Source organism: Scyliorhinus canicula, chromosome 5, assembly GCF_902713615.1.
Source record: "Scyliorhinus canicula chromosome 5, sScyCan1.1, whole genome shotgun sequence".
Classification (NCBI taxonomy): domain Eukaryota; kingdom Metazoa; phylum Chordata; class Chondrichthyes; order Carcharhiniformes; family Scyliorhinidae; genus Scyliorhinus; species Scyliorhinus canicula.
In genome coordinates, this window is record NC_052150.1 from 126,009,480 (window position 1) to 126,297,837 (window position 288,358).

General features: G+C 45.7%; 2 protein-coding genes across 5 annotated transcripts; one reads left to right on the forward strand and one right to left on the reverse strand.

Moving 5' to 3' along the window:
• Positions 1-50,897: 50,897 nt before the first annotated feature.
• On the forward strand, positions 50,898-198,174 carry nfx1 (nuclear transcription factor, X-box binding 1). 3 transcript variants are annotated; one of them, XM_038797589.1, is made up of 25 exons: positions 50,898-50,959; positions 82,286-82,393; positions 112,095-113,165; positions 116,346-116,507; positions 122,801-122,878; positions 130,253-130,358; positions 134,534-134,605; positions 143,663-143,802; positions 147,054-147,153; positions 149,551-149,768; positions 157,068-157,165; positions 157,986-158,016; positions 159,447-159,529; positions 163,912-164,020; positions 164,837-164,956; positions 167,304-167,383; positions 170,309-170,539; positions 171,270-171,343; positions 175,365-175,466; positions 176,372-176,413; positions 180,854-180,952; positions 182,752-182,818; positions 186,467-186,612; positions 187,513-187,617; positions 197,679-198,174. In XM_038797589.1, the coding sequence occupies exons 3-25, from the start codon at positions 112,142-112,144 to the stop codon at positions 197,755-197,757; spliced, it is 3,366 nt and encodes a 1,121-aa protein (XP_038653517.1). In that variant the 5' UTR covers positions 50,898-50,959; positions 82,286-82,393; positions 112,095-112,141; the 3' UTR covers positions 197,758-198,174. The 3 variants fall into 3 exon arrangements, with proteins under 3 accessions (XP_038653517.1, XP_038653515.1, XP_038653516.1); XM_038797587.1 differs by lacking the exons at positions 50,898-50,959; positions 82,286-82,393 and adding an exon at positions 93,762-93,970; XM_038797588.1 differs by lacking the exons at positions 50,898-50,959; positions 82,286-82,393 and adding an exon at positions 93,762-93,970 and having other exon boundaries at positions 159,450-159,529.
• Positions 198,175-208,306: 10,132 nt separating this feature from the next.
• LOC119966240 lies at positions 208,307-269,750 on the reverse strand. Of its 2 annotated transcripts, none has more exons than XM_038797591.1 (15): positions 269,310-269,750; positions 269,081-269,170; positions 258,401-261,652; positions 257,427-257,652; positions 256,538-256,668; positions 256,151-256,310; positions 254,728-254,867; positions 247,347-247,481; positions 242,280-242,437; positions 238,638-238,764; positions 236,642-236,827; positions 232,169-232,318; positions 215,182-215,336; positions 213,340-213,466; positions 208,307-210,107 (listed from the first exon to the last, which is right to left on the reverse strand). In XM_038797591.1, the coding sequence occupies exons 2-15, from the start codon at positions 269,166-269,168 to the stop codon at positions 209,890-209,892; spliced, it is 5,253 nt and encodes a 1,750-aa protein (XP_038653519.1). In that variant the 5' UTR covers positions 269,169-269,170; positions 269,310-269,750; the 3' UTR covers positions 208,307-209,889. The 2 variants fall into 2 exon arrangements, with proteins under 2 accessions (XP_038653519.1, XP_038653518.1); XM_038797590.1 differs by having other exon boundaries at positions 269,298-269,749.
• Between the last annotated feature and the right edge of the window lie 18,608 nt (positions 269,751-288,358).

Below are 288,358 nucleotides of genomic sequence, written 5' to 3' on the forward strand. Positions count from 1 at the left end.
GCTCCTTTATTGTGAGATACTTTTGGGAGCATGAATAATGATAAATAGTAATCCTAGTCCCAGGATTTGTAACATTGAAATCCAGAAACCCCAGTCGGCAGGCAGGATTGTGAAAGATACCCAGATGCTGTATCACAGGCAGCACCTGGAATGACAGACAGAATAAGGTCCCAATCAGATTTGTCACTCCAAGTAATCCATAGACAAGGTGATAGAAATCAAAGCAGGTGAGGAATAACATCTTGTAGTTTAAATATGGCATTTAAAATCCAAAAAGAAAATAAATGTCAATTTACCCCATGTCTTAAACCAGGACTTTTCACATTTACACATTTCCATTATGTTAATGAGTATGAAGTTCAAACAAAGGTGAATTGGAAACTAAAGAAAGGCTGAGTTAAAGAACAAGAAACACAATTATATTGCAGTCTGGCAATCAATACCAACTGATCTTTCCTTGATGTAAAATTAATGTTAAGTTCATTCATTCGTTAAAAATATGAATTATGTATTGGCTTGCTGATTTTTATCTTTCTTTTTATGCTTTAATTATTGTGAATATAAATGATAGAATGCAGATATCAAAACTTCTGCACCTCACATTTCCACTGGAAACAGTCCAGTTAGTTGCCAGCATCAGTTGAGACTGGTGGATGTGTTTACTCTGGAGCTTTCAGCCTGTTTTTCTGACGTTTTTCTTTTTGTCTGTACTTGACTTGAGTTACATTTCATTGCAAAAGCCTGAAGGATTGTCAGTGGTCTGATGTTCTGCGAGGGAGCTATTAGGAAATTGAGTAAAAAAATCAGACCCCAACGTAGCAAAAAATGTATGGGTCAAATTGACTGAGGAAAAAAACCCTGCTAGCCCGGAGTCAGAGGGTACACCTACACTTGGCTGAGTTACATTGTTCCAGTCAGACTTAAACCTGTTCATGGGAATAACGAGGAAGCCCCCAGATCCACTGTTCTTCGGGGCACTCTGTCTGACCAGCTATTAGCCCATTAAAGAGTCTGATGGCCTCTTTCCCTGTCAATGGAAGGCTAGTTGCATATCAATAGCATGGCTCTGTTCTTTTGTATGCACAGGATTGGGCAATCAGCCATGATAATGAAATTAGTTTCAAGTCTGAAAACCCCACAGAACATTTTTTTGAAGGGCTGGGCGGAGCTTAGGGAGAGAGAGATAAGGAAAACTATTTTGAACAGTTACAGAGGAGTGGCTACACATTCTGTTGTAGTGTTGTTTAATGTGAACTAGTGTGTTAAGGTTAGGAAACTGCATGTAATCTGTTATTGTTAGGGTTGAAGTTTAAAAGTTTAAATATTGTTTTATTTTCTTTTAATAACATTTGTTTATAAAATAACCAATCCCTATTTCTTATATTATCACTCCTGGTGCGAATTGGTCTTTCTGTATCATCTTAAAACTTTTTTTTCTCTCTTTTATAAATTTAGAGTAGCCAATTAGTTTTTTTCAATTAAGGGGCAATTTAGCCTGGCCAATCCACCTACTCTGCACATCTTTGGGTTGTGGGGGTGAGACCCACGCAAACATGGGGAGAATGTGCAAACTCCACAGGGACTGTGACCCAGAGCCGGGATCGAATCCGGGACTTCGGCGCCATGAGGCCGCAGTGCTAACCCACTGCGCAACTGTGCTGCCCTCCTGTATTATCTTAAAACTTAAAACAGTTATGGCTCTGGACCAGGCATCCGTAACACTGATGATGTTCAGATGCAAAACATCTTTCATGCTAATGCCATATTTGCAATAAATTACCATTATACCTCATATAATGCTCCTGTGAGGCACATTTGTCTTGATCTAAGTTGCCAAACAAATAAATATGAGGGTTTTGTTGATCAACCAGGAAGGGTCTGCATTCCAGAACAAATGTTCTCATCTTTATAGTTGCCATATTTTGCATAACTTGGCCATTCAAAAAACTTGGTTCAAATTTTAAATCTAAAGTTCAGGTGGGAACTGAACCAGAAGTGTGCACATCCTGACATCATTGTGCACTCCTGTGATATTTCGGCCAGCGGGTGTGAGTTGGATATGCGCCCCAGTGACAATTAAGAAGGCAAGTTAAATGATTTAAACACCAACTAACCGGGATTTAACATTGCCCGTGTGATTTTTAAGTTGGTACACAGGCAGCCTGTGTACCAAACATTTTGCTGATTTGTCATCCTCCCTGGGATGAAAGGAGGCAGGAGCAAAGTGTCACAATTCCTGCTGATGTTAAAACTGGACTGGAAGACTAGAATGGAACCCTGGCTCAAAAGATGGTAACTTTTACTTTGTTTATAAAACATGGAAGACCAGAGTCATAGGACCGTGAATTAGTTTCAACAACAGAAAAAATATTAAACATGAAAGAATTGGATTATGATACAATATTCCTTTATTCCCCTCTTAGCTGAACACTTAGACACACAATTTAAGATTAACACAGATTACAAAGTGTATCTTAAGATACAATGGTTTCGCATAAAATCCCTTTTAAGCACACAGAATGACTGTGCTCCTCTTGAACTCAAGTGAATTTGTGGATTTCTCCTCAAAATCTCCCCAGCTCATTCTTATACTCGGCTTCTTCACAAGTGATTTCAAATACCGCTTTCAAAAGTCAGCCTTTCAAATATTCTTTTAAATTATTCTTTCCCTTTCCAATGGCAGCAATGTGGTGAGCAGTCACACACATGGTGGTTCCCACCAGGGTACTTGTGGTTTGGCCCTTTCTGTCCAGTTTATGGGCGTTTCGTTTGAGGAACTTTGTGTAATTTGACCGAATAAGACTCTGTCGTTCAAGTAATGTCCGATAAAAATATTTCAAAGCAGAAGTCTGGCACGGGAGCTTTGTTGGAATCAAAAGTTGATCTTCAGTAGGTTGGACCATGGTGGTGGCTTCTGTTGAGGTGGTGGCCCTCAGTGGATGAAAAGTTGGTTAACTTCTTCATCGATGAATTTAAGAGGCACCAACAGGTGGTCGTTGAGGATCTAGAGAAGGCAATGAAAAGGGCTTTGGCCCAAAATCAGATGACCATGGACAAGATGATAGAGGTACATTGTTTTGTTTTTATTCGTACATGGGATGTGGGCATCGCCAGCTGTGCTAGTATTTACTGCCCATCCCTAGTTGCCCTTGTGGGGCAGTTAAGAGCCAACCACATTTCTGTGGGTCTGGAGTCACAAGTAGGACAGACCGTGTAAGGATGGCAGTGTAATTTCCTTCCCTAAAGGACATTCATGAAGCAGATGGGTTTTTCCAACAATCGCGCAGTCGCGGGATTTGAACCTGGGTCTCCACGTTACTCTGGTTCTCTGGTTTACTAGTCCAGTGACAATACCACAACACCACCACCTCCCCAGTACTTGGGCGCTGATTCAGAAGGTGGAGGCAGCGCTCTTTGACTACAGTGACGGATTGTCTCCTTGGAGGCAGAGATGGCATTGCTGGTGGAGGAGCAGAGAGTGCTAAAGGCCAAGGTTGGCAATCTAGAGAACCACTCCAGACGGCAAAACGTATGGATCATCGGGCTGACAAAGGGCCTGGAGGGCTCCAATTTCACGGACTGTATGTCCAAGATGTTCGGAAAGTTAGTGGGGGAGGGGATCTTTCCAACCCCTCCTGAGTTGTACCAGGCCCATAGGTCGCTGAAGCTAAAGCCCAGCTCGGGGGAGCTACTTCAGGAAATCATAGTCAGGTTTCACCAATAGCTGGATAAGGAGTGGATCCTGAGGTGGGCAAAGGAGCATCAAGACTGTAGATGGGGGGCCTCGCCATCAGAATATCCCAAAATGTTGGGGCAGAGCTGGTGAGAAGGCGTGCAACGTTTAACAAGACCAAAGCCGTGCTGTACAAGAGCAACGTGAAGTTTGGTGTGGAGTTCCTGGCTTGTCATTGAGTAACTTTCAAGGACAGAGGCTATTACTTTGATACTGGAGGATGCAAATGAGTTTGTAAAGAAACACAGACTGGGGTGCATTAAAGTGCTTGAGGTCTGTGGAGTTTGTTGTTTGATCATTGCTCGGTTTATCTGTCATTGTATCTTGTGGGGGATATTTGTAGTGTGGGGAGGGCTTGGGGTTGTGCCTGGTTTTTGTTGGTGGATGTTCATTCTGGACGAAGTTGGGGTTCGTATATTGCACTGCTGGGTTTTATTTTGGGGGGACTGGAGCTTTTCCTCCAGGGTTCTGTATTTGGTCTGGGCGGGGAGGGCTGATCTTTTTTTTCCTGTTGTGTTGACTTTGATTTCTACCCTGTGCAGGGATCATCCTGCTGGCAGTATAGCGAATTAATGGGAGTGGAGAGACTGGGATGTCTGCAGCTTGTTACCATGTGTGTGGGTAATTTCATTTTTGTAAAATAATGAGCTTAGACTTTTTATTTCTGTTTTGTTTGGGCTTGGGGGCAGGGAGAGGAGGGGCTTTTGTTCTGTTGCCAATTAATAATGATGCTCTTTAGAGTCGCAAGGTATCAAATGATACCACCACAAGGCTTTACCGGATATCGATCAAAGGGCCACACAACCAGTTACTCAGTTCAAGTTCAAAGATGGTTTATTTACACACAAGGGTTACTTCGACATGCAGCACAAAACAATACAAGTTAAACTACACCTAACAACTACAATAACCTATACTTAACTTCAGGGCAACCGGCTCTATGCAGATGGACAAGGCCTTTTTCCGGATCTTGCGTGGCTGGGTAGAAGAAGTGTCTCTGTTTCTGCTGGGCTCATCCGTCTGGTAGCGATCGTTGGTCTTGAACTTGTCTGTCTGGTCGTTGTGCTGCACTTGGGTTAGTATAGGCCGGATCCAAGAGAGACCGAGCACTTGGCTGTGTCGCTTCTTGTCCCTCTAGGATTTTGCGGTCTTTGGGCGGTCCTTAACTTGGACCCAATAAATCGACAGGCTTCGATCACTGCCTTTGATTTTGACCAATAAAGGGGCGGGTGCCTTGATGGCTGGGCGTGTCCTTGGCAGTCATTGACCTTGGCTGTTTGGGCTCCCTGAGTAAAGTGAGTGGAGCCGTTTAGACTGTATCTGTATCGGTTACCTGAGTACAGTTCTTTTGTTCTGGGGAAATGGGCCATTAGAATGCAAACGAGCGGGGGTTTCGATCGCTTCTCACTATCTGGGTTGCAAATACACACACAAGCTCGGAGTCTGTCTGAGTCCTGGGTTGGCCATAATTCCCATGGTCCTTTGCAGGTGGCCACCTGAGATGGCTACATCCTGTCCTTTTGATCCTGAACGCGAAGCATGGTGGATCACACTGTTGATCCCTTATCCATCACTGGTGTGCCGGTTACACTTGGTCAAGGATAGGTTCTACACTACTCTGTCGTATGTTTTTGGAGCATTTATCTAACATTTTTGTTAACACATCATGCATTCATAATTTCTAACGGGTCACTATAAAACATTTCATTGTTCCACACAATTCAATATCTAACTAACACTATCTAAGCTACTCTCATGCTGCTGGCAAATATCAAAAAGAACTTAGAACATAGAACATAGAAAAATACAGCACAGAACAGGCCCTTCGGCCCACGATGTTGTGCCGAACCTTTGTCCTAGATTAATCAAAGATTATCATAGAATTTACAGTGCAGAAGGAGGCCATTCAGCCCATCGAGTCTGCACCAGCTCTTGGAAAGAGCTCCACCCTATCCCCATAACCCAGTAACCCCACCCAACACTAAGGGCAATTTTGGACACTAAGTGCAATTTATCATAGCCAATCGACCTAACCTGCACATCTTTGGACTGTGGGAGGAAACCGGAGCACCCGGAAGAAACCCACGCACACAAGGGGAGGATGTGCAGACTCGACACAGACAGTGACCCAAGCCGGAATCAAACCTGGCACCCTGGAGCTGTGAAGCAATTGTACTATCCACAATGCTACCGTGCTGCCCTTAAGAACAAATTAATCTACACTCCATTATTCTACCGTAATCCATGTACCTATCCAATAGCCGCTTGAAGGTCCCAAATTATTCTGACTCAACTACTTCCACAGGCAGTGCATTCCATGCCCCTACTACTCTCTGGGTAAAGAACCTACCTCTGACATCCCCCCTATATCTTCCACCACTCACTTTAAATTTATATCCCGTTGTAATGGTTTGTTCCACCCGGGGAAAAAGTCTCTGACTATTCTATCTATTCCCCTGATCATCTTATAAACCTCTATCAAGTCGCCCCTCATCTTTCTCCATTCTAATGAGAAAAGGCCTAGCACCCTCAACCTTTCCTCGTAAGACCTACTCTCCATTCCAGGCAACATCCTGGTAAATCTCCTTTGCACCTTTTCCAAAGCTTCCACATCCTTCCTAAAATGAGGCGACCAGAACTGCACACAGTACTCCAAATATGGCCGTACCAAGGTTTTGTACATCTGCATCATCACCTCACGGCTCTTAAATTCAATCCCTCTGCTAATGAACGCTAGCACACCATAGGCCTTCTTCACAGCTCTATCCACTTGAGTGGCAACTTTCAAAGATCTATGAACATAGACCCCAAGATCTCTCTGCTCCTCCACATTGCCAAGAACCCTACCATTAACCCTGTATTCCACATTCATATTTGTCCTTCCAAAATGGACAACCTCACACTTTTCATGGTTAAACTTCATCTGCCACTTCTCAGCCCAGCTCGGCATCCCATCTATGTCTCTTTGGAGCTGACAACAGCCCTCCTCACTATCCACAACTCCACCAATCTTCGTATCGTCTGCAAATTTACTGACTACCCTTCAACTCCCTCATCCAAGTCGTTAATGAAAATCACAAAGAGCAGAGGACCCAGAACTGATCCCTGCAGTACGCCACTGGTAACTGGGCTCCAGGCTGAATATTTGCCATCCACCACCACTCTCTGACTTCTATTGGTTCGCCAGTTCGTTATCCAACTGGCCAAATTTCCCACTATCCCATGCCTCCTTACTTTCTGCATAAGCCTACCATGGGGAACCTTATCAAATGCCTTACTAAAATCCATGTACACAACATCCAATGCTTCACCTTCATCCACACGCATGGTCACCTTCTCAAAGAATTCAATAAGACTTGTAAGGCAAGACCTACCCCTCACAAATCAGTGCTGACTATCCCTCATCAAGCAGTGTCTTTCCAGATGCTCATAAATCCTATCCCTCAGTACCCTTTCCATTACTTTGCCGACCACCGAAGTAAGACTAACTGGCCTGTAATTCCCAGGGTTATCCCTATTTCCTTTTTTGAACAGGGGCATGACATTCGCCACTCTCCAATACCACCCCTGTTGACAGTGAGGACGAAAAGATCATTGCCAACGGCTCTGCAATTTCATCTCTTGCTTCCCATAGAATCCTTGGATATATCCCGTCAGCCCCGGGAGACTTGTCTATCCTCAAGTTTTCAAAATGCCCAACACATCTTTCTTCCTAACAAGTATCTCCTCGAGCATACCAGTCAGTTTCACACTGTCCTCACCAACAATATGGCCCCCCTCATTTGTAAATACTGAAGAAAAGTACTCGTTCAAGATGTAGAATACAAGATTTCAAAACGGCAGCATCACATTCCTACTTAATCCATCAAAGTTAGAGCGGTATACGGTCTTTATTTTTATCAGCGATTACAGTGTTTGTTGGGTTGGGTTAATTCCAAAGAAGGGGGCTGGGAGTGTATATATCGGGGAGTGGGAGGCTCGTGCTCGTCATTTGCAGAGTCTAAGTGTCTGGATGACACTGCAGATTATTGCAATTACCAGAAGGGCCTCTACTGTGTATGAAAGGGGGAACCATTTGGCAATGTTTTCACACCAAGTGGGGGTTTCAGTGTCTATCTCTATGTGTAGTGTGGTGTCCAGGCTAGGGGTGTCATGTTGTGTGGTGGTGTTTGGGGCTGGTGTGGTGTGTGGTCAGCGCCGGCCCTAGGGTTGCTGGCGCCCCGGGCAAGCTGAACTTCGGCGCCCTTGGGGGGGGGGGGGGGGGGGGGGCTGGGGGGGGGGGGGCCAGGGGGGGGGGGCGGGGGCCGGGGGCCGGGGGCCGGGGGGGGGCGGGGCCGGGGGCCGGGGGGGGGGCCGGGGGCCGAGAGGGGGGGGCGGGGGCCCGAGAGGGGGGGGGGGGCGGGGCGGGGGCCGGGGGAGGGGGGGGGCGGGCCGGGGGCCGGGGGGGGGGCGGGGGCCCGAGAGGGGGGGGCGGGGGCCCGAGGGGGGGGGGGTCCGGGGGCCCGAGAGGGGGTCCGGGGGCCCGATGGGGGGGGCGGGCCCGAGGGCGGACGGAGGGGGGGGCGGACGGAGGGGGGGGGGCGGACGGAGGGGGGCGCCCTGGGGGAAGGCGGCCACCGCGCATGCGCTGGTTGGCACCGGCCCAACTGCGCATGCGCGGGACCCGAGTCTCTGGCGCCCCCTAGCACATGGCGCCCCGGGCGACTGCCCGAGTTGCCGGTGCCTTGGGCCGGCCCTGTGTGTGGTACAGAGGCTTGTAACGCGCGCAGTTGTAGGAGTCCAGCGATGATTGCAACGTCGGTCATCAGTCCTCTCTTCATCTTGTCTTCTGTCTTCCGTTTTCTGTATATTCCTAGGGGTGCAAGCATAATATCTGTTATTATCTTCGGTTAATATCTTGTTTATTTGTCTTTCTCACCTTAACTTCAAGTAACCATTAGAATCGTCACCATGTGTGACTCCCTCATTTTTTTTTTGAAGTAACATTTTTTTTTTTCTTTTTTTTTTATAAATTTAGAGTACCCAATTATTTTTTCCAATTAAGGGGCAATTTAGAGTGGCCAATCTACCTACCCTGCACATCTTTGGGTTGTGGGGGTGAAACCCACGCAGACACAGGGAGAATGTGCAAACTCCACACGGACAGTGACCCGGGGCCGGGATTCGAACCCAGGTCCTCAGCGCCGTAGGCAGAAATGCTAACCACTGTGCCACCGCGCTGCCCTTGAAGTAACATTTTGAGAGACAAGACATTGCCATAAAAATGTCTTTGTAAGTGCAGAGATTCTCGTAGCTGGTGGTTAATTGCGGGGAGTGGGCGGACAATTTCTCCGTTCAGTCTTTCCTTTACTACAACCAGTGATGGTTGATATTCATCTTACAAGCCGAATTTTTGGGCGGCCAGTTTTATAGAGTTTTGTTGTCCAGGGTCCAGAGGTAGTTTGCGTGTAGCAGCATATGGGGCAACTAAGTGTGTCAAACATGTAAATACCAGAGGGTCGAAGAAGGTAAAGGGATGAGTGTACAGACTGTGGCAAAGGGCATTCTTTAAACCACAATAAAAAAGCAGAGAAGAGAAAACTAAGACCTGCCAAAGACAGTGAAAAGTGTACAGAACCATCCCAGAGTACTCAAAATGACGGGAACATGAGTTGTGTGTGAGCAGCGGCAGGGCAAGAATGGGTGGAATCCCTGGGTAGGGCGGTGATCAGTGCCGTTTCTCCACTATCCGAGCTTAACTGGCCAGATGAAATGAAAAAAAAAAATGAAAATCGCTTATTGTCACGAGTAGGCTTCAATGAAGTTACTGTGAAAAGCCCCTAGTCGCCACATTCCGGCGCCTGTCCGGGGAGGCTGGTACGGGATGCATTTGGGGTCCTCAGGCAGGGCGGGGATTAGTGCTGTTATTCCCTACCTGGGTGACCAAAACAAGCGGAAAGAATTTGTAACACATGTGAGATCCAACAATTGTTCCTTTAATGGCCATTAGTCAGTAAATGGTGTTGGAAGAGTAACTATGTCTGTGTCAAGAAATTGGGTGTCAGGTCGACATTAATTAAAACCATGTAACAAGAAGAAAGAAAGAAGGAAAATAAAAAGGCGGGCACTGACCCCTGCCTGGCCCCACCCCCTCACCCCAACCGCTCACCCCACCCCCTCACCCCAGCCCCTCTCCTCAGCCCCGCACACCAGTCCCTCACCCCCATCCCCTCATCCCAGCCCGTCACCCAACCTCCGCACTCCCATTCGCCTGTCTAACCATACATGTTGCCGGCGGTGCCCCCGGCCCATCCGGCGCTCCCCGCCCCCAGCCAGAGTCAGCGCCGGGGGACCCCAGGGATGCAGGCAACAACAGGGAGGGCAGCCGACAAAGCGCCTTGCGCCCGACACAGAGACACAGGAACACAGTGGACGGACACACAGGGGACGGACACACAGGGGATGGACACACAGGGGACAGACACACAGGGGACAGGCACACAGGGGACAGGCACACAGGGGACGGACACACAGGGGACAGACACACAGGGGACGGGCACACAGGGGACAGACACACAGGGGACAGGCACACAGGGGACGGACACACAGGGGACAGACACACAGGGGACGGGCACACAGGGGACGGACACACAGGGGACAGACACACAGGGGACGGACACACAGGGGACAGGCACACAGGGGACAGGCACACAGGGGACGGACACACAGGGGACGGACACACAGGGGACAGACACACAGGGGACGGACACACAGGGGACGGACACACAGGGGACAGACACACAGGGGACGGGCACACAGGGGACGGACACACAGGGGACAGACACACAGGGGACGGACACACAGGGGACGGACACACAGGGGACAGACACACAGGGGACAGGCACACAGGGACGGACACACAGGGGACGGACACACAGGGGACAGACACACAGGGGACAGGCACACAGGGGACAGGCACACAGGGGACGGACACACAGGGGACAGACACACAGGGGACGGGCACACAGGGGACAGACACACAGGGGACAGGCACACAGGGGACGGACACACAGGGGACAGACACACAGGGGACGGGCACACAGGGGACGGACACACAGGGGACAGACACACAGGGGACGGACACACAGGGGACAGGCACACAGGGGACAGGCACACAGGGGACGGACACACAGGGGACGGACACACAGGGGACAGACACACAGGGGACAGACACACAGGGGACGGACACACAGGGGACGGACACACAGGGGACGGGCACACAGGGGACGGACACACAGGGGACGGACACACAGGGGACGGACACACAGGGGACAGACACACAGGGGACGGACACACAGGGGACAGATACACAGGGGACGGACACACAGGGGACGGACACACAGGGGACAGACACACAGGGGACGGACACACAGGGGACAGACACACAGGGGACGGACACACAGGGGACAGACACACAGGGGACAGGCACACAGGGACGGACGCACAGGGGACAGACACACAGGGGACGGACACACAGGGGGCGGACACACAGGGGACGGACACACAGGGGACAGACACACAGGGGACAGGCACACAGGGGACAGACACACAGGGGACGGGCACACAGGGGACGGACACACAGGGGACAGACACACAGGGGACGGACACACAGGGGACGGACACACAGGGGACGGACACACAGGGGACAGACACACAGGGGACGGACACACTGGGGACAGACACACAGGGGACAGGCACACAGGGGACAGGCACACAGGGGACGGACACACAGGGGACGGACACATAGGGGACGGACACACAGGGGATGGACACATAGGGGACGGATACATAGGGGGCAAACACACAGGGGACGGGCACACAGGGGACGGACACACAGGGGACGGACACATAGGGGGCAGACACACAGGGGACGGACACACAGGGGACGGACACATAGGGGACGGACACATAGGGGACGGACACATAGGGGGCAGACACACAGGGGACGGACACACAGGGGACGGGCACACAGGGGACGGACACACAGGGGACGGACACACAGGGGACGGACACATAGGGGGCAGACACACAGGGGACGGACACACAGGGGATGGGCACACAGGGGACGGACACACAGGGGACGGGCACACAGGGGACGGACACACAGGGGACGGACACACAGGGGACGGACACATAGGGGACGGACACATAGGGGGCAGACACACAGGGGACGGGCACATAGGGGATGGACGCACAGGGGATGGACACACAGGGGACGGGCACACAGGGGGCGGGCACACAGGGGGCGGGCACACAGGGGACGGATGCACAGGGGATGGACACACAGGGGACGGACACACAGGGGACAGACACACAGGGGACGGACACACAGGGGACGGACACACAGGGGACAGACACACAGGGGACGGACACACAGGGGACAGACACACAGGGGACGGACACACAGGGGACAGACACACAGGGGACAGGCACACAGGGGACGGACACACAGGGGACGGGCACACAGGGGACGGACACACAGGGGACGGACACATAGGGGGTGGACACACAGAGGACAGACACACAGAGGAATGACACACCAGGGGCAGACACACAGGGGGTGGACACACAGGGGACAGACACACAGAGGAATGACACACCAGGGGCAGACACACAGGGGCCGGCACACAGGGATCATCGCACCACGGATCAGCACAGGAGACCCCGGACTTGGACTTAACGTCACTGCTATATTCCCCCCCCCCCCCCCCCCCCCCCCCCTCCCCACCATCGCAGAGACTATCACCTCGGTTGGTCTCTGTAGTGATGAGGCTTCTGGGACACTCACTGGTGAGCACCACACAGCCGCTCTGGTACAGGAGGTGGGGGTAGGAGCAGCCAAGTGGCCAGATGGTCGGAGGGCAGCCTGGCCCCAGCAACCAGCTGCTGTCAGACAGGTCCCGGGTTCCTGGAATTTCCACATCCACCCATAGACCCGAGGCAGTCAGAGACCCAGGGACAAGAGAAGGGGATGATGGCCGGTGGAGGAATGCGTACAGGAGCAGGAACCAGTCATGAGTGCCACCCATGCCAAAATCACACGGGTGGCGTCCATGGTGGAGACAATGGGGGCAACGGTGTCGGACATGGGTAAGAGTTTGCAAGGCCTGGGGCTATCTCTGCACGTAGTGTCCTTGGCTAGGACAGGGCTGCCCACTCACAGGCAGCCATGAGCCAGAGCCAGCTTCAGATCTCAGCGGCACTCAACACTGTGGCCCAGTCTCAGCGGGCCATGGCTGAGAGCATCAGCACCATTGCCCAGGTGCTGGCTGGCATCGCACAGACCCAGACAGGGATGGCCCACTCCCTGAGCTCCAATGCCGCTAACTTACAGACCCTGGTCGATACCAGAGTGGGCCTCCAGGACTGGCAGCGCCAGGTGTTGGGGGTGCCTCGGGGCTTGGCCCCGCTTGTACCCTCGTCCCATGGAGAAGCCTGGTGGCCATCAAGCACCCCGAGGGAGGAGGAGGTTGTAGGGCCCGTGCCGGTGTCTCCTGCAGGGGAGGTTACGTAACACTGCGGCACCTCAGAGCTCATCGCACAGCGGACTGTCATCATCCTCCATGCCATGGACCAGACCCGTTGTCACTAGCAACCGTATGAGCCCAGCTCGTTGTGCCGCAGGTGGATGTGTAATGGAGGGGTGGTGTCCATACGGCTGATGCGGTGGTCTGGAAGCTAAGGTTGGTCGCTAGTGGGGGAGGTGAGCCTCATGGGTGTTGTGGGTGGTGAGGGCGGTGGGTGGTGAGGTGGTGCTGTACTGTGGTGTCCATGCCCCTGCTCAGAAACCCCCCCCCCCTCTTCCCCCCCGCGTCAGTGAAACGTGCGGCTATTAACTTGTCCCGTACTCACTGGGCCTGCCAGTGGCGTTGGGCAGCCTCCCATTCATGTACAGCCCCCATGTCCCGTACATTGCACCCCCTCCCCATCCTCCTCATCTGGAGAGGAGTGCCCTTCACCCTGGTCCTCCCCCTCCTCCTCCAGCACATCACCCACCTGCTGGGCTATATTGTGCAGGACGCAGCAGACCACCACGATGCAGCCAACCCTATGCGACAGGTACTGGAGGGCCCCTCCAGAGTGGTGCAGGCACCTGAAGCGCATCTTCAGCAGCCCAAAGCACCTCTTGACCACACCCGTGGTCTCACAATGGACATCATTGTAGCGGGTCTCCACGTCAGTCTGTGGCCTCCGTATATGCGTCATCAGCCACGGCCGCAGCAGGTAACCACTCTCGCCCAGCAAACGGCCCCGCAGCCGGGGGGTGGCGTCCCACGAACATGCCGGGGATGAATGATTGTGCCAGGATAAACGAGTCATGCACACTGCCCAGGTACTGGGCGCAGATGTGCAGAATCTTCATCTGGTGGTCACAGACCACCTGAATGTTCATGGAGTGGTACCCCTTCCTTTTTATGAACATCGGCTTGATGTACGATGATGGCCACATGGCGACGTACACCCGGTGGGCGCGATCCACAGGGAACTGGATGTACCGATCCGCAAGGGCACACAGGGCATCAGTCGCTACACGGATGCACCTGTGCACCGACGCCTGGTAGATGCCAGACAGGTCTCCACTCGGTGACTGGAACGAGCCCATGGCATGAAGGTTTAGGGCGACCGTCACCTTGATGGCCACTGGGAAGGGATGTCCACCCCAGTCCACACGGTGCCAAGTGTGCAACAATGTGGCAGATATGGGCGACGGTTTCGCGGCTCATCCAGATTCTCCTCCTGCATGCCCGGTCCTGGAAGGACATGCTGGTGCAGGGGGTGGGGGTAGATAGAGTTTCATCATGGCACATACCCCCCTCCACAACCAGGTGCCATGGGCGACATGGTCGCTCCATTTGTCAGCTCGCGCCCCAGCCATGCCCCCACCCCCACCCGCCCCCTGAGTGCCCCAACTCCTGTTGCTCGTCCCTCCTGCCAGGGCCACCGTTTGATGGCACTGCCCTCACCGGGGGCTCCGCGAGTGCGGCCCTGGATCTACCCACCGGTGGGTGCCGCAGGCTGGGTGGGGTGCCCCATGGGGAGGGTCCGTCACCCATCCGAACAGCCGAGAGTTCTGGGTTCTGGGCTGAGCCAGCGCCCGGGGTGAGTACCCATCAGCATGGCCGCCTAAATAGCATACGTGGCGTTGGCACCGCCCTGTCATGGCGGGCTGTTCCAGGCCGCCCCAGCTGCCTGTCCGCCCCCTCAGCACCCCCCCTGACCCTGGGGGGGCCTCCCCCTCACACTCCCGCAGCCACGGCCGTGCCCATTTCACCAGCACAAGGTCTCCCTACGCCGATTTTTATACCATATTAGAACCACGCCAGCGTGATCTTGGATCACACCATCGGGACTTCATGGCACAGCATCTTTGGGGGCCTGGAGAATCGCTCGTCTGGCCACCTCTCGCGATTCTCCGGGTCGTGCAGCACCCACCGCGATCGCACGGTTTTTGAGGGTTCAGAGGTTCGCAAACCGGCGTCGGAACGACATCACGGACCGTTTTAGTGTAAAAGCCTATTCTCCAAGCTGGTGCAGGCTCGGAGAATCCCACCCAGGGTGTCCTCATATATGGACCCTCTCTCCAATGTGTGGGAGATAATTGGGCTGCTCAGCAAATTTGGCTCCTTTTCGGAGTACAAGCTAAATCTGGGTAAGAGTGAATTTTTTCTGGTGACTCCCCCCTGGGGAGGGGGACGGATCTGGGGAGGCTGCCGTTTTGTCCTGCCAAGACTGACTCTGGAATCTGGGTGGCCCATGACTGGGCTACACTTCATGAAGTTTTAAAGATTTGTCTGAGGTTCCCTGGCATCTCCAATGATGCCTATATACTGTGCCACTCACAAGTGTCAAGGCTGATCACGGCCACAGCTCGCCTCAAGGGATGGTTGCTGGGTGACTAGGGGTATCCTTTGAAAATGTAGCTGATGAACCCACTCAGGAAATCTAGGAGAGCGGAGGAGGAGAGATACAATTGCTGTTATGCCACCACAAGGGTGGTGATGGAAAGGAGAATAGGTCTGCTTAAAATGAGGTTCCGATGCTTGGACCGCTCTGTGGGGGCTGTACAATATCTGCCAGAGGGTGTGTTGCCCATCATGGTTGTCTGCTGTGCTCTGCCTGACTTTTCGCTTTCAAGCGGGGAACTACTGTACAGGATGTCTCAGATGCAAAACCCAGTCAGGTACATGGTGAGGATGAGGAACCATACATGAGGAACCTCCAGCGAGGTAAGGACACCAAGGAGGCCTTGATTCAGCACCCATTCAGCTAGGCTGCCAACGTTTGCCTCCCTCCTGAGCCCAAGGGCACAATTTGGGTTTGCACTTCTGCCTCACAGCTCGGGGGACCTGGATTCAATTCCAGCCTTGGGTGACTGTGTGAAGTTTGCACATTCTCCTCATGTCTGCATGGGTTTTCTCCGGATGCTCCGGTTTCCTCCCATAGTCATTAGCCATGCTAAAATTGCCCCTTAATGTCCAAAAGGATCGGTGGGGTTATTGGCTTACGGGGATAAAGTGAGGCTTGGGTTTTTTAAAAATTTTAAATTTTAAACTTTTATAATTATAAACAAATTCTTAACACTTGATTGTTAATACAGGTTCTTAAAATGCTGTGGGAATAAGAAGCTTATGCCCTTCCCAGGCTGATAGTATAAAAAGACAATATGACTTGTTAACCTTTATTGGAGGGAATGAATAGGCTCCTGTTCAAGTCTTTAAATGACATAGTTATGTTAACCAATTATTGGTTGACACTCAGCCTATCTCAAGATAAGAGAGATAGCTTGAGAGAAAGCATAGTCTTAAAAGCTGAGACAATGTGCGTAATTAGCCAACGACCAATCGACTGATTCGTATTTCATTATGACAAGTTATAGATCAATTAGCTATTTTCCAACAATTGGCTAAGGTGGGCTTTCAACATTTTTAAGGTATAAAAAAGGGTCTCAAGACGCAGTTGTGGGTAGCAAGGGTTAGAGAGATGGAGAGAGTGATGTTTTCAGAGAGGTGTTGAGAACTGTTGGTGTTACATATTATTGATGTATTCAGAGCTGTCACTTTGTGTCCGGGACTGAGAAGGGTGGTGAGAAGTCTGTTCAATTGTGCAAGTTAAGCTTTATTGTTATTGATTGTTTTACTGCTTATTACTGTTAGTTGACATTTTGCTTTTTATCTTTCTGATTTGTTACCTTTTTATAGTTAATAAACTTTCAGAATTGATCATTTAAGTGTTCTGTATGGCGAAGTCTCTGTAACCTGGTGTAATGTATGTTTGGGGGGGGGGGGGGTTATTGCAAGCAAGTGTACCCCATAAATCTTAGTTCAAATAAATTAATAATAATAATCTATATTGTCATAAAGATGACCACATTGACACTGCAATTAAGTTATTGTGAAAAGCCCCCAGTCACCACACTCTGGCACCTGTTGGGGTACACAGAGGGAGATTTCAGAATGTCTAATTCACCTAACAAGCATGTCTCTCGAGACTTGTGGGAGGAAACCGGAGCACCTGGAGGAAACCCATGCAGACATGGGGAGAACGTGCAGACTCCGCACCTACAGTGACCCAAGTGGAAATTGAACCTGGAACCCTGGCTAAACGTCTAATATTCAATTTGTGTCTCACACAGCTACCAGTGTTGCTCAATCACCGTGCTGGACCATTTCATTTGTGCGGTATCAGGAGGAGGACGACCTGTCCAAGGAGGCAACATCACATCTGACTAGCCCACAGTCTGCCAACATAGATACTAGCATGTCAGAGGGTCGTAGAGTATCTAAAGCATTCAGTGAAGGACACTGCACTGGAGTACAAGAGGTAACTGAGTCAGAAAAATCTGTGCACAGTCTCTCTTGAAAGAGTGAAGACTGTCACAATAATGCTTCAGTGGGCAAGGACACCTCGGGCATCACCTCTTTGGGTATAATATTTGGACAATTGAGAGCAGATGTGTGGATATTTGGCAGAGTTCCCTGAGGCTAAAGCAACCTCATGCACTGTGAATGGAGGGTTTCATGGCTGAGATGAACTCTACCTTGTCTCAGGGGCTCAACCACATGAGCTCCAGTATGAAAGCATAGCCACCCTCATGAGAAGACACATGCAGATTCACTCAGAGTGGATGAATGTCACCACCAAGAAAAGGTGCAAGACTCACTCAGTAACCTGGATCAGGCTTCTCCATTTGTGAACACTGACATCCCTGGAATACATGAGGAGATTTTAACAGTAACTTCATTGCAGTGTTAATGTAAGCCTACTTGTGACACTAATAAAGATCATTATTAGCTGTGTTCCCTTAATGGGCATTAGACTGGGGTTGCTGGAATGGATGGTTAATGCACCCCAGCAACCAATCCTCGCTAATCCACCTGAAGGCCAACCTAGGGCTAGGGCTGTGGAGGTTAGTGAGAAGGGTAAAGGTATTGAGAATCCTGCACCCTCTTCCTCTTCTAACTCCCCAACCCCTCCTCCAGAGCCCTCCTAGCTCTACATGTGCCAGTCACGATAGCTATCCCTGCAGAAACGGAGAGCCCACAATCTGAGGTTGACCCTCAACAGATCCCAGCATGATGAAGCTAGCCACCACTGGTCAAGGCCATATAGGATGACAGCTGAACAGCCTGCCTCCATATCCTCCACAGAAACATTGAGGGGCACATTTTTATCTCACTTTGAGCACTCATGGATTCAGTGTGGCGGCAGTACGATACACATTACTTTTTAATGCCAATCTCAACACTGAAAATTGTCTCTCAAAAAAACCCTCAATGAGAATATTAGCAGAATGAAAGTGGTTCTTACCAGTGTCACGGAAGACCGCACGCTGACGTTCTCTTCTTGGATACCATCGGGAGTAAGGGTGTGCCCATGTGTGTCTGGAAGTGGAAGATTGTTTCCTTGATGTAGTACATCAGGTTACGGATTGAGACTGAGATGAAGTTATGCCGAGAGTTCTGATCAAACTAATTTGCATAAGTCTAAATGTAAAATCAGCATAATCGCATGGTATGTTTGAACACAATCAGTGTTGACTTGAACATGATAAGTGGGGTCTTCAGTTTACTGAATTTAGCTAATGTAAACGGAGTGTGTTTAGGTAATTGCACCATTGGTACAATAGTTTAAATTGACTGCTGGTTGTGGATGTTAAGTACCAATGGCTGATGAATTGACTGAATTTGAACTAATTAAGAATGAACTTTTGGAGCATCTGTATCAGAAAACAACCCAAGCCAGGCTTCAATTCGGAGTAGCCAGTTTAGTGGGTGGCAACTGTTCTGAGTGAATTGACTTTGAATCAGTATGAAAGAAAAGAAATGCACATCAGAATACAACCGATTGCAACAGGAGTAGGCCACTAGGCCCCTCGAGCCTGCCCTACTATTCAATAAGATCACAGCTGATCTGATTGTGGCCTTCGCTCTACTTGTATTTCCCCCCACTTTCCCTGTAACTCTTTTCCCTTTCGTAGATCAAAAATTTATCAAACTCAAACTTTATTCAATAATCCACCTCCACTGCTCTCTGGGAAATTCTTCCTAACATCCATTGAAAATGGGAGACCCCTTATCTGAAACCATGCCCCTCATTTTAGATTTTCCCACAAGGGGAAACATCCTCTCAAAACCTACCTTCAAGCCCTCTTCAGAATCTTTAATGTTTTAATTCAATAACCCCTCAATCTTCTAAACTCCAAGAAGCTCAACCTGCTAAATATTTCCTCATAAAACAACCTCTTCTTCCCAGGAATCAAGCTTGTGAACCTTCTCTGAACTGCAAGTGTATCTTTCCTTAAATGGAAACTGTATGCAGTACTCTAGGCAGGGTTCCAGCAATGCCAGGACAGTAATAGCAAGCATTCCCTCCTCTTATATTCCACCCCCTTGCAATAAAAGTGAAATTTGCCTTCCGAATTGCTTGTTATAACCGAATGCTAACTTTTTGTGATTTGCACCCAAGGACACCCAGATCCCTTTGTACTTCAACATTCTGCAGTCACTCTCCATTTTTCCACTTTATAAGACCATAAGACATAGGAGCAGAATTAGGCCACTCGGCCCATCGCGTCTGCTCCACTATTCAATCAAGGCTGATATTTTTCTCATGCCTTTACCCCATAACCCCTGTTCCCCTTAATAGTCAAGAATCTACCTCTTTCTGTCTTAAAAACACTCAGTGATTTGGCCTCCACAGCCTTCTATGGCAAAGAGTTCCACAGATTCACCACCTTCTGGCTAAAGAAATTCCTCCTCATCTCTGTTTTAAAGGATCGTCCCTTTAGTCTGAGATTGTGCCCTCTGGTTCTAGATATTCCTACTCGTGGAAACATCCTCTCCAAGTCCACTCCATCCAGGCCTTGCAGTATCCTGTAAGTTTCAAAAAGATCCCCCCTCATCCTTCTAAACTCCAACGAGTACAGACCCAGAATCCTCAACTGTTCCTCATACAGTATTGCCTCTGCCAAATTTTTGCCCACTCACTTAACCTATCTATATCCTTTGACAGTCTCTTTGTGTCCTTGTTATGTAGCAGAATAACACCATTGGCTGGTGTAATGTCATGAGTAATGTAACATTGGGGTGTTTTGCGGGCTTTTGTGGAGTTCACAATTGTACCCTGTTTGAGCAGCATCATGTATAATAAACTCCTTGCACTATGTTATACAAACTCAACATGTGCCACCTCTGATTTTCTCTCTTTGCGGCTACAACAAAGAATATAACAGTCCTCCTCAACTTGAGGACCTACCTAACATATTTTGCTACAGTACACTCAATTCCTTCATCCAAGTACATCATCGGTTGTAAATACAGTGAAATGATAATGAGTCAAACTTGGATGACATGGAATTCCAGTTATATTGAAATTGTCAACCAATACATCCAGCACAATACCTTGGTGGAATTCTGCACTTGGGAACTCCAGATTCGTCAAAATTGTCTCAGCTTGTTATATGATCGAACCAACCAATCAGAGCAGAGTTACATCAAACAAGAAGGTGAAATTGTGGAGCAATAGGCAAGCCATCATTTGGCACTGAGGTTTCACAGTAAAAATAAAACCTCTGTGTATGGGTAGGTCTACGAGATTGTTAAAGTGTTGCCAATCGGAGAGAAGGTGAAGTTGCTACGGCAAGTGGAAAACCTTGGTGCGAAACTGAAAGTGGACATCACGAAGGAGTGGGAGATTCTGTGATTGAGTTTGTCCATCATTATAAAACACAAGGCGAACATGTTGGAACAGTTAGCAGTCATTCTCTCTATGAGGTGCTTTGGCATTTCACACAGCAGCATAAAAATGACGAAAACATGTTTAACTGCATTGACAAAATGATGGACTGTATTATGTACATCTGAAAACAGTGCAAAACTCCAACACTTTATAGGATCAATTCATTGTAACATGTGAATAAATTGAACAAGGACTTTTACTGCTTTACTGTGTTTTCATTTGTCATGAGTCTGATATTTTTAACATAAAGCACATTTCTAGGCATGTGGGTTACATAGAAAAGTTTTAATGTGGGAATGTGGCCTCCTCAGCTCATGAAGCTCCACTTAGCATAAATTTCACCCCTGCTGTAGCTGAGACTTGTTGATCATTGTGGCACTCCACTAACTACAGTTTGCCAATCTGAAAATGGCGCATTTATCCCAACTCTCTGTTTCCTGTTATTAAACAATCCTCTATCTATGCTAATAAATTACGCCCATCACCAAGAGTTCTTATGTTCGCTCTTAGTCATCTTTTATTTGGCACCTTTTCAAATGCCTTTTGGAAATTCAAATATGCTACATCGACGGTTCACCTTTATCCACCTGCTTGTTACATCTTCAAATAACTAATCTATCAGAAATGTTCACACTTTCAGAAAAACCATGTTGACTCTGCTTGATTTTAACATGATTTTCTAAATGGTCAGCTATTACGTCCTTAATAATGGATTTCAATATATTCCCAATGACAAATGTCAGGCTGAATAGTCTATAGTTTCCTTTTTCCTATGTCCCTCCTCACTTGAATAGAAGAGGTACATTGGTGCTTTTCCAATCTGCCGGAACATTTCCAGGATCTAGGGATCTTTGAAAGATTACAGCCAAAGCATCCACTATCTCTGCAAATCTTTTAAGAACCAAGAATGCAGGCCATCAGGTCCAGGGAACTTGTATGCCTTTGGTCCCATTATTTTCCCAGTATTATTTCTCAAGTGACAGTGATTACTTTAGCTGCTCCCTCCCTTCCCTTCTTGATTTTCTACGATGCATGGTATATTTATTTTGGTTTCTTCCTACATGGCAACATAAAAGATATTCGTTTAAAGTCTCTGCCATTTCTTTATTATTAATTGCCAAGTTCCTCCTCTGAGGGACCACAATTATTTTAACTACTCTGTCCTTTGTTATATACTTGTAGAAGCTCTTAATGTCTGTTTTTATATTTCTTTCTCATTTACTCTCATATGCTCATTTCTCCCACTGTAATTTTTTAGTCATCCTTTGCTGGTTTCTAAAATTGTCTCAATCTCTTGCCATACAACTAATCTTTTCAACGTTACGTGCCTTTTCTTTCAATTTGATAGCATCCTCAATTTCCTTATTTAACCAGGTATGGTGCATCCTTCTTATCGAGTCTTTCAGTTTCAAGGAAATATATCTTTTTTCAGAGTTACGAAATATCTCCTAAAATGTCTGCCACTGCCTACCTATCATCTTGCCCTTAACCTATTTTCTCAATTCAATGAAACCAACTCTGTTTTCATACCTTTGTAATTGTCTTTATTGAAGTTTAGGACACTAGTTTGTAAATCAAGTTTCCCACTCTGAAACTGAATGTGAAATTCTTCCATGTTATAATCACACTTGTCTGGACTAATACCTCAGATGGAAGGGTTGTCTTATGAAGAATGGATGGATAGGCTAGGCTTATATCTGCTGAAGTTTAGAAGAGTAAGAGGTGACTTGATTGAAACATAAAAGATCCTGGCTGGGATTCTCTGAATCCCGGTCAAGTGTTGCTGCCGGCATATACACTGGAGTGGTGTACGCTGGCGCAAACGGGCCTCCTGGCCCAGCGATTCAGCAGCCCTCAGGGGGCCAGCACGGCGCCGGAGTGCTGCACGCTGCTCCAGCACCGAAAGGCAGCCCTGCACTGCCGGCGCGGGTCCGCACATGCGCAGCGGCTGTCTCCGCTCCGGCGCATGTGTGCGATGGCCATCTCCGTGCCGGTGTATGCGCGTGGTGGCCGTTTCCGTGCCAGCACCGAGCAACATGGCGGAGCCCTACAGCAGGCTGGCGCGGAAGGAGGTAGGCCCCCTCCAGATCACGGGCGCCCGTTGATCGGTAGCCCCCTGGACGCCATGGAGGCCCCGCCTGGAGTCTGATCCCCCACCCCCTCCCCCACCATGACGGCCACCACGGCTGCGGTTCCGAGCTGCCGCCGGGTGGTACCAGGTTGGAACCACGGCGGTGAGACTCGGCAGGAATTCAGCCGTTCAACCACGGAGAATCGCCGCAGGCACATCTTTCAGCGGTCCCTGCCCTATGCCGAGTCAACCACGCGGGTGCGATTGGCGCCGAATCTCCAGTCACCAGAGAATCCCATCTCGGTCTCAAAGCGGCGTAGATGGAATTTCCCATGTCACTGCCGATTCTCCGACCCATCCCAGGCTCGGAGAATCCCGGTCCCTGAGTCGGCTTCACCATTTAAGACATAGATGAGGAGATTTTGTTCCCTCAAAGGGTGGTGAGTCTTTAGTACTGTCTTCCTCCCCTATGTTCTTATGTAAACTAATCTGTTCTCTGAATGGTTCCAGAAAATATTGCTCCAGGAAACTGCCTTGAATACATAGTATAAACCAATCCTCAAGGCTGCCTTTGGCAATTTGATTTGGGATTCGCTGCATGGGGCACTGGGAAAATAGGAAGCTGTCATGATGGCCCTGCACTTAAACTGGGCTGAGACCAGTATCCTGACAAGTCTTATAACTAGGACTCTAGAGAAGGCTATAAAGTAATTCGGGGGAGTGATTAATGAGAAAGGACATGGCAACAGTGCCGGGTAGTAATACCAGAGTGTGACAGGAAGGGGCAAAGTGCACAAACATAACAGTGCACCAGCAGATAGGTAAAAAGCAGAATTAAAGACTTTATACCTGAATGTATGCAGCATTCATAACAAGGCAGACATATCGATAACACAATGAGAAACAAATGGGTATGATATAATAGCCATTACAGAGATGTGTTTGCAAAGTGACCAAGGATATGCCCCCTGGATATTCAAGGGTAAATGATATTTCAGGAGGACTGGAAGAAAGAAAAAGGAGATGAGATAGCTCTGTGTGACGCGTTTAGGTTATTCCGGACCTGATAATACTTTATTATTAACCTATGATTTAGGTTAAACCAGCAAAAGAGGGAAATCCGTTTCTCTGCCAAGATTCAAAATAGATCTGGGCTAAATCGCTGGCTTTTAAAGCAGACCAAGGCAGGCCAGCAGCACGGTTCAATTCCCGTACCAGCCTCCCCGAACAGGCGCTGGAATGTGGCGACTAGGGGCTTTTTGCATTTCGCTTTTCAAACTTCATTTGAAGCCTACTTGTGACAGTAAGCAATTTTCATTTCATTTCATTTCATTTTATTTCAAAGGGAGAATGCTTTTCCGGGTCTCGGGCAGTTAAACAGGATCTCAGTTACCTTTTATGGGAAAAGATCAGATGTGTCACTCATAACTAAATTGTTACCTCTGTCATCGTGGGTCCTAGCCATTTAAGACTTCCGAAATTAGTGTCTCAGATTTTAAACTTTGAGAGTAAATCTACACAGTATTATTTTTAATAAAAGTATTTTTATTGTAAAATACTCTCAATTGATACATACAGAATTGCAGAGTTAAAAATATAAATTGATTAACAGTCTTTAGTTATCTGTTAATAATATAAAACCATTAACAGTTCTTTGTTATCTGCTAACACACTAACTTCTCTTAAGAGAATTAGATATCTAAAACATGGAAAATCCTAATGTATCGCTTATCAATTTCTAATACATTTCTTTTTTTTTAAATTTAGATTACCCAATTATTTTTTCCAATTAAGGGGCAATTTAGCGTAGCTAATCCACCTACTCTGCACATTTTTGGGTTGTGGGGGCGAAACCCACGCAGACACGGGGAGAATATGCAAACTCCACACGGACAGTGACCCAGTTCCGGGATTGAACCTGGGACCTCAGCGCCGCGAGGCAGTTGTGCTAACCACTAGGCCACCATGCTGCCCTTCTAATACATTTCTAAGAAGTTTAACACAAACATACTTACAAAAACCACGAGGTCTTTGTCTGACGAGGCAAGCTTCAGAACAGAGCTTTGACCCACACTCCCGCAGGGGAGTGAGAAGGTACCTCTCTGCCAAAATGCCCCTCTTTTTATACATAAATTCTCCCATTTAGTCAAGGATTTTTCCTGTTATCTTATCACTTATTGTTGGTCAATTGCCTATAGCCGAATGGCTAATTTGATGTATTATCATCAATATGTGTTTTAATGATCTTAGTGTCTGCGTGAATGTCAGGTGTCTTAAGATATATTGGTGAAGAGGGATCCGTATACGAGATCTGTCTCTTTTCAATGTTGTCATGTTTCTTAGATATATAGATTGTCAAACAGACACTTCTTTGAGGGTGTTGGACAAGTGCAAGGGTGCAGGGAGGCTAATCTTATGCTGCTTCATGGATCCCCAAACCTGCTCACTTGTCGTCACACCCTTTTGACCTGACCACAGACCAAATCTGAGTCGTTAACCTAAGGGGTGTGACTGTCTCCAGGAACAAAGTATCTAGGTAACTTTCATCCTCCATGATGCATGAGCTCTGAGCTGAAGTTCTTCAAGCTGCAGACACTTATTAAAAATGGTCATGGGAATAATTTACATACGTTTTAAATTCTACACTTTTTTGTGCTGCTTCAGTCAGTTCTATCTGAATGGAAAACATGCAGAAACACCAAACCTTGAGTCAGGTGTAATTCTGGTGGGAATCTCTTGGGTAGAAGCTTATGCCCTCATTATCCCATAATTTGTACCACTTTGGCGACAGGCATATCTGCCGGCCAGAGCCACAGAAATTTAGCATTTATTTTCAAACAGTGAATGGCATACTCCTCAGTGTCATGTGATGTTATTGTCTCCTTTTTGAACCCCAACTCATCAGTGTTGCCAACGAGCCTCTCATTAGGATTAAACCTGTACTTATTCTTGATGTGATGTGTTGCCATTCCTCTGACCTGGTTTTCTGACTGTGGTGTTTTTACCTACTGTTCCTATCTCCAACATCTCTGACTCAATGAAGCTAGAAAATAATCATGATCTAAGAGATGATTGCTTACCATTTGCTCTCATCAAAGTAATTATGTTGGCTGTCACCATTATCATCTTTCTGATCTCTGCATGCAAATTGGTATAATGCTTTGCTGCCAGGTTTTCTAACAAAAAAACAATGACAAATGCCTGAGTGACCATATTGATATCACAGAAAATAACAGTGATGCTTTCTTTTCATTTACTGTTTGATTCCCGCTCTCTTGTCCAATATATTTTAAACTGAATCTTTTTGCTTCATTGCAAAATCATTGCAAAAAATAGACACTGAATGCAGGCTTTTGAAAACCATAAATATTTATGCACAGAAAAGAAACACAGATGGAATCCATTCATTTATTAGCCAAGGCATAGAAAAAATAGCAAGGAAGTTATGCTAAAATAATGTGAAACATGAGTTAGGCCACAATTTGAGTACTGTGTACTGTTCTGTTCACCTCAGTACAGAAAGGATGTAATTGCATAGAAGAGTACAGAAGAGATTTATGAGGATTCTGGTGGAACTGGAAAATTGCTGTGAGGAGAGATTGGATAGGGTGGGGTTGTTCTCTTTGGAAAAGGGTTGGCTGAGGGGCGATTTGATTGAGATGCACAAAATTGTGAGAAGCCTGGATGGAATGGATGGACATGGCCTATTTACTTAAACAGAAAGGTCAGTGACAAGGGGGGAGCGATTCAAAGCGGTTAATGGAAAGATTGGAGAGGAGAAGAGAAAACATTTTTTCATCCAGAGGGTTTTGGGAGTCTGGAACTTTGGGTAGTTGAGGCAAAAACCCTCAACCCATTTAAAAGGTGTCTGGATATGCACCTCAATCTGCAAGGCTATGAATCAAATACTGGAAAGTGGGTTAAGCCAGATGGCTAGTTTTTTGGCTGGTGTCGACATGATGGACCAAGTAACCTCCATGCTGGAACCTTTTATTAATCTATTTGATCCTTTACTGGATTCCTGTACAAAACTCATTCAGTAAATGGCATGATTAAAGTAGCACTTGTTTGTTTACTGTCATTTTCTCTTTTCGAAAACGCTCAGCAGAGGTGGCGGCACAGTGGTATACAGTCAGGAGGAACTTACCCTGGGAGTCCTCAACATTGCCTCTGGACCCCTTGAAGTCTCATGTCTACAGGTTAAAAATGGGCAAGGAAATCTCCTGCTGATGACCACGTACTCTCCACCCTCAGCTGATGAATCAGTACTCCTGTGGCAGCATCAGAATTGTATTCAACCACAATCTGCAACCTCATGATCTGGCATATCCTCCACTCTACCATTCCCACCAAGCCAGGGGATCAACCCTGGTTTAATGAAGAGTGCAGGAGAGCGTGCCAGGAGCAACATCAGGCATACTGAAAAATGAGGACTACATATGCAAACAGCATAAGCAGCAAGTAATAGATGGAGCTAAGCAATTCCACAACCAATGCATTAGATCTAAGCTCCGCAATCCTGCCAAATCCAGCCGTGAATGGTGGTGGACTATTAAACAACTCACTGGAGGAGGAGGCTCCACAAATATCCCCATCCTCAGTTATGGAGGATCCCAGCACATATGAGGCATTCACAAAGATCTTCAGCCAGAAGTGTCAAGTGAATGATCCATTTCAGTCTCCTCCAGAGATCCCCAGCATCACAGATGTCAATCTTCAGCCAATACGATTCACTCCACGTGATGTCAAAAAATGGCTTAAGGCACTGGATACTACAAAGGCTATGGGTCGCGGCAATAGTACTGAAGACTTGTGCTCCAGAACTTGCCACACGCCTAGCCAAGCCGTTCCAGTGCAGCTACTCGGCAATATGGAAAATTGGCCAAGTGTGTCTTGTACCCAAGAAACAGGACAAATCCAACCCAGCCAATTATCCCCCTATCAGTCTACTCTCCATCTTCAGCAATGTGATGAAAGGAGTCATTAACAGTGCTATCATGTGCCATTTGTCATAATATCCACTCATGTATATAATGAGATGCAGACAGGCAGTGATTGATACATAGGATGCCCTTTTTTATAATCTGAAAAAAATCTATTTATCTTTGAAATCATATTGTATCCTCTCTGTAACCACTCATAGTATAAATAATATCAAGGGAAAGTGGGGTAGGCTTTATGGTACATAATTAAACTGTGCCTGTGGTGTCATGTCGGCAGCAGGTAAAATATGTGCTGCCTGCTGATTGAACTGATTGCTGCTTGAAGATTATGCTATCCATACTGCTGATTAGCTGCGTGAGGAGGTAGCTCTATATGGTATGAGCAGAATGTTACTTTCAGGGAGCCGGCACCTTTTATAAAGGGAGATGGATTGTGAAATCAATTGGAACTGAAGGCAAATTTGAATTATATCTTGAAGAATGGGTGAATATGGCAGAAAGCGTGTGAACAGATACTCTGAAATTGCTCTGCCAAGGTACTGGAGGTGGACTGGACGACGGGTGTTTGATATCCAAGGGGGTGGAGGTAAGAAATGTTCATGATACATGATGAGGGGGCAGTGAGAAGAGGTAGCAGCTCGGCAAAGGGAATGCACAAGAGTGATTCTTTTCATTTTGTATGCATTATGTAATGTTTAATTTGCTAAGTTTCGATTTTATATCACCTTTGGTATGGGTTTTATATCTGCAACAAAAGTATGATGCAGCAAGGGAGGAGAGTATTTGGTCCATCATGCGAAATTCAATCAGGCGAAGGAGGTAAAATAAGTGTGAAGAGAAAGAGGACAATGAGATGATTATTGAGAAATAAAAAGGTAAAGAATGGTGGACTAATAATGATTTAACAGATCAATTTGAGGTTTCTGGAAGTTCTTCTAAATGAGCTGATCTTGTACAGCCCTGCCAGAAAGAGGCTGCCTAGGGTGTAACCTCTCTTACTCAAACTCTTACTTGGTATTGCTCCTCAGCTGGCAGCAGGTGGAAAAGGCTGCTCCTTCATGATGGCCTCATTGTGTAGCATGCAGCACACAACCGTTCAGCTAGGTTTTGTAGAGTTCATCCTGAATGGTCCAGGCAGTGGAGGCCTTGTGGGAAGGTACTGATTTTCAGTGCTCTGATGTTTGATGTGGCAGTGTGGTTCTGATTGTAATCCTGCTGTGCAGGTATATGTGAGTTCCTGACTGGAGTCATCAGCCTTATCGTCCAACAGCCAGTCTGTATCTTGGAAGGCTGATTGGAATTTGCTATAAAATAGTGGAGTCATGACTGTTAGCAGGCACAAACCTGCATGATATAATGCTTGGTATTGCAAAGTAGTTGTACATTAAAGGAATGGAGTACCTTTCTAGTGATGTAGAGTTCTCATGGGTGGTATGCATAGTAAAGTGCATGCAATCATGGCACCCTGCACCGGGGAAGTTAGCAATGCAGGTGAAGCCTCGAGCAAGATTGTTGTGCAGACTTCTGAAACCCACTGTCAGACTCAAATGGGGATTAGAATCCCGCATTGTGTGGGAAACAGTCACTCACCTATGAGTTTCCCCTGATTAATTAATGATCAGAGGGTAGGATCGCTGTCTAACTAAGGACAGCGGGCAGGTCTGAAAGCTGGAGGGCCGGAGATTGTCCAGCTTGAAAGTAAGAAGTCTTACAACACCAGGTTAAAGTCCAACAGGTTTGATTCAAACACGAGCTTTCGGAGCGCAGCTCCTTCCTCAGGCGAATGACGCTCCGAAAGCTCGTGTTTGAATCAAACCTGTCGGACTTTAACCTGGTGTTGTAAGACTTCTTACTGTGCTCACCCCAGTCCAATGCCGGCATCTCCACATCACAGCTTGAAAGTGGCAGCAGGATGCCATGTAAGTGAGGGAGAGGATGCCCCAAAATGGAGATGCCCTCCCACAAACATTTTCAGAGTTATAGTAAAAACTAGAATCAACAGCTTGTCCAAGATTTTGGGGTGGGAGCTCATACATAGGTCAGCCTGCAGCGTGTTCCTCTCAGGCCTCCTCCAAATTGTTGCTTCTTTTTTCTGGCTCTTTTATTTGTTGTGAATAAGGAAAGCCTTCTTGTTCACGATCATTCCTTCAACTTCAGGTGGCAGTAATCCTTTCTACATAGTGATACAATGGTGCAGAGACCTTCAATGGGTTTATCTGCTGATTTATTGAGGAAATCAAAATGAAACATCAGAATGCTCATGACCTGTCCAGCATAAGATTTAGAAACCCCCAGACTCAATTATCCCGGTGTTCTCCTAAGTCTGTGTTGCCTTCCTAGTATTATTAGCTATGATTGCAGGTGAGAACACTGGTTCCCAATCAACAATCCTGGCCGAGGGTTTTGAGACATCACAACTAGTATTGCAGATTGATGCAGTAGATACTTGCAGGATAAGGCGAGTTGATTGAATGCCATTCTTGTTCACCATAGGAAGCTCAATGGCACATATGTTCCATCATTTGCTCTTGATACCTACAGGAACACTGCCAATTGATATAATTGGGGGCTGGTTTCGCACAGTTGGCTAAATAGCTGGCTTGTAAAGCAGAACAATGCCAGCAGCATGGGTTCAATTCACGTACCAGCCACCCCGAACAGGTGCCGGAATGTGACGACTAGAGGCTTTTCACAGTAATTTCATTGAAGCCTACTTGTGACAATAAGTAATTATTTATTTATTTATTTTTAAATCTATTTGTTCCCCAGGTTCTATAAAGAATGTAATAAACTGTGTGCCTGCCAGCAGAGGACATCAGTGCTGCTTCCTGACAGATTTGACAATGTTCACCAGAGGTTACCTGGGAAGATAATTCATGGCAGTGATTATTTTCAAATTCATGGGTTTTCCCTTGTTGAGGTGGGCTGGGTCCGCAGCCAGCAGCTACTATTATTCCTCTGAGAAATCTCAGCTCTTCTTGCCTTGTAAACCCTATGGAGTGGGTTGAAACAAGTATCCTCTGTGATGCCTTACCTTAAGTTCAGCCAGTCTACCCTCTTAAATTTCCTCCTTACGTTCCTCATCCCAACTAATTAGAGAGAGATTTCCATTGGGGAATCAATTTCTTCAGTCCAAAGATGACCTTTTACCAATACTCATAAAAAGTTGCTGAAGAAGTCTTCAGAGAAACTTCAAAACACCAAACAACAAAAATTCAGAAAGTTTTAAATTCCTCAACAAATATGGCCTTCTAAATGTAGTATACATCTCAGCAATTATTCTACCTGATCACAGAAGAGCTTAAAAACATTTTATGCTGAAAAACAACAAACCTTCTTCCAGCAACCAGATTGCCATCAATCCACAAGAGCCCCAATTAAGACTGCAAACAAAACCATGAAAATAAGGTAGAAACAACAACATTTTTCATTATTTTGAGTTAAGGTCATGTGTTCAATGATTTCATTGAATGTTGCTCTACCTTATTTGGTAACATGTTTGTCCCAACTAAATTTAAACCTTTGAACCCATTTTAAGAATTCTAAAATTATTATTTATATTTGTTTCTATTTACCTCTGTGCTATGGACAGAAAGTATGTTTGGATACTTGCCATGCACAATTTGGACAAAAGATCGATACAACATTACTGCTCATGTCACTTTTTCAGGTTCACCCTTAAGTAATTACATCTATTACAAACGAGGTTGTGCTGTAGAATTGTGAATCTATTCTTACTTTTTATGGAATTTGACTCACACTGCACAATAGTGACACCCAGGGGAGTAAGAATAGAACTTCTCGTGAGTGGAACTGGATTTTACATCCTTTGTACAAGCATTTATTTAATTATAAAAGGAATGAGTCAACAGTAGACGAGGCAAAGTTTGGTTCAAACCGTTTTATTCCACAGTGAAGTGAAATATGCAGAGAAATGGACATGATGTGAGTCATTTAGTTAAGTCAATATCAGTTATATTCAGAAAACAATATAAAATAAACTAAGTGTTGCTTCCACTTCAATGAGTAATCTTATTTCACTTAATCAGAATAACCTATTTGCACCCTGCCCAAGAGACCAGGGGTAGATACACCCTCCTTGTTGTTATTTGCCATTACTAGCTTGTTGCTGCCTAATGGTCTGTGCAGCATCTTGTTTTGAAATGCCTGCCTGCATTTTCTTTGCTGTCTGTTTTGTTCTGAGAAGTCTTTCACTGTATCAAAAAGCCTATGCGTCTCAAAAACTGACTGAGATCAAAAGGTATTCCAATACAAAGGGTGTACTTTTGAATCCTTGTACAAACAAATAATATGCTAATTCTTCAGACTCTGAGAGAAGCAATTTCAATCAACCCAAATCACTTCCTGACCTCACTCGCTACCTCTATACATACATCCAAACAACCCATCTACTCAACATTCAAGCACTACCTGCCCTGCATGTACATTGAACTTATCAGCCATTTCCAAAACCCTCGAATGGAGGTGGACGGTGATTCAACAAAAGTATTGGCTGTCTAGGTACTCAGGCAAGCATAATATTGAGGCTTGGATGAGAGGCCAGACATTCATTAAGCTTGTTAAAACAGCTGCGGCCCACAGAAAACATTGTTTGATTGCCAGCACAGACTCACTGATATCTGCTTTCAATTTCACAATGTTTGTTTACACAACAAGTGGTTTCAAGTATTTATATTTCTTGTTATTGATATTTTAAAGGCTCTAGATGATTGATGCTTTCATTACTTTGTCGAGAAATTATCTTTTTTTTCAGTATAGGAGGAAATTATGAATGACTTACTTTTTTCAAAGATTATTTTATACATATCCTATTGTCACTACAGCTTTCATTGGTTCTAGAAAGTGTATAGTGGTCAATAGGGGTGGCACTGCTGCCTCAGCCCCAGGAAATTCTAGTCTTGGGTGCACTTTCTCCCCGTGACTGCGTGGGTTTCTCCCAGTTTCCTCCCATGTGCATTGGCCAAGCTAAATTGTCCCTTTGTGTCCAAAGATACACAAGTTAGGTGGGGTTGCGAGGATAGGATGGGTGAATGGGTCCAGGTAGGGTGCTCTTTCACAGGGTCGGTGCAGACTTGATGGGCCAAATTGTCTCCTTCTGCATTGTAGGAATTCTATGGTTCTGATAGGCATGGAATTGTCATAGCTTGGCAATGGGGTGCACACTGGGCCACAGAGGGTGGGTGAAGACAAGATGTTTTCGAAATTCATTCATGCAGTGTGGCTTCACTGACTAGGTCAGCATTTATTGCCCATCCCTAATTGCCCTTGATAAGGTGGTGGTGAGCTCCATTCTTGAACTGCTGCAATCTATGCAGTGTAGGTACATTCATATTGCTGTTCGGAGGGAGTTCCAGAATTTTGACCCAGGAAGGAATGGCAACATGGTAGCACAGTGGTTAGTACTGTTGCTTCACAGCACCAGGGACCCGGGTTCCCGACTTGGGTCACTGTCTGTGCGGAGTCTGCAAGTTCTTCCCTTGTCTGTAGGGGTTTCCTCCGGGTTCTCTGGTTTCCTCCCCCAAGTTCCGAAAGATGTGCTTTTTAGGTGAATTAGACATTCTGAATTACGGATTGTGACAACGAGAGTATTTTCACAGTAACTCATTGCAGTGTTAATGTAAGCCTACTTGTGACACTGCTAAATATTATTGTTATTATTTCCAAGTCAGGATGGTGAGGAACTTCAAAATCATGAGCGGAATTCTCCGACCTCCCGGGGGGTAAGAGAATCACCCGGGGCCGGCGTCAATCCCACCCCCGCCGTGTCCTGAATTCTCTGTCCCCCGAGATTCGGCGGGGGCGGGAATCGCACCGTGCCGGTCGGTGGCCCCCCCGCGGCGATTCTCCGGCCCGCAATGGGCCGAAGTCCCGCCGCTGACAGGCCTTTCCCGCCGGCGTGGTTTAAATCACCTCTGGTACCGGCGGGATTGGCAGCGCGGGCGGGCTCCGGGGTCCGGGGGGGGGGGGGGGGCGCTGGCCGATCTGACCCCGGGGGGTACCCCCACGGTGGCCTGGCCCGCGATTGGGGCCCACCGATCGGCGGGCGGGCCTGTGGCGTGAGGGCACTCTTTTCCTTCCGCCCACCATGGCCTTCACTATGGCGGGGGCAGAAGAGACCCCCTCCCCTGCGCATGCGTCAGTATGATGCCAGCAGCCGCTGACGCACCGGCGCATGCACGGACTTCCGCCGGCCGGCGAATGCCTTTCGGCCCCGGCTGGCGGGGTGCCAAAGGCCGTTCGCGCCGGCGGAGCGGGAGCCACTCTGGCGCGGGCCTAGCCCCTCAATTCCGCACCTTTGGGGAGGCCCAACGCCGGAATGGTTCACGCCACTCCAACACGCCGGGACCCCCCGCCCCGCCGGGTAGGGGAGAATTCCACCCCAGAGCAGAAGTAGACCACGCAGCCCACTAAGCCTTCTCCACCATTCAATACATTTGTAGCTGATCTTCAACTCCATTTTCCTACCTGCCCCCCATATCTCTTAGAAGTGGAATAGGGGAGTGGGTGGCAGGTCAGAGTTTGGCATGGGGATATGAGGGGCCATATGGGGTGAGTGGAGTATGACGTGGATGGATGGGGTATGGGTAGTCTTTGGAAGGTGAAGGAGTGGGTGTGAGAGGCAAGGGCTGGAAGGTCTATTCTTTTATTTTAACTGGGATGCAGTCCCACAGCACTGAGGCAGGCCCTTTAAACAACCCATCCCCACACCCAGCAGCCCCTGTGGCTGCCTCTCCCCAGGTTGGCTGGCCTGACTCCAGTCTGCACGTACGCCCATGGTAATGAAGATCTGCCTTTGCGGGCATTTTCTCCCCATGTGGGTGGGCCGAGCCTAGAACCTTTGACTCCCACTACCTGCCTCGAGGTTGAATATCCAGGTCCGTGAATCTTAATTGAAGGCACTGAGTTCGATCGATTCGATGTTGGTTGACAGAGAACATTAGTCTGTCTGGTATTCAGGGCAAGTCTCATGATCCTATAGGCTTCAGTGAATACATCTATTGTAGTTCTTCAGAGTCAGCATTAACTGGTGCATTGTCAGCATACTGTAGGTCTATGACAAAAGTGGTTATTGTCGTATTTTGGCCTTCAGCCAGTTGAGGTTGAAGAGTTTACTATCAGTGTGATAAACTATTTCCTCAATTGGGGGAGCCTGACAGTAATAAGCTGCAACATTTCTATAAGAAACATTAAGAATAGTGTAGGTGTAATTATACACCCCTGCTTGATCGGGTGGTTAACAGGGAGATTGTGAGTCTGGGTTGCAGGAAGATATAGACGGGGTGGTCAAATGGGCGGAGACGTGGGAGATGGAATTTAACCCTGAAAAGTGTGAGGTGATACACTTTGAAGAAGGAGTCATTTGACAAGGAAGTATACTATGAAAGGTCTGACACTGGAAAGTTCCAAAGAACAAAGGAACCTTGGCATGTTTGTCCCTAGATTTGTGAAGGTAGAAGGGCAAGTTAATAGGGTGGTGAATAGGCATGTGGGACAACCACTTTTATTAATCGGGGCATAGATTACAAAAGCAGGGAGGTCATGATGAAGCTGGAGAGAACTTTGCTGAAGCCACAGCTGCAGTACTGTGTGCAATTCTGGTTGCCATATTATAGGATGGATGTAATTGCACAGGAGGGGATGTAGAGCAGATTCACCAGAATGTTACCAGGGATGGAATATTTCAGTTATAAAGAGGGGTTGGATAGGCTTGGGTTGTTATCAATGGAGCAGAGAAGACTGAAGGGTGACCTGATTGAAGTGTACAAGATTATGACGGGCATGGACAGGGTGGGTAGGGAGCAGCAGTTCCCCTTAGTTGAACAGTCAGTTGCGAGGGGCGCATGTTTAAAGTGAGGGGTGCGAGATTTAACGGGGATTTGAGGAAAAGCTTTTTTACCCAGCGAGTGGTGATGGTCTGGAATACACTGTCTGGGAGGGTGGTAGAGGCTGGTTGCCTCATATTCTTTAAAAAGTACCTGGATCAGCACTTGGCTGATAACATTCAATGCTTTGGGCCAAGTGCTGGCAAGTGGAATTAGATGGGCAGGTCAGGGCCTTTCAAGCATCGGTGCAGACTTGATGGGCCAAAGGGCTTCTTCTGCACTGTAGCATTTTCTGTTTCTGTTGTCACTGTTTTGACAGGGAAGGCGTATGTAGTGGAGCCATTGTATTTTACTGTTGTTTGTATACTGTTACGTAGGAGATGGATAATGTTTCTGAGCTTAGCTGGGCATCCATATCACTACAGCATCTTCTAAATGGCAGTTTGATTCACCAATTTGAAGGCTTTTGTGAGATTGAAGAAAGCCATGTACAAAGGAATGATCTGCTCTCTGCACTTTTCCTGACGGTGACATGCTGTGCAGATCATATCAATTGTTTCTCTGCCAGGTTGGAAGCCACACGGGGCTTCTGGAAGGACCTCCTCTGCAATTGCTGAGAGGTGATTAAGAAGTATCTTAGCCAGAATTTTGTTGCCAGTTGACAGCAATGTTATGCCTGTGATTGCTACAATTTGACTTGTCTCCTTTCTTGAAGATTGTGATCATCATGGAGGTCTCTTAAGGTCATGTGAAATTTCTTGATTCACAATAGAACATTATATTGGTTGACAGAGAACATTAGTCTGTCTGGTATTCAGGGCAAGTCTCATGATCTGTTTTGGGGCCACTGCTGTTTGTCATTTTTATAAATGACCTGGAAGAGGGTGTTGTGGTGATATGATCTGCATACTCGTCTGCCATTGGGCCAGAACGTCGGCTTATCATTGGCCCTGGTCGGTCATGTGCCTCTCGACCGATTGGCCGAGAGGCTGAGTTAACCACGCCTCTATTAACGAGGTATAAATGCTCAGACGCCTGACAATCGTCCCTTTCCACTGTAGACGATTGCAGAGCTGTGTTCTAGTCAATTAAAGCCAGACTTTGGTAAATCACTCGCCTCACGTACAATCGATGGTACATCAGGTGTAGAAGGATGGGTTAGTAAATTTGCAGATGACACGAAGGTCGGTGGAGTTGTGGATAGTGCTGAAGGATGTTATAGGATACAGAGGGACATAGATAAGCTGCAGAGCTGGGCTGAGAGGTGGCAGATGGAGTTTAATGCGGAAAAGTGTGAGGTGGTTCACTTTGGAAGGAGTAACAGGAATGCAGAGTACTGGGCTAATGGCAAGATTCTTGGTAGTGTAGATGAACAGAGAGATCTCGGCATCCAGGTACATAAATCCCTGAAAGTTGCCACCCAGGTTAATAGGGCTGTTAAGAAGGCATATGGTGTGCTAGCCTTTATCAGTAGGGGGATTGAGTTTCGGAGCCACAAGGTCATGCTGCAGCTGTACATAACTCTGGTGCGGCCATTCCTGGAGTACTGCATGCAGTTCTGGTCACCACATTATAGGAAGGATGTGGAAACTTTGGAAAGGGTTCAGAGGAGATTTACTAGGATGTTGCCTGGTATGGAGGGAAGGTCTTACGAGGAAAGGCTCAGGGACTTGAGGTTGTTTTCGTTAGAGAGGAGAAGGCTGAGAGGTGACTTAATAGAGACATATAAGATAGTCAGAGGGTTAGATAGGGTGGACAGTGAGAGTCTTTTTCCTCGGATGGTGATGACCAACACGAGGTGACATAGCTTTAAATTGAGGGGTGGTAGATATAGGACAGATGTCAGAGGCAGTTTCTTTACTCAGAGAGTAGTAGGGGTGTGGAACGCCCTGCCTGCAGCAGTAGTAGACTCGCCAACTTTAAGGGCAATTAAGTGGTCACTGGATAGACATATGGATGAAAATGGAATAGTGTAGGTCAGATAGGTTTCAGATGATTTCACAGGTCGGCGCAACATCGAGGGCCGAAGGGCCCGTACTGCGCTGTAATGTTCTATGTTCTATATATCGAAGAGATTGTGGACTTGACCCTCCAACGACAGTGTCGGAGGACATTTTCTGATACTGAACTATGATATAAATTATAGGTGGCTCTGTAACTACATTTTTGCTCCTATATTACTTTTGAATAGTTATGCTGAGACAAAAGGTACTCATTGGCTTAGATGCTTGTTTAGAAGAGGCAAATTGTAGGAATAGATAGTGTATACTGCTTGTTAAGATCAGGCTGTTAGCTAAGATAGCAATACCGAAGATACAAAATGGCTGAACTAGCCACATTCCTCAACAATAAGTTACAAACTGTGTAAACTACCTCATGAGAACCAGACGTGGGTATGTATAGGGAGTATTTCAACAGCCGCTGATAACAGCTTCACAGAATAAGGAGCACAATGTATCCTTAATAGCTCAATGTCCCCAGCTGCAGACATATCCTTATGTTAGTCTTGAGTGACTTTTAGGAGCTGGTGAGCCAACACCCATTTTAACCATATATGTTTTTAACTGGAAGCTAAGAAAATTAATTGACTGCATGTAATGAATTGGACGCGAATATAGTTGATTGATTTTATGTAAATGAGAATGCAACTAATTCCGCCCTTTGAATCTGTTTATTGACCTAATGCAAACCTTAGCTCAAGTGAGAAAGAGTATTGTGAGGCTGCGGAGCCTCCAAATCTTTCTTCCAGATCTGATATAATAAACTGTTTCTTTACTCATTCAAAAATGCCTACATGGGAATATTTTCACCTCTAACAGGCATGATCCTTTGTTTCACCGGCAGCGCCCTCAAGCCCGCGGATTTCCCGACAGCGTGGGGGTGCCCACAATGGGAACCCCATTGACCGGCTGCCGGGATGGAAAATCCCACTGCCGGTGGGGGTGCGCCGCACCAGAAAACGAGTGCGGTGGGGTGGAGAATCCCACCCCATACGTCTCATCAGTGTTTCAGTTCTGCAGCAGGGCTATTATCAGGGTCAGTAGCTTTGTTGTTTTTCATCCAATTGACAGCAGCTAACACTTTGCTGAGCATTGGATCATGGTTTAGCTCACTTCCGATTGTTTGTGCGAGGTTGTCCAGCAGGTCCATGTCCACAGTTCTAATTGAATAGTTCTGCAAAGTGCTCTTTCCAGTGGGTGTTGATACTATCTGTGTCTTTGAGGAGAGTCTGCCACCTTTGGAAGTTTGGTCTATGTGTTGAGGATTCATAGACTTTTGGCTGCCTTGAAAAAGGCATGAGGAATTTCCTCAGTCTTCTCTATCCACAAGATGTTCTTCGCATCATGAGTTCTTCTTTAAACTTCAGCTTTGACTCTCCAATAGGTAAGCTTCTTTTCTGTGGAGGCTGAACCCTGTTGCCAGGTTTGAAATGCTATTCATTTACAATTGGTGAGTTGTTTGCATATTTCTGTATCGTTCTCCTCAAACCATTCTTGGTGTCGAAGGATTTCTTGGCATGTATGAGTAAAATGGATTTCAATGAGTGCCAATTATCTTGGATGTTGTTTGATGGTGTGAGCAGCAGTTTCTGTAGATTCTGATTGATTTGTTCTTGAGGTTCCGTGAGCTTGGGGTTGTTTCACAGATCAGAAACCTCAAACATTCTCTGTACCTGTCATGGCTGCTGGTTCCTTTTGTGGATTATCTCAGGAGCCAGTACCAAACTTATATGTTGGTGATCTGTCCAGCAGTTTATGGCTGTGACCATTGCACCTGAGACGTGCAAGTCTTTTTGACTCCTGCTGCGAACTATCACACAGCCGATTAAGTGCCAGTCCTTCGATCTTGGATGTTGCCAGGGTTTCCTGATTGTTTTTGGCAGAAAAGGATTTTAGTGACCACAAGGTTTTAGCATTGGAATTGGACTGTCCAATTGCATGCTTTTCAATGGTATTCGGCAAAGAGCATGATTGTCCCCAACCAAGTAATATGATTGTTGATTGTGATGGTACAGCAGCCATAGTTGCCACAACTTCACCCTCAGAGTCCAAAGTAGGTGCATAGGCACTGATCACAGTGGCAGACTGATTGCCTTTGTGCTTAAGATTGAATATCCTAAGCCATTAATTGATCCCAACCGTAGGCTCGTGGAGTCACTTCATGAGTTAGTTATTGACAGCTAAGCTCAGTCCATGAATTCTGCTTGTGCCTTCCCCTTCCAAAAGAAAGTGCAGCCACCTCCACATTCTTTTATCTGTCCCTCAACTGCACCATTGGTCTTTCTAAGGGTTACCATGTCAATGTCAGAGCTTATAGGCTACCATCGCTGTTCATCTTGCAGGCCATTCTGAGTTATCCATTAACAACTCGATATTCCAAGATCTTATCTTGATTATTTTTGTACGTTTTGACCACAGATTGATCCAGCTGGATGCAAAGTTCCAGCCAGGTTTTGAGCGAGGCAGTATATTTTTTGGGCATCTTTTTCAGCCCCTTCCCCGAGTGGGATGAGCAGAATTAATTCTGAAGAGGGCTGCTCAGGTACAGGTGGATTTAATACTACTGGTGTATAGCGTACCACTTGAGAATATTAAAATACTGGATTTTCAGTAGCAAGCCCACATTTAAACACATACCTGCTGACATTACTAAAATAAGGACCCTAAACTGTCATGGAATAAAGAATGCTTATTTTATTCCACATAGAATCCAGTCTTAAATATGCATTAATGGTTGCTAGGGAGTTTGTTACACGTTTGCATTTTAATTGAGCTCATTTGACATCACAAACACAAAGAAGAAATTCTGAGTTCTAAGTTCACTCGAACATGAGTTCTTCAAAGTTTACATTGGTAAGTAGCTGCTAACTCAAATCAATTACCTTATATGTGTAATCCACTGTTAAGCATCTGAATGTTTTTAAAAGTGAGGATTGGCAAGTAGCTTGTCAATGTTGTAAAAATGCAATACAAGTTTGCAGATTTGGTTCATATTACACTGTACAATCTAACCATTGGGGCTGAATTTTACTGCCTTCCCCATTGGCATGTTTGAAGATAGGGGACTGGGAGGGATCTCATAAAACAAAGAGGGTGGCCAGTTTGCTGCTGCCTATCCCCACCTTGTTTATTGTTCACCATATTTCAGGGGCCAGGTAGGGTGTCAGGCAGCCCACCTGCCTTTAGGTCTATTGAGGCTCTTAAGTGGCAAATTAACTGCCACCTCAGGGCCTCAATCCACCTCTGCCACAATTTTTAGATCTGCTGGGAAAGGCAGTGGCAAGATGAGCAGCCCACTGTGCAGCCTGCTGTCGGACAGGAAGCCGTGGAGTATCTGCTTTAGAGTGTCCCCTGTGCTCATTTGGGGCAGCTCCCCCAAGATCAGACTTCCCTTCTATCCCTCCCCACCAGCCAGGCCTTCCTAATCTAGTCCCCTAGCCCACTATCCCCCTTATTGGGGTCTTCCAGCAGGGTCCATCCAAAATCTCCCGACTTAACTCCAGTTTAGGAAACATCTCTTCTTTGGGACTGCTTGTAGGTTCAGCAGTGGTGACTATTCTCTTCTGACACTCCTACATTACAGACATGCCAGCCAAGCAATTTGGCCAACAGCTCTCTAGGGCAGGATTCCTCCATGATGGGGGTAGAGGTCCCACACTGACCCAATTAAGGCCATTCCCACTGTAATAGCTGTACTTCTGGCCAGTATGATGTTGACCGACCTTCTGCAGGAGACGTATCTCCAGGTGAATGATCAGGTTAGGTTGAGAAAGGGATGGGTGGGTCAAGTATTTCAAAGAACAAAGAACAAACAGCGCAGGAATTGGCCCTTCGGCCCTCCAAGCCTGTGCCAACCATGGTACCTGCATAAACTAAATCTGTCTGCACTTACGGAGTCCGTAACCTTCCATTCCCACCCTATTCATATATTTGTCTAGATGCCGCTTAAATGCCACTATCGTATCGCCCCCCCCCCCCCCCCCCCCCCCCCCCGGCAGCACATTCCATATAGTTACCACCCTCTGTATTAAGAAAACCTGCCTCGCACGTCTGTTCTAAACTTTTCCCCATGCCCTTTAAATCTATGTCCCCTTGTACTTGACTCTCCTACCCCAGGAAAGAGCCACTCTGTCCATGCCGCTCATAATTTTGGCGCTCTCTATCAAGTCGCCTCTCAACCTCTGTCCAACCTCTGTCGTTCCAGTGTGAACAGACCGAGTTTACCTAACCTCTCCTCATAACTAATGCCCTCCATACCAGGCAACATCCTAGTAAACCTCTTCTGTATCCTCTCCAAAGCATCCACATCCTATTGGTATTGTGTTTGGCAAGTTTTGTTCCAGATGCAAAGGAAAAACTCACTTTGCTAAGAATTTTACTCTAAGCTCAACTTCAGACCAGTCAGCACAGTGGAAGATACAGTCTCCACTTATGAAAAATCATTGTTTGTTGGAGTTATAATACAGAAGAATACATTTTTGGAGACATCAAAAAATGCTCCAGCACTTAGAAAATACAAACTGATACTCCATTTAAAGTAAATGAGGTTGATGAGGACAAATGGCTGCTACCACTTGAAATTAATGGAACAATGGTCTGCTTGAAGTTAGACACTGGTGCCAAAGCCAATTTAATCAACGTGACTGATTTAAAATATCACAAAATTCAGCCGATGAGAAGAAATCACAAAATATCTCTGAGAGATTATAATGATTCAAACATTAAATGTTATGGTGCTTGTGACCGGAGTGTGGTGGTGAAGAACAGTTTATTCCATCCCATTCTGTATTGTATCCAAAGGCTTGGATTCATTATTAGGCGATCAGTCCTGTGAAGAATTAGGTCTAGTGCAGTTCGCATATAGCATCCATAAAGGATTGGATCAACACTCCAATGAATCTGAGAACATTATCAGCAAATTCAGTGATGTGTTCACAGGTTTTGGTACACTACTATTCACCTACAAGATACATCAAGAGGATGCAAAACCTGTGATACAGGCACCCAGAAGAGTACCTGCACCTCTCTGGGATCTCTGGGAGTTGAACAGAATGACAAAATTAAAAGTAATCAGAAAAATAGGAGAGCCTACTGACTGGGTAAATTCCATGGTTTGTGTAAAGAAAAAGGATGGCGATATTTGCATATGCATGGATTCTGAAGATCTGAACAAGAATATCAAAAGAGAACATTACCAAATACCAAAGCATGAGGAAATCACATTTGAGATGGCTGGTCACAATTCTTTATGAAACTTGATGCATCTCAGGGTTTCTAGCAATTAAAGCTAGAGGAACAAAGTACAAAATACTAGCTAGCACTTTTCCAGGAGACACATCTGGAGTGAGACTCATCCAGAGTGGGGGATTGAAACTTGGTAATTTGGTGCAGTGAGGTAATTCGGTGCAGAGTGTAAGGAGGTGCTTTTTTACCCTGGTAAGTGACTGGTAAGTAGTCACTCTTTTTCTTTTCATTGTCTAATTTATTTATTTTTATTTTGAAATTCTAGTTGTTTAAGTTTACCAAGGGTTTAAGACATGGCAGGAGATCCCAGACCCATGTCATGCTCCTCGTGTGCGATGTGGGAGCTCAGGGACACGTCCACTGTCCCTGGCTCCTTCACGTGCAAGAAGTGTGTTCAATTGCAGCTCTTGTTAGACCGCTTGACGGCTCTGGAGCTGCGGATGGACTCACTTTGGAGCATCCGCGATGCTGAGGAGGTTGTCGATAGCACGTTTAGCGAGTTGGTCACACCGCAGGTGAAAATTAATGAGGGAGATAGAAAATGGGTGACCAAAAGAAAGAGCAAGAGTAGGAAGGCAGTGCAGGTGTCCCCTGCGGTCATCTCCCTGCAAAACAGATATACCGCTTTGGATACTGTTGAGGGAGATGGCTCACCAGGGGAAGGCAGCAGCAGCCAGGTTCATGGCACCGTGGCTGGCTCTGCTGCACAGCAGGGCAGGAAGAAAAATGGCAGGGCTATAGTGATAGGGGACTCGATCATAAGGGGAATAGACAGGCGGTTCTGTGGACGCAATCGAGACTCCAGGATGGTATGTTGCCTCCCTGGTGCAAGGGTCAAGGATGTCTCGGAGCGGCTGCAGGACATTCTGGGGGGGGGGGGGGGGGGAGGGTGAACAGCCAGCTGTCGTGGTGCACATAGGCACCAACGATATAGGTAAAAAATGGGATGAGGTCCTACAAGCGGAATTCAGGGAGTTAGGAGTTAAACTAAAAAGTAGGACCTCAAAGGTAGTAATCTCAGGATTTCTACCAGTGCCACGAGCTAGTCAGAGTAGGAATGTCAGGATAGATAGGATGAATGCGTGGCTCGAGAGATGGTGTAAGAGGGAGGGATTCAAATTCCTGGGGCATTGGGACCGGTTCTGGGGGAGGTGGGACCAGTACAAACCGGACGGTCTGCACCTGGGCAGGACTGGAACCGATGTTTCTAGAGCTGTTGGGGAGGGTTTAAACTAATGTGGTAGGGGGATGGGAACCGATGCAGGAAGTTGGAAGGTAATAGAACAGGGACAGAAGCAAAAGGAAGTAAGGGGAAAAGTGCAAGGCAGAGAAGACATAGTCACAAATCTAAAAGGGCGACAGTACAAGGTACAGTGACTGAGGGGAGCTCAGTGAATAGGCCCAGTAATAACAAAAGGAATAAAACTGGAGATGTTAAGATTCAAAACAGAGGTAAAAAAAACCAACATAAGTGTACTTTACCTGAATGCTCGTAGTATTCGGAATAAAGTAAATGAGTTGATGGCACAAATCATCGTAAATAACTATGATTTAGTGGCCATTACTGAAACATGGTTAAAGGATGGTCACGACTGGGAGTTAAATATCCGAGGGTATCAAACCATTCGGAAGGACAGAGTGGATGGTAAGGGAGGTGGTGTTGCTCTGTTATTTAAGGATGACATCCGGGCAATAGTAAGGGATGACATCGGTGCTATGGAGGATATGGTTGAATCCATTTGGGTGGAAATCAGGAATAGTAAGGCGAAAAAGTCACTGATAGGAGTAGTCTATCGGCCACCAAATAGTAACGTTATGGTGGGGCAGGCAATAAACAAAGAAATAACTGATGCATGTAGAAATGGTACAGCAGTTATCGTGGGGGATTTTAATCTACATGTCGATTGGTTTAACCAGGTCGGTCAAGGCAACCTTGAGGAGGAGTTTATAGAATGTATCCGCGATAGTTTCCTAGAACAGTATGTAATGGAACCTACGAGGGAACAAGTGGTCCTAGATCTTGTCCTGTGTAATGAGACAGGATTGATTCATGATCTCATAGTTAGGGATCCTCTCGGAAGGAGCGATCACAATATGGTGGAATTTAAAATACAGATGGAGGGTGAGAAAGTAAAATCAAATACTAGTGTTTTGTGTTTAAACAAAGGAGATTACAAGGGGATGAGATAAGAACTAGCTAAGGTAGACTGGGAGCTAAGACTTTATGGTGGAACAGTTGAGGAACAGTGGAGAACCTTCCAAGCGATTTTTCACAGTGCTCAGCAAAGGTTTATACCAACAAAAAGGAAGGACGGAAGAAAGAGGGAAAATCGACCGTGGATATCTAAGGAAATAAGGGAGAGTATCAAGTTGAAGGAAAAAGCATATAAAGTGGCAACGATTGCTGGGAGATTAGAGGACTGGGAAATCTTTAGGGGGCAACAGAAAACTACTAAAAAAGCTATAAAGAAGAGTAAGATAGAGTATGAGAGTAAACTTGCTCAGAATATAAAAACAGACAGTAAAAGTTTTTACAAATATATAAGACAAAAAAGAGTGGCTAAGGTAAATATTGGTCCTTTAGAGGATGAGAAGGGAGTTTTAATAATGGGAAATGAGGAAATGGCTGAGGAACTGAACAGGTTTTTTGGGTCGGTCTTCACAGTGGAAGACACAAATAACATGCCAGCGACTGATAGAAATGAGGCTATGACAGGTGAGGACCTTGAGAGGATTGTTATCACTAAGGAGGTAGTGATGGGCAAGCTAATGGGGCTAAAGGTAGACAAGTCTCCTGGCCCTGATGGAATGCATCCCAGAGTGCTAAAAGAGATAGCTAGGGAAATTGCAGATGCACTAGTGATAATTTACCGAAATTCACTAGACTCTGGGGTGGTCCCGGTGGATTGGAAATTAGCAAACGTGACACCACTGTTTAAAAAAGGAGGTAGGCAGAAAGCAGGAAATTATAGGCCAGTGAGCTTAACTTCGGTAGTAGGGAAGATGCTGGAATCTATCATCAAGGAAGAAATTGCGAGGCATCTGGATAGAAATTGTCCCATTGGGCAGACGCAGCATGGATTCGTAAAGGGCAGGTCATGCCTAACTAATTTAGTGGAATTTTTTGAGGACATTACCAGTGCAGTAGATAACGGGGAGCCGATGGATGTGGTATATCTGGATTTCCAGAAAGCCTTTGACAAGGTGCCACACAAAAGGTTGCTGCATAAGATAAAGATGCATGGCATTAAGGGTAAAGTAGTAGCATGGATAGAGGATTGGTTAATTAATAGAAAGCAAAGAGTTGGGATAAATGGGTGTTTCTCTGGTTGGCAATCAGTAGCTAGTGGTGTCCCTCAGGGATCTGTGTTGGGCCCACAATTGTTCACAATTTACATAGATGATTTGGAGTTGGGGACCAAGGGCAATGTGTCCAAGTTTGCAGATGACACTAAGATGAGTGGTAAAGCGAAAAGTGCAGAGGATACTGGAAGTCTGCAGAGGGATTTGGATAGGTTAAGTGAATGGGCTAGGGTCTGGCAGATGGAATACAATGTTGACAAATGTGAAGTTATCCATTTTGGTAGTAATAACAGCAAACGGGATTATTATTTAAACGATAAAATATTAAAGCATGCCGCTGTTCAGAGAGACTTGGGTGTGCTAGTGCATGAGTCACAGAAGGTTGGTTTACAAGTGCAACAGGTGATTAAGAAGGCAAATGGAATTTTGTCCTTCATTGCTAGAGGGATGTTTAAGACTAGGGAGGTTATGTTGCAATTGTATAAGGTGTTAGTGCGGCCACACCTGGAGTATTGTGTTCAGTTTTGGTCTCCTTACTTGAGAAAGGACGTACTGGTGCTGGAGGGTGTGCAGAGGAGATTCACTAGGTTAATCCCAGAGCTGAAGGGGTTGGATTATGAGGAGAGGTTGAGTAGACTGGGACTGTACTCGTTGGAATTTAGAAGGATGAGGGGGGATCTTATAGAAACATTTAAAATTATGAAGGGAATAGATAGAATAGATACGGGCAGGTTGTTTCCACTGGCGGGTGACAGCAGAACTAGGGGACATAGCCTCAAAATAAGGGGAAGTAGATTTAGGACTGAGTTTAGGAGGAACTTCTTCACCCAAAGGGTTGTGAATCTATGGAATTCCTTGCCCAGTGAAGCAGTTGAGGCTCCTTCATTACATGTTTTTAAGGTAAAGATAGATAGTTTTTTGAAGAATAAAGGGATTAAAGGTTATAGTGTTCGGGCCGGAAAGTGGAGCTGAGACCACAAAAGATCAGCCATGATCTCATTGAATGGCGGAGCAGGCTCGAGGGGCCAGATGGCCTACTCCTGCTCCTAGTTCTTATGTACTGCACTTTTAGTACGCCATTTGGACGGTACTGCATTCTGAGAATGCCGTTTGCCATAATTTCGGCATCTACAATTTTTCACCGTGCCATGGAGCACATAATGGAAGGCATCAAAGATGTTCATGTGTATGTGGATGGTATCATCATTTGGGACTCAACCATAGAAGAGCACAATACGAGGGTGCTTAAAGTTGTAACGAGCGTCAGGAGAAATGGGCTGAAGCTCAACAAGCAAAAGTGCAAATTTGGAGTAACTGAGGTCACATTCCGAGGTGACAAGCTCTCATCACATGAACCTGACAAGGACAAAATCCAAGCAATTTCAACATGCCAAACCACACAACAAGAGTGATGGGTACAATTAATTTTATAAGAAACTTCATTTCAAATCTGTCAGCAAAAACAACACGTGATCTCCTGCACAAGACAATGGATTTCACTTGGACTGAGCAACATGAGCAAGAGTGGAAGAAGCTAAGACGTCACTCACCACCACGTCAGTTCTCACATTTTATGACCCATCTAAGCAGATTAAAGTGTCAACAGACGCTTCCAAAGATGGCCTGGGAGCAGTTCAGTTCTTCTGCAACTCGAGCATGACGATTGGAAAACAGTCTCATATGCATCATGATCCATGATGACAACAAGAGCAGAGGTATGCTCAAATCGAAAAAGAATGCCTGGATTTAGTTGTAGGATTGGAGAAATTCCACGACTACATCCATGGGCTTCCAACTTTCACAGTTGAGAGAGATCATTGTCCTTTGGTTAACATCGTTAGAAAAAATCTCCACGCATTCAGAGGTTGATGATGAAATTTCAACGCTATGACTTCAATCTCATCTACACAGCACTGAAATATTTGTTCTTAGCAGATGCATTATCATGAGCATCTGGTGGTGAGATTGCTGAGGATGTAAATCTGCATGTCAGTCTTATTTCCACTTGATCAAGTGTCAAGAACTTTACCACCTCTGAGTCGTGATGACAATGTCAGAATAGAAGATTTAGGCAATTGGTCGAAAAAAGTCATTGCACTTGAAGAAGTAGCAGCTCTTTCCCACATCTACAATATACAGACACAGGATGGATTGGTTTGAAGAAGAAATCATCGCACACTCTTGAAAATCAGAGAAGACTTTCACAGCAATGTGATGGATGATGAAACTACATCAAAATCAATACAAGCTGCGTGTCAGATAGTTCAGCAGTTCCTGAGCATGAGAATGTCATGGAGAACATTGAATCTACAAGTTCTGAGCAGGAAGGTCAAACTTTGAGAAGATCAACCAGAGTCAGAAGAAAACCTGATTGACTCAATTTGTAGATTTGGACTATTTGTACATACTATGCCTACTGTTCTTGTATATCTGTGTATATATATATGTGTATATTTGCTAAACCCATTTTTTAAAATTAAAAAAATATATTACTGTTAGACATAAGTGGGCGACACGGTGGTTCAGAGGTTAGCACTGCTGCCACGGCGGCGAAGACCTGGGTTCAATCCCGGCCGCGGGTCACTGTCCATGTGAAGTTTGCACATTCTCCCCATGTCTGCATGGGTCTCACCCCCTCACCCAAATATGTACAGAGTAGCTGAATTGACCACGCTAAATTGCCCCTTAATTGGAAAAACAATTGGGGACTGTAAATTTATTTGAAAATATAAACTCATAGGCTCATGATGTCACATGTAAATATACTGATGATAATGTATTAATTTATTCCTTCAAAGGAAAGGGCATGTAGTGATATCATGGTCGTGTTGTAATTCACCGAGTGACCATTAGGAGTCTCATTAGTATATAAGTGAATGTAAAGTCAGGTGATCCCTTAGACTGGCTGGTGGAAGTGAAAGAGAGAGCTTGCATGTGCATGGTTTGGCTGTTGTTCATCTGTTGCCTTGTGTATATAGTTTACCCACTGTTAATATTAATAAATCGTTTATAACTTTAACTACAAGTGTTCATAACATTACAGTGGGGACTGTTCATGACAATGTTAGAGGAATTATTTGTCGTGGGGAGGAGGGAGGAGAGGGGAGGGGTGAAAGGGGGAAAAACCTGCACAAACTGTGAATTGTGGGGTGTGGGTAATGTTTTTTGATTTATGTCATTGTACTTTTGAATATGTTTGGAATAAAATACATTAAGAAAAACATATGAAATATTTACCTTTTATTAGGCATAGACTATTGGAGCTCAGAGGTTATGTTTGAATATATAAAATGCTAATTAGGCCATAGTTGGTGCCCTGTGTGCAGTAATGGTTATCGCACCATAGGAAAAATGTGACAGCATTGGATTGAATACAGCAGAGATTAGCAAGGATGTTATCTACACTGGAGAGTATTTATGAGAAAGGGCTGGATAGGCTAGGGTAATTTTCTTTGGAATAGTGGAGGATGAATAAAGACCTAAATGTAGTGTATTACATTATGAGGCGTCGAGATAGTGGGTAGGAGGGCCCTATTGTCCTTGGTTGAGATTTATGGCAAGAGGTTTAGAGGAAATTAGAAGGGTGTGTTTAATGTCAGTAAGGGAATATCTAAGGAACAAAACTGGCATGCAGCTACAGCAGATAATAAAGAAAGCGAATGGAATGTTGGCATTTATAGAGAATAGAGTATGAAGTGTATAGAGAAGGAAGTGTTGTTGCAATTGTACAAGGCATTGGTGAGACTGCACCTGGAGCATTGTGCACAGTTTAGGTCCCCATATTTGAGGAAAGATGTAATGGCATTGGAGGCAGTTCAGTGGATTGATTCCAGAGCTGAGAGGTTTGTCATATGAAGTGAGATTGAAGTTTAGGCCTATACACTTGAGAGTTTAGAAGAATGAGGGGAGATCAAATTGAGTACACAAGATGATAAAAAGTGTAGAGAATGCTTCCTCTTGTGGCGCATTCTAGAAGGAGAGGTCATAACCTTAGGATAAGGGGTAGCAAATTTAAAACAGGTGAGGAGAAGCTACTTCTCCCAAAGGGTTGTGAATCTGTGGAATTCGCTTCCCCAGAGTGCGGTGGGTGCTGGGACAGTGAGTAGGTTTAAGGAGGAGTTAGCTAGATTTTTAATTGGTAATGGATTGAAGGGTTATAGAGAACAAGCAGGATGGTGGAATTAAGGCAAAGATGAGATCATAGGCCATGATCGAATGGCAAAGCAGACTCGATGGGCCAAATGGCGTAATTCTTTTTTTGGCCTAATCCTATTTACTAAAATGTATTTCATTCCAAACTTATTCAAACGGTTACAAAACATAAACAATCTGGGGAACAAACTCCCCAAAACACAATTACACAGTTTGGACGAATTTTTTCCATTTTCACTAGCCCCTCAAACATTGCCATGAACATCCCCCCATTGCCTCCAAGCCCTTCGCTGAACCCCTCAATTTTTATTTGATCTTTTCCAGATGGAGAAAGTCGTATAAGTCTCCCAGCCAGTCCGCCACCCCCGGCGGTGTTGCCGACCGCCATTCCAGTAAGATCCTTCACCGGGCAGCCAGAGAGGCGAAGGTCATGACAACGGCTTTCTCCCCTCCATCAGCTCCGGCTTCTCCGATTTCCCAAATATCGCCACAAAAGAGTCTGGCCCAACCTCCTCCCCCACAATCCTCATTAGTGCCGCAAACACTCCCTCCCAGAATCTCTCACGCTTTTCGCAGCCCCAGAACATATGTGCATGGTTTGCTGGCCACACCACCCCTCCCAGCTCCCCCTCCCACTGCTCGCCCCCTTGCTCTCCCAGCCACCCATATATGTCTCCAATCCTGCGCTCCCTTTCCACGTCCAAAAGCAGCAGTCGCTCCTGCAGGCCATTCTTCGGTAGACTGGAGAACTCTTTCCAAACCTTCCACACAAAATCCCTTACCTGCAAGTGTCTAAACTCACTTTCTCTCAGGGCTCTACTCTCTTCTTTATTCCTCTACACAGGCAAACCTCCCTCCCAGGTACAGATCTCTCACCTTAACCAGCTCCACTTCCTACACATACCATCTGTCCCCTTCCCCAGCTTGAATCCGTGGTTTTCGCACAGCGGTGTTAACACCAACGTCCCCTCTATCCTAAAGTGCCTCCTCAACTGATTCCAGACCTTCGCTGTGGATTGCATCACTGGGCTCTCCATGTATTTCCTCGGCACCAGTGGCAATGCCACCGTCACCATAGCCCACAGGCTGGACCCCCTACAGGATTCTTCCTCCATCCTAACCCATTCTGCCCCCTCTGCTTTCCACCACCGCCTCACCTTCTTCACATTCACCACCCAATAATAATCCAGCATGGCTGGCAAGCCCCCCTCCCTTTTGCCTCGGCCTCTGTAATAGGGCCGTCCTGCCCATTGGTACCTTCCCTGCCCACACAAACTGTGAGATAATCGTATCCAGTTTCCGGAAAAAGGTATTTGGTACAAAAATTGGAAGCACTTGAATATGAACAGAAATCTTGGCAGGACGTTCATCTTCACCACTTGGACCCTCCCTGCCAGAGTCAGATGCAGCGTGTCCCACTTCTACAGATCCTCCCTAACCTCCTCAACCAGCTTTGTTAAATTCCATTTATGCAGTGTCACCCACTCTCCCGTTACCTGAATCCCCAGATATCTAAACCTGCCTCTGGCTATTTTAAATGGTAACCCCACTAGGTTGGGTCTCTGACCCAACTCGTTCAACCAGGAACCACTTCATTTTTCCCTACATTCAACCTCAATCCTGAGAATGCCCCGAACCTCCCTAATAAGTCCATAATCCTCCCCTGATCCCCAGTATGTCCAACATGTCAGTAATAGGTCGAGCGCATATAACGACAACCGATGCTCCCTACTCCCCCTCGTAATCCTTTGCTACTCTACTGACACCCGAAGGGCCATTGCTTGAGGATCTATAGCTAGCACGAACAACAGGGTCAACAGTGGGCACCCATGCCTTGTTCCCCTGTGTAACCCAAAATTTTGTGAGCCCATATCATTGGTCCGTACACTTGCCACCAGTGCCACATATAAAAGGCGCACCCACGCCGCAAACTTCACCCAATCCCGAACCTTCCCAGGACCTGAAACTAATACCACCATCCGCACGGTCAAATGCCTTCTCCACATCCATGGGCACCACTCCCTGACCTCTCAACGGAGTCATGATCACATTTAACAGCCTCCTTGTATTACTAGAAAGCTGCCTGTCCTTTATGAAGCCTGCCTGGTTCTCCGCGACCAGCCCCGGGACACAACCTGCCATCCTTCCCGCCACCAACTAAGCCAGCACTTTTACATCTAATGGATGTAACATTTTAATGGATCCTTCCCCTTCTACGGTATCAATGTGATCGTTGCCTGCGTCATCGTCTCCGGCACCTCCCCCTTCTCCGATGCCTCACTAAAAGCCTCCAACATATGCGGTGCCAGTTCCGTCTCAAACTCCTCACAAAATTCTGCCGGGAACCATCGGGAGCCGGGGCCTTGCCGACTTCATACCCCTTATACGGTCTGATATCTCCCTCAGCACCAATGGCTCCACTAGTGCCTGGCTCTTCTCTTCCTCCATCTGCGGAAACTCCAGCCCTTCCAAAAACCACCCCATGTCCTCTCCCCCCCCCCCGCCCCCCCCCCCCCCCCCCCGCCCCCCCCGCGCCCCCATCAGGTTCGCTCCTTATAGTATTCCCAAAACTTCTCATTTATCCTCCCTGGCTCCATCACCATCTCCCTTGTCTCTGTCCATATCCACAATATTTTCCTGGACGTGGCCTGTCTCTGTAGTTAGTGTGCTAGCATTCGACTCGCCTTCTCCCTGTACTCGTACTGCACCCCCCTAGCCCTGCGCAGCTACCCCACCACCCTCCCCGTCGTCAAACGATCAAGATGCCCCTGCAACTTTTTACTTCTCGCCAATCCGTCCGTGGTGGGCACCCTCGAATACTCCAGATCTACTTTGACTATCTCGTTCATTAAGCGCCCATACTCCCTCCTTTTCCTATTCTCATGTGCCTTGAACAAGATAATCTCCCCTCAGACCACCACCTACAGTGCCTCCCAAGATGTGACCGCCAACACCTCCCCGTTCTGGTTCAACTCTGCATAGTCTTTAATCACCGATCGCACCTTATCACAGAACCCTCTTTCTGCGAACAGCCCTGAATCAAGCCTCCATCCCGGCCTTTGCTCCCATCCCGATCTAAGCCGAATCTTCAGCCAGTGGAGCATATCGTCTGAAATTACTAGCCCCGCGTACTCTACCCCCTCCACTCCGACCAACACCTCCCGGCACACCACATAAAAGTCAATTCTGGGGTACATTCTGTAACCATATGGGAAAAAGGAGGACTCCCTTCCCCTGGGTTCTTAAAGCCCCACGGGTCCACCGTACCTATCTTTTCCATGAACCCTCCCAGATCCTTAGCCATTTGTATCCTTCCCATTAACATGGAGCTCGATCTATCCACCCCCTGCTTTAGGACACAATAAAATCTCCTCCCGTAATCAACTGATGCATGGCCAAGTCCAGGATCGTTACCAGCAACCCCTTCAGAAATCCAACATTGTCCCAATTCAGTGCATATACATTCACCAACACCACCGGCATCTCCTCCAATAGCCCACTCACCATATTCAATATACTCCACATATCTTCAACCCGGACCCCTCACTTCCTTCGCACTTACAAATCCCGCCTTCTTGCTCATCAAGATGGCCACCCCCCGCAATGTTGAGTCAAACCCTGAGTGGAACACCTGACCCACCCATCCCTTTTTCAAACTAACCTGGTCCTTCACACAGAGGTGCGTCTCCTGCAGAACGACCGCCTCTGCCTTTAAACTCCTGAGGTGCGTGAACACTCAAGACCTTTTCACTGGTCCATTGAGTCCTTGCACGTTCCATGTTATAAACCTTACTGGGAACTTACGCCTCAATCCCCTCTTCCGGCCGCCATCCTCCCTTTTCAGCTCTGCTTCTTCTAATTTCACCCTGTATCGGACCCATCCAAGATGACCCCCTTCTCCGCCCCTGACCATGCTTCTTCTTCAACCCTGCCACCTCGCATCTCCCTCCCTTCCCCCCACCCCTCCCCCACTTTGTACTGTGTAGAAGGCTCCCCGCACACCTCACCCACACAAACAAAAATATATCTCAGACCACAGGTCGTCTCCCCCAAAGGCAAACAAAATAGAAGAACTCTGCAACAGGCAGCAGGATGGGGTTCGGCCATGCCCTTACAAACCTTTCACTCCTGCTAACCATTGTCAACCCAACAAAGGAAAATTAGCCTTCCCTCCAACCCCATCTCTACCTGTTTCTTCCATTACTGCAAAGTGCCAGCACCTCTGGCTCCCAATAAAGTTCAGTTCTCTCCCAGTTTGTGCTCCTTGATAAAGTCATTGGCTGCTTCTGGGTTCTCAAAATAATATTCCCTGCTCTCATAAGTCACCCATAGTCTCACCGGGCAGAGCATCTCAAACCTGATCTGCCATCGATACAGCACCGCCTTGGCCCTATTGAATTCAGCCCGCAATTTTGCCAGTTCAGCTCCAATGTCCTGGTTTATTCGGACCTTGTTCCCCTCCCATTCGCAGTTCCGCTTCTCCCTGGCCCACTGCAGGATATTCCCTTTTTCCACAAACATGTGGAGTCTTACGTTCACCGCACGCAGCGGTTCCCCAGTTCTTGGCTTCTGTCTCAGGGACCTGTGCACTTTATCCACCCCAGGGGGCTTGTGTAGCACCCCCTCCGCCACCAACCCCGCCAGCATCCTCAAAACGTACCTCGTGGCACTCGTGCCTTCCACTCCAGGTAGACCGACAATACGCATGTCCTGCCTTCTCGACCTGTTCTCTTGCTCTTCCACTTTTGCTCTTAGCGTCTTGCAAAGGTCTCCTAAGAGTCACACCTCCGCCTCCAATGCCACCATTTGATCGCTGTGGTCCAACATCACCCTCTCAATCTCTTGGATCTGTGACCCCTGTGCCTCCAAACACCTTTCGACCCTTTCCATCTCACCCCTTCAGGGGTGCCACAGCCCTTTTGATGGCCTTTGAGCGATCCTCCTTCCTCTGCTGACAGATCTCTTTCTTGATGAAGGCCATCAACTGTTCCATCTGGGGCATTCCAGCTTGCACTACCCTTCCCTCTCCGCCATCTTTCCAATGGCTGCTGCACCACAGGTCTCTTCCAACTCCTTGGCCATGTCTTTCACCTTCTTCTGCCGGGTTTGGTAACCAGCAGATATGCCAGTCCACGGGGGAACTTCTTCTCCAACCTTCAGCTGTACTTTTCCGTCAAAGTTACTCCCATTTCCATGTAAAAAGTGCTCTTTTCTATGCCTTCAAGCAGGAGCTGCCCTGTGTGCGATCATTCACACCGTGGCCACCACCAGAAGTCGCCATTTTGCTCCTAAATCTTATGAACTTATGATCACAGCATCTTGAGGTTTAGGTTAGTGGTGGATGGTTCATTCAGGGACTGGAGGAAGGGATACCAGGAGCACTGCATTTCTCGATATATACAAATGACTTTGACTTGGGTGTATCTGAATGTCAGATTTCAACATTTACAGATGACTCAAATTTGGAAGTATTGTAAACTGAGGAGGATCATGAATGACTTCAAGAGGATACAGACAGTCTGGCAGAATGAGCAGACTTGTGGCAGATGGAATTTCATAGGGAACTGTGAAGTGATACATTTTGGCAGGACGAACAAGGAGAATCAAGAGAAAATTAAGGGCACAAAATGGGGTTCAGGAACATGTAGAATTCATTGACGGTGGCAGGTTAAATGGTTAGAAAGGCATATGGAATCTTGGACATTAAAAATAGAGGGATATAGTACAAAAGCAAGTAAGCTACAATGGAAACACTGGGTTGGCCTCAACTGCAATATTAGGCAGAACACCTCAGGAAGGATGTGAAGGTTTTGGGGGGATGCAAAAATGATGTACGAGAATGGTTCCAAGCTAGGAACATCAGTTATGTGGCTAATTGGAGACACTGGAGCTATTTTCCTTGAAGAGGAGGTTTAGAGGAGAGTTCTGGACAGAGTAGATAGGGAGAAACTGGTGCCATTGGTGGCAGGGTCGAAAACCAGAAGAAACTGGCTAAGTGACTGGCAAAAGTACCAATGCTGAGAAGGAAAAACTACTTGACTCAGCAAGTGATTAGGATCTGGAATGCATAGTCTGAGATTGTGTTGGATGGTGATTCAATCATGGCTTTCAAGAGTATTAGGAGAATTAAATCTATGGGACTTTGGAGATCAGACACTTATCTCAGCATGAACAATATCCACTGCTCCCCCTCTGCAGCAACGTATCCCCCTCTGCAGTGCTCCCATATCGCCGGGAACATGGCATCCCAGCAGCCGGTACTCCCCAAACACTGACCACAGCTCTCAGCTCTCCCTGAACATGGCCCCCTGCTTCCCATGTTCCCTGTACATAGACCCCCTGCTCCCCATGTTCCCTGTACATAGACCCCCTGCTCCCCATGTTCCCTGAACATGGCCCCCTGCTCCCCATGTTCCCTGTACATAGCCCCCTACTCCCCATGTTCCCTGAACATGGCCCCCTGCTCCCCATGTTCCCTGAACATGGCTCCCTGCTCCCCATGTTCCCTGAACATGGCCCCTGCTCCCTATGTTCCCTGAACATAGCCCCCTGCTCCCCATGTTCCCTGAACATGGCCCCCTGCTCCCCATGTTCCCTGTACATAGACCCCTGCTCCCCATGTTCCCTGTACATAGACCCCTGCTCCCCATGTTCCCTGTACATAGACCCCTGCTCCCCATGTTCCCTGAACATGGCCCCCTGCTCCCCATGGTCCCTGAACATGGCCCCCTGCTCCCCATATTCCCTGAACATGGCCCCCTGCTCCCCATGTTCCCTGAACATGGCTCTGCTCCCAGCTCCTCCGAACATGGCCCCCTGCTTCCCATGTTCCCTGAACATGGCCCCCTGCTTCCCATGTTCCCTGAACATAGCCCCCTGCTCCCCATGTTCCCTGTACATAGACCCCTGCTCCCCATGTTCCCTGTACATAGACCCCTGCTCCCCATGTTTCCTGTACATAGACCCCTGCTCCCCATGTTCCCTGAACATGGCCCCCTGCTCCGCATGGTCCCTGAACATGGCCCCCTGCTCCCCATGTTCCCTGAACATGGCCCCCTGCTCCCCATATTCCCTGAACATGGCCCCCTGCTCCCCATGTTCCCTGAACATGGCTCTTCTCCCAGCTCCTCCGAACATGGCCCCCTGCTTCCCATGTTCCCTGAACATAGCCCCCTGCTCCCCATGTTCCCTGTACATAGACCCCTGCTCCCCATGGTCCCTGAACATGGCCCCCTGCTCCCCATGTTCCCTGAACATGGCCCCCTGCTCCCCATGTTCCCTGAACATGGCCCCCTGCTCCCCATGTTTCCTGAACATGGCCCCCTGCTCCCCATGTTCCCTGAACATGGCCCCCTGCTCCCCATGTTCCCGGAACATAGCCCCTTGCTCCCCATGTTCCCTGTACATAGCCCCCTGCTCCCCATGTTCCCTGAACATGGCCCCCTGCTCCCCATGTTCCCTGAACATGGCTCTGCTCCCCATGTTCCCTGAGCATGGCCCCCTGCTCCCCATGTTCCCTGAGCATGGTCCCCTGCTCCCCATGTTCCCTGAACATGGCCCCCTGCTCCCCATGTTCCCTGAACATGGCCCCCTGCTCCCCATGTTCCCTGAATATGGCCCCCTGCTCCCCATGTTCCCTGAACATGGCCCCCTGCTCCCCATGTTCCCTGAGCATGGCCCCCTGCTCCCCATGTTCCCTGAACACAGCCCCCTGCTCCCCATGTTCCCTGAACATGGCCCCCTGCTCCCCATGTTCCTTGAACATGGCCCCGTGCTCCCCATGTTCCCTGATCATGGCCCCCTGCTCCCTGAACAGGGCCCCCTGCTCCCTGAACAGGGCCCCCTGCTCCCGTCTCTCCCTGAACTCAGCCCCCTTCTCCCGTTTCTCCCTGAACACTGCCCCCCTGCTCCCGTCTCTCCCTGAACACAGCCCCCTGCTCCCATTTCTCCCTGAACACAGCCCCCTGCTCTCCATTCTCCTTGAACAGGGCCCCCTATTCCCGTCTCTCCCCGAAGTGCCTCCTAGTCCCGTCTCTCCCTGAACACGGCCTCCTGCTCTTGGCTCTATCAGAACTCTGCCCCCTGCTCCCAATTCTAGACGAACACTGGCCACTGCTCCCGGTTCTCACCGAACTGGCCCCTTGCTCCCGGCTCTCCCTAAACATGGCCCCTTGCTCCCGGCTCTCCCTAAACATGGCCCCTTGCTCCCGGTTCTCACCGAACATGGCCCTTTGCTCCCGGCTCTCACCAAACACGGCCACTTGCTCCCGGTTCTCACCAAACTGGTCCTTTGCTCCCGGCTCTCACCGAACTGGCCCTTTGCTCCCGGCTCCCACCCAACATGGCCCTTTGCTCCCGGCTCTCACCCAACATGGTCCCTTGCTCCCGGCTCTCACCAAACATGGCCCCTTGCTCCCGGCTCTCACCGAACTGGCCCCTTGCTCCCGGCTCTCCCTAAACACCACACCCTGCACCCGGCTCTCCCTAAACACCACACCCTGCACCCGGCTCTTTGTTAACATGGCCCCCCTGCTGCTGGCTCTCCCTGAATTGGGACCCTAGCTCCTGGCTCTTCCAGAACTCAGCCCCCTGCTCCTTACTCTCGATGAACTCCGGCCTTTGCTTCCCGTTCTCACTGAGCATGGCCCCCTGCTGTCAGTTCTCTGTGAACATGGCCTCCCAGCTGCCGGCTCTCCCGAAATACCACACCCTGCTCCCGGTTCTCCCTGAACACAGCCTGCTGCTCCCGGCTCTTCCTGAACATGGCCCCCCTGCTACTGGCTCTCCCTGAACGGCTGTAGTTATTGGAATGATTGCCAATCACCAGTTGGCTAACAAACAATGAAAGGTGTCATGATATGCACTCATGCACATAATGAGATACAGACAGACAGTGACAGTCAGCCAGTACAGCCAATCAACACACAGGACAGTACACAACTAATCACTAGGCAGAACACTAGAATGTGGTCTTGCACTATAAAACACACGAGGCATCAATCCTCTGACTCTTTCCACTGCTGACAACTGTAGTGAAAGTTAGGGTGTATATATCAGTTAGCACCTTCTACACGTGGCTCAGAGCTAGTCTGGTCTAGTTAGTTATAGTAAGTACCCACTCCTGGTACCATGTCATGTTCATCAACCTAGGGTAACACAGACTGCAACTGGATGCAGTTGTACTTGAAAGTAGACTCCAAACTGTGATGTTGGTTCAATACGCTTTATTGAACTTGTTAAGCAGTGCACACAGGGCGCTGTGGGTTTGACACTCTACTAATCTAAGCATGCTTGCTATAACTAACTAAACCATACTAGCTCTGAGCCACGTGTAGAAGGTGCTAACTGATATATACACCCTGACTGTCACTACAGTTGTCACCAGTGGAAAGAGGCAGTGGATTGATGCCTCATGTGTTTTATAGTGCGAGACCACCTTCTCGTGTTCTGCCTGGTGATTGGTTGTGTTCTGTCCTGTGTGTTGATTGACTGTACTGGGTGTCTGTCACTGCCTGTCTGTATCTCATTATGCGCATGAGTGCATATCATGACAAAGGGTTTATTATAAATACAAATGATACACAGAGTACAATAAACTATGTCTTCATTCTCGGCACAAGGATCACAACTGGCTGCAAAAAATAGCTCTCGGCACAGAGATTCCCACACTCGTTCTCCATTGGCCGATTTGATCACATGACCCGTCCGATGTATGTCCCCCTTACAAGGGACTAGCTACTACATCCCTCCCCCTTTAAGTCCATTATAATATAGTACATTGATAACTTATACAACCTCCCAAACATTAGCAATAATGAACAATTTTTAAGACAGGTCATCAGAAACTCAGTCTGTCAGGGGACTTTCTCTTTCTCTGGGAACAGAGTAGCTCAACTGGTTGAGGTCCCACTGTAAAGGTAGGTTAATTTGGACCTGCTTCACTGGAACTTTCTCCTGGTAGCATAACATCATTTCCACTGTTTCCTCAGTTACACTGGGAGAAACACTTTGGCCTGCCACTAGCTGACCAACCATTTCACTCGTTGGACCAACACCAATACTGCCTGCTGGCACAACTGGATCAGGCAGTACCACTGGACCCTGGGACAACACGCACCTCCTCAAATAGTCTGTGGTGTTTCTTCAAAAACTTGTTCTGCACTTGATAGGACAGCGGCCCCAACTTGGCAACCATGACACCCGGTACCCAACTTGGTCCACTTTCAAAAGTCTTCACTACCTCAAATGCTCTTTCCATATTATCTGAATTACGGCTCCTTTTCTGACAACTCGGTCTTGTCTTCACCCTCCCCGCAAAATTCAGAAGTACTAGGCTCAACCTGATTCCCAAGCGATGACCCATCAGCAGCTCAGCTGGGACTATGCCAGTAGCGGTATGCGGGCTGGTTCTGTAAGGTTTAAGACGTGGCAGGAGATCCCAGACCCATGTCATGCTCTTCGGGTACAATGTGAGAGTTCAGGAACATGTTCACTGACCCTGGCTCCTTCACGTACAAGAAGTGTGTCCAGCTGCAGCTCCTGTTAGACCGCTTGATGGCTCTGGAGCTGCAAATGGACTCACTTTGGACCATCCGCGATGCTGAGGACGTCGTGGATAGCACATTCGCTGAGTTGGTCACACCGCAGTTAAGAATTACTGAGGGAGATAGAAAATGGGTGACCAAAAGACAAAGGCAGTGCAGGTATCCCCTGCGGTCTTCTCCCTGCAAAAAAAATATACCGCTTTGGATACTGTTGAGGGTGGTGGCTCACTAGGGGAAAGCAATAGCAGCCAGGTTCAAGGCATCATGGCTGGCTCTGCTGCACAGGAGAGTAGTAAGAAGAATGGCAGGGCTATAGTGATAGGGGACTCGATCGTAAGGGGAATTGACGGCAGTTCTGCGGACACAATCGAGACTCCAGGATGGTATGTTGCCTTCCTGGTGCAATGGTCAAGGATGCGGCTGCAGGACATTCTGGGAGGGGAGGGTGAACAGCCAGCTGCCGTGGTGCATATAGTCACCAACAATATAGGTAAAAAACAAGATTCGGTCCTACGTGCTGAATTCAGGGAGTTAGGAGTTAAACTAAAAAGTAGGACCTCAAAGGTCGTAATCTCAAGATTGCTACCAGTGCCACGAGCTAGTCAGAGTTGGAATGTCAAGATAGATAGGATGAATGCGTGGCTCGGGAGATGGTGCAAGAAGGAGGGATTCAAATACCTGGGGCATTGGAACCGGTTCTGGGGGAGGTGGGGCCAGTACAAACCGGGCACCTGAGCATGACTGGAACCAATGTCTAAGAGGGGGTGTTTGCTAGTGCTGTTGGGGAAGGTTTAAACTAATGTGGTAGGGGGATGCAAACCGATGCAGGAAGACAGAGGGAAGTATAACGGGGACAGAATCAAAAGTCAGTAAGAGGGAAAGTGTAAGGCAGAGAAGACACAGTCAAAAATCAAAAAGGGCTGCAGTACAAGGTATAGTGACTGAGGAGCACTCAGTGAATAGGCCCAATAATTCCAAAAGGAATAAAATGGGAAGTAAAAACATAAATGGAAAGCGAAGCAGCAGGTTATTACATGAAGAGATGGGTTCAAAGATAGGGAAAATTAGGAGAAAAGTTAAAAGGAAAAATAACTTAGTAGAGGTTACTGATAGGGGTGTTAAGATTTAAAACGAGGTATAAAAGCCAACATTTTTTTTTTGAAAATCTTTTTATTGGCTTTTCTCATATTTATAAACAATTGTTACTTATATACATTACACTTTTCTTGCCCGCGCTAATTTGCTTTATTTTACAGAGAGGTTTGTTTTGTCCTGCATTTGACTAACTGTACGTACATTTTGCTGCCCTCTGGATCGGTTTATGATATCCCCCCTTCCTCCTCCCCCGCACCCCCCACCATTGGTTTCAGCGCCCTTTCTCTTCCCTTATGGTTTCCCCATTTTTCAACCCCCCCCCCCCCCCCCCCGGGTTGCGCAGTCCTTTGTTTCTTTTTTTTTCCTGGCTTACTCCTCGTTGCTGCCTCCAACAGGTTTTGGAACAGGCCGATGAACTGCCCCTAAGTATCCAGGAAGCCTTCCTCTGACCCTCGGATGGCGTACTTAATCGTCTCCAAATTCCGAGAGGTCAGCGAGCCAGTCTGCAGCTTTGGGTGGTGCTGCCGATCGCCAGCCGATCAGGATTCTCCGGTGTGCAATTAGGGAAGCGAAAGCAAAGGCGTTGGCCCTCTTCCCATGTGTAACTCTGGCTGCTCCAATACCCCGAACATTGCCACTATTGGGCATGGCTTCACCCTCACAACCTTGGACATTGCCTCGGAGAAGGCTGTCCAGAACCCAGCAAGCTTGGGACAAGCCCAAAACATGTGGGTGTGGTTGGCCGGGCCCCTCTGGCACTGCTCACATTTGTCCTCCACCTCCGGGAAGAACCTGCTCATTCGGGTTCTGGTCAGGGGCGCTTTGTGCACAACTTTGAGCTGCATCAGGCTTATCCTTGCGCAGGAGAAGGTGGAGCTCACCCTGCTCAGTGCTTCGCTCCAGAGTCCCCATCCTACCTCTGTCCCCAGTTCGTCATCCCATTTTTGTCTGGTCTGGTCCCATCCAGTGGTGTTCGGGTTCTGTCCAGTAGCTGTCCGTATATTTTCCCACATAGCCCCCCCCCCCCCCCCCCCCCCCTCGCTGTTTGTGCCATTCAGGTCCTCTAGTAGTGTGCTTTCTGGGGCCCCGGTGTACCCTACTGTCTGTTTGCGGAGGAAGTGCTTTATTTGGAGGTGTCTCAATTCCTGTCGTCTTGCTAGTTTCCACTTCCTCGTCAGTTCATCCAGTGTCTGCACCCTATGTAGAAGACCCCGACCGTCAGTGTGCCCTCGTCCCACCTCCATCTTTTGAAGGTGGTACTGTATCTAGCATGGGTGGGGGGAATCTGTGATTGCCGCAGATGGGGGCCATAAGGGACATTTTGTTTATCTCGAAGTGCTGTCAACTGGGTCAACGTTCTCAGCGTGGCCGCTACCACTGGGCTCATTGTGTACCTTGTTGAGGGGGATGGGAGTGCAGCTGTGGCCAGGGTCCGGAGGGTTGTTCCTTTACAGGATGCCTCCTCCATTGTACCCAATCTGTGTCGGGTTCTTGTACCCATCCCTCACTCTTTCTGCCATTGCTGCCCAGTGGTAGTATTGTACATTCGATAGAGCCAGGCCCCCTCCGACTTTCCCTCTTTGCAGTGTCGGTTTGGGAATTCTCGTGTTCTTGCCCCCCCCCCCCCCCCCCCCCACACACACAAACGCCATGATTAGCCTGTCTATGCTTTGGAAAAAGGCCTTGGGGATGAAGATCGGGATGGATCTAAACAGGAAGAGGAACCTTGGCAGTACGTTCATCTTGATCGTCTGCACTCTTCCCGCCAGGGAGAGTCGGGGTGAGCCCCACCTTTGAAGGTCTTTTCTTACTTCCTCCACCAGGCTGGACAGGTTCCACTTGTGGATCTGTGTCCAGTCTCTGGCTATCTGGATCCCCAGGTAACGGAATCTGTTCTGGGTCATTTTAAATGGGAGCCCCTTCAGCTCTGTCCCTCCCCCTTTTGGGTTCACTGGGAATGTCTCGCTTTTGCCCAGGTTAAGTTTGTAGCCTGAGAAGGTTCCAAACTCTTTCAGTATTTGCAGTATTGCCTTCAGTCCCTGCTGTGGCTTCGAGACACAGAGGAGTAGTTCATCTGCATAGAGTGAGACTCTGTGCTCTCTGTCTCCTCTCTGGATTCCCTTCCAGCTTTTTGCGTCCCGCAGGGCTATCGCCAGGGGTTCGATCGCTAGAGCGAACAAGAGTGGATACAGAGGGCAACCCTGTCTTGTTCCTCTCTGTAGATGGAAGTATTCAGAGCTGGTGGTGTTAGCTTGGACATTCACTTTGGGAGCGTTGTACAGGAGTCTCGCCCAGGCAGTCAATCCCTCTCCTAGCCCAAACCGTTCCAGTACCTCGAGGAAGTAGCTCCATTCGACTCTGTCAAAGGCCTTTTCTGCATCCAGGGAGATGATCACCCCTGGTGGTCTTTCCCCGGCGGCTGGGGGGGGGGGGGGGGGGGGGGGGTCATTATCACATTCAGCAGCGGGTTGATGTTCGCTGTGAGTTGCCTACCCTTGACAAAGCCCGTTTGGTTCTCTGCGACCACCTCTGGTGCGCAGCCCTCCAGACTTTTGGCCAGGAGCTCTGCGAGTATTTTCGCATCCACATTCAGCAGTGAAATGGGTCTGTATGATCCACATTCCGTCAGGTCTTTATCTTTTTTGCGTATCAGTGAGATTGTGGCCTGCGCTAGCATTGGGGGCAAGGTGCCCCCGCCAGTGAGTCCGCGAAAATGTCCCTTAGGTGTGGGGCCAGGACTGGTGCGTATTTTTTATAGAAGTCCACCGGGAACCCGTTGGGTCCCGTGCCTTCCCCGCCTGCATGGAGCTGATGCTCTCCATGATTTCTCCCAGGTCTATTGGTGCTTCCAGCTCCCCCAGTCTGTCTCCCCCTCCCCCCCCCCCCCCCCCCCCCCACCAGTGGTAGTTCCAGTCTGTCTAGGAACTGTTTCATTCCCGCATCCCCGTCGGGAGGCTCGGAGGTGTACAGTCCCCAGTAGAAGGTCTCAAATGCCCGAATGACTTCCTTTGGCTCTGTTACCAGTCTGCCTCTGCTATCCTTTACCTGCGCTATTTCCCTCGTGGCTGTCTGCTTTTTCAGCTGGTGAGCCAATAGGCAGCCAGCCTTGACTCCGTGTTAGTAAAGGTCCCCCGTGTCTGGCGGAGTTGGAGCACTGCTTTCCTAATGGATAGCAGGTTAAAGTCCATTTGCAGCTTTTTCCTCTCCGCCAGCAGCTCTACGGTCGGGGCCTCGTAGTATTTTCTATCGACTTCCAGAATGGAGTTGACTAGCTGTTGCCTGGCCACCCTCTCTTCCCTATCCCTACTTGCCTTGTAGGCTATGATCTCTCCTCTGATCACGGCCTTCAGTGCCTCCCAGAACGTGGAGAGTGAGACCTCCCCGTTTTGGTTGTTACTAACGTAATCGCCAATGGCCTGTGATATTTTTTGGCAGAAAGATTTGTCGGCCAGGAGGCCCATGTCCAGCCTCCATGTGGGGCGCTGGGCCCGGCCTGTCTCTAACCTCTCATCCATATAATGTGGAGCGTGGTCGGAGATAACGATTGCGGAATAGTCCTTTCCCGTGATCCCTGGAAGCACCGATTTCCCCACTGCAAAGAAGTCGATATCAGTCTATACCTTGTGCATCTGTGAAAAGAACAAGAACTCCTTTTCTCCCGAGTGCAGGAACCTCCATGGGTCCACCGCCCACATCTGTTCCATGAAGGCCCCTAGCCATGCCAGGTGTTTTCCCCGTTCTGGGGTTTGATCGGTCGGTCAGTGGGTCCAGCACGCAGTTAAAGTCGCCCCCCCCCCCATAATCAGTCGGTGTGTGTCAAGGTCAGGGATTTCCGCCATGGTCTTCTTTATGAATTCTATGTCGTCCCAGTTGGGAGCGTACACATTTACCAGTACGACAGGTGCCCCTTCCAGGACACCGCTGACCATGACGTACCTTCCCCCTGGGTCCATAACTGTCTTGGTTCCCATAAAACTCGTCCTTTTGCTGATTAATATTGCTACCCCCGAGCCCTCGACCCGTAGCATGAGTGGTACACCTGTCCCACCCAGCCCTTCCTTACCAGCAGTCGGTCCTTCTCCCTCAGGTGCGTCTCTTGTAAGTAGATTATGTCTGCGTTTAGGCTTCTTAGGTGGGCGAACACTCTGGGTCATTTCACTTTGCCGTTGAGTCCCCTTACATTGCAGGTAACAATCCTGGTGGGGGGTTTCTGACCCCCTGGTCCTGTGGAATCACCCATACTTACCTGGTGGACGTGCCCCTGCACTCCGGGGTTTCCCTTTGCTTGTGGGACATCTAAAATGGCCAGAGTCACTGCTCTCACCATGGGGGTTGAGCCCCAGCGCTCAGGGGTTTCCCTTTGCCCAGGGAGCACCCAATGTGGCCACCAGCTGTGTGTACGCCACGCGGGTGCGTCCCTGTGCTCTGGGGTCTCCCTCGCCCTGATGCCCTTTCGAGTGGCTGTTTGCGGCACCCTCTTGGTTCCTCGCCCTGCTCCATGCCCGCCGAGGCCTATGTCTGTACTGCCTCACTATCTCACCTTCTCTTTGCTTCTCTTTTGTTCTGCGTTCTCGCCCAGAATCCTCTTCCCCCCCCCCTTTCCCCTGTCCCTTTGACCCCCCCCCCTGAATTCTCCCCACCCCTTCTGCCCCTCCTCCCCTTCTTGTGCAAGGCGCTCCCCCTCCCCTGAGAGGCGCACCGCAGCCCTCCTTCCTTCCTGCCCTCCCTTGCTGGCCCTCCTCGTTAGTACAGTGGCCCTCCTCCCAGTATTCGCCCAGTTCTGGCCCTGTTTAACCTTTCTCCTACTGGCCCTTGTCTCGTCCTCCTGTTTGCTTTCCTCACCCTCATTTCCCTCGCTCCCCCCCCCCCCCCATTGCATTGAGAGAGGAGAGAAGCTCTGAAACGACACAGCACAGTCCCACGAAAGGCATAACGCACATGTGTACAGTTCATGAGTCCATTGTCCTTGTTTGCAGTCTGTCCTCCGCTCTTTGTTCTGGTTTTCCCTTCCTTTTCCGTCCCCATGACTTTCATTGCGGTTGCATGTGCTCCTCCCCCAGTTTGTTCGCTCGAACAAACTCATCAGCCTTCGCTGGGGTGTTAAAAAACAGCTCTTTCCCCTCAAATGTTACCCAGAGTTTGGCCGGGAATAACATCCCAAATTTTACCTTGCTTTTGTGCAGTGCTGATTTCGCCTTGTTGAATTGAGCCCTTTTTTTGGCCATGTCTGCCCCAATGTCCTGATGCACCCTTATGGTCTTCCCTTCCCATGTGCTCTGTTTTGTTTTCCGGGCCCACTTTAGAATTCCCTCCCGGTCTTGGAACCGGTGCAGCTTCGCAATAATTGCTCTGGGCTGGTCCCCGGCTTTGGGCTTGGGTCGGAGCGACCTGTGCGCCCTATTTCCAGTGGGTTTGGGAATACCTCTTTTCCCACTAGCTTGCCAATCATTTGGGTGATGTAGCCTGTTGGGTCTCTGCCCTCTATCCCCTCTGGCAGACCCACTATTTTAATGTTCTTCCGCCTGGACCTATTTTCCTGATCCTACACTTTCCCTTAGGCTCCCCGGGCCGTTACTGGCCTTTTGACCTCGGCTTCTAGGGTTATTGATGCACTATCAATTACTCAAAGACGAGAGTAGGATGTAATCGAGGCTTTATTACACTGAGATGTGTGGCCTCCTACAGCAGCTGACGAAATGGCTGCTGTACGGGGAGCACACATTTTTATACTCCACCTACTGGACGGAGCCAGCAGGCATGGATCTACCCCCGTACCTGTAGTACAGGGGCCTTACCGTAAAGCACCTATATATACAGTATATACATCAGTGGTGACTACCACATTCACCCCCTGTTAAAAAAGGAGTCCAGCGGGGGTGGTGGAGAACTATATACAGAAAGTTGTGTTTAAAATTACAGATAATATTACAAATTCAGACAGTCCCTTGCCTTGATCGAGAGCGCCGCAGTGTTGGTGGTGACTCCGGCTGCGGTTTGGTCTTCGGTGACTCCGGGAGTGTGTCAAAATCCTCTTCATCCCCGGGTTGGAGCAAGGGGAGGACGGAGTGTCCCAGAGCGGGGGTTGCGGTGGGGTGCACCGGGGGAAGGGAGGGTGGTGCCAGGCAGAGGGGAGGGTGTGTGTGAAACCAGCTGGAGCCAGGTCCCTGAGGGAGACTGAGTCTTGGCAGCCATCGGGGTATGCTACGTAAGCGTACTGCGGGTTGGCGTGAAGTAGCTGTACCCTCTCAACCAACGGGTTTGCCTTGTGGAGTCGAACATGTCTACGGAGGAGAATGGGTCCTGGAGCTGCCAGCAATGTCGGGAGAGAAACTCCAGAGGTGGACTTCCTAGGGAAGGCAAAGAGACGTTCATGGGGGATTTCATTAGTCGCGGTGCACAGGAGCGACCGAATGGAGTGAAGTGTGTCAGGGAGGACCTCCTGCCAGGGGGAGGCCAAGAGATTTCTGGACCGTAGGGCCAGCTGGACTGCCCTCCAGACCGTCCCATTCTCCTGCTCCACCTGCCTGTTTCCCGGGGGTTGTAGCTGGTCATCCTGCTCGAGGCTATGCCTTTGTTGAGCAGGTACTGGTGCAGCTCATCGCTCATGAATGAGGATCCCCGGTCGCTGTGGACGTAGGCGGGGAAGCCGAACAGAGCGAAGATGGTGTTCAGGGCTTTGATGAAGGTGGCAGATGTCATATCGGGGCATGGGACGGCAAAGGAGAATCGGGAATATTCATCGACCACACTGAGAAAGTACGTGTTCTGGTCGGTGGATGGGAGGGGCACTTTGAAGTCCACGCTGAGGCTTTTAAAGAGGCGGGAGGCCTTCACCAGGCGCGCATGGTCTGGCTGATAGAAGTGCGGTTTTACACTCCGCGCAGACCTGGCAATCTATGGTGATCGCCCTGACTTCCTTGATGGAGTAGGGCAGGTTGCGGGCCTTGATGAAATGGTACAAACTGGTGACCCCTGGGTGACAGAGGTTGTCGTGCAGGGTCCGGAGTTTGGCACATGTACCTCGGGATAGGGCATCGGGGGGCTCGTTGAGCTTACCGGGGTGATTTTGTTGTTGTAGGTGGAGAGCTCGATCCTCCACCTCATGATTTTATCATTTTTGATCTTACCCCGCTGTGGGTTGTTAACCATGAAGGCAACCGACCGTTGGTCAGTGAGGAGCGTGAATCTCCTGCCGGCTAGGTAATGCCTCCAATGCCGCACAGTTTCAACGATGGCTTGGGCCTCTTTTTCGACAGAGGAGTGCCGAATTTCGGAGCCATGGAGGGTGCGGGAAAAGAATGCCATGGGCCTGCCTGCCTGGTTGAGGGTGGTGGCCAGAGCGACGTCTGATGCATCGCTCTCGACTTGGAAGGGTAGCGTCTCGTCGACTGTGTGCATCGCGGCCTTGGCGATGTCGGCCTTGATATGGTTGAAGGTCTGGTGAGCCTCGGCCGTCAGGGGAAAAACAGTGGATTGAATGAGTGAGCGGGCCTTGTCCCCATAGTTTGGGACCCACTGGGCGTGGTATGAGAAGAACCCCAGGCATTGTTAGAGGGCCTTGGGGCAGTGGGAGATGGGGAGTTCCATGAGGGGGCGCATGCGAACGGGGTCAGGCCCCAGAACTCCGTTCTGGACCACATAGTCGAGGATGGCTAACCGGTTCGTGCTGAACACGCACTTCTCCTTGTTATACGTGAGGTTGAGAGTGGCAGTGTGGAGAAATTTGGAAAGGTTGGCGTCGTGGTCCTGCTGATCGTGGCCGCAGATGGTGACATTGTCCAGGTACGGGAAGGTGGCCCGCAGTCTGTACTGCTTAACCTTTCGGTCCATCTCCCGTTGGAAGACCAAGACCCCATGGGTGACACTGAAGAGAACCCTAAGAAAGTGGTAAAGGTGGACGTCTGCTTCGAACACAGTATATGGGCACTCCGCCTTACGGATGGGGAGCTGGTGGTAGGCAGATTTCAGGTCCACTGTCGAGAAGACCCGGTACTGTGCAATCTGATTGACCATATCAGATATGCGTGGGAAGGGGTACGCGTCGAGCTGCGTATACCGATTGATGGTCTGACTGTAGTCAACGACCATCCTGTTTTTCTCCCCAGTTTTGGCCACTACCACTTGGGCTCTCCAGGGGCTGTTGCTGGCTTCGATGATGCTTTCCCGAAGCTGCCGCTGGATTTCAGACCTGATGAAGGTCCTGTCCTGGGCGCTGTACCGTCTCCTCGTGGTGGCGACGGGTTTGCAATCCGGGGTTAGGTTTGCAAAAAGGGAAGGTGGGTCGACCTTAAGGGTCGCGAGGCCGCACACGGTAAGGGGTGGTAGGGGCCCGCCGAATTTCAGGGGTAGGCTCTGGAGGTTGCACTGGTAGTCCAGGCCGAGTAGCAAGGCAGCGCAGAGGTTGGGGAGGACGTAGAGGCGGAGGCCGCTGAACTCCACGGCGTGGACAGTGAGGGTGGTGATGCAGTACCCTCGGATCGCCATGGAGTGGGATCCGGAGGCCAGGGAGATTCTCTGGTTAGCTGGGTGTACCGTGAGGGAGCAGCGCCCTACTGTATCGGGATGAATGAAGCTCTCAGTGCTTCCGGAGTCCAGCAGGCAGAAGATCTTGTGCCCGTTGACCTTCACTTTAGTTGAAGCGGTCACGAGGTTGTGTGGTCGAGACTGGTTAATCATGACCGAGGCGAGACATGGCTGGTCGGCGGTGGTTGCAGGCGATGAGCGGCCTGACGAGGTGCCCGACGGGCAGGGGTCCTGAGTCGGGTATGATGGCGGCACCCACTGGCTGCACGTGTCATGAGGGAGGCAAGGTGGCGGCGCCCTGGGGCTGCACGTGTCGTTGAGGAAGGCAAGATAGGCGGCGCACGTTGGTCCTGGGAGGGACAAGATGGCGGTGCCCACGGGCCGCACGTGTTGTGAGCCGAGCAAGATGGCGGCGTCCACTGTCCGCACGTGGTCCGAGGAGGGGAAGATGGCAATGCCCACTGGCTGCACATGGGGGGTGCCGGGACAATAGCGGCAATTGAGCGGACCTGGCTCACTGCAACGAAATGTCCCTTCTTGCCACAGGCCTTGCAGAGGGCACTCCGCGCCAGGCAGCGCTGTCGGGGGTGTTTTGACTGCCCACAGAAGTAGCATTTGGGCCCCCCGGGGTTGGTTGACTGCCGCGTGGCACAGGCGTGGGGTTGGCTGAGGGTGGTCGCTGATGGGGTCCGCGATGGGGTGACCGTCTGCACAGTCCACGATGCACAGGAGTGGGCCGCGTGGTCGGGGGCATCGGCCTGAATGTTGCATGATGCGACCGTAAGTGAGAGCCCTTGTTTTTTTGGTCGCCGCGAGGTCGAGCGTGGCCCCTTCTAAGAGGCGCTGGCGGATGTAGTCAGACCCTATGTCCGTAACAAATTTGTCTCTCAGTGACAAATTTCAATGTTCCGTGGCTGAAACGGTCTGACAGTCACAGTCTCTAACTAGGGCGAGCAGGGCACGCCAGAAATCTTCCACCAACTCACAGGGAAGTTGGCGCCACGTGGAGAGGAGGTGCCTGGCGTAGGTTTTGTTAATCCGCTGAGCGTAGTTTTCCTTCAGTACCGTCATGGCTTCTGCGTAGGTCAGCGCGTCCTGGATAAGTGGAAAGACGTTGGAGCTCAGCCGCGTGTAAAGGTTCTGGAGCTTCTCTGCTTCTGGGATTGTGTCTGGCGCAGACCCAATGTACGCTTCAAAACAGGCTAGCCAATGTTCGAAGTCCTATTTGGCATTGGCTGCTTGAGGACGCAGCTGCAGGCGATCCGGCTTGATGCGGAGGTCCATCTTTGAAAAATCTCTGTGTAATAAATTGATCCACTAGAAATTACGCAAAGAGAGTAGGATGTAATCGAGGCTTCATTACACTGAGCTGTGTGGCCTCCTACAGCAGCTAATGAAATGGCTACTGTACAGGGGGCACACATATTTATACTCCGCCTACTGAGCGGAGCCAGCAGGCAGGGATCTACCCCCGTACCTGTAGTACAGGGGCCTTACCGTAAAGCACCTATATATGCAGTATAATACATCAGTGGTGACTACCGCAGTTATCACCCTGTCGCTCTGGTCCGAGGCGGCCCTCTCCAACTACAGAATCGTTTTTTTCTGCGCCTTCACTTCCCTTTCCAGGCCTTCGATGGTCTGCTGCATTTTCTGCGTCGTCTCCTTCATCATTGCTTGGAGCTCCGACCACAGCGCCTCCTTTATGCTGATCGCTGCGTCCTGCTCACGCTCCGCTGCTTGGTCCGCCACCGTTTTCCCTTTCAGGCTCGCCTGTACCTCCATCTCGTCTTGTGGGGCCGCCTGCCTGCGCGTCCGCCGCTCATGCGCCTCACCCTCGCTGCTGCGTCTCGCTGTCCCTACACCTTGGTGTTTTTCTTTCCTCCAGCCATCTGTCTGTCTCTCTTTCTTTCCCCACTGCTGTTCCTTCCCCTGGGGTTACTCTCACTTCCCCCGCCCCTCTGCTCTCGCTGGGTCTGCCTCAGGCTTCGGGTTTCCTTTTTTTTTGTTGGGGGGGGGGGGGGGGCGGGGGGCGCGGTTGTGGTTGGTTACCATCCTCCCTTCCTCCTGTCTCTCTTTCCTTGGCTCTTTATTTATTTTATTTTTTTTACTTTTATTTTTCCCCCTTCTCCTTCTCTTTTTTATTTCCCTTCCTTCTCACTGGGTCAGGAAGGTTTGGGAGAGAAGTTTCCTGGTGCGGACCGGAGTCCCTCTTTGTCTCGCTGCTCACCACGTGGTCGCTGCCGGTTTGTTGCAGGGGGGTCGGTACCTCTCTGTCTCTCTCTCCTGCTCATTGGCCCCGCTGTCTCCACTCCCGAGCGCTTGAGTCTCTGGCTTCGTGGTCCGGGTTGCCGCTTCACCCAAGTTCTGTTGTGCCGGGGGGGGGGGGGCTCGGTCAGGCAGGCTCGCAGGCTTGTGGGGTGGGGGGGTTCAGTCAGGCAGGCTTGCGGGGTGGGGGGCTCGGTCGGGCAGGCTCGCAGGCCTGCGGGGTGGGGGGGGGCTCGGTAAGGCAGGCTCGCAGGGGGGTGGGGGGCTCGGTCGGGCAGGCTCGCAGGCCTGCGGGGTGGGGGGGGCTCGGTAAGGCAGGCTCGCAGGGGGGTGGGGGGCTCGGTCAGGCAGGCTCGCAGGGTTGCGGGGTGGGGGTGGGGGGGCTCGGTCGGGCAGGCTCGCGGGGTGGGGGGCTCAGTCAGGCAGGCTCGCAGGCTTGCGGGGTGGGGGGCTCGGTCAGGCAGGCTCGCAGGCTTGCGGGGGGGGGGTGGGGGGCTCGGTCGGGCAGGCTCGCAGGCCTGCGGGGTGGGGGGGGGCTCGGTAAGGCAGGCTCGCAGGGGGGTGGGGGGCTCGGTCAGGCAGGCTCGCAGGGTTGCGGGGTGGGGTGGGGGGGCTCGATCGGGCAGGCTCGCAGGCTTGCGGGGTGGGGGGCTCAGTCAGGCAGGCTCGCAGGCTTGTGGGGGGGGCGGTGCTCTGTCACACAGGCTTGTGGGGTGGGGGGGCTCGATCGGGCAGGCTCGCAGGCTTGCGGGGTGGGGGGCTCGGTCAGGCAGGCTCGCAGGCTTGCGGGGGGGGTGGGGGGCTCGGTCGGGCAGGCTCGCAGGCCTGCGGGGTGGGGGGCTCAGTCAGGCAGGCTCGCAGGCTTTCAGGGCGGGTGGGGGGGCTCGGTCGGGCACGCTCGCGGGGTGGGGGGCTCGGTCAGGCAGGCGCGCAGGCTTGCGGGGTGGGGGGCTCGGTCAGGCAGGCTCGCAGGCTTGTGGGGTGGGGGGCTCGGTCAGGCAGGCTCGCAGGCTTGCGGGGTGGGGGGCTCGGTCAAGCAGGCGCGCAGGCTTGCGGGGTGGGGGGCTCGGTCAGGCAGGCTCGCAGGCTTGTGGGGTGGGGGGCTCGGTCGGGCAGGCTTGCGGGGTGGGGGGGCTCGGTCAGGCAGGCTCGCAGGCTTGTGGGGTGGGGGGGCTCGATCAGGCAGGCTCGCGGGGTGGGGGGCTCAATCAGGCAGGCTCGCGGGGTGGGGGGGCTCGGTCAGGCAGGCTCGCAGGCTTGTGGGGTGGGGGGCTCGGTCGGGCAGGCTTGCGGGGTGGGGGGGCTCGGTCAGGCAGGCTGGCAGGCTTGCGGGGTGGGGGGGCTCGATCAGGCAGGCTCGCGGGGTGGGGGGGCTCAATCAGGCAGGCTGGCAGGCTTGCGGGGGGGGTGACAGTGCTTGGTCGGGCAGGCTCGCAGGCTTGCGGGTGGGGAGCGCGGTTCTCGGTCATGCAGGCTTGCGGGGGGGATGCGCGGTCAGGCAGGCTCGCAGGGGGGGTGGCGGTGCTCGGTCGGGCAGGCTTGTGGGTGGGGAGCGCGGTTCTCGGTCACGCAGGCTTGCGGGTTGGGTGGTCCTCAGTCAGGCAGGCTTGCGGGGGGGGTGGTGCTCAGTCGGGCAGGCTCGCAGGCTTGCGGGTGGGGGGTGGCTCGGTCACGCAGGCTCGCAGGCTTGCGGGGGGGGGGGGGGGGGGGGGGTGGCTCGGCCGGGCAGGCTCGCGCTCTGAGGCACCTAGTTCTGTTTGGGGCGCGACTCTCCTCGGCCGCTTCTGAGCCTCCGGCCCCGGTTCCTCCCACACCTTTTTTTTACATTCTCCGGCTCCTCTTGCACACTTATTTCTCCCACGGGCCTTAGCTTACCGTCGGTCTGGTCCCTTGCGGCTTTTTTCCCCCCTGTTCATACCTTCAGGAGTGCGCTGGGTTCACAAGAATAAAAAGAACCCTGGGACTAAACAAACAAACCAATTAAAAAAAACAAAGTTTAGTCCTTTCGCGGGAGCTGACCCGTGCACGTCTTCCCCCTACAGAGCTGTACCGGAAGTCCTCGTATAAAAGCCAACATAAGGGTACTTTACCTGAATGCTCCAAGTATTCGGACTAAGGTAAATGGGTTGATGGCGCAAATCATCGGGCACGACTATGATTTAGTGGCCACTACTGAAACATGGTTAAAGGATGGTCACGACTGGTAGTTAAATATCCAAGGTATCAAACTATTTGGAAGGACAGCGTGGATGGTAAGGGAGGTGGTGTTACTCTGTTATTTAAGGATGACATCCGGGCAGTAGTGAGGGATGACATTGGTGCGATGGAGGATAAGGTTGAATCCATTTGGATGGAAATCAGGAACAGTAAGGCAGAAAAGTCACTGATAGGAATAGTCTTTAGGCCACAAAATAGTAATATTACGGTGGCCTGGGCAATTAACAAAGAAATAACTGATGCATGTAGAAATGGTACAGCCGTTATCATGTCTATATGTCGATTGGTTTAACCAGGTCGGTCAAGGCAGCATTGAGGAGGAATTTATAGAATGTATCCGCGATAGTTTCCTAGAACAATATGTAATGGAACCTACGAGGGAACAAGTGATCCTTGATCTGGTCCTGTGTAATGAGACAGGATTGATTAATAATCTCATAGTTAGGGATCCTCTCGGAAGGAGTGATCACAATATGGTGGAATTTAAAATACAGATGGAGGATGAGAAGGTAAAATCAAACACTAGTGTTTTGTGCTTAAACAAAGGAGAATACAATGGGACGAGAGAAGAGCTGGCTCAGGTAGACTGGGAGCAAAGACTTTATGGTGAAACAGTTGAGGAACAGTGGAGAACCTTCCAAGCGATTTTTCACAGTGCTCAGCAAAAGTTTATCCCAACAAAAAGGAAGGACGGTAGAAAGAGGGAAAATTGACCGTGGGTATCTAAGGAAATAAGGGAGAGTATCAAATTGAAGGAAAAAGCAAACAAAGTGGCAAAGATTAATGGGAAACTAGAGGATTGGGAAATCTTTAGGGGGCAACAGAAAACTACTAAAAAAACTAGAAAAAAGAGTAAGATAGATTATGATAGTAAACTTGCTCAGAATGTAAAAACAGATAGTAAAAGTTGCTACAAATATATAAAACAAAAAAGAGTGGCCAAGGTAAATATTGGTCCTTCAGAGGATGAGAAGGGAGATTTAATAATGGGAGATGAGGAAATGGCTGAGGAACTGAACAGGATTTTTGGGTCAATTTTCACAGTGGAAGACACAAATAACATGCCAGTGACTGATGGAAATGAGGCTATGATAGTGAGGGACTTGAGACGATTGTTATCACTAAGGAGGTAGTGATGGACAAGCTAATGGGGCTAAAGGTGGACAAGTCTCCTGCCCCTGATGGAATGCATCCCAGAGTGCTAAAAGAGATGGCAAGGGAAATTACAAATGCACTAGTGATAATTTACCAAAATTCACTAGGCTGGGGTGGTCCCGGCGGATTGGAAATTGGCAAACATTCCACCACTGTTTAAAAAAGGAGATTGGCAGAAAGTGGGTAATTATAGGCCAGTGAGCTTAACTTCGGTTGTAGGGAAGATGCTGGAATCTATGATCAAGGAAGAAATAGCGAGGCATCTGGATGGAAATTGTCCCATCGGACAGACGCAACATGGGTACATAAAGGGCAGGTCGTGCCTAACTAATTTAGTGGAATTATCAGTGCGGTAGACAACAGGGAGCCAATGGATGAAATGAAAAAATGAAAATCACTTATTGTCACGAGTCTAGATTTCCAGAAGCTTTTGACAAGGTGCCACACAAAAGGTTGCTGCATAAGATAAGTATGCATGGTGTTAAGGGTAAAGTAGTAGCATGAATAGAGGATTGGTTAATTAATAGAAAGCAAAGAGTGGGGATTAATGGGTGTTTCTCTGGTTGGCAATCAGTAGCTAGTGGTGTCTCTCAGGGATCAGTGTTGGGCCCACAATTGTTCACAATTTACATAGATGATTTGGAGTTGGGGACCAAGTGCAATGTGTCCAAGTTTGCAGACGACACTAAGATGAGTGGTAAAGCAAAAATGCAGAGGATACTGGAAGTCTGCAGTGGGATTTGGATAGGTTAAGTGGGCTAGGGTCTGGCAGGTGGAATACAATGTTGACAAATGTGAGGTTATCCATTTTGGTAGGAATAACAGCAAAAGGGATTATTATTTAAATGATACAATATTAAAACATGCTGCTGTGCAGAGGGACCTGGGTGTCCTAGTGTATGAGTCGCAAATTTTTGGTTTACAGCTGCAACAGGTGATTAAGAAGATAAATGGAGTTTTGTCCCTCATTGCTGGGAGGATGGAGTTTAAGACTAGGGAGGTTGTGCTGCAACTGTACAAGGTGGTTGTGAGTCCACACCTGGAGTATTGTGTTCAGTTTTGGTCTCCTTACCTGAGAAAGGACGTACTGGGGCTGGAGGGTGTGCAGAGGAGATTCACTACATTAATCCCAGAGTTGAGGGGGTTAGATTACGAGGAGAGGTTGAGTAGACTGGGACTGTACTTGTTGGAATTTAGAAGGCTGCTGGGGGATCTTATAGAAACATATAAAGTTATGAAGGGAATAGATAGGATAGATGCGGTAGGTTGTTTCCACTGGTGGGTGAAAGAAGAACCAGCATAGCCTCAAGTAAGGGAAAGTAGATTTAGGACTGACCTTAGGAGGAACTTCTTCACCCAAAGGGTTGTGAATCTATGGAATTCCCTGCCCAGTGAAGCAGTTGAAGCTCCTTCATTAAATGTTTTCAAGATAAATGTAGATAGTTTTTTGAAAAATAAAGGGTTATGGTGTTCGAGCGGGAAAGTGGAGCTGAGCCCACAAAAGATCAGCCATGATCTCATTGAATGGTGGAACAGGATCGAAGGGCCAGATGGCCTACTCCTGCTCCTAGTTCTTATGTTCTTATGTAGATGAAAAGGATCTGTGCTATCTTGGTTCTTGGAGACGCTGGTGACTGCTTCTTCAGACCAGTCTTGAACGTACGTGTGAACTGTGCGTTCAGCCAACCCATTCATTGAGGGGGTGATGTGGTGCGGTTCAAATATGTTTGATTCCATTCAGTGTCATGAACTGTTGAACGTTGTTCTGTTGTCTGAGACAAGTATTTCTGGTACATTATGGGTGGCAAAACATCGGTGTGGTTTCTCAACTGTGGCGTTTTTTAAATCGTCATCCACCAGCAAAAGGAATATGACACCCATGATCGGGCCAACATAATCTACATGAACTCTCACCCAAGGTCGACCCGGCCATTCCCAGGGGTCTAAGAGAGTTGTAGCTGGCAACTTCTGGTATAACTGGAATTGGTCACATTCTTTCACAACCATTTCTATATCTGCGTCAGTGCCAGGCCATCAAACATATTTTCTTGCTGGCATTTTCACCTTGGGCACACCTGAATGGGTGATATGCAATTCTTCAAGCAATGGTTCTCTTCCTGCTATGGGATGACCACTCTTGGTCCCCAAAGGATGCCACAATCCTCGCAACTAAGCTCATATTTCCTGAGCTAATAAGGCTTCATTTCCTTTGAAGCTTTCTCATTCCACCATGCGTGCAGTATCATATGTTTAACCTTCGATACCAATGGGTCTCTATGAGTCCAGTACTTAATTTGCTGCAGTGTCACAGGTAAGGAGTCCAGAAAGTTTAAGGCCTTTAAAATCTCTTACAGTCCTAGAGGGGGGTGCCGTGCTTTCTGGTAACAGGAATGTACTTAAGGCCATGGCCAATGTTCGGAAGTATACAACACTGTATCCTGGCAAAGGCAATTGAAAGTGCTTTGCTTCTTTGGAGAACCCTAAAAGTGGCTTGTGGTCTACGATGATAAAATGTCTCCCGTATATGTATTGATTATATTTCTTGATGCAGCGGAAAATAGCCAAGTCTTCTTTTTCAATTGCGGAGATCCTCTTTCCACATCTGATGGATTCTTGATACGTACCAAAGGGACTCTTGGACCCACCCTCCATTGTACAGGTTAGCACAGCTCCTACCCTATATGGTAATGCATCGCATGTAAGTACTATCTTCTTAGAGGAGTCGAAATGTACAAATAAGCATGAAGACCAGAGTGCCTGTTAACTTGGTTAAAAGCCGCTTCCCTGTGGTGGTCTCAAACACCAGCTCTGGCATTTCTTTAACAGCACATACAGCAGTGCTAGCAATGTTGACAGATTGGGGAGGAATCACCCGTCGTAGTTGACTAAAAAAGATCTGAGTTCTGATGTGTTTTTTGGGGACCGATGCCTCTTTAATTGTTCTCACATTGTCCTTTGGGGTGTAACTGCTGAGAACCCACCCGACAACCAAGATAAACCATCTTGTTTGCTTGCAAATGCACTTTTCTCTCTTTAAGCCCACTCCCGCCTCTTGAAACCTTTTGAAAACCTCATCCAAATTTGCCAGATGTTCCTTTTCAGAGGATCCTGTTATTAAAATGTCATTCAAATAAATGACAACCCTGGGCAAACACTGCAGCAAACTCTCAATAGTCCGCTAGAAGATGACATAAGCCGATGAAACTCCAAACAGTAGACAAGTATATTTGTTGAAACCCTTGAGTATTTATGGTGACAAATCCTCTTTATGCATTATCCAGTTCTAACTGTTCGTAAATATTGTTCATGTCCAGCTTGGTATATGTCAAACCCCAGCCAACTTGGTGTAAAGAGCCTCTATTTTGGGGATAGGGTACCTATCTAATTTCATGGCCTGATTTACCTGCAGCTTGTAATCTCTGCAGATGCAAGTGAACTTGTATGGATTGACTACTGGCACAATGGGTGCAGCCCACTCCGCAAATTGTACAGGTCCAAATCTTCTAGACATTTTAATTCAGTTTCTACTTTCTATACTAATGAGTAGGACTCTAAAAGATCTGAGAGTGGCTTCAGATCTGTTGTATCTTTAGACTAATAGCACAAAGAAATAGGATTGCAGAAACATGTGGGTTGGATGAAAGATTAACAGAGGTTCATTGAATCGGTCTTCACTATACAATGTTTTGCACTAGACTCCCTAAAAGCCCGCCAAGTAACTGATGATGTAACATTAGTCACATGACTCGGTTCTTAAAGAGATATTGCACACAATTACAATAACCCACAAATATAACATCCCTTCCCTTTTACTTCTAAGGTCCAACACAACTAATAATCGTATATTAGCAAAGTCATTTGCATCTATATATAAGTGCTGGCATCATATTATTACATCGTAATAACATAGTCAATAAAGTAGACAATCAGGTGGCGTCTATTTCTCACTGGCTGTCTGCGTACCTCTGGGACTTTGTCATTCTCGACCTTAGATGTATTTTCAAGTTCTCTAGTAGATGTCTCCACCCTGGAAGATGTTCCAGTCTCTCTTTCTGAGGGAAGACTAATAGTAAAAGGTTCTTCTGATGCAATCTCTTCTGTAGATGTTACAAAGTCAGATGGAATGAAGACCATTACCTCTTGAGGTAGTTCTGGCACATGCACACTAACGGGTGCTGACAATAATTGATCAGCATGGCATCGCTACACAAGTTTGCCTGTCGTTTGGACTATGTAGGATACTGGACCAGTCTGAACCAATAACATCGCAGGGATTCAGTTCTCACTAGTGGTGTAGCTGCATGTTGACACTTGTTCTCCTTGTTTGAACGAGTGCTTCCTTGAGTTATTTTCTTATCTCAAGATCTGTGACTGTTGTTTTTTGCTTTCCTATGTCAGATGTCTCATCTGGCGAGAGTAAATCAAAGGTAGTCCTCAGCTTCTTTTTCATCACTAGAAAAGCTGGTGAATTTTGTGTCGTTGCATGTGTCATATTTTGGTATGTTGCTAGAAATATGTTCACATGGTGCTGAAGTGAACCTTAGACCATAAGACATAGGAGCAGAATTAGGCCACTCAGCCCATCGAGTCTGGTCCGCCATTCAATTATGGCTGATATTTTTCTCATCCCCTTTCTCCTGCCTTCTCCCCATAACCCCTGATCCCTTTATTGATCAAAAACCTATCCATCTTGGTCTTAAAGACACTCAGTGATTTGGCCTCCACAGCCTTCTGCGGCAAAGAGTTCCACAGATTCACCACCCTCTGGCTGAAGAAATTCCTTCTCATCTCTGTTTTAAAGGATCATCCCTTTAGTCTGAGATTTGTCCTCTGCTTCAGGTTTTTCCTACAAGTGGAAACATCCTCTTCATGTCCACTCTATCCAGGCTTCGCAGTATCCTGTAAGTTTCAATAAGATCCCCCCTCATCCTTCTAAACTCCAACGAGTATTGACCAAGAATCCTCAACCGTTTCTCATACAACATGCTCTTCATTCCAGGGATCATTCTTGTGAACCTCCTCTGGACCCTTTCCAAGGCCAGCACATCTTTCCTTAGATACGGGGCCCAAAACTGCTCACAATACTCCAAATGGGGTCTAACCAGAGCTTTCTGTAGCCTCAGAAGTACATCCCTGGTCTTGTATTCTCACCCTCTCGCCAGGAATGCTAACATTGCATTTGCCTTCCTACCGACTGAACCTGCACGTTAACCTTAAGAGAATCATGAACAAGGACTCCCAAGTCCATTTGTCTTTTGAAGCTTTCAGTGTTTCAGGGAATGGACAAACCTTTTGATAAACCATTCATGGATGGATGGTAAGGTGCTGACTTAATAGGTTGAACTCCACACATCTTTAAGTAGTCTTCACAGAGCTGTAATCTGTGGCCCATTGTCGCTCAGGATCGGCTCTGGTTTTACGAATCTCACAAAGGTCTTGTTGAGTTTCTTAATGGTTTGTTCTGCAGTGGTTGGCTTCATTATCACTACCTCAGACCACTTTAAGTGTATGTCTACAATGACCATGAACATGTACCCCTCGCCTGGATCAACAAAGTCAATGTGCAGATGTTGCTATGGCATTTTAGGCCACTCCCAATCGGGACACCGTTGGTGTGTTCCTTACCCATGCACACGACTGGCACAGTCCTGCTTTTTCTTCCATTTGGACATCAATTCCTGTCCATCAAAAGTAACTTTGTGCTAGTTCTTTTATTCGAACTATGCCTGGGTAACTTTCGTGGAACTGCCCGAAAACGTTTTGTCATAAATTTGGTGGAATAATTATTCTCAATCCCAAAACAGAAATCCACCCTGTCTATTAATTCAAATCTCTTGGAAATGCGCAGTTTTAATTCAGGATGGTTTATTTCTATCTCCCCCTTTAATAACATTTCCGGTACCTTCCCCATCACAGGATCGTTTCTGGTATGTCTACGGACTTGAGCTGCAGTCACTGAAACATTTTCAATCTATGAACAGTAAAAAGTATCATGACTCGGTGGTATTTGACCAGCTGGTAAAGGTAAGCGTAATAATGCATCTGTATTAGCACAATTTTCAGATTGACAGTACTTGATTTCGTGAGAATGTCCCGACAGGATTAACGATCATTGTTGGCACCTACTTGCAGCCAATGAAGGGATACCTTTTGTGTGGCCCAAAAATAGCTATAAAATGGAGCGCACAATGGCACAGTGGTTAGCACTGCTGCCTGTGGCGCTGGGAACCCGGGTTCAATCCCGGCCCCGGGTCACTGTCTGTGTGAAGTTTGCACATTCTCCCCGTGTCTGCATGGGTTCCACCCACACAGCCCAAAGATGTGTGGATTGGCCACGCTAAATTGCCCCGTAATTGGAAAATATAATTGGGTACTCTAAATTTAGAAATAGAAAATAGCTGTCAGCAATGTGAAGTAATGACCAGACATGGATTGATACAATTTCCATACACCAAATATGATATTCAGTGCCTCCTCAGTTAGAATCCATAGTTAGATTCTGCACTTGTTAATGTACAAGATGCAAATGTTATTGGTCTTTCTTCCCCTGAAGGAGTATATACTAATAATAATCGCTTATTGTCACAAGTAGGCTTCAGTGAAGTTACTATGAAAAGCCTCTAGTCGCCACATCCGGTGCCTGTTCAGGGATGCCGGAACGGGAATTGAACCCGCGCTGCTACCTTGTTCTGCATTACAAGCCAGCTGTTTAGCCCACTGTGCTAAACCAGACCCTCAGTATATGTGACATCACTGCTCCAAAACCATGTGGTGAAGTATCACAAGCAAGTTGAAGTCATTTCAGTGTCGCTTTTAAGTGTTGTAAATGTTCTTGCTCATTAGTGCTGGTGATCAATATATTATCTCAGTAATACTTTACCAAGGATGAGAAGGGAGATTTAATAATGGGAGATGAGGAAATGATGAGGAACTGAACAGGTTTTTTAGGTGGATCTTCACAGTGGAAGACACAAATAACATGCCAGTGACTGATGGAAATGAGGCGATGACAGGTGAGGATCTTGAGATGATTGTTATCACTAAGGAGGTAATGATGGGCAAGCTAATGGAGCTAAAGGTAGACAAGTCTCCTGGCCCTGATGGAATGCATCCCAGAGTACTAAAAGAAATGGCTTGAGAAATTGCAAATGCACTTGTGATAATTTACCAAAATTCACTAGACTCTGGGGTGGTCCTGGCGGATTGGAAATTAGCAAACGTGACACCACTGTTTAAAAAAGGAGATAGGCAGAAAGCGGGTAATTATAGGCCAGTGAGCTTCACTTCGGTAGTCGGGAAGACGCTGGAATCTATCATCAAGGAAGACATAGCGAGGCATCTGGATGGAAATTGTCCCATTGGGCAGACGCAGCATGGGTTCATAAAGGGCAGGTCATGCCTAACTAATTTAGTTGAATTTTTTGAGGACATTACCAGTGCGGTAGATAACGGGTAGCCAATGGATGTGGTATATCTGGATTTCCAGAAAGCGTTTGGCTTGGTGCCACATAAAAGGTTGCTGCATAAGTGGGCAGCACAGTAGTTAGCACAGTTGCTTCACAGCTCCAGGGTCCCAGGTTCAATTCCCGGCTTGGGTCACTGTGCGGAGTCTGCATGTTCTCCCCGTGTCTGCGTGGGTTTCCTCCGGGTGCTCCAATTTCCTCCCACAGTCCAAAGATGTGCAGGTTAGGTGTATCGGCCCTGCTAAATTGCCCTTAGTTGCCCAAAAAAGGTTAAGTGGGGGTTACTGGGTTATAGGGATAGGGTAGATATGTGGGCTTGAGTAGGGTGCTCTTTGTAAGGGCCGGTGCAGACCCAATGGGCCGAATGGCCTCCTTCTGAACTGTAAATTCTATGACTACAACTAAGGTTAAGATGCATGGATAGAGGATTGGTTACTTAATAGAAAGCAAAGAGTGGGGATTAATGGGTGTTTCTCTGGTTGGCAATCAGTAGCTAGTGGTGTCCCTCAGGGATCATTGTTGGATCCACAATTGTTCACAATTTACATAGATGATTTGGAGTTGGGGACCAAGTGCAATGTGTCCAAGTTTGCAGACAACACGAAGATGAGTGGTAAAGCAAAAAGTGCAGAGGACACCGGAAGTCTGCAGAGGGATTTGGATAAGTTAAATGAATGGGCTAGGCTCTAGCAGATGGAATACAATGTTGACAAATCTGACGTTAATTCCCTTATGGAAGGAATTACAGCAAAAGGAATTATTATTTAAACAATAAAATATTAAAACATGCTTCTGTGCAGAGACCTGGGTGTGCTATTGCATGAATCGCAAAAAGTTGGTTCACAGGTGCAACAGGTGATTAAGAAGGCAAATGGAGTTTTGTCCTTCATTGCTAGAGGGTGGAGTTTAAGACTAGGGTAGTTATGCTGCAATTGTATAAGGTGTTAGTGCGGCCACACCTGGAGTATTGTGTTCAGTTTTGGTCTCCTTACCTGAGAAAGGACTTACTGGGGCTGGAGGGTGTGCAGAGGAGATTCACTGGGTTAATCAGAGAGTTGAGGGGGTTGGATTACAAGGAGAGGTCGAGTAGACTGGGACTGTACTTGTTGGAATTTAGAAGGATGAGGGGGGACCTTACAGAAACGTATAAAATTATGAAGGGAATAGATAGGATAGATGCAGGCAGGTTGTTTCCACTGGCGGGTAAAAGCAGAACTGGGGGGCATAGCCTCAAAATAAGGAAAAGTAGATTTAGGACTGAGTTTAGGAGGAACTTCTTCACCCAAAGGGTTGTGAATCTATGGAATTCCTTGCCCAAGTGAAGCAGTTGAGGCTCCTTCATTAAATGTTTTTAAGATGGAGATAGATAGTTTTTTAAAGAATAAAGGGATTAAGGGTTATGGTGTTCGGGCCAGAAAGTGGAGCTGAGTCCATAAAAGGTCAGCCATGATCTCATTGAATGGCGGAGAAGGCTCGAGGGGCCAGATGACCTACTCTTGCTCCTAGTTCTTATGTATTGATCCACGTGCAGAGAACCGGATTTACTGTGTCTTAAAATCTCCGTGGATACGAATTGTACTATCCTGTTTCATGACAGGTATAATAGGGGTTTCCCATTGACTCGGAGTGACAGGTTCTAAAGATGCTCTTTACACAAGTCTCAGTACTTCTGCTTCAACCTTTGAACGTATTGCGTAGGGTACAGCTCTAGCCTTGAGACATTTCGGCTGACTAGTTTCCTTAATCTTCAGGGACCCTTATACACCTTTCATGGAGCCCAGTGTGTCTTCAAAAACACTGCTGTATTTTTCCGTTATGATCTGTAAGTCTCACTTTGAATCAACTAAGCTGTTGTCTGCGATTCAATTCAATTTAATCTTTTCCAGTCAAGAGCAGCCAAAGAGAACTGGAAAACCTTCTCACACCACATGGAGAGGTGACTCTGCGGTTTGTTCACTTAGCTCAATCTTGACTGTGATGCAATCTCTCAGTGGCACTCTCTCTCCAGTATAGGTCCTCAAAATCACATATCTAGTTTTAAAGGCTGGTGGTTGGGTTTCCGTTCATAGATGGTCTCAGGAATTAAGGAAACAGCAGCCCTCATATCAACCACTATTTTATCGGTTGTTCATTCAACTTTGGCAGTACCCAAAAACAGTGTGACTAACCCTGGGCTGATAGCATGTACATCTTTAATTCTGCATTGTTTTAGTTTCATTGTGGTTGTTATTCTTTTCTTTCACATTATGAATTTTCTTCGTTGAATTTGGTTTGTTTCTTCCTTTGACGGAGTTCTGTGTCTTCCTTTGAATATTTTTCTCTGGAGAAGTTATGTTACTCCAACAAACTGTGGCCAGTTCTGCTACAATTTTTACATTGCATCAGCCTGTGAATGGCTCATATTTGCACAGCGAAAACACACGCTTGTGCTGGATAGACATTTTCTGACTAGCAGCCAGCTTATGGATCCTCTTGCTTGCTCAAATCGGAGAAGCCTCCTTAGCCACGAGCTCCTTTGAAACAGTGATATCAAATGCAGACTTTAGACATAGATTACTTTCAGTTAATAACCTTCTTAGAATAGCCTCATTAAACAATCTCTAATTGTGTCTTCTCACAAATCACCAAATTCACAAAACTCTGCAAGTCGCTTGAAGATTGCACTGAACTGTGCAATATTTTCACCTTCTTATTCCTTCGATGACAACAAAACTTCTCTGTAATAATCAATGGCTATGGTGAATAATGATCCTCTAATATTTTCACCAGTTCTTGATATTTCTTATCTCTGAGATCTCTGGTTGAACTAAGCTTCTTACTAAATTAAAAGTTTTGCTTCTAATTGTACTTAAGAATACAGGGACCTAAATCTCTTCTGAAATGTTGCTTGATTGAATGACGGAATCTCTCTGAATATGACTTCCAGTTCTGAGTCCTCATCAAAAGAACTCAACGTGACAAAATTTCCCACCATTTTACATGGTGTCAGAATGCTCCTCTTTCACTTAATTCATTCAAGGTGGATTACCAATTTGTAACAGCTTTAATTTACATCAGCTTTAATTTGCAGCAGCTTCAACATTCATCAAATTATCATAATCTTTTGTTCTCCATCCCGCTCTACCTCCATGTCGTACTGTACTACAAGTGACGAGTCCTGTAGCCTGACTCCTTGGATTGCTGGTTTAAAATCGGTACAGGTCCTCTCTTTGAATCTTTGCCCCAAACCCTTACTGGTTCCGGTGCCAGCGCTTTCTGACCTTCTGTTAATCAGTTGGTCGATTGATATGCTGAAGCTGCTTCACTCCAACGTTTCTTTTGAAAAATAATGTTTTTTTCTTCTGATCCGTCTCTTGTCACCAGTTTTCTTTTTGTAAATGTTGTATTGTTAGACTAACAATACAAAAGAAATAGTTTTGCAGAAGCATGTGGGTTTGATGCAAGATTAACAGAGGTTCATTGACTAGGCCTTCACTGTACAAGGTTTGGCACTAGGCTCCCTAATAACCCGCAATGTAGCAGATGATGTCATGTAAGTCACATAGCTTGGTTCTTAGAGACATTGCGCACAATATATTACAGGGTCCACATGGATGTTTACTTGCAATCATTTGATCTTTCCCAATTCCTACTGGAACACGTCTTTGTATCTTTTTATTACTTTGGGCAATGTAGCCTCCGAAGTTGGCCATTCCCTCAATACAAAATGGAGGAACGCAAAGCTTGCAGGGTAAAATGGACAAAGTTTGCAGCACAAGCAGGCTGCAACAAGCCACTGTGTATTCTGTCTGCTAAGAGAGCAGACAGCACCGAAACGAACATTCCGCATACTAATGAGGCAATCTCCGGGACAGTTAACATAGTAATGGAACGATCCCACGGGCAATGGACACAAATAGGGAAGTGATTGCAACATTGTATAGGATACCAGACACCCCGGCACCAGCGGGGTTCGAAGACAAAGCAATGAAGGCCCGCCCAGTAGCCGAGGGACAGCCTCAGTATTGGGGGGATTCAAACAAATAGATTGGGAAGAGACCCAATCGATCCCCAGCAGATGGAGGGTCCGCCCAAAAGGGCACGAAGCCCTAGGACCTATAAAAGACAGGTCCCAAACTTAGTTTGTTCTTCTTGACCAGCCCTCCTCTCTTGACCAGCCTTTACCGAAGAAGACCTTGATCGAGAGAGGAGTTTTGGACAGCAGCCACCAGTAAGTGTCTCACAACGATCGCTACCAGAGATAGACACTCCTAACCCCTTTTAACCCGTACCAACCTGAAGTCTGCGGACCCCGTGCAGAGCAAGAAGCTATTGTCCCCTGATCCGGCAGTTCCTTATTCAGATAAGTATTGGTCTATTTAGTGGTAGGAATAGTTTAGTCATCTTAGCGTGTGCATGAGTAGTTTATAATTGTATTATAATAAACTCATTTGTTTGAACTTACTAATTGGTGTATGGTTTTATTGCTTTGAACTTGACCTTGAAACTTGTGGCGGTATCTTAACAATACCTGGCGATTCCAAAGCTAAGTAACGAAACAGAGCCAAATCGAGTGTTAAGCACACTCACCCAGAACGAGCAACAGCAAACACCCTTCTTTCAATTAAAATGTTTTCAGCCAATTCAACTTGATTTCCACTCACATCCTATTAAACTCGGTTCTTAACCCGGTACCAATATCAATGGGAGCTGTGCAGATTACTATCTATAATTCACTGGAGACACCGCTACTATTTTTATGGCCTGAAGCAGCTTCAGCATATCAGTCGACCAACTGATTAACAGAAGGTCAGAAAGCGCTGGCACCAGAACTGGTAAGGGTTTGGGGCAAAGATTCAAAGAGAGGACCTGTACCGATTTTAAACCAGCAATCCAAGGAGTCAGGCTACAGGGCTCGTCACGTGTAGTACAGTACGACATGGAGGTAGAGCGGGATGGAGAACAAAAGATTATGATAACTTGATGAATGTTGAAGTGCTGCAAATTAAAGCTGTAGTACTCTCCATTCTCAAGCGTTGAATCCCCGCTTGGACATACTGGTAGGTCTGTTCACTTCCATCTTCAGTGGCTGGCTACCTTGCTCACTCGCATATATTTCAGAGAAAAAACGTTCCTTCACCCGCTGGGCTATCCTCTATACTCTGCACTGTGGCTGGATTATTTACTCTGCTGGTGCTGGGCAGGCCCTGCTTGTTTTTGCACATGTGCGTCAAATGTTCTTTCCTCCTACATGCAAAGTACTCTACTTCTCTAAATCTACACCTTTCTGGGGAGAGACTTGCCCTGCACTGCTAGCACTTTGTATAGTTCCCAGGCTGCTGTTTAAATCTTCTATACCCTGTGGCTCATCCGGCTACTGTGTTATTCCCTCTACTTAAACCAATGCCTTCACTCCTGGCACCACTGCTGCTCGCAGCTTCCTGCCCTAACTGGTAGACCTCATCGCTCTGCGCACTTTGCAGCTCCTGGGGGCCCTTCTTAGCGCTCTCTATTGCTGACGCCATTTCCAGGATATTCTTGAAAGTTAACTCGAATTCAGTAACAATTTTCTCTGTATAGCTGCTTGGTTTGCACCATAAACCAATCGGTCCCTTAACATGTCATTGAATGCCAATCCAAAATCACAATGCTCTGCGATTTGGCCTAATCTTGCAACAAATGTTCTTCCCGGACTGCATTTGTACCTTTGTACAATTATCATAGAATTTGCAGTGCAGAAGGAGGCCATTCGGCCCATCAGATCTGCACAGGACCTTAGAAATAGCACCCTAGTCCTCCACCCTATCCCCGTAAGCCAGTAACCTCAGCTAACCTTTTGGACACTAAGGGACAATTTAGCATGGCCAATCCACCTAACCTGCACATCTTTGGACTGTGGGAGGAAACCAGAGCACCGGAGGAAACCCACGCAGACATGGGGCGAAAGTGCAAAATCCACACCAACAGTCAGCTGAGGCCGGAAATGAATCTGGGACTCTGGAGCTGTGAGGCAGCAATGCCACTGTGCCACCCCATCAAGGGCTTAGGATGGTAATACCCCTTTACTAGCTCAATGAGCTTTGCAAGTGGCTATGTGGAGAGCATACAGGGACATAAAATTCCAGATCAAGTTCTATGTCTGGGTTCCACATGCAGTCAGCAAAATAACTTTCTTCCTATCCCCCATCTATTTCATTAGCACGGAAAAATAATTGCAAACTTTCCACATACTGTACTCAATCCTCTATAGCAGCGTCAAAAGCTTGTAATAAAAAGAGATATGGCTACTTTTTCAGGCAGGACTCAATTTGTCTTGACTTTTGCAACAATTTTTTTTTTCAGGTGCAATCCGAGTTCCTTTGTTTTTCCTCATTGCCAATGATTGGTGACCATCAGTTGACTGACTAACTAACTAACTAACAAACTATATACAGAGCTTAATAAACAATTTCTTCACTCTCAGCACTAGGACCGTAACTGGCTGCAAAAACACATGGGGCAGAATTCTCCGCTCCCGCGATAAATCGGGAAGGCCATCGTGAACTCGGCCGAGTTTCACGACGGCCTCGGAGGCCGCTCCTCTCACCGTATTCATCCCCACCCGGGGGGCTAGGAGCGGCGCTCCGTAACACTCGGCTACTAGGCCTTGACGCTTGCGTCAAGGCGGCGTGCCGAGAATGACACGACGACGGCGCCTAAGTGACGTCAGCCGCGCATGCACAGGTTGGCCGGCTCCAACCCACGCATGCGCCGCTAACGTCACGACGGCTCCAACCCGCGCATGCGCCGCTAGCGTCACGACGGCTGATGGCACCAACCCGCGCATGCACGGTTGCCGTCTTCCCCTCCGCTGCCCTGCAAGACGTGGCGGCTTGATCTTGCGGGGCGGCGGAGGGGAAAGCGTACGTCGCTTTGAGACGCCGGCCCGACGATCGGTGGGCACCAATCGCGGGCCAGTCCCCTCCCGAGCACGGCCGTGGTGCTCACTCCCCTCTCCACCCCTCACAAGCTTCAAACTAGCATTTGGCATCCATGTTCACGACGGTAGCGACCAGGTGTGGTTGCCGCCGCCGTTAACCGGTCGGGAACGGCAGGCCGCTCGGCCTATCCAGGCCGGAGAATCGCCGGTAACCGGGAAAAACGGCATGCGCCGATTCTTCCGAGCGGGGGTGGAAGAATCGCGGGGGGTGCCAGGGGGGCGTGTCGTGAGTCACCCGGCCCTCCCGCGATTCTTCCACCCGGCGTGGGGAGCGAAGAATTCCGCCCATGCTCTGCACCAAAATCCTCAAGCTCATTTCCTATTGGAAAATTGGGTCACATGATCCTTCCGATGTATGTTCCCTTAAAGGGGTGCACTACTACATCGGCCCTCTTCTCCTGGCTCCAGCCGAACAGCACCCTCTGCTCTCTCTCAGCACTGCAACCAATTCTCTTTAAAAGTCACCCCCCCACCCATGAACACCGCACCTCCCGCTCCCTCAAAGAACAAAACAGCACAGGAACAGGCATTTTGGCCCTCCAAGCCTGTACCAGTCAGGATACCACTCTTGGTCAAAACCCTCAGCACGAAGAATAGAGCACATCCAACGCCTCCTTGCCCACAGCCCCTCACTTCCTCCATGAACACGGCCCCCACTCCCTCCATGAACACCGCCCCCATTTCCTCCATGAACACCAACCCCACTCCCTCCATGAACACCGACCCCACTCCCTCCATGAACACCACCCTTGCGTAGCCTGCGTGAACACTGCCACCCAGCTCCCTTCTGAACACCACTCCCTGCTCCATCCACGAACATCACACCCATTGCCTTCCTGAACACCCCCTCCACTCCCATCATGAACATGCCTGCTCATTCCATATTGTCCCACTCCCATCATGAACATGCCTGCTCATTCCATAAATATTGTCCCACTCCCATCATGAACATGCCTGCTCATTCCATAAATATTGTCCCACTCCCATCATGAACATGCCTGCTCATTCCATATTGTCCCACTCCCATCATGAACATGCCTGCTCATTCCATAAATATTGTCCCACTCCCTTCATGAACATGCCTGCTCATTCCATAAATATTGTCCCACTCCCTTCATGAACATGCCTGCTCATTCCATAAATATTGTCCCACTCCCATCATGAACATGCCTGCTCATTCCATAAATATTGTCCCACTCCCATCATGAACATGCCTGCTCATTCCATAAATATTGTCCCACTCCCTTCATGAACTTTGCCCCTACTCCCACTATGAACAACATGCCTGCTCAGTCCATGAACATCGCCCCCACTCCGTCCATGGACACCACGCCCGCATACTCCATGAACATCGCCCTCATTCTCTTCACGAACATCACCCCTCTCTCTCCATGAAATTCATCCCCTCTCCCTCCAGAAACACTGCCCCCACTGCTCCATCCATAAACACAAACCCCCACTTCCTCCATGAACACCGCACCCCATTCCCTCCATGAACGTCCCCATTGCTCCCTCCATGAACACCCCCACGCCCTCCATGAACACCCCCACTGCTCCCTCCCTAAACACCACCCCTCGTTCCCTCCATGAATAAATGAAATGAAAATGAAAATCGCTTATTGTCACGAGTAGGCTTCAATGAAGTTACTGTGAAAAGCCCCTAGTCGCCACATTCCGGCGCCTGTCCGGGGAGGCTGGTACGGGAATAACGCCCCCACACTCTCTATAAACACCACCCCCTACTCCCTCCAGGAAAACCGTTCCACATGCTCTCCAGAAACACTGTATTCAATGTTCCCTGCATGAGCACCACTACCTCCCACTCCTTCCAAGAACACAGTCATCCCACTGCTCCTTCCATGAACACCGCAAACCGCTACTCCCTCCATAAACACCACACCCCCATGAACACCAACCTTTCCGCTCCCTCCCCAAACACTTCTCCCCCATTGAACACCTTCCCCTTATCCAGCACTCCCTCCCTGAACCTCACCCACTCCCTGAATATCCCCTTCCTCAAATACTGCTCCGCTCCCTGAGCACCAGTCGCTAACCTGCTGCCTACCTCCCTCAACACTCTCCCTCAACTCCGCCATGCACCACCTCAACACCGCCATGTACCTCTCAGCACCGCAAAGCACCCCCCTCAGCACCACCACGCACCTCCCTCAGCACCACCACGCACCCCCCTCAGCACCGCCACGCACCCCCTCACCACCACCACACCCCCTCACCTCTGCCATGCACCCCCTCAACACCGCCATGTATCTCTCAACACTGCCCACACCCCTCTCAGCACCGCCACGCACACCTCTCAGCACCGCCACGCACCCCTCTCAGCACCGCCACGCACCCCTCTCAGCACCGCCACGCACCCCTCTCAGCACCGCCACGCACCCCTCTCAGCACCGCCACGCACCCCTCTCAGCACCGCCACGCACACCTCTCAGCACCGCCATGTATCTCTCAACACTGCCCGCACCCCTCTCAGCACCGCCACGCACCCCTCTCAGCACCGCCACGCACCCCTCTCAGCACCGCCACGCACCCCTCTCAGCACCGCCACGCACCCCTCTCAGCACCGCCATGTACCCCTTTCAACCCCGTCATGAACCCCTCTCAACACTGCCCCGCCCTATCTCAATGTAACTCCGCCCTATCACACCACACCCCTCAACACAACCCCCCCCCCCGTTCTATCTCAACACAGCCCCACCCTATCTCAATACAGCCCCAGCCTATCTCGCGCAGCCTTGCCCTACCTCAACGAAGCCTTGCCCTATATCAATGCAGCCCCGCCCTATCTCAATGCAGCCCAGCCCAGCCCTGCCCTATCTCAAAGCTAACACTGCCCGGCCCTATCTCAACGGAGCCCCGCCCCATTTCAACACCACAGCCCCACCCCTTCACTGCCCTCTCCCTGAACACCGCCCCCTGTTGTTGGTGGCAGTTCTGTTGTGGGCGAGACGCATGCGCAGTAGCTCAGATTCGAGTTGGAGCGAAAGCGGCCCAGAGTTTTCCGTTTATTTTCTGTCACTTTTGCCCTGCCTGGGCCGCTGGCGGGGTTGGGGTTTGTTCCATTGAATCGAAAGTCGCCCTTTGGCCTTGACTGTCCAGGAGAGGATGTGAATGACAGCAGCGGGGATACGATGGCGACCCCGAGAGCAGGAGAGCCGCCAGGTACAGGGCCGGGAGCGAGTGGGCTCAGGCCAGGAGGCAGTCCGGGGCTCCGCTGGGGGACGGTGTCCCGGGGACACGGCTCCGGGGGAGACGGCTCGGGGTGGGGGGCGCTTGCTGCCAGATCTGCGTTCCACTATGCGGTAGAGCTGAGATGAGGGTGGCGGCGAAGCGCCTCGGTTCCCCGGAGGAGGGGAGCGGGTGGGTGGTGTGTAGGCCCTGTGGTCGGGCGGGGGCGGGGATCCGTGTCCAGGTAGAATGCCGGAGTCTGTATTCAGATGGCGGGCTGGAGGGAGGGGGGAGTGTGGTGTCTCGATGGTCTCTGTCCAGGCGAGGTGGCGGGGAAGGATGTTGCTAAGCAATGCCCTTCTTCTATTTAATTTTCATACCGTAGCCCTCAGCAAGTACAATAGAATCCCAGTTGCACACATCTTTGCCCAGCATTAATCTCGCTACTAGTCCCTTACAGGCACAGAAACATTAAATTAAATCTTCATAAAATTATACCTTATTTTGAATGTTGGAAGGTTCTGTGTTGGAGGGGTTTGTGTTTGTCTGGTTGGTTCAGTGTCTATGTCCGGGGGGGGGGGGGGGGGGGGGGTTGTGTTCGGGTTCGGGAGGGATCAGGGGTCTGTGTCCAGGTGGAATAGTGGTGGAGGGGTCTATTTTCGCGCGACATGAGTGAGGTGATCTGTGTCCAGATGAGCTGGTGGGGGAAGGATCCGGGAGGTGGTGGAGCGATGTGTATCGGGGTGAGATGGTGGGGGGTGGTGTGTCCCCGGGTGGTTAAGTGGAGGGAGTCTGCGTCTGGGTGGTTGGGGAAGGGGGGAATCTGTGTCTGGGTGCTGGTGGGGCTGGTCTAGGCTGGTGGGGAATTTCTGTCCATGTGGGGCGGTGCAGACTTGTGTGTCTGGGTTGGTGGTGGGGGAATTCTGTATCCAGTTCTGGAGAGCCATGTCCTGTTGGGGATGGGGCTGGGAGTCCTGGTAGTGCGGGGAGGTTGTGGTGGGGGGTGGGGTGGAAACAACTCTGACTGCTTTGGGGTTGTTGTGGTGGGGGTGGGGGGTGGGGTGGAAACAACTCTGACTGCTTTGGGGTTGTTGTGGTGGGGGTGGAAACAACTCTGACTGCTTTGGGGTTGTTGTGGTGGGGGTGGAAACAACTCTGTCTGCTTTGGGGTTGTGGTGGGGGGGGGGGGGGGTGGAAACAACTCTGTCTGCTTTGGGGTTGTGGTGGGGGGGGGGGGGGGGTGGAAACAACTCTGTCTGCTTTGGGGTTGTGGTGGGGGGGGGGGTGGAAACAACTCTGTCTGCTTTGGGGTTGTGGTGGGGGGGGTGGAAACAACTCTGTCTGCTTTGGGGTTGTGGTGGGCGGGGTGGAAACAACTCTGTCTGCTTTGGGGTGGGGGGTGGGGGGGGGGGTGGAAACAACTCTGTCTGCTTTGGGGCTGTGGTGGGGGGTGGTGGGGTGGAAACAACTCTGTCTGCTTTGGGGCTGTGGTGAGAGGGGTCTGAGTCTGTCTGGGGCAGTGTTTGGGATGGGAAGGGTTGAGGTAATGGGCTCTGTCCAAGTGGGATAATGTTGGCGCTCCCTGTCCGTGCGGGGTGGTGTTGGGCGCTCCCTGTCCGTGCAGGGTGGTGTTGGGCGCTCCCTGTCCGTGCGGGGTGGTGTTGGGCGCTCCCTGTCCGTGCGGAGTGGTGTTGGGTGGGGAGGTGTTGGACAGTCCCTGTCTGGGTGGGGTGGCGTTGGGCCAACCCTATCTGGGCGGGGTGGTGTTGGGCGGGGTGGCGTTGGGCCATCCCTGTCTGGGCGGGGTGGCATTGGGTGGGGTGGCGTTGGGCAGTCCCTGTCTGGGTGGGGCGATGTTGGCCGGTCCCTGTCTGGACGGGGTGGCGTTGGGTAGTCCCTGTCTGGGTGGGGTGATGTTGGCCGGTCCCTGTCTGGGCAGGGTGGTGTTGGGCGGGGTGGAGTTGGGCAGGGTGGTGTTGGGTGGGGTGGCGTTGGGCAGTCCATGTCTGGGCGGGGTGGAGTTGGGCAGGGTGGTGTTGGGTGGGGTGGCACTGGGCTGTCACTGTCTGGGTGGGGTGGTGTTGGGCGGGGTGGAGTTGGGCACGGTGGTGTTGGGTGGGGTGGCGTTGGGCAGTCCCTGTCTGGGCAGGGTGGCGTTGGGTGGGGTGGCACTGGGCTGTCACTGTCTGGGTGGGGTGGTGTTGGGCCGTCCCTATCTGGGCGGGGTGGAGTTGGGCGGTCCATGTCCCGGCGTGGTGCCGTTGGATGGTCCTTGTCTGGGCGGGGTGGTGTTGGGTGCTCCCTGTCTGGGTGGGGTGGTGTTGGGTGCTCCCTGTCTGGGCGGGGTGGTGTTGGGTGCTCCCTGTCTGGGCAGGGTGGCATTGAGCATTCCGTGTCCGGGTAGGGTGGTGTTGGGCAGTCCTTGTCTGGGCGGGAAGGTCAGGTGGTGGTGGGGATCTGTGCTGGGTCACTTGTTCCTTTCTCTGCTGTGGCAGCTTATGTCGTCATGTGAAGTAACTTTCTGGTTGAGATGGTTAAACACTTCAGTTGTTGAGAAATGACCTAATTCAGATGTTGTAAATTATGATCGAGTTTGATCGATTAGGCAGAGACGTGGTTCGATTTTTGGAGTCCAAATTTTGGGTCCTCATGTTTATGAGTATAAGAAAAGCTCTAATAAATCCAATAAGAGCTTCAGTAGAAATGTACCCCAAGTTTTAAATTGCTGAAGTAAAAATGTATTTGATGGGAAGCAAGATAATTACCCGAGGAAGAAAGGAACAGGAGGATACGCTGATGGAGTGAGATGGAGGACATTCACATGATATGTAAATCTGGGCATCGACCAGTTGAGCTGAGTGGCTTATTTTTGTGCTGAAAGCATATTATAGGTATTGCTGTAAACATTTTTTTTAAACACGTTGAAACAGTAGCATCCTCTGGTAAAGAGCCAGGTTAGGGTTTCCAATACTGGTACGAATGATGAAGTCTTAGACCACCTGTTTGCACTAGATGTGGTAATAAATATGAATACTGTTGTTCGTTCTGGTGAGTGTGCTTTACACTCAATTGGCTCTGTTTTATTACTTAGCTCTAGAGTCGTCAGGTATCCTTATGATACCACCATGAGGTTCAAGTTCAGATCAATGACTCAATACCCCAATTAGTAAGGTTCAATCAAACACATTTATTATTTACACAGTAAATTGATACTCATGCAACTAATACTGGCGGACTAAACTATTCCTACCACTATGAGCCAATACTTACCTTTGATAAGGGAACCCACTGGATCAGGGAACGTGGCCTCTTGTTCTGTCCTGAGATTGCAGGCTTCCCAGTTGGTACGGGCTAAGGGATCAGGAGTGTCTATTCTCGTAGCGTGCGTTGGTTGGACACTTACTTGTCGGTGTAGCTGTTGGCCAGGCCTCTCCTTCTTACGGTCAAGTTCTTAGAGAGCTGTTCTGCTGGGAGGGCCGGCTAAGAGAATGAACTGAACTTGGGACCTGTCTTTTATAGGTCCCAGGGGCTTCGCGCCCTTTTGGGCGGATCCCGGGTTTACTGTCAATCGATTGGATCTCATACCAATCGATTGGTATGAATCCCCCCCTCAATACTGAGGCTGTCCCTCGATCGCGGGGCGGTTCTTCCTGGCTTGTTTGTCTCCTTTGTTTCAGACTCCCGTTGGCGCCGAGAAGTCTTGACTGCTATAGAATGTCCCAAATGTAGCTAATCGTTGTATCAATTGTTCCTGGGGATCGCTCATTAATATGCAAACTGCTGGTTTCGGTGCTGTCTGCTTTCTTTGCAGGCAGAATACACAGGGAGATTCTGCAACGTGCTTGTCTTTCTTAAAGTGTCCAATTTTCCCTGCGTGCTTTGTAAATCACCATTTTGAGTCGAGAAGTGGCCAACTTTGGTGGCTACAATACACCTTGCACGGTGTACCACATGATGGAAATGAGCTCCTGTCAAATATTACTTGCTAATCCCGATACCAAAAGCTCCATTAAATTGATCTTCCAGCAAAATACCATCTTCAGGTGGCTCTGATTTTAAAAAAATACGTTGGTGTTGTAAGACTTCTTACTTAAAATAAGTCTAGTGTGTTGTCTTTCTATTTACCAAGCTTTCCATGAATATGCTAAGTCAAGTTCCAATCTTATGGTTCAGGTTACAAGCATAAACTGGTCAAACTTTGTTCTGTTACATTCACTGGCACTTAAGAGCTTCTTTAATGCTCTGACAAATCTCCATGCACTTCACAAAGAGACTGAATGCTGAGTAGGAGTTAGATTTAACCAAGTGTGTAATGGAGGGGAGAGCTAGGTTTTCAGGAGTCTTTTGAAATAGGGGAGAAATGTAGCAAGAGTAAGGATTTAGGAAGATATACAACAATGTTTTTTTCATTCATAAAATGTGGGCATTGCTGGCATGGCCAGCATTTATTGCCAGCTGGTGGTGAATCTGCTTTAGTCTTTGTGGTGCAAATGCAACCACAATGCTATAAGATAGGGAGTTCTAGGATTTTGATCCAGCAATGGTGAAGGAACCTCAGTATATTTCCAAGAAGATGTGTGATTTGGAAGGGGAGTGCAATAATGTAATGCCACAGTAGAGGGAGGAAATACACACTTTACACCAGACTTTGAAAAGTGATGTGTGTAACCCAAGGCACAAAACTGGAAAATGGTGGGTAAAACTGTGGAGGGATTTGTAAATAAGAATTTAAACTCACTGAAGGGGAAAAGGAGCCAATGGAAAGTTGAGGGGATGAAGTAATGGGTAAGTGGCACTTATTGCGAGATGTGATGTGAGTCGTGGAGGATTGAGCAATATAGTGTGGAGCCTGAGAAGCAACCAGGTGATTGCAGAAGGATGTACTGAAGGCATGAAGTTGGTATATTTCAGTGATTGAAATTTGACAGTTGATGGTCAGCTCAAGGTGACATAGTTTGAAGCTAAAAATGATCAAGGTTGGCTGGAGTGAATAACTGGAAAGGGTGGATTTTAGGAGTTTCAGCTGAAGGAGAGCATTAGACATAGGAACAGAAGTAGGCTATTTGACCCATTGAGCCTGCTCCTCCATTCAATGAGATCATGACTGATCAGATACAATAATCCTCAACTCCACTTTCCAGTTATCCCCATAACCCTTGATTTCCTTACTGATAAAAAAAATTGTCTATTTCAGCCTTAATCATACTTAAGGACCCAGTTTCTGCAGCTCTCTGCGTTAACGAATTCCACAGATTTGCTATCCTCTGAGAGAATAAATTCCCCCTCATCTCTATTTTAAATGGCAACCCCCGACTCTGAGATTATCCCCTCTGGTCCGAGACTCTCTCACAAGGGGAAACATCGTCTCAGCATCTCCACCCTGTCAAGCCCCCAGAGAATCCTATATGTCTCCTATATGAAACATCCTATATGAAACATCGTCTCAGCATCTCCACCCTGTCAAGCCCCCAGAGAATCCTATATGTCTCCATTAGGTCAGTTCTTGTTCTTATAAACTTGACTACAGGCCCAACCTACTCATCCTCTCTTCATAAGAAAATCCCTCCATACCCGGGATCAATCTAGTGAGACTTCTCTGGACTGCCTCCATGCCAGTATATCTCTCCTTAGATAAGGGGATCAAGGGCATGGTGGCACAGTGGTGAGCACTGCTGCCTCACAGCGCCAAGGACCTGGGTTCAATTCTGGCCTGGGGTAACTGTGTGGAGTTTGCACATTTACCCATGTCTCCATGGGTTTCCTGTTTCCTTCCACATTCCAAAGATGTGTAGGTTAGATGGATTGGTCGTGCTAAATTGCCCCTTAATGTTCAAAGATATACAGTTTAGGTGAGGCTACCGGGATAGGGTGGGGGAGTGGGCCTGGGTAGAATGCTCTTTCAGAGGGTTGTTGCAGACTCGATGGACTGAATTGCCTCCTGTACTATAGGGATTCTGTGATTCTAAAACTATTCCAAGTATTCCAGGTGTGGTCTATAGCCTTGTGTAGTTTTAGCAAGACTTCGCTATTTTTATACTCTATTTGAAATAACGGGCAACATTTAATTTGCCTTCCTTGTGACCTGCTGAACTTGCATGCCAGCTTATTGTGATTTAAGCACAAGGGGACCCCCAAATTCCTCTGTGCTGCAGCTTTTCTTCATTTAAATAATATTCAGCTCATTTTCACTTCCTACCAAAGTGCAAACTTCCCTCTGCCAAGTTTTAACCACTCACTTCACCTGTTTATATCCCTCTGTAGACTATGTTTCATCCTCGCTACTTGCCTTCTCATCTATTTTTGTGTTAGCTACAATCTTGGCAACAATACATTCACTTTCCTTGTCCAAGTCATTAATGTGTGATATAAATAATTGTCGCCCCAGTACTGATTCCTGTGGCACTCCACTAATTACAGGTTGCCATTTTGAAAATGCCCCTCTGAGCCCAACTTTGTCTTGTATCAGTTAGCCATGCTATCTATCCATGCTGATATACTGCCCCCAACACCATGGGCGGCTATCATAGAATCCCTACAGTGTAGAAGGAGGCCATTCGGCCCATCGAGTTCCACCGACCTTCTGAAAGAGCACTCTACACAGACCCACACCCCCGCCCTCTCCCTGCAATCCCACCTAGGGGCAATTTAGCATGGCCAAGCCACTTAACCTGCACATCTTTGGAATGTGGGAGGAAACCGGGGCACCCGGAGGAAACCAACGCAGACAAGGGAAGAATGTGCAAATTTCACACACACAGTCACCTGAAGTACAGTACCTTATCAAATGCTTTTTTGGAAATCCAACTCCTTTATGCAACTTGCTCGTTACCACCTCAAAAGTCATGACGACTTTGCTTGACTATATCATGTATTTCTAAATGCTGTGCTATTAGATCCTTTATAATGGACTTTAACATTTTCCCAATGACAGAAGTTAAGCTAACTGGCCTATTATTACCTGTTTCTTGTTTTTGTCTCCCTCCCTTTTTGAATAAGGATGTTACATTGGCAGTTCTCCAATCCTCTGGGAGGAGGGGAGTGGGGGAGAGAATGTGGGGCGGGTGTGGTGGCAGGCAGGGATTGAGCAATTCGGCGATCTGTTTATAGGGGGCAGATTCGCAAAGTTGGAGGAGCTGGAGGAAGAGTATGAGTTGCCATGAGGGAACGGATTTAGGTACCTGCACCTTCCTGGATTTCATGAGGAGAGAGGTGCCGTCTTGTCCTGGGCTACCACCCTTGGGGTTGCAGGATAAGGTACTGTCGAAGGATGATATAGGGGAGGGGGAGGTGTCTGAGGTCCGCAAGGAGCTGATGGATTGGGAGGGGGCCCTGGTGGGGGACATAAGGCGTAAGTGGGAGAAGGAGCTTGGGGGAGGGGAGGTGGAGGCCAGGACTTGGGCTGAGGCCCTGCAGAGGGCGAATGTGTCCTTGTCATGTGCGAAGTTAAGCCTCATTCAGTTTAAAGTCATTCATAAAGCACATATGAGTAGGTTTTTTTGAGGGGGGGAAGAAGATGGGTGTGTGCAGGAAGGCCCACGAACCACGGCCACACGTTTTGGCAGGGGTTTGTGGACGTAATGGGGGGGAAAGGTGACTCCGAGTACAGAACTAGCAATATTCAGGGTGTCGGAGTCTAGGGGGCGAGCGAGGCCGATATCTTGGCCTTTGCATCCCTGATAACCTGGAGACCGATGGATGGAGGGTCTGGGAGCCACCAAAAGCAGGGGTGTGGGTGAGTGACCTGGTGGAATTCCTGAGGCCGGTGAAGGTCAAGTTTGCCCTGAGGGGGTCGGTTGATGGGTTCGCTCGGAGGTGGAAGCTGTTCATTGACTTCTTTATGGAGTATTGAGGAGTCAGCAAAGGGGGTGGAGTAGGGGTTAAAATGGGGAAGGCAGGATGGGAGAAGTGGGTGATGGTGCGAGGGAAGGTGGAGTGGGTGTTGGTTATTTATAATGTTGTACAATTTTATTCTGCTTTGGTTTGTTTATTTGAAAATGCCTGAATAAACAATTAAAAAAAAAACATGGGGGCAGTATGAGAGGATTAGCTAGAGTCATTAACAGTGAGGAGAGTGCAAAAGGATTAATAAGACCATAAGACAGAGGAGCAGAATTAGGCCACTCGGCCCATCGAGTCTGTTCCACCATTCAATCTTGGCTGATATTTTTCTCATCCCCATTCTCCTGCCTTCTCCCCATAACCGATGATCCCCTTATTAATCAAGAACCTATCTATTTCTGTCTAAAAAGACACTCAGTGATTTGGCCAACAGCATTCTGCGGCAGAGTTCCACAGATTCACCACCCTCTGGCCGAAAGAATTCGTCCTCACCTCTGTTGTAAAGGATCGTCCCTTTTTTTTAATAAATATTTTTTATTCTCCTTTTTCACGTTTTCTCCCAAATTTACACTCAACAATAAACAATAATCAATAACGAATGTAATGTCAATCCCCATATCAATAACAACAATCCCACCAAACCCTAGACCAGGGGTGGGCAAACTTTTCCGTGCAAAGGCCACATTCAGAAATTCACAATTTTAAAGGGCCGCATAGTATATTAATTAATAGTCCCGGTTGTAACCAATTAGCGTGTGGCATATAGCTCAGCACTTCCCCCGGCGGCATCCTGCCTTTAGCCCTCTTTTTCTCTACTTTTCAAAAATGGTGCTTCACCCGGTTATGATTCTGGGCGCCTCATATAGAACAGTACAGCACAGAACAGGCCCTTCGGCCCTCAATGTTGTGCCGAGCAATGATCACCCTACTCAAGTCAACGTATCCACCCTATACCAGTAACCCATTAACCTTATAAAAAAAAAAATTTTTTTTTTTTTATGACTTGATCTTGGTGGGCTGCATAAAGACCTTTGGTGGGCCGCAGTTTGCCCACCCCTGCCCTAGACATTAGCCCGCATGTTAACATAAACAAATGACAGAAAGGAATCGGGGATCATCCATAGTCACTATTAACACATACAGTCCCTCTCCCCCAACCTTCCCAGCTCCCCCCACCCACATAATGTTCGATGTGATCCAATTCTCAAAAGTGCATAATGAATAATGCCCATGAACTGTAGAACCCCTCCATCCTTCCCCTCAGTTAAAATTTGACCTTTTCAAGCGTCAAGACGTGCAGTAGGTCCCCCCGCCACGCCAGGGCACAGGGTGGAGAGGTTGATCCCTAATAGGATCTGCCTTCGGGAGATCAACGAGGCGAAGGCTACAACATCTGCCTCCGCACCTGTTTCCAACCCTGGCTGGTCCGACACCCCGAATATAGCCTCCCGAGGGCCCGGGTCCAGTTTCACGTGCACCACTTTAGAGATTATCCTAAAAATCTCCTTCTAGTAATCCTCCATCTTTGGACAGGACCAAAACATATGAACGTGGTTTTCTCCACCCCCCCCCCCCCCCCCCCCCCCTCCCCCACCCCAGCAACGATCACACACATCTTCTAGCCCCTCAAAGAGCCAGCACATCCTTGCCCTTGTAAGGTACGCTCTGCACACCACCTTCAGCTCTATCAGCCCCAGTCTCGCACACGAAGTGGAGGCGTTCACCCTCCAGAGCACCTCACAGCAGAACCCCTCCTCCATACCCTCTCCCAACTCTTCCTCCCACTTTGCCTTGATCCTTTCTAGCGGTGCCTTCTCCTCCTCCAAAATAGCCCTGTAAACCACCGATACTACCCTCTTCTCCAGTCCCCCTGTCATCAGCAACTCTCCAGCAATGTGGAAGTCGGCTCTACTGGGAAGCTCTGTATCTCCTTTCTGGCAAAGTCTCGAACCTGCATGCCGAACGTAGAACATAGAAAAATACAGCAGAGAACAGGCCCTTCGGCCCACGATGTTGTGCCGAACTTTTGTCCTAGATTAAGAACAAATTAATCTACACCCCATCATTCTACCGTAATCCATGTACCTATCCAATAGCCGCTTGAAGGTCCCTAATGTGTCCGACTCAACTACTTCCACAGGCAGTGCATTCCATGCCCCCACTACTCTCTGGGTAAAGACTGGGTAAAGAACCTACCTCTGACATCCCCCCTATATCTTCCACCATTCACATTAAATTTATGTCCCCTTGTAATGATTTGTTCCATCCGGAGAAAAAGTCTCTGACTGTCTACTCTATCTATTCCCCTGATCATCTTATAAACCTCTATCAAGTCACCCCTCATCCTTCTCCGTTCTAATGAGAAAAGGCCTAGCACCCTCAACCTTTCCTCGTATGACCTACTCTCCATTCCAGGCAACATCCTGGTACATCTCCTTTGCACCTTTTCCAAAGCTTCCACATCCTTCCTAAAATGAGGCGACCAGAACTGCACACAGTACTCCAAATGTGGCCTTACCAAGGTTTTGTACAGCTGCATCATCACCTCACGGCTCTTAAATTTAATCACTCTGCTAATGAACGCTAGCACACCATAGGCCTTCTTCACAGCTCTATCCACTTGAGTGGCAACTTTCAAAGATCTATGAACAGAGATGAACATACATCTGGGGCTGGTTTAGTACACTGGGCTAAATTGCTGGCTTTTAAAGCAGACTAAGGCAGGTCAGCAGCACGGTTCAATTCCCGTACCAGCCTCCCCAAACAGGCATCGGAATGTGGCGACTAGGGGCTTTTCACAGTAACTTCATTTGAAGCCTACTTGTGACAAGCGATTTTCATTTTTCATTTCATAGACCCCAAGATCTCTCTGCTCCTCCACATTACTAAGAACCCTATCGTTACCCCTGTATTCCACATTCATATTTGTCCTTCCAAAATGGACAACCTGACACTTTTCAGGGTTAAACTCCATCTGCCACTTCTCAGCCCAGCTCTGCATCCTATCTATGCCTCTTTGCAGCCAACAACAGACCTTCTCACTATCCACAACTCCACCAATCTTTGTATCGTCTGCAAATTTACTGACCTACCCTTCAACTCCCTTATCCAAGTCATTAATGAAAATCACAAACAGCAGAGGACCGAGAACTGATCCCTGCGGTACACCACTGGTAACTGGGCTCCAGGCTGAATATTTGCCATCCATCACCACTCTCTGACTTCTATCAGTTAGCCAGTTCGTTATCCAACTGGCTAAATTTCCCACTATCCCATGCCTCCTTACTTTCTGCATAAGCCTATCATGGGGAACCTTAGCAAATGCCTTACTAAAATCCATGTACACACATCCACTGCTTTACCTTCATCCACGTGCTTGGTCACCTCCTCAAAGAATTCAATAAGACTTGTGAGGCAAGACCTACCCCTCACAAATCCGTGCTGACTATCCCTAATGAAGCAGTGTCGATCCAGATGCTCAGAAATCCTATCCCTCAGTACCCTTTCCATTGCTTTGCCTACCACCGAAGTAAGACTAACTGGCCTATAATTTCCGGGGTTATCCCTATTCCCTTTTTTGAACAGGGGCATGACATTCGCCACTCTCCAATCCCCTGGTACCACCCCTGTTGACAGTGAGGAAGAAAAGATCATTGCCAACGGCTGTGCAATTTCATCTCTTGCTTCCCATAGAATCCTTGGGTATATCCCGTCAGGCCCGGGGATCTTGTCTATCCTCAAGTTTTTCAAAATGCCCAACACATCTTTCTTCCTAACAAGTATCTCCTCGTGCTTACCAGTCTGTTTCACACTGTCCTCTGCAACAATATGGCCCCCCTCATTCGTAAATACTGAAGAAATATTTCTCCCTGCTCCATCCAGTCCATACTTCGCACCCAGCTACTTCAATCCTGCAAAATGACCCCCAAGAAACAAATCTCTTTTCTTAATTCCTTTCTCCTCCCATCTCCGAAAATTTCCATCCCACTTCCCTGGCTGAAATCTATGGTTCCTCCAGATCGGCATTTCCCTTGACCCTGCCCCCAACCCAAAGTGCTGTCGAAACTGCCTCCAAATTCTCAACAAAGCTATTACTACCGGACTCCCTTAGTATCTCCCCAAGGCCGTCAGGAACGGCGCTGTCGCTAGCGCCTTCAATCCCGACCCCCTACTCAAACTGCCCTCCATTCTGACCCATTGGGAGTCAACCCATCTGACCCAGCTCCATACCTTCTCCACATTCGCCACCCAGTAATGATAAAGGATCGTCCCTTTAGTCTGATATTGTGTCCTTTGCTTCTAGTTTTTCGTACAAGTGTAAACATCCTCTCAACGTCCACTCTATCCAGGCCTCACAATATCTTGTAAGTTTCAATAAGATCCCCCCTCATCCTTCTAAACTCCAACAAGTACAGACCCAGAGTCCTCAACCATTCCTTGTACGACAAGCTCTTCATTCCAGGGATCATTCTTGTGAGCCTCCTCTTGACCCTTTCCAAGGCCAGCACATCTTTCCTTAGATACAAGGCCCAAAACTGCTCACAATACTCCAAATGGGATTTGACCAGAGCCTTTTGTACAGCCTTAGAAATACATCCCTGGTCTTGTATTCTAGCCCTCTCGACATGAATGCTACATTGCATTTGTCTTCTTAACTGCCGACTGAACCTGCACGTTAACCTTAAGAGAATCGTGAACAAGGACTCTCCAGTCCCTTTTGTGCTCTTATTTTCTGAGCATTTCCCCATTTAGAAAATAGTCTATGCCTCCATTTCTCCTTCCAAAGTGCATAACCTCACACTTTTCCACATTGTATTCCATCTGCCATTTCTTTGCCCACTCTCCTAGCCTGCCCAGGTCCTTCTGCAGCCCGCCTGCTTCCTCAATACTTCCTCTACAGATCTTTGTGTCATCTGCAAACTTAGCAACAGTGCCTTCAGTTCCTTCTTCCAGATCATTAATGTATATTGTGAAAAGATGTGGTCCCAGCACAGACCTCTGAGGCACGCAATTAGTCGCTGGCTGCCATCCTGAAAAAGACCCCTTTATCCCCACTCTTTGCCTTCTGCCAGTCAGCCAATCCTCTATCCATGCTGAGATCTTACCCTTAACACCATGGGCTCTTAATTTATTTAACAGTCTCCTAAGCGGCACCTTGTCAAAGGCCTTCTGGAAATCTAAATAAATCATGTCCACTGGTTCTCCTTTGTCCAACTTTCTTGTTACTTCCTCAAAGAACAGATTTGTCAGACATGACCTCCCTTTGATGAAGCCATGCTACCTCAGTCCTATTTTATCATGCACTTCCGAGTACACCGTGATTTAATCTTTAATAATGGACTCTAAAACCTTACCAATGACCGAAGTCAGACTAACTGGCCTATAGTTTTCCATCTTCTGCCTCCCTCCCTTCAATGGGGGCCATTAACAATGAGGAGAATGCAAGAGGATTAGCAAGGGGGGCATTAACAAGCATGGAGAGTGTGAGTGGATTAGTGGGGGCCATGTACAGTGAGGGGAGTGCAAGAGGATTAACAGTGAGGAGAATGCAAGAGAAATTAACAGGGGTCATTATCAACAAAGAGAGTACGAGAGGATTAACGGAGGCCATTTACAGCGAGGCGAGTGAGATGATTAGCGGTGGCATTTAACAGTGAGGAGAGTGCAAGAGGATTAGCGGGGGTTATTAACAGCTCGCAGAGTACAAGTGGATTAGCGGGGATTATTAATAGTGAGGAGAGTGTGAGTGAATTAGCGGGGGCCATTAACAGCAAGAGAGTGCAAGAGGATTAGCAGGGATTAACAGTGTAACCTATGTGTTGCTACAAGAATCCAGTGACCGGAAACAAAAAAAAATTGAGTCACACCACAGAGATTGGTTGGTGAGTGTGTTCTAGTTATTTTATTGATATTGGAAAATAAACAGGTTCAGGAGTCACATGTATGCCATACATGTAAGGATGTAGATTTCCTTCCCTAAAGGACATTTGTGAACCAGTTGGGGTTATACAACAATCCACAATGGTTTCATGATCATCAGTAGACTTTTAATTCCAGATTTTAATTTTGTTCAAATTTCACCATCTGCTCTGGTGGCATTTGAACTCGTTTCCCCAGATTGCATGACCAGTGATAATACCACTACCCCACCGCTTCCCCTGCAGACATGAATCGAGAATAGTATGTTGCCTCCTTGGTACCAGGGTCAATGAGATCACTGAACAGCTTGCAGTTGCGGTACACATTGGCACCAACAACATAGGCAGAAAGAGGGATGTAATCCTGCTGTCAGAATTTTGGAAGCTAGGTAGGATTTTTAAAAAAATCATGAATGGGATGTGAAGGTCACTGGCTAGACTAGCATTTATTGCCCACTCCCAGTTGTCCTTGAAAGATGGTGGTGAACTGCCTTCTTGAACGGCTGTAGTTCCTGAGGTTTGGTTTCACCCACAATGCTGTTAGGGAGGGAGTTCCAGGATTTTGAAGGAATATGATATGTTTCCAAGTCAGGGTGGTGAGTGACTTGGAGGGGAACCTCCAGGTGGTGGGGTTCCTAGGTTTATAGAGGTTCCCTTCCAAGTCAGTCACCATCCTAACTTGGAAATATATCATATTCCTTCACTGTCACTGGGTCAAAGTCCTGGAAGTCCCTCCCTAACAGCACTGTGGGTGTACCTAAAACTCAGAAACTGCAGCGATTCAAGAAGGCAGCTCACCACCACCTTCTAGGTGGTAGTGACCGTGGTTTTAGAAAGTGCTGCCAAAGGAACCTTGGTGAGATTTTGCAGTGTATCTTGTTAATGGACACACGGCTGCCACTGTTTATCAGTGGTGGAGGGATTGAATATTTGTGGAAGGGGCAGGAATCAAGCGGGCTTTGCCCTGGATGGTATTGAGCTTTTTCAGTATTGTTGAAGCTGCAGAGATCCAGGCAAGTATTCTATTACATTCCTAATTTCTGCCTTTTAGATGTTGGACAGGCTTTGGGGCATCAGGAGATGAGTTAGTCACTGTAAGATTCCTAGCCTTGACCTGTTCTGGAGTCACGGTATTTATATGGCTAGTCCAGTTCAGCTTCTGGTCAATGCAACCCCCCTCCCCCCACCCCGGATGTTGCTCGTAGAGGATTCAGCGATGTTAATGCCGTTGAATATCAAGGAGTGAGGGTCATGGTGGCGCAGTGGGTTAACACTGCTGCCTCATCGCACTGAGGACCCGGGTTTGATCTCGGCCCTGGGTCACTGTCCTTGTGGAGTTTGCACATTCTCCCCTTGTCTGTGTGGGTCTCACCCCCACAACCCAAAAAGATGTGTAGGGTAGGTGAATTGGCCATGCTAAATTGCCCCTTAATTGGAAAAAAATGAATTGGGTACTCTAAATTTTAAAAGAAAAAGAAAGATTATCAAGGAGTGCTAGTTAGAACTTTTTTTGTTGGAATGGTCATTGCCTGGCACTTGTGTGGTGCGAATGTTACTTGCCAGCCCCAGCCTGGATATTGTCCAGGTCTTGATGCATTTGGAAGTGAACTGCTTCATTATCTGAGGAGTCACGAATGCTGCTGAACATCGTGCAGTCATCCACAAGCATCCCCACTTCTGACTTTATGATGGAAGGGAGGTGATTAATGAAGCAGCTGAAGATGGTTGGCCTAGGGCACTACCCTGAGGAGTTCCTGCAGTGATGTCCTGAAGCTTAGATGATTTACCTCCACCACAACCTTCTTCCTTTGTGCCAGGTATGACTCTAACCAGTGAAGGGCATTCCCCCTGATGCACAGGCCTTCAACACAATTGCTGGAATTTTGCAGTATCCAGTGCCTTCAGCTGTTTCTTGATATCGTGTGGAGTGAATTTAACCGGCTGAAGACTGCTATCTGTGATGCTGGGGATCTCCGGAGGTGGCCGAGATGGATCATCCACAGGGCACTTCAGGCTGAAGATTGTTGCAAATGCTTCACCCTTATGCACTGATGTGCTGGGCTCACCCATCATTGAGAATGGGGAAATTTGTGGAACTTTCTCCGACAGTGAGTTGTTTAAATGTCCACCACCATTGACAGCTAGCCAGATGTGGCAGGGCTACAGAACTTAGATCTGATCCGTTGGTTGTGGTATCGCTTAGCTCCGTCCGCTTAAGCTGTTTAACACATAAGTAGTCCTGTGTTGCTGCTTCACCAGGGTGGCACCTCTTCTTTTTTTTGGGTGAGTGTGCTTAACACTCAGTTTGGCTCTGTTTCTTATTCTAAGCTCTGGAGTCGCCAGGTGCCGTTAAGATGCCACCACAGGCTTCAAGGTGAAGTTCAAAGCAATAAAACCGTACACCAATTAGTAAGTCCAAACAACTAGAGTTTATTATTATACAATTATAATAACTACCCATGCACACGCTAAAAGGGTTAAACTTACTCCTATCGCTAAACATCTAATACTTATCTCAAAGGAACTGCTGGGTCAGGGAACAAGGCCTCTTGCTCTGCTCTGGTCTGCAGACTTCAGGTTGGTATCAATTAAAAAGGGAGTCAGGAGTGCCTATCTCTGGTAGCGGTCGTTGGGAGGCACTTACTTGTTGGTGGCTGCTGTCCGAAGGCTGGATCAGGAGACAGGAGACAGGAGCCTGAACCATGTGTGGGACCTTTCTTTTATAGGTCCCAGGGGGTCCGCGCCCCTTTGGGCGGACTCCCTTACCTGCTTGGAATCGATTGGGTCTCTTCCCAATCAATATGTTTGAATCCCCCAATACTGAGGCTGTTCCTTAGCTACTGGGCGGGCCTTCAGGCTCTTTGTTTTCGAACCTTGCTGGTGCCTGAGTGTCCCTTACAATGTTACAGTTGCTTCCCCAATTGTGTCCATTGTCTCTGGAATCGTTCCATTAACATGCTAATTATCCCGGTGATTGCCTCATTAGTATGCGGAATGTTCGTTTCGGTGCTGTCTGCTTTCTTAGCAGACAGAATCCACACCTGCTGGGGGCAGCCTGCTGGGGCTGCAAACATTGTCCATTTTATCCTGTATGCTTTGCGTTCCTCCATTTTGTATTTAGGGAATGGCCAACTTCGGTGGCTACAGGTATGCCTGGTGTGGCTCCTGGCATGCCCTCCTGCACTCTTCATTGAACCAGAGTTCATCCCTTGGCTTGCTGGTAATGGTAGAGTGAGGTTATGCAGGGCCATGAGGTTACAGATTGTGGTTGAATACAATTCTGCTGCTGCTGATGGCCCACAGCGCCTCATAGATGCCGAGTCTTGAGTTGCTAGATGCGTTTGAAGTCTATCCCAATTAGCGCAGTGGTAATGCCACACAACACGATGGAGACTATCCTCAATATGACTTTATTTTGTCACTTCTACTGAAACCCTCATGGATAGATGAATCTGCAGTACACAGGTTGGTGAGGATGAGCCAATTATGTTTTTACTTGTTGGTTCCCTCACCACCTGCTCGTCTAGCTCTTATGTCCTTTCTGACCCAGTCAGCTCAGCCTGTGCTGGTACTGAGCCACTCTTGATGGACATTGAAGTCCCCATTCTGTGCCTAGTGCTCAGTGCTTCCTCCATGTGGTGTTCAACATGGAGAAGTATTGATTCATCAGCTAACGGGGGATGGTACATGGTACTCAGCAAGAGGTTTGCCCATGTTTGACCTAGAGTACCAGTCAAGCAACAATACCACTGTGCCACCGCCAGCCCATAAACTAGCAACCAGGATCTCAATTAGTAATCTCCGATACCTTCTCATGCTACATGCAAGTGAGTATAAAAATAGGAGGATAAAGCAGATGGCATGAGACCTCATGGGGTCTGCAGTAAATATTCATTTTAATTACCCGAATGTCGAGTGGGATAGTAGTAGGGTGCTCAGGAAACTTTTCTACAGCAGTATGTTTCCAGCCCAAGGAGAAAGGAGGCATTGCTGGACCTGATTCTTGGGAATGAGGTGGGCCATATGGATGAAGTATCAGCAGGAGAACAGTGATCATTGTATCATAAAGTTTAGGGTGAGAATGGCAAAGGATCGCAAAAGATCTAGAGTAAGAATGATTCATGAAAGCCAAATTCAATGGGGTAACTTCTGGACCAAATAATTTGGAGTGAAAGCTTGGCAGGAAAATGGTAGCTGAACAATGGGCTACCTTCTCTCTCACTTTTTTTATTTTGAAAGCTTCAGAAGTTATTGGTAGTCATATTTAGATTTTATTAAATGTTGAAGGACAAGTGGAAGCTTTGAGACCAATATTTTTTCCAGCAGCTCACATGAAACTTTTATGTATCTGTGCTCAACAGGTGGACTGGAGCTTAACCCAGATGCCGCAGATTTCATTCCTCGGGAAATGCAGGAAACGCAGAGAAAAAAGAAGCCAGAAGATTTTAGTAGGAATAATAACTCAAATCCACCACCATCAAGGCAGCAACCATTTCGTAGCTATCGTTGTAGTTTGACACACAAGAGGGAATATTCTCAGCAATCAAGGAACCATTATGAGGAAGACCCCATCCCTAATCCCAGGACAGAGGGTGAAGGACGTAGGACCAACCAAAGTAAAACAGGCATGCATAGCTTTCAAAATCAGCGCCGTCACCGGATGAGAGAAGAAAAGTCTTGTTCTGGAGAAACATGGCTTGCTGAAGAATCACAACAGGAAATTGTTGGAAACACTCAATCAAATTTATTGGAAAAAGATTTGGTGGAAGATATTACACATAAGGACACAATGGAAATGGGAGCAGAATGGGTAGGTCACAGAAAGATTCACAACTTAGAACAAGAAAATTGGCGAGCACCAGAAAGTCGCGGAGGAGCCAAACCAAAGAAAGTTAACCTGCATGTGCACAAACCTGGTCGAGCAAAGATTAACCAAGGAAGACCGACCTTTGAAAAGGACAACAGAGCATTAGGAAACAAAACAAATGAAATGACTGAAAACTTGAGCCCACTGGAGCCTAATCAAAATGAAACACTTGGTGACCTTTCTGTAATGGATAAAAATGATGAAAAATATGATGAGTCACAGAGAAAGTTTCTGAAAAATAAAAATAGTCAGAGAGAATTCACCTGGAGAAGAGAGTACTCTGACAATGAAGTGTACAGAAGTCGGACTGCAAACAATATTAGGGTGGACACGAGTTTCTCCAAGACTGCTTCAACAATGGATACCAATACCGATCTCGATGAGGAGAGAGTGAATCCCAAATTGCAGGAACGATTGAGCCACCGAACACAAACATGGAAAGTGAGTGAAGTAGAGAGAAGAAGAAAACGACCACAAGATCTGCAAAAACGATCTTTTGATTCAGGAAGGAAGACGTTTTGGAGAAAACAGATGGAAGTGCACAAGAGCAAGGAGACTCACACAGGTTAGTTTCATAAACCTCATTGATTAAAACTTTTTAAAAATACATTTTTACAAGTATTTGAAGTAAGAAGGAACTCAAATTCCACCATTTGTACTATTTGGAACATTCCACCTTGGCCCTCTCAAATCCAAGCAGAGTTATACATTACAACCATATATTGTTCAAATTGCTGCCAGTATCCTCCAAGAAATGAAGAATAATGCAGGCTGTAGAATCAGTAAGTTCTGCCCATTAGAAGAATGTATTTGTATTTCCAGTTTCATGAAAATGGCCATAAGAAACAAGTAAAGTGAAGCTTTGAATTGAGAAAGTAAACCCTTAAAATTTGCGAAATTAATTTGTGAAATGTCAGGCTGATGGAACGTTAGTAACCAGTGTTGATAGGTTCTCAGCCATATTTAGTCATTGATGAACATTTTTACTGATCATGCATCGTGATAAATATTCAATTTTGCTGAAATGACTAGGTATGTGGTTGATGAGAAATGAATGATTTTGGCTGAAAATTTGTGGAAAGGCAATGCAAACTGCTAAATGATAACACTCCCAGGGTGCCGGAGAATCATAGAATTTACAGTACAGAAGAGGCTATTTGGCCCATCGAGTCTGCACTGGCTCTTGGAAAGAGCACCCTCCCTAAGCCCACACCTCCACCCTATCCCCGTAACCCCACCTACCTTTTTGGGACACTTGAGGGCAATTTAGGGTGGCCAATCAACCTAACCCGCACATCTTTGGACTGTGGGAGGAAACCGGAGCACCTGGAGTAAACCCACGCAGACACTGGGAGAACATGCAGATTCCGCACAGACAGTGACCCAAGCCGGGAATCGAACCTGGGACCCTGGAGCTGTGAAGCAACTGTGCTAACCACTGTGCTACCCAAAAGGTGTATATGCATAAATATTTGGAGATTGATGGGGGAATAGAGTATAAAAGAAAGGAAGTTACCCTATATCTTAAAACATCTTAAAAGCTGGAATTGTATTCAATTCTGGACACAATTTAGGAAGGATGTGAATGAAGGCCTTCAGTAAGGTTGTAGGGGTGATTCACCAGCATGGCAGTGGAGATGAGGGACTTGGGTTATGTGGAGAGCATGGAGAAGCTATCCTCTTCAGAGCAGAGAAAGTTTTTGAAAAGTGTTTTGGTGGATTTTGACAGAGTAAATAAGGATATACTGTTTCCAGTGCCAGAAGAATTTGTAAACAGAAAACATTGATTTTGAAGTGAATATTGAAAGAACCAAAGATGATGAGGATTTCCTTTACACAGCCCATTTTGTGATCTAGTGTACATTTGTCTTAAAGGGTTGGTAGAACCAAATTTTGTCGCAACTTTTGAAAGGAAATTTGCTAAATGCTTGAAGGCTCAACCTCTCTAATCTTATTTTGTGATTCTTGACCTATGCATCTACATGTGCGGTACCTTTAAATTTTTGTGCCACTGCACACACTTTCTGGTTGTTGCGTGGTCCTGGAGCTCAGTGGAAACTTTGCTTAATGGGAAGACATTTTCAGGCATGTTGGGGGAATGGGACTAAATTATTTACATTTATTCAGATTTATTGTCATGTGTACAGTGAAAAGAATTGTTCTGTGTACAGTCCAGACGGGTCGTTCCATACGTGAAAAACTAAGGACACACGATAAATACACAATGTAAACAGGCACAGGCATTGAGTGAAGCATACGGAGTGTAGTACTACTCGGTAGAGAAGGTGCATGGAGTGATCAGCTCAGTCCATAAGAGGGTCATTCAAGAGTCGGGTAACAGGGAAGAAGCTGTTTTTGAATCTGTTAATGCGTGTTCTCAGACTTTTGTATCTTCTGCCCGATGGAAGAGGTTGGAAAAGAGAATAACCCGGGTGGAAGGGGTCTTTGATTATGCTGCCCTCTTTCCCAAGATAATGGGAGGTGTAGATAGAGTCAATGGATGGGAGGTGGGTTCGCGTGATGGACTGGGCTGTGTTCATGACTCTCTGTAATTTCTTACGGTCTTGGGCGGGCAGTTGCATACCAAGTTGTGATGCAGCCAGATGGGAGGCTTTGTATGGTACATCTGTAAAAATTGGTATGAGTCAATGTGGACATGCTGAATTTCCTGAGAAGTATAGGCATTGTCGTGCTTTCTTGGTCGATGTGGGTGGACTAGGACAGATGATTGGTGATTTGCACACCTAGGAATTTGAAGCTGTCAACCATCTCCACCTTAGCACCATTGATGGGGAAAGGGGTGTGTACGACATTTTGCTTCCTGAAGTCAATGACCAGCTCCTTCCTTTAGCCGAAAGCATAGTCATGATGGGTCAAGTGGCAGCATCTTGTGCTGTAGCGATCTACAAATGCATTATTGTAGAATTAATGGAATTCCTCAATAACTAGTTTGAGGAAACATAAATGGTAATAATAATACCTACTCATTTGTCCTTGAAATCAGGGTTTTGCACACGGCAAAGCTTTCCCCTCTCCATGGCATGTGTTTTAAAATGTTGGTCTCGTGCCTTTTCCTGTGCCAGAGTGAACATAGCCACATGTTCCCATTGTTCAACTAATTAGACCAGGCTGCCTAGTTAATTGGTAAGTTGTTCTTGAGGATGGTATGTTGGGAAAGCCCTAGAACTTGGAGTCACAAAACTTTGGCTCAATGAAGTTAAAGTCTTTTGACTTCATGCAAATAGGATGTTAACTTAGGATCCATAGAATCCTTACAGTGAGATAGTTTTTTCAACTTGCATCCTCGTCTCTGAATTCACAATTCTGGCTTGCCAATCCACTACCGTAATTGCTATATTACTGTACCCTGCTGTGGTTACATTTGTAGAGAATCCCTCCACAAGTGTGGAACTACTGGGTTAGACCATCATGACTTCTTGTGGTGGCAGCATTTTAAGGTGGTGAATTAGGAACATCTCCAACAATGTTTTTATAAAACTTTAAAATGTGTCTTTTTTGCACTCCTCATTTTATGCAGCAGTGGATATCAATAAGCCAAATAATAACACCCATATGTCTGTCATTCCTTTTATATCATTTAGCAGATAAAACTCATTGCAATGTAATCTAAAGTATTCACATTTTTCAATCCAATAACTATTATTTCGCCTGATCCCTTCCAGTCTTTTTTTTTTCAGCAACCAGTAGCTTTAATTGGTCTAATTAACTATTTATTTTCTGTCAGGATCACTGATTGAACAACTTACAGCTGAGAAATATGAATGTATGGTTTGCTGTGAGGTGATCCGTGTGATGGTACCTGTTTGGAGCTGTCAAAGCTGTTACCATGTGTTCCACTTGAATTGTATTAAGAAATGGGCAAGATCACCAGCTTCGCAGGCTGAAGGTTAGTTTGCTATTTCTGACAAATGATCACGGACCTGAAATATAAACTCTGTTTCTCACTCCAGGCCTGCTGTACCATTTGAGTTCTGCTGTTTTCCTTGATTTATATAATATATATAATGTATACAGTTAATCATTCTCCTCTCAGGAGATGAATTAGTGTCAGGTCTTTTGCAGACCAGATTGTAGGTGATTTATTGGAAGAAACCAGATAAATTCTGGTGTTCACTTCTGTCAATGGCAAACCCATTCTACGAGTGTGCACATCTACCTGCAATACAAGTTACACCTGTAGGTGGCTCTGTAGTTGTCCATTGTTGAATTCAAATCTATCCTGTTGACGCTAAAAGAGAAACAATCACTGAGATCCTTTCATGTCCAAGAGGTGAATGATGTCTTCCTTTTCATAGCCCCATTAAGTGCTCTAAAATCACAACTAATGTCATCTTAACTGCTTGTTACTATCCACATAGAGATGGATAATATTTTAAAAGAAAGGAAATCCACAATGTCAACAAAAACCGATGAATAAGATTTCACTTTTTAAAATTCATTTTTTCCAATTAAGGGCAATTTAACCTGGCCAATCCACCTACCCTGCACATCTTTGGGTTGGGGGGGAGAAACCCACCCAAACACTGGGAGAATGTGCAAATTCCACACGGACAGTGACCCAGAGCCAGGATCGCACCTGAGACCTCTGTGAGACAGCTGTGCTAACCACTGTGCCACCGTGCTACCCTCAGGTTTCATTTTTTAAAACTTTTACAATAACAATCAAACCAAGATTACCATAATACAAACATTAGTAGGTGAATGATACTTAAAACAAAAGGGTAAATTTCACTCTGAATAGTCAGTGCAACAAATTTGCACTTTATAAAACCACAAACATCCACATCACTCCTCACATATAGGGCACCATATGCAGTTCCACAGGTCTCTAACTTAGCCTTTGTTATCCATGGATCTCGCACTTTCCCATTCAATCAATTTAGCCTTGGAGTCTTGTTCACTGGCAGTCATATTCCATCCACTGTCCCAGGATAGAGTTGACACCGACTAGGCATGTGTTTATGACCCATCTCTTCAAGGGCAATTAGGGACGGACAATAAATACTGGCCCAGCTAGCAACACCCATGTCCAATGAGCGAATTGAAAAAAATACTTTGCTAAATTTATACTCCTTTCCCCTTGGCAATAAGGGTTGCCATTACATTTGTCTTAATTATTTGCTAACTTTGTGTGATTCATGTACAGGGACACCTAAATCCCTCTTTATTACAGCGTTAAATAACGTTCTTTCTGTTTTTACCATCAAAGTGAGCAACCTCTCATGTTCCCACATTATACTCCCATCTGCCAAATGTTTGCCCACTCATTTGACCTATCTGTACGCCTTTGCAGACTCTTTGTATCCTACTGAAAACTTGTTTTCCTACCTATCTTTGTAATGTCAGTACATTTGGTTACTATACACTTGTTCCCTTCATCCAAGCCATTAATATAGATTGTAAGTAGTTGTGGCACCAGCACTGATCGCCATGGCCCACCACTAGATACAGTTTGCTAACTTGAAAACAGTCCAAGTAGCCTGATTCACTGTTTCCCGTTAGTTAACCAAGCCTTTATTGTTGCGAATATATTAGTACAACACCATGAGCTCTTGTGCAGTGAACTTTATGTGGCACTTTATCAAATGCCTTTCGAAATTCAAATAAACTACATCTAGTGGTTCTTTATCCACCCTGCTTGTTACATTCTCAACTCTTAATAAATTTGAGAAACACAATTTTCCTTTTGTACAATCAAGCATAGTCAGCATGCTTTTATTGTGATTTTCTTGCTACTTTCTTAATACTGGGTTCCTATATTTTCCAGTGACAAATGTAGACTAACCGGCCGATAGTTTCCTGCTTTTTACCCATCTTTTTTGAATAGAGTGCAGCATATGAGGTTTTCCACTCCAATGGGATCTTGCCACAATCTAGGAAATTTTGGAAGATTACAATCTATGCATCGTTATCTCTGCAACCACATCTTTTACTTTCCTAGGATGCAGGCCATCAAGTCCAAGCGACTTGTCAGCCTTAATTTCACTAGCTTTCCTGGTACTATTTTCCAAATAATTATAATCTTTATAAGACATTAGTTTCAAATACAAGTTTCTCATCCTCAAACTGTATGTTAAATTCATTATGTTATGCTCACTCTTACCAAGAAGATCCTTTACAACTGCCAAAATTTGGTGGAAAGCTAAGATAATTGCAATGCCAGAGCCTTGCAAGCACCCTCAAGAAGATTCCAATTGCATACCAATTTCTCTTCGATCCATGTATTATAAGCTGTTACAGAGGATCTTCATGTACCGTATCCAACCAACTGTGGAGGATACACTAGCCATACACCAAGCTGGACTCTGGAAGGAGCACAGCACAGAAAACCAGATAATTACCCTCACCACCCATATGGAAAATGGCTTTCAAAAGCGCCTTCAAGTTGGAGTCATCTACTTCGATCTTACTGCAGTTTATGACACTGTGGGCACAAAGGCCTTCTATTCAAGCTTTCTAGGGTCCTACCACCCTGGGTTATTAGTTTTGCTTCTCTCCTTCAAAACAGGCTATTTCGAGTATATATGGGGCCCAATGTCAGCATATCGAAGATGCAGCAAAATGGCCTACCTCCAGAATCAGGACTAGCCCCCGCCCTGTTCAACCTGTACGTTAATGACCTACAAACCACATGCAGCCGCAAGTTCATCTACACAGATGACATCTGCTGTGCTTGCCAAGCGAGAGATTCAAGCACATTAACAGTGCTCTTAATATGACCTTCGTAAACTCTCTGAATGCAGCAAAAACTGGTGACTCAAACCAAGTGCTGCCAAAACCGTATAACCGTGACAATGCAAGAAGGCACCAGGAAGTTGACCTCTACCTAAACAGCAGCTGCATCAAAGACCTATCTACCTTGGTGTCGTTTGGACTGCTCGCTGATCTTTAAGCTACATCTCCAGAAAGTCTCAGCTAAACTGAAAACATGCAACAATCTCATCAGCAAATTAGTAGAAACCTTTTGGGGAACCAGATCTGTAAGAACTTCCTCTTTGGCTCTCTGAGTACTGCGCTTCTGTCTGGAAGAACTCTGCGCACTGGTAGACATCCAACTGAATGAGACCATGAGGAACGTCCCTGGAGTAATCTGGTCAACGAATACAAATTGGCTACCGTTGTACTGTAACATCGCACCGCCACAAATCTGTTGTGCAGCGAGCACAGTACGATTGCCAGAGAGAGTGCACAGAAATTGGATCTGACACTGATAGAAGACATCACCCACCCGCCAAACGCCTCATTACAAGATGCCCAATCTGGACCAACCTATCTGAGCTGGACAGTTCTGCTGCAGACCTGTAGAAGGACCTGTCGCACAACACTAACAGCACAGACCAGAATCAGCACTTGGTTGATGATCCTACATTGGAAATCTCATGCTTCCACCTCCTGTGTGGCAAATGGGTCAAATTGAAAAGGTTTGCACTGGAGTCGGACACTGCTGCAATACCCTCCCATTGGGGACGCGTGACTCACTCCTGTGCAATTGTGATGAAATGGAAACCGTGGTCCATAAAATGGACAAGTGCCCCAACCAGTGCTTCAGTGGCGATCTTACTGACCTACAACAGGCTGATGAGGAAGTTGCCAACTGACTCAGGACTTCAAATTTGATCTCTAGCTGTTCATCCATGCATATGATAGTAGTAGTTCTATGATTTAATCTCTTGCCTCCCTCAGTAATCTGGGATAGATGCAATCTGGCCCTGTGGGTTTGTCTACCGTAATGCTTTTTAACACACCTAACAATTCCTCCCTCATAATAACAACCTGTTCTAAAGTGTTTATACATCCCCCTGAGACACCACCAATCAGCGTGTCCATCTGCTTTGTGAATAACGATGCAAAGTACTCATTAAGGACCTCGCCTACTTCCTCTGGTTCTATACATATTTTCCCTCCTTTGTTCTTGGGTGGGCCAACTCTTTCTCTAGCTACCCTCTTGTTCCTAATATACATACAAAACGCCTTGGGATTCTCCTTAATTCTGCGAAGGACATTTCATGACTCCTTTTTGCCCTCCTAACTCCCTGCTTGAGCTCTTTTCTACTTTCCTTGTATTCCTCAAGTGCTTTATCAGTTTTTAGTTGCCTGTACCTCACATATGCATCTTTTTTCTTTTTGGCAATATTCTTAATTTCCCTGGTCATCCCTGGTTCCCGAATCCTGCCTTTCCTGTCCTTCCTTTTTACTGGCGCATGCCTGTCCTGCACTCCCATCAACTGCTCCTTAAAAGACTTCCATATGCCAAATGTGGATTTACCCTCAAACACCCTCTCCCAAACAACAGCCTCCAAATCGTGCCTAATCTGGTTGTAATTAGCCTTCCCCCAATTTAGCACCTTAGCTCGAGGACAACACCCGTTCTTTTCCATGAGTATCCGAAAGCTTACGGAATTTTGGTCACTGTTCGCCACATATTCTCCCACTAGAACGTTGATGACCTGGCCGAGATCGTTCCCTAGTACCAGTTCAAATATAGCCCCATCTCTAGTTGGACTGTCCACATATTGTTCCACAAAACCTTCCTGGACGCGCTTAACAAATTCCTCACCATCCACACCCCTAGTCCTATGGGATTTCCAGTCAATATGAGGAAAATTAAAGTCTCCCACTACAACAACCCTATTATTTCTACATCTATCCAGAATCTACTTGCATATCTGTTCCTCAACTTCCCGTGGGCTGTTGGGAGGCCTGTACTACCCCCTTCATAGTGACTGACCCCTTATGTTTCTGTGCTCTACCCACAGTGCCTCATTACTTGATTCTTCCATGGTGTTCGCCCTCTGTACAGCTGTAATATGTTCCCTAGCCAGTACTGCAACTCCCCCACCTCTTTTACCTTCCTCCCTGTCTTGCCTAAAACACCTGGAATATTTAGCTGCCAGTCCTGACTTTTTCAAGTCTCCGTTACAGCAACTACATCCAAGTTCCGCGTGTGAATAAAGGCTTTAAGTTCATCTGTCTTACCTGTTATACTTCGTGCATTATAGCAGATACGCTTTAGACCTCCAGCCCCACTGAGCTCGACCTCCCCCAGCCTACCCTTCCTCTTAGTGAACGTGACCCTGGTACCATGCTCATCCCCAGTCTCTACACTTGCTGGCTTACTGTTCTGATTCCCACCCCTCTGCCAAATATAGTTTAAATCCACCCGAACCATATTAGCAAACCTCCCAGTCAGGATATTGGTGCCTCTCCAGTTCAGGTGTAACCCGTCTTTCTTTGTACAGGCCCCATCTTCCCTGGAAGACGTCCCAGTGATCCAAAAAACTGACGCCCTCCCTCGTGGCACCAGTTCTTTAGCCATGTGTTTAATTGCACTTTATCCCTGTGTGGCATGGGGAGTAAATTTCCTGAGATTTCTTTTTTTTTTATTTTAAAAATAAATTTAGAGCACCCAATTTTTTTTCCAATTAAGGGGCAATGTAGCGTGGCCAATCTACCCAACCTGCACATATTTGGGTTGTGGGAGTTAAACCCATGCAGACATGGGGAGAATGTGCAAACTCCACGCGGACAGTGACCCAGGACCGGGATTCAAACCAGGGTACTCAGCACCGCAGTACTAGTGCTAGCCACTGCGCCACATGCCGCCCGTAATCCTGAGATTTCTACCAGAGAGGCCCTGCTTTTTAATCTTAAGTCTTAAGAACTCTACTTGAATATTCTTGTCACCAGAAGCGTTGTGGAGGAGCTCCTATTGTAACTTCAGCAGAACATCTTGATCACCTTTTTACACAAAATGAAGTTACTGTGAAAAGCCCTAGTCACCACATTCCGGCGCCTGTTCGTGGAGGCTGGTACGGGAATTGAACCCGCGATGCTGGCCTTGTTCTGCTTGACAAACCAGGTGTTTAGCCCCTGTTGCCATGAGTTGCCATGGATAATGTCAATGCATTCTTTTGGAATGTTTTTTAGTATGTTTTGTTTTATTGAACAGTTGTATTTGTATTCCATTTTCATCCAACGCACTGTGTAGAAGTAAAGAAAAATAATAAACCTTTCAGAAATTGTTTGCAGTCAGTAAGAGTCAGGAACTTGCAGAGGTGTATCTTAATACGAGCAAATTTGTGTTCTCTTGCAAGGAGCAATGTATGAAAAGGTTATGGGAATAAAGTTTGTTCCTACCATTTTGTTGAACTAAGTATTTGCATTTATTTTGCATTCTAGATGGGAATGGCGGTTGGCGATGTCCTGCATGCCAGAATGTTTCTGTTCGAGTCCCTAATTCTTACATGTGCTTTTGTGGTAAGTAGTATTTACTTGAAAATATTCAGCAGTAAATTGTTTTTGAAAAATGTTGAAATAAGTGCCTTGTGATTCTTCTGCATATAACATGGAGGGCGGGATTTACCAGCTGTTCATTCCAGTGAGAAATTCTGGTCCCACACCCAGGCATGAGTTTACGGGTGACAAGGGATGTAGTCAGCGGGAAATCCCGTTGACGACGGCAGAACCAGTAGATTCCGGGGGGCGTTGCGCCTCCATCACCGAAAAACACGTGGCGGTTTGGCCAGTAAATCCCGCCCACAATGTAATTTGTTTACTTTTAATTTTAAATAAAGATGTTTCTAATACGTATGTAATCGATCTGGGGTGAAAATTATACACCTGATTTTTGACTGCTTGATTTTTAATGCATACCTCCAGAATAGTGTGAACTCTAGGATAGTTTATGGCCGGATGCTGCTTCGGAATAAGTATTAAAGTAATTACACTCATGCTTTGGGGTCTCCAGTACGAATGAAACTGAGCACAAAGTTGCATTTGCAAGAAACAACTGCCTAGCTTTTAATAATATTTGTCGCACCAAACACGTTACAATTTAATGATTTTCATTATTATTCTCTCATAGGTCTTTCACTCTTTCATTATTTCACTCAATGCTTTTGTAAACTTTCCTTCACGCAAAATCTCCTTTCCTGACCCTTTGCTAACACATCCTTCTGTTGCTGATTTTGATTCTCTGGCTACTGCTTGTTTTTCTGCATATTCGATTATCTATGATCCAAATCTTGTTCTGCACTTTATCAACTAACCTTTTAGAGAAATAATATTAAGGTGGAAGGAAAGGAAAAGTAACACGTGGTAATGTAACATAAGAGACCTCAGATATTGCTAATTTGCTTCAGTATGAAGACAAGCAACTGACATTCCACTGGATAATTAGGAAACGGCAGACTTTATAAATTAATATTTAGAGTAAAGCAAGTCAAGAGATTTAGTTGAAGTAAAAAACAAGGTAATGTAGAAAGTAATGGAACTTGAGGTAGACAAATCTCTAGAACCTAATGACTTCCACCCGAAGCGATTAAAGGAAAGGTGGGGGAATTTTCAGTTGGGTTAGTCAAGACTTGTCATACTTTTGTCGGAATTTGTGCCTTTTCATTTGGAAAATTGTACATAACACTCCATAATTTTAGAAAGGAGAGACCAGGAATTTATAGACCATACAGATTGAACCTCTCATCCGGGAAAGTGTGACTGAGCACTTGAGTAGCTATGAACTGATCAAGGATTGTCAGCATGGATTTATAAAGGGTAAGTCTTGTCTGACTAATCCAGTTAAATTGTTTGAGTCAGTCACTTAACGGAATTGTCAGCAAATGTCTACAGTTAGCACTGCCACCTCACAGCGCCAGGCACATGGATTCAATTCCACCTTGGGTGACTGTGTGGAGTTTGAATGTTCTCCCCGGGGTTTTCTCCAGTTTCCTCCCGCAGTCCAATGATGTGAAGGTTAGGTGGATTGGCTATGCTAAATTGCCCCTTAGTGTCCTAAAAAAGATTGGGCGGGGATGAGGAGGTGGGTAGGGGTCAGAGTGGAGTCTCCTTCAGAGGTTCGGTGTGGACTTGATGGTCCGGATGGACGCCTCCTGCACTGTAGGGATTTTATGATCTCAACTTCCCACATTTATTTAAAGTTCCACACAAGATTTCTTTTTTCCCATTGGTTCATTGATGTGGGCATCGCTGGCTGAGCCAGCATTTATTGCTCATCCCTAATTGCCCCTTGAGGGGTCAGTTAAGAGTCAACCACATTTCTGGATCACATTGTGCAATCATCAGCTCATGACTTTTAGGATGGCAGAAAGGCATTGATGAAGCAGCTGAAGATGGTTGGGCCTAGGGTGATGAAACAGCTGAAGTTGGCTGTACCTAGGATACTACCCTGAAGAACTCTCTGATGCCCTGGAACTGAGATGACTGACCTCCAACAACCACAACCACTTGGAGCTGAGTATGAGTCCAACCAGTGAACCATTTTCTTGACTTAACTCCAGTTTTGCTAGGGCTCCTTGATACCACACTTGGTCAAATGCGGCCTTGGTATCAAAGGCAGTCGCTCTCGCCTCATCTCTGGAGTTTTGCACTTTTGTTCATGTTTGAACCAAGGCTGCAATGAGGCCAGGAGCTGAGTGTCTTTGGCAGAACACAAACTGGACATCAGTGAGCAGGTATTGTTCAACGGGTGCCACTTAATTGCACTGTTGATGACCCCTTCCATCACTTTACTGATGATCGAGAGTAGACTGATGGGGTGGCAATTGGCCGGGTTGGATTTGTCCTTCTTTTTGTGTGCAGTTCATAACCTGATCAATTTCCCACACTGCCAGGTAGATTTCTTTTTTCCCATTGGTTCATTGATGTGGGCATCGCTGGCTGAGCCAGCATTTATTGCTCATCCCTAATTGCCCCTTGAGGGGGCAGTTAAGAGTCAACCACATTTCTGGAGTTACATGTGGGTCAGACCAGGTAAGGACTGCAGATTGGATTGGATTTGTTTTATTATCACGTGTACCAAGTTACAGTGAAAAGTATTGTTCTGTGTACAGTCGAGATGGATCATTCCATACATGAAAAAAACATAGGACATGCATCATGTAAATACATAGATACAGACATCGGGTGAAGCATACAGGCCTGCAGTACTACTCAGTACAGAAGATGTGTGAAGAGATCAGATCAGTCCATAAGAGGGTCATTCAGGAGTCTGGTAACAGCTGGGGAAAAGCTGTTTTTGAATCTTTTAGTATGTGTTTTCAGACATTTTGTATCTCCTGCCCAATGGAAGGAGTTGGAAGAGAGCATAACCCAGGTGAGAGGGGTCTTTGATTAGGCTGCCCGCTTTCCTGAGGCAGCAGGAGGTGCAGACAGAGTCAATGGATGGGAGGCGGGTTCGTGTGATGGACTGGGCTATGTTCACGACTGTAGTTTCTTATGGTCTTAGGCTGAGCAGTTGCCATACCAAGCTGTGATACAGCCAGATAGGATGCTTTCTATGGTGCATTTCCTTCCCTAAAATACAGTAGTGAATCAGATGGGTTTTTACAACAATATATAGTGCATTCATGGTCAGCATTCCAGATTTTTTATTGAAATCAAATTTCATCATCTGCAGTGGCGGGATTTGAACCTGGATCCCCAGAGCATTATTCTGGGTCTCTGGATTACCGGTCCAGTGCCAATACCGCTGCGTCACTGCCTCCCCTAGATGTCAGTGTTGTAGCTGTAGTGGAATACTTTGCATGGGAGACATCAAGTTCTGGAGCACAGGTCTTCATTATTATTCCCAGAATATTGTCAGGGTCCAGAACCTTGGCAGTATCCAGTGTCTTCAGCTATTTCTTGATATTCCCGTACCAGCCTCCCCGGACAGGCGCCGGAATGTGGCGACTAGGGGCTTTTCACAGTAACTTCATTGAAGCCTACTCGTGACAATAAGCGATTTTCATTTTCATTCATATCACCTGGAGTGAATTGAATTGTCTGAAGAAGGGCACCTGTAGTGCTAGGGAACTCCAGAAGAGACAGAGATGTTATCATTCACTCGGCAATACTGGCTGAAGATATGTTACAGTCTTGTCATTTGCACTGATGTGATTGGCTCCTCATCCTCAAGGATAGGACAGTAAGAAGTCTTACAACACCAGGTTAAAGTCCACCAGGTTTGTTTCAAACACGAGCTTTCGGAGCACTGCTCCGAAAGCTCGTGTTTGAAACAAACCTGTTGGACTTTAACCTGGTGTTGTAAGACTTCTTACTGTGCTCACCCCAGTCCAACGCCGGCATCTCCACATCCAGGATAGGAATATTTGTGGAGCCTCCTCCTCCAGTTTTTAATTGTGGATCACCATTCAAGACTGGATATGGCAGGACTGAAGAGCTCAGATCTGACCCATTGATTGTGAGATCACTTAGCTTTGACTATCACTAGCTGCTTATGGTGTTTGGCCTGGTTTTACCTTCACCAGTTTGACACCTTTTATAGGTATGCCGAATGCTACTCCTGGCATGCTCTCCTGCATTGAACCAGGGTTGATCCCCTGGCTTGGTGTGAATGTTAGAATGGGGGAAATGCCGGGCCATGAGGTAACAGATTGTGGTTGAGTACAATTCTGCTGCCCATGATGGTCCACAGCACCTCATGGATGCCCAGTTTTAAGTTGCTCGATCTGTTCGTAATCTACCCCATTTCACACGGTGGTAGTAATGGTGGGTATCCTCAGTGTGATGATGGGACTTTGTCTCTACAAGGACTGTGCGGTGATCACTCTTACCGATACAGTCATGGACAGATGCATTTGTCGCAGGCAGGTTGGTGAGGATGAGGTCAAGTACATTTTCCAACTTCCCGGTCCCCTTTGCATCTGCCGCAGACTCAGTCTAGCAGCTATGTCCTTTAAGCCTCGACCACCTCAATCTGTGGTGCTGCAACCGAGCCATTCTTGGTGATAGATATGAAATTCCCCCACCCAGCGTGCATTCTATGCCCTTGCCACCCTTAGTAAGTGGTGTTCAACATGGAGGAGCACTGATTCATCGGGTATGTGGAAATCAGCAGGAGAATTCCTTGCCCATATTTGACCTGATGCCACAAGTCTTCATTGTTCCGGTGTCGATGTTGAGGGTTCCCAGCGTAACTCCCTCCCGACTGTATCCTGCTGCCACCTCTGCTGGGTCTGTCCTACTGGTGGGACAGGATATACCGATGAATGGTGATGGTGGTATCTGAGCTGTTGTTTGTAAGGACAAACAAAGTATAATTCAGAGGAAGTCATGCTCAAATTAGTATGGTGTTCTGCACCTTGAGTACTGTGCCCAATTCTAGCCAGTAAGACAAAGGGAAATTTTCAAGCACTGGATGCAGTGAAGTCAAGAGGCCGAGGTTGGCTTCCAGAACAAAAGGCCTAACTTATAAGTAAACTAGAGGACTTTAGGAGGGTGCCTGAAAGGTGATCATATAGAGGCATGGAAAAGGTAAGCATGGAATATTGTTTTCAGTTACATTGCAAGAATTCAAATGAGTGAAAGGTAACTTTAATGACCATTAACGGAAATCCTTCTTTGCACAATAGTGATCAATGGCGGAGCATATGGATACTTATGGACTGAGGTTCAAGGTGAAATAGTGGAAGCAAAAATCCAGTTTAGTTGCATAATTGATCTAAATTTCCTGAGTCTGAAACTACAACTCTCTCAAAGTGCCCTATTTCTTATATTTGTAATCCAACTTCTTATTCTGTCTCAGGATCTATCTGAGCGAAACGCACAATATTGATTCTATGCATTATTTTATTTTGGCTTTGTGTCATATTTGTTTCCACAAAGCACATGGAAACAAATAGAAACATACAAAATAGGTGCAGTAGTAGGCCATTCTGCCCATCATGTCTGCTCCACCATGATTATAATCATGGCTAATCAACCAACTCGGTAACGTGTTCCTGATTTCCCCCCCATATGCTTTAATCCTATTCGCCCCAAGAGATCTACCTAACTCCTTCGTGAAAACATACAATGTTTTAGCCTCAGCTGCTTTCTGTGGTAGCGAATTCCACAGGCTCACCACTATCAGGGTGAAGAGATTCCTCTTCATCTCAATCCTAAATGGTTTACCCCATTCCCTCAGACTGTGGCCCCTGGTTCTGGACTCCCCTACCATCAGGAGTATCTATCCTGTCGAATCCTGTTAGAATTTTATAGATTTCTATGAGATTCCCCTCATTCTTCTAAACTCCAGCGAATATAATCCTAACTGACTCAATATCTCCTCATACGTCAGTCCTGCCATCCCAGGAATCTGTCTGGTAAACCTTTATTGCACTCCCTCTATAGCAAGAACATCCTCAGATAAAGAGACCAAAACTGCCACTAATATTCCAGATGTAGTCTCACCAAGTATAATTGCAGCAAGATATCCTTGCTCCTATACTTGAATCCTCTTACTATGAAGGTCAACGTACCATTTGTCGCCTTTACCGCATGCTACATCTGCATGTTTGCTTTCAGTGACTTGTGTTTAAGCAAACCCAAGTCTCGTACATTCCTTTCTCTCAATCTACAGCCATTCAGATAATCTGCCTTCCTGTTTTTGCTACCAAAGTGGATAACCTTGCGTTTATCCACATTATACTGTATCTGCCATGCATCTTTCCACTCACTCAACTTGTCATCACAGTGAATCATCTCTGCAACCTTCTCACAGCTCACCCTCCCACACCGCGTAGCCATTTTCAAATTTGGAGATATTACATTTAGTTCCCTCATCTAAATCATGAATGCATATTGTGAATAGCTAGAATCTGAGCATTTGTGCCACGAGTCACTGCCTGCTATTTGGAAAAACATAGAATATACAGTGAAGAAGGAGGCCATTTGGCCCATCAAGTCTGCACTGACGCACTTAAGCCCTCACTTCTACCCTATCCCTGTAACCCAATAACCCCTCCTAAACTTTTTGGACACTAAGGGCAATTTAGCATGGCCAATCCACCTAACCTGCACATCTTTGGACTGTGGGAGGAAACCGGAGCACCCGGAGCAAACCCACGTAGACACGGGGAGAGCGTGCAGACTCCGCACAGACAGTGACCCAGCAGGGAATCACACATGGGATCCTGGTGGTGTGAAGCCACAGTGCTATCCATTTGTGCTACCATGCAGCCCTGTGCTGCTGGGTAAAAGACACGTTTATTCCTACCCTTTGTTTGCTGTCTGCCAAACAGTTTTCTATCCATTTCAATACACTATGCCCAATCCTATGCATTTTCATTTTACACGCTAATCTCTTGCGTGGAATTTTGGCGAAAGCCTTCTGAAAGCCCGAATAAACCACCTGCTTTAGATCCCCCTCATCAATTCTCCTAGTTACACCCTTGAAGAATTCCAGTAGGCTTGTCAAGCATGATTTCCTTTTCGTAAATTCATGCTGACACTGTCAGATCCTGCCACTGTTTTCCAAGTGCTCTTCTATTGAATCCTATAGTTGAGGCAGAGGCTTTTATATGGATTGTTGTTTACAACTTTGCACAAGTGTCATTGAACAATATTATTGTGAACTTAACTGTCTACTCTTCTGTAATTTCTTCAAAGCAGTTGAGGTTTATTGAGCGGCATCTTCCTTTCTTTAGATTCAGTGAAGCTATTTTCTGAGTATTAATACTTTCAGCAAAACATGATGAATTGCAGCCTCTAGCCATGAATTCACACTTTCTTGAGGTATGCTGTTGAGATGCTCTTCAATTGCAGTTGTTTTGCTCTTTTTTTTAAGACTTTGAGGATCATTAATGAAACTGAAGTTGATGCTTCTGGTAATGTTTTATTTTATGTACTTGTAAGGTAAGGTTAACAATCCAGAGTGGAACAGGAATGAAATACCTCACAGTTGTGGAGAACTTTGTGGAAAGAAAAGATCTGGCAATGACTGTCCTCATTCGTGTAACATGTAAGCACAGAAAACATGCAAGAAATGTTTGCATCTTCCTACCTGTTTGATATTACTTTACATTTGATAATTCACTTCAATGGCTTTGGGATATGGGTACTCTGGACAAGTTTTTTTTTAGCTTTTCATAAGAGCACATTACTGCCAAATACTGTTACCCCTCATTTTTCTAATAGAAATCAGTTTCTACATGCTACTAATTTCACAGGTGCCACCTTTAGACTTTTACAAAATGAACTTGAGCCAACTCTATATTTGCCTATGATAGCTTTAGTACTATGGAACCCCAGTTATCTACTAATGTAGATGCTTCCCTACGCTCATTGGGAAACAGACATTGGAAGATACTTGAGAGTCACACTAAGATAAAAGTGCACTGGAAGTTTTTTTTGACAAAATACATAAATATTCTTAAAATAATTTTACCTTGACTGATAAATGAATTTGGCTCACCTAATGCACTTCTCAGAAATGTTGATCATATAAAGAAACTTAGTGAGTATCACTATAACAAATTCAGTTTCTGCATATTTTTTTGTTTCTGAATTGTTTTGTTTAGAAATTAAGTTGGGCACAGTGAACCGAATATACGTCAAAACTATTTGTTAAAACCATATGTTACAATCTCAGTTGATATAACTGGATGAGAAGATCCCAGAATGGAACCCAGGCTCAAAAGATTTACTTTTACTTTTTTTTTACAAAACGTGGAGGAACAGAGCCATTGGATTGCTAATTAGTTTTAACACAGGAAAAAATATTTATTAAACATGAAAAAATTGGATTATGATACAATAGACCTTTACTCTCTCTCTTCCGCCCCCCCCCCCCCCCCCCCCCCCTCCCCCAGCTTAACAATTACACACACACACCTTAATATTAACATGGATTACAAAGTACATGGTCTCGCACAGGCCTTTTAAGCACACAAGATGGCTGTGGGCAAATGCACTCTCCACTCTGAACCCCAAGTGAATGTTTGTGGATATCTCTGCCGAATCTCTCCCCCCCAGATGGTTACATATATGTGAGTTTCCAAATATCACTCTCAAAAACTTGCTTTAAAATCTTCTCTCCCTTAGTGGTTTGCATTCTAAAATCCAGACCCGGTTTTCCAAATGACACTTCTAAAATCCAGATTTCTGCTCCACTATTAACAATGAATCCAGTCCAGGATTTTACACCATCCTCTTTTGGATTTATTTGTTCTAACTGTTGTGCAGACTGCTCATAATTGCTTTAACTCTTGATTCCCAGACTGTATTGAAATGGCATCAGGTATTTGATTTACCTTTGAAGACTGTTGTCCCACTTTTAAACTGGTGACTACAATTGTCTCTTACTTAGAATACTTTATTTACTCTTCCTTGAATTCTTCTGAACCATAGTTTGTCTCTTTTTACTTAACCCCAGATTTCTTAGACACTTCTCTTCATTTCTCCAATTTCCTTAACTCGCTGGTCTTTAAATTTCTGGCAGCTGTGTTCTTAACCATTACTCCATAGAATGGGTTCTAGCAAAGCTGAGAGAGATGTTCCCACTCTTAACTGTAGAAACCAACTGCTTCTAGCAGATCTGAGGGCTGCCTACTCTCTCATGGCCCATCTCCAACTGTCCACAAATTAGCTAAACTAAACCTTAAAAGTTTCTCTGCCTTGCAAGATCCCAGTTCCTAAGCAGCCCCCACATGTTTATACCGTTTATTTATTTTTCATGCTGTAGCCCTCTCTGAGCATAATAGAAACATGTTTGGAACTTAGCCAATCCTCATACATACAAACACCTTTGTCCAGCATGAATCTAACTGTAGGTTTTACCCTTCCAGAAACATTACATTAAATCCACTTAAACCTTATTTCTAATGTTTCCCAATAAAAAAAATAAAACTACCTTTGTTTTCCTAATTGGTAAGAATAAGAGTAGGCCATTTAGCCCCTCCAGCTTGTTCCACCATTAATTTCATAGAATTTACAGTGCAGAAGGAGGCCATTCGGCCCATCGAGTCTGCACTGGCTCCTGGAAAGAGCACCCTACCCAAGGTTAACACCTCCACCCTATCCCCATAACCCAGTAACCCCACCCAACACTAAGGGCAATTTTGGACACTATGGGCAATTTATCATGGCCAATCCACCTAACCTGCACATCTTTGGACTGTGGGAGGAAACCGGAGCACCCGGAGGAAACCCACGCACACACGGGGAGGATGTGCAGACTCCGCACAGACAGTGACCCAAGCCGGAATCGAACCTGGGACCCTGGAGCTGTGAAGCGATTGTGCTATCCACAATGCTACCGTGCTGCTTAAGTAAGATCATGACTGATCTGTGACCAGACTCCGGTGTTTTTCTGAAGTTTACACATTTTAATCTGATGCTTATGCAATGCTATTGGGTTGTTTTACATTTCTTCATTGTAAGCATATGCAAATCATTATTCCAATCTGCTCTTCAATCAATTGTGGAGACACCAAAATAAGGAGAAAGTAACAGCAGTTCAAGTTAATGTTGCAGGCCAAAGTGAGAGTAACATCACTCACTCCTGCAGATATTGCTGGCCGCGATGTTCGACCAACCCCACTATATTGCATTTCAAATGTAAAGCAATATAATTGACTTCTGTTGGGGTTCCAACCCAGCCCAAATCGTGCAAAAGCAATTTTGAGTAATTGGGTGTTAGTAAACCTGAATAATGTTCGTGTATAGCCAGTTAAAGTTGTTTTATAAAAAAAAAATACGGTTCAGAGGTTTTGATCCTCCAGTGCTTGCACTATAATGACCGCTTTTGAGTCATAATTGGTGAGTCATAGAATTGAGGGAATTTCTTAATAAACCATCTTCAGAAAATCTGGCAGAAAGTGTTAAGAGTGGCTTCAATGGGTGCTATGCTTTATCCTGGTCGTTAGATTCCCACTGCATTTCCAGTTTATTGATGCAGTTACTTTGTAACACATTAAATATGATCTCTCCAGAAGAAAATTCATCCAGATTAGTTTCACGGTGGCTAGCACTGTTACTTCACAGCTCCAGGGTCCCACATTCGATTCCCGCTTGAGTCACTGTCTGTACAGAGTCTGCACGTTCTCCCTGTGTCTGCGTGGGATTCCTCGCATGAATCCCGAAAGACGTGCTGTTAGGTGGATTGGATATTCTGAATTCTCCCTCTGTGTACCTGAACAGGCGCCAGAGTGTGGCGATTAGGGGATTTTCAAAGTAACTTAATTGCAGTGTTAATGTAAGCCTACTTGTGACGATAAAGATTATTATTAAATTATTAATTGCCAAGTTTAAACAAATGGAGCCTTTTCTCTGTCCAGCAATTCTATTGCAGTATAATTATTGGTGCTAGCATTGCATGAAAAATCGTTGTGAATAAATTTGATTTCCCTTCCCCTCTGTTCACAATAACCCTTGTTTACCCATGTGGTTGGTAAAGCTTGTTACTTAGCTCATTATTTGATACGGTGGTGGGGAAGTAACCCTTAAAATGCCAACAAATTAATGGACCCTCCAATAATTGGGACAATATGTAAATATTTTATGGCTTGTACGTTCATCCTAGATTGTTTAAACTAAGAAAATTTGCTATTTTCAACGCTCAGTTTATGCAAGTAAAATATGCACATGTAAACAATTTTAACTATCAACCAAAACATTTTCAATTTGTCACCGTGTCTTGCCTTTCTTCCTCATTCCCTCTCTTGCCCAATTTCCTTTATTTATTTTAACATTTGCATCATTTCTAATCCACCCCATTTTAACCAACATTGAAAATCTTCACCTATGGTTGCAAATCTACTCTAGACTAAATGAAGCTTAGAAATCCTAATGGTTGCGGGTTTGTGTTTTTAATGTACAATAAGATCAAGTATATCTGATTAATTTATATCCAGCCAGAACGAACTTGATAATAAGAAAGAATGAATTCAATCCATATGGCAGAATTTAAAATGACCATATCAAATTGGTAGATCATCGCCAGGGTTTTTGTAGACTGAGTAGGGTATTATTTGGAAGTGCGTGTGTCATTTGAACCATTTTCCCACTAAATAGAGCAATATTTAACTTTAAGTGTTACAAGAATTACCAAAAGTATTACTTTCTAACAGTGTTAAAGTGTTAAGTTAGGTTTGTACTTTCTCAAATAAAAGTCTGAAGCAGAATCTTTTCTTCCAGCCTATGTCATCCTGGACCGTGTCCATCATGTCCTGCATTTGTGACAAAAACATGTGAATGCGGCAGAACCAGGTAAGACACGCAGTGATGTGGTTTTCATTTTCTGAACATTGTGATGTGCATTTCAATTTTAGGGGAGAATATTTTGAATGTGTCATCTTTAAGATACTCAAAATTGTTGACTTCAATTTTATATTTGATTCCATTTATCAAAACTTTATCAAATATGGTGCTCCGGTTTCCTCCCATAGTCCAAAGATATTCAGGTTGGGTGGATTGGCTATGTATGCGAAATTGCCCCTTGGTGAGTTGCGGAGATAGGGTGGAGGATTGGGCTTAAGTCGGGTACTCTTTCAGAGGGTCAGTGGAGACTCGATGGGCCACATGGCCTCCTTCTGCACTCTAGGGATTCTGTGAGTCTAATGGTACAGGCAAAAGTAGGTCATTAAGCCTGTCATGCCTTTGTCCCATCTTTGATAGCTACCCAATTAATTCACTCCCTTGCTTTTTGCTCAGCCCTGTTTTTTTATGTGCCTTCAATTGAAGTAGCTCTTCAATTCTCTTTTGAAAGTTATGATTGAATATACTTCCACCACCTTTCAAGCATTGCATTCCAAATCACAACAACTTGCTGTGAAAATTTGTTTTTTCCTCTTGTCACTTCTGTTATCAGTGCCTGGAATTTGTACTCTCTGGCGACTGACCCGTCTGCCACTGGAAATAATTTCTTCTTGTTCTGTCATCTTTGAATTTGTCTATATATATGTTTCTGGAACATACCTCTTAATTCACCTGAGGAAGGAGCAGTGCTCCGAAAGCTAGTGATTTGAAATAAACCTGTTGGACTTTAACCTGGTGTTGTAAGACTTCTTACTATGCTTTCCCAAATGTGGTCACAATTGAACATAGTACTCTAACTGAGGCATAACCAGTGTTTCATAAAGATTAAGCATGACTCCCTTGCTTTTCAACTTTATTCCTTTATCAATAAAGCCAATGAACCCATTTTTAAATCACGTTATTGAACTCATCCTGACAAATTCAAGGATTTGTGTATTAACGCAAACCCTCCCCCAATTCCTTCACCTCTTTAAAATCTTACTGTTCAGTTTATATTGACTTCTTCATTCTTCCTGCCAAGTACAGTGTTATGACACATAGTGTTGCATCATGACCCTGCATAAAACTTACTCTGCTGTTCATTGTTTATTACATTTTTGACTTTCAAGTCAGTGAGAAACTTTGCCCTATATACACAGGTCGTTAAAATGTATTTAAGACGGCAGTAGTCCGTATACTAATCTTTAGGGAAGGATATCTGCTGTTCTTACTCATTCAGGCTGACATGTGACTCCAGACCCACAACAATGTGGTTGACTCGTAAACGCATTCTGAAATGGCCGAGCAAGCTGCTCAGTTCTATCAAAATTGCTCCAATGTTTGCAAAAAAGAATTAAACTATATAGATCACCCAGTATTGACCTATACGTGAAAACAACACTGTCAACCCTGCAAAGTCCTCCATTCTAACATTTGGGGGCATATGCCAAAATTGGGAGAGCTGTCCCACAAACTAGTCCAACAATAGCCTGACAGTATTACTCCGAATTGTACCTTCCAATGTTCCAGAAAGCACCACCACTATCCTTATTGCTATGTATTGACCCACCGACAGGGCACATACAATAGTGGTGTGCAGTAGGGAGTCGTCAGCATCGATCTAGACCCCATGAAGTATCATGGCATCAGGTCAAACATGGGCAAGGAAGCATCCTGCTGATTCCCACCTACTCTCTTGAACTCTTTTCCCCCTCCTCTCTGCCCAACATAAACTCAGAGGAAGTACTACGGGTGGCATGGGCACAGAATGTTGTGTGTGTGTGTGTGTGTGTGGGGGGGGGGGGGGGGGGGGGGGCTTCGGTTTACATCACCAAACGTGGCTCTGTAGCACAACCAAAGACCGAGCTAGCCTTCTCCTAAAGGACAAAGCTACTAGACGGTGTCTGCAGAAGGTGGTGAAGGAACCAACAACTTGAAAAAAGATACTTGACCTCAGCCTCAAATACTTGCCTGTCGCAGATGCATCTGTCCATGACAGTATCAGTAGGCGTGACCTCCACACAGTCCTTGTGGAGGTAAAATCTAGTATTCACATTGAGGATACCCTCCATTGTGTTGTGTGGCACTACCGCCATGCTAAATGAGATAGACTTCGAACAGATCTAGCAACTCGCAACTGGGCATCCATGAGGCGCTGTGGGTCATCAGCAGTAGCAGAATTGTACTCAACCATGATCTGTACTATGGCCACCAAGCCAAGGGAGAAACCCTGATTTAATGAAGAGAGCAGGCAAGCATGCCAGGAGCAAAAACAGGCAGACCTAAAAATCAGTCCTCCACCTGGTGAAGCTCCACCAGGACTACTTGCACACCAAACAGTTTAGGAGCATGTAATAGACAGAGCTAAGCATTCAAAACCAAAGGGATCAGATCTAAGCTCTGAAGTTCTACCACATGCAGTTGTGAATGGCGGTGGATAATTAAACAGCCTCACTGGAGGAGGAGGCGGCTCCACGAATATCCCCATCCTCAATGATGGATGAGCCCAATGCAAGACGAGGCTGAAGCATTCCCAAAATCTTCAACCAGAAATGCCGAGTGGGTGATCCATCTTCGCCTCTACCAGAGGTCTCCAGCATCACAGATGTCAGTCTTCAGCCAATTTGATTCACTCCACATGATGGTAAGGAACAGCTGAAGGCACTGGATACTGCAACGGCTGTAGGCCCTGACAATATTCTGGCAATGCTACTACAGACATGTGCTCCAGAACTTGCTGCACCCCAAGCCATGTTGTTCCAGTCCAGCTACAAACTGGCATCTACCCTATAATATGAAAAACTGCCAAGGTTTGTCCTGTCCATAAAAAGCAGGATAAATCCAACCCGACCAATTACCACCCCATCCGTCTACTCTCAATCATCAGGGATGGAAGGTGTCATTGACAGTGCAACCGGGGTTGGAAACTGGTGCGGAGGCAGATGTTGTAGCCGTCGCCTTGTTGATCGCCCGAAGGCGGATCCTGTTGGGATGAAGAGCAACCTCACTGCCCTGGCATGGCGGAGGGCCTCGCTGGAATTCTTGTCTCTTGAGAAGGTCAAATTTGAGCTGAGGGGAAGGATGGAGGGGTTCTCCAATTCATGGGCGTAATTCAATATGCACTTTCGAGAATTGGATTACATCAAACATTATGGGGGCGGGTTGGGGAGAAGGACTGTATGTGTTAATGGTGACTATGGGTGATTCCTGATTCCTTTTTGTCATTTGTTTATGTTAACATGCAGGCTAATGTTTGGGGGTTTGGTGGGAGGATGGGATCGTTGTTATTGATATGAGGATTGACATTGCATTCGTTTTACTGATTATTGTTTATTGTTGGGTGTAAATATGGGAGAAAATGTGAAAAAGGAGAATACAAATATTTATTTAAAAAAAAAAAAAAATTTTGGACCTGGTTATTGTATCCAATCATTTCCTTCCAGTGATATAGGTCTGGTTAATCCGTTAATTGCCAGCCTTATTCCTTTCCCCAGTTTTTGAATAATTGTTTAAAAATGTGCAATCCTTTATTCCTGTGGCACTGTCCCCATATATCTAAGGAGGATTGGAAAAATGCGGCTATAATTCCAAACAATTTTCATCGTCACTTCCCTCAGTATCCTCTGGTTTATCCCATCTGGCCCCTTGTATTTTGACAACTGCCAAGCTTTTAAGTATTTTTTATCTACTATTATTATAATAATAATCTTTATTAGTGTCACATGTAGGCTTACATTAACACTGCAATGAAGTTACTGTGAAAATCCCCTAGTCGCCGCACTGCGCGCTTGTTCGCATACACTGAGGGAGAATTCAGAATGTCCAATTCACCTAACAAGCACGTCTTTCAAGACTTGTGGAAGGAAACCAGAGCACCGGAGAAAACCCACGCAGACACAGGAGAACGTGCAGACTCCGCACAGTGACCCAAGCAGGAATCAAACCCAGGTCCCTGGCATTGTGGAACAGCAGTGCTGATCAATGTGCTATCGTGCCGCCCATATATCACTATCACTACTGCATCCTCCTTTATTGCTACTTTGGCAGCATCTTTTCTCCAGTGAAAACAGATGTAAAAGCTTACTTTGTTCCTCAGCCATATCCTCTGCCTCCACAAGACCTTTCTTTGGTACCAGATTGGCCCCACCCTATCTTTGACTACCCTTTCACTACTTATGTTTATAAAATAGCCTTGAGCACCCTTTTGTATTTGCTGCTAATCTATTTACTGGCACTCTTTGGCTGTCATTCCCTTTTTTAGATCTTAGGTCATCTGTATTATGAGCCTTACATTTCTCATGGGTCTTTTTTTCTGTTTTTAGTTGATTTCTATATCTTTAACTGCTCCCCTTTAAGCTATGCCTTTGTTATTGCTACGATATAGTCACACATGTTGACTTGTGTTTGCAACTCACCAATCTTGTATATCATGCTGTGTGCATTTCAGGACATGCACTCAAAGCGCATATCAGGTTGCTTCACATTTGCTTAGTCGGGTCCCCTATTTCTGATCTACGTTTTACTCCTGTGTTATTTGTCTGACCCAATCCTCTGTGCACCTTAATGTTTCTGTTGTTTCAGCATGATGCCCTTCCCCACAGCACTAGTTAACCTTCTCAGATCTCTGTTGAGGTGCAATCTGGCCACACCTCCAAATCTGAAACTTTCCCTCCTGCATTACTTCTCCAGCTGTGTTAGCCTGATTTATTGTACAATTCCTATACTGACTAGCACATGGCACTGGGTGTAATCCATAAATTTACTACCTTTAATGTGCTGCCTTTTAAACTCGTTCCATAGCTCCTGAAACACTGACTGTAGCACCTGAAACACTGACTGTAGCACCTGAACCCTTTTCCTTCATATGTAATTGATTCCGGCCCAGACAATGTTCTGTTCTTGACACCAGGGAGGCTACACTATGCGAGTCGGCAAAACACCTGTAGCTCCCTAACTGTTGACTTCACAGTGACCATTGCACTTTTATATTTGTTATATCAGCACGTCATGCCCCTTGTATTCTAATCCTATAGATGTAAAAGCCAAGCTTGTTGAACTTTTTGATTATTTTCTTTACTTGTTCAGGACATTTCAAATCTATTGTTGTGTCTAAAATCTTAGACACTTCGACCTTTTACCCAGGTGCCCTTGTTTGCGAAATGAACAAAGGACAAAACAGTTCCACAGTTCAACACTATTTTATTCACAATTCTCTCACCCACTCAAAATATGACTCAGACTCACAGTTGAGCTCTAGGTATTACCCTACGTAGTGAAGGAAGCTGGCCAGGCTACGATCACTCGATGTGAACATCTTCTCTGGGCTTTCAAACCCAGGATCCCTTCTTGCGATGGTTGTGCCTGGGGGACTCCCAGGTTATCGCTGAAGATCTGTTCTGATGTTCCTTCCTTTATACTGGTCTGCCAGCATTAAGTCATGGCTATACGCCTACATGGCCTGAATTCTATTCTCTCATCCAGACCCAACTTGTTAATGGAGAAAAGCTACTTCTGTTTATCCAGGGTGATTCAATAAATACTGTCCTCTGAAACACCCTCATCTGACCAGCTAATGGCCCATTATGGAGTCTGTTGGCTTGTTTTGTCTGTTCTTCGTCCTGCTGCAAAGGTGATCACCTGTGTCTGGCAATGTGTTGCATATTCATAACATTGTCTTGTTCTATTGTGTAAACGTGAGTGGGCAAAGTCCATATAGCAATAATGAGTTTATGTGTTGACTTGAGTGCTCTTGTAGACAGCCAGTATCAATTCAGTCAGGGCCTTGTGTGGTAGTTTCTGTCCCTGGCCTATGTGTCTTGTCAGCCTGTTTCCAGTAGTACCACACTTATTTATCTGGATCCCCACGTTTCCTTGCATGACTACTGATTTAAGCTTTATACGATTTAGAAAGTATCCTATTCTATCTTTCTTGGGTCCGAAGTAGATGACCGTCCATCTGCCCATGTTGAAAGCCATTCGCCACAGCTTTTCCCATTTACTTACAATTGAAGAGATATGGATAGATTATGTTTCTACCTACATGACTTACAATGTTGCCTGGCTTACAATGTTGCTTATCTTTGTGTCGTTGAAAAGTTTGGACATGGGCTTTTCTATCCCATCATCTCCTCCTGTCTTGCATGTAGCTACCAGGAGGTCTGCTCTCATGGTATGTCATGCTCTGACATTCCATGATTGATTATGGTACTTTTACTGAGTGGGCAGACTGACCATTTGCCTCCTGAGCAACTTGACTGTAACCTGGATATGTCGAAACACCCTGTCGGTCACTGTCATAGAGTCATAGAGGTTTACAGCATGGAAATAGGCCCTTCGGCCCACTGTGTGAAAGAATTGCCCCTCTGGACCCTTTTGCATTTTTCCCCTCTCACCTTGAACCTATGCCCTCTAGTTTTAGGCTCCCCTACCTTTGGGGAAAAAATGTTGACTATCTACCTTATCTATGACCCTCATTATTTTATAGATCTCTGTAAGATCACCCCAAGCATCCTACGCTCCAGGGAAACATCTTTGTTGGGTGTTGGCTTACTAACTCATTAGGATCTTCTGCCTCGTCCTCTGTTCCCAGTCTTTGTACACTTAGAAGGAGTGACATTCCCACACCAGGCCAGTGGAAACTTATTTAATCATCAGCTAAGTCATCAATAAACCCAGTGAATAGTTGAGGGTTCAACACAGACACTCCCGCTCGTCTGCCTCCCTCCCCCGACACTCCCACTTGTCTGCCTCTGTCCCCTGACACTCCCACTTGTTCGGCTCCCTCGCATCTGTCCTTGCTCCCACTCACCTGCCTCCCTTCCAGCTGCCCTCCTCCCCCTTGCCCGGCTCTTTCCTTGCCTTTGAGATTTGCATTTACGCTCGCTTGCTTTTTGGTTATTTTTTGTTTTCAAACCTTTTTCGTCATCCTATTGATTTTATTGGCTGGAATTGCTCTTGCCCCTTAAACACTACATCCTAACTGGAAAGTGATATCTGGGTTTTGTTCTTGGGAATTAACAGCCCTTTGGTACCTTTCCCAAGCAACCATATTTTAAGCTTTTAACCATGAGGAGCATTGCAGCCGAGCCTAAACACGCCTTCATTCAACACTTTAGTTCATCAAAAAGATATCTGCTTCTGAAAGAACTATTTACTTATTCCTATATTGATTATTTTCTAAATGGGGAAATGCTTCGGAAATCAAAAGCACAAAGGGACTTGGGAGTCCTGGTCTACGATTCTCTTAAGGTTACCGTGCAGGTTCAGTCGGCAGTTAGGAAGGCAAATGCAGTGTTAGCATTCATGTCGAGAGGGATAGAATACAAGACCAGGTATGTACTTCTGAGGCTATATAAGGCTCTGGTCAGACCCCATTTGGAGTATGGTGAGCAGTTTTGGGCCCCGTATCTAAGGAAGGATGTGCTGGCCTTGGAAAGGGTCCAGAGGAGGTTCACAAGAATGATCCCTGGAATGAAAAGCTTGTCGTATGAGGAACGGTTGATGACTCTGGGTCCGTACTCGTTGGCGTTTAGAAGGATGAGGGGGGATCTTACAGGAACTTGCAGGATACTGTGAGGCCTGGATAGAGTGGGCGGGAGAGAATGTTTCCACTTGTAGGAAAAACTAGAACCAGAGGACACAATCTCAGACTAAAGGGGCGATCCTTTAAAACAGCGATGGGGAGGAATTTCGTGAAAAAATGAAATGAAAATCGCTTATTGTTACAAGTAGGCTTCAAATGAAATTACTGTGAAAAGCCCCTAATCGCCACATTCCGACGCCTGTTCGGGAAGGCTGGTACTGGAATTGAACCCACGCTGCTGGCCTGCCGTGGTCTGCTTTAAAAGCCAGCTATTTAGCCCTGTGCTAAACCAGCCCATTTCTTCAGCCAAAGGGTGGTGCATCTGTGGAACTCTTTGCTGCAGAAGGCTGTGGAGGCCAAATCACTGACTCTCTTTAAGACAAGATAGATAGGTTCTTGATTAATAAGGAGATCAGGATTTATGGGGAGAAGGCAGGAGAATGGGGATGAGAAAAATATCAGCCATGATTGAATGGCAGATTAGACTCGATGGGCCGAGTGGCCTAATTCTGCTCCTGTGCCTTATGGTCTTATGTAGTGTATTGTTAAAAGGGAAAAAAATGTCTGTAGGTATAAAGTACTGGATGGATCGCCTGGTGTTTGAGTCAAAACAAATCGTGTAACTCGTTGATGAAGCCATCTTTGAAATAGATGAAGCCATCTTTGAAATAATGTGTAGAATTTTGGGACCTTGAATTTGGAAGCGTACGTTAGAGGAAGAATATCTCCGAAAACAATACTCCAGTGTATGAGAAAACAATACTGGCCTATGGCCAAGCTTTATTTGAACATAGAACAGTACAGCACAGAACAGGCCCTCCGGCCCTCAATGTTGTGCCGAGCAATGATCACCCTACTCAAACCCACGTATCCACCCGATATCCGTAACCAAACAACCCCCCCCCCTTAACCTTACTTTTTAGGACACGACGGGCAATTTAGCATGGCCAATCCACCTAACCCGCACATCTTTGGACTGTGGGAGGAAACCGGAGCACCCGGAGGAAACCCACGCACACACGGTGAGGACGTGCAGACTCCACACAGACAGTGACCCAGCCGGGAATCGAACCTGGGACCCTGGAGCTGTGAAGCATTTATGCTAACCACCATGCTACCATATTTAATAAGTTAAATGTTGCATGGCCTTCACCATAGCTCTTTGTTTAATTAGTACAGAAATGCAATTGATATCCATTTACAGACTAATCAAACTTCCAGCTATTTTCTTGTTATAGTGTCTAACTTAGATTTTTGCATTAGTGATATCCTTGTTGACCTTGAACAAAATCAAAAACAAGAAAATATGTAGGTGTATCAGATCAGATTTTTTTAGTGACATCAGCTATTTGATAACTGTTCTGGCACTTCAGTGATAGTGTGTTTCATTTCTGTGTAATAAACTTCTGAACCCTTTCAGAGGATTTTAATTTTTCTCCTCTTCATAGTCAGTCAGTTCGTTGTGGTCAACCTGGAACCATTAACTGCAGTAACGTGTGTGATAATCTCCTCAATTGTGGAAAGCATACATGTGCCCAGGTGTGCCATGCAGGAAAGTGTCAGCCATGTCCACTTACTGTTGAGCAAGGTATGTAACCAGAGTCTTTATTCCTGATGCAATATTCTGATGGTTAGCTAGTCGATTTTCCAGAGCTAATTTGGTTGAAATTAAATTTGTCACTACAGTTATAGAAATCATTTAAGAATATGGCAAACTGCATTAATTTAACATTGAGTAAAACGAATGTCACTAAGTCAAAGCAGATTTTTGTGGACAATTCTAAAGTCTGATATGGCATTTTAATTTCATCACAGCTCTTAAATAGAAAGGTTGATGAGGAGTAACTTATATCAAAGAATCTAGACTAGAATAGTTACTTTCACAATCCTGTCAGTGAACTATCTTTTGGATTAGTTTAAAAAATTAATTCCAAAAGAAAGCATGATGAGATGTTCCCATTTGCACAATGCACTCAACATGAAGTATGCGTATTAAAATTACTCAAAGCAAATGCATTTTATACATAACCGATGTGAGTGAGGTTTCTGACCAATTTTGTGACAAAGATGTGCATTTTAGGTGGATTGGCCATTGTCCAAAAGGTTGGTTGGGGTTACTGGATTACGGGGATAGGGTGGAGGCATGGGCTTAAGTAGGGTGCTTTTTCCAAGGGCTGGTGCAGACTCGATGGGCAGAATAGCCTCCTGCACTGTAGGGATTCTATGATTCTATAACTTTTTGTAAAAGTTCCACAGCGTGACTCTGTTAGCACTGGTTGTGGGAAGTGAACTTTTATTAGTCAATTGTGTGGCAGAGAAACCTGCTGGATCACTGTCTGTGTGGAGTCTGCACATTCTCCTCATGTCTGCGTGGACTTCCTCCGGGTGCTCCGGTTTCCTCCCACAGTCCAAAGATGTGCAGGTTAAGTGGGTTGGCCATGATAAATTGCCCTTAGTGACCAAAGAAGTTTAGGTGGGGTTATGGGGATAGGGTGGAAGTGAGGGCTTAAGTGGGTCGGTGCCGACTCGATGGGCTGAATGGCCTCCATCTGCACTGTATGTTCTAAGAAACCATGCAGTTTTGTTAGCAGAGACACTATATAAGGAAATAATGCGCGAGAACCATGTTATTTGAAAAGGGAGACAGTAGAAATCCAGAGAAGTATCGACTAGCTTAATGTCAATGTTAAGAAGGATAATGGCATTTTTCTCAAAGATGTAATAGGATAATATATTGAAATCAAGAACAAAGTAGTCAGCAGGGAAAGAAATACTGAACAAACTACATAGCATGATTACAGCATAAGAAAGGCTACTAGCCAGCTCTCTGCCAGAGCAGTTCACCTTGTGCCACTCCCCTGCCTTTCCCTGTAACCCTACAATCCTTTCCTCTTGAGATATGATCCAATTCTCTTTCGAAAGCCATGAGTGAATCTACCTGTGCCACACTGTCAAACACTGCATCCCAGACACAAGCCACATGTTGCATTTAAAGAAAGTTTTCCTCATGGCACCTTTGCTTCTTGTGCTAATTACCTTAAATTTGTGCCTTCTGGTTCTTGATCCTTTTCTAAAATATTTATTCATGGGATGTGGGGCTTGGATCCTTCCACCAATAGGTATAGTTTCTCGCTACCTATCTGTCGAGGTGCCTCATGATTTTTAATACCTCAGTCAAAATTGTTTGTCCAATTTCAGAATCGCATCTAAATGTTTGACAAGCATGGGTTGGTTGGGTACAATCAATACTTTTCCTGTCGCAAACAACCAAAGGTACACCCAGTTTGATATGATCAGTCATTTGAACGTACCTGGCATCACACTGGCATTGAAATTCATATACCACATTATTTATTTGTGTGATAGCCAGAACGTCTTTTTAGCTTCACGGCAGCATCTTGTTAGTGGAGACTAGCACTCGTGTTGCTACTGGATTGTAACACAATGCTTCACTTGTTGATCAAATTTTTGTTATTTTTCCATAGCCAACCTAACGTTTATGATAGATTTATCACATTCCCCTAAATATTCTGCTGACACTTGATCCATTTTGACCCACGTCATTCCCAAGAACCAGCCTAGTAGTGCCTTCTTTCTTGTTGGGCTGGAAAAAAAAATCATAGAATTTACAGTGCAGAAGGAGGGCATTTGCCCTATCGAGTCTGCACCGGCTCTTGGAAGAGCACCCTACCCAAATCCACACCTTCTTCCTATCCCCGTGATCCAGTAACCCTACCCAACCTTTTGGACACTATGGCAATTTAGCATGGCCAATTCACCTAACCTGCATATCTTTGGACTGTGGGAGGAAACCGGAGCACCCGGATTAAACCCACGCAAACACTAAGAGAGCATGCAGACTCCGTACAGACAGTGACCCAAACCGGGAATAGAACCTGGGACCCTGGAGCTGTGAAGCAATTGTGCACCACTGAGCTACCGTGCTGCCCCATGATGTCGAAAATTCTGTTGACATTCTCTCCACCTCTCTGTCTTTTGTACTACCACTACCCAAGTCTATACTCTGATAAATTAAGTCCCCATGATAACTGTAGCTTTTGCATACTCGACTTCTTTGCAGATTTGTTCCTCTCTATCTTTCCCGCTAGTTGGTGCCCACTGAATACATTGAGCAACTTCTTTAAAAAATATTTCATGGGATGTGGGCAGTGCCAGCCTTTTTTTTTTACCCATCCTTAATTGTTCTTGAACTGAATGGCTCCCCAGGCCATTTAAGAGGGCAGTCGACCACATTGCTTATGTATATTTATCGGAAAAGGTTTAAAAGCCTGGATCTTTGTTCACTTGGAAAGAGATGGCTAAGGGGTGACTTTATAGAGATCTTTAAGATCATAACAGAGTTTGATAGGGTAGAAAAAATGTTTCCACTTATGGCGTATCCAAGGCTAGAGGACATAAATATGAGATTGTCACAAATAAATCCAATAAGAAATTCAAGAGAAACTTGGTTTATCTGAAAAGTGGTACAAAGGTGAAATGCATTAACACAAGGTAAGGTTAAAGCAAATAGAATGGATTAATATAAGGGACGCTTGATAAGCCCATGAGGAAGAAAGAAATAGAAGAACCTACTGATAGGGATAGATGAAGAGAGGGTGCTTGTGCAGTGTTTTAACGCTGACATAACCAAGTTGTCCAAATGACCTGTTTCTATACTATCGATGTGATGTGATTCAGTTCTTTGGTTCTTTTTACCATTCCTCTGCATTGTGAAACTTCTCGAGTACAGTAATCTAGTAGCGTGATAATCTGTAGACGAGGAAAAAATCTAAATTATGTCATCAAATAATCAGCTCCTTTTTACTTTGCCTCCTCTAGCCTGCTATTGTGGAGCTACCTTTCGAGAAGTACCATGTGGAACAGATAAAGAAGAATATGATGGCATTGGCTACTTTTCTTGTCAGAAACCTTGTGACAGGTGAATTGAGACACAGATGTACGCTGTAACCCTTTACTTAGCACAGCAGATCTCAGGGAGGTAGCACTTGTAAATGAGTCAGAGAATATACTGTTGTGTATTGTGCACCACTAATGAAAGTTGTCTTACTAAGTAAAGCCAGCTATCTTTCTCTTTCATTGATTCCTAGAGTTAGGATTTATCTTGCTGCTTGTTTCTTCTTGCATTGCTTAAGTTTAAAAATGTGTCTTTCTTTTTTTTCTCGCTCTACTTTTCTGCTTTTCTAATCTGTTATTCAGTCTCTCATCACCTTAGCATTTGTTTGTCCCCAATTTTCGATTGTTATTCCTCCCACTGGCCTTGCTGCTAAAATGGAGTTAAATTAACAAAATAAACACCACCTGGTATGTCCAGTGCCCGTCCGTTTTTTTCTCCCTCACAGAATGGATGTATTTTCAAACCAACCCAATCTCTACCGAAAACAACGTAGAAAGTTCCTTCATTGGAGGAGGATTGCAAGTGTGCATATTGTTTATTTTATCAGTAGTTTCCAGATTTCTTGGAGTTGGGACTAGTCAGTTAATTCTTTGAACCTTTTGCTGTCCTCTTGTTTAGAATATTGGTATTTTTTTTTAAATGTGCCCTTTATTTTGTGTTGGTTGATCTACTGTCTTTCTTTGGTACTCCTCTGATTTGCCTTTTCAATGAATGAGCACTTGCAATACGATGCAGATTGTGGGGGCATGTATGATTTAAAACTTTGAATCATTTTAAACTTCTGACATCAGTAAAATCCTTATGAACCATATTTGTTTGCATTGTGCACTGTCCAGGCAGGAATAGTGGACTGTGGGGAGAAGAGTGTGTTTTTTCATGATGGTCAAATAAAAAAGCCAATCGAATCTCAATCAGATGTGCTGCACACTGGCAAAATTATGATATTGGCGGGCAGGTTGCAACACAATTTTTTTAATGGAATTTGGCATGCTCCCGACCATCCATTTAAATCTGCAGCTCTGTGATTGAAGTTTTGAGCCTTGGGAGTAAACTCGATTGGCGGCTGTAACGTCAGTTTTGTGCGCCATGCGCATTCCAGGAGTGCTGGCCTCTCCAACGTGCAGTGATGGTGAACACTGAAAGTGTTGCTATTTTTGGAAAAGCAAAATCCCGACCATCTTTTTTTGTGTTAAAAAGTCATTCTTGATGTATTTGAGCACAGTTTTATGAGTACAGCTGAAAATGTGGTTATCACAATTTTTAAAATTAAGTGCATCTAATCCACTACATTTGAGTAATTATATGCAGCCATTTATCTGATTCATTGACGGTAAATTAAATATTTTTTGATATTCAATTTTGAAAGATGCCTATTTGTGTCCTTGCACCCAATAAACATAAGCTTAGTTTTAGTCTAAAGACTTGTAAATGGGGACATTGAGCAGAAACTTGCCACGGTGATTGATTTGAGTGGGGTCAGCTTTCGCCATGATTTTTTTAAACTTTTGGTGAAAATCATGAACACTTGATTAACGCTGGAAATTTCTCAATCTTTTGTGCCTGTTTCCCCATTTTTGGACAAATTGCACTGAAAAAAAACCAAGGCTACCTAGTGGAAACTCACCCCAATTTTGTCTCCGAAAGTGAAATGTGATTCTGGAATTAACATGTTTTCCACAGCAAAAGCTTTGGATTAAAGTAGTGCTTTTTCCAAATAAAAGCAAAGACCATTAGGCCATTATGATGACATTTATGTTGACATTGTGAATTTTTTCAGAGGAGTGGGATGGGTTTGTTAATAGATGGATAAACAGTAAAATGAACATGTTTATGTTACAAGTGGCAACGGCCACATAGAATCTGATGCCATGGTAGAGCATGTGCAGTACCAGTATTTCTCAAGTGTTACTTGTGTAACCTCCTCAATGTTGCGATACATTCACAACATAGCATTCCAGTACAAGTTTTTCTAGATATTTTTATGTACTCATGCCATGAGGGATAAGTTAGTGAGTTGTTTGCCTTCCACAATTGTTTCTATCTGTGCTGCATTTTTATGCCACCTAATTTGGGAAAAAAGTGATATTCTTCAAACATGTAATGTGCATGAGAGACTTCTGTGAACAAAAACCCAATAGCACCTTGTGTTGTAAAAGTGAGTCGAACCAATACTTTTGTGTGCAAACAATTTTCTTTCTTCTAGTTACTTTGATTATGAGCATCTTCTCTTTCTGTAAATGCTGTTTTTTTAAACTTTCAAATTTCTATAGTGCATTTCAATTTGTAATGTGTGGCATCATTGCTGTTATCAATATTGAAAATCATTAACAAATAACATTCTGTCATATGACTGATGGTGACTTTTACACCCGATTGTTCACATTAAGGTTTCATGGATCCTAAACATGTTCACTCCCTTAGGAAGCTCAACTGTGGAAACCATAACTGTCTCCAACTGTGCCATCCATCTGCATGTCAGCAATGTCCTCGCCTGCCAGAATTGGTGCACAGCTGCCCTTGTGGGCAGACTCCTTTGTGCAAACTTTTGGAGCTTGGTTACCCTGAGCGTAGGAACTGCACAGAATCTATACCATCATGTGGGAAGACTTGTGGCAAACCCCTACCCTGTGGTTCTGATGGTGAGGACAGCAGATAGCTTTGATTATTTGTGTTTTTGAAATCAGTTTTAAGACCATTAAATTTAGATTTTTAAAATTATCAGATGTTGTTTCATCATTATTGAGGTTTATTGATTAAACTTTAAGAGATTCATGACTTATGAATAAGTGGCTCAACAGTTCTAATATTACATGTACTGATCATCCCCGTGTTATTTGGTAATCGGATTGTAATAACGGTAACTATATTTTGGTAATTTTTTAATAAGCTGTTAAAATAACTAGGGAATAATTACTGTCTGTCCATTATTTTCAATATGAGATGCCTGATATGGAGAGAGAACCTATTTCCAAGTTAATTATTGAAGTTTGTAAAGCAAGTTCACCTACCTTGCTCATTCTAACCTGTGTCTTTGTCAGAATTACGGTTATGTTTATTAATGACGAGAAAGAGGGGACCACATTGAGGGTGCATTTACTTCATCTTTATTGGCCATATTACTTTGTTCAGAATAACCTATATTTGGTACTTAAACATAGTACAATAATTAGAAACAAAAAAGTTGAAAATTTGAGATAAAAACAAAAAATGCTCAAAATATATAGCGGTTCAGTGTATATCTGCAAAGAGAAAAGAAGCATTAACAATTCTGATTATGAAACTTACACCAGAACTGGAAACTTGGGTTAGGGGAACAGTTTGGTACAGCTTAAAAAAAAGAAAAAGGGAAAAGATGAGAATTAACAGAATCAGAGAAAGGGAGTTTACTGGTGATCTGATAATTGCTTAATTGAAATAATAGAATGGTTGTAGCACAGAAGGAGGCCATGCAATGTGTTGTGGCTGTATTTGGTGTCTGCGGGAGCTACTCGCCTAGTTCTATCCCCCTTTCCCCTGTAGATAGAAATTTTTCAATTATGTAAAAAGTCATAAGTGAGGCAGTGGAAATATTGAGAACAGAAATGATTCAGAGGGACTTCCGGTGGCGGCCATGGAGGAGTAGGTCGCACATTTCATAGCTCCTGCCTGTGACGGACTTTTGGACCTTTTTCTCCCGTTTTTCCCCAGATTTTATTGGATAAATAGGTGGAGTGAGACAGTGAGGAGAAATCCCCCTCCAGTGTATGGAGAATTGGTCCAGAAGTGGCCATGTGAGAAGACAAGTTCTACAAAAAAGACACGCGCAGAGCTGGCAACGTGGGAAAGCATGGGGGAGAAGCAGGGCCACGGGGAGATGGTGCAGTGGTCGACGGAGCAGCTGGTGATGTTTTTTGAAGATTGCTTCGCTAAGCTTAAGAAGAACAAGCTGGACCCGATCAAGGCTTTAATTGATCAGGTGATGCAGAATCAAGAAACCCACGGACGTGCAATCCAGGAGGAGGAGAAAAAGGTGTCCAAGCACGAAGAATTCCTAACCGTGCTGGAGACCAAGGTGGACATGATGAACGACCGCCAGAAAAGAATGCAGGAGAAGCTGGAGGACCTAGAGAACAGGTCCAGGAGGCAGAATCTTCGAATCGTCGGCCTCCCTGAAGACTGTAAGGGATCTGATGCGAGGGCCTATGTGACGAACATGCTGGAGAGATTGATGGGGGTGGAGGCGTTCCCTCGGCCCCTGGAAGGGGATAGAGTGCAGAGAGCCCTCGCGAAGAAGCCCCGAGCGAACAAGCCACCGAGAGCGATGGTGGTACATTTGCACCGATTCCTGGACAAGGACAATGTTCTGCGGTGGACCAAGAAAGAACAGAGCATCAAGTAGGAGAATTGTGAGCTGTGCATTTATCAAGACCTGGGCATGGATTTGGCCAAGAGGCGAGCTGGGTTTTAATCGGGCGTAAACGGGCCTCCTTAAGAAGGGGGTGAGGTTTGGGATGTTGTATCCAGCCTGTCTGTGGGTCACATATGAGGAATGGGATTTTTACTTCGAAACACCAGACCATGTATGGACTTTCATCAAGGAAGAAAGACTGGAGGTGAACTAAAGACACTGAATCCTTGGAGAGTATTGTAGTGGCGATTTGTTGAAAATCACTTTTGTGCTGGTTTGAATGAGTAGTGTGGTGTGCAATAAGGGCCTGTTTCGATGGCTAAAGTTAACTTTGTCTTACTGGGAGCTGGTTGGAGTTGGGGTGGTTTCTGTGGTTCTTTTTCTGTGGCTGTTTTTCCACTGTTTTTTCTGATGTTTGTTTACTGGGGAATGTGATGCTTTGAACAGGTTTGTCCAAGGAGAGGGGAGGGAACAATAGGGAGACACACTGCTTGGTGCCATGGATGGGCGCTATCAAGTCAGCTTGGGTCAGCTGTCTCACGGAAGCACAGTGGGAGGCGAGCAGGTGTTAAGCTGGAGCTTGATATGGGGGTGTTGGCGGGGGGGGGGGGAGCTGCTTTGCTGACGGGAGGAACTATTACTAGGGGACAAATGGGAGGTCGGGGTCAGTGAATGTCTGAGGGTGGGCTCGAGGAGGCCGGGGGCGGGGTCGTGGCGGGAAGCCCCCCGACCAGGCTGATTACATGGAACGTTAGAGGGTTGAATGGGCTGATTACGAGGGCTCACATGCTTGCGCATTTGAGAGGGCTGAAGGCCGTCGTGGCAATGTTACAAGAGAGAGGCTATAGACCAGACTAGATTTGAGAAAGGGGTGGGTTGGCCAAGTATTCCACTCAGAGCTGGACTCAAAGACCACGGGGGTAGCGATCTTGATCAATAAACGAGTGGTATTCGAGACAGGGAGAATTGTGTCAGACATGGAGGGTAGGTACATAATGGTGAGTGGGAAGCTGGAGGGTATATGCTCCGAATTGGGACGATGTGGAATTTATGAGGTGCATGTTAGGTAAGATCCCAGACTTAGAGTCACATAACTTGATATGGGGGGGGAATTTTAATACTGTTATTGATCCGGAATTGGACCGGTCAAAGTCCAGGACAAGAAGAGTGCCAGCCACGGCAAAGGAATTGAACGGTTAAGGGAACAGATGGGGGGGGGAGTAGACCCGTGGAGGTTTGCACAGCGAAGGAGTTTTCTTTTTTCTCCCATGTCCACAAGGTTTATTCCCGCATCGTCTTTTTTTGTTCTTGGCAGGGCTCTAATACTGGGGGTGGTGGATACTGACTACTCGGCAATGGCAGTGTCGGATCATGTCCCACATTGGGTGGATTTACGGGTTAGTTTGGAGAGAGGACAACGCCTACTATGGAGGCTGGATGTGAAAAATGAATGAAATGAAAATCGCTTATTGTCACAAGTAGGCTTCAATGAAGTTACTGTGAAAAGCCCCTAGTCGCCACATTCCGGCGCCTGTTCGAGAAGGCTGGTACAGGAATTGAACCATGCTGCTGGCCGGCCTTGATCTGCTTTTAAAAGACAGCGATTTAGCCCAGTGTGCTAAACCAGCCCCATAGTGGATGTGGGGTTGTTAGCGGACAAAGCGATCTGTGGGCGGGTGAACAAGTCCATCCAAAACTACCTGGAAACAAATGATACGGGGAGGTCTCTGCAGCAACGGTTTGGGAAGCTTTGAAGGCAGTGGTCAGAGGGGAATTAATGCAGGTCATATAGGCCAATTTCTCTACTGAATGTGGATGCCAAACTGCTGGCTAAGATACTGGCCACAAGGATAGAGGGTTGTGGCCCGGGGGTGATAGGGGAAGACCAGACGAGATTTGTAAATGGCAGGCAACTCGAGGGCAATGTTCAAAGGTTTTAAATGTTATTATGACACCCTCAGAAGAAGGGGAGATGGAGGTGGTGGTAACGATGAATGTGGAGAAGGCTTTTGATCAGGTGGAGTGGAATTACCTGTGGGAGGTGCTGGGAAGGTTTGGGTTTGGTGAGGGCTTCATTGACTGGGTGCTGTTGCTCTTGCTCTTATCAGGCACCAGTAACGAGTGTGCATACGAACCGGCTGAGGTCGGGGTATTTTAAACTACACCGAGGGACGAGGCATGGGTGCCCCCTCTCCCCACTACTGTTTGCTCTGGCGATAGAGCCATTTTCCATGGCGTTAAGAGCCTCTAGGAACAAGAACGGGCTTGTTCAGGGAGGGGGTGGGGTTGGAGCACTGGAGCACTTTACGCAGATGACCTGCTTTTGTATATTTCAGACCCATTGGAGGGGATGGGGGAAGCTGTGTGGATCCTCAGGGAATTTGGTAATTTTTCGGGGTATAAATTGAACATGGAGAAAAGCGAGATGTTTGCGATCAGGCAAGAGGGCAGGAGAAGAGACTGGGAGAGCTGCTGCTTAGAATGGTAGGGAAGAGCTTTCGATATCTGGGAATCCAGGTGGCCCGGAAATGGGTGGCACTGCACAAGTTAAACCTATCCCGGTTGGTAGAACAAATGAAAGAGGACTTCAAGAGATGGGACATGCTCCCGCTATCACCGACGGGCAGGGTACAGACTGTAAAAATGACAATCATCCCCAGATTTCTGTTTGTCTTTCAGTGCCTCCCCATCTTCATCCCAAGGGCCTTTTTCAAGCGGGTGAATAAGGTTATTTTGGCCTTTGTGTGGGCGGGTAAAATCGCGCGAGTGAAGAAAGTGTTACTGGAGCGTAGTCGGGGGGGAGGGTGTGTTGGCACTGCCGAATGTTTGCAGTTACTACTGGGCGGTTAATATAGCCATGATCAGGAAGTGGGTAGTGGGGGAGGGGTAGATGTGGGAGCGGATGGAGGCGGCGTCATGTAAAGACACAAGTTTGGGAGCACTGATATCGGCACCTCTTCCATTCTCGCCGGCCTGATACTCCACAAGTCCCGTGGTGGTGGCGGCTCTGAGAATCTCAGGGCAGTGGAGGAGACATAAGAGAGTGGAGGGAGCATCGGTTTGGACCCCGATTTATAATAATCGTCGGTTTGTACCGGGTAGGCTAGTTGGTGGGTTCCGGAGATGGCAAAGGGCAGGAATTAGGAGGATGGGGGATCTATTTATAGACGGGTGCTTCCCCAGCTGAAAGCCTTGGGAGGATGAATTTGAATTGCCAGCAGGGAATGGGTTTAGGTATTTTCAGGTACGAGACGTCTTGAGAAAGCAGGTTCCGGCCTTTCCGCGGCTGCCGCTACAGGGGATACAGGACAGAGTAGTCTCCAGTGCCTGGGTGGGAGAGGGGAAGGTAACGGATATTTACCAGGAACTTTTGGATGCGGAGGAAACTCCGGTGGACGAGTTTAAGGGCAATTGGGAAGACGAGCTAAGAGAAGGGATAGAGGCGAGTCTGTGGGCGGATACCCTAAGCAGGGTTAATACAGCCTCATCATGTGCCAGGCTTAGCTTGATACAATCCAAGATAGTCCACCAGGCACACATGACGGTGGCCCAGATGAGCAAGTTTTTTGGGGTAGAGGATAGGTGTGCGAGATGCGCGGGAAGCCCAGCAAATCATGTCCACGTTTTGGGCATGCCCGAAGCTTAGAGGGTTTTGGCAGAGTTTCGCTGAGGCAATGTACACAGTACTCAAAACACGGGTGGTGCTGAGTCCAGAGGTGGCGATTTTTGGAGTGCCGGGAGTTCTGGGGGCGAAAGTGGCCGACATCTTGGCCTTTGCCTCCCTGGTAGCCCGGAGACGGATCTTACTAATGTGGAGGGACTCGAAGCCCCCGAGTGTAGAGACCTGGGTTAGTGACATGGCTGGGTTTCTCAGTCTCGAGAAAATAAAATTTGCCTTAAGAGAGTCAATGGTTGGGTTAACCCGGAGGTGGCAGCCGTTCATCAACTTTCTCTGGGAAAATTAAAATGTCAGCAGAAGCAGAATTCCAAAGCAGGGGGAGAGGAGAGAGGGCCGGACTGTTGCTTTATGGTTGGGGTGTGTGACGATTGTGATGAAATGATTAATGTACCATGTATATGTCGTGTCATTGATATTATTATAAAAACTTGCAAATACCCGAATAAAAATATTTAAAAAAAAGAAATGATTCAGAGGATGAAACGACAGAGAAGAGGCCACAAATAAAGTACGAAAATGGAGGAGGTTGAAGAAATGGGAAGAAAAACCCTCTGATAGGTTTCTAATAAAATGCTGGCATGAAGGAAAAGCAACACCACAGAGACAGGCAAATCTATATGTGTAGTTTTGAGATGGAAGTTATGCCTCTTCAGCTCCTCCAGATTTAACAGAAAAGCTTTTTATTGCTACAGTTTGAAATTACTGTTCAGTATTTTGAACGGGAGAAAGGTAAAATGTTCCTGTAGCTTGCATTAAGCTTGCTTCGAGCAGTGTTGGAAGCTAGCTAGAGTGTGGGTTGGTATATTGGTGAAATGGCAAGCCAGGTCACATTTGCAGACAAAATAAAGGTGTTTAGAAAGTGTGTTCTTGTGTATTTGGTATCCTCATTGTAGAAGACACTACACCAAGAGCAGATAATACAATACAACATCGCTGCCTCACGTCAGAAGTGTTTAGGGCGATCTATTTGGTGTTAACCCTGCTCCGACTGTAGTTCTGCAGGGAAGTGTCTGGGATGATTAAATGCTGTTGTTTAATGGAAAAGCAAATAATAGTATCCTAGATCAAGTTCTGTCACGGTAAAATAGAGACGAGAGGAAATGTGCTTGGCCCCAGAAAACAGCAGAAGATCGCACATTGAATTTTCAAGATAGTTTTTTGATGGACCAGGGAGTCTAGAGTTGTGGGGTAGCAGATAGGAAAGTGAAGTTGAGACTTCAGTCTAATTAGCCATGATCTTAATGAATGGTGGAGCATCCTCGAAGGGCTGAATGGCCTTCTTCTGTGTTCTTATGTTGGGATCATTAAGTGGTGGATGTGAACCTGGTAGCGTGAAAGTTAAGGACAGGGAGGAACATTTTAAGAGAGTGAATAAAATTAGGATCTCACAAAGTGGGACAGACACTAACCTCCTGACACTGAGGAAAGCACTGACCCCAAAAGACATTTCAAATGTTCCACTTTGGAAAGAGGAGTCACCAAAGTAAATGTGACCAATATGAAAAATTGGGAATGTACTCCAAATCAACTTGGATCTGATGCAATCCATTAAGAAGATTGTACAGGCAGTTCTGTCAGGTGTAAATTTGGCAAATTGTAGACTAGAGTACAAATGAATCCTATGTGACAGTATGGTAAAACTGAAATTCTTTAGTATGGCCAAGAAAGTGGACCGCCTGACTTCCAGGTTAACAGCTTGAAGGAAGTTTGGCTTAGTGACTGAAAACACTTTGTTTCATTGTTGCCATTTCTGTTGATGCTGATTGATTAGTGAGGCTGCCTTTCAACATTTATCAGATAATTTTGTCGCTGCAGCAATTCTGAAGTTTAACTTCATGGTTAGAACTAATACGGATTGTCTTTAAAATCTAGATTCCATTCATACTTGTAGTAACCTTTGCCATGAAGGTGAATGTGGACCATGTTCTGGAACTTCAAATGTGAACTGCCGGTGTGGATTTAAGAAGAAGGCAAGTAAAAGGGTAGATCTGTGGTATAACATATGATATCTACTTTATCGGTTTTATTTCCAATATTAATATACTCCAGCATTGCAGTTACAATGAGACAAGGGCGATTTCAGGGAATTTAGAGCTTTTTCCAGGACCTCAACTTCCCCCTAGGGTTGCAGATCAGGCCCCCGTTCACAGGGTCGAGGATTGGGTTAAACTGCTCCTGTGACTTGCTTCAGAGTGCTCTCTGCCTGACTGAAAGCCAAGTGCCAAGGCTGTCAATCAGGCTGACTTCCAGGTGGAGATCCTGTTGTAAGAGGATGCGTGCTGTGGAGTCAAAATAATTCATAACATGCAAGGAAACCCCGTCTTCAGATTTCCCATCTGAAACTCCATCCAACACCTACTCCGTCAGCATAACTCACCAGACTAAATACGCAGAACATAATTATAGTAAATTAGCTACATCAGATGAGAATAAACAGCAAATGCCAATTCTAAACCAGAAAACTAATTTTATTTGCGACTAATTGTTAGCGCAGCATGTCCCATTTAACAGTAGATTCACTATTAACCCCTATAGGTTTGGCTAAGGACTGTAGGTTTGCCATTTATAAGTGGTTGTCCAACATCAGTAGCAAATATAAGTGCACTATGCTCCTTTATTGTGCTGTTTACTTACGTCTTCCATACTTGAGATGTGTGGAAAAATTTTATTCTGCAGAAATAACTTCAAATTAATCATTCATAACCTTGCAGGAACAACTGCAGTTTAAGAAAAATAATTTTGAGCCAAAGAATTCCAGCTTGTGTAATAATTGTTGTTAATTCTGTATAGGATGTTCCCTGTGTGAATATCACGAAGGAAGGTAAGCACAGAGATGTTTCCAATTATTTTTTTAAAGTAGTAACAAACATTCAGGTAAAATGTAGTAGGACGCTGATTTTGTGATGTGCTTAATTTTTTGAGATTTTAAAGTCGGCTCAATTAAAATTCACGCTGTAAGGTTTTCTCCCTTCAGTTTCCCAACGCCATATATAATTTTTGTACGATGTCCCAAAAAGCCATTATGAAATATTTGCTAAACGTATTTGACGAGCTAATTTGCTTTTGCCTATTCTGCCCCTCTTTATTGGGAAATCTTCCCACACCAGTGCTGAATTTCATAACATGCTATGCAGTGGTATATACTTAGTTTTTACTTAAGGACTGAAAAGTGAACACTACAAACACTTTAATTATTGACTTGCACTGCAAATTGTACAATATTTGTATGGTTTAGCACAGTGGGCTAAACAGCTGGCTTGTAAAGCAGAACAAGCCCAGCAGCACGGGTTCAATTCCAGTACCAGCCTGCCTGAACAGGCGCTGGAATGTGACGACTAGGGGCTTTTCACGGTAACTTCATTTGAAGCCCACTTGTGACACCAAGAAATTTTCATATTTTCATTTTTTCATTTTATCGAACAAAACACATGATTCCCATCAGGTTTCCAAGTACACATTGCCCAGTGATGTGTATTAGACCCATGCATTGATTTCACATCACATTGAGTTTCATTGGCTGCAGTAACACTCCAGCTTGATGCACTGCTGTAGTGTAAAAGCTATTCATCGCACATTTGGGTATTTTTTTTTAAGTTATGAAAAAAACTGCTCTCTGACAAGTTTTTTACGAAGGAACTTGGCTGTTAATTGCATGTATCCGAGATCCATGTGCAGGTCTGCTTTATGTCTGACGCTGATATGTATCACATTGCATAGTTGCCAGCCTGTGACTGATACCGTCAGCAAAAATACAGTCAGTTTAACCTCAATATGAATTCAGGCAGTTTACTTTCAGAACTTTAAATTAGAACTTGCTATTGACGAATGGAAAATCCTGGAAATTGTTTCTTTAGTCTTGGTATTTTATAAGCTACCTATAAATTATAAAATTTAATGAGGGCATATATTTTTAAAGCATCTTTGTGGATTCTTAAATATAGGCATTTAGTTCTCAATTGGCTTGCTATTTTGTAATTTATGTCAAGAACAAGTTTGCTGGGAAGTGAGAAAGAAATTGGCTGTGTGCTTTCAATTCTTTGTCTAATGCCTTACAAATGTTCAACCTTTTTTTGTGACATTATTGGAGATAATATTGATTTTGGGTTACAATACATTGTTAACCGAATGCTTGCGATACTTATGCAATTGCATTTCTGAAAGACGATTGCCCTTTGTGTGGTGACAACCCTTCATGAGCTACTGTGTAATATCCTCTCTGAGTATCCTCTTTGCTGTCAATCTCTTATGTAGCAGATCTGCTGTTCTTATGTGACAAGCGCTGCAACAAGAAGCGTTCTTGTGGCCGCCACAAATGTAATGAAGTTTGTTGTGTGGTAAGTAAAACAAAATGTATTTGAGACTTCTTCTGTACTGTAGACTTTATTTGTTTAATAGCTGTAGTGGAGAAATATATTGTACTGTGACAATCATCAGCATTTTGATAGATCCATCTAGATACATAAATATCTCTCAACACTCTTTACTAAAGGACAGCAAATGTAATGTATGATATATTCATTAATCAACTAAATCATCATAGTCCAATTTGCCATGTTAATCCTTCAGTGCAAAGTTGTCATGCATTCGCATGGTTCATTGCCGTCTACCGTGACACCAGGTAACAGTAAAAACAATGGAGCACGATGCGAGTAAGCACACCTCCACAGTACAGAAATAATATTGGAATGACAGGAGAACATAAGAAATAGAAACTGCAACAAGATATTTGGCTATTCACGTCAACTCTGACATTCACCAAGATCATGGCTGATCTTCTGCCTCAACTTCACCGTCCTGCACTCCCCCAAGTTCCTTAATATCCAAAAATCTGTAAATCTCTATCTTGAATATACTCAGTGACTGAGTTTTCTGAGGTTTAGAATCCTAAAGATTCAAAACCATTTAAGTAAAAAATTTCTTCTCCGCTCAGTCTTAAATGGCTTAGTGTAAGGCTGACTCGTATGTCCCAGATTCCTCAGCCGGGGAAACTTTTTTTCTCTGAATCTACCTGATTCCTTGAGAATCATATTGGTTTCAGTTAGACCATCTCATTCTTCTAAACTCCAAGGGATATTGCCCTCGTTAGCTCAATCTCTCCTTACAGTACAATCCTCTCCTCACAGGAACCAGTCTACTGAATCTTCACTGCACTCCCTTAAGAGCAAGTATATCATCCTCTAGGTAATATCAAAATTCACACAACACTCCCAAATGTGTCCTCACCAATGCCTTGCATAATTCTAGTACGATGTCTTTACTCTTACACACCAATCATTTTGTGCCAAAACTAGCATACCATTTGTCTTCGTATATGTTAACTTCTTGTGATTCATTTTCAGGGGTACCCATGTCCCTGTAAATGTATTGTATTCTATCTGTCATGTCCTTGCTCACTTACCTTAGCTGTCTATATCCTGCTGCAGCCTCTTTGCGTCCTCCCACTTATTGTATTGACAGCAGACGTGGATACATTACATTCAGTCCCCTCATTTGAGTCATTACAATTAAGAATTGTAAATAACTGAGGTCCAGTACCAATCCTTGCAGCATCCCACTCGTTGCAGCCTGCCAACCTGAAAATATCCTGTTTAATCCTATTATCTGCTTTCTGTCCATGAACCAACCCTCACTCCATGCTAATCTACAGGTCAAATATCCTTTATTCGTATATTCAAAAATCAAACCTTTTTTTAAAAGGTTATGCAATTAAGTTGTATGTTAATAAAGGCATGTAATGTAACATATTACAGGCATAGTAAGTGTTGACAGGTAAGAAGTAGGGTGTATGAGAGTTTACCAATGCAGAAACAACTTAATATTTATCGGCTAATAGCTTTGGCTATTACAATGTAAATAGGCCTAAGCCTACCTTATATCATGGATCAAAAAGAATCAGAATACCGAAACTCAGTCGGCCCCAAGGGTGTGATAATGTAGGAATTTCAGCTATTTTGTATTATATGTATTTGGTGCATTAAAGGTTACAAGCCTGGGTTAGTGTGAACATGACTGATGCAGTGGTGTTTTTAAAAATCCTGGTTTGCAAGGCAGCCAGGCTTTGTGGCAACAAGAGGTGCAACTAAAGCATCATTAAAGTTGGGCCAGTGGAATTTTGTTTCTATAAAGAGGGTTCCCTGGGGAGTAGATAATTAGAGACATTGTGTTCAGTTTGGTGAGATGAGATAGTTAATGGGAGGATCCAAGGCTGAAGCAGTCAGGCGTTGAGATTTCAGTGTAGTTTCGATTGTGATGTGAACAGAAGTCAAACAGCTGCTCTAAATACGGTTCAGTTAAAGATCTGTTGGTGGAAAGATTAGCAGTTTCATTCCAAACAGTTTTGTTAAACATTTGACTGGGGACAGATCAGGAGCAGCTGATCTCAAGACAGTGAGTTAAAAATGTGCCTGTGAACAGGATAGGCAGTTAACAATAAGTTGAGACTGGCAAGAATCTGTAGCTGGTTCCTGAAGGACGTCGCTTTCTCAAAGTGGTTTATTCAAGCCATCTCTTTACAGCAAGTATTCCTGCGTCTGCTAATTGTATTTAAAAGTGGAATGTGACCTGAATTGGATTTTCGTTGAATGCAGGTAAAATATAGCAGTTAGGAATTAGTGCTTCATGGTCATTGAGCATTGTTTAATGGGTAATTGTAAGCTATTTTCTTGTGTGATGTTAAAAATATTTTAATCCTGTGTTAGTAATAAAGTTTGCTTTATTGGCCATATCCCTATTTGCAAGTGGAATCACTTGTGGAGCAAAGTATTTTTCCCTCACAGTCTTACAAATTTAATAAAATATCAGGGTTTCTGTCCAGTATCCTAACAACTGTCATGTCTAGTCTGGGATCGTAATAAGGGTTTCAAATAAAGATACTTGACCTGTATTATTCACCATCCTGTGAGGCCTAACTTTGTGCAATAATCTCTCATGTGTCACCTTTTTGAATTCCTTTTGAAAATCCAAATGCACTACATCCACTGGTTCCCACTTATCCATCCTGTTAATTAGGTTTTTTATGTACTGTTCAATCACAATTTCCCTTTCACAAGTCTGTGTTGGCTCTGCTTATTCAGACTATGAATTTCTTTTTTTTTTAAATTTAAGTACCCAATTTTTTTTCCAATTAAAGGGTAATTTAGCATGGCCAATTTACCTACCCTGCACATCTTGCGGTTGCGGGGTGAGACCCATGCAGATACTGGGAGAATGTGCAAACCCCACACAGTCAGTGGCCTGGGTCAGGAATGAACCCGTGTCCTCGGCGCCATGAGGCAGCAGTGCCAACCACTGCGCCACCATGCCACCCTGACTATGAATTTAAGTGCCCTCTTACTAAATGTGTCCCTAATAATAGATTCTAACACCTTATAATAGATTCTCACATTTTGCCTACAACTGATGTTAGGTTGGAAACATAGAAATTAGGAGTAGGCCATTCAGCCCCTTAACCCTGCTCCACCTTTACCATCCCTCCTCTGGCTCTCCACTCCAATTCTGTCTACCCTCTGGCTCTCAGCTCCCACCTTTTACAATCTCCCCTCTGGCTCTCAGCTCCCACCTTTTACAATCTCCCCTCTGGCTCTCAGCTCCCACCTTTTGCAGTCTCCCTTCTGGCTCTTGGCTCGCATCTTTTACAACCCCCCTCTGGCTCTCCACCAATTCCATCTCCCCTCTCGTTGTCAGCTCCCATCTTTTATGATCTCTCCTCTGGCTCTCAACTCTTACTCTGCAGTCTCCCCTCAGGCTCTCAACCCTCATTCTTTACAATCTTCACTCTGGCTCTCAACCCTCGCTCTTTATAATCTCTCCTCTCGCTCTCAACCCTTACTCTTTGCAATCTCCCCTCTGCCACTTAACCCTCTCTCTTTACAATCTCCCCTCTGGCTCTCAACCCTCACTATTTATAATCTCCTCTGGGTCTCAACCCTTGCTCTTTATAATCTCTCCTCTGGCTCTCAATCCTGGCTCTTTATAATCTCCCCTCTGGCTCTCAACCCCGGCTCTTTACAATATCCCCTCTGGCTCACAACCCCACTCTTTACAATCTCACCTCTGCCTCTCAGCTCCTGCCCTTTTTTTCAGATGTGCTCTGTTAGTAATTTCTTCTTTGAGTTCACTTTTGTCGTGGCTGTTGATACTACTGCAGAGTACCTATGGGCTATTTGTTATCCATATATATATTTTTTCAAATTTACAACAAACATGCCGGCCTCACACTTCATTTTGTGTCTATAACAATTTTAAAATGCTAGATGTTCCTGAAATCAACCAACACTGCACAATAAGAATAATTTTGCCACTAGATAACATTTGCACTCTTAAGTTGCCAGAGACTGTTACAGCAATTTGACTTTCTGGCCTTTAATGTGGAGCCCAGTACCCATCTTGCACATGAGTTTGCTTAATATATGCACCCTTTTCTCATTATATACCAACTCTTCACAATCTCCTCTATTTCCCAAACCATGCTTCCTGCATTTTCTGTTCCATTTGCGATCTTAGTGCTACTTCCTACATCTCGCTTATTGCTTCCTGGTTCATGGAATACCACAACACACCCGCTAATGTTTCCATAAAGGCATTAATTGAATCTCAAATCTTGGAAAATGTTTGAATAGTATATTGAATGACAGGATGATTGCTAAATGGATTTTTGGAATAATTTTGAGGCTATCATGCTTCATGTATTGTAACCTGTTACTTTCATTATTTTTAGGATACTGAGCATAAGTGTCTCCTTCTCTGTGGACGCAAGCTTAACTGTGGGCAGCACAAGTGTGAGGAGCCTTGCCACCGTGGAAACTGTCAAAATTGCTGGCAAAGTAGTAAGTCGAAAGTCATAAAAGATGGTTGCATAGTAATTTGATTTGGTGACCATATAAATATGTACGTGTTTAAACTTGCTACACTGCAAAATCTGTAACACTTCCTTGTGATTCAGAAATCAACCCTGCAGTGATCTCACGGCTGAAGAGAGTGTCATCGGATTGGTGCAGCAGTCTCCAATTTGTCTTAAAAAGTGAAACCCTTTTCAGTTACTGTTTAGCTTATCTATAGTTTATAGGCTAGAGAAGTGATAAATGCTTAGAATAAATGATGTAGATTGAAGCTAGTGTGAGGACAGAAGAATCCCTACAGACAATTCTCAAAATTATCCTATGGTGGGCCTAAGAATGTTTCTCTGCTCTCCACGGGGAAAGTCTGGGCACTTCCTACCCTGGAGAATCTCCCTTTCTTCCATAAGACCCTGAAAATCACTCCCGTCGAAGCCAGTGGGCAACCATGCGGAACTCTACATTGTTTGTCAGAAAGAGCCCTGTACTGTCTTTGTGCCTGTTTCGGGGTGAAGTGGATGGACAGAATTTAAATAAGCTCAGTGGTTAAAATTGGCGTGCTCTCCTGCTACCTTGCCAAGCTGGAAGTTAACTCCCTTTGGAAAGCTGCTTTGATGTTAAATTTACCTGAAAACGCACTCTTTTTCTCTCGTTCCCTTTCCCTCCGTTTTTCCCAGCTCACTATTAGTAGAACAGTCAATTTCTTCATCTGTTATTGCCTACAGGTAGACTATAGGTTCCCCAGTTTATGACATTGCAAACTGTTGTAAGCTAGATTTTCCAATTCATTCAACATTTGCTTTTTAGGCTTTGATGAACTGACATGTCATTGTGGCAAATCGGTGATCTATCCTCCAGTACCATGTGGCACCAGACCTCCAGAGTGCAAAAACCCCTGCATCAGGGAACATGAGTGTGATCATCCAGGTAACAGAGAATAGCTCTGCCAGCTTGTTCTTTCAATTAAAAGCATTTTTTTTATTGTAAGAAAAGACTTTTGAATATTTTCTTTCTTTTTCCATGTCATTGATAGCCTCCTCATATACTCTCCACTTCCCTTTGACTTTCCCCAATATACTCACCTTCTCTCAACAAAATCTTGGGTGTCTTACAAAATGATTACTAATTTCATATATATGGAAATTCCTGTCTCCGATACAAACTGGCGCGTGAGGAAGAAGGAAGAAAAGGTGCCAACTGTATGAGGAGTTTCACATTCTTGTCTCCTTGATGAATTTCAAAAGGCCATATGTTTCCTTGATATCACTGTTCTTCCTATAGTATGCTTATAATCATGCTCAATTTGTCAATACTCCCTTCTCTGAGCCTCTGTTTGATTTCCAAGAACCCAGGTGCTTACCTGTTGTGAGCAGAAATTGTTCTGCTCAGACCGAAAGCTTCCAATGCTTTCTCACTATACAGAGCAGGAAGTGTGGTTAAGACATTATGATTTGTTCAAAATTTGACAAAGCAGGTTATTGTTTTCTCACTGTTATCACAAAGTTTCACACACTGAAGTAACAAAACCCTGCTAGAAAAATGTGTTTGACTGGGTTGCACAGCAGTTAGCACTGCTGCCTCACAGCGCCAGGGACTCTGGTTCACTTCCGACCTTGGGTGCCTGTCTGTGTGGAGATAGCACATTCTTCCCGTGTCTGTGTGGGTTTCCTCCAGGTGCTCCAGTTTCCTCCCACAGTCCAAAGATGTGCAGGTTAGGTGGGTTGGCCATGCTATATTGCCCTCAGTGTAGGACAGTAGAAAGTTGTTGCTGGCGAGTTGGCCTGGGTAGGATGCTCTTTCAGAAGGTTGGTGCAGATTCGATGGGCTGAATGGTCTCTTGCACTGTAGGGATTTTGTGATTCTATGGCTGAACAAAATTCACCAGAAAGCACTGATTTGCATCAAAATAAAGTTTCCTAGCTTGATCTTTGTTATCTCAACCTTTTCTCCAGTCACTAATGTTCCACCTTCCTCTTGTTCTTGTACCTGCTCTGACGTCCTTGAGTTATGATTGAACGGTTGCAGATTATTAAAGCTGGCTGGTAGGATTTATTTTAAAGGGACGGTGATGTGGGGGGTGAAAATATAATCTGAAGCTAATCTCAGTCACCTTTAGAAATCACATTATTGGTGTGTGAAATTGATTTTTCTTTGGATTGGGAGTGTTAATATTTGACCTCAAAAGCTCTACCATTCCTCGCTGACCTGCCAATACACCACTTTAGTTCCACACTTTGTATTTGAAATTTGGTGCATTCAGGACAATTGGGGATAAGCAATAAATACTGCCTGGTCAATGTAGGCCATACCTCAGGGTACTCATTTTTTTTAAAACACACAACCTTCCTTTAGGAGATTAAATAGGTGGGATAGAGTCCATCACTGTTTAAATTGCATTTGTTCTGTTGAAGGAAGGATCAAATGACTACTTTTATTTTCAATCAAGAGAATGCAATTTTATTTTTTCAATGTTATAACTGCCATTATTTGTCTATTTCTAAATGATATGGAGAGACCATAGCCTCTGACTCGAAAAAGGTGATTCAAATTATGGTAGTTTTGTTACTTTCTGTTGCTAAATTTGATTTTTGAATTATTTACTCATCTGTTCCTTGCCGAATTATGGAGCCACTTCCTCCTCCTCCCATTTTATGCTGGCACAATTTACCTCATTTCATGTTGCATTTTTCTCTGCTTTCCTTTTTGGTCCCTCCACCAACAAGTTATATCCAAAGTTGACATGTCACCTGCATGACTGTTGTCCATTCCCCAGCCTACCTCCAGTTCCCAACATTCTCTCTGGTGGGGTTCTGCTGCTCTTGGGTCCTACACATCAAGGTTTATCTCTGATTTGTAACTTGACTCCACTCCTCTTACCTGAAGCTGTTGCTGTTCTGGGATCCTGCCCAACCCCACCATTAAGCAGAAGCCTACAGTGTTGAGTCAGAGAGCAGAGCACGACAATATTTCTAGATTCCAGGGTAAAAGTAAAGCCTGGATTTTCCCCAGTCCTACAGCCATTGACCCCTGTCTCTATGAATGTACAGGTACATGTGCCTATCCATAGGAGACGGTTAGATGAGCTTAATCTTTTATTAAATATTCTATTATGTTGATTCATTCTATTCATGTTCTCATCTTCTAAATTTGTAGTCTCTGAATGGCACTCTCAGTTTATGCATTAAAGCTGTAATTAAAGCATTTCCTAAATTGTGTTCTTTTGAAGCGTAGAAGCATTTCAGACCGTCATTCACATTTATTTTCCGTTCTACAGTGTTCCACAATTGCCACAGTGAAAAGAAATGTCCACCTTGTACCTACCTCACTCAAAAATTGTGCATGGGGAAACATGAAGTAAGTATAGCTGAAGGAAACTAAAATTATTTTGAGATTTGTCACTCCTAGTCAGACTGTACATTTGAAAGAACATTTCTGAACGCCCTTCTCTGACTTTCCTTGGCTCCATTGAATCTACTTGAAATTTAGCTGACTTAGCGATGTTAAGAAAAACACAAAGGTTGTAGATGACTAAGATATATTAAAACTAACAAACAGCAAATGTTTTTATGAATATATCGAGAGAAGAAGAGTGAAAAAGGTGAATATGAGCCTATTAAAGACCAACATAGCTGGCACTATAATGCACACTTGCTGAATGAACACTTTGTATAAATTTTTACAGTAGAGATAATGATACCAGCAGGGACCCTCAAAATAAGTTCAGGGAGAGGAACTTAATGGATTTAGGATAAGCGTTTTTAAAAATGTAATGGAACAAATGAGAACTTACGACCTCTATCTTTAAAAGGAAATACATGTAGAAATGCAGGACGGCACGGTAGTACAGTGGTTAGCACTGTTGTTTCACAGCGCCAGGGTCCCAGCTTGGGTCACTGTCTGTGCAGTGTCTGCACGTTCTCCCCATGTCTGCATGGGTTTCCTCCGGGTGCTCCAGTTTCCTCCCACAAGTCCCGAAAGACAAGTTTGTTAGGTGAATTTGACATTCTGAATTCTCCCTGTGTACCGAAACAGGCGCCGGAGTGTGGCGACTAGGGGATTTTCACAGTAACTTCATTGCAGTGTTAATGTAAGCCTACTTGTGACAGTAATAAAGATTATTATTAAAATTCCAGGTGCTTTAGTCATGAGTTTCTAAGAATCGCAAGATTCATGAATTATCCCTTTTTGGGAAATGGCAAACTTTACTATTATTTAAGGACAGAGGGAAAGAAACCGATAAACTGTAGACTTGTCAGTTTAACACAAGTTGCAGGATAGTTATTGGAATCTATTATCAGGGGTAGAGTGAGCTCTTAGAACAAGTGCAAAGATAGTGTGGTTTTGAGGAAAGAGCTGATGGCAGCATATTTAAAGGAGAGAGAGGGATAACATTGAGAAGGGAAACAATATTGGCCAACTTGCCTCAAATTTAATTATTGTTGAGATTTAAGACAAATTAAAAACAAACAAAGTAACTTTTTGTTTCTTTACCTCTTAATCCCAACCTAGCTCCCTCTTTTACATTCTGTGCATAATTTTACATTGTATTGAATATTCCAATTTATTCTTCCTGGTTTGACACTTGTCTCAGTGAGGCTTCTACAGTCTCGTTGAAGAGACGTGCAAGACGGAATTACATTTTTCCCTCTCTTACCGAAGCGGGGATCTGAATAATTGAGTGGGAAGTCATGGGGTGAAGAGTCCGGTGCCTATCTGACAACACCCCACCTCCCAATTAAATCAGGAGCTGGAAGATTGAGGATGATCTTACCACCCAGAGGCCAATTGAGGCCCTTGTGTTACAAAATGAAGGCCATTTAAAAGCCTCCTCCACCTGTTGCTGGTATTCTTCCAGTGGTGTAGGAGTGAAGTTGTGTACCACATGGTGAGGTCTCCTGGCAGGGACCCACCTGATCGGATATCCTGTGCCCAGATGTGCCATTCCCCCACCTGCAACAGCTGCCCCTGATGAAAGAGACCCCTTCCTCTGCCAAAACCCCTTGTTGGGACCTGCCTGACTGGCCCTCGCAAGCCACCATACTATTCACCTCACGGTCAAAGCCTGCTACAGTCTCAACAGTGGCAACCACTCCCTTTGATTGGCCAGCAACTCTCTGAGGCATATCCAACAGCATGCAGTAAATTGTCTGATAGCTATTCAATCACCTCTGGGCATCAGGAAATGGCCATGACATGGCTGCCACTGATCTTCTGGCTGGTTGATGGCACCACCACTGTGCTGATTGACTTCAGCCCACTATTTCTTGGCCTGCTCACACAAAGCCATGATCACTATAAGGAGCTTCAAATATAATTTATTTTATGATGAGTAAGGGTGAGCGAGGCTAAGGAGTGACCAAATTACGTTGTACAAAATTGAGAGGCTTCGACAGGATAGATGGAAAAGACTTGTTTCCCCTAGCTGAGGGGTCAATTACCAAGGAGCATAATATTTAAGGTCATTGGTAGAAGAATTAGGGGGGGGCATGAGGAAAAACATTTTCACCCAGAGAGTGGTGGACATCGCCAAAGTTGGTGGTCGAGGCTGAAATAGTTAACCCATTCAAAAGGTACCTGGTTCTGCATCTGAAGTGCTGTAACCTGCAAGGCTATGGAATAGGTGCTGGAAAATTGGATTCAAATGAGCAGCTAGTTTCGTTTTTCCTTTTTTTTTCGGCTGGCACAAACCAATGGGCTGGCGAATCGCCTTTTTCTGCAGCATAACCTTTCTATGGTCAGAATGCTAGGATGGTTAATCCTAGATCATTAGAATGAACGTGTTGAGACAGTAAAGAAGATCAAAGTCTTGTTCCCATGCTATGGTGTAAGGCTAGCAAAGAACCCTGTAATAAAAGAAAAGTAGCTGTTTTATTTTGGAAGAATCACTGCTAAGAGAGTGGTAAGTTGAATCTAGATTTTGGCTGGGACCTGTCCACACACTGATGCAAACATAATTTCTTCTCTATTGCTCAAGAATTTTGTCAAAAGATTTGTTATAAACTACTGTCTGTTTTGGATGCATTTGTCTGTTTATTGTCGATATCGGCTTGCCAGTGTTTAGCTCTGCTTTGATGGTCGCATGATCTGTGATGAAACTATAAATCAATCATGCTATTCTGCTCATTAATGGCTAATTATATATCTTCAAAGCCAACAGCAGAATTCACTGAGCTATCTTTTGATCAAATGTCTGTTTTGATGCTTGCTTGTAGTTGGTAGAGCATGTCATTTGCAGTGGACCTGATGTTACATGGATTAATGCGTTACTTTCTTTTTCAGATGCGGAACAATATTCCTTGTCACCTTACAGGCATTTCCTGTGGGCTTGCTTGTAACAAACTGTTGCCCTGTGGAATGCACAAATGCAAGAAGATTTGTCACAAAAGTGACTGTGTTACCGAGGAACAATGTAAACAGCTGTGCATCATTCCGCGGCCTGACTGTAATCATCCTTGCTCATCTCCATGCCATCCAGCTACACCTTGTCCAAAGACCCCATGCTATGCAGAGGTATGTTTATGATGTATGATTTCTGTTCACAAAAAACGAATTTGCCTAGTGAAAGTAAAATAAATTGCATTTGCATACCATGTTCTGACATCCAAAAGCACTTTGAGGCCAGTGGGTTGCTTTTGAAATTCAGTCAATGTTATTTCAGCAAAAATGGTGACCAATGCACAAAACTTCCCCAGAACAGTAATGAAGGAGTGAAGTAAAGACAGGAAATACTGGAAATTGTTTTCTATTTCAGATTTCTAACATCTGTAATATTTTGCATTTGTAAATGAATGAGTCACCTTTTCAGCTGTTTTTGGTGGTAATGTCTGAAGGAAGACTTGACCTGGGCACTGGGAGAACAATTTTGCTTTGACATTGTATCCTAACAATGGCACATTCCAGCATTCCCTCAGTGTCTCCCTGAAGTGTGTGCCACAATGTTACCTATAGGGCCTGCACACTTTTTAGAAAGTAATACAAATATATGAGTGTTGTGAAGATGAAGAGGAAAGAAATGGTTGCATTAATTACCTTACATTGTCAAACTTAGTATTTTGGACATCGGAGAAAGGCGTTGCAAAAGTGCACTATAAAAATGCAAAATACAGAATCAATTCAATTGTAAATTGATTATTTTGAATCATTGCACAAATAATTTGATACTTTGGATTTTGATAAATATGTAAGTGTCTGAATTAGCGACATTAGGCTAATATTAATGATTATAGCCATTGTCTTGCAGGTGGTATTATGTTGCAGCTGTCAGCGCAGGAAAGAGATCATGATCTGCAGTGAGGCTTCCAGCAATTACCAGAGGTTTGTACTGCTTCCAGTTGTAGCTGATACTGCAGTGTGAAACTTATAGATCAGACATCTATGATTAATCTAGGACAAAGGTTCGGCACAACATCGTGGGCTGAAGGGCCTGTTCTGTGCTGTATTTTTTTTAAAGGGCAGCACGGTACCATTGTGGATAGCACAATTGCTTCACAGTTCCAGGATCCCAGGTTCGATTCCGGCTTGGGCCGCTGTCAGTGCGGAGTCTGCACATCCTCCCCGTGTGTGCGTGGGTTTCCTCCGGGTGCTCCGGTTTCCTCCCACAGTCCAAAGATGTGCAAGTTAGGTGGATTGGCCATGATAAATTGCTCTTAGTGTCCAAAATTGCCCTTAGTGTTGGGTGGGGTTACTGGGTTATGGGGATAGGGTGGAGGTGTTGACCTCGGGTAGGATGCTCTTTCCAAGAGCCGGTGCAGACTCGATGGGCCGAATGGCCTCCTTCTGCAATGTAAATTCTATGACAATCTATGAGATGCAATTTGATTAATCAATGAGGAATCCCAGTACCAGTGAACCATACTTTTCCCCTCTTTCTGGAGATGGGGGTCAAGTATTTTTTTTTAAAATTCCTTTCTTCAGCCTCAACCAATTTTTGTTTCCTAAACTGTATCCAGAGGTAGAAATTATCCAAATATGTTGCATACTGCCCAGTTTGTGAAACTCATGATCCTTTGCATGCATACATGGTATGTATACATGGGGCGGCAAGGTGGCACAGTGGTTAGCACTGCTGCTTCACAGCTCCTGGGACCCGGGTTCAATTCCAGCCTCAGCTGACTTTGTGGAGTTTGCACTTCCTCCCAGTGTCTGCGTGGGTTTCCTCCGTGTGCTCTGGTTTCCTTCCACAGTCCACAGATTTGCAGTTTACGTGGATTGGCCATGCTAAATTGCTCCTTAGTGTCCAAAAGGTTAGGTCGGGTTACAAGGATAGGGCCGAGGCGTGAGCTTAAGTAGGGTTCTCTTTCCAAGGGCTGGTGCAGACTCGATGGGCCGTATGGCCTCCTTCTACACTGTAAATTCTATGATTCAAATTAAGGTCCTTCAGCCGAATTGATTTCAACCATACCTACTTCCTATTATACCAGCTATCTGTTTCTAAAATTGTACCAATATTTTGGCCTCTGCTGCCTTTCCTGTTCCTTTATATAACTGTCTGACCCACTAAATACAGAAATATTTACAGATCTGGACTAAATTGATCCTTCACAAGACTGGAGCATTGCTAATGAGCAAGAAGCAGCAGAGTCTCAAGTGCACCCTCTTTTAGAGCTGGGTGATCTCCCCTTGCCCCCACCCATGTCCACCATCTTTCCCAGATTCCCAATTATCAATCTGACAATCCTCCGCATCCAACCTACAATCGATCCAAATTGCCTGAGACTTTCTTCCACAGGCTTTGCTGACTGACAACCTGCCAATCTAGCCAATTGCTGGATTGGTAGCAGAATAAAAAGAGATACAGGTCCTGCCATTAAATTTAACACGACCATCACCTTCTCGGGACTTCCGGGTTTCCCCATTAAAATACTCTCCTCTGATTCAGGGGCAGTGAGTTTGTTTCTAAATATATTGTGGAACGTTTGGCAGACGACATGTTTATGGCATTTTCACCGGTATATGATGGTGCATGCCCTCCAGTCAGTCATAGTGGCTTTGTGTGTTCTTTTATACAGTCTTGAAACTGTTGATTAAAATTGTCTTTTCAAGTTATCCCATCTTTCACTAATGTAGGTACCTGGGGTCCTTATTTTGACCAGGATGCTGTCCTATAGGACTATTGAGGGGCAACGGAAACTTTGCAAAGTCCAAATGTGGATTAGCCTTCCAGTGAGCAAGATATGTCCAAACAGTATTCCTTCATAATTGACAGAATCATAGAATTTATATTGCAGAACAAGACCACTTGGCCCATCGAGTCTGCACCGACTCTCTGAAAGAGTGCCCTAACCAGGACAACTACCCTGCCCTATCCCCTGCAACTTTGTAATCACATCCATGGACATTTGGGGGCAATTTAGCATGGCAAATCCACCTAGCGTGCATATCTTTGGACTGTGGGGGGGGAAACCAGAGCACCCGGAGGAAGCCCACTCACAGACGGGGACAATGTGCAAACTCCACACAGACAATGACCCACGCCTGGAATCAAACCAGGGACCCTGGAGCTGTGAAGCAACAGTGCTAATCACTGAGCTACCGTGGTGCACAGGGAGGGCTTTTTTCAACCTATGTGAAATTCAAGACCAACTATGAGTTATATTTATGGCAAAGATGGGAAATGACAGCAAGATGTGAGACTGCCATATACAAACCTATAACTTGAGTACTTTGGAATGGAAATCTGTGGGGGCTCCTTTTTTAAAAAATCTTTTTATTGGTATATTCATGTTCATTTACTGTACAATACAGAAAGTATTCTCACATGAGAATCTGGATTACGGCATTGCTAATGAATAAACACGGTGTATATGGATCATCACTAACTGGTATGCTAGAAACTGCTGCATGTATGTTATTTTGCTGTTTTGAAGACAAGTTTCAAGCGTATGTAGTTAATGAGCAAACTCTTGAGACTTTGAATATCAGTTGCTGAAGGGTGTTACTCAGTGGAAGGTGCAAGAATATACGTTCACATCACAGGAACTTGATGACTGTCGTCAGGTTAAATGAGTAAATAGCTATTGCCAAAACTTTCATCAATTGGGTTCAAGGGGGTATGGAAGGTGGTGGTATTGCGCACATGTTTTATTGTGGGTTGTGACTTGATTGAAGTATATAAAATGGTCTTGGAAAGGTGGACATGGAAAGAATGTTGCCTCTTGTGGGTGAATCCAAAACAGGGAGGAACTTTTTTGAAATTAGGTGTTGCCTTAATAGGACAGAGGTGTGAGGAGAATTTATTTCCTGAGGTTTACACCGCTTTGGAACTCTCCGCCTCAGAAGCTGATGGAAGCAGGTTCATTGGATATTTTTAAGGCAGAGATAGATAGACTCGTGTTAGGCAAGGGAATCAAAGGTTATCAGAGGTAGATGGGAATGCAGAACTTGAAACCCAAACACAGGAGTTAGCACTGTTGCTTCACAGCTCCAGGTTCCCAGGTTCAATTCCCAGTTTAAATCACTGTCTATGCAAAGTCTGCACGTTCTCCCCGTGTCTGTGTGGGTTTCCTCCGGGTGCTTTGGAATCCTCCCACAGTCCAAAGATATGCAGGTTAGGTGGATTGGCCATTCTAAATCGCCCTTAATGTCCAAAAAAGGTCAGGTGGGGTTACGGGGATAGGCTGGAGGTCTGTGCTGAAGTAGGGTGCTCTTTCCAAGGGCCAGTGCAGACTCGATGGGCCAAACGGCCTCCTTTTGCACTGATAATTCTGTGATTCTATGGACTTGTTGAATGGTGGAGCAGGCTTGAGGGGCTGAATGGCTCTGCTCCTGATTCATATGTTAGTATATGATGGTAGCCAATGCCTCTTAGGAGTTAATTCTGCTGCCCAACTTTCAAGAGTTTAAACCTGCTGTTAGTTGACATATGACAAAGTATTAACTCTCCTCTTTGTGGATTGGAGGGAGAGGCAGGCAGGGTAAATCGAATTCTAAACCAGAAGTGGTGATAGAAGTTCAGAACTAAATTGACCCTTTATTGTGAATATGATACCTGAGTTGGACATGTCTGCAGTACTCCAGAGCACAGTTGATCAACCATCCAGTCTGGCTCACTAATTGACTGTGGAAATGGCTGGGATGCTGACCGCTGACTCTGGATCATATGCAGGTAAATCACTAGGGTAGCCTGAGAGGGAGAAACAGAAAAAACGTCCTAATGATCTGCTCTTAATACTTTGAACTATCAGATGTTGATGACAGTGGCACAGTTATTTCACCAGAGTGAATTTGAACATGTTCCCTCTGGTTTGTGGGTTTTTTCACATGTGGTTAATGTTCACAAACATTTGAAATGGCGATATATCAGGTTGTCTGGTTTTCTTGTTCTTTGCTTCTGAAGGATAACTGCTATTTCCATGGCCAGTAAACTCTCTGACATGCATCTTGGAGATTCAGTGGAAATCACTAAACTCATTTCTAAGAAAGAAATGAAGCAGACAAGGTAAATTATTTTTGAACACATTTGTATGTAGTTTTTGAGCATTAGATTAGATTATATTATCTCGGGGTTGGTTTAGCTACTGGGGCCGGTTTAGCTTGGTTGGATGGATAGCTGGTTTGTGATGCAGAGTGCGGCCAACAGAGCGGGTTCAATTCCTGGCTGACGTTATTTATAAAGGCCCTGCCTTCTCAACCTCGCCCCTTGCCTGAGGTGTAGTGAACCTCTGGTTAAATCACCAGCAGTCAGCTCTCCCCTTTGAGGGTGAGAGCAACCAATGGTCATCTGGGAATATGGTGACTTTACTTACTTTAAATATGCACAACCAAATTCTTAAATATCTGTTCTAGTTTGAGTAACTATCATAATTCGGAATCACTTAATGCAAAATATGACCGTTTCAGCACAAAATTGCTCATTTCTCAGGGCAGTACGGTAGCACAGTGGTTAACATAGTTGCTTCACAGCTCCAGGGTCCCAGGTTCGATTCCCGGCTTGGGTCACTGTGCGGCGTCTGCATGTTCTCCCCATGTGCGTGTGGGTTTCCACTGGGTGCTCCGGTTTGCTCCCACGCTCCAAAGATGGATTATGTTATTATCATTGTTTTCAATCAATCGTAATTTTACAAGCAGAAAATGTAAAATGCATTGCTGAAGCTTAGCTAAAAGCATCAAGGACTGAAAACTTGAATAATTATTGGCTTGTATTAGCTAAGTGAGCAGGATGTATTTTGTCTCGCTTTCCTCAGTGTTTAGAAGGGTGAGACAGCATTTCATATTAATTATAAGGAATCCTAGTGCTCACAGATAAATCCCCTTTGGAAAGTTGTATGGGCTTTTCAGTGTTTGGAGTAAAGTGCAAGTGCCAGGATGGTTTTGTTGGTATAAAATTGTTGTTTTTCCATGCAGATTGGAATGTGATGAGGAATGTGCAACAGTGGAAAGAAACAGGTGGGTTATTCAACAGTGCAATGCTATAGATTCTGACATATTTGAAATTAAATTTGTGCTCTGGCACTCCCATTATATAAGTGCATGGTGTCTTTCGTCTTGATATATGACTGCCTAAGCATGATTTCGTTTTCTAGCTCGCATTTCGATAATGTAAGAAAAAAAACACCGTTGTTACAGTGATTGATTTGTTCAAACATTAAGAGTAGCTTTAATATCCTTAACTAAAATACTGTGCAACCTATGTTGCCAACCCTCAAATGTGATGCACATTCATTGGAGAAGGTGCTTAAACGAACAAGAAGTGTATAGGGGATGAGCTCTGAGGAAGGATTTGAGGAATTCGCTGCCCCATGGTGCAGTGGAATCGGATTCATTAAATGATTTCAAGGAGATAGATATATTTCTGATTTCAAAAATGTGTTAAAGGGATATGAGGAACAGGTGGAAGCTGGATTTGAGACCACAAAGAGATCAACCATGATTAGATTGAATGGCAGAGCAGGCTCAAAGGGCTGAATTGCCTACTTCTGCTCCTAATTCCTATGTTCTTATGTATTAGAGAAGCTTAAGTTCCAAAATCTAGCAAAAAGAAAGCCAATAGAGAAGGAAGAATGGGAGTTTCATAAATCATTAACTTGCTTAGCTAACATGAAGCCAAGGTAATCAACTCCTAGCTTTGTCAGTCCAGTAGGAGGGGAGGACAATAACCTTAGTGAAAAGTAAATTTAAACGATGTAGACCAAGGGTTCTTCAGGGGGGTGAATGCTTGAAAAGATCTCGGTGCAGTAGTTGAGTGAAAGATGTTGGAGGAGTTGAATTTGAATACCAGGCTGAATGAACAGGGATATTAGAATTGTTTTTCTTATGTTCTCAATCATATACTTTATATTTTATCTGTATTCTCTCATCGTACCTTTTTCCCTTTCCTTCCTTACTCAGTTCTGTATTTCAAAGTTGCATTCTAATCATAATTTGGCATTAATTAGCACATAAATTCATTGATTAATTCTTTTACCCTGTTTACTTCATTTGTGCAAATACATCACTCAATTTCTGTGCTCTGTGGATGTGAAATTAGTTGAATAAATGGCCTCTCTGGATCAAAAATCAATTTGTTTCATTAATAGAACACTGCCTTTGTTTTTTTAAATTTAATTTGTGGAGATTGCCCATAAAGCAAGGATGTCTGAGTTTATGGAGTAAAAGTAACAAATTATTTTCTATTATGCATATGTGCATTTAATTGCTGAGTAATGCTAACCTACAGTTTGCAAGCCAACAACATTAAAGTTTTAAAGAATGTAGGAACGTTCCTTTGGGCTAATGCACAAATTGGACAGCAAATGCAGAGTTAAACACAACAATGCAGAAATTGCTGTCCACAATGTGATGCCCCTCTATAAGCTATGTTCTTGCTGACTGGCTCCTCAGTCAAGTGTATTGGATGGTGTGAAATTCCTGCACTGACATCATAAACAGGCTAAGCTCAGCATGAAGCAATAAGGGTTTGTCAATTCCAGTCCAAAACCATTTAAACGACTTTGTAAGTGTTAATTACTGTCAACTTCTCTTGCACTGATCAACTTTCACATACATCTTTTCAGATTTTAATTATTGGAATTTGCTCTTGGTGATAATTTTTTTCTTTTTCTTTCAATCTTAGTACAATTTATAATAATTTTATTGTCACAAGTAGACTTCCATTAACACTGCAATGAAGTTACTGTGAAAAGCCCCTAGTTGCCACATTCCGGCGCCTGTTCGGGTACGCGGAGGGAGAATTCAGAATTCTTAGCTGGTGCGGGAATTGAACCCACGCTGCTGGCCTTGTTCTGCATTACAAACCAGCTGTCTAGCCCACTGAGCTAAACCAGTTTATTTCCCTCTTCCAGTTTCTGTATTTAAATATGACATTAAATTCATGATTCCAACTGAGTCTGTAATTCTTATTAATATTTCTTCAAACTCATTCATTAAAGGGAGAGAGGAAGCTTGTCTTGTTCATATGGGTACCGGTTGCCCTGTAGAGGATGCTCTGTCATTTGGATATTTGGTTGCAAGAAACTTGCTGTGTAAAAGCCCCATACAAAATCTATGGCTAATGCAAATCTAATGAATGGCTGGTGCCTTTAATTCACAGTTCACAGCCGAAGCTGGCACATACTAGGTTCCATCAATTTGGTGACGATGAGTAAGAGCAAGTCATTTTGAAAGTCTTAAAATTCATTTATCTTGTGTAGAAATGTGTTGCTTAACAGTGTTGATGCGCTATTTGATTGCAACAGGCGTCATACTTAAGCACAAACGTATCATCTTGTGAGGCACACACATTTCCATTTCCAACTGGATAAAAACAAATTACTGCAGATGATGGAATCTGAAACCAAAAGGGGAAATGCTGGAAAATCTCAGCAGGCCTGGCAGCACGCAGGGAGAGAAAAGAGCTAATGTTTCGAGTCCAGATGACCCTTTGTCAAAGTTTTGTCAAAGTTTTGTCAGAGGGTCATCTGGACTTGAAACGTTAGCTGTTTTCTCTCCCTACAGATGCTGTCATCTGGACATGCCAGACCTGCTGAGATTTTCCAGCATTTTCTCTTTTGGTTTTCATTTCCAAATGTGGCCACTGGGTAGTGCTCAGGATTGGGTACTCTAGCTGACATTGTTTCCTTATCACTTTGTCATGGGCCAGGGCTTAGAGAACGCCAAAGTATATCATGGAGATCACCTGACCCACGACTTTTACTAGATTGTGGTATTGGGAGCACATGGCTCACTCTGTCGGTAATGTGCCGCAGAAATCTAAAAGTATTTTTTAAAGCAAAACAATGTTTATTCTATGAACTCAGTTAACCTTTTTAAAACATAAAGTGAATATCGCAGCAACTATAAATTCAAATACAACCCACGACAATTACAACACTCTAAGTAATCCTTAAACTTTGCTTTTAACATCCATAAGAAAAAAAAATCCTTTTTACAGAAGCACATCGGGTTTACATTGTCTACTGAGAGCAGTTATCACTCTGAATTCACCAAATGATCTAGAGGTAGTCTTTAGATGGCAGAGAGATCAAAATTACACCTTCTTTGGCTGGCTGCAGCTCCAACACTAAAACAAAACTCAAAAACACAGACACACCTAAGCTTTTCCTCAAAGTGAAACTAAAAAGCAGAGCCAGAGCTCAACTCTACCCACACTCTGACATCACTGCAGCCACTTGAGCAGCCAAACCTTTCTTAAAGTGATATTCCCATGACAGCTTGTCCAGGAATAATGAGGACAATTATAGGGACTGTCCTATTGTGCTGGTTGAGAACCAAGTCAGTATAATCTGAGAATCAATTCTCAATTACACCTTGAATAAACCCAGCTGAGTCATCAGGCGAGTTGTAAAATGAACTTTAAAAACATTTTTTCTGCCTTTGGCAAGATCTGTATTTGTGAATGTAATCCAATTACCACAGCTCCCCTGCTCCACCCTCATCCACCTAAACAAACGCCATGTCTTATTTGACCCCCAAATAAGCTTCCAACCACAACTTTGCTGCTGGTGACCTTATCTGCAATACTGCTCATCCATTAGCCTTGTCCTTGCTGACCTATATCATGTGTTGCCATTAGCTCAATTGTAGCACTTCCATCTCAAGGTCAAAAAGATGCAAATTCACCCAAAGTTACTGTCATTGAAGTACTTTTGAAGGAAAGTTGCGGAGTGATTTCCAGCAGCCACGGTAAACTCGCTCAAACAAGTAAATAAACGATTAATTCACCCAATTTATTTGTTGGATAAAAGATAAATGTCGGTCTGCACAACAGGAGATCCTCCTTCCTGCTTCCAAATAGTGCCGTGGAACCTTTGTGTCCATCTGGTAAACAGATGGGAGCCTTGGCTTAACGTATCATCCAAGAGTTGGCACCTTTAACAGTGTGGTACTCCCTCAGTACAAAACTGAATGTCAACCTGGATTACGTGCTCAGGTTTTGAGTGGGGACGGCAGCACAATGGTACAGTGGTTAGCACTGTTACCTCACGCCCCCGAGGACCAAGGTTCAAGCCTGGGTCACTGTCCGTGTGGAGTTTGCACATTCTTCCCGTATCTGCGTGGGTCTCAACCCCACAACCCAACGATGTGCAGGGTAGGCGGATTGGGCATGCTAAAATTGCCCTTAATAATAAAATAAAAAAAGTTTTAAATGGGGCTTGAACCCACAATCTTCAGACAATAGTGCTATCTTTGAGCCACAGCTGACATTGAAAAGTTAACCTGGCTGCTAGTGGAGAACATTGTTGATTCATTGACCTCTGGTTTATAGGTGCAGCAATGCTGTGCCGCTCAGGTGAGTCTGGCATTAACCTGCTTGTCATGTGGAAGTCTTTAAATTCTTCCTTGCTGTTCCCAAGTATTTATTATGTTTTTATGCATATATTTTAACAGGCGAGTAGCAGATGCTTTAAATATTAACCCTGCCTCAGATCCATTTCACGTTCGCAGTTTAGGATCCAAATACAGCGATAGTCTGAAGGAAGATGCAAGGTAGGCAATGATTGATGATTGCAAGTACTGAAAATCAAACGCAGATACGTGACGACCAATTTTTATATTTATGGGTATTTTATGCTAGTACAATGATCACTTAAACTTGCCAAACCATGCTCATGGCCAAATGTAGAATTTTCACAGCTCCAAAAGATTGGCTGAATTTCTAGAGTAAACACTGATGATCAGTGAGAAACTGAGCAAGTGATAATTCCTTCACCCATTTCTGATTAATCTCAGCTGATAAATTCAGCATTTTCTGTGTTTATTATAGATTTCCAACTTTAATGGTTGTGTAATTTTTCATTTTCTTTGGGGACTCTGACATTTGCCGTAGACAATACCAGTGCCAATTGTTCAAATATGGTTTATACATAAGTGAACTTGTTTATGTCCTTGAGAGTTTTCAATTTAATGCCAGTCATCAACTTTCCCCTCAATACGACTTGGGTGTGCTCTTTGATCTTTAAGTTTTGTTTTGTTTTGCAAAATAGAAGAATCTTGATAGTTCAGAACTTGAGTATTTCTGGAAAAAAAGAGACATGCTGTCAAAGCTTTTCACCTTGCATTCCCTAGGGCAGACTCAAGAATGTTAAATTTTAAAAGGAGAATAATTTATACTGCTTAAAAAAGGCGCTGATTGACTCTGGTCGAGGCGCTCACAACCAGCCTGTGCTGTGCTTGCAAAACTTCAAACACAAAGTCTAACGTTAGATGCGATTCTGCGTGGGTGGCACAGTGGTTATCGCTGCTGCATCACAGCACTGAGGACCCGGGTTTGATCCCGGTCCCAGGTCACTGTCCACGTGGAGTTTGCACATTCTCCCTATGTCCGTGTGGGTCTCACCCCCACAGCTCAAAAGATGTGCAGGTAGGTGGATTGATCATGCTACATTGCCCTTTAATTGAGGGGAAAAAACCATTGGGTGCTCTTTTAAAAAAAAAAAAAAAAAAAATTTTATGTGATTCTGCAATTGGACAGCACGTGAACAATCCCAAGTAGTGCTACGAATTGCACTAACGACCACTATCAGTTGGGACTGCAAGGTGGCTGACTTAGACTTACTGGAAACTGCACTTATTCATACAAGTCCCTGCATCCTCTAGACGCAGAAGGAGCATGTCTAGGTGTTGTGGCTTTTGAATTAAAATAACGAAGGACAATAGTTGCCTGGTGTATTCTCCATGGCAATGCCTCGACCAATCAGGGCCGACTAGCCAACCAGTCCGCACCCCTTTTCTCATACTATACATATTTTTGCTCCCTTTGAAATGTGGCATTCTTGTGTCTGTCCTAATATGTACAAGACAAAAAGCTTTGACAGCATGTCTCTTTTTCAGCAAAGTAGAAAAACCTAAGGCTGCCAGCTTACCTTTGAATGGTTGAGTTGATGATTCTCATTCTCTTCACTGAAAGATTTAAGAAAACTCCACATATTGTGAATAACTGGGTATGGTGAAATTGTAAGGTGTTCAAGGAGGAATGCACAACCTGGGCATGTGCTGCCCACATGATTGTGGATGAATATGAAACTGAAAAGCTAGCTATAAAAATGAAACCATTTGGAATTGTCAAAAATTAAGAGTCGAAATATAGTTTATCTCATTAAATACTATTGAATTATGTATAATGTTCATAACTGCTAAATTCATCACGGAATGGCATGCCCTAGAAATTTAACTGGATTAAATATAAACTTTATTATAAACCAAAGTGTGTATTCGAACATTCTCAATTTTCAGATTTTATTAATGCATTCAGTGATGCGTCTGTTTCCCTTTATCCCTGACCAAAGGAAAGATCTGAAGTTTGTAACTGAAGTGGAAGATGAAATTAAAGCTCTTGTGGAAGCTGTTAATAAGGTTAGTGCTGCAGTTAATTACGTGCCTTTATATTATTAAAATACCCACAAGACCATCATTCTGACTGAAAATTCTTTATACAAAAGGTTAGCTGGAATATAATGGTTGATCATTGTCTCTTTGAGGAAGGCCACACGCAAAAAATATTATTACTGGTGGACAGTGTTGAGCCACAATCCATTTTGGAAATGGTCACCCAGCAAGATGATGGATATGCTATCAAGTTCAGTAAAAAATGCCCTTCCCTTGTATCTATTAGCAAACAAAATGACAGGAGGCATTTAATTGGAGAGAAAAAGTGAGGCAGGTTCATATGAGGTAGACATCTTCCACTGTGGATTTCTATCATAAATCAAGGTTAATGCACTTATGATTTGTCTTCCAGACCATTCTGCATCACTAAAATTGAATGGAAATACAATCACATATTCAGAACAAGTTAATGTACAGATAAAAGTTACAGATTGTACTAGTCACCTTACAATTTCTTAAACTAAAGACCAGAACAAAACAGAAAATAAGACAGTTCTTGTCTTGTGGTTTTGTGTTTAAAGCTTGGTGAAAGGTTGAAAGAGGCTCTAAATGGGTGATGTGCTTTAACATGCAATCTTGGACCTAATTTGCGATTACCCTAATTTCAACTTGCTTGGAATTGCTAGAACAGACATACCTCTAAATGTAGGTTTTAGCGCTGATCAGACATGATTTTCATGAGGCAATATACATGGGCTTCACTTAGCCACCTTCCCATGATGGTGTGAAATATGCTGGTTGTGGCACAATGGCATGTTTCAAGATAGCTCAGGGACCCAGCAAGAGGGTACACAAATTCTCAGACGTGGTTGAGATTCAGAGGAGCGGGTGATGTCCTGTCTTTGAGGGAGAGGAAAAGTCCACCCTCTTGCCTGTCTCTTCTGCAGCAGCAGTTTCTGCTCTGCTTGGCCTTGTGTTCTTCTAAAGCTGAAGGGGAATCACTAGGGAGATGCTGATGACTTCATGGTGAATTCTATACGGTGAATGTTAAGGTAGAGTAGCACGGCACACTTTTTAAGAGGCGACCTTGGAGAATTTCAAGAACAATAGTTGATAAGAGTGTGGGTGAAATCTGCACAAAGGTGTCCCAGAAAGGTCTGATGACAGAAGTCTGCATCAAACCTCCAGCAGGTATTGAACAGTAAAAGAACATTTACTTATGAGCAGCGCTCAATCCTTTGCAATGACTAGTTTACTCCCAATCTGATAGTTGTTGGACATGGTTATTGGGTCAGGTGCTAGCCAGAAAAATGTTTCATAATTTCCTTCACATGTGCTAGCAGGCAATCAGCCTCTTGACAATCCCTCAGATAGCCATTCAACTCCTTTACCAAGGTGTCACCTTGTGCTAAGCACCTGAAGTATCTTGGAAAAATTGCCTCCCATGGAATTTCTGTTCTTTCCTAGCTGCCTGCAGTAAGTCCCAAAAAGAGATTGAATACTTTCTGGCGAGGGAGAAAATGAGCCAAGCTGCTGTAATCTATTTTCAGTTCACCCTTGCAAAACTGCATTGGCACAGACTTGCGAAAGTGTTGCTTTGCTGCTCTTTGGATAAGATAATGGTGTATGACGTTTGGAGAAACTAATTTGCAGAATTCTTGCATTCTTAATTTATTGAAGATTACAGTAATATTTCTACCTTCTCCTGACCAATTGAAAATGGTTCCAAATTTAAGTCCCAGCAATGAAGCTAAATATAGGTCAGCATCAACTTTTGTATCTTTGGAAAGATGGGGTGGGGGGGGGGGGGGAGAAATGTTTCACCCTTTGAAACGTTTCACCAAACTCCACCTCCCCCTCTTCGTAGTCCTTTGCTTCACTTCACATGTATGTAATCCAGTAAAGGTTTTGTTCAGTTCTTGACTGAGTCCATGCATTGCCAGTAATGATTGGCTGCTTTGGAGATCGTCAAAACAGTTATTGGCTGAGTATTACGTGCCAAATTTCCCAGTCCCTCCTTCCTTTCATCCCTCATGAGGAAAGGTCTGTTTGTTGGATGATAGTGGTATAATTTGTTGTACAGGCAGAGGATGCAGTTGGCATTTTCTTTAGACCTGGATGGAAGTGAGTGGATTTAAATAAATGGTTTCAGCCTATCCTGGATACAAACTGCTGAACTAGAAAAGAACCCCAACAATGGTGGTCTTCCATGGCCCTAAGCCATGTGCTGACCCAACATGAGCATCTGTTCTTGTTGGTTGTCAAGATGAGGGGGTACAACCCACTCTCATCACTCTGGTATCGTTGAAACGTCGATAGGTTTCGCATGATGTTTTTTGTACAATGAGATACCTGGAAAGTCAGCATCCCAGCCATATTAGGTGGCTGTTAAATTGGGACTCCAAATATGAGTCGAACTGCATTAATCGCATTGTATTTTTACAATTCCTTGTGCATTCAAATTGCTGATCCAAAGATACCAGTTTGCAGCCGTTAATAGGTGAACAAAACTAGTAATGAAACCACCAGCAACTACAGTAGTCATTAAATGGTTGGTATGTTTACCCAGAACTTGGTCAGCTATAAAAATTTCCCATGACTATGCTGATTTCTCTTTTGTCCTGAAGTTCATAAAATATCCTCTTGAGAAAACATTTTTGAGCAATATGACTAGATACTATCTTGTAAATAAGCAGATGAAAATGCATACGGCTTTATCACAATGCAGGCATGATGTTTCAGGTGATTTTATCAGGACTGTGATTTTCCCTTTTGTTTCAATGATTCGTGTGCAGGTAATATTTACAATTTACAGAATACAATTTATAATGTTTACATTGTCAAGATAAAAAATCTCTGGCTTAGGCCTTAAACATGCACCATTATTATGCCTACCTGACAAGGACATGCACTTAGAGGTGTGATTATTACTTGTTCATTCCACCAATAGAAACTAAGCTTTAGAAAATAATATCTTCAAGGGCTGAGTCTCCCTCAATCTCAGTGTCTCTACTTCTCTCTTTCTTTATTACCCTCCTTAAAACCTACCCCTGACCAAGCATTTAATCACCCTCCCTAATATTTCTTGTTTTGTATTGGTGTCAATTTTTCTCTCACTTTTGTGAAGTTCTTTTTTTCTTACATTAAAGGCTTAGATTTAAGTTATTCCTGAGTGGCATGATATATTTGAATCACTCTGTTAATACCTCAGCTCGGCTAAAAGGCAAAACAAAAGCAGTCAGTTAAAGCAATGTTTGTAAAACTTTAACATTGAAAGATTTATGAATACGTTTTCAAGCCCGTGTTTCATTGTTAGTATGGACTTCATCCTATATCCACATGCACTAACTGTATTGAATGCTAAACTTCTGAGGTTACTTTTGTGATTTTATATAAATGAATTGGTCCAGTCTTGATGGTAATACAAGGTAAATAAAGGGAAAACTAATGTTTCTTATCACTTGAAATCTATTAATTTCATCCATTTGAAATGGCCTAAAAGCATTTGTATTTCATAAAGAACATTCAAAAGGCTATAATTTTCCAACTCCTCATGCTGCAGTGACTTTGCTGCATTGCGCTATAATGTGTACATGATCGTTTGTCTCAAAATGTTAAGACTGTATTGTCCTCGAGCACACTCATCCCTGAAACGGTTTCTTCTTTCTTATTCAGGGAAAACAGCAGAAGAAAAGCCGTTGCTATCCCCCAATGAACCGGGAACATCGCAGGATCATTCATGAGCTGGCTGAAGTCTATGGTGTTGAAAGTGTCAGTTATGATAGTGAGCCCAAGCGTAATGTTGTTATAACAGCCTTGAAGTGAGTGTTGGTGATACTAAAATTCTCTTTGAAATTGTATATTTTTTCTCTTTCCAACCCTCCTGTCTCAAAAACAGTGAAAATTTATTTTTCTATTTGTTTGATGCATGGGAACCTGTGTACTCAGAGTGGAAAATATATTTATCTTTCCTTTCGAGGGAAAATGGATTCTAGATTAAATTAGTTTTGACAATTTAGTCTTTACTGGGCACAGGCCCGCAGCACTAAACCATCCCGATTCAGCAATGCCTAGCAATTTCAAAGGCCACAGGGAGTTTTCAGGTGGAAATAGAGAAATGTCACATGAATATGGAAGGTATTTTTCTAAAGTTAGTACAGAGGCAGATTTTTGACTATTAAGTACAGCTTGATTGGCCATTTATTTCATTGCTGTCTGTCAGACCTTACCGTACCTCCTGTTGTCTACTAATCTCTTGAAAGCGGTGATAAAGTAGCTGACTGCATAAGTTGGGGAGATCAGAGAGGTTTGTTGAAACAGCAGGCTGGTTATAATGGCAGATTTTATTTTTCACTGATTGGGAAAAACAGTCCCAAAGGTGGCAAATTTCTGTGTGCATTTGAGACACAGGCAGTAGATTTTATTTTTTTAAAAGCACAAGAAAGCAAAGAAGTAATTGTGGATATGCTGATAGCTTTAAGATTATTGCTAATGTTACCTCCTCTCTATGTGCTGGACCTTCCACACAATGGGTGGAATTGTTGAAGTAGACATTTGAATTAATTTTATTCAGTTATTCCAAGGTTGCTTCTTTCAGTCTGATTAACAATAAGAAAGGGACTGCCGTTTTCTACCTGGTTACATGCTAAAAAAGCAAAGTTTGATCATGACTTGTGTTCTCACTTTATCTCATTATTTTAACAAATCACATTTCTTCCCAGAGGAAAATCTGTGTGTCCTAACATTTCCCTGACTTCATTGATTGAAAGAGAGTTGACAGCAAGACCACCACCACCAATCGCACATTACAGGCAACAGGCACTTAAGTAAGTAATGTGAGGAGAACCAGCTTCTATCTGGCGATTCACAGGAAAGAGCTCTTGTGTGCAAAACTAAGCTAAATCGAAAACTCTTTACTGTAATTTTTGTGGCATCTTGTGGCTTTACTGGAGCCAGAGAAAGGTGAACCTTATTTAGATTAACTGAATCACAGAAAGTTGATTTCTCATTAAGGTATTTTGAGCATCTGCTTCATGTGCAGATGGCACTGATGCTAAAAAGAAAAAAAGATATTGGTGATAACAGGCCAGGCATACATCCCTGCTGCATCAGTGGAAGAGATAGACAAGAGCCAGCTTGAGGCTGAGCAACACCCAAACCGTATGGATTGCAACAATCTAGTTGAAGACCTCTCAAGCTATCTCCACCTTCCTGATCCAAACCGTAGCACAAAACCAATCTCGTAAGATACCTTCACGCATGCATTCATGACAAACGGTTCTCTTTACTGTTGAAAGAGAAACCTTCTAAATGTAGCAATACAGCATCTGACAAGATTGCTGAGACTGACTGTCTTGCACCGAATCGTTTCTGACCAGCTCACCCGAAACATTACATAGTATTAGGTTGATATTAGGATAATCATCTTTTGCACTCTTCTCATAGGGCTCAGACCTCGACTGCAGGTGATTATGGGGTGACGGGGATCGCAATGTAGCATAGGACTGTTGAGTTCCTCAAAGTCTTTGGCCTGAGTCCTTAACCTCTTGTTTAAGAATTTGTCCAGTGGTACTTGACCAAACAAATCTTAATTCTTGCTGCATTCCATTGTAGAATTGCGACATTCACCCCATGCATTTGTGTTCATTTCTTGGAAATGCTGTTTATGATTTGTAAGAAACCCAATTTAAGAGCTTTCACTCAGACATACATTTTGATGACCCATTGAATTTGATGTATGCTTCAGCATTCTGCAGAATGTAGTTGACCTCCAATAGTTCAGTATGTGACATTAACCAACAAACGTCAACAAGGTCTTCAGCTTCGGGGATTTCAAGGTTGAGTCTGACCTGTCTACACATTGGATTCCATGCCTGTCATTTGCAGATGACATTTCGAAGTCACAGGGTCAGAAATGAGCGATAGCTTTCCTGGCATTATCCGACTTTGGAATGATAAGATCAAATGAAACCTGCATTGGCTGTGCATAAATAATCTAGCAAAGTCAAGGGATCGTTGAAACTTTCCTCCATTCATGTTTATCAATTTATCTTTAGTGACTTACCTGACTAATTGGGATCTTAATCTGGTCCTGTGTTCATTAATGTCCTCTCTTCTAAACATCTCAGTACTGAACAGCTTAATTTTCTGACTTGGAAAAAAAATACTTTTAATTACTCTGGTTTTAGCTCATTGGTTTAGTAAGATACAGTTACTAGTCATTTACCTGACATTCTGGCCAACTGTCTTTTCTGCCAAGATAAATTCCCATTTTGCTCCTGCACTATCAATCTGAATTGAATGATCCTTCAGTTGTGAGACATAGACCCTAGGCCCTTCAAACTGATTTACCAAATACTATAACGTTATCATCCCAAGGCTCTAAGACCATTTTCCAAACAAAGACTTGAAAATGGGTAAGAGAATAGGTTTTTGAATTCCATCTTTGGAATCTCAATGACTTCATAAACAGCATATCCTTAAAACAAGTGTCCAGTAACAAAATTGGTAAAGCTGCTTTATATAGTAACTTGCATACAGTTATTAAGTATTATTACTTCGGCCTAACAGCCAGGATGATAATATTTTGATAGCCTACCTAATGATTGATCTCCACAACTTGGGAGTAGCCATTTTATTTGACTCGATTGCTGCTTTATTGATCCCTTTAAATGATATGGAGGAAGTTGAATAGTGGGGGATCATAATTTTGCACAATTCTATCTTAATTTTATAAAGACGCCTGCCAAATATCGAATTTTCATTTGGCCATCTCCCACCTTGTCGAGAATTAACAAAGTTATTGTAATCGTCTCCATACTTAAAACATAGAACAAATTAAATTTCAACTCGTGGATCGAGCTGTCTTTTGTGCAAGAACCATCTTGGATCAGTGATATTTGACTTCACCATATGCTGCAATCAGGGTTTTCATTTCCTCCTATGGTTTCCCTAGTATTTGGTCTAAGTCATAAAGTGCAACTCGGCAAAGGTTGCCTGTGGCCTTTGTGAAAACCGTGAGAAGTGGAACCAAGTTCAATCTACCAAGTGCTAAGTTAAATGTTCAGAAATCTGGGATGTGTGCTTGCAAATACATCTCAATCTTGCCTTCATTCGTATCCTAAGACTTGATAGGGCGTGCGGGTGGCAGTTCTGATGAACGAAAGAATCCGGTTCCAGATGGAGACAGTGGTGGAAGATCCGGGGGAGGGGGGGGGGCAGGGGCAGGGGCAGGGTGGTATGTGATGGTGATCGGAGTGCCGGAGGGTAATTTGGTGGTTTTGGTGATTACTTACACATCGAATTGGGGCGATGTAGCCTTTATTAAAAGGATGGTGGCACCGATGGGGAGGGTTTGAACCTGGATAAGGTCTTGAACCCAAAAGAGGACCGCTCCTTGCCAAAGTCACTTACCCGTTGGGGGGCATTTATGACCGAGATGGGGATGGTAGATGCGGACCCTTGGCAATCGGATCATTACATCCGGGGGGGGGGGGGGGGGGGGGAGATTTTCTTCCTCCTCACCGGTGCATAAGGGCTACTCTTGGATTGACTTTTTTATTATGGAGAGGGCTCTGGAGGCCGGGGTTAAGGAAAGTGGAGTACTCTGTAATTTCTGACCATGCTCAGCGCCTGGTGGATGTGGTTTTGGAGAGCGGGTCAGCTCGGTGGCCAGCATGAAGTTTGGATGTGGGGTTGCTAGTGGACCTGGGGTTTTGTGTAAAGATGGCCATGGTGTTGGATGGTTGTGTAGAGTTCAACAGGAATGGGGAGGTTTCATCTCAGTGTTGTGGGAAGGCCTGAAGGCGGTGGTGAGGTGATTGCATATATGGTGTAGCTGGATAGGGAAGGGAGAAAGGAACATCAGCGGTTGGTGGATGAGGTGTTGGAGGTGGATGGGAAGTATTTGGATGACCCTATCCCAGAGCTTTTGGCGAGCAAGAAGTTGTTGCAGGCACAGTTTGACCTGGTGTCCACGGATAAGGTGGCGCGGCAGTTGAGACGGGCGAGAGGGGCAGTCTAGGAATATGGGCTGCTGGTGTGCCAGTTGAGGTGGCAGGCGGTGTCCGGGAAATCATTCGGATGGGGGGGGGGGGGGGGGGGGGGGGGGAGTTGTGAGTTGGTTTGAGTCCCTGGAGAAGGTTAGAGTGTTTTACAAAAAGTTGTACAGCTTGGAACCTCCAGAGTATAATTCGGACCGGGTTGATTTTTTTGGAGGGATTGGGGTGTTCAAGGGTGGAAGAGGAGAACCAGGAGGGATTGGAGAAGCCACGGGGGGGCAGAGTAAGTTAGGAAGGCTATTAAGTCAGGAGGGCAATTGGGGATATACAGATTGGGAAGGCACCAGGTCCGGATGGGTTCCCAGTGGAGTTTTATAAAAGGTTTGCAGACAGGTGTATCCCGCTGCTGGTGGAGGTGTTTGAGGATGTGGTGGCTCGGAGATGCTCCCATGAACAATGGAATCAGTCGAGCCTCCATTTCACTCCTTTTGAAGAAGGATAGGGACTCGGTGGAATATGAGTCAGACCGACCAATTTGATTTTGAACATGGACGCAAAGATTTTAGCCAAGGTTTTGACGCTCAGATTGGAGGGGTGTCTCACGCAGGTCATTGGGGAAGATTAGACCAGATTTGTGAAGGGTAGGCAATTGTCTTCCAGTGTGCGTTCCAGTTGAACGTGATGTTGTCTCAGGCAGAGAGGGATGAGCAGGAAATGATTGTGGCAGTGGATGCAGAGAAGGCCTTTGGAGTGGAGTAGAGGCACCTGTTCGCGGTGCTGGAGTGATTCAGGATCAAGCTCAAGTTTGTGTCTTGAGGGCAGCATGGTGGCCTAGTGGTTAGCACAACCGCCTCACAGTGCTGAGGTCCCAGGTTCGATCCCTGCTCTGGGTCACTGTCTGTGTGGAGTTTGCACATTCTCTCCGTGTCTGCATGGGTTTCGCCCCCACAACCCAAAAATGTGCAGAGTAGGTGGATTGGCCCCTTAATTGGAAAAAATAATTGGGGAATCTAAATTTTTTTTTAAAAGTTTGTGTCCTGGGTTAAGTTGTACAAGGAGCCAAACGCTAGTGTACGGACAAATAGCATAAGCTCGGGCTACTTCCGACTGCTTGGAGGAAGGAGACAGGGATGCCCTATGTCCCCTCTCCCATTTGCATGGGCGCTTGAGCATTGGGCAATCACCTTGTGGAACTCCGATAACTGGAGGGGGATAATATGGGGAAGGGGGGGGAGGAGCATAGGGTGTCTCGATCTGCCGATGACCTGTTGCTGTACGCCACGACGATAGGGGACATAATGGGGATGCTAAAGTGGTTCGGAGCTTTTTCTGGGTATAATGTAAATTGGGACAAAAGTGAAAGTTTTTCAGTCACCTCGTCACGGAGAGGAACTAATTTGGGGGTGTTGCTGTTCAGGCTGACAAATTCTCATTTCAGCTACTTATGTGTACAATTGGCAAAGGATTGGGTGCAGCTTCAGACTAAATTTTATAAGCTTGGTGAGCAGTGTGAAGGCAGACCTACAGAGATGGGATAGTCTCCCACTGTCGTTAACTGGGCGAGTGCAGTGGGTAAAGATGAATTTCTAGCCACAGTTTTTGTTCCTGTTTCAATGCCTGCTGGTGTTTCTACCAAAGGCATTCTTTGTTGGGGTGGAAAGCATGATTATGCCATTTATATGGGATGGGAAGGTGGCGAGAATCTGAAGAGTGGTCCTGCAGAGGGACCAGCAGTCGGGGGGAGGGGGGGGGGGGGGGCTGCCGAACCTGCTTTGCTACTATTGGGCGGCAGTTGCAAAGAAGGTGTTGGGTTGCTGGGGGATCAGGAATCAGTTTTGGTGAAGGTAGAGGCCAGGTCGTGTGAGGGGACAGAGTTGTGGGTGCTAGTGATGGTCCCGCTTTCGCTCTCCCCGAGGAGATTTTTGGGTAACAAATGTTGATCTTTCCTTAGAAGAAAAATCTTAATTCCTGGGGCTAACTTGCTCCATTGTTGAAGTTAGTAGAACTAGACAGAATCCTAGCTTCATATTTTCCTTTCCTGGAATTAAAATTATTTTTAAAAACGTGGCACTATTTTTTGAGCTCTCTATTTTTGATTGAATCTGGTGCGGCTTTCTTCCACTGCATTATTTGCTAATAAGAGATTTTTTAAATGTGGACACGGAGATGGTGGTGGCTACGCTAAAAATATGGAAGCAATTACGGCAGCATTTTAAGAGGGGAGAAGATCGAGGATGATACTGATCAGGGACAACAAAATCTTTGAGCCGGCTAGGGTGGACACCAGGTTTAGGGGATGAAAGGATAAGGGAATGGCAGTATGGGGGATTTGCTCCTGGAGGGGCGATTTGCGAGTTTGGGGAGTTGGTGGAGAAGTCTGGGCTCGCACAGTTAGTGTGTTCAGGTACTTGCAAGTACGGAAATTTGCAAGGAAGGTTTACGAATTTTCCAGTTGCGCTGCCCATGTATTTGGTGGAGAGGATACTGTTGCTGTCCGGCTTGGAGGAGGGTAAAGCTTCAGGTATCTGGGAGGCAGTTGGCGGAGGATGGAGCCTCACTGGAGAGGATTATAGTGAAATGGGAGCAGGACTTATGGTGAAGTCGAGGAGGAGGTGTGATGTGAGGCCTTACGAAAAGTGAATGCCACGTCGTCATGTGCGAGGCTCGGGCTCGTACAGCTGAAGGTGGCGCCTCGGGCACATTTAACGAGGGCAAGGATGAGTCGGATGTTTGAGGGAGTAGAAGATAATTGCTAGTGGTGTGGTAGGAGCCCAGCGAATCACATGCATATGTTTTGGGCATGTCTTAAGCTAGCAAACATTTGGGGCTCGCTCACCATGGTGGTGATCTTAGGCAGGGAGCTAGAGCCAGGTTCCCTAGAGCAGGGGCAGTTGCCGGCAGGAGCGGGGGCAGATATTTTAGTCGTCACCTCTCTGATTGTTTTTAGACTGATTCTGCTGGAGTGGAGGTCAGCTCCTCCATTCAGTGCCTTGGTATGGCTGGAGGACCTCCTGTATTTTCTGTATTTGGACAAAATTAAATACACGCTGAGGAGGTCAATTGGGAGGTTCTATATAAGATGGCAATCGTTTGTTATGTATTTTAAACAGCTGGTCACTGTCAGCTGTAGGGGGGTGTTGTAGGGGCTTAGGGGGCTGTTTTTGTATTTGTATATGAATTTAAAAATGTTCAATAAAACTATTTACTAAAAAAACCTTTTGTGTGGCATCATATCAAATGTGTTTTGGAAATCTGAGTAGCCTATATCGACTGGTTCCCTTTTATCTACCCTACTGGTTGCATCCTCAAAAATCATAATAGTTCTGTCAAGTCCATTTGCCTTTTGTAAAACCGGTGTTGAATTTGACTGATCGTACTAAGTGCATTGTTATGACTTCCATAATAATTGATTCAAGCACTTTCCCACCAATAGATGTCAGGCTAACTGGCCTATATTCCTATTTTCTATCTCCCTCATTTCTTGAATTAGGGGTGTTAAATTTGATACTTCCAATCCACTAGGACTAATGCAGAATCTAAGGAATTTTGGAAAATCATAGAGCATCAATTATCTCTGCAACTATCATTTTTGGAACCCGTCAGATCTAGGGCATTTATTGGGATTTAGTCCCTAAGGCTTGGCCAGTAGTTTTTCTCAAAAGCCAAAATACTGCGGTTGCTGGAAATTTGAAATAAAAAACGAAAATTCTAAATAAGCTCAGCAGGTCTGTCAGCAACTGTGTAGAGACAAACAGAGTTATTGTTTCGAAGCACGGTAGCACAGTGGTTAGCACTGTTGCTTCACAGCACCAGAGACCCAGGTTAAATTCCTGGCTTGGGTCACTGCCTGTGCCGAGACCACACGTTCTCTCCGTCTCTGCGTGGGTTTCCTCCAGGTGATCCGGTTTCCTCCTCCAAGTCCCGAAAGACATGCTGTTAGGTCAATGGGACATTGTGAATTCTCCCTCAGTATACTGAACAGGTGCCAGAGTGTGGCGACTAGGGGCTTTTCACAGTAACTTCATTACAGCGTTAATGTAAGCCTACTTCTGACAATTTTTAAAAAAGAGTCCATATGTTCTGTAGAAGATCATATGGACTCAATTCGTCTCTGATTTGAAGGGACCACTCATTACTTTAGATATTCCCTTCCTACCTGCTGCTATACGTGGCAGACCCAGAAGGGGGAATGCCGGAGGTGATGGAACTGCTAGCAGAATTCGGGGACTTTTCGGGGTACAAGCTAAACTTGGGTAAGAGTGAGGTATTTGTGATACACCCAGGGGACCAGGAAGAGGGAATCGGGAGACTCCCGTTGAAGAGAGCAGGAAAGAGTTTTAGATATTTAGGGGTGCAGGTGGCAAGGAACTGGGGGACTCTCCACAAGTTGAACTTCTCTAGGCTAGTGGAACAGATGGAGGAGGAATTTAAAAGGTGGGACATGGTGCCGCTGTCGCTGGCGGGCAGAGTGCAGTCCGTTAAAATGACGGTCCTCCCAAGGTTTTTGTTTTTATTTCAGTGCTTGCCCATCTTCCTCCCTAGGGCCTTCTTGAAAAAGGTGACGAGCAGCATCATGAGCTACGTGTGGGCGCATGGCACCCCAAGGGTGAGGAGGGTCTTCTTGGAGCGGAGTAGGGAGAGTGGAGGGCTGGCATTACCCAACCTTTAGGGGTATTACTGGGCGGCTAATGTGTCGATGGTGCGCAAGTGGATGATGGAAGGGGAGGGGGCAGCTTGGAAACGAATGGAGAGGGCGTCCTGTGGCAACATAAGCCTGGGGGCCCTAGTAACGGCGCCATGGCCGCTCCCTCCCACGAGGTACACCACGAGCCCGGTGGTGGCGGCCACCCTCAAGATCTGGGGGCAGTGGAGGCGACACAGGGGGGAAGTGGGAGGTCTGATGGAGGCACCGTTAAGAGGGAACCATAGATTCATCCCGGGGAACATGGACGGGGGATTTCAGAGCTGGCACAGGGTGGGCATCAGGCAGCTGAAGGATCTGTTTGTAGATGGGAGGTTTGCGAGCCTGAGAGAGCTGGAGGAGAAATTCGGGCTCCCCCCGGGAAACGTGTTTCGACATTTGCAGGTGAAGGCATTTGCTAGCCGCCAGGTGGAAGGGTTCCCCTTGCTCCCCAGCAGGGGGGCGAGTGATAGGGTGCTCTCGGGGGTCTGGGTCGGAGGGGGGAGGATATCGGACATATACAAAGTAATGCAGGAGGCTGAGGAGGCATCAGTAGAGGAGCTGAAAGCCAAGTGGGAGGGGGAGCTGGGTGAGCAGATAGAGGATGGGACTTGGGCTGATGCCCTGGAGAGGGTTAATTCTTCCTCCTCGTGTGCGAGGCTTAGCCTCATTCAATTTAAGGTGCTACATAGAGCCCATATGACGGGGACAAGGATGAGTCGGTTCTTTGGGGGTGAGGACAGATGTGTCAGGTGTTCGGGAAGTCCAGCGAACCATGTCCATATGTTTTGGGCATGTCCGGCACTGGAGGAGTTCTGGAAGGGGGTGGCAAGGACGGTGTCGAGGGTGGTGGGATCCAGGGTCAAACCAGGATGGGGACTAGCGATCTTTGGGGTTGGGGTGGAGCCGGGGGTACAGGAGGCGAGAGAGGCCGGAATATTGGCCTTTGCGTCCCTAGTTGCGCGAAGAAGGATACTGATACAGTGGAAGGACGCGAGGCCTCCAAGCGTGGAAACTTGGATTAATGACATGGCAAGCTTTATCCAGTTGGAAAGGGTCAAATTCGCCCTGAGAGGGTCGGTACAAGGGTTCTTCAGGCGGTGGCAGCCTTTCCTCGACTTTTTGGCTCAAAGATAGGGTGCAGAGGTCGCAGCAGCAGCAACCCGGGGGAGGGGGGGGTGGCAACAACGGGTGGGGTGGGTTATTTAAGGTTGAAATGCGGACAAATTTGTTCGCAGTTCATGTTTGATGTTAATTGTTGCTTTGTTTGTTTTTTTTTGGGGGGGGGGAGAGGGACAGCGCGCGCGGGGGGGGGGGGATATCTGTTAAGAGGGAATATTGTGTAATAGTCTATGGTTAGGGGGGGTAAATATTTTCATGTAAAAAATCTCTTCAATAAAAATTATTTAAAAAAAAAAAAGATATTCCCTTCCTATTATTTGTAAAAACTTGTGGCTAATTTGCTCTTTTCCCTTCTTAATCAGCTTTTTGAGGGTACTTCACTGGTTTCTATATTACTATTCTTTGCAGTGTTCTAAACCTCTTCTTTTAACCTAATACAATTCTTAAATTCCAGAGTAAGCCGTGGGTGGATGTTCATTGCTGAGATTTTGTTTTGCAACAGAACGTAGCTTTATTGAAGATTTGAAGAAGCAATTCACACTGGCCATACGTTTTTAATTTATTCATCCATTCAATCTTAGCCAGTTTTCCCCTCATACCTATGTAATCGGTGTTGATTGATTAAGTTTAAGATTCTTATTTGTAATTGGAGCAAGCCACTTTCAAACTTAACATGGAATTCGGTTGTATAATGACCACTAGTTCATAGCAGACCTTTTACTGTGAGATTGCTATTCATTTTGCCTTGTTACACAATAGTAGATCTAAAATAGTTTTATCCCTATTTGGTATCACAATGCGTTGCCTTGGAAAACTCAATAACATACTACAAATTCATCTTATAGATCACCCTTACCTGTTTGATTGGTCCAGTCTGTATGAAGATTGAAGTCCCCACAATTATTACATTGTCATTGTTACACATTCCAATAATGAGTATTGAAAATATTGTTCAAGCTCTCAACATGGATTGCATAATGGAATGGAGTGACATGATGTATACAGAGGTCAAGCTTACTTGTTTGTGATGTGTTCATTTTTAACTGGAAATGCACAAATGTAATTATTTTCTGTAATCTTACAGGATTGACAATGGAACAGTTGCCCTGCAAAAGTCATTCAAAGAAGAACCAATCATTGATTACTTTGATGTACAGGACTAGAAGATCACTTGTTTTCAAATACATTTGAAATGTTGGATCACATCCTCTGGAAATTGAGAGGCTGGGAAGTAACCTGATCACTAGTGAACAAAAAGGAATCAATGAAGATTTGTAGGGAGATGCAATTGTGTCAGTCTATTAAACTTCAATCTGCATAACAAAGTAAGATACTAGTCTCTGCTGTTAGGATATTACTGTTGCATGAGATAAACACACAATAAATGAAATCAGAATCTGTGGAATGAATTATGTATGCATTTCTAGCAGATGTTGAGTTGCTGCTGTAGACAGTTCTGAACAAAGGGTTAATATTGTTTTCCCCTTGGTTTATGCTTTTGAAAGAAATCAACTTCGGCGTGATAATGTTAAAGGTGACGTGTAATAATTGCACTCAAATAAATTTCAACAGAGAAAATTTATGTTGTCTTTCAATGAGCTGTATGAGAATAAACCTTCAGAAGCAAGATAATGGCTGTGAGATTAGTTACAAACAGCTGGAATACAAAATTGATCCTTTTCTCTCCCAACTTGTTTTTAACTGTCACCTTGGTGAATGATTCAGGAAGCCCAGCATGTGAGCCTTCGCTGAGATGATAGATAATATAATCATCCTTTTTGGATTTGATTGATTTTTCTGCTGACCTCAACCCCTCTCATCCTGACACTTCTGAGACATAATTGAGCATTGTCCTACAGAATTTGGCAGATCCCTGATATCTCAATGCATGATCGTATTGAATATCAGCAAGCTCTTTAGCTATGCAAATGCATTTTGAAGTTAACCTTGTCTATATTTTCAGGATGGTAGCTGGTGATTAGTGGTGTGCCTCCACTAGGGGTCGGTGCTGGAACCACAACTTTTCACAATATATATTAATGATCTGGAAGAAGGAACTGAAGGTACTGTTGCTAAGTTTGTAGGTGATACAACGATCTATAGAGGGACAGGTAGTATTGAGGAAGCAGACGGGCTTCAGAAGGACTTGGATAGGCTAGGAGAGTGGGCAAAGAAGTGGCAGATGGAATACAATGTGGAAAAGTGTGAGGTTATGCACTTTGGAAGGAGAAATGGAGGCATAGACTATTTTGTAAATGGGGAGAAAGTTAGGAAATCAGAAGCACAAAGGGACTTGGGAGTCTTGGTCTACGATTCTCTTAAGGTTAACGTGCAGGTTCAGTCGGCAGTTAGGAAGGCAAATGCAATGTTAGCGTTCATGTCGAGAGGGCTGCAATTCAAGACCAGGGATGTACTTCTGAGGCTGTATAAAGCTCTGGTCAGATCCCATTTGGAGTATTGTGAGCAGTTTTTGGACCTGTATCTAAGGAAGGATGTGCGGGCCTTGGAAATAGTCCAGAGGAGGTTCACAAGAATGATCCCTGGAATGAAGAGCTTGTTGTGTGAGGAATGGTTGAGGACTCTGGGTCTGTACTCATTGGGAGTTTAGAAGGATGGGGGAATCTTACTTAACCTATAGGATACAGCGAGGTGTGGATAGAGTGGGAATGGAGAGGATGTTTCCACTTGTAGGAAAAACTTGAAGCAGAGAACACAATTTCAGACCAAAGGGCGATCCTTTAAAACCGAGAGGAGGAGAAATTTCTTCAGCCAGGGGGTGGTGAATCTGTGGAACTCTGCCGCAAAAGGCTGTGGAGGCCAATTCACTGAGTGTCTTTAAGACAGAGATAGATAGGTTCTTGATCAATAAGGGATCAGGGGCTATCGGATGAAGGCAGGAGAATGGGGATGAAAACAATATCAGCCATGATTGAATGGCAGAGCAAACTCGATGGGCTGAGTGGCCTAATTCTGCTCCTATGTCTTATACCTGAGATTCTGTCCATTTAACTGCAGCTAATATTTCTGGGGATCATTCGGAGCAGTCGTTTTCCCCACCACTAACATTGAGACCATTTGATTAATCTGCCCCTGCCTATACCAGAGGACTGGGGAGTCACAAATGTAATACCCCTGTTCAAACAAAAGAGGAGAGGGGCAGCACAATGGCACATGGTTAGCACTGTTTGGGTTGTGGGGGTGAAACCGACGCAAACACTGGGAGAATGTGCAAACTCCACACGGACAGTGACCCAGGGCCAGGATCTCAGCGGTGTGAAGCAGCAATGCTAACCACTGCACCACCGTGCTGCCCCTCACCTTGACAATCCTGGTGCTGTTTCCAGCATCTAGAGGCAGGTTGCTGGTGATTGTTGATCCCAGGATATGTGAAGCTGTCTGACTTAAAGGGGGGGTTATCAATATCGATAGAAGGTGGAGTCTGTGTCTTGGTCCATAACTGATGTTGATTGTCAGTCAAATGCCTTACAAACCAGGGTGAACTAATCTACAAGCTGTTGGAAGTGAAGTTCAATTGGGATGCCCGCATGGTGTCATCAACAATTAACAGACTAGGAAATTATGCATTTTGGTTTTGGTGCACAGCCTGACCAAGTTGAACAGCTTTCCATCAGCTCAGGCATGTAAGTAGACACTCAAACTATAGGCCAGTTAGCCTGACATCTGTAGAAGGATCCTTTAGATCCGAAACATTAGCTCTGTTTCTCTCCACAGATTCTGCCAGACATGCTGAGTTTATCCAACATTTTCTGATTTTATTTCAGATTTCCAGCATCCGCAGTATTTTGCTTTTATTTTGTGTTTTCATTATTGAGTTTGTCTTACCTGGTTCATAAGTTAGTGACTTTCCTGTTGAGAAATGAGTCTCCAGACACCCATTGAAACAAGCAAGCCATGGCAGGACAGCAGCTAACTGACTGGGTAATGGCCAGTCATTATCCAATGAGACACAATGATCTCCCACCGACAGAAGTAACCCCTGGTGTTCGCGCTCATTCCCAATCGAGCGAGAGCTTGTAACTAGTAACCGTTTCATTCTGAGTTGTACTAATGTTTTTTTTAAAATAATTTTTATTCAAATGTTCACAAAAAAGAAAACAATAACAGAAAATTCTAAGAACCAAAAAAACAGACCCCCCCCCCCACCGCCGTAAATACAAAAGAGAAGCAATAAACGCCCGTCATTGGCAAAAAACAGATATTCAACCCAAAACAAAAACAAAGAGACCCCCTCCCCCAAACTACTGCTGCTGACCTTTTGTTTTTACCGTTCTGCCAGGAGATCTAGGATTGGTTGCCATCTCCTGAAAAACCCCTGCACTGACCCCCTTAGGGCAAATTTCACCCTCTCCAATTTAAAAAACCCGCCATATCGTTGACCCAGGCCTACACGCTTGGGGGCCTCGCATCCTTCCACTGAAGAAGAATCCTCCGCCGGACTACTAGGGACGCAAAGGCCAGAACACCGGCCTCTTTCGCCTCCTGCACTCCCGGCTCCACTGCAACCCCAAATATTGCGAGTCCCCAGCCTGGATTGACCCTGGATCCTACCACCCTTGATACTGTCCTTGCTACACCCTTCCAAAATTCCCCCAGCGTTGGGCATGCCCAGAACATGTGGACATGATTTGCTGGGCTCCTTGAGCACCTAACACACCTGTCCTCGGTCCCAAAAAAAACGGCTCATCCTTGTCCCAGTCATATGTGCCCTATGCAGTACCTTAAACTGTATGAGGCTAAGCCTCGCACACGAAGAGGAGGAGTTCACCCTTTCTAGGGCATCCGCCTACGTCCCCTCCTCACCCAGCTCCTCCCATTTATCTTTCAGCTCCTCCACCGAGGCCTCGTCTACCTCCTGCATCACCTGGTACACTTCCGAGATCCTCCATTCTCCAACCCATGCCCCCGAGAGCCCCTGTCCTGGACCCCACGCGGCGGCAGCAGGGGGAACCCCGCCACCTGCCGCCTGACTGAGTTGTACTAATGTAAACCACAAAACTGCAATCCTCTCCAAGCGTGGGTCTGGGCAAATAATTTGGGAATCTGGAGTTGCCCAAGAAACGGTAACACCCACCCCTCCGGCAAGCATTGCCAGCATTGTCCAAAAGGAACGATGAAACCAGTACTGTTTGGTGAAGAAATTGCTGACCATTAAATATGATTATGGCCGATCCTGTGTCTCAATGCCGTAATCCAGTACCTCCCCATAAATATATTCAGCAACTTGACCTCCACAGCCTTCCAGCGAATTCCACAGGATCAGCACCTGAGTGAAGAAATTTCTCCTCGGCTCGGTCTAAATGGGCGACCACACGTTCTGAAACTGACCCAATTCTTCTGGAACGCACCACCGTTCTTCCCCCCCCCCCCCCCCCCCAACTCCACTACCAGCGGAAACATCATCCCTCCAATCCAGTCTGTCCAGGCCTGTCAGGATTTTATACATTTCAATGGGATCCTTTCTCATTCTTGTAAACTCCAGTGAATACAGGCCTACTCAACCCAATCTCTCCTCATTGACACTCCTGCCATCCCAGGAATCAGTCTGATCGATGACAGTTACTGCCTGTGGGACTCCACTCAGGATTTTCTGTCAGAATTTTTACTCTCTAAGCCTATTGGATGATTCTGCAAAAGAAATTTCTAAGTTAATTTGTGTCTGGTTTTTCAGGGATTTCCTCCAGGTGAGTTCCCCACCGCTACTCAATGACACTTGGTCACTTTTCTGGGACCCTGGGAGGTTTCTCACCCATTTAGCCCACACTTAGAATTTTTTTTAGCACTGGGGTACTGAACTCGGAGATCAGGCCGCCATTTTAAAAGGGTGCCCCGATCTTTAAGTGAGCTTATGGGCAACACCAACCACCCATGGGTAATGTCAACCCCCACACGCATGGGCACTACCCCACCCCCAAGTGAGGAGACCCAGCAATGGAGTCCCTGTGGGTCCCCATCCTTCAGCCAAACCCCCTTAAAGGATCCATACCCATCACCCCCCCCCCCCAAACTTCTCAGAGGCCCCTACTTGCCTGCCCTGCACTCTCCTACCCTTCAAACCCCCCCCCCCCCTCATTTCAGGGCAAGACCCCCGTTGCCTCTTGGCCCTTGACAGGGGCACTCTTGCACTGCCACCTTGGCACCCAGGCAATGCTCCTAGCTTGACTGCCATCTGGGCACCTTGGCAATGCCACGGTTCCAATGTCCCAGGGGGAGAGCCAGGGGCCACCCTGCACTTAGCCTGACCACCCTGGGGTCTCCGAAGGCCCGGGAGACCACCAGGTGCCGTTCCGCCTGGTCCACATTTGGACCGGCACTGATCGGCGCCCGGCTGCAGTCTCCTTGGGGAGGCCGGTGAATCGCAGGAGGCTGGTGGATCCCGTGCAGGTAGGTCGCAAGTAGGTTTACGACCTACCTCCGTGAGCGTCACTTGTTCATACCATTTAGGGTGGTATTCCTACTCCGACGTCTCGCGGGGCTGTTGAGAGACTTGCTGGAGGTCTTTCCTGGTATTCACTGGCCCCGTTTCGCTCCAGCGAGAGCCCAACGCGACCAGAGATTTGTGCCCTACGTCTCTACTGAGATACCCACAAGGCAGTGGACTATGTACCCATTGCTGGGGGTTTGGATTGTGGGCACTAGGGTATAAGTACATGTCAGTGGGTCTGTATGCCATCTGTCTTGGAGCCAGGCCTCTGGGTCCCTTTTTACACACAGGGCGGCACTACATGAGGCTTACTGATATGTTGTAGCAGGCGAGAGAGGCTTACACATTCGACCCTCTTCACAATAGTTACACTGTAAGCCGGTGGTGAGAGCTGAAAACAGACTAACCACTGCACAAACCCACTTGACATTTCGTATCAACTGGAGGCACAGATCACGGGACTTCCAGTGGCGCGATATGAGGAAAGACACACACAAGATGGCTCCCGCTGGAAGTCTGCCCTTTTTTACCCTTTCCCCCCGGTGCTATAGACCTTTAACTTCTTGGAAAAATCCTGAAATTTGATTGTGTAGCATTCTCATTTCTGAGATGCCCAAGGGGGACGGAGCCAAAAAGAATTGGCCTGAAACTCGTTGACTGACTGAAGCTTCTCCGAGATATACTAGAGGTAAGATGGCAGAGGCAGCATCGTCTTCGACCACTCCACTAACGGCTGAAGCTCACCCAAATTTTGACGATCGAGCTTGATAAACGCTGACAAAATTTGTTGGTGAACCTTAAAAGAACAATTGAAGAGGTCTTGGGGGCCCCCATTCTTTTAGTTCTTCAAACTACCAGTAAGACTGCCGAGGTTCATGGAGCCACAGTTAAGGGCATGGAGGCCACATTGTAGTAGTGACAGGATCACCTCCCTGGAGTCCGACCTTCCTTTTATGGTCAATGTTACCAATGTTAACAGCTAAGCTGGATGATCTGGAGAACAGATCCAAGAGACAATGTGTATTGTGTGGTTACCAGAGGGAATCAAGGACTACACCCCTACTGAATATTTCTCGGACCTGTTCCACAGGATGTGGGGTGAGAGTGTGCTTCTATCCCCCCCCAGAATTTGCCCGGGTCCATTGCTCACTTTGACCTAAGCCTCACTCTGGTGATCCTTTGCATGCGATGATCGCAAGATTTCATAGTTTCAAAGAAAACTCAGTTTAATCTGTTTTATTGCTCTGTGTAAAGGCACTTTGTATTTTGTTTCTTTTCATGTTCGTTATTTGGGTGTACGCTTGATGCCTTTAGTTATATTTGAGAGATTTCTGCTGTTTGTTTATTTGATTAATCTATTCCCTTTCTCTTTATTGTCATCTGGCGCAACTTTTAGTTGCTAGTGTGGCATTATCAGTCAGAAAGGCTTTTACTCTCCAGTTGAGAGTCTCCCTGCTAACAAGGAGTGTTAGTTAACGGAAGTGGTATGAGAAGGTTTTCTGCAGCTCATAATAGTAGTTTTTAAAATGAACTTAGAATTTGTGTTTTGTTAATTGTAGACTTTAGGGTAAGTTATTTTTTGCCACAGTTCAGTTTGCTTTTGGTCGTGGTTAGACTCGACTAATGGTATTTTGGGGGAGGGTTTTGACGTTATTTTCCTGAAGGTGTCTGCTGGTCTCCTTTTGTCGGGTCATCTGACTTGGCTCGGTGGCCATCTTGGATGGATCTTTTTGCTTTATCTTGGTTGTGTCCCTGGTTCAGTACCTCTCTTTAGGAATATCTGACTCCGGTTTATGAGATGGTGGGTGACCCCCAATCCATCTGGTTAACTGCAACGTTAGGGGTTTGAACAGCCCTGTAAAATGGCCAAGAGCATTCGCGGCTCTTAAGAACCTAAACTCTGATATTGCCTTTTTGTAGGAGTTCCATTTGCGTATCAGGGATCAAACTGGGCTATGCAAAGGTTGGGTTGGGCAAGTTTTTCATTCCAGTTTCAATGGCAGGGATAAGGGTACGGTCATTTTAATTAATAAGAGTCCAGTTCTCTTTTCAGATTATGGCTGACCCCAATGGCCAATATATTATTGCTTGTGTTTCCCTCTTGAACACCCCAGTAGTTCAGGTCAATGTTTATGCCCCTAACTGGGATGATACAAACTTCATTAACTCTCTGTAGGGGCAGCACGGTGGTGCAGCGGTTAGCACTGCTGACTCACGGCGCTGAGGACCCTGATTCGATCCCAGCCCTGGGTCACTGTCTGTGTGGAGTTTCCACATTCTCCCCATGTCTGCATGGGTCTCACCCCCACAACCCAAAAAGAAGTGCAAGGTAGGTGAATTGGCCACGTTAAATTGCCCCTTAATTGGCAAGAGCGAATTGGGTATTATTTTTAAAACTCTGTTAGCTTCTCTCCCCAACCTCGTTTCACACCAGCTTATTTTAAGAGGTGACCTAAACTGTGTTTTGGCCCCTAAATTGGATTGTTCTAAACCCAAATCTTTTGTCCCATCAGGGATGGGCCAGGGCTTTCTCTTTTATGGCTCAGATTGGGGTGGGGGGTAGATCACTGGTGATTTTTGCATCCGAATGACGGAGTTTTCATTTTTTCACACGTCCATCATGCGTATTCCTGCATTGAGTTTTTTAATTTTAGACCTGACCCTCCTCCCTTCAGGATGAGGGCTGAGCACTCAGCAATTGTAATTTCTGACCATGCGCCACACTTTGTCAATCTGTTGCTGGAGGCTCACTCCTGCACTTCATCCTCTCTCCCTACCTCGGACTGTTATGGTCATATTTTCTTGCCTGATCCCTCCCCACATAGCGGGGTAAGGGCAAAATGGGAGAGTTAGCCAGGCCTTATACTTACAAGCAAGGTTTGGATGGAAGCCCCTTACAGAGTCAACTCCACGTCCTCACTTGCCCACTTGAGTCTAATTCAGTTCAAGGTGCTGCATAGGACGCATTTGACCAGGGCAAGGATGAGTGGGTTTTTCCCCAAACATTGAGGACAGATATGATTGCTGCTCACTTGCCCCAGCTGACCATATGTATATGTTTTGGTAATGCTCCAAACTCGCCAGTTTCTGGGCTTCCTTGTTCTGCATCATTTCAGAGCTACTCCGATTGGAATCACTCCAATGTCTGCTGGTAGCCATATTTGGGTTTCAGATTCACCGCCAGTCCACTCGGAGTTAGAGTTGGACCTTATTGCCTTTGCCTCACTGATAGTCCAGAGGCGGATATTAATTGGTCAGAGGTCTCTCATGCCTTATCTGGTTGGGGGACTTCAAAGTCCTTCCTTACACTTGGAGAAAATTAAATTGACCATCAGGGATTCAGTGGAGAAGATTCACCTGAGATGGTAACCATGTATTTCCTTTTTTAGGGATCTAGACACTGTCAGCTGTTAGGGGCTTCAGGTATAGTGTAGATGGTTTTTTATTGTTTGTAATTTTTGCATTCTTGTGTTTTAGTTGTTTTTCAGTTATTAGGTAAAACTTTAATAAACATACTTAAAATAAACTCTTTTTGATATATAGTAATGACCTGAACAGATATGGATGTCATTTCAATATATGCAGATAACACCAACTTGGGAAGTGTACAAAACGGTGAGGATTGGAGCAGGCTTCTGGTCATAGAAAAGCTAGTGAAATGGGCTGATAAAATCTAATGCAGAATTGTGTTCTGTGAAGTATCAGGAGGGGTAATATACACTAAATGGTACAATGTTAAAAGTGGCATGGGGCAAAGAGAGCTCTGGAGCAGGATTCTCCGTTCCTGAGATTAACTGTTGACGCCGGGGCAGGATTCACGAACTTCCACGACTGCAAATCTAGCGCCGCACCTGGGCCAATTCAGCCACTTTTGAGGGGCTAGCACCGGTGCCACATTTAACACAATAGATTTCAATGAGAAACGGTGTGGGATTCACTCGGGAGGCTGACAAGCTGCAGCAGCATATAGGCACTTCACTCCCCACGTACACCCATCCCAACCAACAAGATGGCACTGGTTACATGGGAGTGTGCCCATGCCACTGACGGGTCTGCTGGGGCCAGAGGGCACCTGGGGGGGGGGGGGGGGGGGAGGAGGGGCTGGGGGTCCCACATACAGCCTAGGCCTTAAGTTCACAGTGGGCAGTTTGCGGCCTGCGTAGCTGCATAGCTGCCTTGCAGGCCGCGGCAATCGTGTTCCTTGTCCGCCCTCCTCAACCCACTCCTTTTTTTAGGAAATATTTGATTGAGGCATTTATAATTTTAAACAGAGATCCAACACACACACAAAACCTACAAAAACACACCCAACTACCCCCCCCCCCCCAACCCTAACTAGCCATATATTAGATTCCCTGCCCTTATTCGTCACTTCCATGCCTCCCCCTCCCAGCTGACTGACAATTTTCCTTGGTCGATGAACAGCTGCCCCACAGCCCACTCCTGGCCCTGCAGCTTCCCCTGGCCCTGGCAGAAGCCCCCATGGCCAGCGGCACAACTGTCAGCAAACTATGGCGATGTTGGACACTTTCTGTACCCGCTCTCTCCCCAAGCAGTCACGGTGCCTGTTTCATGATTTTTAAAAGCACAAATGAACCTCGTCATTGGAATTCGCACCAGTGGAGCCGGAGCATAACACAGAACCCAGAGAATACCAGGTTGTGCCCGCTAATGATATGCAAACAGTGTTTACTATACATGCGGAGTGGAACGCATTGACGCTGCTATTGATGCACCGGAGAATTGCAATTTGGCATGAAACTGCCGCCCACCATGATTTTGGCGTCAGAACCGATTCTCCACCCAATCGCATTTCCCGGTTCCGGCGTCGGCTGACGCAGAATCCCCCTTCTGGAGATTAACATACACAAATCTTTGAGGGGCAAGGACAAACTGAGTAGGTATTTTTGAAAAAAAATGTCATCTGCTATAAGTAGAGGCAAAAAGTACTAAATAAAGTAAGCTATGCTAAACCTCTTTAAATCAATGGTTTGACGTCAGCTCAATTAATGTGTCCAATTCTAGCTGCAACCTGCCTCCTTGACCAAGCTTTTAGTCATCCGACCTAATCCCTCTTTATGTGGTACGTGTCATGTTTTGCTTTATATTGCTCCTGTGAAGTGTCTTAGGGCATTTTATGAGATCAAAGACACTATAAATACAAATCATGTTTATTTAGTGATTTCAGAATGGTTATCTAATATCTGAGCTGTACTTAGCAGTGCAGCCCAGGGGTGGAGGTGCAAAAGAAAACACTATAATTATGATCATTTTTTTGTGGTTTGTTTTATATTTTTGCACTGATATTCCCGGTACAAACAATTTAGAGTAATTCACAGCACAGAAAGAGGCCATTTGGCCATGAAGTCCTGTTGGGGTCAAATTCTACTGAAAACAGAAAATGCTGAAAGTATTCAGCAGGTCAGGCAACATCTGTGGAAAGAGTTAAAATGGTAAAATGTTTCAGGTCAATGACCTTTCATCAGGTAGTTCAGATTTCCAGGATCTGCAACATTTGCTTTTGCTATGTGTATGTTTGCATTGCTAGACATCATAAATTAATACTCCCAACGTAATCCAAGTAGGTACTTGTCTCAATGTAAAACCCAAATCCTAAAATTTTAACTTCAGGAGGAACATCACATTCTGATCAAGTAGACATTCATTTGGTTTGTATCATTGGGATAAAACATTCAAATCCATTTTTATACTGTACTAAAGAGATTCATTCAACTATTAATCTCTGAAGTCAAAGGAGTTTATGTTGGTGAATGTCAATAGTTCAGTCTTCATGGTTAAGCTTCTGAATAATATTTATGTTACAAAGATTATGAATAATGTTGATGCTATGATGTTAAATGTTATTAATACCTAGGATGTCAGCTCAGTTGGTTCGATGACTGGTTTGTGATGTGGAGCGACGCCAGCCTGTGGTTTCAATTCCCGTACCTGCTGAGGTTATGAAGGCGCCACCTTCTCAACCTTGTCCCTTGCCTGAAGTGTGGTGACCCTCAGGTTAAATTTCCATCAGTCAGCTCTCAAAGGGGAGAGCAGCCAATGGCCCTCCGGGACTGTGGCTACATTTATTATTATTATTACATTGATACCTTCTTTGCAGAGCTGATAAAAGACAGGGTGTTGCATTTAGTGTCACTGCCCATAGAAAAAAAAAATATTCTTTGCATGGAATATTTAAAAAAGCTTTAGATTTACAAAATTCATGATTACAATAGAATACAATATAACAGGGTATACCTATCAGGAGAGATTTAACAGGCTGGTGCTTTTTTCTTGGAAAAAAAAGTGGTACGGGACGATTGGCACCATTATAGAAAGGGTTTGACATAGTCATTGTAGAGAAGATACTTCCACTAAAGGATGAGTTCAAAACTAGGGGCTATAAATGTAAGGGAGCAACGAATAAATCCAACAAAAATTGAGGAGAAAACTTATTTGACTAAAATGTGGTAAGAATGTGAAACATGCTACCACAAAGAATAGGAGGGGTGAATATATTTAAGGTAGACAAGCAAATGTGGGAGTAAGAAATGGAAGGATATGTTGAATAGATTGGGTGAAGAAGGGTCGGATGAGAGGGAAGGAAGCTCATGTGGAACATAGCCAGCAGCATAAAACAGGTAGGTGGATCAAATGATATGTTTATGTGCTGTACATCCTATTTAAGAATTCAGAGGTAGCTTACATTTTGTGAAAATATGTACCCAGACCTAACATTACTGGTCTACACTAGATTGTTCTTTGTTTTTAAACTTCTATATTATTACATTTTATTTCTCTCTTGGCTGGGAAGAGATGGAATATGTTAATCTTTGGTTGACCATTGTCAGTGCCTTCAGAATGATTGGTCGATCTTCTGTGTCCCAGCTTTGCCTTTGCACATGAGCTTCCCTATGGTATAAAAAGCCATCTCTAATGGTGCACCCTTGGTATCTCCAAAGTGTACAGCTTGGATAGGCAATGATGTTTTATCGCGAAGTGTTCCTTCATCCGTTCTCCAAATGTGATCATTGCTATCGCAATTGCAGTGCATTCCTGGGACAGAACAAGATTCTATGGGAGTAATAAAAGGAGTTGATAACCATCAATTCATATAATGATGCATGGTACCCATAACAGATATATCTTGACAAAGGTATGAACCCAGGTTACAGAAGTCTCCAGATATAAACCAGGAAGGAGCTCTTTCATTGTTGAGTTCAATCTAAAGCTTCATCACCTTTATTGCGTGGTTGTTCAAAAGCTCTCCTCACCAACCTCTCTCCTATATGTTACTCATTTGCCCAGAGTTCTACCCTTCACTAAATTTCCCCATGACTTTGACCCTGCCTCTTGCTTTAACCTTTTTACTAACTCAGTCGCATCATAGTTCCTTTTGGCTTCACCACTGGTGGCGAAGGCTACAGTCAAAATTTTCCAACACTCTGGAATTCTCTCAAACTACTCTGCATTATGTTTCTTACGGTCTTGCTACCTTCCAAAGCTTCCTCAGAATTTACCGCTGAGCAAACTTTCAGTTTTTACTCCATGGCAACTGTGCCCTTCTCAACTCCCACACCTGATTAAAAACATTTTCAGAAATAGATGTACAATCATTTTCTGTTTTCTTTTGGTAATAATGACATTTATTGTACCAATTATTTTTTTTCCAATTAGGGGACAATTTAGCGAGGCAAATCCTCCCAACCTGCACATCTTTGGGTTGTGGGGGTGAAACCCACGCAGACATGGGAAGAATGTGCAAACTCCACATGGACAGTGATACAGGGATTCAAACCATGTCCTCGGTGCCACAGTTCCAGTGCTAACCACTGCGCCACATGCCGCCAATTATGACATTTATAATGTCATATCAATTACTATCAATTACGAAATTCCGGGTTTTGAGGAAGTCTGTGTTTCACAGAAAGGAGATTCTGTTACCTTAACATGAATTTCGACTTCATGCATTCTGCAATGTTTTGTTTACGCACAGGCAGATTATTATCTGGAACAATTAAGGTTATGCCTCTTTTCAAACTCTGAATATTCATGTAATAGCTTTAGATTTTTAATCCACAACTTCAAGCTGAATTTAATTTCACAAAGTTCACATTGTATCACTGTAATCATATGTGAACTTTAGATGTAAAGGTCATCTACTATGCAATTATGTGTATTTTTAAATGTTCATTAGTTCTTTACCCCAGGTTACAAGTGATTTTCTTAAACAGATAAATTTACCACTGATTACTATTGAAAGGTATAACAGTAACAATGCATAAATATTTACGGTAGATACACTATATTAACTCCTCAATGGGGGAATAACGTTTGCACTTTTTGTTGAACTATTTTGCAGCTAAACTTAATTGAGTTATTTTCTTACATAGTCTCAGCAAATGTGAGAGATAATTAGCCTGACATGTTTCTCTTAATGTTGCCAATTGATTCAATAATTTGAAGGTCCAAGTTCATAAATATTCCTCTAAAAGTTATGGATTTCAATAACTGTCAGCTAGGTTCAAAAGTAACAGCTAGACATCAACTTATTAAAATTCAGCAGATATTATTCAAAGGGAATTATAGACCAGTAAGCCTAACATCGGTAGTAGGGAAAATTCTTGAATCCATTATCAATGACTTTATAGCGGAAAAGTTAGTCAGCATGGATTTATGAAGGGGAAATCATGCTTGACAAATTTGTTGGAATTCTTTGAAGATATAACCAGTACGGATGACAGGGGGGGGGGGGGGGCAGTCGATGTGGTATATTTGGACTTTCAGAAGGTGTTTTACAAAGTCCCGCATAAGAGATTATTGTGCAAAATTAAAGCGCCAGGGATTGGGGGAAGTGTATTGAGGTGGATAGAAAACTGGTTAGCAGAGAGGAAATGAAGAGTACGAATTGATGGGTCCTTTTCAAATTGGCAGGCAGTAACTAGTGGGGTACCACAGGGATCGGTGCTGGGACCCCAGATATTCACAATATATATTAATGATTTGGATGAGGGAACAAAATGTAACATTTCAAAGTTTGCAGATGATACCAAGTTGGGTGGGACTGTGAACTGTGATGAGGATGCAGGGATCCTACAGCATGATCTGGACAGGTTGGGCGAGTGGGCAAATCAATGGCAGACGCAGTATAATTTGGATAAGTGTGAGGTTATTCACTTTGGAAGCAAAAACAGGAAGGCAGATTAGTACCTGAATGGTTGTAAATTGGGAGAGGGGAGTGTGCAGCGGGACCTGGGTGTCTTTGTGCACCAGTCGCTGAAGATAAGCCTGCAGGTGCAGCAGGCGGTAAAGAAGGCTAATGGTATGTTGGCCTTCACTGCGAGAGGTTTCGAGTACAGAAGCTGGGATGTGTTGCTGCATTTATACAGGGCCTTGAGAATATTGTGTGCAGTTTTGGTCTCCTTTTCTGAGGAAGGATGTTCTTGCTCTCAAGGGAGTGTGGCGAAGGTTTACCAGACTGATTCTAAGGATGGCCGGACTGCCATATGAGGAGAGATTGACTAGGTTAGGATTTTTCTTGCTGGAGTTCAGAAGAATGAGAGGGGATCTCATAGAGACTTATAAAATTCTAACAGGGCTAGACAGGGTAGATGCAGGGAAGATGTTACCAATAATGGGTGTGTCCAGAACCAGTGGTCACAGTCTAAGGATTCAGGGTAAACCAATTCAGACAGAGATGAGGAGACATTTCTACAACCGAAAAGTGATGAGCCTGTGGAATTCATTACAACTGGAATTAGTTGATGCTAAAACATTGAATATATTCAAGATGTGGCTGGATATAGCACTTGGGAAGAATGGGATCAAAGGCTATGGGGAGAAAGCAGGATTAGGCTATTGAGCTGGATGATCAGCCATGATCATGATAAATGGCGGAGCAGGCTTGAGGGGTCAAAAGGCCTCCTCCTGCTCCTATCTTCTATGTATCTATGTGGCTTGGTTCCTCCTTAACCTGTAACTTCAGAGAACAAATCAATTGGTTTGTTATAACATTTATGTCATGTCAGTGCGGATCTGATTTTGAATGTAACTTTTAAAACTTTATATACAGTGACTAAATCGGTGAAACTGCTGGAAAGTTAAAATTAAACAAAAATATTTTGTGTCCCACAGTTGAACTGGTAGAAGTGAAAATATTTTAACTCACCTTCATAAAGATGATCCATACCTTTTTTTACATAAAAAATAAATTGACAGTGGGATCTTGTATTTTTTAATCAACCTTAAAACAAAGTACTACATATCCCAGAATAGATACAATCAAAGAGCTGCCTGTTTGAGGTACCTGTCATTCCACAAGCACAGCCGCCTCTATCTGGACTTGCATCTCCCCAGTAGAACATTCTCCTTCCATCCCAGGATATCCACCACCCCCAGCCTGCTTGGATAAAGCGGATATGGCGACAGTCCAGCTGTAGGCACAATAGGAAGTGTTGAGTAGGAGCAGCATAAATCATAAAGCAATATCCCTAAAGCCCTGGACAATGTTATTTGTCGACTGCATTATTTATTTAAAATTGGTCTGTTTTGATTAGTGTCTGATCCATTAGAATTTAAAGTGTTCACCTCAAAGTATACCCCTACACCCTTCCCCCTCCCACCCAAACACACACACACAATTTGCTGCAGACAATACCTGGCAATGTCACAGTTGTGCTTTGTTTATTCATTTTTATAATTTAATAATGAGCTCAGTTTTACATAATATCAAATCCGCAAAATGATTTGAGTTGGGGGGCAGCAGAGGAGGGGGTTATTTCCATCATGTTTTTTTTTAAAACAATTTATTGAGGCATTTTATGATTTTATAACAACAAACACAAATGTAAACATAACTCAGTAAATAACACCCCCCAACCCCACCCAACCAACAACCATATCCAGCCAATATGGCTTATACACATAGGGCAGAATTCTCAGCTCCCGCGAAAAATCGGGAAGGCCGTCGTGAAACTCGGCCGAGTTTCACGACGGCCTCGGAGGCCGCTCCTCTCACCTTATTCACCCCCACCCGGGGGGGCTAGGAGTGGCGCTCCGTTATTCTCGGCCGCCGGGCCTTGACACTTGCATCTAGGCGGCGCGCCGAGAATGACGCGACGGCAGCGCCTATGTGACGTCAGCCGCGCATGCGCAGGTTGGCCGGCTCCAACCCTGCATGCGCGGCTGACGTCACGACGGCTGACGGCTCAAACCTGCGCATGCACGGTTGCCGTCTTCCCCTCCGCTGCCCCGCAAGACGTGGCGGTTTGATCTTGTGGGGCGGCGGAGGGGAAAGAGTGCGTCCCATTGAGACGCTGGCCCGACAATCGGTGGGCACCGATCGCGGGCCAATCCCCTCCCGAGCACGGCCGTGGTGCTCACTCCCCTCTCCGCCCCCCACAAGCTTCAAACGGCACTTTGGCGCCCATGTTCACGACGATAGCGACCAGGTGTGGTTGCCGCCGTCGGGAACGGCAGGCACCCGGAGAATCGCCGGTCGCCATGAAAAACAGCGACCGGCGATTCTTCTGAGCGGGGGGGTGGGAGAATTGTGGGGGGCACCAGGGGGGCGTGTCATGAGTCGCCCGGCCCTCCCGCGATTCTCCCACCCGACCATAATTCCCCAGTCCCACCTCCTCCTCTCGCTGATCCCACCTGAACTAAACTATGTCCCCGTTCACCCCCCCCCCCCCCCCCCCCCGCATTGTATCTGCTAACAGTGTAGTTTTCCCCAAAGAAGTCAATAAACATTTTTCCATCTTGCTGATGGGCACGTGCAGCTAGATTTGTATCTTTAGAACAAGTGAAGCCATTTTGTTTCTTATTGAGAAACAAGGGTAAATAACAAAAGTACATACTGAGAAGCACCAGCAGGGTTGAAGAGAGTAAAAGAGCAGAGTAGAAAGTTGACTGAATAGAAAATTAGTCATTGTGGGCCCATCATTGCCCAGTCAGTGCTCCTGGAAAGTATCAGAACAGTGCAACTGTGCAATTGACCCTAAAATAAACTTAGAAGCTATACAGAAGTAACAGCAAACCTGAGTTTTAAAACTTGTACAAAAGTGGTGTGAGAATTGCATTTGGGAAAATTCTAGAACAAATGCATTGATTTCAAACTGACTCGTTAAGACTTGGACAGAGCTCTTACCTTGACATGTTGCTCACAGGATTCAGAAATGCGTGTGAGGGCATTCAGCTGGATTAGTTCTGCTTCGTAGTTTATCTCTCTTCTGAAACAGCCGGGTTCCTCACAGGGAGATACTCTTGTCCGTCTTTCACTGTCGTGGCTCACAATGGTTATTGCTGCACCAAGCACATGATAGTCAGTGTTTCATTGAAAACCCATAAAGAAAATCTTTGTTGTAAATTGTGGCCAAGATTTTCCTCCCAATTGCTGCTGATTTTGTGCCAACTGAATGTATTTTGATGTAAAGGCATATTTGATACAATTTGCTGGTTCCCACTGGTTTACAGTCATCTGATGAAATAGAATAATTGATCAAATCCAATACAATTGATTTAGCAACTTTAGTCTTAGTTAACTCCCATTTTCTTAGTGGGGGGAATGCTGGATTCATTTGTTTCTGAAGGAGGAGGGACAAGGTTTCTTCCAATATATGGAGCCCACATCAGATTACAGATCTCAGAGAGAGGTCTGCATTCAGGATGTTAACTACGTTCTCTTCGACTTTTCACGTTGTCTAATTTGTGTCCTGTTCACTAAAATCCGATTGGACATCACTTATTTTCTCACATCTTCCTTTCTCCTCACACTTTGTTTTATTTAGTTCCATTAAATAGTTTGCTATATCTTGCAGCTTCCCATTATCTGATCAATGGCAATTATCCAGGGCCTTGGTGAGGCCACACCTGGACTATTATGTGCAGTTTTGGTCTCCTTATCTGAGGAAGGATGTTCTAGCTGTCGAGGGAGTGCAGCAATTGAATCCTTGGATGGCAGAACTTGTGTATGAGGAGAGATTGAATCAGTTAGCATTGGATTTGCTGGGGTTCAGAAGAATGACAGGGGATCTCATAGAAACCTATAAAATTCTAACAGGACTAGACAGTGTAGATCGAGGAAGGGTGTTCCCGAACCAGTGGTCACAGTCTGAGGACACTGAGTAGACTATTTAGGACAGAGATGAGGAGAAATTTCTTCACCCAGAGAGTGGTGAGCCTGTGGAATTTGTTGCCACAGGAAGTAGTTGAACCCAAAACATTGTACGGTTTCAAGAAGCAGTTAGATATAGCACTTGGGGTAAAGGGGATCAAAGGTTATGGGGGGAAAGCAGGATTTGGCTATTGAGTTGGATGATCAGGCATGATCTTAATGAATGGCGGAGTGGGCATGAAGGGCTGAATGGCCTCCTTTTTTTCTATGTTTCTATGAAACATTAACAGGGTTGCGCAGTGGTTAGTACTGCTGCCTCACAGCGCTGAGTACCTGGGTTCGATCCCGGCCCAGGATCACTGTCCATGTGGAGTTTGCACATTCTCCCTGTGTTTGCGTGGGTTTTGTGATATGCATCACCGTACATACACAAGGGGTTAATGTAAATACACTACAACTAAGTAAACACTAGAGGGAGCACCGGAGATATCATGATATGCAAACATGCAGCTAATGAACACTTAGAACAGGATACAACCAATGAGCAATCAAGACACCCAGAGGTGACATTACCACAAGGGGGCATTACACAACCCCATACAAAAGGACAGGGCACACATGCTCTGTCTCTTTTCACAGACAGACACCTAGAGAGTACATCAGGGTTGATCAGCAGCATCACACCCAGCACGTGGCTTAGAGCAAGCTGGTACAGTTAGACTGAGTTACTATAGTTAGATTAGCAGGAGAGTCAAACTCATTTAAGAACTGTTAATAGTTCAATCAACACATTGAACACATTACAAAGTCTGGACCTTCCTTTGTCAAAGCATACATCAAGGAAGCAGCTTATGCTACACGAAGAAGCATAACACAACAAGTCTTTCTCCCACAACCCAAAGATGTGCAGGCTAGGTGGATTGGCCACGTTAAATTGCTCCTTGATTGGAAAAAAAAGAATTGGGTACTCTAAATTTATAAAGAAAAAAAAACAGCGACCAGGGAAAGGCTGGATGGGCAGCATTGCGATACATAAATGTAGCAATCAAGTTGGGTTGAATGGTAAATGTTGTAACAGTACTATCATCGAACTCCTACAGTCCAGAAGGAGGCCATTTAGCCCATCCGGTCTGCACCAATCCTCTGAAAGAGCACCTTACCTAGGCCCACACCCCCGCCCTATCCCAGTAACCAAGCCAGTACACTCATGGACACTAAGGGGCAATTTAGCAAGGGCTAGTCCCCCCTAACCTGCACATCTTTGGGTGTGGGCCGGAGGAAACCCACGCAGACAAAGGGAGAACCTGCAAAGGCCACAGTCACCCAAAGCCAGAATTGAACCCAGGTCCCTGATGCTGTGAGGCAGCAGTGCTGACCAGTGTGCCACAATGATTTGCCAATTACTGAAACAGAATGTGCCATATACTATGTTAAACCTTTTGAACGTATTCTATTGTGGAAGTCAGTTTTGTGAAAATAGATAAAGCATAACATTTTGTACTTCAGCATTTATACATTTTTTCTATTTATTGAAGTAGGATAGCTCGTGGATAATATGGCAAAAAAGCTATTGGATGGCAAAATTGCTCCATTCGTCAGACTATCATTTTGAAGAATTTTGTCATTCAGACTTGAGGGCTGCGCCTTAGAATGTAGTTCCTGCTCACAACATTGTCTTTCAGGAGGGCAGCATGTTGGCGCAGTGGTTAGCACTGCTACATCATGGCGCCGAGGTCCCAGGTTCAATACCGGCTCTGGGTCACTGTCCATGTAGAGTTTGCACATTCACCCTGTGTTTCTGTGGGTTTTGCCCCCACAACCCAAAATAAGATGTGCAGGGTAGGTGGATTGGCCACGCTAAATTGCCACTGAATTGCAAAAAATTAATTGGGTACTCTAAATTTCTAAAAAAACACTGCCCTTCAGAAAGTGATGGATATGAAAGGGTTAGCAGTTTATGGCATGTTCTGTTTCAGTAATCGACAAGTCATTGATTGGATACTATAATTGCTTTAGTACTCAACCCAGCTTGATTGATACATTTCTGTACCACAATGCCACTCATGCAGCCTACCACCAGTCACTGCATCACTCAGGATAGCACTAGAATCTGAGATGGGTGGATTCAGGTTGACATGGGCTAGAGACCAAGTCAGTCTCTTAGAAATTTACCACGTTTTATTAACAACGTTTTATTTACAAAGCTGATGTCAAATTTGTCAGCAAGATATACAGACGAATGTCATTTTTGTAAATTAATCTGGCTAAAAGTTTCTCTGATTCTAGTATTCAGCAGGCTGACAATAAACTGAATATGTGGCCCAGAAAAGCAGCAGCCCTCTTACCCCCCCCCCCCCCCCCAAACCCCCCCATATCCCCCTTCAACAGTACACCAGAAACCTATCTCTGCCAGTTAGTCTCCATACACACCATCCAGGATTGTGATTAGTTGTTTTTGATTGAAAGATCACATGCAAATATGAGATAGACAGAGAAATACAGCACAGAACAGGCCCTTCGGACCACCATGTTGTGCCGAACTTTTGTCCTAGGTTAATCATAGAATTTTGGACACAAAGGGCAATTTATCATGGCCAATCCACCCAACCTGCACATCTTTGGACTGTGGGAGGAAACCGGAGTACTCGGAGGAAACCCATGCACACGCGGGGAGGATGTGCAGACTCCACACAGACAGTGACCCAAGTCGAAATTGAACTTGGGACCCTGGAGCTGTCCACAATGCTACCGTGCTGCCCTTAAGAAGAAATTAATCTACACTCCATTATTCTTCCCTAATCCATGTACCTATCCAGTAGCCGCTTGTAGGTCCCTAACGTTTCCGAATCAACTACTTCCACAGGCAGTGCATTCCATGCCCCCACTACTCTCTGGTTAAAGAACCTACCTCTGACATCCCCCCTATATCTTCCACCATTTACCTTAAATTTATGTCACCTTGTAATGGTTTGTTCCACCCGGGGAAAAAGTCTCTGACTGTCTACTCTCTCTATTCCCCTGATCATCTTATAAACCTCTATCAAGTCGCCCCTCATCCTTCTCCGTTCTAATGAGAAAAGGCCTAGCACCCTCAACCTTTCCTCGTAAGACCTACTCTCCATTCCAAGCAACATCCTGGTAAATCTCCTTTGCACCTTTTCCAAAGCTTCCACATCCTTCCTAAAATGAGATGACCAGAACTGCACACAGTACTCCAAATGTGGCCTGACCAAGGTTTTGTGCAGCTGCATCATCACCTCACGGCTCTTAAATTCAATCCCTCTGCTAATGAACTCTAGCACTCCATAGGCCTTCTTCACAGCTCTACCACTTGAGTGGCAACTTTCAAAGATCTATGAACATAGACCCCAAGATCTCTCTGCTCCTCTACATTGCCAAGAACCCTACCGTTAACCCAGTATTCCGCATTCATATTTGTCCTTCCAAAATGGACAACCTCACACTTGTCAGGGTTAAACTCCATCTGCCACTTCTCAGCCCAGCTCTGCATCGTATCTGTGTCTCTTTGAAGCCGACAACAGCCCTCCTCACTATCCACAACTCCACCAATCTTTGTATCATCTGCAAATTTACTGACCCACCCTTCAACTCCCTCATCCAAGTCGTTAATGAAAATCACAAACAGAAGAGGACCCAGAACTGATCCCTGCGGTACACCACTGGTAACTGGGCTCCAGGCTGAATATTTGCCATCCACCACCACTCTCTGTCTTCTATCGGTTAGCCAGCTCGTTATCCAACTGGCCAAATTTCCCACTATCCCATGCCTCCTTACTTTCTGCATAAGCCTACCATGGGGAACCTTATCAAATGCCTTACTAAAATCCATGTACACTACATCCACTGCTTTACCTTCATCCACATGCTTGGTCACCTCCTCAAAGAAGTCAATAAGACTTGTAAGGCAAGACCTACCCCTCACAAATCCGTGCTGAGAATATATATGACATGCGTGGAGCCTAGTGGTCCAGTAGGCGCTAGTGATTAGCACTGTTGCTTCACAGCACCGGGGACCCGGGATTGATTCCCGGCTTGGGACACTGTCTGTGAGGAGTCTGCACGTTCTCCCCGTGTCTGCATGGGTTTCCACTGGGCGCTCCGGTTTCCTCCCACAAGTCCCAAAAGATGTGCTTGTTAGGTGAAGTGGACATTCTGAATTCTCCCTGTGTACCTCAACAGGAATGTGGCGACTAGGGGCTTTTCAAACTTAGAAGTTTACCTCTATGAGATCACCCCCAAGCCTCCTACGCTCCAGGGAAAAAAGTCGCCGTCTAGCCAGCTTCTCCTTATAACTCAAACCATCAAGTCCCGGTAGCATCCTAGTAAATCTTTTCTGCACTCTTTCTATTATAATAATAGAGTTTCTATAATAGGGTGATCAGAACTGTACACAATACTCCAAATATGGCCATTCTAATATCTTGTACAACTTCAGCAAGTTGTCCCACTCCTGTATTCAATGTTCTGACCAATGAAACCAAGCATGCCGAATGCCTTCTTCACCACCCTGTCCACCTGTGACTCCACTTTCAAGGAACTATGAGCATGTACTCCTCGATCTCTTTGTTCTGTAAATTTCCTCAACTCCCTTCCATTAATAAAGAACAAAGAAAATTACAGCACAGGAACAGGACCTTCGGCCCTCCACGCCTGCGCCGATCCAGATCCTCTATCTAAAACTGTTGCCTATTTTCTAAAGATCTGTATCCCTCTGCTCCCTGCCCATTCATGTATCTGTCCAGATTAATGTTAAATGATGCTATTGTGCCTGCCTCTACCACCTTCGCCGGCAATGTGTTCCAGGCACCCACCACCTTCTGCATAAAGAACCTTCCACATATATCTCCCTGAAACTTTCCCCCTCTCACCTTGAACTCATGACCCCGAGTAATCGAGTCCCCCACTCTGCGGAAAAAGCTTGTTGCTATCCAACCTGTCTATACCTCTCCTGATTTTGTAGACCTCAATGAGGACCCCCTCAACCTCCGTCTTTCTAATTAAAATAACCCTAATCTACTCAACCTCTCTTCATAGCTAGCACCCTCCATACCAGGCAACATCCTGGTGAACCTCCTCTGCACCTTCTCCAAAGCATCTACACCCTTTTGGTAATGTGGCAACCAGAACTGCACACAGTATTCCAAATGTGGCTGAACCAAAGTCTTATACAACTGTAACATGATCTGCCAACTCTTGTACTCAATACCCCTTCCGATGAAGGAAAGCATGTCGTTTGCCTTCTTGACCACTCTATCGACCTGCGCAGCCACCTTCAGGGTACAATGGACCTGAACACCCAGATCTCTCTGTACATCAATTTTCCCCAGGGCTTTTTTATTTACCCTATAGTTCGCTCTTGAATTGGATCTTCCAAAATGCATCACCTCGCATTTGCCCAGATTGAACTCCATCTGCCATTTCTCCGCCCAACTCTCCAATCTATCTATATTCTGCTGTATTCTCTGACAGCCCCCTTCACTATCTGCTACTCCACCAATCTTAGTGTCATGTGCAAACTTGCTAATCAGACCACCTATACCTTCCTCCAGATCATTTATGTATATCACAAACAACAATGGTCCCAGTATGGATCCCTGTGGAATACCACTGGTCACAGTTCTCCATTTTGAGAAACTAACTTCCACTACTACTCTCTGTCTCCTGTTGCCCAGCCAGTTCTTTATCCATCTAGCTAGTACACCCTGGACCCCATGCAACTTCAATTTCTCCATCAGTCTACCATGGGGAACCTTATCAAACGCCTTACTGAAGTCCATGTATATGACATCTACAGCCCTTCCCTCATCAATCAACTCTGTCATTTCCTCAAAGAATTCTATTAAGTTAATAAGACATGACCTACCCTGCACAAAACCATGTTGCCTATCACTGATAAGCCCATTTTCTTCCAAATGGGAATAGATCCTATCCCTCAGTATCTTCTCCAGCAGCTTCCCCACCACTGATGTCAGGCTCACCGGTCTATAATTACCTGGATTATCCCTGCTACCCTTCTTAAACAAGGGGACAACATTAACAATTCTCCAGTCCTCCGGTACCTCACCCATGCTCAAGGATGCTGCAAAGATATCTGTTAAGGCCCCAGCTATTTCCTCGCTCACTTCCCTCAGTAACCTGGGATAGATCCCATCTGGACCTGGGGTCTTGTCCACCTTAATGCCTTTTAGAATACCCAACACATCCTCCCTCCTTCTGCCGACTTGACCTAGAGTAATCAAACATCTATCCCTAACCTCAACATCCATCATGTCCCTCTCCTCGGTGAATACTGATGCAAAGTACTCGTTAAGAATCTCACCCATTTTCTCTGACTCCATGCATAACTTTCCTCCTTTGTCCTTGAGTGGGCCAACCCTTTCTCTAGTTACCTTGCTCCTTATATATGAATAAAAGGCTTTGGGATTTTCCTTAACCCTGTTCACTAAAGATATTTCATGACCCCTTTTAGCCCTCTTGATTCCTCGTTTCCGATTGGTCCTACATTCCCGATATTCTTCCAAAGCTTCATCTGTCTTCAGTCGCCTAGACCTTATGTATGCTTCCTTTTTCCTCTTAGCTAGTCTCACAATTTCACCTGTCATTCATTGTTCCGATTCATTCTTCCAAAATGCATCACATCACATTTATCTAAATTAAACTCCATCTGCCATTCATTGACCCATTGGCCCAATTGATCAAGTTCCTTTTGCAATCATAGATAACCTACTTCACTGTCCACTATGCCACCAATCTTGGTGTTATCTGCAAACCATGCCTCCTAAATTCTCATCCAAATCATTGATATAAATAACAAATAACAGTGGACCCAGCACCGATCCCTGAGGCATATCGCTGGTCACAAGCCTCCAGTTTGAAAAACAACACTCTACAACCACTATTTGTCTTCTGTTGTCAAGCCAATTTTGTATCCAATTGGTGACCTCACCCTGGATCCCGTGAGATTTAACCTTATGCAACAACCTACTATGCAGTTATCTTGTCAAAGGCCTTGCTAAAATCCATGTGGACAATGTCGACTGCACTTCCCTCATCTACCTTTTTGGTTACCCCTCAAAAACTCAATCAAATTCATGAGTCATGATTTTCCACTCACAAACTGTCCCTAATCAGTCCTTGCCTCTCTAAATCCCTGGAGATCCTGGCCGGGATTCTTCAAAATCCTGGACAAATGTTGCGCCAGCGTAAACACCGCAGTGGTGTACGCCAGCGTCTCCCGGCCCAGCAATTCATCGGTCTTCAGGGGGCTAGCTTGGCACTGGAGTGCTGCGTGCTGCTCCGGCATCAAAAGGTGGCTCTGCACGGCCGCCTTGGCCCTGCGCAGCGCTCGACGGCCGTTTCCACGCTGACGCATATGCGTGGTTGGCGTCTCTGTGCCGGCGCATGCACATGGTCGCTGCTGCAGCGCAACATGTCGGAGACCTAACAGCGGTCCCACATGGAATGAGGTAGCACCCTCCAGATCGAGGGCCCGCCGATCGGAAGCTCCCGATCACAGACCTGGACCCCGTGAAGGCACCCCCCCAGAGTCAGAGACCCCCGGCCCCCCACCAGGACGTCTACCGCGGCCGCGGGTCTAACCTCCCGCCGGATGGTACCAGGTTGGAGCCACGCCGGCAGGATTCACCGAGGGTTCAGCCAGTTGCCTGTGGCAAATCGGTGCTGGGGCCTCTTTCAGCAGTCCCAACCGGCACCACGGTGACCGCGCGGGCATGATTGGCGCCAATTTTCCGGTCGCAGGAGAATCGCGCGCCGGAGCGGTGGGGGGGGGGGCGGGAATTTCTCATCGATTCTCTGACGTGGGCTTGGAGAATCCCACCCCCTGTCTCTCAGAATACCTTCCAACAACTTACTCACCACAGACGTTAGGCTCACCGGTCTGTAGTTCCCAGGCTTTTCCCTGCGGCCCTTTTTAAACAAAGGCCCAACATTTTCTACCCTCCAGTCTTCAGACACCTCACCTGTGGCTGTGGACGATTCAAATATCTCTGCTGGGGACCCGCAATTTCCTCCCTAGCCTCCCACAACGTCCTGGGATACATTTCATGAGGTCACAGGGATTTATCTACCTTGATGCGCTTTAAGACTTCCAGCACCTCCTTCTCTGTAATATGTACACTCCTCAAGATATCGCTATTTTCCTCAAATTCCCTAACATCCATGCCTTTCTCAACAGTATTGCCTATTATTTAAAAATAATTTTTATTTAAAAATAATTTTTATTTAAAAATAATTTTTATTCAAATTTTCAACAACAAATGTTATCTCAACAAAGGAAAACAGTAACCCCCCTCCAAATACAAACACAAGAAAGTAACAAGAAAGAGAAATAGGCATAGAACCATGAAAATGACCCCCCCCCCCCCACCCCCCGGGTTGCTGCTGAAGTTAACCACCCACTAATGCTCCGCCAGGAAACCATGAAACGGCTGCCACTGCCAGAAGAACCCCTGCACCGACCCCCTCAGGGCAAACTTGACCCTCTCCAGTTTGAAGAACCCGGCCATGTCACTGATCCAGGATTCTGGGCTTGGGGGCTTCGTGTCCCTCCACTGTAAAAGAATCCTACGCCAGGCTACTAGAGACGCAAAGGCCAGAATGCCAGCCTCTCTCGCCTCCTGCACTCCCGGCTCCGATGCTACCCCAAAACCTGCGAGCCCCCAGCCTGGTTCCACCCTGGAGCCTATCACCTTTGACAAGGTCCCTGACACCCCCTTCCAAAAGCCCTCCAACACCGGACACGCCCACAACATGTGGGTGTGATTCGCTGGGCTCCCCGAACACCTGCCACACCTGTTCTCTTCCCCCAAAGAACCGGCTCAGCCTGGTCCCAGTCATATGCACCCTGTGCAGCACCTTTAGTTGGATTAGACTAAGCCGTGCGCAAGAGAGGAGGAATTCACCCTCCCTAGGGCGTCCGCCCACGTCCCCTCATCAATCTCCTCTCCCAGCTCCTCCACCCACTTCACTTTCAGCTCCTCCATCGAGGCCTCCTCCCCCTCCTGAATCACCTGATAAATTGCCGAGATCCTGCCCTCACCGACCCACGTCCCCGAGAGCACCCTATCCTGCACCCCCCTAGGCGGCAATAATGGAAACTCCGCCACCTGCCGCCTAACAAATGCCCTAATCTGCATATACCTGAAGGTATTCACTGGGGGGAGACCCCACTTCCCCTCCAACTCCTCTAAGGTCGCAAACTTCCCGTCAAGGAAGAGGTCCCCATCCGCCTGATACCTGCCCTGTGCCAACTCAAAAACCCTCGATCTATCCTCCGTGGTACAAACCGGTGGTTCCCCCGTATCCGGGACCAAACTGAAGCCTTCACCTCCCCCCTATGCCGCCTCCACTGCCCCCAGATTTTGAGGGTAGCCACTACTACCGGACTCATAGAGTACCTTGCCGGGGGGAGCGGCAACGGCGCCATGACCTGCGCCTCTAAGCTCGTGCCCACACAGGACACCGCCTCCATCCTTTTCCATGCAGCTCCCTCCCCCTCCATCACCCACCTACGAATCATTGCCACGTTCGCAGCCCAGTAATACCCACATAGGTTGGACAGCGCCAATCCACCCACTTCCCTACCTCACTCCAAAAATACCCTCCTCACCCTCGGGGTCTTCTGCGCCCACACAAACCCCGTAATACTGATCATGATGGGTAAACACTGGAAGAGGAACAGAAACCTCGGGAGCACCGTCATCTTAACCGACTGGACCCTGCCCGCTAGGGAGAGTGGCAACATATCCCACCTCCTGAAATCCTCCTCCATCTGCTCCACCAGCCTTGTAAAGTTTAACCTATGCAGGGCCCCCCAGCTCCTGGCTATCTGGACCCCCAGGTATCTGAAGCTCCTCTCTGCCCTTTTCAGCGGGAGCCCCCCTATCTCTTTCTCCTGGTCCCCCATATGCACCATAAACAATTCACTCTTCCCCACGTTGAGCTTGTAGCCAGAAAAGTCCCCAAGAATCCTCATCACCTCCGGCATCCCCCCCGCCGGATCTGCAATGTACAACAATAAATCGTCCGCATACAACGACAGCCGGTGCTCCCCCCCCCCACCCCGCACAATCCCCCTCCAGTTCCTCGATTCCCTCAGCGCCATGGCCAGGGGTTCGATCACCAACGCGAACAGCAGGGGAGACAAGGGGCACCCCTGCCTCGTTCCCCAGTATAACCGAAAGTCCTCCAACCTCCTCCCGTTCGTCACCACGCTCGCCACCGGAGCACTATACAACAGCCTCACCCACCTAATAAATCCCTCACCAAACCCAAACCTCCTCAATACCTCCCACAGGTAGCTCCACTCCACCCTGTCAAAGGCTTTCTCCGCATCCATCAATGCCACTATCTCCGCCTCTCCGTCCACCGCCGGCATCACTATGACATTGAGAAGCTGCCGCACATTGACGTTCTACTGCCTCCCCTCCACAAAACCCGTTTGGTCCTCATGAATAACGTGCGGGACCACCTCCTCCACCCTCCTGGCCAGTATCTTGGCCAGCAGTTTCGCGTCCACATTAAGGAGCGAGATCAGCCTGTAAGACCCACACTGGAGGGGGTCCTTATCTCGCTTCAAAATCAATTAAATTAATGCCCTGGACATCGTCGGGGGCAAGCCCCCCCCCCCCCTCCCTTGCCTCATTCAAGGTCCTCACTAACAGCGGGCCCAACAGGTCAGAAAACTTCTTATAAACTTCCACCGGGAACCCATCAGGCCCCGGTGCCTTCTCTGACTGCATACTCCCCATCGCATTGGCCAGCTCCTCCAGTTCGAGTTGCACCCCCAGACCCTCCTTCTGCTCCTCCCCTACTCTCGGGAACTCCAGCTTGTCCAAAAAGTGGTCCATTCCACCCTCCTCCCCAGGGGGCACTGACCAGTACAACTCCTCATAGAAGGTCCTGAACACTCCGTTAATGCCCCTTGCACTCCGCACCAGATTCCCTCCTCCGTCCATAACTCCTCCTATCTCCCTCGCCGCCTCCCGCTTCCGGAGCTGGTGGGCCAGCATCCGGCTTGCCTTCTACCCGTACTCATATACCGCCCCCTGCGCCCTCCTCCACTGCACCTCTGCTTTTCTGGTGGTCAATATATCAAACTCCGCTTGGAGACTACGATGCTTCCTCAAAAGCCCTTCTTCCGGGACCTCCGCGTACCTCCTGTCCACCCTTACCATTTCTTCCACCAACCTCTCCCTCTCCCTTTTCTCTCCCCTCTCCCTGTGTGCCCTAGTAGAAATCAGTTCCCCCCCCTAACCCCCGCCTTCAGCGCCTCCCAGACCACCCCCACCTGCACCTCCCCATTGTCATTAGTTTCCAAATACCCCTCTATACACCTCCGGACCCGCCCACATACCTCCTCATCCGACAGCAGCCCCATCTCTAACCTCCACAGCGGGCGTTGGTCCTTCCCCTCCCCCAGCTCCAGGTCCACCCAATGCAAAACGTGGTCAGATATGGCTATCGCCGAATACTCCGCCCCTACCACCCTCTGAATCAACGCCCTGCTGAAGACAAAAAAGCCAATCCGGGAGTAAGCCTTATGGACATGGGAGAAGAACGAGAACTCCCTACCTCCCGGCCTCATAAACCTCCAAGGGTCCACCCCCCTCCCCCCCATCTGGTCCATGAACCCCCTCAGCACTGTGGCTGCCATCAGTCTCTTACCCGTCCTGGACCTAGAACGATCCAGTGCTGGGTCCAGCACTCTATTGAAATCTCCTCCCATTATCAAGCCCCCCGCCTCAAGATCTGGAATCCGGCCCAGCATGCGCCGCATGAAGCCTGCATCGTCCCAATTTAGGGCGTACACATTAACCAGCACCACCCGTTCCCCTTGGAGTCTATCACTCACCATTACGGATCTGCCCCAGCTATATGCTACCACACTCGACACCACAAACGACGCACTCTTACCCACCAAAATCGCCACCCCCCCCCCCGGTTCCTCGCATCCAACCCCGAATGGAACACTTGCCCAACCCACCCCCTTCTCAGCCTTACCTGATCCGCCACCCTAAGGTGCGTTTCCTGGAGCATAGCCACATCTGCCCCCAGCCCCTTCAAATGCGTAACCACTCGGGTCTGTTTAACCGGCCCATTCAGCCCCCTTGCATTCCATGTGACCAGCCGAATCGGGGGGCTATTCCCCCTCCCTCTCCGCCGGTCAGCCATAACTCTCCCTCGGCTAGTCACGTGCCCGCAGTACCCACAAGGCCCGTTCCCCACGGTGGCAGATCCCCATCTCGACCCCCCCTTGGAACCATCTGTTCCCCTTTGGCCCTTCCAGCAGCAACCCAGTACCGCCCCTACTCCCACCCCCAACACCCCCCCTCCCCCCACCCGCCCCAGCTAGGGCCCCCCTAGCTGCATTGCCCCTCTCATCGTACTTCCATAAGTCAGCCAACTCCTGCTGACCCCAGCTGCTCCCGCCACCCCAACGACCCCCCCCCCCCGGTGTAAGCCAACCACCATTCTCCTCGACCGGTACAGACCCCTCCCATTCCGACTCCAGCGCGGGAAAAAGCCCGCGCTCCCAACTTAAACCTCGACTCAAAACGCAGGAAAGAAAAGGCGCGCGCCCCAACGGGCCTACAGAAATCTCCCCAGCTTTCCACCAGAGAGAAAGGAACGGAAATGTTAAAAAAAAAAAACCAACAGAAAAGTTCAAGGGAGAACAAAGCCTCTGGCCAATATACATCAGTCTCCAATCCCCCCCCCCCTCAATCCTCAGTTCGAGTCCAGCTTCTCTGCCTGGGCAAAGGCCCAGGCCTCTTCCGGGGAGTCAAAATAGTACTGGTGATCTTTATGAGTGACTCAGAGGTGTGCCGGCTGTAACAGGCCAAACTTCACCCCTCTCTTGTGCAGCACTGCCTTCGACCGGTTATAACCAGCCCTTTTCTTCGCCACCTCCGCGCTCCAGGAGGCCCAGGATCCGCAAGTTCTTCCGCCGCGCGCGGTTCTCCATTTCCTTCATCCTCGCTAGCCATTTCTTGTGGAGCGCCTCGTGCAACTCCACTTTCACTGCCAGGCCTAGGATTTCATCCTCATTCTCCGAGGCTTTTTGCTGTAACTCGCGGATCTCTGCACCCTGGGCCATCTGGGTTGCCATGAGCTTATCCAGTGAGGCCTTTAGCGGTTCCAGCAGCACAGCTTTCAGCTCTCTGGAGCAGCTCCTGCTGCTCCTGCGCCTCCTGCTGCTCCTGCGCCCACTGCTGCTACGCTGCCGGTTCCCCACCCGCCGCCATCTTGTTCTTCCTGCCTCGCACCTTTCTCTGCTCCAAAGCCGGTTTTTTGACAGCCCCGCTCCTGGTTCAGTCCATCCACCGGCAGCTAGGCGCAGCAGATGTGTTCCCACACTGGGAAAAGTCCAACCAGCGCCGTACGGGCCCTTAAAAGAGCCCAAAAGTCCGAAAATAGCGGGAGCCACCGAACGTGCGGCTTAGCTCCGCATCACCACAACCGGAAGTCCTCAACGGTATTACCGATGAGAAATATTCATTTAGAATCTCACCCATCTCTAGTGGATCCACACATAGATGACCTAATAGATCCTTAAGAGACCCTACTCTCTAGAGTTACTCTTCTGCCTTTTATGTATTTGTAGAAGTGTTTTGGATTCTCCTTTGCCTTATCTGCTAAAGCAATCTCATGTCCTTTGTTTGCCCTCCTGATTTCTCTCTTAACTCTACTCCAACTATCTCTATACTCTTCAAGGGGTCCACTTGATCCCAGCTGACTATCCAGGTCATATGACCCTCCTTTTTGACAGGGCCTCAATATCCTGAGTCATCCAGGGTTCCCTACTTCTACCAGCCTTGCCCTTCATTCTTATATGCTTGAATGAACCCTGGTTAACACACTGTTGAAAGCTTACCAGCCGTCCCTTTACCTGCCAACAGGCCTCTCCAATCAACTTTTGAAAGTTCCTAATACCATCAAAATTGGCTTTGCCCTACTTAGAATTTTAACTTTTGGGCCAGAACTATCATTCTCCATAGTTATCTTAAAACTAATGGAATTATGGTCACTGGTCCCAAAGTGATCCTTCACTAACACTTTATTCCCCAAGAGGAGGTCAGGTTTTGCCCCCTCTCCAGACGGGCCATCCACATACTGAGTGAGAAATTCCTCCTGAATACACTCTACACATTTCTCTCCATCCAAGTCCCTAATGCTATGGCTGTCCCAGTCAATGTTGGGAAAGTTAAAATCCCCTACTGTTATCACCCTATCTTTCTTGCAGCTATCTGTAATCTCCTTCCATATTTGCTCCTAATTTCCCGCCTGTAGTATAACCGTATCAAAGTCATCTCTCCCTCCTTGTTTTTCAGTTCTACCAATATGGACCCAGTGGGTGAACCCTCGGATATATCCTTTCTCTGCCGTAATATTCTCCCTAATCAAAAACGCACAACCCCTCCTCTCTCACCTCCTGTTTTATCTTTCCATAGCATCTGTACCCTGGAACATTGAGCTGCCAGTCCTGCCCCTCCCTTAGCCATGTTTCAGTAATAGCTATAATATCCCAGTCCCATGTACCCATCCATGCCCTGAGTTCATCTGCCTTTCCTGTCAGGCCTCTTGTATTAAAATAAATGCAGTTTGATCTCGACTTGCCCTCTTTGCCCTGCTTCCTCAGGCCATCTGTCTGTCATGTTTTGTACACTCTCCCGGTGTTTCATTTCTCTTAGCCCTGCTGGATCCATTCACTGAGTTCTCCACACTCTGCACTGTGGCCCTTTTTGATTTTTGACTTTCGTTTCTCTGCCTTTCACTTTTCCCCTTCCTGCCTTTTATTTCTGTCCCCACTTTACTTCCCTCCGACTTCCTGCATCAGTTCCCATTCCCCTGTCACATTAGTTTAAACCCTCCCCAGCAGCACTAGCAAACACTCCCCCTCGGACATTGGTTCCAGTCTTGCCCTGGTCCCACCTCCCTCAGAACCGGTTCGAACGTTCCAAGAATTTGAATCCCTCCCTCTTGCACCATCTCTCAAACCACATAGTCATCTTATCTGTCCTGACATTCCTACTCTGATTAGCATATGGCACTGGTAGCAATCCTCAATCCTTTGTGGTCCTACTTTTTAGTTTAACTCCTAACTCCCTAAATTCAGCTTGTAGGACCTCATCATGTTTTCACCTATATCGTTGGTACCTTATATGCACCATGATAGCTGGCTGTTCATCCTCCTCCCCCCCCCCCCCCCCCCCCCCCCCCCCCCCCCCCCACCCCCCCCCCCCCCCCCCACCCCCAGAATGTCCTGCAGCTGCTCCGAGACATCCTTGACCCTTGCACCAGGGAGGCAACATACTATCCTGGATTGTATTGCACATGTATTGAAGTAATTAAGTTTAGATCTCATCCTTAAGTTTACCTTTGAGATTCTTTAGGTTAGCAAGGATATAATGTGAGCATGAAGGATAAACTGTAGATGGACTGGTTGACTCGAATAGCCTATTATTATAGGATTTTATTTTTAGAATTTACAGTGCAGAAGGAGGCCATTTGGCCCATTGTGTCAGCACCGGTCCTTGGAAAGAGCATTCTACTTAACCCCACACTTCCACTTTATCCCTATAACCCGACCTAACATTTCTGGACACTTCCACTTTATCCCTATAACCCTACCTAACATTTTTGGACACTAAGTGCAATTTAGCATGGCCTATCCACCTAACCTGCAAGTCTTTGGACTGTGGGAGGAAACCGGAACACCCGGAGGAAATCCACGCAGACACAGGGAGAACGTGCAGACTCCGCACAGACAGTGACCCAAGCCGGGAATCGAACCTGGGACCCTGGATGTGAAGCAACTCTGCTAACCACTGTGCTACGGTGCTGCCCTAAATTATACTGTGACTTGTATGTGTTTCTGTGTTTTTGAACAACAATGTGGCTTGAAATTATTTTGAAATCAGCTCAGTTCAGCAGCATACATTAGCTAACGTCACTTGTCAGTTTGACAAAATCTAATTACCAGTCGATTGGTCAGAGGTCATATCACAGAAAACTTCAAACTGCAGAACTCCTGTTCCAGCTCCATCTGGGTCGATGATGTAACGCTGTGATTTCTGGAACCCTGCTTCCTTCAACACAGCACATGACTCCAGCACTGGGACTTTAGAACCTATAAATCACAACACACAGCCCAGATTTGAAATTGGCTGGAGCAAGACGATTTATATCATGTATCATCAGCTCAATGGAGAAGGATTGGCAACTTACCTTCACACTCTTCTATTATTCTCAGGGAGTGCAAGAGTGGTAGAACTGAGTACATGGCTGAAGAGATGGGAGGTTCAAGAAATCTTTTGTTAGGGAGGAAATTCCAGTAAGTAGTACCCCAATAGCTGAAGGCTCTGTGTCAAATGGTGTGGTGAAGGGGAGGAAGGTACTAATCAAGTGTCACAGTCCTTTGACAATTCCTGCAAGTGTAATCTCCTATATAATCCATGGATACAGGATTGCCCACAGTTTACATATTACTCGGGTCATGAGCTATCCCTGATAACCCAGTTCTGTGATTACGCCATCTTTTATATAACTAAAGTTGACTCAGCAAGAGCTACCAACGCTTTCTAAGGAAGGTAAGATTAACAAAACAAAGAGAAAGAACTTGCATCTATATACCGTCGCCAAGGTCTAACCAAGCAGAGAGGAAATAAAGAGAATTAAACTCAAGTTTAGTTTCCGGTAATTGGTTTAAATGCAATGTAAGGTACAGTCCTGGGAACAAGCAGATTCCCTTTAATTTTAGTTTGAGAATTGTACTTGAAGTTAAACTGCAATAATGATAGCTAATTTTGTAATGATAGGCCCTGTGGCCAGTGGGTCGCATCCTTGTCTTGGAGCTAGAAGCTCTGGGTTCAAATCCCACCCCAGGACTTGATGGTCAAAGAGGGTGCATTCATAAAATGTCCAAACAGGTTGAATATCAAGCTGCAAAATCCTTCCAATCCACCAATGGCTGGTGGGTCAGAGCAGGACAGACTCCTGGGTAGTGATGCTAGGTGTGGAGTAGTGCCACTCAAGCTGTAGGCCTCTGCCTTGCAGTTTTCTCCAGGAAAACCCCACTATGGGAACAGATGAAATTCTGCCTTGTGAACCATGAGGTTTGGGCAGAGAAACAACAACAATTCTATAATGTGGATTGTGAGAAAAGCGGAATGCTAAATTAATGATTTCTTCAGATAGAAAGTATCCTTGTGTAAAATCTGGTTTTAATAAGTTCATTGTAATATTATGAATTATTAGGAAAGGAAAAAATGTTACAAAGCCATGTACATTGTGCTTTCTGTGGCTAATCGTGTTTCTGGTTTGTAACTTAATCAGTTCTGCAGTTCATAAAATCTATTAGCAAACCCCAAAAAGCACTCAATGAGTATTGCACAGCAGAATAATAAAACATTGATTCCAACTGCACCCTAGATGATTTTTGACAAGATTAACAGCTGGATTTCTCATACTGCAAGAGATCTAACATGTCAGGAAAGGTAGAGGCCGTGAATCAAGCTTAATCAAATCAGAGGCACGGGCCGGGATTCTCCCTTTTGGGGGCTAAGTCTGCACGCCCGCCGGAAAATGGGCGAGAATCACTCCGGACATTTTCCTCGAAAGTCCGGGGTGATTCCCCATGTTCTAGGGGGCTAGCAGGGTTCCGACGTGCATCCTGCAGCTCTAGCTGCCGGTTGGGCACTGCTATCCAGGCCGCGCAGGCGCACAGCAGGTGCAAGTGGGTCCGTGCATGCGCACAGTGGCCCACTTCGGCTTGGGCACCGCCAACATGCCGGAGCCACACAGCGGGCCCGCGCGGCGTAAGGTAGGTTCCCCCCCAGAATGTGATGGCCGGCCGATCGCGGGCCTAGCCACCGCTGAGGCCTCCCCCAGAGTCAGATTCCCCCCCGCCCCCCATCAGGACCGCCACCCCGTCTCCGAGCTCCCACCGGGTGATACCAGATATAAACCATGCCAGCAGGAGTTTGGCCGGTTGCCCGCGGAGAATCGCTGGGGCGGGGTGGGAGGGTCTATTTCAGTAGCCCCCGACGACCGCACGGACGTGATTGTGCCAATTCTCCAGTCACCGGAGAATTGGTGGTCTGGCGTCGGAGCGGCGTGGCAGGAATTTCCCGCACCCCTGGCGATTCTCCGACCTGGCGCAGGCTCGGAGAATCCTGGTCACAAACTTTCGCAAGATTTACACATTACATAGAACATAGAACAGTACAGCACAGAACAGGCCCTTCGGCCCTCAATGTTGTGCCGAGCCATGATCACCCTACTCAAACCCACGTATCCACCCTATACCCATAACCCAACAACCCCCCCCCTTAACCTTACTTTCTATTAGGACACTACGGGCAATTTTAGCATGGCCAATCCACCTAACCCGCGCATCTTTGGACTGTGGGAGGAAACCGGAGCACCCGGAGGAAACCCACGCACACAGGGGGAGGACGTGCAGACTGTGACCCAGTGACCCAGCTGGGAATCGAACCTGGGACCCTGGAGCTGTGAAGCATTTATGCTAACCACCATGCTACCCTGCTGCCCTGTTACTACCCTGCTGCCCTGTTCTTAAACCTAAGTTATAATCAAAATATTGGGTGCATAAATCCTTTAAACTGGCCTTTTGCCTTGAGTATTTCAAAACATTTAAACATCACAATTGTTCTTACTGCACCTTTGCTATTGAGATTTAAGTGTTGCTCTGCTGGTAATGAAATTGGACACATTCCATAGTAAATCAGTCAGGAGTGCCGAGGAGGAAGGTTGGGCAGGACCCAGATGCAAAGATCTCTGTGCAGAAGAGCATTTGAGATCAGTCACTGAGTTGGGTCCAAGCTGGGAAGAGGATACAGCCACCCCATACAAGATACTTGATGTCATACAGATATAACACCATGATTGGTTTGCCCATTTCCACAGGTCCAACCTCTTTTCTACCCTGGGCAAGATTTTGGCCCAAAGAAGAAACCAACCTCTAGATCCTGTGGGAATGGAAGTGAAAATGGGACCTACTGGAATGTCCAGGCCAAATTCATTGCCTGGAAATCTTTGGAATTGCCTGATCTAATTTTTCATTGTAAGAAGTCTTGCAACACCAGGTTAAAGTCCAACATGTTTGTTTCAAGCACTAGCTTTCGGAGCACTGCTCCTTCCTCAGGTGAATGATTCACCTGAGGAAGGAGCAGTGCTCCAAAAGCTAGTGTTTGAAACAAACCTGTTGGATTTTATCTTGGTGTTGTAAGACTTCTTACTGTGTGCACCCCAGTCCAACGCCGGCATCTCCACATCATAATTTTTCATTATGATCAGCGCTTTGACCCCTTGTGAATCATATGCCTGCACCACAAGTGGATCAATGTTTTTGGATCAAAGTTAGAGATTCATTCTTGGTGCACACGTATGTTTTCAGCTACTGAAGAGCTGGTTTAGCTCAGTGGGCTAGACAGCTGGTTTGTGATGTAGAACGAGGCCAGCAGCGCTGGTTCAATTCCCCTAGCAGCTTACCCAAACAGGCGCCGGAATATGGCAACGGTACTTCATACTTGTGACAATAAAAGTTTATTACTATTAATTATTATTATTACTTTAATATTTGTGATGTCACGACTTCATCCTTATTCTCTTCCTTTTGCAAAAAATTATTCCTGCCCTCCCCAATTTGATTTAATTTCTTGGGGAAGGAGTGACAATAAATAGATAGAACATACCAAAAGCATTTCTGACATGCCTTCCTCAATATCAATGATGAGCAAGCAAGGCTCCTGGATGTTAACTCTTACTATATAATCAGGAATTAGCTGTGTCAATTTTCAGACTCCTGCATTTTGATTGATTGAACTACAGAGCAGGAACTACTTGAACTACTTCAAATGCTTTTTTAGCTTCTTGTGACTGTCTCCCATTTAGCATATTAATGACTCCCCCTCCCCAACTTCACCCCACAGGGAGACAAGAATTTCTCAGGTTCTGTGGCAACCAATGTTACTCGACCTGACCACTTGCATTTCCAAAATGATATTACAGTAATTTTAACAAGATTATGATCATAGAGGTTGGTTATCTTTCTTAAAAATAAATTTAGAGTACCCAATTATTTTTTCCCAAGGGGCAATTTAGTGTGGCCAATCCATCTACCCTGCACATCTTTGGGTTGTGGGGGTGAGACCCATGCAGACACGAGGAGAATGTGCAAACTCCACACAATGACCCGGTGCCGGGATCGAACCCGGGTCCTCAGTGCCGTGAGCTAGCAGTGCTCACCACTGCACCACCGTGCTGCCCTCGAAATCGGTTGCCAATGCCCATGCACCTCTAGTTGTGTTCCTAATCAGCTATTTATCCAGTTATATTGTTTTTACTTTATGATGAATTTCAAGCTGCTTCGGCAACCTTCAAGCTTTGCTTCTGGAATGAGTCTCCCATTTGTTTTCTATGTTGACTATACCTTGTCCATAACAACGAAGTGGACCAATCTTGTGAAATGCCATCTCTACAGGCACGTCTCTTGTATCGCCAAATCTCACTTCCTGCGCAGGAAGAATTGTTTTGTCCGTCAAATATCCTTTATCATGTCTCCAAACACCGTCATTTGCATCACAGTTACATGTGGAAAGACCCAGGGCACAGTTGCCTGTGAAGAAAATTATGCTAGGCATCACTTCACAGTATCGAAACAATTTTCATATTAGTAAGATTTAACATTTTTAAATATATGAATCTTAAACATAAAGACACTTATTTAAATTTATTTAAATTTAACTACTAGGATAGGGCAGCACGGTAGCATTGTGGATAGCACAATCGCTTCACAGCTCCAGGGTCCCAGGTTCGATTCCGGCTTGGGTCACTGTCTGTGCGGAGTCTGCATATCTTCCCCGTGTGTGCGTGGGTTTCCTCCGGGTGCTCCGGTTTCCTCCCACAGTCCAAAGATGTGCAGGTTAGGTGGATTGGCCATGATAAATTGCCCTTAGTGTCTAAAATTGCCCTTAGTGTTGGGTGGGGTTACTGGGTTATGGGGATAGGGTGGAGGTGTTGACCTTGGGTAGGGTGCTCTTTCCAAGAGCCGGTGCAGACTCGATGGGCCGAATGGCCTCCTTCTGCACTGTAAATTCTATGATATTCCCACAAAAAACTTCTTAAAATAACACAACCCTATTGACCAGTCTCAAATAGCTTTTGCAGTGTCCAGCACTATTTCAAATAGGAGTGTTTGCTTGTTTTATACTGCTGGTGCTTGAAGGCTGTTCCAGTTATATTGCAGATTGGATTCCAGCACACTGATAGAATCATAACTTACACTTCTGCATGAAGATCTTCCCAGGAAGTTGGGAAAGATCTGTGTAGATCAGCAATGTGAAGTTGTGGCTACTGGGAACAGCACTGCAACTTAAATACAGCAAGGAAAGGCAAACTTAAAATAACCAAGTTTATGAACTCAGCATTTAGAGAAACTCTCCAATTACAAATTTAAATTACGTCTGATTGTCCTCACATCATCTCTATTTTTTTTAGCATTATCAGGAAACTGAATAAAAAAGCATTGGGGAGAGGTGTATTAAATTCATTTAGAATTCATGAACAAGTAAGAAAACAACAACAATTCATATTTTAATCATGCCTTTAGCCTAATAAAATTCTTCACAAAGGACACCGAACCAAAATGTGGCAACGAGCTGCATCAGGAGACAGGAGGTCAATGGACCAGAAGCTTGGGCAAAGAGGTGGGTTTGAAGGAGTCTCTTCAAAGAGGAAGATGGATAAAGAACGAGAGATGTAGGGAGGGTAGTCCAGAGTTTAGGGCCAAGGCAGCTGAAAGCACGGCCACTAATGGTCAAACAGTTTAAATTGGGATGCTCAGGAGTCCAGAAGTAGATGAACGCAGGAATCTCAAAGGATTGGGGGGCTGGGTGAGATTACAAATGTGGGGAAGGACGAGGCCATGGAGGGAATTGACAACAAAATGATAACTTTAAAATAAACACATTGCTTGAGTGGGAGCCAATGTAGGTGAGCAAGCACAAGGTGATAGGGGAACAGGACTTTCTGTGTGTGAAGACATGCAGCAGAGTTTTGGATGAGCTCCAGTTTACAGAAGGCAGGAATGAAGGTATAACGAGACAGGACAAAAGTGAAGCCATATTACTCAGGTAGAAATTGGTGGTCTTAATGATGGTGTGAATATTTGATTGGAAGCTCATTTCCAGGTACAATATGACACCAAAGTTGGAAATAGCCTGGATTAGCCAGGAAGAGGGATGGAATTGGCCGGGAACAGAGTTTGGACTGAGGACAATGGTTTGAGTTTTCAAACTATTTCATTGAAGGAAGCAAGAAGAAATGAAAGACTGACTTGTATTTCTAAAAATGTAAGGGGTGTTTCAGATTCATTAAGAAGGAGATAAAGTTAGCCGTTTTTAACTATTATGTATAGTCCCTCTTACCATTCTCCCCACAAGCACATTTCCCACTGTCGGTTGAGGCTCCACCCCAGGAATTTATTTTACGCCCATCACGAGACACCCACCAACCCCAGCGCTGCTTAAGGAAGCGGATATGGCGGCATTCCAACTAAGTAACACAAAACATAAAAAGTTGTTTAATGATTATATTCTTATGGGGATAAATAGTCTAGCACATTCCAAACTCCACCGCGGTATGGCAGATAGTATCAGTGTCCTTGTTTGTTATTTTTCCTATCTGTGCTCTTGGACTGTTTATATTACCTCCCCTGACACATGCCAGTCCTATTACGAGTCAAATCATGGAGGCAGGTCTGCACAATCATACTGAGGTTACTTTAACCTTTCAAATACCATGATCGAGTTTACCAAAGGGACAATCAGGACTGCAGCAGGTACACTTGTTGAGAGCCCTCTTCATGGTTTACATATATCAACAATTGGCACATCTATGTTCAATGCCTGTCAATCATTGATATCTCATCTATTTGGCTGTTTAATGTTAATCAACTAGTGCATATTGTCTTTTTCTTCCAGCTGTAAAATAGGGTGGTACCAAAGAAACAGAAGAATGAATAGCAGCAAATGATTTTTTTTTTAATTAACACATGGTTAGCACTGCTGTCTCACAGTGCCGGGGACCCGGGTTCAATTCCGAGCTCGGGTGACTGTCTGTGTGGAGTTTGCATATTCTCCCTGTGTTTGCGTGGGTTTCCTCCGGGTGCTCCGGTTTCCTCCCCACAGTCCAACGATGTGCGGGTTAGGTGGATTGGCCATGCTAAATTGCCCGTAGTGTAAGGTTAATGGGGGGATTGTTGGGTTACGGGTATACGGGTTACGTAGGTTTAAGTAGGGTGATCATTGCTCGGCACAACATCGAGGGCCGAAGGGCCTGTTCTGTGCTGTACTGTTCTATGTTCTATATTCTAAATGACAAAATTTCGGGTTAATGACCAGAATTTGAGACCTTCTTATGCCTGCCTGCTCCAGAGCAGGCTGGCAGGTGGGGTGGGAGGTGGATGTAAATTCTAGTGAGATGGCTGAGGGACTGGAGCTGGTGCTACCTGTCCCTTACCTGTCTATGCTATTATTTTATCAGTGATGGGGTAGGTGTCAGGCAGACTGCCCAGCCTTGGGTTAATTAATGGTGGCTCATGACATGATGACAGAGTCATCAGGTAAATCTGACTTTGTGAACAGGGGGGATATCCCTCCTGTTTGGGGTCATCCTGTGCCGCTTGAAGACCCACCCCCACTGTCATAATATACACACAAGTATATGATGGTGCATAGACAGACACTGACTGACACACTGGATGACCAATCAACACACAGAACACAGCAGCCAATCACCAGACAGGACACGGCCACTATAAAACCAGAGGGCACTAGTTTCCCCGCTCTCTCGGGATGCAGCCGCTGAGACAGCCAGAGCCTGTGATCAGCAACACGAACATCTACCATGTGCTAGCAGTATAGTCTGGTCAGGTTAGCCTCAGGTCTCCGGTCAACTTAACATAGTGTCAACCCACAGTGCAAGTATGTTTAATAGCTCATAGTTAAATAAATTAGAGTTGTACTTCTACAAGTGTTGGTAGCCTGTCTCAGTCACTGCTATGGTAAATGCAGTCCTCACAGACCCAGCATACCCAACACATCACCCACCATTGGAAAGTGCCACCTTGTTTTAAACCCCACCCCACCCTGGCCTCCCATTCACTGATCCCCTCACCTTGCTGGTACCTGAGTGACTGGCCGCAGTAAGGTCACTACACACATTGAATGCTAGCCTCCTGTGACACCACGACTTGGGAATTGACTGTAGTTCCAGCAGTGGCCACTGCTCTCGGTGGAGCTTCTGGCGCTTAAAAGTTGCCAGCCATCCTATTTGCCAGCAGCTTTTGGAGGTGGAGCAGCCTCCCTCATGGGGATGGAAGCCACAACCTCAGGCAATGAATTGCTTGACAACTGGAAAATTGGGTGCTGGTTTAGATTTAGATTTATTGCCACGTGCACTGAGTTACAGTGAAAAGTATTGTTTTGCGTACAGTACAGGAGATTGTTCCATACATGTTTTTGAGCCAGTGGGCAGGGCCATCACCTCTGCATAAAATTCAGTCCAATATTATAGCAACAAAGCTGATTCCAGTGTTTACAGCTTTTATTATTGGAATACAAGTGTTCCAGTTTCACAAATCACAAGCTGAAAATAAAAGCAGTCAACCCAGGCAGGCGTAAGTTTTCTTGAACTGACTACAGTCTAAATATTAACATTTCTTTAAAAACAACTTATATTTAGATAGAGCCTTTAGTGTAGGTCAGGGTGTACCCCTCTCCAATGTGTTCCCCTCTCATTAACTCCACTATAGCAGCTAAATGCATGTCTTTCAATAGTGGAGTCATTGGGCGGGATTCTCCAACCCCCCCCCCGCCGGGTTGGAGAATTGCCAGGGGGCCGGCGTGAATCCCGTCCCCGCCGTCTCCGGCACCAGAGATTCAGCAGGGGTGGGAATCGCTCGGCGCCTGTCGCCCCCCCCCCCCCCCCCCCGGGCGATTTTCCGGCCCGCAATGGGCCGAAGTCCCACCGCTGTCATGCTGGTCCCACTGGCGTGAATCAAACCAACTACCTTACCGGCGGGACCAGGCGGCGTGAGCAGGCTCCGGGGTCCTGGGGGAGGGGGGGGGGGGGGGGGGGCGCGGGGCGATCTGGCCCCGGGGGCTGCCCCCACGGTGGCCTGGCCCGCTATCGGGGCCCACTTTTCCTTCCGCCTTCGCCATAGTCTTCACAATGGCAGAGGCGGAAGTGACCCCCTCCCCTGCGCATGCGTGGGGATGACGTCAGCAGCCGCTGATGATCCGGCGCATGCGCGGACTTCCGCCGGCCGGCGAAGTCCCTTCGGCCTCGGCTGGTGTGGCGCCAAAGGCCATTCCCGCCGGCCGGCGGAGCGCCAACCACTCCGGCGCGGGCCTAGCCCTTCAATGTTAGGGCTTGGCCCCTAAAGGTACAGAGACTTCCGCACCTTTTCGGGCGGCCCGACGCCGGAGTGGTTCACGCCACTCCATCCCGCCAGGACCCCCCGCCCCGCCGGGTAGGGGAGAATCCCGCCCATTGAATGGGGAACATAGTAAAGTCAAATCGTAATGATTCTCTGCTTTCAAATCACAGATAATAACAATACAGCTGCAGTGAAAAAGGAATGGGAAATCCGTGCTTAAGCAGCACTATCTAATATGGTGTAATTATACTGAGATTTGTGTATAAAGCATCAAAATGTTCATCATTCAACAATGCTATTTCAAATGGGAGCTACAGAACACAGAATCAGTGAAAACTGATAAGGGTCGACTTCATCTTCACTGCCTAGGCAGCAATCTGTTTTGCTAGATCAGCAGCTGGCAGTGAATACACAACATAACTCTAAAGTGTCCGTTAGATGTTCATTACTCTGCTTCTAAACTATCTTCACAGTAATTGATTTTTAAATATAATTTCATTTTTTTTCCTTTTCATTTTGTAGAACTACGATAAACATTAAATGAAACAGGAATTTAGCACCCATTGTAATGTATTTTTGCATTAGCTATGGCTATGAAATAGTTGTAATGGGGTTTAGAGTTACTTACGCTGATATACTGTTCACAGTACTTTGAGGTCTCTGTTAAAGCCTTGAGTTGATCCAGGGATGCCTGATTGTAATTGATGGTTCGAGAATAGCACCCAGCATCTTCGCAGGGAGACACACGAATTCGATCCTCTGAATCATGACCTATCACAGTAATGCCTTAAAAAATAGAGATTGTCATTTTCAACACACAGACTATTCATTTAAAAGCAAATGTAATAGTCTATTGTAAGGCGAGTATGAGTTTGTTTTCACCACTGAATTAATCCTTAAAGGTTTGCTGCTCTTCTTTTCAAACATCTAGCACATTATTTTTATCCTAACAGTTCCATAATATTTCAAACCACCTCACTTTCTAAGTATAGACATTCTAATTATAATCTTTGAGCAGAAACACCCTGGTCCACACTAGTACACCACATCACAAATGAACAAAGTGTAAATCACCCATTTATGTTACGGCAGCCCAAAATACAATTTCAAAATTACAAATAAAACACTGACTGAAACAAAATAAACCTGTGAACACAAAAATAAAAATACTGGACAATCTCAGCAGGTCTGACAGCATCTGTGGAGAGAGAAGAGAGCTAACGTTTCGAGTCTGGATGACTCTTTATCGAAGCCTGTGGAAATATAGTTGACCTGCTACCGAATTTATCTTGAGAATAAAACATAGCAGGTTTTAGAAATCTATTCATCATTTGTTCTACTTTTTTAGAGCTATCTCAAGGATCATCCTTTAATCCACATGACCATCTCTTCTACATCTATTTATCACAGGAAAAGCTAAAATAATTTAATTTTTTAAAACATAATTCTTAGTAACCCTTCTCCCAATCAAGGGAGGATTTTTTTTTGTAATTTCAAAAGTCAGATGCTGAAACAGGCTCTCTGTACTCTTTTGAGCTCCTAAATTGGTATGTCTGAGATCAATTCTGTTCATCATATAAGATAAGGCTGGTCCACAATGAAAATCTATAGTCATGGTTATTAGGTCCTGAACTGCAGCAGTCAATTTATGCTTGGCAATGTTCCAGGAACAACAAGGAGATGAAAGCCTAATTAGTCTGTTTTGATGCTGTTAGTTGTGAGCACAGTAGGAAGTCTTACAACACCAGGTTAAAGTCCAACAGGTTTGTTTTGATACACTAGCTTTTGTAGCACAGCTCCTTCCTCAGGTGAATGGTTCTCCACGTCATGGTTGTGAGATGAACATTGTCCCAGAATCACAGAGAAACATTGGGACAACCCACTGCTCTTCTTCAGGAAAGTGGCACGTGATGTTTTAGTTGTGCCTACTTCCAGAAATCACAAACAAAAGTTGCAAAGTTTAAAGAATGCTGGACAGCTAACACTGTTGGGGAGGTTTTAAACTAATGTGGCAGGGGGATGGGAACCAGATTAGGAAGTTAGAGGTCAGTAAAGAGGCAGCAACTAAAGCCAGTAAGGTACTAGATAATAAACTCAATGTGACTAAGGGGAAGAGTAGACGGAAGAGATGATGAACGCAAAGGGACAGGTTGTCTGAGGTGCATTTGTTTTAATGCGAGAAGTGTAGCAGGTAAGGCAGATGAACTTAGGCCTTGGATTAGTACCTGGGAATATGATGTTATTGGTATTACTGAGACTTGGTTGAGGGAAGGGCAAGACTGGCAACTAAATATCCCAGGGTATAGATGCTTCAGGAGGGATAGAGAGGGAGGTAAAAGGGGTGGAGGAGTTGCATTACTAGTCAGAGATGACTTCACAGCTGTGATTAAGGAGGGCACGATGGAGGATTCGAGCAATGAGGCAATATGGGTAAAGCTAAGAAATAGGAAGGGTGCAGTAACATTGTTGGGACTTTACTACAGGCCTCCCAAAAGCGAGCGTGAAGTAGAGGTACAAATATGCAGACAGATTATAGAACAATGTCAGAGCAATAGGGTGGCCGTGATGGGAGATTTTAACTTCCCCAACATTGAATGGGACTCATGTAGTGTTGGAGGCGTAGATGGAGCAGAATTTGTAAGGAGCATCCAGGAGAGTTTTTTTAGAGCAGTATGTAAATAGTCCAACTCGGGAAGGGGCCATACTGGACCTGGTATTGGGGAATGATCCCGGCCAGGTGGTTGAAGTTTCAGTCGGTGATTACTTTGGGAATAGCGATCACAATTCCGTAAGTTTTAGAATTCTCATGGACAAAGACGACAGTGGTCCTAAAGGCAGAGTGCTAAATTGGGGAAAGGCCAAGTATAACAAAATTCGGCAGGAGCTAGGGAACGTGGATTGGGAGCAGCTGTTTAAGGGTAATTCCACATTTGAAATGAGGGAGTCTATTAAGGAAAGGTTGATTAGAGTGCAGGACAGACATGTCCCTGTGAAAATGAGGGATAGAAATGGCAAGATTAGGGAACCATGGATGACGGGTGGAATTGTGAGACTAGCTAAAATGAAAAAGGAAGCATACATAAGATCAAGGCGACTTAAAACTGATGAAGCTTTGGAGGAATATCGGGAAAGTAGGACAAATCCCAAACACGCAATAAAGAGGGCTAAAAGGGGTCATGAAATATGGCTAACAGGGTTAAGGAAAATCCCAAAGCCTTTTATTCGTATATAAGGAGCAAGAGGGTAACTAGAGAAAGGATTGGCCCACTCAAAGACAAAAGAGGGAATTTATCCGTGGAGTCAGAGGAAATGGGTGAGATTCTTAATGAGTACTTTGCATCGGAATTCACCAAGGAGAGGGACATGACGGATGTTGAGGCTAGGGATGGATGTTTAAATACTCTAGGTCAAGTCGTCATACGGAAGGGGGACGTTTTGGGTATTCTAAAAGACATTAAGGTGGACAGCTCCCCAGGACCGGATGGGGTCTATCCCAGGTTACTGAGGGAAGCGAGGGACAAAATAGCTGGGGCCTTAACAGATATCTTTGCAGCATCCTTGAGCATGGGTGAGGTCCCGGAGGACGGGAGAATTGCTAATGTTGTCCCTTTGTTTAAGAAGGGTAGCGGGAATAATCCAGAGAATTATAGACCTGTGAGCTTGACGTCAGTGGTAGGCAAAACTGTTGGAGAAGATACTGAGGGACAGGATCTATTCACATCTGGAAGAAAATAGGCTTATTAGTGATTGGCAGCATGGTTCTGTGCAGGGAAGGTCATGTCTTACAAACCTAATAGAATTCTTTGAGGAAGTGACAAAGTTAATTGATGAGGGAAGGGCTGTAGATGTCATATACATGGACTTCAGTAAGGCGTTTGATAAAGTTTCCCATGGCAGGTTGATGGAAAAAGTGAAGTTGTATGGGGTTCATGGTGCACTAGCTAGATGGATAAAGAACTGGCTGGGCAACAGGAGACAGAGTAATGGTGGAAGGGAGTGTCTCAAAATGGAGAAAGATGACTAGTGGTGTTCTGCAGGGATCCGTGCTCGGACCGCTGTTGTTTGTGATATACATAAATGATCTGGACAAAGGTATAGGTGGTCTGATTAGCAAGTTTGCAGATGATACTAAGATTGGTGGAGTTGCAGATAGCGAGGAGGAATACAGCAAAATATAGATAGATTGGAGAGTTCGGCAGAGAAATGGCAGATGGAGATCAATCCAGGCAAATGCGAGGTGATGCATTTTGGAAGATCTAATTCAAGAGCGGACTATATGGTCAATGGAAGAGTCCTGGGGAAAATTGATGTACAGAGAGATCTGGGAGTTCAGGTCCATTGTACCCTGAAGGTGGCAACGCAGGTCGATAGAGTGGTCAAGAAGGCATACAGCATGCTTGCCTTCATCGGACAGGGTATTGAGTACAAGAGTCGACAGGTCACGTACAGTTGTATAGGACTTTGGTTAGGCCACATTTGGAATACTGCGTGCAGTTCTGGTCGCCACATTACCAGAAGGATGCGTAGTGTCCTTAAAAGTAAGGTTAAGGGGGGGGGGGGGGGGGGGGGGGGTTGTTCGGTTACGGGTCAAGGGTGGATACGTGGGTTTGAGTAGGGTGATCATTGCTCGGCATAACATCGAGGGCCGAAGGGCCTGTTCTGTGCTGTACTGTTCTGTGTGATGTGGATGCTTTAGAGAAGGTGCAGAGGAGGTTCACCAGGATGTTGCCTGGTATGGAGGGTGCTAGCTATGAAGAAAGGTTGAGTAGATTAGGATTGTTTTCGTTGGAAAAACGGAGGTTGAGGGGGGACCTGATTGAGGTCTACAAAATTATGAGAGGTATGGACAGGGTGGATAGCAACAAGCTTTTTCCAAGAATGGGGGTGTCAATTACAAGGGGTCACGATTTCAAGGTGAGAGGGGGAAAGTTTAAGGGAGATGTGCGTTGAAAGTTTTTTACGCAGAGGGTGGTGGGTGCCTGGAACGCTTTGCCAGTGGAGGTGGTAGAGGCGGGCACGATAGCATCATTTAAGATGCATCTGGACAGATATATGAATGGGCGGGAACAGAGGGAAGTAGATCCTTGGAAAATAGGCGACAGGTTTAGATAAAGGATCTGGATCGGCGCAGGCTGGGAGGGCCGAAGGGCCTGTTCCTGTGCTGTAATTTTCTTTGTTCTTTGTTTTGATTTGCAAATAAAATACACAAAATTAATCTGATCGACAAACTAATTGGGCGGCACGGTAGCACAGTGATTAGCACTGTTGCTTCACAGCAGCAGGGACCCGGGTTCGATTCCCAGCTCGGGTCACTGTCTGCGGAATCTGCACGTTCTCCCCGTGTCTGCTCCGGTTTCCTCACAGAAGTCCCGAAAGGCGTGTTGTTAGGTAATTTGGACATTCTGAATTCTCCCTCTGTGTACCCGAACAGGCACTGGAGTGTGGTGACTAGAGTATTTTCACAGTAACTTTATTGCAGTGTTTATGTAAGCCTACTTGTGACACTAATAAAGATTATTATTAATTCTAAGAGGAATTTTACTCCATAATTTCCTACTTAGAATTTCAAAAACACAATTTTAAAATAATTTCTAGGAAGCACATAAAAAATAGGCTATTCTTGAAGAATACTCCGCATACTCATTGCCAAATGTTTAAAGTATTAATTAAAAACTGGTTACACTGGACTACTAACCTGTTGCCGAGTCAGAGATCATGTCACATTCCACAGCAAATGGATCCACTCCACGCTCCAAACCATCAGGATCTATGGTAAAGACCCCAGACTCGAGAATGCCTGCACTCTTTAAAGCTGCACAGGACTCCATAACTGTGATAAGTTCAAAGTAAAATGTGAACAATATGTTTTCATCCTACTGCGTTTTCTCAAAATACAACCTAGTATCATCAATTAGTATTCAGCTTCTGTCCGTCAGGGTCTATTTGGGATCATCATGTTTTGGAGTTTTTAACACTAGGAGCGCGATTCTCCTGGAAAATTGTGACGTGTAATTTTGGGCGGGAATCACGGGGGTGATTTCTGGTGGGTGCTTGGGCGCGAATCAGACTGGTATTCACCCACACTAAGTCATTTTTTGGAGCTTGGGGAGATTCTCACTGAAACATCCCACACTTAGGGTGCGATTCAGCGACTGCGTTGCTCGTTGCACCCAGTGCGGATCCGGATGCAATGGGTCAATCCTGCGAGAACCCCAAATCGAGCTCCACACCAGGCGCTGGCCAATAGCGAGTCACCTGACTCACTCCACCCGTCGCGATCTGGATCGCACCCTCATTAGGCTAATTTAAATACTCGGATGCCGCTTTCACCTGGCACCCAGGAGTCAACGGCCACGCCTACAATACCTCAACCGGATGCCGTTTGGCACTGGTTTCCAGAAACGTGGACCAGGCGAGGTGACACCTCGGGGGTCTCGCAGGCCATTAGAGACACCTGGGTGGTCAAAGATAGGGCAGAATGGGAAACCTGGCACCACCACTTTGACACCCGGGCAGTGCCCAGGTGGGAGCGTCAAGGTGCCAGGTGGGAGTGCCAAGGTGCCTGGGTGCTGCATTGGCACTGCTAGGGGTCGAGCTCAGGGAGCCATCTCTATGAGAGTGGGGTAGGGAGGGTTTCCAGAGGCCACAAAAACGTTGGGCAGCTTCATAAAGCGAAAGGGGTGGTGTCCTGATTGAGGTTGCCAGTCAAAATGGCAGCCCGATCTGTGAGACCCTGTTCCTGCTGGCATTCCAGGTTGGCACTGCTAGAAACCCACGTTGGCACTGCCGGAGTGCCACATTGGCACTGCCCTGCCCTATCCCCAACCACCCAGGGGCTCCAATGGCCTCAGAACCCCCTGACACGGTCATCACATCTGGTTTCCGTTGATGAGACCAGTACTGACTCCTGCCAGCCTCACACTGCAGGTCTGGTGAATCCCGGGAGCCAGGAGACTCCAGCCTCAAACGGACTGTGCATATTTAAATAGCTTTTTAGACTCATTTAAATATGCGAGATTGGCTCATGCCCAGCGAGGGTGTGAATCAGGTCGCGTTGGGCGCCGCAGGTTGGGAGCGTCATGATCTCTTCGGTGCCCGGCACTAAACTCATTTAGGGGCTCTCCTGCTGTTCACCAGGAATAGTGGGATCAATGCCTGGTGGCCAGAGAATCATGCCCTAGATATTTTCCGGGATTCAGTGTCATCTTTATGTTCCTTCCAATAAACATGTACCTTTTTCTACTGAGAAACCTTGTGAGAGACATTAGGTACTAATCTCTTACATGTTGCTTCTAGCATGCACCGCACAAAATCCAGCACCAACATTAAAAAGTATGTTTTTGTGACAATGATGTTTTATAAATATGATATTTTAACAGCAGAAAATACTCAGCAGATCTGGCAGCATCTGTGGAGAGAGAAACACAGTTAATATTTCAGGTCTGCTAAACGTGCTGAGTATTTTCTCGCATTTTCAGTTCAGATTTTTAACATCCTCAGCATTTTGCTTTTGCTATATTAACAGCTTTTGGCCAATGCTGCTTCAGACTACATCTGTTTTTCACAGCCTTATCTGCTGAACCATTCCAAGAATAAAAACTTGGCAAAATCAACATAGCTTCACTCATGGTGGGAGAGGCTAAAACAAGGATTTTCATTCTTTTAAAAATCAATTTAGAGTACCCAATTATTTTGTTCCCAATTAAGGGGCAGTTTAGTGTGGCCATTCCACCTGACCCTGTACATCTTTGGGTTGTGGGTGTGACACCCATGCAGACATGGGGAGAATGTGCAAACTCCACACAGACGGTGACCTAGGACCGGGATCGAACCCAGGTCCTCAATGCCGTAGGCCGCAGTGCTAACCACTGTGCTGCCCTGCCGCCCATTAAAGCCAAGGATTTTCAACCGAATTTTACATGTAAAAATATTATTTTTATATTGTACAGCCACATAATTACCTCAAAGGTTTAGGTGAAATTAATATTGTTTCTTGTTTTTCATAAATGTTACTATGGTGAACATATCTTCCTGTCACTGCTTCATTTGTAAATTTGGGGAAATCTTCCTACCATTTGTTGGATGTTAACACAGAGCAAAACTTACGTCCACATGACAATTTTGACAAGCTGAGTACAAAAGCCACACTGAGCTTAAAGAAAAATAAAGGTTTAAAAGAAATCAGATTTAGGCACCAAGGGGGCTAAATTTGATAACTCCTGAAAATTGTCACAAGGATTGCAATGCATAATTAATCCGTAGCTGTTCAACGGGATATAGGCAGCATGCCAACTTTTTGCTGCCTGCTGAACAACATGATTGCAGTGTGCAGTCAGTGCTAATCACACTTTTGAGTGGCTGCATGCCTCAGCAGGGGCCTAAAACCATGAGAGGCTAGCACATTAAAGCTAAACTGCACTATTTAAAATCAGCCTGTGTCTCTTATGGGCAAGTGCCTTGAAGCTGGAAGATGTTGAAAGTTATTCCACAGCTTATTCGGAACTGGGAAAGACATGAGAGTGGCACAACATGGGAGTGAACTGGCTCCAAGGTTTTTGGACATTGCTCTGGAGGCCTTGGTCATGAAGGTGCAAAGATGGAGAGATGCTTTGTATCCATAGGTGTCTAGGAGATCCTCCATAAGCTCCAATGGCAGTGCGAGCAAATAACTCTCTGGAGGTCAATGCCAAGGGTCAAGCCTTGATTTCCAAGCTGCAAACATTCATTGATCTCACTTGAGTGGTCAAGGTTATTGAATGCATTCTCACATTCTATATTCCACTAACTGCACGATTAGCATTTGATATTTCTCATTTCAGCATAGCCTATCATCTACCAACAATCTCCATCAATCAGGATTCACTCTTAACATTCAGGTGCTGCACCGTAGTCTCACACACTGAATACTTATGCAAACCTCACACCCACTTCTCACAGCTTACTCACAGTGCTCGCTATTACCTTGACTACCACATCAGCTAAACAAATTGCATAACATTCACTTATACACTTCTCTTTGCCTTGCAGGGGAAGGTGAAACACGACTGGAGGCTGCAGGAGCTAATCGAAGGAGAACATGTGAGCCAGCATCCCCAACTACTTACGGAGGAGATGGTGCTGGCCATTACTGGACAACTATTGCTGAGGTCATTGTCAACGGAGGTGCTGAAACCATCAAAGGTGATAGTATCCTCTTACCTAACCCTCCTCCTCACATCTCACTTCCCTCTCACCCACTCCCCCCCACAACACTTTCTTCTAATTTACAAACTGCAGGTGATTTATGCAAGTGCTTTTTACTTTCCCCTCCCTGCACTGTAACCTTATCCTTCTGCCTTTTCCCTAATCCAAGGGCGCACCCTGCTGTCGTAAGGCAATGGAAGAACAGAATGATGATGAAGATGCACCATCACGTAATTTCACTCTCATAGCTACCAGCTAACGTACTGAAGCTGTGAGTAATTTAAAGGTTAGAAAAGAGATGAGATCTGTACATAGTGAGACATCAGGTACATGTCTGTGGGCAAGGATAAAACAAGTGCCAACTCAGCAGAGGGCAAATCACAATGGGTTCTGCTGTAGAAGAAACAGATCAGCACTTTAATGAGGCAGGGTTTAGAAGAAGGCTGGTGTGTCAGCATAACAAAATGCTCAGTGCACAGACAGGCTTGTCAGGGAGTCTGAGTGTAATGTCAAGAAGCTTAGCGTTAAATGGCACAGGTTGCTCAGAGCTTGGAGCCCAGGCTTTCCAATGTCAACGTGGTGGTCAATTAGAAAGATAGGCACAGGAGTGGGCCATTCAGCCCCTCGAGCCTGCCCTGCCAGTCAATGAAATCATGGCTGATATGTGATCTAACCGTTTATACCTGCCTTTGGCCCCTTAATATTTTTCCTCAACAAAAATCTATCGAACTCAAATTTAAAATGAACAAATTGAACAATTAACCTAGCTTTCCATTGACACACTGATCAACTTAATCATGATGAGCAGCTCATGACAGCTGTAGTGTGGTGCAATATGAACTCACACCCTCTACGCATACAGATTTAATCTCCAAATTTCTCTCCTTTCTGTGGCAGGCACTGAAAACAAAACAGCTCAAGAAGGAGAGAGAATGGTACAGAAATCTCAATGTTCCACACCCTTTATGCTTGAATATTGGCAACAACGTATCTACATCCCTATCTTCTCAGCTGCGGAATGGAGCACCACATGGCAATACCCAGGAAAGAGAAAAGAGGAAATAAAATTTGAATAAAAATTAACAGAGGAGCTTTTTCACACAGTTTTGATCAGAGGGATTTTCTAAATGAATGTGCACTTGGCAGTTAGATGGAAGGTCAAAATGTTCTGACTGTTTCTAACAGTGAACCGTGTTCAGGATAAAGTGTTACCTTTCTGAGTGCACGCACACGCCTGAGATGCCCAATGATTATCATTACTCATAAAATTAGCAAATTCAACTCAATTAATGCCTTTTGCTACAGAACCATCGTCATTCTGCATTTAGTGACATGGTAACAGATTGCAGCGTTTGAACACAAACAGTTCATTCGCTACAGAAAGTAATAAATAATGATATCCTCATTTTCATTGTACCCTCTCAGTCACCCCAAGTCATTCATTCCTACTCATCTCCTAAGTAACAGCTTGAAAGTCTGTGAGATGGATTTAGGATCCTCCCTGTGTTATGGGCCAGGGTTTAGAGAACCCCAAAATGTATCATGGAGTTCACCTGACCAACAACTTTTAACAGATTGTGGTATGGGGAGCTTACGGCCCACTCTATGGGTGTGGTAGAGCAGAAATGGAGAAGTATTTTTTAAAGCAAAACAATGTTTATTCTATGAACTCAAGTTAAACTTTTTAACACATACAGTGAACATCTTAGCAACCATTAATTCAAATACAACCCCCAAAGAATACAACACTAAATAATCCTTTAAGCTTTCATTTTAACATCCATAAGTCTTAAAACACCTTTTGCCAGAAGCACATCAGGTTAAAGTCACTACTGAAAATATTTATAATTCTGAATTCACCAAATGATTAAGAGATAGTCTTTTGATGGTAGAGAGAACAGCAGTACACCTGCTTGGTCTGGCTTCAGCTCCAACACTGAACACAAAACTAAAAACACACCCTGCAGCAAACAGCCTAAAATGAAAGTAAAAAGCTGACAGACAGCCCAGCTCCACCTACACTCTGACATCACTGATAAACACCCATTTCTTAAAGGTACATTTCTTAAACACCCATTTCTTAAAGGTACTCTCATATGACACCTGTTTTTCCTAGAAAGTGTTGGTGTATATGTATGTTTGAAGTATATAGGTTTAAAATAGAAGAGGTTCCATCAGAGCACCAGATGTCTGTGGCAAAGCAGGTTGGGTTGTTGATCTGAAGACTACATAGAAAAGGGGAGACAATTTGTATGTCATTTCCTTAGTAATGGAGGGGTTTACTTCAATCTTCAAGGCTGAACTGAATGCATCAAAAGTACATTTTTATTTGTTCTTGAGATATAGTGATACTGGCCTGATCGGTATTTATTGCCCATTCCTAGTTGCCTTGTGAAGGTAATAGTGGGGCTTCTTTGGGAATTTATTTTACATTTGAGTTGATCGGAAGATCACTTCAAACAAGAATCAAATCATTGGATGTAGACAGGAATTATACCTGGCAAAGGTGCTCATTTCCCTTCCCTGGGAAAGAACAGAGATATGCCAGGCTCTTACGACAGTCAGCAGTTTCCGTGGCCAATTTTGTCCATTGATGACCAGATTTATTAAATTTCACAATTTTCCAAGGTAGACTGTGAAGTCATGATTTTAGTTTCAAGGGACAGAGAATCATACAAGGTGTACAGCTGTATTTCTAATATTGATCCTTTTCATGCATTGCTGTAAGGTGTGATTACGCATTTGATCTTTGTGCTTGCTCTGATTTTGATTGATATTTCTGTATCCAAAGGCGGATCAGGCTAGTAATAAATATGACAGAAGATGACAATTCGCTCAATTCAAGGGACTTGTCAACTCAGCTGCACATCACGGCCATGAATGGAAACTCCATAGTACAGATTGCCCATGTATACCCTGTAGTTCTAGGGCAGCACGGTAGCATTGTGGATAGCACAATTGCTTCACAGCTCCAGGGTCCCAGGTTCGATTCCGGCTTGGGTCACTGTCTGTGCAGAGTTTGCACATCCTCCCCGTGTGTGCGTGGGTTTCCTCCGGGTGCTCTGGTTTCCTCCCACAGTCCAAAGATGTGCAGGTTAGGTGGATTGGCCATGATAAATTACCCTTAGTGTCCAAAATTGCCCTTAGTGTTGGGTGGGTTATGGGGATAGGGTGGAGGTGTTGACCTTGGGTAGGGTGCTCTTTCCAAGAGCCGGTGCAGACTTGATGGGCCGAATGGCCTCCTTCTGCACTGTAAATTCGATGATAAATTCTATGATTAACAAACTGCAAAGGGACTAAGAAATCTGAACTGAATTATTATGCCTAGTGCAAAAAATTGTTTAGTGTGCCAGCAAACTTAATTAATATATTGCCATCTAATCTGGTGACATTTTTTTAATCCCACCCTTCTCTCTCTTTAATCCTCATTCCCATCTTCTCCCTCTTTAATCCCCATTTTTTCTATTTTTCTAAGCCCATCCTCTATTAGGGAAGCACGGTAGCACAAGTGGGTAGCACTGTGGCTTCACAGCGCCAGGGTCCCGGGTTCGATTCCCCGCTGGATCACTGTCTGTGCGGAGTCTGCACGTTCTCCCCGTGTCTGCATGGATTTCCTCCGGGTGCTCCGGTTTCCTCCCACAGTCCAAAGATGTGCAGGTTAGGTGGATTGGCCATGATAAAATTGCCCTTAGTGACCAAAAAGGTTAGGAGCGGTTATTGGGTTACGGGAATAGGGTGGAAGTAAGGGCTTAAGTGGGTCGGTGCAGACACGATGGGCCGAATGGCCTCCTTCTGCACTGTATGTTCTATGTTCTATGCCAATAGTAAGACCAGAGTGTTGACTCTCAGAGATTGTCAGTATGGTATGAGTGCAGCTGGACAGAATGGCTCACCCTGGCAGATCACTGCTGCACGTTCACTGGTTGTACATTTACCAGACCTTCTGATATCACAATCCTGCAGTGTCATCTCGCCTCCATTGCACTTAATGTAAGGAATTGCTTCTGACATATCTTGCTGACTCACTTCAACCCTGAGAAAAAAAAGACAATTTATTCACAATCCATAAATTGACCATCCCAAACCGCTTTATTATACAAAATTAGGCGTATGTGATTGTAGCTGATATATTAGCATGGCATGAGGATTGGTTGAGATACAGATGACACAGTAGAAATAAATGTGTCATTTTTCTGGTTGTCAAGCAGCAACTTGCAACTAGCAAGGAACAATTCCTAGAACTCAACATTTTGCAATCTCTCTCAATGACTTAGATGATGAGACCGAATGGAATATATCCAAGTTTGCTGATAACACAAAGTTAGATGGGAAAGTAAGCTGTCAGGAGGATGCAAAGAATCCGCAAAAGTAACTAGACAGATCAAGTGACCAGGTAAAAACATGACAGATAAAATATAAGATGGATAAGTGTGAAGCTATCCACTTTGGTAAGAAAAATATAAAAGTAAAATATATGTACATCTTAAATGGTGGGAAGCTGGAAAATTGATAATCACAGAGGGATTTGCATGTCCTTGTAACACAAACCACAGAAAGTTAATATGCAGGTATAGCAAGTAATTATGGAAATAAACGGTCTGTTAGCCTTTGTTACAAAGGAATTGGAAAGAAGTCTTACAAGTCCATAATAAGACCACACCTAAAGTACTGTGTGCATTTTTGGTCTCCTTAGCTAGGGAAGGATATACTTGGCTTGGAGGGAATGAAATTGGTTCCTGGGTGAGGGAATCTATGAAGAGAGATGGAGTGGACTACATTCCCTAGAGTTTAGAAGAGTGAGAGTTGATCTAATTGAAACAGGTAGAATTCTTAATGCGCTTGACAGGGCAGAATAAAGCAAAATACTGTAGAATCTGAAGATCTGAAATAAAAACAGAAAGTGCAACGACTCAGCAGGCCTGACAGCATCTGTGGAGAGAGAAACAGAGTTAATGTTTGGAGTTCAATATGACTCTTCTTCAGAACTCTTTCGGCCTCTGTTCTGCTAATTTATTGATCTGTGTGTATGTTTTATACTTAGAAAAACAGGAATTTATGTTCCACTCAAGTTTTGGAACAAAAACAAAACTTATTTTAATGTATCCAATGTCAGCCCTCGTATTTTTGAGAAAACAGCTCTGAAAGTGGGAGAGGAAAGGCCTATTGGTTTCCATGTGTTTGGAGGCAAACTTATGTATGTGAAGCAACTAATTCTGAGCTAGCATCTCCAAAATGACACTCCAAGGTCTGCAGTATTATTTCTGTAAATGCAAAAGTCCTTTCATGTACTACACTCAGCTCACATATTTTATTTACCTTGTGGCTAATGCTGGTCCATTAAAGCCAAGTTGACGGCACACCACCATGGCATCTCTGTTTGTCCACTGTTTAGCACATATTCCTCCCCAGTGCCCATCCGTCACAATTTCTATTAGACCATTATATTTATTCTTTCCTTCAACAAGATGGATATAACCTTCAGAGATAGAGAACAGGAAAATGAGCATGTCTGCAGCTTCAGGTTTATTTTCATTATTCTTTCATGGTATGTGGTTATCTCAGGCAACAGCCCCACCCCAGGAGATTACTAAATTTGTTGGCAGATTCTAAGTCTTGAATAAAAAGGATTAACTCCAAATTCTATTATTTGCACTTCAGAAAACAAACAAAAATGTTTGTGAAATCCACGAAAATAATATTTACCTCCTGGGATTTGAAAAGTGCTAAACTGAGCTGAAAATCCCTCCAGTTCCATCGAGGAGTCCGATCTCATTTGGATGCTCATTGTGTTGGAAGACCCCTGGAGCTGTGGTGGCACTTCAGATCCACAGAATCTAATTCAATGCGATTGAACAGGAAAAGCAGAATTTTCATTTTAACATATTTTAGCACAAGTAAACAGCGGTACCTCATAAAAGTTGTAATACATTTTGTAAAGTTTAATTGTTAACCTTCATCCTACGATGTCATAATTCCTAGTTCCAGTTTTTAAAAAATAAAATTGTTCCTGTGAGGTGGACATCACTGATAATACAGTATTTATTACCCGTTCTTAATTGCTCTGAGGCCTAAGCCTGATGTGCAGGGCTATAGTTGCATGTAGGCCAAACCGGCAGATCCGCACTTGAAGTATATTAATGAATCAGTGTGTTTTTGCAATAAGTTAACAACTGTTATGATGGTTTACTGGTGCCAATCCACAAATTGTTAGGTTATTGATTTCAATTCCAAATCTCACTGCACTGTCATTTAATGTTCACAGCCCCTGAATTGCTAATCAAGGGCATCATAGCCATAAGCTGCACTAAAGGTTGCTGTAACTACAGCTGTGAATGGTTTTGCTTTGGAATTATTAAGCTTCATAAAATTGTTCAATACAGTAGAAGTTGTTAACAAATTAATAAATAATTCATGAAAAACAATTACTCCGCACACATGTTGTAATTATACAGTACACAATAAGACTCCTGTAACCAGCATTTATTTTATAGAAATTAGTTATCTTTTACATGTCTTAATTATTTGTTTTTAGCACACCCCTGTGGTGTCTTATAGCTTTCTTTGTTTATAATTAATAATTATCAGTGGTTACCTGCCCATTTCTACTTTGCTGGGTCCTTTGCCGTCATAAACAACCACATAATCATACTTGCATGTTCTGTGTTCTTCGATAAACAAAGAAGTAAAATCCAAGCGGACAAGATGGCCAGGAGGAGCTTCAATCTCCCAAGTGCAGTCCATATTACTCGGGTAGGATTGTGGATAATGTGGTGTATGAAATCTTCCTTCAGTTTGTCTCATCACACCGCCACATGAATCTAACATGAAGCATAGTGAACTAGAAGATTTGTGGTTTGCTTATTGGGTACAACCCATCTTATTGCATGTTATGAACTTTTTAACAGTAATCCATAGCATTCAAAATGATAAATGTTACGCTGGAAGTAACTCACGTAACAATGACAGCTTTAATACCATCAAATAACAGGATTTCAGATTTGTCCTGCACTTTTTTATTAACACTTTTGTGATTTCGAATTTACATACTTTACCTCAGGAGCATCGTTTTTATGAATTATTCTTAAATCCAATAATATTTTGATAGGATTTTTCTTTTCTTTTTTAAAATATTTTATTGAAGCATTTGTAATTTTCACAATTTAACATATTGACATTTCTAAAACAACCGCGCGGGTCGACGCACAAAATACCCCCTAAGAGAACAACAAACAATAAACCACGTCCCCCACTTTTCCCGCCCTGACCCAATTACCCGTATACTGAGTTCCCTGTCCTTATTTAACATTACCATGCCTTTGATAGGATTTTTCAATAGATTCTGTGGAAAAGCAGAAGAATAAGCAACATTTCTGGTAGCAATTTGGATACTATAGGTAGGAAGTTGCTTATTAGAATTCCATACTACAATAATTTATAACCCTGCAAGATCAGTTGTAAATCAAAAGACGTTTATCTGTGCTGAAGAGTCTGATTGGGTCATTTGGTACTTTACGATTGAAAAATGTTCTATTGATTTCATGGATTGTTAAATAAATCTTCACTTACCTGAAGTTACAAGTGAGGAAGTAGATGGATGTACATTATCTTGTTTTGGTGGTATTTCTGTGACGACAATATGAGAGGCTAATGTAGACAGGAGATGTCCATATGCTACAGGTGTTTGCACAGCAACAGGACTTGTAGATGATGCAGTTGAGGATAGAAACTCAGTGACAGGGTCTGTGATGTTGGCGACATCTTTTACATCCAATGAGGAAAAGATCTCCATATCTGTCAAATGTGTCACGTCATATTGACTAGTTTCCCCTTTTGGTATTGGAACCCCTTCTGTGCTATTTACCACCTGATCTCTTTGTGTTCCAGTGGATGTGTGTGAAATGGCTTCACTGACACCTTCAGCAGAATGTTGTTGCACTATACTCTTCTCAGTAACTAAGATGTTGGCAGTAGTTGTAACATCCTGGAGTGTACTTGTACCTTTGGCTACTAAAGGCTGATCTTTGCCATCTTTTCTGGTGATGCGTAAATCATTCTCCATGGTTGTTACATTTACAGGATCTTTATCTTCTTCTTTAGGGGTGATGAACTGTTGTACATCACCGAGGGAGTGCATGTGTGTCTGAAAAGGACTCTCTTTGTTTAGGCTTTCCTTTTGAGGGACAAGATTGTTTTGCATTTTTCTTGTGTCTCCACTGGAAATGGTTGGTTGAAGTATTCTTTCTCCAGTGGATGTAATAGATTCCATACTTTCACTGCCTGTGAATTGCTGAAATTTACCAAAGGGTGTGGTGAATCTGGACAGGACAGAACTATCTACTGGTAGCACTGGTTGAAATGTGTGATCTATGCTGTGTGCAATTTGTTGAACTGCATTTATTTCACTGGTTGCATCTTCATATGCATTTTTTTCACTACTCACGGTTTCTTGTGATCCTGGATTATGTGTAACAGGTGTATATAACTTCATCTCATCATTCACGCTAGATCCAAATGACTTTTCCTCATCATTATTTAAAATAATGTTTGATTTTATATTTACTTTCCCCAGTTGGTCTACCCTGGGCTCTGCTGCTTGTGCAAAGCTTTGTGCTTTGAATGTTATAGATTCTACATTTATACCTGTAGCAGATGTCCCTGGAAAAGCTGTTACATTTAAGCTAGATATTGGTGGCTGTATTGTTCTCTCCACACTTTGTGGATGACCTGTACCAGATATCAGCAGATGGTTCAGCCCTACCTCATAATTACTCGTTGTTCCTGAAAGGGCTATTTCACCTCTCCTGATTGAATCCAGATGATGGTCCTGTTTCTTTTCTGTATGATGTGCAATGTTCTCTACTTTAAGTGTATTGGGATGAAAACTATTCTCAATAGTTGTAATCTCTGCCAATAAGGTATTGTCTAATCTTGACGCAATACTTAGTGAAGCTGGCAGATGTGTATGGGGTGTCAGTTGGGGGGCTGTCCAATCCTTCCCAACCTTTCCCAGAATCGTTTTCTCTTTTGTATCAACTGTATCTAGTTGACCTATTTTCCCTTCATTAAAATATCTCTCTATTTGAATAGGCAAATCTGATTTGTAACTTCTGCTCATTTCTGTAATAGACTCCTCCAGGTCCAACGAGAAATGTCTGTTAATTGCATCAAGATGCTCATTTTTCCACTCCATATTACTTGAACCTGAAGACGAAAACTGGCCTAATATGTTAAAGGAGTTCCCATTGGGCTTTGATACAGATTGACGATGTGGATCCTTTGTGCCATTGACAGCATACTCTGATGGTGGCCCTGGTGTTACAGTGCTAATGACAGGTGAAGATGTCTCAGTTTCAAATGTATTTGTCACTGCTCTTCCTAATTTATCATCAGCTACTGTTGAGCCTCTTGTAAATGATGATATTTGAGTTGGATACTTTTGTTTTTCTGTCACCAAATGCAAGTTCGGCTGCACAGTTTGACTTGTCATCACAGAGTTGGCTACATGTTTAGCAGATTCAAGAGTCTCCAATGAGATAGTATCCACCGTAAAATCTTGCTGATCTTCATAAACTGATGAAGAATGTTTTAATATTGGTTCGGTGAATTTTGTGGATGTCATTTCATTCAAACCACCATATTTGCCTTCAAATATGAATTTATTATTCCGGTCAGCGAGTAAAAATGAATTTGTTAAGTCTGAATGAGTATTGCTTTGAAATTTGTTTGTAAGACCTGGACTTCTTCGGTATGCTTCTGCCATATTAACTTTACTAAGAAGAGTATGTTTAGGGAGTTGATGTGTGACAGTTGTCACTTCATGCTGATACAATGTTCTCATATAGGGAATACTTCTTCCATTAGGGCTGTTTTTGAATTTAAGTGAAGCTTGAGAGGGTTTGAAACTTTTAGGCGCTGAATCATTGTCTCGTTTAGTGGTTTTTAGAGGTTCATCAACAGTCACATTCCAAATTTGTAACATCTCTGCAGTTATTTCAGGGGAAATCACGGTTGAATTGCTTTTCACTTTTGGATAGAATTCAATTTTGGTCTCATTGGTCAAGTTGTTCACCGTTTCAAACTTAGTCCAATTTACACCTAATTGAGAAGATGCAATAATTTTGTCTCTTTCTGATTGTAATGGATGCCTACTATTTGAACTGTTATCATTGTTCTCAGTCAAAAATGATTTCACTAATTCCTTAACATTATCTTTTTCTGAACTATTGATGGAAGGAGCAGTTGAATTTTCTGCAAAAGTGACATAAGTTGAAATTGAAGTTAAATTTTCCGAATCATAGAGATCTTTAATATGTTCACTGTGATAGCTGGGTATTACTGCATTTGGGAACAGAGTGGTTTTGTTTTGGATCTGGGTCAGATCTGTTTCAGCAGTCTCTTGTTTCTTGGAAACATTCTTCCAAGAGGAAGGCATTATTGCTCCCAAAAACAGATTCGCTGATTTGCTGTTAGAGGTTTTGTCTTCCAATTGTAGTGATTTATTATAAGCAGAACAGTCGTCGTCAAGTTTATAACAATAAACATCCCATTTTTCCAGAAGGTTCTTCTTGACTCCATATGATATAATGCCGACTCTGTTCTGGCCACAGTTCCAGTTTCTGTGTATCCTGGGATAAGCTACTTCTCCTGAAGAAATCCAACCTGCCCTGCATCCCTCTAACCCAGCAAGGTAGGCGGTGTGAAGTTGGTCCCTGGTTGCCACCACAGCTCCAAAGTCTTGCTCACAAGCCAGTTTAGCAGCAGCGAAAGTAAGTGAATACCGAATCCGCTGGTCATAATGAAAAACACCACTTCGACGCCCTGCACAAAAGAAAGCATCTGGTTTAAAAATAACAAGGCTGAGAAAAATGTTCCCATTTGGCACATCTTTAGGGGACATTTACTGTCACCAAATTTTCTTGATTTTGTTCTACAATTAATTCTTGTCAAGGTCCTGGGTGTCTTGTTATATACATAAATTTGTTTCAACATTAGCAATGAGGAAACCAAGAAAAAATAAATTATGTATAATAAATAGACATCTTTGAATAATGGACACACAATTAGAAATCCTGTTCTTACAGTCATACTGATGTAAAACTCATATAGGATCCATGTTATCGCATTTATCCCATGAGTAAGCAACAGCTTAAAAACTCATAAGTTGCACAGTTGTAAAGCAGTTTATGACGATCTTGTTCCAGTGTGTGAGGTGGCAGTGTTTAGCATAAGGTACTCAATTTATGTTACACAATGGTTACATTTTTTAGTATTTAATTCCCTCTGGATCTGCCTTGCTTTTCAAAAATAGAATGAGTACATTAATACCTCATGGGATGTCAGTGTGTTCAGTGTTCAGATGAGACCTGGGATTCTCGTCATACTTCTGCTGTTATCACATCAACCAGAGTATACATAAATTTCAAAATAGGCAAGTTCACTCAAAGGGCTGGATTTTGTTGAAAGGCAGGAGTCCATCACTGAGGATGAAAGCAGTGGGCAATCCAGCTTTGGTCCCGCGATTGGACCCAGGGAGGCACTTTGCCAGTGGTAATCAATTAAGAGCCCACTGCTGGGCCCACCATCCAATTAAGGATGGCAGCCTGTACCCAATAGCCTCTGGCCCAATCAGAAAGCTGGCAGTTCTGCAGCACCATCTTGAGGCCATTGCTGAGGCTGCAGCTGCAGGGAGTGGATGTTTCAGTGGCCAAGTGCCCTTGAGGAGGAGTAAGCATTGTTGGGAAATAACAGGACCAGCAGGCAGTCTCCGGTGATTGGAAAAAGAGGATGGGGGTGTGGTAGGTCCTGACCTAATGGAAGAGTTAGACATGGAGGTGGGCACTGCCACTGGAGTAGCCATGAAGGAGGCACCGCCTTAACCCACAGGTCACCTGGTTTCACTGGATGGTCTCCCCACACAACAGCAGGCCCACTCACATGGGCAAAATGTCCACAGAGGCAGGAAATGGTCCCTAATTGAACACTGAAGTAGCTCAATTGAGCTCCCTCGACTTTTCAACTGCTGGCAATATGGCATGGCAGCAGTAAGTTGTTGGGCAGGTACACCCCATTCCCCAACACCATCCATGGCCATTTTCTCAGCCCCTCCATCTCCAAAGGTCTCAGTAAATTCTGACCAAAGTCTGACACACACTTATTGGAGTAATGCATAGATAGGTTTGAAAATAATAATTGCATTGTCTAATAAGTTACTTGTTAATTAATAATTTGATGAATTGATTAAACAAAATGCTAAAATGAGATGATCACAAATGGCAGTATAATAATTCTTAGGTAAAGATTTGTTTAGCATTAGAGAATGTATTAATGGCTTCTTGTTTTCTTTAATTTAGTTGTAATCACCGCGATTTCCAAAACTCTAAAAATACACAAATCTTTCACTAGATTGAATCTATTTACAGTAGTTTCAGTCCAATTCTAATTACAAAGTAGAATCTGGGAAATTATGAATCCATTATAGACTAAGGAAGCACAACAGTTATAATCTTGATTTTAGTGCCTGCTGTTCTGCAAACATCAAAGGGTTTTATTTTTAAATAATCATATTATGATTGGAATTTTTGAACTACATAGTAACAACTACAATATTAAAAAGAAAACATTCAAGTAAAAAGATCATGAAATTAAATAAAATTAGAGGTCAACATCACACAATATATAACGGACTATATTTAATGGAAATGGAACAGAGTTTAGCGGAGTGTATCCCGGCACATGCAGCACTGAGAACAACCCTGCTTCATTTTTGGGCCTCGGCGAAGAAGGTCCCACTCATTTCCTGCACTAACGAACTCAGCTCGCCAGTACAGGAAGAGATCAGGGTGCTATTTTTAAATGTTGTCCTGATCTCTAAAATCCCCAACACCCCAGCTTACCAATTAGGGGGTCCTCGAGCCCCAACACCCCACCTCACAAGGGCAGGGCACCCCATAGCCTGATCCTCTGCATGGGCAAGATGCATGGGAACCTTGGCACTGCAAACCTGGTACCCTGGCAGTGTCCCTGCCACCCTGGCAGTACCACCCACACACCCAGACACTGCCAGGGTGGCACCCTGTCCAGAGCCAGACCACCCAGGGGCCCTTGATCACCAGGGAGACCCCCCCCCCCCCCCCCCAAGTGCCGGTACGCCTGATCCACATTTGTTAAAATCAGTGCTAAACAGCATTCGCTTGAGGTCTCCGAAGCGAGACCGCTAGGACCCGCGCGTTGGGTAACTCCAGCACAGACATATTCAAGTGAGGATAACTACTTACTTGAGTATGCAAATCTGGATCACGGCCATTGAGGGCAAGATCCAGATTGCGACACCGCGTGAGATCTAACGTAGCGAGCATCGTAAATCTCGCAAGAGGCCTCTCGCGAGGTTTAAGACCATAAGACCATAAGACATAGGAGTGGAAGTAAGGCCATTCGGCCCATCGAGTCCACTCCACCATTCAATCATGGTTGATTTCAACTCCATTTACCCGCTCTCTCCCCATAGCCCTTAATTCCTCGAGAAATCAAGAATTTATCAATTTCTGTCTTAAAGACACTCAATGTCCCGGCCTCCACCGCCCTCTGTGGCAATGAATTCCACAGACCTACCACTCTCTGGCTGAAGAAATTTCTCCTCATCTCTGTTCTAAAGTGACTCCCTTTTATTCTAAGGCTGTGCCCCCGTGTCCTAGTCTCCCCTGCTAATGGAAACAACTTCCCTACGTCCATCCTATCCAAGCCATTCATTATCTTGTACGTTTCTATTAGATCTCCCCTCAACCTTCTAAACTCCAATGAATATAATCCCACGATCCTCAGACGTTCATCGTATGTTAGGCCTACCATTCCTGGGATCATCCGTGTGAATCTCCGCTGGACCCGCTCCAGTGCCAGTATGTCCTTCCTGAGGTATGGGGCCCAAAATTGCTCACAGTATTCTAAATGGGGCCTAACTAGTGCTTTATAAAGCCTCAGAAGTACATCCCTGCTTTTATATTCCAAGCCTCTTGAGATAAATGACAACATTACATTTGCTTTCTTAATTACGGACTCAACCTGCAAGTTTACCTTTAGAGAATCCTGGACTAGGACTCCCAAGTCCCTTTGCACTTTAGCATTATGAATTTTGTCACCGTTTAGAAAATAGTCCATGCCTCTATTCTTTTTTCCAAAGTGCAAGACCTCACACTTGCCCACGTTGAATTTCATCAGCCACTTCTTGGACCATTCTCCTAAACTGTCTAAATCTTTCTGCAGCCTCCCCACCTCCTCAATACTACCTGCCCCTCCACCTATCTTTGTATCATCGGCAAACTTGGCCAGAATGCCCCCAGTCCCGTCATCTAGATCGTTAATATATAAAGAGAACAGCTGTGGCCCCAACACTGAACCCTGCGGGACACCACTTGTCACTGGTTGCCATTCCGAAAAAGAACCTTTTATCCCAACTCTCTGCCTTCTGTCTGACAGCCAATCGTCAATCCATGTTAGTACCTTGCCTCGAATACCATGGGCCCTTATTTTACTCAGCAGCCTCCCGTGAGGCACCTTGTCAAAGGCCTTTTGGAAGTCAAGATAGATAACATCCATTGGCTCTCCTTGGTCTAACCTATTTGTTATCTCTTCAAAGAACTCTAACAGGTTTGTCAGGCACGACCTCCCCTTACTAAATCCATGCTGACTTGTCCTAATCCGACCCTGCACTTCCAAGAATTTAGAAATCTCATCCTTAACGATGGATTCTAGAATTTTGCCAACAACCGAGGTTAGGCTAATTGGCCTATAATTTTCCATCTTTTTTCTTGTTCCCTTCTTGAACAGGGGGGTTACAACAGCGATTTTCCAATCCTCTGGGACTTTCCCTGATTCCAGTGACTTTTGAAAGATCATAACTAACGCCTCCACTATTTCTTCAGCTATCTCCTTTAGAACTCTAGGATGTAGCCCATCTGGGCCCGGAGATTTATCAATTTTCAGACCTTTTAGTTTCTCTAGCACCTTCTCCTTTGTGATGGCAACCATATTCAACTCTGCCCCCTGACTTTCCTGAATTGTTGGGATATTACTCATGTCTTCTACTGTGAAGACTGACGCAAAGTACTTATTAAGTTCCTCAGCTATTTCCTTGTCTCCCATCACTAGATTACCAGCGTCATTTTGGAGCGGCCCAATGTCTACTTTTGCCTCCCGTTTGTTTTTAATGTATTTAAAGAAACTTTTACTATCATTCCTAATGTTACTGGCTAGCCTACCTTCATATTTGATCCTCTCCTTCCTTATTTCTCTCTTTGTTATCCTCTGTTTGTTTTTGTAGCCTTCCCAATCTTCTGACTTCCCACTACTCTTTGCCACATTATAGGCTCTCTCTTTTGCCTTGATGCATTCCCTGACTTCCTTTGTCAGCCATGGCTGCCTAATCCTCCCTCTGATAACCTTTCTTTTCTTTGGGATGAACCTCTGTACTGTGTCCTCAATTACTCCCAGAAACTCCTGCCATTGCTGTTCTACTGTCTTTCCCACTAGGCTCTGCTTCCAGTCGATTTTCGTCAGTTCCTCCCTCATGCGCCTGTAATTACCTTTATTTAACTGTAAAACCTTTACATCTGATTCTACCTTCTTTCTTTCAAATTGCAGACTGAATTCTACCAGTTTACCGGCCTTGTTGTGACCCGCACGGGACTTCCACCACACCTAATCCCACAAAGGATTCCAACCCCCCAAACAAGCAATCTCCCCACCCCTGAACCCCCAACCTGGTCAGATTTCTTCCCCTCCCCTTGAGTGACCCAACAACCCCCACCCCACCCTGACCCCCTATCCCAAACCCCCTGCCCTTCAACCCAACCTGACACATCCCTCCAACACCAGCTAGACCACCCCCCTAATCCAACACCCCCCCCCCCCCCCCCAACCCAACCTGACTTGGCTGGATCCCCTCCCACTGACCCAAACCTGGCTAGACCCATGCCGCCTGACCCAGTTGGACCCCCAGACTTGAGAAAACCCCCATTATCCCCCCTGACCTGACTGGCACGGCCTCCACCTCAATGTCCGACCCCCTTTGCAACTGATGACGCCGGTCAGGGTGCAAGGGCATTTGGATTGGCTGCAATGGCTGAATTTCCACAAGTTGAGGGTTTCATAGATTACAAACATGTGGCATTCATGGTGCCTTCAGATCATCCAAGATTATTCCTCAATCCAAAGGGATTTCACTCCATCAATGTTCAGCTCATGTGTGTATTCATGCATTTCTGTGCAGGATATCATGGAAACTGCTATGATTCTTTCTTTCAGGTCCAGTCAGGTCTCCTACAGATCTCCACACTTTCAACAAACAGATGACTCCTTGGAAACAAGGGCTGCCGTTTATGAACGTGGCTAATGGCACCTATGAAAAACCCCACAGCCAATGAAGAGGAAAGCTGCACAGAGGAGGAACATGAGCATAAAAGCAGCAATTGAGGAAACCATGGGGTTGCTGAAGATATGACTCAGGTGCCTGCATGGATCTGGAGCACCCTTCAGCAAGGCTGTCCTGAATTATAGTGGTTTACTGTGCCTTGTACAACAGTGCGAAGCAGAGAGAGTTGGAGCTGGAGGGGAGGAAAGACTGCATCCTCAGAGGAGGAGGAATAGGAGCAAGAGGAGGAGCAGGGATAGCAGGAGGAGCCTGATTTGACCAGGGTCCCTGCAGCCACTCACTCAGTTGTTACATCTGCTTGCAATAGGTTCATATAGTTACAATTCAACAAACCCCAGTCTCTGAAACCATACGGCCCACCAATGCTGAACTCACTGGGAACCCCCAGCACAAAGGATTCCCACAGTCAATAATCCTTCCATTTCATAGACACCTATTGCTTCATCCTGTTTGAACGGCTGGACTGGTTTGACATGGAGTACTTGGATAGTCAGTTTAAGAAGCTAAAACCGTCCCAGCATTGGGAAAATAAACTATGACATATGTTTGCTTTGTTTAAAAGAAACAAAAGGAGGAAACTAGATGAAGTGTGGGTGCATTTCTTTGCCGTTTCCTGCAGACTTACATGCAGGAAAGCTCAACTTATTGGATGGACCCTGACAATACACTGAGGGTAAATATAATGGGAGAGGGCCCCCTGAGGAGATTCTTACACTTGCATTGCAGTGTTATACTGCAACTTACTGTCAGGAGCAGCTTCTGCAGTTTTACCTTGTATCACTGATGAGGAATGAGAGGGGCAGTGAGATTAACACCAACACCTATACACCAACACCAAAGTGATTATATTATATTACACCTTGGCGGTGTAAAGTGAAATACAAAGTAGAAATCCATTAGAGGAGCCACTAAACCAGGTTTTCAGGCAAGAGAACTCCGAGGCTAATCTTTTGCAACGAATACAGATTTTTTAAATATCCAAGCTGATTTCCAATGATGTCTGATTCTGCTTCCATGAAGCAGTGAATTGGGACTTTTTCTACATTAATGGGATTAAATAAGTGCGAATTGCTAATGCTGATTATTGGTAGTCTTAGTCCTAGATTATGATTGTAGTGTTAGTTGCTAATCTGCCTTGTGCCCCTGACAACTGTATCAAATAACCCAAACCAAGTGGTTATAGTAACTGTACTTACACAGTCAGAAAGCAATACTCTCATAATTCTCAGTTCTTAGTTATGCATCTCTAACAAAGTGTGATGGTTGGTGTATGTTTTTATTTTAGATATTTTAATGCTTTCGATAAGAGTTAGGCTGAAATAACGCAAGACGTCACTGAATATCAAGGCAATGTGGGATTTCCCAAGAGTATTTCATTCCTTTACAGGAAATTACTATTCCTTTCCCAGGAGATTACTTTTTCATCTAACACAGAACTCCTCACTCATTGCAATCAAAGGGACTGTTTAAAAATGTCAAGGGTTTTTTAATATGCCAGAGAGAAAAAACAATTCAGAATTGTCAAACCCCAGTAAAATCAGTAATACTGGAGTAAATTGTACAGCCAGTACCAGTTTACTGCCACCCGTCACTTTCAAGTTTCAGTTTTTTTTATTTAAAAACTATTTAAAGTCTTTTAATCGTAAATTTTTGTACTTGCGTTCTTTGAGAATCAAGTGGTGCCTATATTGGCAACAGCAGTCTAGACACAAATGTATCCACATGTAAATTGAGGGGAGAATGTAGATTTGAAATAAAAATCTTTTCCATCTGAGAAACCATCGTTAATCGCGCGAAAACGGGCGTGGGGCGAAAGTACTTACTGCTGAGATAGAAAACACAATCCAGCTCCTGAGCAGAAACACAGCAAAGGAGGAAGGGCAGCACTAACACGGCCAGGAATAAGAACATTTCTAGTGGAGAAAAACAGTTGGATCAGTGATCGGGTACAACGTAAGAAATATGTTTTTAAATATCTGTGTATCGACGCTCTTTAAGAAATGTGAAGCAGCAAGGGTAGATTGCTGAAATAGGACTGACCTGGATACTCACAGTGGGCACGGTACACGCCCGGAGAGACGATCACAATGGTGCTAAAGTGAAGGAAGGTAGAGGCAGATTGAAGATGTCCCAGCCCCCGTGCAGGATCATCCTCCTGACATCAACTCAGGATTTAATGAGCTGGATTCGGAGAGCAGGAAACAGTCCTCAACTTGAACTGACACACATTCGTTGGGCACACTCAAGCATGACACAGAGAGCAGGGGGGCGGAAAACTATTCCAGCCCATAATAATAAAGTCTCTTTTCTTTAAGCAGAAGAAATTAAGCGAATTATTTAAGAATTGTACTTGCTTGTTTAAAAAAATGACACAGAAACTATGGATATGACCCCTGTTGCAACTTCCTGTAAACTCTAACCCAAGAGGCAACCCCTTCCAACCCTAATCTAAAAATGGAGCAAGGTTCCAGGAGCCAAATCCATATCCCCTTCCTTTGTGTGTTCATTAATTGGGTTTCGTTTCACAGATTGCTAACTCATTTTTTAATGCCTCACTAAAGGTCCTGAAGCAATATTTCAAAGGTGATAGTAGTATATGTTACCGCAATGCTTTCCCCTCAATATTCAATTGGCGTTGAATGCAGCACTTATTGGGGCAATTGTTGGGACATAGCCTTGGTCCACTGGCCTTTTTAATTCCCCTATGGATTCTGCCAGAAGTGAAGATGAAAGAAAGATGGACCCAATCTTTGAAAGTAAAAAGTTAGAGCTGAATGGTAGAATTTATCCCAAATGCCATCATTTACACTTCAGTAATTATTGATATAACGGGCGCGATTTAATAGTGGCACCGAGGCGAGAGTGCGACGAGGCGGTTAGATCGCTGGACAGGCCAAAATCGAGAAAAGGGCCGGGCACCAGACCTCCACACGGACTGCGACCCAGGGCCAGGATTGAACCTGGGACCTCGGCGCCGAGAGGCAGTAGTGCTAACCACTGTGCCACCGTGCTGCCCTGTATTCTAGCCCTCTTGACATGAATGCTAACATTGTATTTACCTTCTTAACTGCCGACTGAACCTGCACGTTAACCTTAGGAGGATCGTGAACAAGGACTCCCAAGTCTCTTTGTGCTTCTAATTTCCTAAGCATTTACCCATTTAGAAAATAGTCTATGCCTAAATTCCTCCTTCCAAAGTGCATAACCTCACACTTTTCCACATTGTATTTCATTTGCCACTTCATTGCCCAGTCTCCTCGCTTGTCCAAATCTTTCTGCAGCCCCCTCGCTTCCTCAATACTACCTGTCCCTAGGGGGGGTGGGGGAATGTGATACATGTGATGTTACGGTATGGGGGGAATTGTGGGTGTTATGGGGCTGTTAGTTGCATATTACTGCTTTTTGCTATACTTTTTGTTATATTTTCTGCAAAAAATTCCAATAAAAAAAAAAATACTACCTGTCCCTCTACAGATCTTTGTATCATCTGCAAACTTAGCAACAGTGACTTCAGTTCCTTCTTCTAGATCATTAGTGTATATTGTGAAACGTTGTGGTCCCAGCACAGATCCCTGAGGCACACCACTAGTCACCGGCTGCCATCCTGAAAAAGACCCCTTTATCCCCACTCTCTGCCTTCTGCCAGTCAGCCAATCCTCTATCCATGCCAGGATCTTACCCTTAACACCATGGGCTCTTAACTTATTTAACAGTCTCCTATGCGGCACCTTGTCAACGGCCTTCTGGAAATCTAAATAAATCACGTCCACTGGTTCTCCTTTGTCTAACTTCCTTGTTGCCTCCTCAAAGAACTCAAACAGAATTGTCAGACATGACCTCCCTTTGACAAAGTCGTGCTGGCTCAGTCCTATTTTGCCATCATTTCCAAGTACTTTGCGATCTCATCTTTAATAACAGATTCTAAAATCTTACCAATGACCGAAGTCAGGTTAACCGGCCTATAATTTCCCATTTTCTGCCTCCCTCCCGTCTTAAACAGTGTTGTTACATGAGCGACTTTCAAGTCTTCTGGGACCTTTCCTGCCTCCAGTGATTCCTGAAAGATCACCACCAATGCCTCCACAATTTCCTCAGCTATCTCTTTTAGGACCCTGGGGTGTAGTCCATCCGGTCCAGGTGACTTATCCACCTTCAGACCTTTCAGTTTCCCCAGAACCTTCTCCTTAGTGATGATCATTGCACTCACCTCTGCCCCCTGGTTCTCCTGGAGCTCTGGCATCCAACTGGTGTCTTCCACCGTGAAGACTGATGCAAAGTAGCTTTCAGTTCGTCTGCCATTTCTTTGTTTCCTATTATTTCTTCTCCAGCCACATTTTCCAGTGGTCCAATGTCTATTTTTGCTTCACTCTTACCTTTTGTATATTGAAAGAAACTCTTCCTATCTTCTTTTATATTACTAGCTTCATATTTAATCTTCTCTCCCCTTATTGCTTTTTTAGTTGTCCTCTGCTTGCATTTAAATGATTGCCAATCCTCTGGCTTCCCACTAATCCTTGCCACTCTGTATGCTTTTTCTTTTGCTTTTATGCTGTCCTTGACTTCCCTCATCAGCCATGGATGCCTTGTCCTCCCCTTAGCATGTTTCCACCTCCTGGGATGAATTTCTGCTGTACCTCCTGAATAACCCCCAAAACACCTGCCATTGCTGTTCCACTGTCATCCATGCTAGTCTCCTTTTCTAATCCACTCTGGCCAGCTCCTCCCTCATGTCATTGTAGTTACCCTTATTTAATTTTAATACTGCTACATCTGACTCCAGCTTCTCCCTCTCAAATTGCAGGGTAAATTCTATCATATTCTGGTCACTGCTCCCTAAGGGTTCCTTCACCATAAGATCCCTAATCAAGTCTGCCTCATTACACATAACCAAATCCAGAATTGCCTGTTCCCTAATGGGCTCTACCACAAGCTGCTCCAAAAAAAATCTCTTAAACATTCCACAAATTCAGTTGGAGATGGGGGTGGTGCGGGACCAACGTCCGTTGTGGCGGTTGGATGTGGGGTTGTTGGCGGAGGAGGAGGTGTGTAAGATGGTCCGGGCAAGTATTGAGGGGTACCTCGGGGTGAATGATACGGGGGAGGTTCAGGTGGGGATGGTCTGGGAAGCCCTGAAGGCAGTGATTCGTGGGGAGCTGATATCCATCAGGGCACACAGGGAGAGGAGCGAGAGGAGTGAGAGGGATAGACTGGTGGGAAAGATGCTGGAGGTGGACAGGAGGTATGCAGAGGCACCAGAGGAGGGACTGTTGGGGGAGAGGCGCAGCCTGCAGGCTGAATTTGATTTGCTGACCACTAGAAAGGCGGAGGCACAGTGGAGGAAGGCACAAGGGGCAGTGTACGAACATGGTGAAAAGGCGAGTAGGATGCTGGCTCATCAGCTCCGCAAGCGGGATGCGGCTAAGGAAATTGCTGGAGCGAGAGACAAGAGTGGGAATGTAGTGCGGAAGGGGGTAGAGGTGAATGAGGTCTTCAAGAAATTTTACGGGGAACTGTACCGGTCGGAGCTAACGGGGGAGAGGAGGGGAATGGAGAGGTTCCTCGACGGGCTTCCTTTCCCGAAGGTGCAGGAGGAGAAGGTGGAGGGGTTGGGTGCGCCGATTGAGCTGGAGGAGCTAGTTAAGGGGATCGGGCAGATGCAGTCAGGGAAGGCACCGGGGCCGGATGGGTTCCCGGTGGAATTTTATAAAACGTTTGTGGACCTAGTGGGCCCCTTGCTGGTGCGGACACTCAATGAAGCGCGGGAACTTTGCCCCGATGATGTCACGAGCGCTGATCTCGTTAATTTTAAAGAGGGACAAGGACCCCCAGCAGTGTGGTTCATACAGGCCCTTATCTCTCCTCAACGTAAGGCCATTCACCTGAGGAAGGAGCTGCGCTCCGAAAGCTCGTGTTTGAATCAAACCTGTTGGACTTTAACCTGGTGTTGTAAGACTTCTTACTGTGCTCACCCCAGTCCAATGCCGGCATCTCCGCATCATCTCCTCAACGTGGATGCTAAGGTCCTGGCAAAAATCCTGGCCACCAGGATAGAGGACTGTGTGCCAGGGGTTGTGCACGAGGACCAGACAGTTTCGTGAAGGGAAGGCAGCTGAACACGAATGTGCGGAGATTGTTGAATGTCATCATGATGCCGGCGATTGAGGGGGAGGCAGAGATAGTGGTGGCACTGGATGCGGAGAAGGCCTTCGATAGAGTGGAGTGGGGGTACATATGGGAGGTGTTGGGGAGGTTTGGATTTGGTGAAGGGTTCATTAGATGGGTAAGGCTGCTATATGAGGCCCCAATGGCGTGCGTGGCCACGAATAGGAGGAGGTCGGAATACTTCCGGCTTTACCGAGGGACCAGGCAGGGTTGCCCCCTGTCCCCCTTGTTGTTTGCACTGGCAATCGAGCCGTTGGCGATGGCGTTGAGGGATTCAGAGAGGTGGAGAGGCTTGGTGCGAGGTGGAGAGGAACATAGGGTGTCGTTGTGTGCCGATGACCTGTTACTGTATGTGGCGGACCCGGTGGGAGGGATGCCGGGAGTGATGGAGTTGCTAGCTGAGTTTGGGACCTTTTCAGGTTATAAATTAAATTTAGGCAAGAGCGAGGTGTTTGTGGTGCACCCTGGAGACCAGGAGGAAGGAATTGGTAGGCTCCCGTTTAGGCGGGCAGGGCAGAGCTTTAGGTACCTGGGGGTGCAGGTGGCCAGGGACTGGGGGACTCTTCACAAGCATAACTTCACCAGACTTGTAGATCAGATGGAGGAGGAGTTCAAGAGGTGGAACATGCTGCCATTATCGTTGGCGGGGAGGGTACAGTCCGTCAAAATGATGGTGCTTCCGAGGTTCTTGTTCCTCTTTCAGTGCCTGCCCATCTTTATCCCCAGGGCCTTCTTTAGGAGAGTGACTAGCAGTATTTTGAGCTTTGTGTGGGCACATGGGACTCCGAGAGTGAAGAGGGTGTTTCTGGAGCGAGGGAGGGATAGAGGCGGGCTGGCGCTGCCCAACCTTCTGGGGTACTATTGGGCAGCCAATGTGTCAATGGTGCGTCAATGGGTGATGGAGGGGGGAGGGGCGGCGTGGAAAAGAATGGAGATGGCGTCATGTAGAGGTACGAGCCTGGGTGCCATGGTAACGGCACCATTGCCGCTCTCCCCTAAGAGGTTTACCACGAGCCCGGTGGTGGCGGCGACCCTAAGAATCTGGGGACAGTGGAGACGGCATCGGGGGAAACAGGGGGCTCGATGGAGGCTCCACTGGGTGGCAACCATCGGTTCATCCCGGGGAACAAGGATGGGGGATTTAGGGGGTGGCAAAGGGCGGGCATCAGCAAATTGAGGGACCTGTTTATTGGCGGGAGGTTTGCGGGCCTGGGGGAACTGGAAGATAAATTTGGCCTTCCTCAGGGGAACATGTTCAGATACCTGCAGGTAAAGGCGTTTGCTAGGCGACAGGTAGAGGGATTCCCTTTGCTGCCCTCGCAGGGACGATGGACAGAGTGCTTTCGGGGGTGTGGGTAGGAGAGGGGAAGGTGTCTGACATCTATAAGGTAATGCAGGAGGTGGAGGAGTCGTCAGTGAAGGAGCTGAAGGCTAAATGGGAGGAGGAACTTGGGGAGCAGATAGAGTTCCTTATTGTAGTGTCTATTCTGTAACTTTATATTGTGTTAATTTGCGTTGTTGTTAAAATGCTGTGTTGTTCATGGAGGTGGGGCGAATGTTTATGATTGTTAATATTATTGTTATTTTTGGTATTTTACTATGGTGCGTTATTGTTGTATAAATTCAATATTTTTCAATAAAAAATTTTTTTTTTTAAAACCATTCCACAAATTCTTTTTCTTGGGATCCACTACCAACCTGATTTTCCCAGCATATTGAAGTCCCCCATGATTATTGTGATAACGCCTTTTTCCATGCTTTCTCTATCTCCTGATTTATTTTCTGCCCCACATCCTGACTACTGCTAGGGGGCCTGTACATAACTCACATCAGGGTCTTTTTACCTTTGTGATTCCTCAACTCTACCCACAGAGATTCTATGCCTTCTGATCCTATATCGCTCCTTGCTATTGATTTAACTTCATTCCTTACTAACAATGCCACCCCACCCCCTTTGCCTATCTGCCTGTCCTTTGGATATGATACATACCCTTGGATACTTAGATCCCAGCCCTGATCCCCTTGCAGCCACCTCTCTGTGATGCCCACAACATCATACTGGCCAATTTCAATGTGCACAAGCTTGACAAGCTTCCCTTAAATGTATTTGTGTTATTCACCCAAACTACCTCATTCTGATCACGCTCTGGGTAAAGAAGCTGTTTTTTAATTCCTTTTTGGATTTACTAGTGACTGTCTGATATTTATAATGCACCTGCTTTTCAAATCTATTCCTCTCAACTTGAATCCCATTGTTTTGCCATTCTTTTGGGCCTTATTAATCTCTCTTACACTCTTAATGCTTTGTGAGTCTGTACCCTAGGTCCCTTTGCTCGTCCATCCTATTTAAACTCTTAAATAAAAACAGAAAATGCTGGAAATATTCAGGTCAGGCAACCTCTGTGGAGAGACCAACAGAGGTAAGGACCCAGGTCGATAACGTTTTATCAAAACTGGAAAAATAGGAGTCACTGGTTTTAGGCAAACACCAAAGACGGGAAAGGGGGAAGAGAAGAAATAAAAAAAGGATTGGTCTATCTTAGGTGGAAGGCAGAGAGATTAAATGTCAAAAGGGATTATGGTGCAAGGCAAAAGAAGATATTAATGGGAAAAGTGAAGAAACAAAGGCTGGTGCAACTGGGAATAGCAGAATATTTACCTAAAATTGCTCTCTGAAAAAACATGGACAGAGGCTTTCATCTGAATTTGTTGAACTCAATGTTGAATCCAAAGGTTGAAAGTGCTATTTCTCAATCTTACATTGAGCATCATTGGAACAGTGCGAGAGGCTGTGGACAGCAAGATCAGAGTGGGAGTGAGGCAGAGGATTAAAATTGGGGAATTTTAACATGATTGGGACTGTGTCCGAGTGGAGGATTAAAAATTTCCAAGTGCATCAGAAAGTCGGATCCAACCTCTGCTTCAAGGCAGGCAAGAGATGGGCAGCCAACCCGCTCCAAGAGAGCAAGCTGGCATTTTCCCGCCTGCATCCACATCCCTTTTGAGGCCCTCCATCACTTTAAGCATTTCCACTTTCCTAGTCATACCCAACTCCTTCAAGCATGGCCAGAAAACCATACACTTCTTCACTCAACAAGGCCCAACCAGGAACCTGCCATTCGGCCCATCGAGTCTGCTCCGCCATTCAATCATGGCTGATATGTTTCTCGTCCCCATTATCCTGCCTTCTTCCCATAACCCCTGATCCCCTTATTAATCAAGAAACTATCTATCTCTGTCTTAAAGACACTCAGTAATTTGGCCGCCACGGCCTTCTGCGGCAAAGAGATCCACAGATTCACCTTCCTCTGGCTGAAGACATTCCTCCTCATCTCTGTTTTAAAGGATTGTCCCTTCAGTTTGAGATTATGTCCTTGGCTTCTAGGTTTTCCTACTAGTGGAAAATTCTCTCCATGTCCATTCTATCCAGGCCTCTCAGTATTCTGTAAGTTTCAATAAGATCCCCCCTCATCCTTCTAAACCCCAATGAGCACAGTCCCAGACTTCTCAACCGCTCCTCATATGACAAGCTCTTCATTCCAGAGATCATTCTTGTGGACCCTTTCCAAGGCCATCACATTCTTCCTTCAATCCAGAGCATAAAACTGCTCACAATATTCCAAATGGGGTCTGACCAGAGCATTATACAGCCTCAGAAGTACATTCCCTAGTCTTGTATTCTAGCCCTCGTGACGTGAATGCTAACATAACATATATAGAGAAGAGTATAGAATTTGCATTGCAGAAGGAGGCCATACAGCCCATTGAGTCTACACCAGCCCCTGAAAGAGCACCCTACCTCATCCAACACCTCCACCCTATCCCCGTAACCGAGCAACCCCACCTAACCTTTGGACGCTACGAGGCAATTTAGCGTGACCAATCCACCTAACCTGCACATCTTTCGACTGTGGGAGGAAACTGGAGCACCCGGAGGAAACCCACGCAGTCACGGGGAGGACATGCAGACTCCGTACAGACAGTGACCCAAGCCGGGAATCAAACCCGGGTACCTGCCGCTGTGAAGCAACTGTGCTAACCACTGTGCTACCTCATATATATTTTACATATTTCATGGGGTATGTGGAGCATTCTTTGTTCCAGTCCTACTCAGGTCCTCTTCCTAACCTCTTTTGTTGGTACATTGATGACTATATTCGTGCTGTTAACTACTCTCATTGAAAATTGCAAAATGTCATTAACTTTGTACCCAATTAAAACTGAATAACCCTTGGGTAATGCTGAAAGGAGAAGTCAGTTGGTTAGATGGGTCTGTTTTTATTTATTCATTTTTACAGGATGCAAGCTTCGCTGGCTATGTCAGCATCTGTTGTCCATCCCTAATTGCCCTTCAATATCTTCTTAACATTGCTTCAAAAGGGGCTGCACGGTGGCACAATAGTTAGCACTGCTGCCTCACGGAGCCGAGGACCCGGGTTTGATCCTGGTCACTGTCTGTGTGGAGTTTGCACATTCTCCACGTGTCGGCGTGGGTCTCACCCCCACAACCCAAAGATGTGCAGGGTAGATGGATTGGTCACACTAAATTGCCCCTTAACTGGGAAAAAAATGAATTGCGTACATCAAATTTATATTTTAAAAATAAATAAAATGTTGCTTCAGAAACTGGTGAGATCTGCTTCGTTCTGGATTTCACTCTTCAAGCAGGCTTGGGAATTGAGATTCTTGAGAAAAAGAAAAGGAGCTGAATCCCCTGGGACAGAGGAAATATAGAGACATGAGGCAGCCACAGCAAGGCCACAAACATCTGTTGGAAGAGCAGGAGGCAAACTCATCAGACAGACTTCCAGTAATGTCTGACAATTAGGTAGCTAATCACCAACTGTAATAACCAGGAGGCTTCCCATAATTTAAATCTACAGCCTTTCATCAATGAAAGCAGATGTTCTGAGTTCACAAACATCTTTTTCAGTCCAGTGTAACTTTATGTTTTCAACTAAGAAAATTATGAACATTCCAAAAAAATGTTGGCAACAGGAATCCTTTAAAGTTTCAGAAAATTCAGAACTGCGAAATCGATTAGACTCTTTGTACTCCCCTTCTGACTCTTTGAGGTTTCTTCAGTCCTACTTTAACACTTCAATGAAGGATCATAGGCATTGGTCTTAGTTGCAGTCAACATATGTTCATGAACCCCTCAGCCCTCTTCTCCAGACTGGCAGTTCACAGATTAATCCAACACATGAAAGACATGGGCATGAACTCGCCACTACACAGCAGTGACATGTCCTTTGGTGAACACAATGTTTTTAATCTTCTTGTGATTTAAGAATCCACCGTGATTTTCTTTCTCTGCTTTTTTACTTTTTCATTATTTAATTATGCTTTGTAGATCTCTCCTATATTTTTTCAGTCCCCCCTCCCCCACTATTTACACATTTGGGGGGGCGATTCTCCGCTCCGCAGACCAAGTGCCCGTGCCGTCGTGAACGCTGTCACGTTTCACGACGACGCGAACAGGGCCCAGGCACGGCCAGCATGGTGCTGGAGCGGTCCACGCCAACCCACACATGCGCAGTTGGGGCAGCTCCATCCTGCTCATGCGCATTTGGGCCATGCCATCCTGCGCATGCGCGGGGAATTTCTTACGCGCGCCGGCCCCGACGCAATATGGCGTGGGTGTTCAGGGGCCGGCGCAACGGATTGTAGGCCCGGGGGGGGGGGGGGGGGAGGCTGGCCCGCCGTTCAGTGGGCCCCGATCACGGGCCAGACCCCTTCAAAGGCCCTCCCTCGGTCCCCCTCCCACAGGCCACGCCCCCGAGTGTTGCCGCAGAGTTCCCGCCGGCAGCGACCAGGGGTGTGTGGTGATATGCATCACTGTAGATCCACAAGGGGTTAATGTAAGTACACGTAGACTAGCTAGACACTAGGGGAAGCACCAGAGACATGACACACAGACACTAAACCAATAGGTCAGTAAGATAGGACATGACCAATGGGCATTTACGATACACACAGAGGTGACACTACCACAGGGGAGGCATTACACCAACCCATATATAAAGGACACAGCACTCATGATCTTCCTCTTTCCAGTGGAGGCACTCAGTGAGTACAGACGCAGGGTTGATTCAACATCACACCCACCACGTGGATTGTAGCAGACTGGTTCGTCAGTCTGAGTAGCTATAGAAGGATTAACAGTAGTGGCAAATCCGAGTAGAATTGTAAAGTTTAATAAACGTGTTGAAGTTATCTCCACGTCTGAACCTTCCTTTGTCAGAGTGAACATCAAAGAAGCAGCTTATGCTAAGCCAAAAGCATAACAAGACAGGGTGGACGGCGCCGGCGGGACTTTGTCGTGTCGGAGCGGCTGCTTGGCCCATCCGGGCCTGAGAATCGCTGCTCGCCGTTTGCGCCGATTCTCCGAGCAGCCTGGCGCGATGCACGTGCCGCTGGTTTCGGGGGGTGGGAGAATCGCTTGCGGGGGTCAGGGCGGCGTGGCGCGATTCGCGCGGCGCCCCGGCGATTCTCCCACCCGGCGTGGTGGGGGGGGGGGGGGGAATATCGCCCTTGTTTTTTTTATATAATTGGCCATTATATCATTGACGATCTTCTGCATCCATCTCCTCTCCCCTGACCACAATTCAGTTCTTCTCCCTTTTGTGGTACTGTTCCCCAAACACTGGAACCTTCCCAGTCACATACACTTACACCCACCAGCTCAGGTGATGACACTGCATTTTAGATAGAGGAGGGGTTTGCATGTTGAGAAAATGGGTTACAATTGTACAGGAGAGATGGCCAGGGGTGTTTGTGAGAGTAGAGAGAAGGATAACACAAGTACCTACATGCTGGAGGCGTTTAGAGTATTCTGTGCACACCGATCCTGGCACACATCTTTTGCGGTCTCCTGTGCCTGCCCTGACCCCATGCTCTGCCCATTATGCTCGTTGGATGAGGCATGGTGTCCATCCCCCTCCTCCAGCACATGACCCCACTGCTGCGCGATGTTGTGAAGGCCAAAGATGTGGGAAACTCTCCTGGTGCTAGATTAGATGGCACCTCCAGAGCGGCCCAGGCACCTGAACTGTATCTGCAGGACACCAGTGCACCATTCGATCATACCCCTGGTCAATGCATGGGCGTCGTTGTAGTGGGTCTCCACATCAGTCTGTGGCATCCAGACAGACACCATCAGCCACGATCGCAGTGGATAATCTTTGTCACCCAAGGGCCAACCCCTCAAGCGGGGGGGGGGGGGGGGGGGGGGGGGTGTCTCGAACGTGTCTGGAATAGTTGAGTGTGCCAGGATGAAGGAGTTATGCGCACTGCCCGATATCGGGTGCATACGTGCATGATATGCAACTCATGGTCACACATCAGCTCCACGTTCAAGTGGAAACCTTTTCGGTTTGTGACGATCGGCCTGCCATGGGCCGGGGCTCGTAGGATGACATGCAACCCATTGATGACCCCCTGGACCTGGGCACTGCGGCAGTGACGGTGAACCCTGCAATCCGGGCACCCTCGTGAGCTCGGTTCATATTCAGACTGATGTATTGTGCCGGCCAGGCATACAGGGCGTCCGTGACGGCACGGATGTACCTGCGCACTGAGGTCTGCTATATCCCTGATGGTGTGTTCTGTGTGATAACTATTGCAATGATGTACACAGAACATCTAGTTGTTTAACTAGAAAGATGATTTGTTAAGAAACACATTGAAAGATAACCAACAAACTATGATAGAGATAATGGCTACTAAATGAATTCAGTGAATTCTCCCTGAGCAACTCTAAGTGCGACTATCCTCTTGTACGCCTTACTACCAACTGGCGGTTGTCTTGATTCACGTGATAGATCATCTATTGCCACCAGCTGGTTGGAGATCTACTAACTATATACAGAACTATGCACAGGCATATCACCACATCCCCCTTCCTCTGGAACTGTTAACATTTACGTTCAAATATAATATTTATGTTTAAATGTAACTGTCTCTTACAAAATATGATCTCATTTTACACATGTCATATATACAGATGTAACTGTGCTTCATACAACCTGATATGCCTGATGACCGGGTCCCTTGTGCACAGCTTATAGGGCATTCACAACGACATTGTCCCATTGGTCTTCTGAACTTTGAACGGCTACTTGAGATCGCTTTAACTTTCTGAAGACCAGTTTTCTTGCTGGTCTTATTTGTATCAGCAACTTGTTTAGCCTTTTGACGCGATACACCCTGAAGAATGGTTTTCTTGCTGGTTTTCTTTGCAGTTTTCAAGTATCTAGCGCTATGTTTCCTTTTTTTTCTTCATGTGCTTTCTTGCCTGTCGGCCACATTGCCAATGCCTTCTTTTTCAATGTCGCGGGTGCTACCCGGTTGACTCACTGTATCCTCGACTCTCCTTTTCTTCCCCTTCCTTCTCATGGAGGGGATCCTCTGACTGCGTCTCATTTTCGTTTTTGCTTTGTTGGCACCTGTCATGCCGCTGGACTTCGCCATGGGACTAGTTGCTTGTAGTGCTTTTGTCATAGTAACTGATTTTGGATCATCTGCTGTGCAGTCTGACTCTGGCTCTTCTGCCACCATAGATGATTTTGGAGCCTGAGCTGGATTGAGGAGTTTTGGTTGATCCATGGTTGTGCCCGCACGCTGAGCTGCATGCCCATCACCTGCTGAAACGTCCAGTGTCGGCATACTTTTGGAAGATTGTGCGGTTGCAGTAAAGTCTGCAACTTGACGAACAATCTGCAAAGCCTCGCACTCTGGTGTCTGGGCTGGATCAATGTCCCAAACGTTAGGTGTTGCTTCTTCATTTTGTGTTCGAGCCCTAATTGGTGGCTCATCCTCACTTGATATGACGATATATGGTTCGTCTTTTGCTGGAGAGCTGATTAGTTGCTCATCCTCATCTAATATGACGATATATTGTTTGTCCTTCATTGTAGAACTGCACACAGATGCATCCATCTGCTCTTCTAGCACATCTTTTTGTGGAGTGGCCTCGAGTGTTGGGGAGTCCGCTGCAGGAACCATTTTGTGTGCATGAGATGATTCACCATACTCCTCTGGAACCAGTTTCTCCAGAATGGGGATTATTTCTTCAGCTACCAGTCTGTTCGCATTTGAGCCCTCTCATCTGATGTGTCTGCTGCTGCTATCTCACTTTCAGCCTCTGCATACGCCATCTTAGAATTTTCACACTTATTGGTGTGCTGCGCAGACTGAACACCCTTTGTGACTCCCGCCAAACCACCTGAAGAGCACTTCATAGTCGTCCCCATCTAGCTCACCATCTGAGACTCCACTCTCCTCATCAGAATCATGGTCGTCATAATTATCATCGTAGTAATCATCATCAGTCATTATCATGTGCACTGTCTTCTCCTGTAAAGTACAACATTGCACGTGAAATTATGTGTTCATGCAAGAAGTGGCCAATTTCAAAGTCAGCATCGAGTTTGCTACAGAACTTTCATCCAACACTCCATGCTCTGGAACTTCAGGAGGACTTAAAAAGTTGAAGAAGGTGTCATTAGGTGCAGTTTTTGTAACTGTTTTACCAGTGCCCCGACCCTTGTGCTTCGTTTTAATGGTTTTCAGTGTGACGTTTTTTCTTTCTTCCAGTCGATCTGGCACCCTATGCATCCCGTGATTTCTGGTTCGTCAAAGAATAAAAAGTCTAAGTCTAACTCGTCAGGCCGCGACTCCATCTGTTAAGCATTTGTAGCTACCTCATTTGTGAAATATTCATTTGGCTCAAACTTAAACTCCAGAGTGAAGCTCATTGACTGTTCAAGCTCTGAACATTTTACGTTCACATCTTGTAGATGTTTTAATAGAGGCTCATCATGCTCCTGTATCATGCCACCTTCTTGAAGACTGTTAACCAGAATCCTGGAATTCCCTTTGGCTCCTCCATCTCATCATCTGATTTGTCGTCCTCCACTTTAACTTTCTCTTGTATCTCATCAGATAACAGCGCCATTATATCTCATTTCCAGTCACAATGATCCTCTGTCGCAGCACTGTCTGGAATGTACAGCCGCTCAGCAAGGTTCAGTGCCTCACAGGCATCCGCTCCTATGATGGACTCACGTTCTGTGTCCACAATGGAAAATGGGATGATGTGACTTCTGTTGTATACCCATGCTTCAAGTTCACATACACCCAGCGTCATAATCTCCTTCCCATTGTAGTTTTTCAGCAGTCTCGTTTGATTGATGTCTTTCGGTTTTATCCGCAGCCCATGCAAATTGGTCAAACTGAGGAGCTTGGCCCTCACTCCCGTGTCGAGCTTGCATTTGCCATTCAGCACCACTGGAATTGTCCATCTGCCTTTGATGGTATCAGCTTCGCCAGCACTATTGTCACAACTGGTCAGTGAGACTGCTTCACTTTTTATATCTGGACTCATCGTGTCCTTGGTCAAAATCAGATAAATGAAAAACTGTTCTTCAAGGGACATCTCATCAACTGCATTGACTAATTCTGTGTGGGTCCACTGTTGGAGGCAAAAAGCAATGTTTCGCAAAATGATTTGTATGGCCACATTTGGAACATACTTTCCCAAATGTTGGACATTGCCGTAGCCCATGTCGATTGCCGCATCACTGGCATAAGATGGCGGACGTTTCGGCACTGAAACCACGTTTTTTATTCAACTGCATCACGGTGCTGATGGTGCTGGCGTCTTCTTCCAGATTGGTGCCAAAGTATTTCGAGTTGAACGTCCTAATCTGCTGTGCAGCTAGCTCACTTATATGGCATATCTTGATAGCATTTTCTAATTTCAGGTCTTCTTCCCTTAATAACCTCTCATGTCCTTTATCATTCAATATCCTGAACACTATCTGGTCGCAGATCATCAACAACTTTAAAGCACTTTAATTGCACGACTGCGCCTTCAACTGAAAGTCGGTTACAAAGCTATCAAAAGTTTCACTGGCTTTTAGGGTACGCGTACGAAATATGTAACATTCAAATGTTTGTTTTTCTTTGGAGAGCAAAGCAATCAAAGTACTTTATTACTTTGTCGAAGCTCTTGCTGTCTGCTTCGCTGTCGAACGTGAAGATGTTGTATATTTCTATTGCTTGAGAACCTGCTACCGTGAGCAGCAATACAGTACTCCTCTCATCAGGCTGTGCCTGCAGGCCAAGGGCTGCACCATAGAGTCTAAATCGCTGCTTGAAAACACACCAGTTTTAAACTACGTTACCTGAGACTTGAAGCTGGTGGGGTGCCTTCAAACCTTCCATCTCTAACTTCTGTCATTGCATTGAGTTCCAGATGACCGTAGGTCATTAGGTCGGCAAAATAATTCTCTCTTTTTGTCCTTCAGCCTATTTCACCCCATCTCCCCGGTCGTTATCTTTAATTTTCCTGCACTCTTGGTACCATGTTGTGTTCTGTGTGAGACTGTTGCAATGACGTACACAGAACATCTAGTTGTTTAACGAGAAAGATGATTTATTAAGAAACACATGGAAAGATAACCAATGAACTATGATACAGACATTGGTACTAAATGAATTCAGTGAATTATCGTGGAGCTACTCTCAGTACGACTATCCTCTTGTATGTCTTACTATCAACTGTCGGGAGTTTCGAGTCATGTGATAGATCTTCTATTGCCACCAGCTGGTTGCAGGTCGTATTGCTAACTATATACAGAACTATATACAGAACAGGCATATCACCACACCTGACAGGTCCCCACTCGTCGCCTGGAAGGACCCTGTTGGATAAATGTTCAGGGTGACCGAAACCTTGACAGCCACTGGAAGGGGGTGTCCTCCCCCATATCCCCGCAGTTCAAGGTGCACCATGATCCAGCAGATATGTTGTATGGTATCCCTGCTTCGACGGCATACCCAGTCCGGCAGTTCCTTGAATGACAAGCGCTGCCGGTACTCATGGGCCTGATGCGGCATCACCTTCCCACTTCCTCCTCGGCTTGTCAGTGGCCAGCTCTCCATTGTCACTGGCTGCCTCCTGTTCCTCTGGGGCAGGCTCTACTGCTGCTGGGTCCTCCCCGTGCAGCTCCTGCTCGCACAGCTGCAGTGCATCCCAAAGGGCTGGGGTGGCTAGGATGAAGGCCACCATTCATGTTTGGATTCTGAAGTCCATTGTCTGCAGGAGGTGAAAGGTAGACATGTTAGCATGATGCGTACCCCCCGTGCTGAACCTGGTGTAATGGGCTACACGATGGCTGTGGTCTGCACTGCAGTGCCTGTCCCCGCAAGTCCCCCACTCCCCAATGACCACACCCAGCCCGTCTGTTCCCTCTGGCTCTTTGCCCTTGTCCAGCACCCATCCCTGGTGGCAGGCACCCATCCCTGCCAGAAAGGTACCTGTGGCTGGCTCTATCCATGCCAGTGGTAAGCTCCACGGCCCCCATCTGGCACCCTCCTGTGGGGGCTAATGTGGTCGTTCCCCTTGGGCGGGCCACGTGATTGCATGCCGATGGGGGGCAGGAAGAGGGTCGGTGGGGGTGGTGGTGTGGGGCACCCATATGGCCGATGCTACTCTGCGCAACCACAGGCCACGTTGGGCGGTCAGTGGGGTGCGCAGCAAAATGGCTGCCTTGCAGGCTACGGCAGTGTCTGTCTCTACCTGGACACCCTGTTCCGAGAAGGTTACCCAGATCTCACGGCCCATCCCCTGGTCACCCCGTCACCTCCCGCGACTCCCCTGCCTCCTGGCCCTGGCAGCGCCCAATCCCCAGCCAGCCATGTTAGCAACAGGACTGGCAGCCCATGGTCACGCCTCTGGAAACATGTCCTACCTCCTCTCTCTCCCTCAGCAGCCATGGCGCCTGTTTCCAGATTTTTAAAATCACAAATGAAACCCGCTGTCAGTAATTCCTCCTGGTGGACGCGGAGCCACACGGGAGCCCCGGAGGATACCGGGTCAGGCCCGTTAATGATAAGCCAATTGCGTTTACTGTACGTACAGAGTAGAATGCATTCACGCTGCTGTCTCAGAACCGGAGCACGGCATTCTGTCAGGCACACGATGCCGGTCACGATTTTCAGCTCACGCACAATTCTCCACTCAATCATGTTTCGCGAGTCTGGCATCACCAGAGGGACAATCCCGCCACAGACTTTGGGTTGGTTGCTGAAATTCATGGGTTCTTCCTTGGGTGCAGCTGCCATTTATTGTGGAGTGTGGTGTGTTCGGTCACAGTTGCCTGTTAATCCACATGTACCTCATGTTAATTCCGAATGTTTACGTATAAGGTAGAAATTGTAAATTGTTTTATTTTTCTGAATGTGTAAAATAAAGTATATCTTGTTTGTTCAGAACCTGGCGAATCTTGAGCCTTTCTTCTCTTAGTAAGTACCTTAGATTTCAAACTTTGTCTGTTTTAAACAAATAGTTACTGGTCCCTAACTGGAACACACCAAAATTTGGGGGCCTGGTTTAGAATAACAACATCCATCAGCACATTTGTGGAATCATTATGAGGCATTGAGAACTTCTGAGGAAGAGTCATGTACGATTCAAAATGTGTCTGTTTCACTCTCCACAGATGCTGCCAGGCCCGCAGCGTTTTTCCAACCATTTATGTTCCTATTTCAGATATCCAGCATCTGTTGTCAATGTCATAGCTTGCATTGAAAAGTAAACAGGAACCCAAAGATGTGTAGGTTAGGTGGATTGGTCATGATCGGTGCACGGGGTTACAGAATTAGGGCCGGAGAATGGTAGGGGGCTCTTTCAAAGGGTCGGTGCAGACTCGATGGGTCAAATAACCTCCTTCTGCATTGTAGGGGTTCTACGGATTTTAAATTAAGTAGCAGAAAAATAACGACAAATCAGACAATAGAATGGAGATAGATCACTTGGTTGCATGGTGTAGCGAAAACAACCTCTCTCGAAATGTCGGCAAGACCAAGGAACTGATCGTCGACTTCAGGAAGCGTAGCATGCAACCCCCCCCCCCCCCCCGCCGGGCCTCCTCACGTCTACATCAATTGCTCTGAAGTAGAGATGGTCGATAGCTTTAGGTTCATGGGGGTCACCATCACCATGTCCTGGTCCATTCATGTTGATGCAACAGTCAAGAAAGCCCAACAACGAAGCTTCCTATGGAAGCTAAAGAAATTTGGCATGTCTGCATCGACTCTCACAAACCTCAAAAGATGTGCCACAGAGAGCATCCTATCCGGCTGCATCACAGCTTGTTATGGCAACTGCTTGGTCCAAGATCGCAAGAAACTGCGGAGTGTGGTGAACTCAACCCAACACATCACACAAGCTTGCCACCCTCCCATTGATTCTGTCTACACCTCCCGCTGCCTCAGGAAGGCAGACAGCATTATCAGAGACCCCTCCCACCCAGGCATTGCCTTCTTCCAGACCCTTCCATCAGGCAGAAGGTACAGAAGTCTGAAGACCCGCACATCCAGACAACGGAACAGCTTCCTTCCCACAGCTACTAGATTCCTCAACGACTCTCCCTCAGATTGATCTGTTTCCTGTAAGAACACTATTCACAATGTCCAATGCTGCTCTTGCTCATGTATTTGCTTTGTTTGGTCCCTTGTTCCGCACTGTAACCAATCACTTTGTCGATGTTTCGCTGCTTGGCCTTTTGGCTAAGATGAGTGTGAGATCAGGTGTAATGCCTGGATCTGGTATGTCTCTCTTGTGGGGACCATGAATTCGATTCAATTTGAATTGGATATTGGAGCAGACAAAGAGCTGGATTAGGGGTTTGCCCCTGTCCACAGTCTGAGCTCTTGCTTTGGAACTCTGATAACTTAAAAAAACTATTTGTCGATGTACTGTTTGTCAATGTACTTTGTTGATTATTTTTTTGTCTACTATATATGTAATGTGTATGTTCCCTTGGCCACAGAAAAATACTTTTTGTTGTACTTCGGTACATGTGACAATAAATCGATTAACCAATCAATCAATCAAAAAGCTTCCATCACAGTCTGAATACTGTAGTGGG

Bases quoted from the DNA above. Each gene is read 5' to 3' on its own strand.
- nfx1 (XM_038797587.1), top strand. From the start codon at position 93,940: ATGGCGACCCCGAGAGCAGGAGAGCCGCCAG. The intron at 116,508-122,800 runs GTTAGTTTGCTA...TTTGCATTCTAG, and splicing joins ACCAGCTTCGCAGGCTGAAG to ATGGGAATGGCGGTTGGCGA. The intron at 180,953-182,751 runs GTAGGCAATGAT...CCCTGACCAAAG, and splicing joins AGTCTGAAGGAAGATGCAAG to GAAAGATCTGAAGTTTGTAA.
- LOC119966240 (XM_038797591.1), bottom strand. From the start codon at position 269,168: ATGTTCTTATTCCTGGCCGTGTTAGTGCTGCCCTTCCTCCTTTGCTGT. The intron at 256,669-257,426 runs GTAACCACTGAT...GCATTGAATTAG, and splicing joins AGCAAAGTAGAAATGGGCAG to ATTCTGTGGATCTGAAGTGC. The intron at 210,108-213,339 runs GTACCTCAAACA...TTACTCCCATAG, and splicing joins CTGTGCTTGTGGAATGACAG to AATCTTGTTCTGTCCCAGGA.